Raw genomic sequence first — 288,358 nt, forward strand, 5'->3', positions numbered from 1 at the left:
TTCTGATTTCCTTATAGGATGTCTAAATATTTAGTGGAAAAAAGACAGTATTTGGTCCAATGCTCCTTCTGCATAGGACGAATCTATGTGTGTTATTTAGCTGAAGCCTTGGGGTTTAAAGAGTTTGTATGCAAAACACTCAGCTTGAACCTTGGCTTTACTGAAATGCCACATATATTACACCAGCCAAAGGAATACAGAACTTGGATAAAATCATCTGAAGACTGTATGTTCCATGAAAATTGGAATAGTAATGTAAAGAGAAGGTAAGCTTCACTCAGGAGGAGGATGTTAAGCTGTACCTCTTATAACTGGCAATGAGACATAAACATTCATAGCAGTAAATAGAAGAACATCTTGGGGAATAGCTGTAAAACCTTGACCAGAACTTGTGGCGTGCTGAACAGATGGAGTTCCTCAGTACAAAACTGAAGGGCTTGGAGAAGATGTAATTTGGAATTATTTTGTTGTGTGCTAGACTGAGAAGGTAAGAGCCACACTAAGTCTTCTCTTTGCCATAGTCAGCTCCAAGTTAAATGAAGCCAAGCTGACCACCTCCATCTTGGTTGAGCTGGTCTAGTACATGCTGATCAGCATTTGGCAGAAAGCGGCCATCCTTGATCTGTGCCCGGAGATACAGTCAGGTAGTTTGGATGAAGCTCCTCTGCTGAGATATATGCATAGGTCTAATCTTTCTTTTCAGCTAGAAGCACACTGTAGGAGGATCCTTGGGCTTCAAGTAAGTGCAAAGTATGGGAAAGGTGTATGTGTGCATCTAAACATACAAAGGACGGACATGGTTTTGTATTTTTATGCAACCCACTTTGTTTTCTCTCTCTGTTGAGACAGATTCTGTTATAAAGCCTTTGTCATGGTGCTAACAATTGTCATGGATCCAGCCAATTCACACATGTGGCTTTTCAAGTGACTTGAGTTGTGCTAAGCTTCCTTTGTCTCTTCTGAGTCTGGAAAGTTAATCAGAAAACCTTCTCTTGATGCTGGTGAGGAGGAATTGGGCTGACAGAATTTATGAGAATAGATTGTGGCCAGAAGACAGATTTATACACCTTGATGGACTTTCACTGTCTGTAAAATTGCATTCTGGTCCTGCTAAAACCTGGACCATGAAGGACTGAGAGAGCTGACACGTTCACGCACACTGGCAGTACATATTCATGGGAGAGGGTGGGAGGGAGTAGCTGTTGCTTTGTTTTGGACTTCTTTTCTTTGAAGGGGGAAGTTGATGCTACAACCTACTTGGTGTGGTAGATGTGCCCCCTTCATGTGGGTCCCAGAGTAGAAGGGGACCAGTCAGAGATATGGTGTCAAGGACTGCCCCACTTCATTTAGACGCTGCTGAGTCACAGCTGCCCTGTGGCTATTAGAAGCTGAACTGGGCTGAGCAGCATCTCCTCCATGGAGCTGAGCAGCCATGGAGGCAGTGAATCAGTGCTGCCCAGGGCAGGCTCCCCACCCACCCCCACCTTTCCCTCATTCTTCCATCCTCTTTCCTCCTCCTGTAGTCTGGACAAGCTCAACTTGACTTCATTCTATAAGGCACAGCTCTGAGCCAGGGCAGTGGCTTAGTGTGGCTGGGGAGGCAAAGCCACTGTGTCTCAGTGCCTGTGAATTACTTTGGGAGCTGTTGGAGGCTCCGGTGTCTGGGAGCTGGAGGGGCAGGGAAAGAGTTTTGAAGGAGATTTCAGAAGAAGAAGTTTTGGAGAAGGGAAAGGGTGTTTTTCCTTTTGCATCCTAAAAAAATACTCTTTGCACCAAGGTCCTGCCTCTATGACTACTCACTGCTCAGGCAGCATCTGGTGTGCTTTGCACAAATGTGATGTCTCACAGAAAAGCTTTGAAGTAGCCTCCCACCTCCCCCCTCTTTTGGAATGAAGGAGGAAGGCTTAAGCACCACTTTATGGAGGAAGCTGAAGTTCAGACTATTGAGAAGGTGCCATGCCCACTTTCAGGGTGTGCACAGGGAAAGGCAGTGTACAGAAATGTGCCTTGGAGTGATGCTCAAGCAGCACCTGCTCAGTGCTCCCAGTTGTTATCACAGGGCCTTGCCTGAGTCTTCACTCCTTTTTCTGAGAGGAGCAAAGCTGTCACACAGCAGCCCAGCATTGGTCACCACCAAAGCAAACTAAAGCCCTTGAAAACCTTTTGGCAGTTTTTGGTGAGTGACTGATGATGGTGACCTGTCTATGAAGAATCCATATTGTCTTGTGAATTTAGGGGTATGCCTTGACTTTACTCTGATGACAAACCCCATGCCTTGCCTTGTGAGAGTATTTCAACTGGAAATCAAAGAGATTTGAGATACATAGCAAGCTAAGCAGTCATACCTCAGAATAGGATTTAGTGATTAACAGAGTGGATAGTAAATTGAATAGTAGGAGTTAAAATCAGACTGTGCTTGGAAAGAAAGCAGAGATGAGAGGTATACCCCTGGAAAGCAGTAATGCTGGAAATGACACTGGGGTTACACTGGTTAGCAAATGAGATGTGCACTCACAGTACAATGCAGCAGCAAAGATGCTGATGTGATCTCTGGATTGCATAAACAGAACTTGTGTCTTGAAACAAGGAAATGTTTTCTGCATGTTTCTAGTCATGTTTTCTTCACGTGCTGATCTGAGTGTACCTAGTCTAATTTCTGGAGAACTTAGTGCCCCAAAGATGGCAGCATATTAGAACAAATTCAGTGGAGCAACAAAAATGATTAAGATGCTAGACAGATTGATCTAAGAGGGAAGATTAAAATAACTAATTACATTTACCTTGGCCAAATGACAGTTGAGAGATGTGATGACTGCCTTAAAGTGTGTGCTTAAGAATGTAAACAGAGGAGAGAGAAATAGAATGAGGGATTGTTTAGTGCTGTCAGAGTGGCTGTTCATCAGATACCTGCTCTGCACTGCTACTGGAGTTGTGTAGGAGCCTGACCAGAGACTTAGAAGTAGCTGTAGCCAAGCAATAGCAGCAAATGAACAAAAGAAAGCACTGAATAGACAGCACAGGTCCTGCTGTGAAATACGGCAGAGGCTAAAGTACTGTTTCCAGGGAAGTGATGGTAGACTCTTGAAGCTTTGCTACCAGTAGTGTCCAGAATTATTCTTCTGGAAGAGAAAAAGAATGTGGTGTTCCCACAGAAGTCCTCCCCCTCTAATTTGCAAGACCCATAGATAATTTCTCCCCTGTCCTTTTGGCTGTGAATGCATAATGTTGCATTCACATCAGGGTGTAGTGTTTTCAAAAATATAGTTTGCAGGGTGAAGTGGGAGAAAGCACAAGGATGGGGTAGATGACAGTAGACACTAAACCCTGAGAGAGCCAAACATGTTCAGTCTAGAGGAAAGATAACTGTGGGTGGAAACCAAACAGCAATTCTGTAAAGGACTGTTATAAAGAGAGGACGGGGCCAATTATTTCCTTTAATCACTAAGGGCAGATCTAGAAGAAAGTGGGCCCTTGGCTGAAGGCAGGAAAAGCAGGACTTGTATGAAGAAGAAGCCTGAGTGTTGGGTTACAAGGAGGCCAGGGGGGTAGGGGGATTGTTATGAATGTAGATGGCCAGGGGTGACATTAGACACTTGTTTATCACACAATACAGGCATTGGGAAACTGATCTTGATTCTGTAAATTTTCATGTGATTTCAGAGCCTCTAAACCTTCTTGATCTTCTGAACAAGATAGAGCTGTAGTGCTTTTCCTTGCAGGCTTTTTATTAATATTATATGTATCAACATGTTTTTTAATGTTTCTATTTTCTTTGATTATAGATCTGTTTGAATGCTGTCTTTTGCAATGGAGGGACTATGGAGGAAATGTACACTTCTTACAAAAAATGCAATGAGGAGTTAATTTCAATGAAGTGTGGATTAGCTGTGGGGTTTTTTTGCCCCTTTGGTATGAATGTTTTTTTTTAAGAATAAAATAGCCTAATTAGTTTAAAAAAAGTGTGCAGTTTTATACCTCCTCATTTTGACAGGCATGGGAAAATTTGAAGCAAGAGCTCTTAGAGCACTATTTCTCACCCAGCTGTGCCTAAAAACTTTGCAAGTTTTTCTTGTAAAGCCCATTTTCGCATGCTATGCTATTTCATACATGGAAGTATTTTACACCTGGAAATGTTAATTTCCTGATCTTCTTTTATGACTGAGTGCATTTCCAAATGAAAGGAAGAGGTGAGGATAAGAAACAGATCCATTAGCTGGTGTAGTACCTCAACTGGTGGCTCCAGTCTCTCTGGGTGAATAGCTGTGTCTACTGTGATGTGATGAGCATCCTAAATGTATTCTTTTGTGATACCTGTTTGGAGGGCCATTTATAAAATAAGTACTTCAGCATAGTTCCCTGTGGGACAGTCACTGTGTCCTGGTGTCACAGCTAGCTCCTGGGCAATTTTAAGAGGATTTTCATAGAGTGACAGGAGTCCAGCATCAGAGAAATGGGTCCTTGCTTCAAATTTGTAAGGGCACTTTTTATGGCAAAAGCTGAAGCACTTTGTGCAAGTGTGGGGCTGTGCTGTCCTGGGCTACAGGAAAGACTCAACTTGTGGCAAAGATAGGAGGCAGGTCATCAGGGTCCTTCTATCTGACTTTTCCATTAATTGGGTTTTTATTTAATTAATCAAGAGCTGTGGTCAGTAAAGTCATTCTGCTTCCTTGCCTCAGCAGTTTTTTCCTGCAGCAGTTCAGTCATCTGGCAAGTCCACCTTCATTACTGTTTGAGGATAACATGTCAGGCTATCAGCTGGAGTGGCTGAAATGCAGGCACAGGTCTCCTTCTGCCTTGCCAGCTGCCCACAGTACCTTCTCACAAGCCTGGCAAGTTGGGCTTGGGCAAGCCTTAAGCAGTAGTAGCATTTGTCAGAGCCCATGAGCAAGTCACTCAGCTTACTTGTAGTGCTGTGAGATGGGATGATGAACACTGTACAGCTGTACAGTATTCAAAAGTCACACTTTATTTTGTGCTTGTGAGGTGCCACTTTTCAGCTGATAATGCCACAGAATCATACTTACTCTTTACTTGATCTTAGCTGTCAGAGCTCTAGCCTGGGCATTCTTCAGAGGTTTGGCACTTACTGAAAGCAAGCAAGCAAGCAAAAGCACCATACAGAGTGGAAGAGCACTTCATAAAGCATATTCTGATGAAGTCATCTGCTTGAACAGCTGAAACAGGGACAGAAAAGCAGACAGAAATACGGAAAGGGAAATATGATGGGAGATTTATACTGGTGAATCTATCAGAAGATCTGCAAGATCTGTGCCTAGAGAAGATCTCAGTGCTGTCTTATCAGTGAAGCCCTCATCACAGACTTCCAATGCTCTGCAGCCAGTGTTGGATTTGGAGATGTTTTATGTTATGTGGGGTTTTGGATACAGTAAAATCCCATGTCTTATTAAACAAGTATGGAGAATGTTGGTTTCTCCCTAGATTTCTGTCATGGCTTTCCACTTCTTATGTATTTATTTATATGTATTTATTCTTTTGTTGGAAGGTAGACTTGGCTCATGCAGTTTGTAAGTTGTCAGAGCCAGTGCACTGGGTCAACCACATGTCCTGGACCTGTAGAATTCTTAGGAAGAGCTGTATTCCTGTTGCTGGGGTATTGGATGGTGGCGAGGAACTTGGTCTGAAACACATTATAGCAGAGCAGAATATTTTTATCTTTGTTAGTTTTGGAAAAGCTAAAATGTTACATTATATCAAAATAAACAACCCTCTAGATTCCTTAATTCTAGAAAAGAGTGGATTTGAACAATACAAAATGATTGAAAAGAAGATCTGTTTCTTTCCCCAGACTACCTCTGAGTGGCCAGGTTTGACCCTAAATCAGAATGGAGTTGTACTTTTAAACTGCAAAAGCTTTGTCTAAATACAATCCTCCTCCTTTGCAAAGCCCCAAGAAGCCACTGTTTGGGAACATAGCTCATCTGCTGGCTCAGGGACAGCACTGCCGATATGGACAGCAGTGGCTCTGGAAGTTTTATGGTTAGAGTCAGCAAAGTGGGAGACTGCACTGGGTGTGTAAACGTGTGTGTGCAAGCCCCTGTTAGCAGGTGGCTACCTGGTGTCCCCCCACCATGCTGCAGTAGCAGCTGATCAGGTTTCCTACCCCAAAGGGCTATGTACCTGCCTGTACCCCAGCTGCCCGGCTGCATTCTTGGTGCTGGCATCGGGACACACATGAGCAGGACATTCTGACCTGCTTCGTGTTTGACAGACGGTGGAAGCTGATTGCTGGAGGCAGCCTTTGGTCTGCATGCAGATTGGCTTCAGGGACTACATGCAGGGAAGTGTGAGCCAGTAGAACTGCAGCATTAATGTACCACATTTCTGCATGACTTTCTAGTGCTTGAGGAGCATCAACTGCATTGTGTGAGATCTTTGCAGCAGCATGTGTGTTCTAATTTCCGAAGAAGACAATTGGCATATCCACCTTCCCCTTTTCTCTAGGTTGCAGTGGGAGCCAAAGTCCATAAACAGCGCCTTTCCTCTAGCCTGTTGCAAATGTCCATTGACAACATTTTTCCCTGCCCCGTGCTGCAGGTTGGAAAGATTGATAGCACCCATAGTGAATCATTACATGCTGATGTATTTACTTTACATGTTGCTCTGTAAAAGTTTGAGATCCAGACACTGAGTTTTTAATGGCTCCCTGCCAATCAGGTTAAATATTTAGCAGCAATAGGTTCTGGGCATCACATTTCTCACAGTGTATTTCATACATCATTTGCTGTAAACGTTGGGAAATTTTTAACTACTGCTTGCGAAGTAACTTCCTCTCTACTTTCTTCCCCATTGTTGTCTCTTCTTTTCACCATCCCTCTCATTGCTTATTTTTCATCTTGTCCTCCCTTTCTCTGCTTGCTGTTTTCTTTCTCTTACCTTTTCTTCACTTTCTCCGATCACTGTTCATGGGTGTGTGGGAGTGTGCATGGCACCTGGCATGGATGTCAGCCTGTGATGTGTCTCGTTTTGAGGGGGAGGTGAATTTTTCAGGGAGTTGTGAGCAAATCAATCAGTTGTCAGGTTTTATGCTGGCACTTGGAGTAGCCACTGAGAGGTTGGACACGCCTCCGAGGACACAAGGGGTTAAAAGTGGGGACTGCCAGAGGGTCTGCCTCTTTTGGATTCCAGCTTCAGCAGGGCAACACCTTCCCTGTCTGGCTTTCAAGGCTGGGTGGGGGAGGGAAACCACGTGGCCGAGCTAGAGAACCATGCAGCCGAACTGAGGTGAGCTGGAGCCCCAAGGGGAAGAGAGTGAACAAGCTTTGAGCTGAGCTGGCCCCATCCAGGATGGAGGGGTGGAAAACTGTGGAGGTGCCTTCCTTCCTCCCCCCCCTCCTCCCCCCCCCCAGGAGATGCCCAGCTGGGAGTGGGAGCTGCCCTGGCAGGGAGTGCCTGAGCCTGCAGCCCCCTGCTGGGAGCCAAGACCTGTTAACCCTTTCTGAGGCAGAAAAAAACTTTCCCCAGACATTAACTCTCATGGCTAGTGGCTTCAGAAGAGAGAGAGAAACAGCTTGAGACTGAGATGATAAAAGAAAGATGAAAAGAATCCCAGATGGGCAGAGATGAAGAAGAGTGGCTTTTTAGGCTGGACTTTTCTTGCATAATGTTAGCCATAGACTGAACTTGAGACTCTTTTGAACACAAACTGCATTTTGGGGTGGATGTGGCCAGCTCAACTTGCTGCAGTGGAGCGAACAGAGAAGAGAGGAAGAGGGTGTGGTGGTGCCCTCTGCCCTCAGAGAAGAAACCCGTGGCCCCAGGGGAAAAATAGGGGGAGCCCGGCATGCAAGCATCCTTAAAAAAGAGCCCTATATGCAGCTTTGGCCCATGGTCCAGTGCAGTAAGAGCACTGGACATGGAGAAGAGAGTGTCACCACGGCAGCCAGGTGGTGCCACGGGTGACACAGAAACACATAAAAGGTAGACCTGTGTTTTCTGAAGAGCAGTCTGTGGTGTGAGAAAGACTCCTCTCTCCCTTGCTGAATTAAGGATTAGGTTTTCTGAGTGGTGATTGTTTGATTTTAAACCCAAGGTTTTGGTCCATGGAGGGTATCGTGTAAGGGGTGAAAATTAGGGGGAGGAGAAGAAATGCTCTGGGAAGTTTTCATTTCTGTTTTTCTTTTGTGTGTGTGTTTAAGGTGTTGTTTTTTTTCTTTCCTATTTCTGTTCTTATGTAATGTAATAAAGTTTTTGTCTTCTGTTTTCAAGTTTTGAGCCTGCTCTGCTCTGTTCCTGATCACATCCCACAGTAGTTGCTAAGAAAAACATATACTCATGGGTACATTAACATCTGGCCAGTGGAAACCCATGACAGGAGGGAATGGAAGGACTGCCTGCACCTAACTGTGCATGGCCACCTCCTAGGAAAAGTGTGCATTGCTAGAGGAAGGGCACAGGCTGATGGGCTTTTTGGGGACGGGGAAGCACCTGAGGACAAGAAAAGGCAAAGCATCTCCGTCATTTCTCTCTCTATGATGCAGCTCTATCTGCAAGAGCTATCTGCTTTACTCTTAGCATATCGGCTGGTTTCTCTGAAACCCTGACTACGGGGCAGTCCTTTTCCTTTTGGTCCCCTTCTGACTGAAACTTTTGTAGGAAAAGGGTACATGGTCTCAGTCATCCAACTGAAAGCGTGGTCACATCCATCCCCATGGGATCCCCTTGTCCCACCCATTGCCTGCTTGCAGCAGACTTCTGTGTCAGCTCTGCTGACGTCTGGCTGACACCCTGGTGCTGGGATGGGACCCATCAAAACCAAAAATCTGATGAGGGTTATAAAAAAAAGAAAGGGGTATCTCTAGGTGAGGTTTCAGCATCAGATGGTATTATCTGTAATGGCAGAGGGTTGTCTCCTGGAACACAGCAAAGAGTAGGGAAAAGACAAGGACCTTCCTTTGCTTCTTTCAGTTGCTGGACAACAGGTACAGGTTTCACTGGTACAAAGATTTCACATGTACAAAGCACAGTTGTCTGATGGTCATCTGAGGCCTTAAGTCTAAGGAGCTGGGCCTTTAGAGGGGCCCTGGGAAACAAGGATTAGAACTGCCACTAGTGGTCATTCTGGGCTGATGCTGGGTTGTGGACAGTAAAGTGTTCTGGGCAAATGAGCTCTGTAGGTGTGCTGCATGTTTTATGCTGCAGAATCTTCCCTAGACCTTGCCCTTCTTTCATGCACTGCTTGTTTGGCTTTAATGCTGTTCATTGTAAGCTACGGTCAGATGGTTTGACTCTTCATTACCCTGCACCCTTGACTCTCTGGTATGTGCATCTTTTCCACTGCTCTTGCTCTAAATGTGTTGTCTGCTGAACGTGTCATTGTAGTCCCAGAGGGAGCCTGTGGTTCTTACTGCCTCCATGTTATCCGTGTGACTGCTGCTCCACATTTCTGTCATCTCACATCTGGTATTCAGCCCCAGCTGCTCCAGCTGTCCTGCACTACCAGTCCAGGAGATGATGGTTAGTGCCAGGGCCAGACTTTTCAAGCATGTTTCTCTCCCTGCTGTGACAAGTCCAAAGCCATGTGGTGAAGCCTCATCCTCCTCTTTTCACATTTCTTTTGGCATGGAGCATATCCCCTCTTCACACCAGTGGGCTTGAAGGCATGAGGGAGACAGGACCAACGTTACCAAAGGAATGCTTGGGAAGATGCCTTGCTTTGAAAGCTGGAATATGTGCGAGATTATTTTTCTTTATGAGTGGACTGGGGACCTTCTAGGTAGAGGGAAGAAGTGAGAGAACCCATAGATTGCAGTACCTAGAGGAGATAGCTTTTCTTCTTCTCTGATCAATGGGCAGTGAAGCCTTTTTGACTGAGAATCTGCTGGGCTGGGGAATGGCAAGCCAGATGGTTTGAAGCAGGTACTGGGACATTTGTGAAACTGCTTTAGCAGAGATAGGGAGAAGAAAATGCCTGTAAATTTTGTAAAGCAGAATAGCTAGTGATGAACAAACCAAGCTGCTTAATTTCTCGATTTATTTCTCTCTCTCATTCCTTCTTTTTTTTTCGTCCCTCCCCTCCCCATTGCTCTGGGCACCTGTAGTCCATTCCTTGCACCTGGTGGCTTATTTCCCTACAGATGTCATCTTGGCAGTAACTCAAACCCTTAGGGAGTTGATGCACTGCCTGAGTGCTTTTTCTTTCCCTAGTGTCTGGGTATCTGATATTTTGGGTTTGAGGTGGTGGTGTGTGTGTGGTTTTTTCCCATTTTTTTTCTTTTTTCTTTTTTTTTTTTTTTTCTTTTTTTTCTTTTTAAATATGTGCTTTTAGGCTATTGCATTTTATATATAAATAAAAATTTTTGCAGTGGGAAGTTGGAAGGTACATGGGTCTGGAGAGGATGGTTCCTCAGCTGCATGCCAGGCCAGCCTGGGCAGATGAATCACCTGGAAGGGCTGCACAACTTGGCCACCGACTCACCTCAGCTCCAAGGCTGGGAGCTCAGCTGTGGTCTGTTTGAGTCCTCTGATTTCTTTAATTAGGAAAGAAGGAATGATAGATGGGTATTGTTTTTTGTCTTGCTTGAAGTACACCGGAACTCTGGATGGTGACAGGGCTAGGAATATGGTCAAGGAAGTGGAAAGTCCCTGAAGCTTTGCAGGCTCTGAAGATAAAGTATAAACAAGAGGAAGGGGATCCCAGAGCAAAACGAATGGTGTAGTCAGTTGGTAATGCATAGATGTCTTATTTGTTCCAGCTTTTCCCCTTCTCCCCTGAGAGAAATATCCCTAGGAGTGTGGCAAGAGGCTTCTCTCTGGATATATGCTCTGTATGTAGATCATGAACCCCCTCCTGTGGTATGCAGTGCCTCACAAAGGTGCTAGCACCTGCACAAAGTAGGTTTGAGATGCTGCCATGTCAGATCAAAGGGGCTTTACACCCCTCTGGCACAGTGGTAGTGGAAATGAACAGTACAAAGGCCTCTGAGAATTTTAATATACTTGGCACCTCATAAATACAACTGACACAGATGCGTGCAGAAATGCCTCCTGACTTGGAAACGAGGTCCTGCCACAGTGTCCTGAACAGGACTGTGTCAGAGAGGTTTTGCAGGAAGCAAGGATGGTGTCTAAAGGCTGATATTTAAAATTTATTTTTATTTAAAACTGGGGACCCCGTGGGGATGAAGTTCACTTCACTGTAGCCTAGACCTGGCTTGGAGAAGAATCAAAGCCAAGCTGAGTAGAAGAAACATGAAAACCCCAAAGTTAGTGTAGTCCCAGGAAGTTAGAGGGGGATGAGTGGTGTGCTCAATGCACCAGAAGAGGCAGTTCATATAGACGACTGGGTTTGCTTTAGCTACATAATTTTGGGAATGGGTAATTGCAGCATATAATCTTCGGCTATTCAGGATGTCAATATTGGTACTGCTGTATACAAACCCAGGTCTCCCTGGGTAAAGACTATTGCTGACTGCTTTAATATGATGGTTATTTGCCACTATAACCTCAGAGTTGTGTATAAGTCCCTCAGGAGGCAGGACTGGCACCTCAGTACTATTACAGCTGTTTGAGATAGGCAGTGTTAAGACAGCCCTGACACTATATCCATCAAACGCCCACCCACTGTCTGCGTGGAGCCTCTTCTTCCACCCCAGAAACAACTTTTGGGATGGAGAACAGCTGCTTTGTGCTGGGTGCTGGCCCCTGGTGTAGCAGTAATATTTGATTTTCTAACTTAGAAGCTGTTTTCCTTCAAGGGCCATCCTAGATGTAAAAGGGATGCAACTTGAATGTTGTCTTCACCTTTTCTTTTTCTGTCCCAGGATGGTTTTGGGTTTTCCCATTTTCAGGAATACATGGATTTAGGTGTTTGAAAACTGATGCCATTCCAGGTCTGACGGGAAAGGGCTGCTTCTCTCACCTGTGTTCCACTTTCAAAGAAATGCAGACGTATCTCTTGGTTCAAGATGAGATGGAGTGCATGTATACCCTCTAATTTATAAAAAAATGCACAATAACAACAAACCCTTTATGTTTATATATAAACAAATATATACCACGTGTGTGCATGTAAAAAATACATACACACCCTTATTTAACCTTATAATTAATTCTGCAGTGGAAATGCACTAGTCTTTCAACATTGCTCTATGGCAGTGTAACCCAGGAAACGGTGGGAACTGAAAGGAGAAATTGAGTCAGGGTGGACATCTCTTCTCTTGAGTCCAGAACTACTCCTGCTGTCATCGTTTGTCCCTGCTCAGTCGAAAAAAACACCAAAAGCAGAGCAGTTTCTCTCTGTAAATTTGTCAATGACAACAACTACACTGCGGCTTTCAGAACCCCTCAAACCCCTTTGTATTCTCCCCACACAGGTGAGAGGGACACAGTGAAGTGCAGTTTTTGAAGTTTGACAGAATCACAAGCCTCCAGGATGCAAGAAGCTTTTCCAGACAGGGGGAGTACCTTCAGAGGCAGAAACATTTTTAGTCCAAAATTAATGTCAAAATTCCCTCCCTTTCCCTGCAAACACTGGGATACTGCAAGTTCAGAGGTACCTGTGAGAGTCACTAACTGTGTTGAACTTGTCACAGCTGTATTTCTCGCCCTGGCTTCCAGAGCTTTTAGCTGTGGGCCACTGTAACTCATGGTCTGCTCTAAGGGCATGGGGCCTCGAAATTACATGTGAGGACTTCTCGTTGAATCCCAGATTTCTGGTGCCTCTAACACTGAAGCCCCAGACAGGACTCTAGGGGTTTCGAGTCCCCTGGATTTTGTTTGGGAATGAACCACAGCTCCCAAGATTTTTTGTCCATACTGTAAACCCTGGTGACTCTGGTCTGCCCACCTTCCCCCAGATCAGTTTAAAGCCAAGCTTTCCATTTTGGAGACCCATGCCTAGGAGATCTCCTTTTTGAGTTTCTGCAAGTGAATTGAAATGGAACTGGGCTTAACATTTTCACTGTCCATGAGCTGCTGGAACCAGACCTTCTGGATCTGTGTCAGACCCTCAGGGCAGTTCTCTTGATGAAACAGGAGTTTTTTAGGTCTGGTTTAAAGCTGCCTGGAGGATGAGCCCTGGTGCTGAGAAGAGCTGCAGCTCCACCCCAGGTGCTTAAGGCTGGCTGCCCATTGCAACTCTGCCTCTTCCACCAAAGCTACGCATTGCTCTTGCTCTTCCTTGCCAGCAGGGAAGCTGCTTGGGACTAGGTGAAATATGTCATGAGTTTAGATATTTTTGTGAGCATAAGCTTAAAAAACCTGCAGTTGCCAACATGTTTCATCAAAAACTACATATGCAGTTTTGCAATTTGAGTCAATGTGGCAAAGTCCTGATACTGAGTATCAGGATTTAGCTTGGCAGCTGCCAAGTATTTGTGGTATTACAGGATTTCCTTTCTCCCTGCTCCTAGCTAAACTAGGATATATTGTCCTCAAGATCTTGGACATACAGGTTTTAATACACTCTCTTGGGATCCTGTGAGTAAAGTTGGGTATGATATCACAGGAAGACATTGCTGCCTTTGGGTAAGTGCAATGGAAAGCACTAATAATAATCTCAATTCCTGTAGCTTCTATTGCTTGAAAGTCAAAAGTACCTCAAATGCCATAAATAATTAAACATTCTAACTCTAAGAATCAGAGAAGATACATCTGCACCTTTCTGATGAGGAGAATAAGGCAAAGGATGAGAAAGAAAACAATGGCATTTACACTTTCAGAAAATACTTATTGCTTTTAGATAGTAATATGAAGGATTAGAACAAGACAACTTGTTTGTTCCCTTCATGCTTTTAAGATTTAAACCCACACAATGAATGGTGTGAACAAAAGTGAGCTAAGAGGTAACAAGGATGGACCAAAAATATGACAGTGCTTAAAGTGAGAAATGAAGCCATGAAGAACAAAAAATGGATTGGAGAGAAATGATGGATGTAGAAAGCTGAGAAGGGTGGTAGAGTAGGACATACATTGTAGCTTAAAAAAAGTTGATGGGGAATACTGAAAAACTGGATTTTTTAAAAATTTAATAAACCCTCATGCTATTTTAAAACTAAACCGATCTTAAAGTATAAGTGAGCCAGGTCTACAGTTTGTACATAGTATTGATTTTTATTTACTGGTATTCACTGTTGTGACAATTATCACATTCTGGTCATGTTATCTCTTACTCTTGCTACTAATGCTTCTTTTTACTGCTGGAAATGTAAGCTATAATGACTTTTGTGTAAAGGAGATGTGGTCCAAGGGAGCTGAACTGCACCATGATGAAGTCAGTGGTGGAGTTGGGCTGGGGGTTGACATGGGCTGGTACCTACTCGCATGCATTCACTGGCATGAGGAGGAATGAATAGTTGAATTAGCTATGGGGAAAGGCCCCTAAAGTAGCCAGCATCAATGAATTTGAGAGGCTGGAGAAAACAAAGAACAGAGAAAAAAATCCATGGAAATGGCATTCAGCCGAGCCAAATCTGGTCTGTTTGCACTGGACTGGGTCTTCCCATCCCTGTCCCCGAAGCATCAACAGCCAGTGATGAGTTGTGGTCTATACATGGCTTTGCCTGTGTATCTTTCCATCACTGCAGCTCTGTAAATATGACTGAGTGCTGAGCAGAGGGAGAGGCCAATGGCTGCTGGGCTGGGTCCCTCCAAGCGGGAGAGCTTTCTGTTGATTGAAGTTCTCAGTAAGATGAATTGGCCCTGACCTGTCATACAATTGCAGGCACAGCATGGTCTGGTGCACAGCACTAATGTACTGTGAAAGCATATTGTATCCAGCTGCTCGATGGCTGGTCCCTTACTGGTCATGGAACTCAGAAACTTAGGGAAAGGGAAGAGAGTTGAGTTGGAAGAAAGAGGAAAGAGGAAAAGGAGAAGAAAAATGAGACTGCCAAAAATTTTTCTGATTTACAGTTATCAATTCTCCAGTTATCCCGGCTTTAGTGTTTATTGTAAGGATCAAGTTTTTTCTAAAGGGATAAGTGTTTTTCGGGATGCTTCTGGATAGGGAGTGTACAACTCCAAATATCTTGAATGGCACCCTTTTAGGTGTCACACATTTGTCTTCCCTTATTTCTCCTGGGTAGATTTAGTTTTATTTTTCAATAAGTAATGAAACAGGAACACAAAAATCCTTTACTAAGGATCAGAGTGAGGAGAAGGGAGGGATCAACAGACACGCAATTACAAGGAAGGAGATTCAAACCATCGTGTTCTGGGTATTCCTCTATCATTTCTAGTGGCCTAACCAGAATCTGCCTTTGACTCTTCTTGGCTTCAGTGGCCATGTCATTCCTCTTTTTACATGCCAAACCCATGATCTCAGTCCCTTTCACTTCCAGATTAATTCTCTGTCTTATTTAACAAAAAAGGCTGGCACTATCACAGGGTCCTTTGGTGACTAAACCTCACTTTCCAAAATGCCACATAGCAGTGGAGAACAAGAGGCCATGAGGCTCCTGAGGGGTGCTGGCGGGTTGTGAAACGTGGCCCATCTGTGTCTGTAGCACTGCAGCTTTGTCCTGGACCAGCTCACAGGATGCATGTCTCTCTCCACCCCACTATTTCCACTTAGCAGCTCTTTTGTCCTCATCACATCTTGGTGCTTCAGGCATCGAATCACCTTCTCTGCCATTTCTGCTGTCTGTAACACCTTCATAAGAATCTGATCAGGCCTGGTGAACTGACACTCCGCTTTAGGGCTGTTTCAGGTTTGCTGTAGCAGTGCCATCATGAGCAAAGGTGCTGCATATTTTCTTCTACCTTGTCCCTGCTGCATGGGTTCCAAAATTGAAATGTGCACCCATGAAGATCTTTCTTAAGGGATGGGCAGCTTTATGTTTTAAAACTGTAGCCCATGTCATACATTATATATGAAAAGATAGGCAGCACAGGATGATTGTTTCCAAAGTGCACGTGTAGTTTGAGGCTGTCTCCCTCTGACTCAGATACCCTTTCTAGAATTCTCTGACTTGTAGAAGAAGGAATCACTCAATTTTGGCCTAAAAATGGAAATATTTTTTTCCTACTTATGGTATGTTTTAAAAAAATGATTCTGAATTGGCTTTTACACTGTTTACATCTGGCACCCAAATAATTTAACACTGTCTCTTGATGTGAGACTTTGAGTAATGGGGATCTTGGCACTGGTGTGGAATTTGGCAGCTGCCTTCAAGAGCCAGTGCAGACTCTCTTTACCTGCTCTGTGTTTTCCCTCCAAGGAAATGATGCAGGGAATGAGCAGGTACTGAGTGAGGTGCATGAGAGAGTCTGGGAGATGGGAATGTACTTCCATCCTTAGAAATTAAAATTCTTGTTGTTTTTTAAATTTTGAAATTCATTGTATCAATCTGTCAAAGCACAAAATGCAGAGTTGATTAAAGTTGAATAGAAAACCTCAAATTAATACATCAAATAATGAGAAATGCCAAAGATGTGCTTTTTCAAACCATCCAAGTGATGTTAAGTGTGCATTTCTCATGGTTATTAATGAATCGGAGGTATTTGAATCCCTAGCTTTTGGAAATTGCGGTCTTTAATATCCTCATGTTATTAATGTGCTGTTGATTCCTGCTTGGAAATGAAAACTGGAAGTGGAGAATTAAGAAACAAAGGAAGGGATTGTCCAATGGATTTTCAAGGGGTTTCAAGTCTATTTAAGAGGCAAACCCAATGTTGCTCTGCTCAGCATTCTGCTGCCTGTTTAGACTGAGTCTTGCACTTCAGGAGGCAAAACTGTTTTCAACCATGCTGAAATCCTGTAGAGGGATGCAGCAGCATGTCCTTTGATTTGGATGGTCTTGCTCTGAGGCAAGATTCAGTTCTGAGGTGGGGCAGACAACAGTCACAGGTGGGAAATGGTGTATGCCTCATCAGCTTTGAAACGCCTTGTTTCAAGCAGAGCATACCCATGCATAGAGTGACAGCTGTGGCAACTGAACCCTCCAGGTGGTGAGGATATTTCAGTCTGGCAGGGAGGACCTGTCTCAACCCTCTAAACTTCTCTAAGCGGTATGCTGGGGGAAGGGTGAGATCCTGGCAGGGGAATAGTACCTCTAGCCTCACTCCACAAGCCAAGCTTGCAGAGAGGGGTGGCTGTGCCAAGCCTCTCTGCTCTGGCATTTAGAAGTTGGCACCGGGCAATGCCAGACTGACCTGCTGTCTCTCTTAATGGCTTTTTTGTGTGTGACACTGAGTCCTGCAGCTCTGCATGTGTGTGCCAGTCTGGGTAAGCAGGTCAGACCTACTCCTTTGCTCCCTCACCCAGCCATTTCCTTCATTATCCCTTGCTCATCCTAATGGAGACTCGAATTATGAGGAGCAATAAACACAGCTGAATTTTTGCTGCAGCAGAGGCAATTCTTAAGGGGTGATCAGATCACTACCTACAAGCATTTTCATGGTGAAGATGGTGAGTTGAGAGGGAGAAATGGTTTAGGCTGAATGAAGGAGGTATTATTAAAATTACAGGATAGCTGAGCAAAGGGAAAATTTAGGCTGCATTTAGGTATATGTTTCAAAATGTGAGCCATCTCCTAGCAGTGGTAATCTTATTGTTTGAGTTGTTTCAGAGCAGGTAGTGTGCTAAAGCAGGTGCTGTAGACAGTAATCCTGAAGTCACTGGGGGAAGGGCAAGACTATTAAGGAGAGGATTTTAACTTTTGGTTTCTATGAATAATTTGGTGTTGGTCTCAACAGAAGGTTGCAGGCTGTGGCTGTATAAGCTATCACCCATGATATGTAAAATACGTGGGTGGGAGGAAGTGGAAAGGACACTGGGAACTTACCCTTGGGCAAGCTTAAAATAATGAGACATAGTTCTTCATCTTTTGGGAATGATACGGGTCTAATTGATGATCAAAGCATTTTTTGTACTGCCTTAAGTACAGGGAGAGAATTGCTCTTCTTTGTGTGGTGTAGGGGAGGCGAAGCAGTTTTCCACCTTATTCTTGCATACACCTGTTGGATAGACAGAGGCAAACTAACCTCTGATGTATCTGGCATTGCCCAAGTCAGGGAGGACTTTGTACCTGGTTTAATAAAGAAAAAACAGCTCTGAAGAAAATAAATAGGGAATAGAAGTAAACATATGTGCTATTTTCCACCCAGTGTCTATGGAAAGAGATCTAACAGTGAGGTAATGAGGGAGCTCCAAGGGCTTTGAAGGCTTGGGCTGGGGATGTGTGATGCATCCCCCAAAAGAACAAGGCTGACTTGGGAGAAATAAGGGAAAATTGGAAACATTTTTTATGTTAGGTAGAAATGGATCAGCAGGATGTTACAGGCATGGACAAAGGTACATAATGGAGAGGGAGTGGTTGTGAGGAATAGAAAGAAGATCGGTCCAAAACACCTTGGAGGAATGTTTCTGCCACTGTCATAGGAGCATTTATAGCTCAGAATAAGTGATGTCCAAAGCTAAAACAAACTCAACTATATCAGTTTTCATCTGAAACTATTAAAATGCCCTTGGAGGACTGTGACCCTTTACTCAGAGTCACCTTTTGGTCCAGGTGCTGGATTGTTTCATTCACCATTGAGTATAATGCTTACCATTGTCTCTAGTCTCTGCCATCTTTCTACTCTGAATCTATAGAGATTTTCTTGCAGCATCATTAATTCTGAAGTGTGCAGGTGCTTTCAAGACACATCTATCGTGCCCCAGATCCATCCTCCTCTTCTTTGTGTCTGTTGACAAAATTCCTGGAACAACAGGGCTGTGAGCCAGAAAAAGATTTATGGGCACTTATGTCACCGATGTGGCAAGCAGTACGGGAAATAGCAGCGCAGGAGTTGTCAATGTACAAATAGCCTGGGCTGAAGGTGTGGTATGATAATAGTTACAGCAGTGTTAGAAGAAGATGAATGTCTCTTCAGAGATATGCAATATGCAGCATGTCTACATTGCTGAGTAATCATGCAATTGGGAGCATGTCCTAAGCTGAAACCTGGGTCTTCAAAAATCAGAGAGATGGAGAAACTTAGGTATAAATTGTGTGATTTATAGCTTGAAACTCCAGCTCTTAGGAGTAACAGTTGACAGGTTCCAGTCTGTGCTGCCTTTTTTTTTTTTTTTTTTTTTTTTTTTTTTTTTTTTTTTTTGCATGGGTCTTGTTAGCTCCTCCAGTTTGCCCATGAGGCAGGTAGTAGACAAAAAGATCAAAATCTCACCAGTATTCTGTCATTGGTAAATACAGAAAGTGTTCTTCTTTGATGTGGACATGCTTGTATTTCCTTGTGTGACAGCTCAGTAGTTATCTAGTGCAATGCTGACTTCCCTACAGCTTCTTCTAGTGCACTTGTTCTCCGGTGGTGTGTTGGATATTAGTCCCAAAGCACTTTTGAAGTTTGTAAACTATTTCACAGGTGAGATGGTTTTCTTCCTACCTCCAACTAGATCTCAAAACATACGGATTGCTTTTGGGTTCATTGTCTGATACTGCTCAGACTGTCAGAAGAATGAAGGCAGTGTGAATTAAGATGCTGTCAAAGGTGAGCAAATGTCAAAGGGTAATGCTGATGTCTCACACTGGGTCTGGCAGGACATCTGTCTTAGGTAGTAATGGGACTGAGGGTGGTGATAGTGGTGAGGCCTGGAATTAGGCTAGTGATGAGAATAGGATTAGGAATTAACATTGCAGTTGGTACAGATAAAAAATTAGCTGTTGAGTTCAGATTCTGTGGTTGAAGTCTAAATGACGCTTGGAGCATCAGAACTCTCAGTGAGTAGAGCACAGAAAACACTGGGATAGGAACTTCCTTGTGGCCTTCAATGAAGCATAGGAGGGGGAGATTGGAGCTAGGCTTTTCATTCTCGCATATAGAGCCAATATCCCTGTGAAGTTCCCTTTGATGGTGGCTAGGGGCATTGTTCAGCCTCCTGTCCCAAGCATTGTTTTCCTCTTAGTTAGGAAAGCTGTCTTGAAGACAGCTTTTTGTCTGGAATACAGTATTACATGACTTCATTTCCCCTTGCTGTCTTGAGCTTGGAGGTTGGGTTTGGGGAGCCTGCAAACATCCTTCCTAGGGGGTATTGTGCAAGGCTACCTAGAAGGCACGATTGTAGCAGGAGTCAGTACACAACATAACTACCCCCAAAAACATGTGACCAGCCCTTTTTCTGCCTCAGTTTCTTTACCAGACCTGAAGATGGCCTGGCTTTGCTGTACACTGCTGGAGTAGTAGTCTGTTTACAGTTAGCCTGGTTGAATGCAGAGTGACCTATTTATGTACTTTTTGTATTTTGAAATATCATCCAGAAATATCTCTTAATGCTGAGCTGTATTTTGCCTGTGCAGCCTAATAAGTTTCTATTAATACTTATCTTAGGTCTGATCCACATAAAAGTGCAGTGTCAAGTAAGGTTCTCATGATATTTTTAAGCAATCTAACCTTTGGTCCTGGCTAAATTCCAATCGGAATAATTACTGTCTGACTACCTACATTCCTCTTGCATTTTCAATTGGAGACGTTAGCTTTCACTTCCCATTTTGAAAGTGATTGTGTAACGTTGCTCTGCGGTAAGCACACGCTGCATACCTCTACAAGGGTGGATATATTTTATTGGTAAGTAAAATAAGATTATAGAGGTATAATGATTTTGCTGGCATGTTTATACCTAAATATAGATGCATCTGTAAAACCACTTCATCTCATGGCCCTACTATATATTATTTTCTAGGGAGTCAGAGACAATTTAATAGTGTGCAGTAATGTCTAAAGGATTTTTCATACCAGTCTGAAGTTTGGGATTTACTAAATTGTTTTGGAGTGCCATAATCACAGAAAATACTTCAAACGCTGTGTTGCCCCACACCACCTCTAAAGGAAAATCCTGCTCATGTAAAGTACTTGGTAATAAAATATACTTGCATGTTTTTATAATCATTCTTGACTGGTGAATTTATACTGTAAAATTATTAAAATTTCTTGAAATGGCAAAGGGTAAATACCCTGCTTTACAGCTATAGGCTTGTCAGGTGCTTATGAGTTTCTTGGTGTGAGAATTTCTCCATCCCCCTTTTTCACTGGAAACAGGAACATACTCAGAAGGAGGTCTCTGTGCTGCCTTCAGTGCTTTCTTGATTGAGTACCTTGAATGTTTGCACTTGAACACTGTAGAAATTATGGACAAAACTTGTCGCTCTGTAGGCAGAAACATATTTTCACAGTAGTTCTGATAAGTCTGTGGTGGTTCACACCTGCCTTGTCTCTACTAGCACACATTCAAAAGGAGCCTGCAGTGAGCCAGACCAGAGGAGGAAAGAGAGGTGAAGTTACTGTTGGGAAGTCTGTCCCTTTCTCTAACAGCCGGCATGTACATGTGAGCAGATGTGTGAAGAGTGGCTACTGATGTGAACACAAGTCAGCCCCACGGAGGAAAAGGATTTGTAACACCATGAGCATCCCTGATTTAGTCTTTGAGCAGCTCCCCCCTTAAGCTGCCTTGTGGGAGCTGAATGGTGAAAACCACACTCAGCCCTGGGCTAGGTGTGATTTATTGATGTTCTCCTGTCTTATCACATCCCCAGCTCCCATCCTATGAGAGAGCCCAGTCTTGACCTGGTACCTGCTATTCACTTAGAAAAACACTGCTGTCTGGCACACAGACTGCCCATGGAGCACCTGAAAGACATTGTGAGCATTACAGATGTGTTATGTGTGAGTGAGAGATGGCGAGAGAGATGTCTTGGCTGGTACAATACAGGCTACCTAAGCAGTGCCTGATCCAGAGAGGGCTTATGGCAGAGGATCCAAACTGTAGATGGCAGGTTGGCTACCAAGCCACAGACAACCTCCTCTTTGAATTAGCTCCTTACTAGCCCTGGCTGCTCCCTCCATGTTTGGCCAAAGCCTGAGGATCTGGAACTGTGCAGATAACTCCATCTTGTGTTGAATGGAAAAATCTGCCCAAGTGAGGCACAGACACCCAACATATTTGCACCTATGTGCTTGTCATGGGTTAGCACTGGCCAGATGTTAATGCACCCATGAATATATGTTTTTTCCCTAACAACTACTGTGAGATGTGATCAGGAACAGAGCAGAGCAGGCTTAAACTTTGAAAACAGAAAAACAAAACTTTATTACATTACATAAGAACAGAGATAGAAAATTCTAAACACACAGAGACAGAAATAAAAACTTCTCAGAACGTTTCTTCTCCTCCCCCAGTTTCTACCCTTTACACATTACCTTCATGGCACCAAAACCTTGGGTTTTAAATCAAACAATCACCACTCAAAAAAACTAATCTTCAATTTAGCAAGGGAGAGAAGAGTCTTTCTCACACCACAGACTGCTCTTCAGAAAAACACAAAGTCTACTTCTTCTCCATGTCTAGTGCTCTCACCACTGTCAATGGACTAAAGCTACATACAGGGCTCTTCTTAAGGATGCTTGCATGCCGGGCTCTCCCCATTTTTTCCCCTGGGGCCAAGGGTTTCTTCTCTGAGGGCAGAGGGCACCACCACACCCTCTTCTTCTATTCTCTGTCTGCTCCACTGCAGCAAGCCAAGCCGGCCACATCTACTCCAAAATGCAGTTTATGTTCAAAAGAGTCTCAAGTTCAGTCTATGGCTAACATTATGCAAGAAACGTCCAGCTCAAAAAGCTACTCTTCTTCAATTCCCTGCCCATTGGGTTCTTTCTAATCATGCTTTATCATGACGGTCCCAGGCTGTTTTTCTTTTTCTTCTGAAACTACTAGCCATGAGAATCAATGTCTGAGAAAAAAGTTTCTTTCTGCCTCAGAAAGGGTTAACAGTTTCTGGCTCCCGGCAGGCTCAGGCACTCCCAGGCTCGGCAACTCCCACGTGGCTGGGCATCTTCTCCCGGAGGGTGGGGGTGGGGGGTGAGCACACACAGAAGGCACCTCCACAGTTTTCCACCCCTCCATCCTGGATGGGGCAGCTCAGTTCCAGTTCTGTCTACTCTCTTCTCCCCCCGGGGCCCCAGCTCACTTCAGTTCCGCCACGTGGTTTTCCTGAGCCCGGCCACGTGGCCCCCTCCCCCACCCAGCCTAGTAACTGGGCAGGGGAGAGGAGATGTTTCTCTGCTGAAACTGGAACCCAAAAGAGGCCAAACCCCCCTGGAGTCCTGCTTTTAACCCCTTGTGTCCTCAGAGGCCTGTCCAAGCCTCTGAGTGGCCAATCCAAGTCCCAGCACAAAACCTGATCACTGATTGGCCTGCCCACATCCCTCTGGAAAAATTTACCTCCCCCCGCAACCACGACAGTGCTCTTCAGGATCTGGGCCCTCTTCTCCTTCTTGGAGGTAAATGCTAGAGATTTATTTGCTTTGATGCAGGTGAAGAGTAGGGAATGAGTTTCTTGGCTGCCATTTTTCCCACTAGGAGAAGCATGTGCTTGGGTGTGAAGGCTGAGAGCTGTCATGACTGCGTGTATAGCTCTTGCTGGAATGCTATCAGAGCCCTGGGTTGGACGGCCTTGTAAATTATTCCTGGTGGGAAAGGGGCTGGAAAAACCTACACCCTCATCCCTGGTCATCACAACTAGCCATTGCCTAACCAAGCATAATATACTGTATGAGGTGATGCAGAGGGACTGCAGGAGATGTATTTTAAGAGAACAAATATAGCATTTAAGTGAGTGAGCAAGAGGGTGAGAGACAGAGAGCATATAGAGCGCATTAAAGTTAATAAAGCATTGCAGCAATGGGGACTGCATTTCACTGTGAAGGAATCTAATTTAGTGACGTGTAATTGGAGGATAACTGTCATTCTGGAATGAAGTTAACTGTTCATTTTGCCAAACTCTCTAAGTCTCTTGGTTCTCCTTGTAAGCATCTCTCAGAAAGTGAATCCTTCAGAGAGTGTAGAATCGACTGGTGTTTTACACTTGCAGTCCCTTTCAGCTTCTTAAGTCGATTTGGTTTCTCCAGTACATATTTATTATCTATTTTATTATCTGCTTATTTATCTGGTAATCTCAATGCAAGATACATCTTCTCTGCTTAGCATGGCAATGAGAGAGCAGGTGTGGAGCCTGTGTTCTCCTGGGCAGGGCAAAATGGAACCTCTTGGGCCTTTTCCCTGTGGGTGATTGATGTCAGCCAGGGTTGTTTTTGGACTTCCTGCTTCCACAAAGTTTTGCCAGCATTTTCCCTGCTGCTGTGGCTTTCTGTCAATTTTACAGGGGCATGTGTAGCAATGAACAGTATGGAAGGGTTCTATTCTTGGATACCCAAGATCAGGGGTGCAGGGCTGGTGTATTTATTTCAAGTGTGTCTGGTTGCTGAAGAACAGAATTATAGGAATAAGTAGCTGAGCAGGACCTGCTGTGTTGAGGGAAAGTTTTCTTTAGTTTGAAATGCCTGAAATCTCCTTGGCACATTAGTGTGGCACTGTGGCATCAGTGGGCACACCAAGCAGTGCTACCTCCCACTGGTCTTGTAGGCAGATGAAGGGACACTGCTCTGTTGTCTCTGATATGTACACTGCATGGGTGCTGTAAGAATTAGTTGTTTAGTTTTTGTATAGTGCCTTGAGGATGAAAAGTGCTGTGGAAATGTGAACTATTATTAAAATGTGACTGAATAAAGAAAGAGTGAGGAATAGTCCTGCAGGGAGCTATCCCACTCAGGCAGGGGCTCGAGAGATGACCTCATCAGGTTTTTTTCATTTCTACTGTTGTGATTACAAAAGAAAGTGGACCTGCTCAGGGAAAGGATTGATGTAACATGCCTGGCTGGAGGAGCTGAGGGTGAACCATTGTAAGCTCTGTTGGCATTTCTACTTCTTTGCAAATACAGCTGTCATATGAACTTGGAGGATCCTGATTCAGTTTTGGCCGTGACCATTGGGAAATTTTGAATTCCTGGCTTAAAAAAAAAATAGAATCCCGTATTGGTGGAAAGCATATGACTGTACTACACCCTGGAGCTGTGTGTGTCCTGATGTGTATGCAATGGATACACACGTACATATACAACCAATGACCTTGCCCATTTGTCCTCACTTTCTTCTGGAGGGACTGTGCTGAGAAAGGAAAAGGAAAGGAAAATCTGCCTGGTCTTCTCAGTCTCCCTGCCTATATGTCCAGCACAAGTCCAAACTGATCACAAGCACCAGTCATTCCTTTGTGTTGAGGGTGAGCACTCAGACATGGGCTTGACAAAAGTGATTAATTTCAAAAAGGCAGCTGATCAGCTGTCAAAAGACAATTCTCTATCACTTTTGACTTGAGTTTCAGAGTGACACGGGACCTGAGAGATGACATGAACCCATCTTCTGCTGACAGCCATTCTCTTAAGTGATGCCAGACTCTGAAGTAGAGGCAGGACTGGTCTGACCCCCCAACTTTAACAGTGCCCTAAATGTAGCCAAAGGGCTAGGCATGAGAGTAGAGGGATTGTTGGGAGGAGAGCTAGTGGCTGAGTGAGATCAATACATCTATCTTGAAGGCTGAGTGCATGACTGACTCGTCAATTAATCACTTTGTTTTATTTTCCCCCTTTATTCTTCCTTGCTCAGGGAGTGTAAGAGCTGAAGATGAGGCCCAGGGTGGAGTGCTACTCTTCAAGGTTTTGGCTGGTGCTGGCAGTCCTCGCAACAACGGGGAGCGGGGCCCATGCCCAGAAAAGCCACCCGAGCATTGGCATTGCAGTCATTCTGGTGGGAACCTCAGACGAAGTGGCCATCAAAGATGCCCACGAGAAAGATGACTTCCACCACCTCTCAGTGGTGCCTCGGGTGGAGCTGGTGGCCATGAATGAGACAGATCCCAAGAGCATCATCACCCGCATCTGTGACCTCATGTCTGACCGGAAGATTCAAGGGGTGGTATTTGCTGATGATACAGACCAGGAAGCCATTGCCCAGATCCTGGACTTCATCTCTGCCCAGACCCTCACTCCCATCCTGGGAATCCATGGAGGCTCCTCTATGATCATGGCAGATAAGGTAAATTTAAATGAGTTTCCTTTTATTGCAGACCTGTGGATCCAAAATTAAAACAAAGCAAAGTATTTTATTCTGTGATCATCAGGTGGTGTCTCATGGGGCCGAAGGCTTGGGGGATTAGACAGCTTCAGATTCAAAGACAGATCAAAAGAGCTAACTGTGTGTAGCACTGTGGAGAAGAGCCTATTAATCATATGGAATTACCTGCAACAGAGGAAAACTGAGGAGGGAAAGAAGCAGGTAGAAGACACTCACAAAAGGATGAGCCCTTTTCTTCTTCCTTAAGAAGGGTAAAGAGCCCCCGAAACTGTAATTTTTTAAAAGATTTTATTTTTGCCTGTGTTTTACCTTAGAAGAGCCAGGTTTTTTTTCCTGCATGTAGCTGGAGGACACTATGGTACTTTCAGGGGTGCTTAATACAGCACTTACACCTTAATTGGAATATAATTGAATCTTTAATAAAGCCATCCTCTCTATAAAGTGTTCATTAGTTCCTGAAGTTAAATAGGTGTTAGCTAAAGTGACTAACCAGTCTGAACCAGTCCAGCTAAATCTTTCTTTTTTCCACTGCACTACTTTATTCCTTCATCTCACAGACATTTCATTGTTTTTCCAGGCCCTATCCAATCTTCTAAAGGATTACTACACAAACAAGCCATCCTGCTACTGCTTTTGAACAGAGCAAGATGCAGAGAGGGAGTAGCATCTTTGGCCAGCTAATAACTCTTAGTAGAGCCTCCATCGGGTACCAGTGGACCCTGATACAAGTCTTCCACTTTTCAGAACGGGGCATGCAGCAATTCACACCTGAATGTGCATTTGGCCAGATAGTGTGGCTAAAAGTGGCCTCAGGGCTGCAGCTGGCCAGTGGGAACATGTGAGAGAAGCTGGCTGTCCCTTTCCCTTCAGGCTTGAAGCCAGTCAAGGCCAAGGCTTTTATTGAGAAGATCCTCTTGACCATTCTTTGTGCATCCCAAAGTAAACAGGAACACAAGATGACAGTCTTTTTCTTTTACAGATGGCTCTTAAGTGAGTCTGGGACATTTAACTAGGCAGAATCAGGCCTAATCAAATGAAGGGTGAGAATTGACTTGGCTACTATGGCACCTTTTCCTCAGAAAGAGATCTAGTGAGATGAGAAATCCAGGCACCTTCTGCTTGATTTACCTTGCAAGTAAATAATCCGGTGCAGGCTATTGAAGGTGCTAGCAAATTATTTTCTCACTCTCTGACCAACTGTTCAGTTGCTAAATAACACACAGTTAGTATGCAGTGTTATTTTCTCGTATCAGCCTTTAAACTGAATTTGTCACTGAATAATCACAGGCCTTTTTTCTCTCACTCTTTGAATAGTTGCACATGTGCTGAAGTCACACTGCCCCATTCCACCCACAGTGAAGCTTTTCTGCGTTGGAGGCCAGGCAGGCAGCAATGCTGCATCTTGATGCTCTCCTGCCTGCTGCATTGCATGGTTACCTATGTCTGGCTAAAAAAGGATTGGAAGCAGTGCTCAAGTGCTGCATTTCACACTTCAGGTGACATTTTATATCTTTGAACAAGTGTAAGAGTTACTGACGGAAGACCTCCTAAGCACGGGGAAAAGTCCTTGTGACTTTGAACATGGCAGGTCAAATTCTGATTTCAGATTGCCGTGGTGTAAATCCAGCACAACCGCATTGTCTTTGGCAGGATTAGATCAGATTTACACTGCTGTAATTCAAAGAAAAATTTGTCCTGTTGAATTTTGAAAAGATTTTTCTTTCTACCTGTCCCTATCTCTCCTTGGAAAGGCAGCGTCTCCTGCCACTGCCCTGTATGCCCCACTGGCTTGCTTCTAAAGAGCGTTCTGGCAGGCAGGCAGCCCACAGGGAGTTCAAAGGTGGAAGCCTTATGAATGGAGACTTCTGTTTTACCAAGCTTTTTTTTTGGTAGTTTTGCAGACAAGAGGTTTGCAGGTTATGTACATAGATCTGCAGTTTTAAGAAAGGCCAAGGTTTCTTTGAAAAATAATTTGAAAAGGCTGACCTTTACAACTTCTGATCCACAGGTGTGTAATCTTTAATGGATAATATTTATTTGATAACTTGAATTAAAATATGGTAGAGAGTAAATATACTGAAATTCTACTAAAAATACTGAAGTTAGCCTGATAAGTCCTTAAGCAATTTATATTCCATAGAGGGCCTTGACAGAGGCTTTGCTTTTAGTGACTCTTAGTCATGTTCTTTGCAGATGAGTTGTGTGGCTGAGGTTTGATCCTGCAAGCATGGATTGCTTCTTTCAGCGTCCCCTCAACAGCCACAGCAGTCAGCTGTGATTGAGCTTGCTCAGCATTTCACAGGTTCAGATCTGCACGTACAGCTTTGTTATGCTCCCCATGGGTTTGTGATCAGTAGTGCCAATGCAAATCTAAGGAATGCTAGAACCCACTAATCTCTTGGTGTGACAGATAAGCCCCTCTTCACTGGAATTTAATGCAGAAAATCTCCCCAGTCAAACCACCTTTCCTGGAGTAGTATGTGAAATTCTGTTTCACCTTCAGTGAGGATTTAGTAAGTGTTCTTTTAGGAAATGTGGGTCATGTGTAAAAAGGGCTTTGTAATGTACCATGCAACTGGTAAATTGAGACACAAAAGGGCAGGCAAAAAGAAAAAAAAGTAGGATTTCAAGCCTGAATTTTCTTTTGTCCTGTATATAAAGACAGAAATATTTTATAATGTGCACTATAAGGTGGCTTTATCTCAGTTAATATTTATCTAGAAGTTTGTAACCACCAGCTGGAGGTCTAGGCATCAGTGGTAATGCAGGCACCACCTGAGTACCCCACCCAATTCAGGGTGCAGTGAAATGCTCATGGGACACTCCTGTGTCTCCTGACTGGTTACTGAAGAAGGCTGTATCTCAACGTGTTCATGATGCCTCAAGTTAACTGCCATGAATCCTGCCCTAGATGTGACATAGCAGGTGGAGGTATATTGCTGAAAGTGTAACATCTGTTTTTTCCGATTTTGTTCAAACTTACATTTTTTAATATTTTATTAGATTAGATTTTGTAAATAATGTTTATATAGTTTGTTTTACCTGTGTTTTGCCTTTTTTCTATGAAAAATAAGTATACAGAAATTTACATGTTTTTGCTGTTTTAAATCCTTGGTGCTCGTGTCTCTAATCCCACCTGCTTACCTGTTACAGAGTGTTACCTTTAATTTCTGACTAATCTGGCATAAGAAGAATGTGACCAGGTGATCTGTGTGAACACTGTGATCTGGGTTTAGTTCCAGGAAAACAGTAAGCAGGGACACATGATGTGCCTCACTCGAGCTCTGAAGAGGCCACTTTGCCGAGTGAGAGTTCTGCCATAGCCAGTTCAGTCCCTTGAGTTTGATAAGCATACCAGCAGTGACTCCAAATGGAGTGAAGTGCAGCAGTCCTTTTGTTGTGGCTGGGTGGCCTGGGAGTGATGGGTAAGTGCGTCCAACAGACCCCGTATTAGTTCCTCTCATGGGAGCAAGGCTGTAGCTCTGGGACAGGGTAGACAAGCACTCACACTGTTTCAGCCCTCTAAGAAAGCACCTTATTTTGGTGCTGATTCTTTGAAAAGAACTAGGGCAATAGCATAATCTCACCAGGACCTGTGATTAGAAAGGAAATAGCATTGATCATTGGTTAACTGTGTTTAATCCAAAACAGGTAAGATGGAGAGGAGATAAATGGTGCACTGGTGCACCACCACCAGTGTTAGGTTTCTGTGGTCCAAAGACTTTGCTTGCAGAAGCTGGCTGGTCCCTTCAATTTGCCTGATGTTGCTGCAATGATCTGACTTTGAACAGCTTTGTGTTTCCTGATTTTAAGCATTAGTTTCTATTGTCTAGAGGACTGCAATGCACTTTTGACCAGAGAGCATCTATGCTGGCCTTCTGGTGTTTAAATAATTTCTTGTTTCTCCCCAATTGTTTTGAAAGCAGAAATTCAATTGTAGGAGGATGTCCTGTGTAAGGGGACTGTGAAAGTAACTCTTCAAGACTGCAAACCAAGCTTCAGTTCAGATAACCGCACAAACCAATATCTTGGGTTGCAAACCTGAAACTGGAAATCTGGACTAGGCTTTTCTTTGTTATCATTTCCATATTACCTAAAATCAGTTCTGCCCAGAGCTAGGAATTAAAGAAGCAGTCACATTAAAAAAAAAAAAAAAAAAAAAAAAAAAAAAAGGAGGTAACATTTACAGCTGTACATTTGCAGGTATCTCAGGGGAAGGGTGAATTGTTATTCTGATTTACAAAACTTACTGTGCTGGAAAAGATTTAGCTTCTTGACTAAAAAAATGACCACTTGGCTGATCAGTCCATTTTGTAAAGATAAACTGTTTATTTGTTTTAAAATGACAGAAAAAGACAACTTGGTGATAATGAATGCAGACAAGGTAAGAACAGAAAATTATTTGGGTTTTCTTATGGCACAGCTGCTGGCCATCATTTCTGCTGGAATTGTTCCTCATTAATTCTCCTCAGTCATGTTATTTTGCCAGAGTTTCTTTTCCTGTGCAGCTTTATAGTAACACAGTGGTGCACAGGCAGATGATGAAAAAAGTATTAGAAGAAGAGGATGGTTATGTTTACCCAATTGAAAATTAGTCTTCTGTGTCTCTGCATCACTTGCTATTTTCTCTAGGGCTTTCCCACACAGGGATACACACAGTGTGCATTAGCATCCTGATGGAAATAAAACGGTGGGAATGAGTGATCTATTACTTGGCTGTGCCAGTAATACAATTTGTATAAAAGCTGCATAAAACTAACCAGAAATTTAAAATCCGTTCTAGGCCACATTCTCCCTCCTTTTCTTCGCACAGCATGGAGCTGGCATTTCTCTTACTCTCTCCATTACCTTGTTCTTTTTTTCCATTTATACCAAAGCCGCAGTGTTTTCTCTGCCTTTTTATCCCCACTTCATAAATCCCTGTCCCTTTTATTTTTGTTTTCTGTAAAATTTCCAAGATACATTGTTTCTCTTCTTCGGTGCCAAAGGTTGCTGTGTTTGGGCCATGCTGCTGCAGCAGTAATTTCTTTGGTATTTTGGTGGAAAGCAAGTCCAAAGTTGGACAGTGGGGGTAAAGCACCAGGGAAGGAGAGTAGCTGTTGGCCAGGATGCAGCAAAGTGATGCTGCAGGTACAGGGAAGCCAAAACTAGTTGGATAAGCTGAGCACCTAGATACACTGAAACCAGGACAAAGTCAAAGACACTGGGACACTGCTGCTAAAAGCAGAACATCTGTAATTAAAAGGAAAGCACTTTCACACTCAGGTTTTCAGAGGTTAAGTAATAGGGATGCATAGGGAATGAAAACCTCATTTTTTGGGTGTAAATCTGTTTCATTTCCATTAGGGATGACGTCTGAAATTTTTCAAGCCTTTGTGTAAAGGAAATTGAGTTAAGAAAAAAAAGAAAATAAAAAAAGAGTTAAAGTTCCCTTTGAATGGATTATATGAAGTAAAATAAATTCTAAACAAAATGATGCTTAGAAAGGACACATTTTGATTGGCAGACATTGAAAAATTTCTATCCCTTTTTTCCTCCAAAACAAATTTATATGCAGTTCATGTAATTTCACAAGGTGTTTTAATTTCTCTGCAACTGCATTTGATGATAGTAATAGTTTAAGTGTTTCTTAAACTAATCTAGTGATTAGCAAAGATGAGTTTGCTTTTCAAAATAAAATAAAAAGAAATCAGCAGTTTCCCCTCCAAGCTCTTAAAATTTTATTAAGGACATGATTAATAAATTTCTTTTGCTTTTGGTCCTCTGTTTCCTTTTGCTGCCAAAATAAAGCTCTCTGTAGCTCACAGTTAATGAACTAAATATGTATCCTCAAATTACAAGTCTGCTGCAAAGGCTGAGGAAGGAGAATAAAAGGTAAATCACAGAGACATAAACAATAAAAGCCAGTATTGTATGCCAGTGTTGTTTTTCCCTTGTCTACACATGTAATAAAAAGCCAGGTGGGTCTGTAATTTATATTTACATCTGTGTCTAATCATCCCATACAAAATAACATTTTCTTTAATTCATGTAAAGAAAGGGCAGCATATTTTAGGAATTTTAACACCTGAGAATTTCCCTAGAACTATTTTTATTACTTTACAAACAAATTACAGCACTTAAAACCCCTCAGATATTAGGAAACCTGGAAATGAACTTCTAAGAGGTTTAACTGTTCCCCAGGGTGATTAAATCCTTAAATGTGAACTCTCATTTTCTAAACAAGACCTCAAGTACTCTCTTTAGTATTATTCCAATGATAAGATGACCATCAAAGAAATGTATAATTTCTTTTATTAATTATCCTATTAAAATAGTGTGCTTTTTGTTTTGTTTTGTTTTTTAAATTTTTAAGTCCTTCCTCTACTTCATCTCCAGTTTTCTTGAGAGGAACTTCATTTCAAAGCCTTCACTTTTTCTGGGGTATTGTTTTCAAGAGTCACTGGAAAAAAAAGTGGAGTTGATTCCTTTCTTTTTTTAAAATCAACAAGAAAGCCTCTTTAAATAAACAAAGAAAACAAAATTCTTATGGAAATGTGGTAGATAAGGACAGGCGCTGTGGAAGATTTCAGGGAAGGCAACAGAAATGCAACTTTCCATGAAATAGCCCTATCAGTTTTCCCCTCCTAATAATTTATACTGGATGCACTTCATATTTGCCTTGAGCTTTGGACACCTGGTTCTTGAAGGTGTTACCTGAGTTTGAGTGTCACAGAATTGGGAAGAATTGTCACAGCCTGCTACCCTGGTGAGACTTGTGCCCTGGGATGCTTCTGGGCAGGGGCAGTGCTGAGGGGAAGGATGGCCGCACAGAGGTGTGGGTGCCTTCCTATAGCAGAAGTTGTGTTAAGCAACAAATATCAAACAAAAGTGAAGTCTGATTCCTTTACATCAGTCTTCTGCAGCTATTTATAAGCTGTTTTGCTTTGGGTCATGGGATTTTTCCTCCAGGAGTACAGAGTGTTAGTTTTCTTCTGTTGTTATAGTGATGTTTTCTTCTGAGGGACAGAAGACCTTTCCTCCCCTAGCTCTGCACGCAACTTCTGCAACCCACCTCAGGTAAAGAAAAGGTGAATTAAGCTTGTCACTACTATTGCTTAAATGCAATGTTGCCACTGTCTACCTGGATATAGAACTGTTGAAGTTTCTGTGAGAAAAATGTTGATTTCCACCCAGCTTAAGCCTGGGAGTTTGTGAAAAAATTCTTTCTTGATAGATTTCTAACCTTGATTTTCACACTGATGATATTTAGATACATCTCCAAATCTGTAAGCACTTACCTGAAGAAAATCTGGAAGCTTGATGAGCTCTGACCAATAGTTATTTATAATCTTTATCTCATCCCCTTTCTTCAAAACAAAAAAACCCCAACAAAAAGGTCTTAAATCAATTTGTGCCATCCCCAGCTGGACAAGGAGATTAGTTTCTTCAATCTGGACAGGCAGTCCTTTATTACAACCCCAAGCAGTAACTTGTCTCACAAAATCTAAATTAATTACACTCAAATTTGTCCCTACCCTACCCTAAACTGGCCTCAAAATGAAATTGAGAACACGGAGTGTGAAATTGCCCAATGCCACTGCTTTAGATCCACATGTCATTCCCAGTTACCACAGGACGGATAGAAACAATTCTTTCCAGGGAATCTCTTATTCTCTTTGCCTTTTATTTGCCTCATTAGCCAAGTTTGGAGGGGATGGATTATGAAGGGAATTACATATGCAGAGGCTGGAAAAAATAGGGCATAGAAGAAGACATAATTGTAGTCTGTAACTCTATCTGTGGTCTGGAAGAGCTGATATACGAAGAAAGAGTGAAACAGCTGTATGTGTGTACTGTACATTGGTTGAACAATGAGTCAGGGTGTGATTTATATACTCAATGAATAGAGATAGACTAAGATTAGGAAAAAAAATGCTTAGTGTAGCTGCCAGAAGCAGAAGTGGGAATGACAGGATAAAGTTAAGGAAATATATTAAATTATGTATTATGATACATGAAATGATAATATTAACTGATATATATGTATCAAGAAAAGGGAAAGGGCTAAGACACTGAGTTTTCTTAGGACGTACTCCAGACTTCCTAGGGAAGAATGTGGAAACCATGTTTCTTCAGCTGTTTTCAAGCAGGAATGAAGTAAGTACAGGAGAATATGTTGTATAGGTGAAGCAGAGGAGAAAAAGCATAAAGATGAAAGACAGATTGGAAAACTCCTGAAACTATGATTGTGGGGAGAAAATTAAGGAAAAAAAAAAGAGTAAGTTCTGAGACTGAGAAAAAAAATACCTTAAAGGCTCTGTTTAAGCAATTTTATTCTGTACTTAGCAATAGCGTTTAGCTGTGTATCTTTGAGGTTCCTGATAATAACAATAAATGTAGGTTTCAGAGGAAGGAGGAAGACAGGAATGAAGGATATGAAGAGACTAAGGGTGGGCAGGCAAAAAAGTAAAGGAGGCAGGTACATGTAGTTAGGAGAGCTGATCTAAAAAGTGCCAACAGAATCCAGCATAGATCCTAATAAATAAATAAATCCTAATAGACCCTAATCCTCACTGCAGCTCTGCTATAAAACATTACTTTAAGACACTTGCTCAATTTCTGTCTACAGCAATTTTCCCTTTACAAGAAAATAGTAACAATTTTTTGTTAAGTTTGAGCTCTACAAAAGGCAAGGGTGCCTTTATTACTAGCAAACATTTACTGGATTTTTCTAACTGAAATAAATAAAATGCTTGAGATGAAAATCTTTACTCCAGGAGGAGAAGATTTAACCCCCATTAGAGGTGGTGGCTGAATAGCTGTATCATGCTGGAGAACTCATTTTATGCAGGGCTGATACTACCATCTACTGTAAGCCTGGCCAGCATTCCCCATCATAAAATCCTCTTGGGGTTTTCCTGTAATTTTGTCAGACTATGACTGTTTGAACAAAGTTTCCTATGCCAGGTGTATGCCTCAAGCTGACTGATTTATTTTGCTATTTATTTGGAAAATAAAACATCTCTCTCTGAAAATGTGGCACAGGATGATGTGATTTATCTATATTGCAAGTGCTGTGACATTTTCCTCCAAAGGTTCTGCCTGACCACCACATGTTCTCAGAGCAAAGAGACAGGTCTGGAGCAGGGGTGTCTTGCAGGGAAGTACTTGTAACCAGAGATGTGCTTTTGCTACCAGTGCATAAGCTGCTCCAAGTTTGGTCTTGTTATATGTGTAAGAAACTGCAGATGTGCTTGGAGCTTTTTTAGATGTTTGCAACATCTCTTGGAGTTAACTTGTCCTTGCAAACTGTGCTTCAAAACTGCACCTGGCCCTGGGGGTTGCATAGGCTGTGCTGGAGGTGGAGGTCTCCTGAGGGCTCCTGGTGGGATCCACCCAGCAGGAATGTGCTGTGCAGCAAGGAAACTGGGCAGAAATGTGGGTGAGGTGTGGGGCATACAGGGTATTCTGAAGAGCCAGTACAGAGCATGAATACATGGAAGAGATTCTGATATGAGGATATGGGCAGGGGGACTGGATAAAGGTAGAAAGCAGGAGATGGTGGATGGGAAAATGCAGAGAGAGAAAGAGAAACCTGCCCAGGTTACGCTTCCTTGCTGGCTGCAGGAGAAAGAGCCAGGGAGCACAGGGGGTGGCAGAACTTCTGAGCAAATGGGATGAGGAGTGTGAAATGGGAGTGGAAAACCTGTCAGGTGGAAACTGTGTAGTTGAGAAGACCAGATCTGGGCCGGAGCAGGGCACAGGACAGTGTGATTGGGCAGCAATGCTTTCCTTGAGTGTGCTGCTTCCCTCCAGTCAGGCAGAAACATTCCCTTCCCATTCTGCCCTGAGCCATAAAGGAAGTCAGAAATGACTCTGCAGGGTGTCTGGGACACTGGCATCTGGGCCCCTGCTAGGGAAAGGCTAGCGGATCATCCAAAGCGTGCCTGGAGCTGGCTTGGCTGTACACTCCTTCAGCCAGCATGCCCTGCTCCAGAGCCCCAGGCCTTATGGGCAGGGGGAAAAGCTCCTGTGAGGAGGGGGCAAGGCTCTCACAACCTCCACCAGCTGCCTGGCTTGGGGCCAGCATAGTCACTGTCAGGCGTCTATGCTGTAGGGGATCAGCTCTATGATGGAGCTGCTAGCTCCTCCATGTGTGAGCTGGTGCAGATCAGCGCTTTGTCCTCGCTCCCGCTTTGGCTCACTCGCATTCTGCAGAGGCAGAGCTGTGTCCTTGCCCATCCCCCCCCCCCCCCATGCTTCTGCAGCAGTACTGAGGCGTGTGGTGAAGAGCCAATGGCCCTGCCAGGGGGCTAGACTGAGCATACACCAAGTCACCAGCCCTGCTGGGTCTCAAATCCTGCTCCGCACCTATCCCCATTCCTACCTTCTCCCTTCTCCTACTTTCATTCCTCTCACCCTCTCCTGTCTGTCACTCTACCCATTTCTTAATTCTTGTTTGCACTGTGCTTTGAAAATACAGCATGCTGTATAAATGTTTATTATTATTATTATTATTATTATTATTATTATTATTTCTTCATTTTAATTAGCATCCCTCGCTCTCTTCTCTTGCTATTGTGGCTTCCAGAGAGAACATGTGGGCTTACATTATTTATAGCTGTTGAGAGTAATTACAGAAATGATTTAATTACTCAGTTAATACTATTCTCCACATCACCAGCTTGACAAGCTACTGATCCTCTCACCCCAGCCAAACATGCAGACTAGCATCCATGTCATGGATCAGCGGGTAAGGAGAAGCGAAGCTTGGGGAATGATTTGTTACAGCCCTGCATGCCACTGGTTACTCCCTCTGGCCTAAGGGATGAGACTCCTCATCTCTGAGGGGCTTGGCCAGGGGCAGTGTGTGGTGTCACCTCAGCTGGGGCAGAGCTGACCCCAAGGAAGTGGTGTGCAGTGATGGTTCATGGCTCCCAACTTACAGGGGCTACCTCCAACACAAACCCACTCAAGCTGAAGATTCAATATTTTTTGTGCTGCATTAACTAGCTATTTGCATTTATCAAAGGTGCATTTATCTGGCATGGTTTTGTTTTCTTAATTTCTATTTAAGCCTGCCAGATCAGAAGGTAGGGTTCATGCACCCTGCATGGGGTCAGAGTGCAAAATAAAATCACCATCGCCAGAAATGTTCTTTCTTGCATGTGGCCACATGTAGGTCTGACCCTCTTTAAGTAAATGAGTTTTTTCTCTGAAGGGGATGGCTTCTTCTTGCTGAGACTCCTGCCATTGGAAATGAAGTGTTTCCTTCACTTCCAGTTCACAAAGACTTGTGAAGAGCAGGGAATGTCCTGTTTCTGGTGCAGTATGGAAGGAGTTTGAGCAAGGAGAGTACATGCTTTCCTTCAGGGCATGCACTGAACAGATGGTTACCAATACCTTTTAGTTATCTACCAGAGATGGTTGAAAAAAGCCCCACAAACTATATTGTGAGCTCAGGAGAAATGTAATGGAAAAGATTTTCTGACAGCACAGTAGATAAAAAGGAGGGATCAGTGAATTCTTAACAAAGGAGACAGTTGCTTGGGAAGTGGAGAGAGACACTTTTGTTGGATTATGGGGTATTTGTCAGATAATGATGTATGAGGAGAGCATCTCTCAGAAGTGCTTGCTTTCCATGTCTCCAAATTGCCTGGCTCCATTTGGGCTTCTTCATGGCCCGGGCTGTGGGCCAGGTTCAGACTGTTCCTCGACATGGCAGGGCTGGGTGGGCGGCAGGAGGGTTGGGAACAGGTGGCATCAAGGCTGGTGGAGTGGAGTGCCTTTTCCACGCGGCACTGCCTGCCAAGCTGCAAGGCGCAGGACACCTGGTATCTGAATGGGCTCTGCCCACCTCCCAGGAAGCGATGGCAATCAAAGATGTAGGCTAGAGTGTTTTAAGTGTGAACAGTGAATATAGGTCTCTATTTTTTTTCAACATCCAACATAAGACAGGTTAAGGCAGCCTACATTTGAGAAATTCTGGACATCTACGTCTTCTGAAAGTTGAGTCTTTCATGTTGCATCTCTAAATGGACACTGAGAGCCCCTCCCTCATTGCTTTTGCAAATGCATGCTAGAGGCTTTTATTTATTTTTTCCCTTATTTGACACCCTTGGAAGTGAATTTTATGACCTAACATTGGAACAGCTTGTTGAGAAGACAGCAAGTGGAAGGACAATGGAACAAGTAGTTTTGTCAGCTCCCAAATGAATGAATCCTGCTTTCACATCTCACAGTTAATTGACTCTTTAACTGAATCACATAAGGCTGTAATGTGAGCTTAGTCCATAGTAGACACCAGAGTATCTGCAGAGGTGAGAACTTGAGCTGGGTGAGGGTATTTCAGAAGAGCTGGACTCATCCTTCCCCCAATGGTGAAGACCAGGGGCATTAAAAAGGTCTCATTTCTTCACCCACTGCCTTGTATCCACTAGAAGGTAACCAGTCCAAATAAGTGTGTGCACCCACAGCAGCTTCAGTTTTTCAGGACCTTTCTACACCTCCTCCCTACAAAAATATCATTCTCCCAAGATCTCATATTGTTTTTCTCCCAGTTTCCTCTGAGCCTTTTATAGTCACTGGCTGTCACAATGTATGAGAGAGCTGTACTGTGGTGGCCCGACGCTTCTGTGTATAGGGGCTGTCCACCACAGGCATGCTGCCAGGTCAGGATGAAGTCTATTTGATTGCCTAGCAAGCCTTTGACTGTGAGTGGGTGAATCATACACACTGCTGTGGGGTTAGACAAAGGCTTTGGGACTGCATGCAGTTGCAGGCTGTATTTTGTACCGCACTGTGAGAATTTAATTCTCCTTGAGTCCTCTGCTGCTTTGTCAAATCAGGTGGAAATTGGCTAGCAAGTTCAAGAGTTACTGGGAAGCCTGACTCACCTATGCACAAACACACACGCCCCAGATTTGCAAGAGCCTTGCATCCTAAAGAAAACAAGCTAAAAACGCACACAGAGAGTGGGCACATCCCTGCGCTGGAGTGTCTCGGGAGCTGTGACTTCGGCACAAGTGACCCGTGCACACACGGCGTGTCCCGAGCGCGCTCGCAGCTCGCTGCCCCGCCGCCCTGCGCTCCCCCGGTGACTCACTGCAATCCACCCCGGCACGTCCAGCTCTGCGCTGTGCCCGGGCCAGCGGAGTGCGCTGGGGGCGGTGCGGGTTCTTGGGGCTGGACCTTTGTTCACACTTGCACGGGGCGCACGTGTGTGTCCTCTGTGACTGGGCTGCAGCAGCAAAGGAGGCATGATCGTGAACACGCACTTGCTCAGTGTTGCATGCTCCTATCGGTGAGGTTTTGAAGTGGAACATGGCGCGAGGCTTGGAGATTTTAATATTTCTGTCCCACGACAGACCTCTTGAGAAAAGAAATTAGCCTGATGACAGCAGCAGTAATTGGATTATTCTGTTAGTATCCTCTGTGTGAAAGTTGTGTGTCCTTAACTGTATTCTCAATGCAGACTTAAAACTTGCACTTAAAATGTGAATTGTGCCTTTTTTCTTTATAACTGTCAAGCAGACATCTGTTTTCTGCCCCACTTTTTGTCTGCCTTTTGACTAGCTGAGCTTTCTGTCTAGCTTTATTCTTAGCCTTGTGGCAAGCCTACAACAAACTGGTGGTTTGAGTTCCTCACCTGGCATGGAAGATCAAGGCATACTCTAATCACTGTGTGCCTTGGGTTGGCTGAGGAGTGGCGAGCCTGGTGATGAAAATAAGGGAGGATGGATGCCTTAATCTAAATGAGGGAGTGTGCTGAACAGGCTGAAATCCTGGGAAGGGGAGAGTTGGGGAGATCTGAAAGGTACAATGAGATGAAATGCAGGGCAGGGAAATGCCCTGCAAACTTTTGCTGTACCTCTGAACAGTTAGTCCTCCATGGCTCTCTGGGCTAATCTCTGCAGCTGCAGTCTGGCCACTGAAATGATCTGTAATGGGTCTGATGAAGTTTTGGAGTATGTGCATGTCTGCAGGGGATAGCACTGCTGAAGTGAAGGGAGACAAGGTGGAACTGGACAGAGGATAAACAAGTCAGCCATCTCTTTCTGTTGGTTTTGGTCATCTGAGAGACTCCCCAAATCCAAGTGGCCTGCTTCTATTTTGTTGTATAACTGTGAGGTTAGTTTTGGTGTGTTTTGGGCACATCCAAATACTTGACACAGCCCTTATCTACCCAGAGATTTAAACTTTTTTGATAGTCAATTGATTCTTTAATTTGGATTTAATAAGTCACTTTGTGCTCCATTAAATAGGCCTTAATGCAAAATGTTTAATGCCAAAGTGTGCTCGCCTGCAGATGGTGGAACAGCTTCATTTAGGGAATAACTGGAAACCTCACCAGACTGTGCTGGAGCCCATGGTCCATTTTCCCTCAATAAGCCATGCTGCCATTAATCTTTGCTGTCTCCATGTCCTGCTGTGAGACTGCAGGGCTCATCTTCACCAGGACTTGTCCCAGACATTTTTCCTGTTTGATCCCTCTGCCCTTGTCTGAGCATCCTTGGAAGATTTTATGTGCACGTGTGGATTTGAAGTTTCAACTGCTTAATTGTTATAAACTGAAGCTTTGGCTGGCAGCTTTCTCACCAGAGGCTGGTGAAAACATGCTGTGATACTGACCACTGGGAGGAGAAAGAGAGGTCGTGAGTGATATTTGTCTCTTGCTGTGCTTAGGACCACATTTTTGTCTGACAATGTCACTCACTGGTCACTGTACTGGTCCAGCAGTCTGTTGCTCTGTGTCTTGAGGTGTGCCTATAATAACATTCAGTAATACACAGTACAAGCTTTGGGGAAGCATTTTGTGCTGCCAGAGAGCTAGTAGCCAGCCAGCAGCGCATGCCGTTCTGCTGCTCCACAACACACAAATCTCTTGAATCATACATTGAAGACTTTTTTTTGTTTGTTTGGTAATGCTGGAGTGAGTTTAGTTTTTCCATTTTTCTCCCTCCTAGTCTAGTCTCGACTAAAATGCTTGGGAGAGGATTATCTTGCTTGGCTTGTTTAGGTTTCTGTGGCAAGGAAGAAAGGGTTTTGTACAGGAATAGATAAGATGATGTAGAAGATATGTGGCTGTGTCTCTGTATAACCATGCTTGTGCAGAAGCATGTAATGTCCTCCACACTGCATCCATCTCTGCTCTCAAGGAATCCTTTTGGCTAAATGTTTTGCTGCATTTGATAAATAAATTGGATAGGGAAATGAAGTGACATGAGTAGGTTAGACATGAGTGACAAGAATCTTGCCTTGACAATTTATTGCTTTGCACTTAGGAATCTGTGGGGGATGGTCCTCTGGGAACTCATCCACTGAGATTAGTATCTTTGGTTACAAGGAGATAACCTTCAGAAGAAAAAATATTTCTCTTGGCACTCACCTGGTGTTACAGTTCTTCATACTGGTCTACCTCCATGTACTAGCACCCTGTGAGGTGTAGCTGGTGTTAATCGACATGTGAAATGACAACGCGGAGTGCAAGAGCTTCTCCCCAAAAAGCGCTGAGCCTGTTTATTTCTTTAATTTTTATACACTTGTGGGTCTGGTTGTGGATTGGCTGCTGGGGTTACTATCCCTTCACCCAACTGGCCAGACCAGATGGCAGCCAACATGATTTTCAGGCTAGAAAATATGTAAACAAAAGACAGTGAACAGCAACAAGAAGGTTTGTTTATGTTCCAAGGCATGAGAAACTGAAAAACTGACTCCTAATATTGGGCAGAAACTAAAAGACTGACTCCATCTTATGAACAAAGGAGTAGGCTTTAGAAAAACTCAGAAAAAACAGGGTGACAGTACCCCCTGCAGACTTAGTGGGACCTCTTATAAAGACTGACAAAATGTAACAGAACTGTGCCAGGGGTAAGAAAAGAGTTGGGAAGATCTGCTGCATAGGGGTGTTTGACAAAGTGAAGCAGTTCAGAGGAAGGGTATCCCAAGCGTGAGGGTGGAAGGAAGCAAGGGTGTGGGATGAGGAAATTTGATATGATATTCAAAGTAATTCATAGACTAAAGCAGATAAGACTCAGGGTGAGATCAGATAATTAATTAACAACTGCAGGGATTCATCTTCCCCTCTCAGCCAGCAGTATGTGCATTGTGTGACTTATAGTGAGCATATTACTCCTGCTGCTTCTCTCACTTACCCCATGGCCAGATGAGCTCAGCAACCCCAGCTCTCTTAAAAATGTCCCATAGATGCTTTCCCAAGGCTGTGGACCAGAGGCTGGAGATCCTGGTGGTCACTGCCACCCTGTGTCATGTTGCTGCTTCTTTGGTGACATGTACTGCTGTCCTGCCATGTGCTTTACCTTGTGTTCCTATTTTGTGCCTTGTTCTGGGAGGTCTTGGTAGGAGACTTTAAAGAAAGGAACAGGGATTCAAGTTGCCTTTCCTCCCTCTGTTACCCAGTAGGCGGGATCTGGCCCCACTGCTGCTGAGCACCAGGCTGGGGAGGGAAGGCAGTGCAGGCAGTAAGAAGTGACTCATTCTCCCCAAACAAGCAAATGCACAAAAATCTGTCTGCACCTAAGGATGGGGGAAAAAATACAACTTAAGACTCAAAAGGTTCACTTCCGTTTCCAGAGAAGCCCCAGAGGAAAGCTCTTTGTTGCCAAATACTTTTCTTCCACAGCCCCATTATTTTTTTCCTCTTAGTATTTTCTCTTAATGGTTGAATCGTTTAACACCACATATAAAGTCGTATCTGGCCGCTCTGGGGCGATTCTGGGTTGCCATGGCAATGAGCCCTGTCTCTCCAAATTAGGACATTTTTCCTGCTGCCTTTTCTATGCGAAGCTTTCTCTCATCTCTTTTCTCTTACTCTCCCTTGATGTCTAAAGTGCTGAGTGCTGCCTCCTCTTTCGCACGCTCCCTGAAAGGGATCAGATTTTACCTGTTTAAATTAATTCCTCTGAAGCCTATGCCAGCTTGGCGTGGACCAACTTTGTTCTCCACAATGAACCTGCTGCAGGATCAGGATGAGAAGGGGTAGGAAAGTGTAAAGGTGGTGAGGTTAGCAGGGGACAGCAGCGTGTGACTGTGGCATGCTTATTCCCAGCTTAGTACACCTTTGCCTCTGCTCTGCCTGGCTGCTGCAAGGACTGTGTGGAGCTGGGTGTCAAGGTGAGGGCTGCTTAGCTTAAAGTATATCTTCGGACTAGAAAAGCTACTGTAATAAACTTGGGGTGAATGTGCAAGCATGCACAGATCTGTTGGTCAGCCTTAGCTCCCCAAGGTCCCATCCTCCATGGGGCAGGCACCTGCAGCTGGAGTACCATAGGAGTAATTTGTCTCATTGTGGAATTGTGAGTGCTGGGTCTTGTCCCCTGGAAACACTGAGCTGTACCTGCTACATGTCAGTGTGCTGAAGCAGGCAATTGGCTTTATACAACTTATGCACCTGTATATTCCCCTTACTGGCTTTGTATTTGGCATGAGTCAGACCCATCTCAATTTATTCTGGCTGCTGACAGACTCCCAGGGCCCCTGTGGCAGCTGGGATTAGTCTGACACATGGATGCCCCCAGCCAAACTCCCTTCCCTGGGCTATGCATCTGACCCAAGGGACCACGAAAAGAGTTGGCACAGGCAGCACTAGAAATTTGCAGAAATTGAGGCATGCCCATATTGGGCAGGTCCGACTGAGTATGGTCAGGAACTGGGAGCAGATCTGCTGTCCCAGAGGAGTCTTATCCTGACAGTGAGGTGATATGTGGCAGAGCGGTACAATCCAGCATTTTCTACCCATCAGGGCAGAAATGGAAAGGTGATGAGATGAGGTTTCCGTGCTCATTCTTCCCCTGGCCAAATGGGCTACTATCCCAAGACCAGTTTTTAACCATGTTGGGGGTTAGATTTGGTTTTTTTTTTCTTCTCACAGAATTTTTTCCCATAAGTTTCCAAGAAGCCTTAATGACTACTTAGTCAGAACAAAAAGGGGTACTTGAGGGATATGGCAGCACGAGGCTACACCTATTGTTTCTGAGTCCCTGGGAGTGTCCCTCAGAGGGGAGAGATGATGAGCTTTGGGAAAGGCAAAAAGACAGATCTGGGGAAGGGGGAGGCACTCTTGCTCTCAGCGCCGAGGAGGACGGTCAGGCTGCCCTCTGCCTCTGTCTCGTCCTGGGAAATCTACAGTCATCTGCTGTGTACCCGGGAATCCTGAGCTCGTTTTCTCCAGCCTCCCCCCACCGCCGCTGCTTCTTCGGACCTTTGAGGTTCCACTGCTGCTCTGTAGCCCTGCACTGCCCAGCCCTGCCGGGACACCCCTGCCGCTCCAGCTGCCAGCGCAGAGCTCCTCATCTCATCCACGGGTCTGGGACTTTCCTTCCTTCCAGTTCGGCCTCTCGGAGCCCTGCAGGGGCACCGAGATCAAACTGCTCTGGGCTTTTGTAAAAGAAAGCCCTCAAGGTTCTTGGTTCTGTTTATTATTGATGCTGTAGTTGTTGTTTGTTTGTCGTTTTGTCATATATACTAGTAAAGAACTGTTATTCCTACCCCCATACCTCTGCCTGAAAGCTCCTTTAAATTTTTTTAATCGGAATAATTTGGAGGGAGGGGATTTGAATTCTCCATCTCTAGGGAGGTCCTGCCCCTTCCTAGCAGATATCTGTCTTTCAAACCAAGACAGACCCTGTAGGTTATTTTGGGAGTTTTATGTACAGCAGAGGGTAGAAAATCAGGGGAGGACAAAAATAACTGTGAGTATTTGGAATGGAGATGAAGGTATAAATTTTGGTTGAGAAAATGATTTGCCTCAGAGCATATTCTGTCCTAGCCATGGTACAGCACTGCAGTTTTTCACAAAAGATGCTTTGAAGCTGGGGGCAGTTGGCTGTGAAGTGAAGAGCAAAGCAGAGTGATGTTCCATGGCTGAAGTCCTTGGGCTCAAACCCAGGTGCTCTTCATGTTTGGCTGCCATGGGACAGCAGTAATGTCCTGCCTTTTCTCCAGGAAGCCAAAAGCCACCTTTCTGTTCAATGATGTAGTGTTTAAATAAAAAAAGGTGGATGAACTTTTATATTGGTTTGACTGAGAGTAGTAGGAACTTTGCTACACTGTCCCAATGGACTTAAATGTTGTGCAGCAAAGTTAAATGCTATTTTAGATTTTTTTTTTGTAATGATATGTGAGCTTGTTTATATAAAAAGGTAATTTAGTCCAGGATTTTGCATCCAACAGCAACTGACAGAGGCTCAATTAGAGATACTTCCTCAGAATATTCTCTGAACATCCCATGAATTATGACTTGGAAGTCTCGAAGATAGTCAAGGTGTCTTTGCATTTAGTAGCACTGGATGGGTTTTGCTTCCATACCCTTACCAGCATACATGCAAATTCTTGGCATTTGGAGGACCCAGGCAGGTTTTTAGCATCCAAGAGATAAAGGAGTTTTGTCACTTAACTGCTTATAGGTGAAGAACTTTGTTGGAAACTCGCTCCTTGGTATTCTTATTTTGATATCCCCTCATTCTTTGACAGGAAAAAAAAAGCAGCCTAACAGTTACTCCCTCTTCACCTTCTCTAACCAGCCCCTGACCTTAGAAGTCCTTGCTGTCTTCACTTTACTTTGTCACTTTTCTTCAGGAGAATAGTAATTTATTAATTAACTATCAGTAGGACTTTTTCACTTGTGTCATCCATCCTCATACCTTTTTTGCCTCTTCTCCAGCTCTCTGTGGAAAAGTATTTCATAGAGACTCTCCACTGGAAATGAGAAGATCTATAGGCCGTGGGAATTGCTTGCAGTGTCTAACTGAGCTGGTCCTGACACAGACGCAACGTGCCTTGTGCTGTCCTGAGGGACTGTTTTTGGCTCTGCCTCTGGAGATGTGGGTCAGAGGTGCAGGTATCCATCCCTGATCAAAGGGTAGTTACAAAGATGATGGAGCTAATCTGTACTTGGTAGTGCCAGACAGTGTCATGGAAGGCCATGTAGGTCCTTGGACAACAAGAAAAAAAATTGAATAGTAAGGCAGTACAGTGTTGAAACAAGGGCCTTGAGGTCAGCTACAGCTACAGCTAAGCAGCTGATCTACTGCTGGTGATACCTAGTTGTGAGGGGATCCTTCAAGCCCTGTCCTGCCAATGTTTCAGTGGGATGCCATGAAGTGACATTAAGATGCCCCAGAGATGATACATGAGTGTAAGATGCAGCAAATTTCTAGGATTGCCTGTATGATACAAAACCTCTTTGTGACTCTTTTTTTCCCTCTGATTTCAGTTTACATTGACATTGATCTATTAGGTTTTTGTCCCTTTGCTGTATTTCTCTAGGAAGCACACAGCAAGATTTTGGGCTGCAATGCTGAGCAGGTGAGTTTTTAGCACCCAGGAGCAGTTACCTTATCCGTGGGAAGCTGCAGCATGTGGAGCAACTGCTGTAGGAGTGCCCTGGGGTTTCCATCAGCCCACCTGCCCAGCTGCACAGAGATGCTCAAACAGGCCCCTGTAGCAGAGAACAAAGTGTGGGACAGGGCTTGGAGTGAGTTTGGCTTGCTGAGCAGAGCAGCAACAGGGTCACAGGGATGGATGCAGCAGAGGTCTTGTAGCAACCACTGACACCTGAATCATTGCATGCCGGGAAGATGGAAAAGCCCATTAAAACAACAATTAAATAAAAGCAACAAAGCTCCTAAGAGTTCCTATAATTGCAACAGATGTATCTAAAGCTTCCTCAGATGATGTGCAGGTTTTGGTGGTGTAAGCTGGCTGAAAACATAAGATGTGCTTGGATGGGAGGCAGGATGCTTCCCAAACAACAATTCTGCTTCCTGAATTTTCAGTAGTCTCCTCTTCTAGTTGTTCTAAGATACCCTGAAACTTTTCTTTCTTGTAATGTTATTCTGTTATTTCAGATTCTTGTTCTGTCTGATAAATCTTGTTGGATTTAAAGGTTGATTCTGTAGTCACCTTGCTTTTTCTGTCCTGACTGTGCTGCTTCTGGTCACAGCACCTTCACGCTTGTGCTGCTCTTATAGATCATAGTATATTAGGATTGAAAATGAGTGAGAAAAAGGAAAAAGTATCCAAAATTAATAAAATAGCAGCAGGATGTGTGTGTGTGTATCTGGCAGAGGTTACTGTGAAAATAATTTGTTCTGAAATTGTATGGGACTTGCAGAATGGAGGAGACTTCAAAGGCTTTGTTTAACATTAATAATGCTACATTATACATGTAAATGCCATTATTAAAGGCTTCTGGGTATTTCACTGAAAAATTAGAAGGAAAACTTTGGGGCAACTGGTGTAAATCAAACCAAATGAATGAGCTGATGGCAAGAATAAATAATTATTCCCTTGTCTCCTAATGCACCCTTGCCTTAATTTCTACGGCATCCTTTCCCCTATTCTAGAATGAACAATAGCCCCAGAACAAAATAAGAACAAAACAAGAGCACTTGGTACTCTGAGCATTATCTGGAAAGAGGGAACTGAAGTTCTCTCTCTGAGTGTCTGGGAGAAGTATGGGAAGACTAAGCAAAAAAAAAAACACATGAAGAAAGTCTCAGGCCTTCTTGAAAGTGCAAAGAATTTAAATTAGTACTTTTAAAATGCAACAATGAATAAGACAGGTAGGTGAAATTCTCGCATGTAATACTAAAGTACTTGAAGTTTTTGCCAGAGGGCAACATTCTCACCCTCTCGCTTTCCTTGAGAAACAATTCCCTTTAAATTGGATTGAAAAATGGAAGATGACTCTTTATGTGTGGATTACTGCTACAGGATGACTGCCAAAACAGTCAACTACAGTGAACAAAGTAGGAAATATAATTATTGCTGCAATTTCAGATCACAGAGAAGGAGTTGTAGCTGCCTCTAGGAAAATCAGAAATGTAGTATTTGAAGGAAATAAGTTTTTAATTTTTCCAGCGATGGATTCCCGTAGGAGAGAGCTCATGGGGTTGAGAAAAAAAAGATGAAGTTGAGACTGCAATCCAGTATGCATGTGCAATATCCACACTTTTCTGTGTGACAGAAAACATATAAGGATGGCACACTTGGGTTCTGTGTACTGATGTAATGCCTGTGTCTACAGCTTGTCAGCAGATCCTTATGGACTCCATGAGGCTCTTCGCAAGCATAGCAGAAGCTGCTTTGCAGTCATACTATCAGAGCAAGAATGAAAATTAGAGTCCATCTAGGAGTTTCTCTTGCAAAAACTTGTGCTGATCATGTCATTTTAACTGTGATTGGCATTTTAAGGGGCATATTCTACCTTTTCTTTAGAAACAGGCACTTAAAGTATCTGGACATTATAGAATGTGAATAGCATATTAATATATGTCCAACACACTGGTATATAAAAAACATTTCTAAATGTGTAGTGGAACTACCCAGAACCTTTTCCAGTGGAACAATTTTCTGCTGGAAATTGTTGATTCTATGGTATGAAAAGTCCGCTGTAAATGTGTCAGACCTGTCATAACTGTGGATGGAAATGAGGCAGGTTGGTTGGTCTGCAGAGAGTCTGTGCAGCTCTTCCACATCCCTCGCCTGCCAGCTGAGTAGGTGACAAGCTAAAAATGCAATATCCCAAACTGGAGTTTTTCAAGTATTTATCTTCTGTAAATTTTCTGAAAGATTTGATTTTTCATACAGGTTAGTGGGAGAACTTTCTGCTCTCTGACTCCAAAGAGAACAGCAATTCTGTGTTCTTGCCAGCTCAAGATACGCAGCACAATTATCAGCTCCCTTCCAGCTACCAATGCAAAGCACAGCACTGTGAGGGCTGCTAGGGCAAAAAATGAACTCTATCTCATTCAGACCCAATACACCCCTTCAGACAAAACTGGTGCCTTTCTTATTTGAGCAAAAGCTCAAAGCATGCAGGTCCTATTGCTATCAAATCTCTCTTTCAGTCGTTTTAGGCTGCAGCCTTATTGGCTGCACCCCCACATCACCACCCACTGCACAGATGCTTCCCCATCCTGAAGACATATTTAGGTGCAGGGTATAGTGTGGGATGGGGCAAATGAGAAGAGCTACCTACCTACAGAAAGCATAGAGGATGCAGCAGAGAGGCAAGAAATTTTTATATATGATTCCTCTGGTGCTTCTTTCTCTTCTGGGAGTCCCCTCTGTTGTGTGGTAGTTGTCCAAGCCATCTTATCTCCATCATACCCACTTGCTGAGGACACATGTCCCTTCTTCTGAGAGGCAGTGGTGGTGGCCTATGGGGTTTACAGGGGGAGAGAAGGGAGTTGTGGGAGCAGGGACTTGTATGAGCAGTGTGATACACTCTGTAACAGCAATATTGAGGAGTGGAAAGACTGTGTTTACTATGCACAGTGAGGGGACATCGAGCCAAAGCTGTCAGAAATCTGGGGAAGGCAGATGGGTTGGGGGGGCAGGACAGGCTGAGAAGCAAGAGGTTTCCATTCTGAGGACACACATGTTATATGGAAAGGGCTGGGCTTGGTGCTCAGTGCTAGCTTCTTGTGTAACATCCTATTCTGTTGTGTTAAGTGGCGCTTGTGTGGGACCAAGATATTGTCTGAAAACTTATGCCTGCAAATATATGTCCAGCAGGCTCTAGATATAAAAAAGGAGCTTTTTGAGTTTTCTACAACATGCTGCTGTTCAGGGCCTAGTATGTCTAAACCACACGTATGAAAGAGTCAGAGCCTTTCCCCACAGAGATCTCTGTTTCTCCAAGCCCTAGTGGGCAGCATGGTGGGTAGGAGAGGTGCCTTGCTTGGACTCTGTATGATGATTGTCCAGGATGCTTATAATTTACCTTCTGCAATTGGACTAACCTGCAATTTCTGAGCTGGGTGACCTTTGCAGATCTTCTTGGTCATCTTGCAAAGCAATGCCAGTCCAAAATACACTGCTATGGATAATATCCAGGGATTATTGGGGTGCAGAAGTGAAAACTCTGTGAGGAGCATGGCTGATAAAATAACTGAGCCAGATATGCCTGTTAGAGGGAGTCCATCCTGAAGTTAGCTGTGTGGGGGTGATTAAATCTGCCTCTAGTATGTAATAGGATGGCCAGTCACTCCCCAATAGTGTCTCTTTTTGTACCTGCGTGACCAGAAGCCCTTGAAAAATGGAGTGATCATCAGATCGTTCCAAGAAATGTTTGTCCATCACCAGAAATGTATTCTAAACCAGACTGTATATGGTCAAATCCTGCACATAAGGGTAATGTTGATTTGCAGTCTGTGTTTGCATTTTAGTAGGCTTTTGCCTAGTCATTTCTGAGCTGCCTGAGTAAGCCCTTGCACAGAGGACACATTCTCCAGGATACTTTGGTGTGACCCAGCTGTAGCCAGCTGTTGTGTTATAGGGATGCTTCCCTTACTCCTGTGAAGTAACCTGTGAATGGATGCTGGATGAAGCTGGCTACTTGAATACTGGAAAATACATACCAAGAGTAAAATGAGATAGAAAATATGTTGAGTAGAAGAACAGAGCAGACTAAAGCCTTGCCATAGCTGAGTCTCTTTGGAATTGCAGGTGATGGAAGGGAACGTGCATGGTAACTGATCCTAAACCTGCCAGCAAAATGAAAAGTGTGGGTAGCTGGAAGCATGGGCTTTTCTCTGGGGTTTTTGTCCATATGAGCTTTCATTTGGAATGGGAGTGCATAAATTCAGTGGTCCTGGAATAAGTGTAAATTCATCCTGTGGTTTTCAACAAGAGTAAAAAACAAAAAGACAAAAAACTCAAGAGGGCTTGTGAAAGTGGAAAGGATTAAGTCCTCCCTATCTGGAAATTCTGAGATGTTAAACCAATCCCTGATGAAAGACTGGATGGTGCTGGGAGTCAACAAAACTCAGTGAGTGTGACTAGAGAGAGAACATGAGCACAAGATTTTCTACGGTATCCCTTGAAAAGTATTCTGTATTTCCTGATGTGAGAAACCACTGAACCCAGTGAAAGCCTGGATTTGGTAAGGAACCTGATATGCTGCAAAAGAAGAAATCTGCAAAAAGCTATTTGGCCACCTTCCCTTTTTGAAGTCAGCATCCGCCAAAAACGACACAGAGAACTACTGATGTTGCAGCAAACAGCAATAAGTAAGACAGTGCCGACATTTGAGAAAAGAACTCCAGAGCTGTGCTTTCTTTGCAAAGGCAGTCCCAATATAGCAATGAAGATGCCCTCATCATCATTAAAAGTGGGCATTTCTTTGTAGCTGCAAAGAACAATTTCGCAATAGCAGATGATTTTGTTGTCAGCATCAAAGGAAGTGGGATACTTCTTGAAGTGAACTTTCACAGGACTATGTTAGTCTGATGCCAGAAAAAATGACATTCACTTTAAAAGTAAGAATAATGGAAGGAAGTGATAAAGCAAAGAAATTTACGCATGCATGAGAATGATTAGTCTTTTGAATGGAAGTGGCTGAATTCAAAGTTTGGCTAAAAGTCCAGCAAAATTAAGAAGGAATGGTCCATAATTTTAAGGATCAAAACTAGCTAACTCTTCTCTTCAAGGAGACATTTGAGGATACTTTCCTGAGGTGAGGGAAGTTCCCCAGCTAAAGGGCAGACTGATAGCAGTCAAGTCAGCCCATGATTCATAACCCTAGAAAATTCTCTTTTGGTTGTAAGTGGAGAGTAAATAAAAGATTTTATCCCTCTGGAAATCATCAGGTGATGAAGTGAAGTGTGTAAAGCTGGACACATACAATCTTAAAGAGTAAATAAATGTTTAAAAATAGATCAGTTCCTGCTACTGTGAGGAGAAGAATTCTGAGACAGTAGGCATGAACAAACATTCATGGTAGTGGAAATTTCGAGCTGCATTTAAACTCCATAAAGCCGTTATCAGATCTTTGTGATGAACCAGTACCAATGAAGTGTAAATTACATACTGTGAAGATTTGTTAATGCAGGTAGGTCACAGTGTTGCAAATAGTGCCCCAGAGACAAGAAACAAGTATCACAACTTCGTAAGAAATTTCATTGCCTCATTTAGTTCCAAAAGCCCAGGTCTTGAGAGTACTTCTGTGCAAGATGTCCAGTGACGATAAGATGAGAAACTGAAGATTATGTGAAGGTAATTTAGGGATTTAAAAGGAACATGAGAGGGGCCAGAGAGGTTTTATCCCAAACTCAGAAGAGCAGTGATATTGAAGAGGCTGTCAAAGCTTATCACACTACCAAAAATGTAAAATGTAGGCCACATCAAGTGAAAGAGTTAGTGGTACAAGGAAAACTGTTGCCTTGCTGCCTGGAAAAAGCAGCAAAACAACCAACACAAAAATAAAATAATTCAGTATGTACTTGTCCTAAGCTATTATTCTCACTTCCTCAAGTTAACCTTAATAGAAGACACTCCAGTTAAGTAGGTGATCATGCATACCAAATTTGTTTTTCTAGATACCGTACACCTGACTTAGTAAGTAACATCTGACTATAGGCCAGCTTAGTAGGCATGAATTTTAAGTAGTTTGCATGATTTTGACATGTAATTGCTAGTTTTCTTCATCCATGATTTACCAGATGGGTTGAAAACCTCATTAAAATAAAAAAGAACAGAGTGAAAGGGATATGGGTTATAGTTTGATCTGTATTAAGCTCTTTTGAATCACAGCATGGCATCAAAAGGGTGAGATGGCTCCTGCAGGCTTTTTGTTCCACAGAAAACTGGAGTCAAAAACTGGGGTCAAAGTGACTTGGGATTTGTGGTTAGTTATATGAAGGGATAAGTAAGGCAAACCAAAAATTTCAAAGTATTTTCAGTCTGAGAAGCTTCCCTTTTTCATGAAATGATTTTATTCACATGTGCTGGAGAAGAAGAGCTGGGGGGGCTTGGCAACACAGAAAAATACTCTGTTGTAAGAGACTGTCAGGTCAGATGGACACATATGATGGAAGACAGGCAATCTTCACATTCCGCATGGGAATGCAGCAAATCAGTCATTTTGCTCAGCAAGACTTTGGATGAGTTACAGCCACAGCAGGTGAGAGATGTGACCCTGGTCATGATGTGACTGATAGACTCAACACTGCTCTGCACATGGAGAAGAGCTGGTTCACAGGCTGTTCATGCTCAAGAGTGTTCACTGTGCTGACAGCACAGGTTACCTCAGAGAGTAACTCAATGTACTTGTTTGAGTGGGCAGTGGACGGATTATAAATATGCAAAATTTGGTAATATGTTGATATTTGTTGAATCCTGTTATTCTGTTACTTGCTTAGGAAAGGAAGAGGTGAGGGTCTGACCTAAGCCAGTTAGAACTGATCCTTTTCCCGTCTGGGGGCTTACTTTGCTCCATGCATGTTAGATAACAACTGCCATTTTTTACAGTATATAAAGCATTGGTTGTGGGTGATTTCCAACCCACTTGGAACAAAATTTTCTGGCCTATCTTGGTAATGCAGTCTCTTATTCCATAGCTGTACTAGAGATCAGGGTGTTGGTAGAGCAGAGAGACTAGATTTCTCTCTTGCTCTGGATATGATCCTTCCCTCAGGACCCGTCATGGAGGTTAGTAAGGAGAAGTTTTTTGCATTTTGATGCCTGTCAGTTTGATTCTGACTCTCCCTTGCTTCTCTGGTAGTATCCCTCTGAAATTTAGAGGGTTTTCCTGTCCGATTCCTGGGACAAAGGATGTAAGCCCTACAACTCAAACTCCTGATGATTACCAAGCCTGTTAAGGACTGACTTGTCAAGGTGCTAGTTGGACATGTGGTCTTTCAGCCATTGGAGATGGCTTCTAGCATTCATAGGCTGTATCTCTTTGAGATGCTCAAATACCAGCAGCATGTGCATTGTAGTGTGCACTTCCTCAGGCACTCAGTGGATGCAGGGAGGAAATAACACATGTCTTGCATACATCCATTGTTTGACTTATCCCTCCATTTTATGGAGCCCCTGCCATGAGTATTTTTTAGTATGAACCATGGGGTGGGAAGCAAAAAGAAACCCCAAACCAGATGATAAGGTTAAGGGGAGCCTGTTCTACATTCTAACAGTTAATTAAGTCCTTCACTTTTGGAAGCTTGGCAGACAAAGGAAGATAAAAGAACCCGTTGCATGAGATTACTCTTTTTTCACCTTAGTATATTACCAGGTGAAATTTTACTGGTACAATTCAACTTGAATTTGAACTGTAGCTTTTTCTACTTTTATGCTTGTAAGAGGGGGAAAGAAGCATGCTTTTAGTATTTTTCTTCAAAGGATACTTCTACACATTATGATTCAGTAAGGGGCCAAACAGGGGGTCCTACTTTACTTGTTTACTGCACCCTTTAATCACCAGAGGCACACAAGGAGGTCTGTGGGCTCGTAGTGTGGAGGTGGGTGCTGGCGAGGAGCAGTGAGATGCTTCAGCCGCAGAGGGGCCCGAAGGCACAGATTCACAGAGTGCTGTTTCCATGGCAGTGCTATGGAAACCAGGTTCTGCTGCTCACTGCTGCTCAGCGTGGAATTTCAATGCTTCACACAGCCCTGGTACCCAGGAAACAGCAAACCCACAAACAAACCCCCACCAAACCTGTAGATGCCTCATTAGAGCATTGTTTCTCATTCAGTCTGTACACCTTATCCGCCATCCTGGGGGAGGAAAGAACAAGCAAGCACAAAGCTAAAATTAGAGCTTATTACACACTTGTGCCCCCCCACCTCCATCTGGGACCCTCAGAATAGTTTTGGAGGTTCAAGTAAATTTGACCAACTCTAGAATCTTTGATCTGCTGTTATAAATAGGTTGCTGAATGCAGTTTGGAAGGCCCAGGCAATGCTACAGTCTGGAGGCAGAATGGCTGGAAAGCAGTTCAGCAGGAAAGGACCTGGGGATGTTAGTCAACAGCAGGTTGAACATGAGCCAGCATGTGCTCAGGCAGCCAAGAAAGCCAATAGCATCCTGGCTTGTATCAGGATTAGTGTGGCCAGCAGGACAAGGGAAGTGATTGTTCCTCTGTATGCGGCTGCACCTTGAGTGCTGTGTCCAGTTCTGGGCCCCTCAATTCAGGAATGACTTTTGACAGAGAAGGGAAGCTCAGCTGGTGAAGAGGGAGAGGGCAAGTCCTCTGCAGCATGGCTGAGGGAATTGGGCTTGTTTAGCCTGGAGAAAAAGAGGCTCAGGGAGGACCAGATCACTCTCTACAGCTGCCTGAAAGGAGGATGTAGCCAGCCAGGGGCTTGACGTCTTCTCCCAAGCATCCAGTGACAGGGTGAGAGGACATAGTCTCAAGTTGTGCTGGGGAGCTTTAGGTTGGACATTAGGAGGAATTTCTAAACAGAAAGGGTGATTGGGGGCATTGAAATCGGCTGCCCAGGGAAGAGGTGGAGTCACTATCCCTAGAGGTGTTTAAGGAAAGACTGGACGTGGCACTCAGTGCCATAGTCTGTTTGAGAAGGTGGTGTTTCAAAAATTGAACTTGATGATCTCAGAGGTCTTTTTCAACCTAATTGAATCGTTGATTCTGAGTGTATTGTGAAGAGTGGGGTTACAGAGGGCTAAGAAAGACACAAACCAAGAAAAGCTCTCTTCTACTCTTGGTTTATCTTCATTACCTTCTTTGAATCACTTTGTTTCCCCATGCCTCAGTTTCCCCATCTATAGAACAGAGAAGATAATGATATGTTCCCATAGGCTGGGCAAGTTTGACTTCACCAGTCAGTGCAAACAAGTTCTTGCAGTATTTGGATTTGGGCTACTGGTAAAGTTGTTTAGCTAATGTTTGGAAAGTAGTTTGAGGCCTTCTGTTGAAAGTGGTTACATAACTGCCAAATTTTGCCACCTTTCAGATCAACAGCCTGTAAAAAAAAAAAAAAAAATACGTAAAGCTTATACAGGCCTCATCCTCTTGTTCCCTCTGATTTGTGTTTATCCTGCAGTATGGAGCATTGGCACTGTTATTCAGTACATGGAAGCTGCAATACAGAAATTTTAATAGTAATACTGGGATCGTTAGGTATACAAAATAGAAACATCCCTTGCACAGAAAGGAAAAGGAAGATAGCATAAAGGTTGATCTTTGATTTTACAACCTTTCAGTGCTGGCTGACTTTGACCAGTGTGGCTTGAAACCCAGCAATCACTTTAGCCTATTTAAAATTTGTCAGTAATTTGCCTGGAATGCTGCTGAGTATATCCCTATGCTGGTAACAATGTCCAAAAACCTTTTGGTTGGTGGAGGCAGAGTCAGAACAAGCCATGAGACGCAACCTTTTACCCTTTCTCATCCCAGTTCTGTACCAGCAGTGCTAGTTTTGGACCCTGGAGCTCCTGGATGTCACTTCCTGTACTGTCACTTCCTTCCTGTACTGAGGTGTATCAATCTTAAGTCCCCAGGGTGCTGCAAGAGCATCCCTGGGTCACCACACTGATCTCTCTGAGCTCTCCCTTCTGCCATCCCAGCCAGTATGGCACACTGCGTCACACTGGTTTCTGAGCATGTGCCCTTTGGAGTGGAAAAGCACAAAGCTGCCTGTGACAGCATGGTCATGCAAAGTCACAGCCGTGTGGTTGGCGATGCTGTGTGGAGGTGGAGACAAAGCAGAGAGAGAAGTGTGGGTGTTGAAGGTCCCATGTGCAGGTCCACTGCTCCTTTGGTTGCCGTGGGGAATGCTCCCCATCCTTCTGTGTTTCCTTAGCATGCTGAGGGAACCAGATAGGGGAACATAGCGCCTCACAACCTTTGAGGGCTCTCAGGATGATGGTAACAACAAATGATAACTTGCTGCAAGAGCTGTCAGCCTTATAAATACCCAGCCTATGACAGTAATAACAGGATGGTGCTTAGTCATATGTTGGGGAGTGGATCTTGGAGAATCCTTGGGGGCCCTGGCTGTGTTGTCAGAGCAGCATCCCCTCATTTGCCAGGGATGCAGGCGAAGCTGTGGGCATCTCTTATCCAAAGAGCAGCCTTCGCTTTGGAATCAGCTGCCTCTCTTCCCCTGCAGAGGAATTGCCTTCTGCTTAATAAATGTCTGCTTGTAATATTCTGAAACAAGGAGGCTAATCAAAGACCCCATTCTGTGGAACAGGGATGCTAAGTGACAAGATTAATTTCAGTAATCAAGCAGCTTAATTTGGACATTTTTTTTCTCTTCTTCTGTATTGCTGATGGAAATTGAGGCAAATCTCATTCTGAGAGGTACTCTTTCCCTGCCTGATACCATCAACCTCCAGTACTGAAAATGCTTGTGTAGGGATGGGAGGATGGGGAAGAAAGAAGTGTAGGAAAGGATCACATAGGACAGTGTCATTGAATGTGTGTGGACTGCTATGAGTGATGTTTCTTGAGCATCTTTCGTCTGGAAAGCTCCCAAAGTGTTTTATAGACTGCATCGCAAAGGTTCCAGTCAGCACTGAAATGCAGTCATCTTGACTGGATTGCAGCAAGTCTTTGAAAGGACATGGAAATTCAGCTGGTTAGGAGAAGGCAGGCAGGCTGTGATACCACCAAAGGGCAATTAGACGTGAAACTGTGTGATGGTGTGGAACTTATCTGAAACACACCTGTGGCTCAAAGGTCTCACCCCTGCAATGAAGAATGAATTAGTTTTCATCTGTCAATTATGCAGAGCAGTGAGGGCCCCTTTCCTCAGCTCAGGGCTGGTGCCACCAGCACAGTCTCTTACTGTGCTGTGCATGGTTCTCACTCATCTGCCTGGCCACTGCTGCTGCCATCTCACCTGCCCTATGTTGACCTGTGGAAACTCACCAGACATGATGTCACTGAGCTCTGGTATCACTGCAAGCTGAGAACGTTTGCCAGTGATCACCTGGGGGCCTCAGCCCATTTTGTCCATTCCCTGGTCACAGAAGATAGTGGGGTCAGCTGGTGAGAGGGTTGGGGAAGAAATCCCAGAAAATGTGATTTATGGTGAGGCAGGAAGAGCTGAGTCCCTGCTCTGATGTCATGAGGAAGCACTCCTCCTTCAGTTGCAATTTTGGCAGAGGAACACATTTCCAAGTGATGTAGCAGAACTCAGGACTGGGTAAAACCCTTTGGAGTAGGTAAAGGTGGTGTTTTTATTTGGGGTAGTTTTATGCTGGCCTAAGGCTGAGGTGTGTGCGTGGGCAGACAGGAGAAGTGTAATAATAGCTATTTACTCATTCAAATGCCTGTGATCTGAGGAAGCCTGGACAGGCACCCAGTGGCATGTGACAGAGCCCTCCAGAGCCAGTGGAGTGGGTTTAAGGGAATGACGTCCTTGCCCGAGGCAGTGAGGTTTCGGGTCTGGCAGCTTTACATGCCAGGCTCTCCAATCCCCCTGCCGCTGTCAGTGCACTGCTCCACTGCTGCTTCATCTCTCGTGTGTCTCTCTCTCCCTTTCACTACCCGCAGAGGACATTTTTAATTTGCCTGCACCCCCTTGCTATCTTCTAGCAATCAAGTTTTCAGGGACAATCTGTGATGTTTTCCTGACCCCCTCCTTTCCCTCTTCTCCTTCCACTCTCTCCCTCCCTCCCTTTCTCTCTCCCTCCCGCTGACTTGTTATTATGTACTGCAGCTGCCCGGAGGATTTCAAATAGAGCCATAATCACACAGCAGCTCCTCTTGGAAGTTTAAATATAACCTCCTTGTTAATCTTGTGTATGGCAGCAGCACAGCACCTGGGGAAGGGAGGAATGGATGAGTACTAACCCATGGCTTTACATCAGAACTGGGAGGGCTTAGGGAAGTTATCAGGAGTTTGCCGTGTTCATTTTAACCAGAACAGTTCTGAGGCTTGTGCAAGTTGCCAAACTGATGATTTTTGCAGGACAAAATTATTTTCTTAGTTACCGTCCCAGGCACATCACAAGAGAAGTCTGCCCTGCAGCTGCCCTCCCACTTTCCCTGGCTTGGACCAGTGTCTTATCCCTGCTCCCGGAAAGCAGTGGACAGCTCAGACTTCCTAAACCCTTTGCCTTTCTCAAACAGCGTTTGCTGTTGTTCCTGCCACAGTTGTGTGTGTGGTGCTGAAGGAGGTATTTCAGCAGGAGACCCTGCAGCTTACTTCCCAAATAATTTTGTGGTAACAGACTAATTTCAATATAATTTCTAGTTGATTAATTAACTAATTTACCCCTCAGACTGGAGCAGTGTTTGCTGAGCATCATAGTTCAGGGACACTGCAGAAGAGATCACAATTAATAATGGATTTTCCCAAAGGAGCTGTTCTAAAAGAGCAAATCTAGTGCTCACTAGTCTATTAAATGTAGTGAGACACTTTCAAACAGGAACTGTTGCCTGTTGCTTTAAGCTAATGGTTTCCCTACTCTTCCTGTATCTCAAACGCAGCCATCTTATACAGAGGGAGGAGGGGTATGTGTGAGGGATCATGTTCTAACTCATTCTTCTGCCATTCCTGGGAGGATCTAGCTGACTGTTCAGGGATGTGGGCTGTATTTCCTCCAGTCTACTGAGCTGGTACACACTGGGAACTTTGACACACACTGACAACAGAAAGGTTGTTTCTTTATTTTCCTCCTCTGTAAAATATAGAAATAAACCAAACCAAACCACACCCCCCTAAGCCCACAAAAAAAAAAACGCCAAACAAAGAAAATTAAACAAAACCCTGTCTTTTAATTGACGTTGAGCAGTACTCAGAAAATAAAGTAGTATTATTGATGCTAAATTATCCATCAATTCTAATAATCCAGCCATAGTAATTGCTGAGCTGGGGGACTAATTCACAACACATAATTTATTCAGTGAATTTAGCTGCTTTTACTGCTCATGGAATATCAATTGTGCAGATAATAATTTCCTCAAGTTTATTTGAATTTATTTAGTGAACTTCTTGGAAAATATTTACTCTATGGATTGATACAGGCTGCTTAATTTAATTATGGTTGGTCAGTGAGATCTATTTGGTATTTTTTCTATTCCCTTGTTGAATGAGCACATAAGCACTTCTGTCTTGAATAGCTGCATATGAACTTGGTAGATGTACACTTCTGCAAGTTTTTGCAAATTTCCATACATGAATATGCAGATAAAACCCCTATATGGGAGCACTGACAGAAAACAAACACAAACAAGCTAGGTTTAAGTAATTTTGCATTAAAAAAGTGAATTAATGTTTTTAAAGGGCTTAAATTACCAGGACAAAAGTAATGCTTTACTGCAAAGTAACCTAGTCCTTGGTAAACATCATCTTGAATGGCAATAATAGAATGTGGAATCAGAACGTAATAATTTTCCCCTTTGCCTCTTTCTGCTGATCGATGCAATGGTTTCCTGTAGTAAAACGAAAGCTTGGACATTTGTTGTATGAAGGCTGTTTCATTTTTAGCTGGCTGTATTCATGTGACGCTGTAAATGTGCTTGTGTCCTTCAATGGATAGTGCTTATCTGAATGGGAGACCTGATTTTGTCACTTCCATTAATTATCTGTTTCTAACCTGTCTCCCTAGCTCTTTTTCCATCTCAGAAAGGAGATGTAGTGTGGCTAAACTGAAGCTTTCTAAATGACAGAATTATACATGTTTCCAAATGTTTGGCTCTGGTTTACGGTGTAGAAGTGTGAGAGATCATGTTCATAAGGACATTTGTGGACACGTGAGAATAAGTAGTGTAGCCTGATCAACACAGAGTGTAACAGGGAACAAACAGGGAGAGCTGGGCATTCTTGAGGACCACAATGTAGAAGTAGGCTGAAATGTGCCAGTATAATGTCTGGGACCATGCGGATAGATACGTGACTACAGTGCCTGTTTTGGAACCCTGGTTTGGGTAGAACCCACACTACAGCTTAAGGACTTGAACAGCAGAAACTGTTTGGAGAGTGCAACACTAACATATTTCTATTTCTTCTAACTGATCTGGATGACTTTGCACAGTCTGCTAATCTGTATGGAAAGATTCTTTGTTACTCCTACTATTTGATCCTAGAAACAATAGGATTATCAGTTATAAGCAAATGAAAAAGAGAAAAAGTGGGAGTATTATTTACTGATGTGATAACTGAGTCTTCAATATGAGACATCAGCATAAAAGGCAATTATATTCCTGGGTGCCAGACAGGATATTCCCTGCCAAGGCAGGGAAGTGTCAGTATCATTGCAAAAGTTTCTACTGTGATTTCCTCTTTGTATAATTCCAGTTATTCCAGTTAAAGCAAAATGGAGGCAGAAAAGTATCCGGTTGGTAAAGAGAGGGGAGAACACATTTTACAAGAGAGTAAGAAAGTGTAGCTTACCTAACCTGGCAAAATGCAGTCTGAGAAAACAGAAATGGTTGCCCTCCACTAAAACAAGGGTAAGGTGAAAATACCCTGGCAGCAGTAGTGCTCCTCAAGGTAGAGAGCTACTGGTAAAGGTATTGACTGGCTAGGAAAGGGCTTTGACAGAAAGTCATCAGTACTGCAACTTTCAAATCACATGGGAAAGTGAGAAACCTAACTTCTCCCCAGTGAGATCATTACTGGTTCCTGAAAATAGTAATATGGAAAGACTCTCTAGGAAACTGGGGCTGGGACATCCCTCCCAGACTGCTGTTTCTTAATTATATGGAACCCTATGTAGGCACTTTGTTCTTCAGATTTAAAAGAACCTTAATTCAGTTTAGTTCAATTTTCTTCTAAAGGCTGCTTTAATTTGGAAGAACTGTGTCCATTCAAGGCTAATGTGCTTTAATGAATTCATGCTAAACTCACAACTTAAGTTAATTTGGATTAATTTTCCTGACTGCTTCTCAGCAGACAACCCTCAAGATGAAGTAGAAATGGCAAAGAAATCTTGAGCAGTCCTGCTTGTGATTCAGTTCTAAACTGGAAAGTAGATCTTCTGACTGCAGAAGGCCTGAAGAAACATGTCTAACATGCTTCTCCCTGGAGAGGTGTTGAGCTGCTGAGGAGGGTGCAAGCTCCCAGGCCCAGTGTCTCAACTGTTCTTAGGTGTTTTCCCTCCCTATGGTGGGGGCCAAGCAGAGCAGCCTAGTGATATTCTTGTTTGGAAAACAGTTTTAGTGCTTTCCCACAGGGAGCTGGGCTGTATGGCACAACCTGTTCTGAAAGGTGTAGTTGGATGTGCTTTTGTGAGTAGCATTTGGCAGTAGATCAAGGGGAATGCGGGCGCTTTGGTTGTGTGCTACCTGCATGTAGAGAAAAATCACCTTATTTTAATTCCCTGAACTGCACTCCATTGCTTATGCTTGTCAGCTTCTAGGAAAGAAAACACATTTCCCTGTAATGCTTTTCTAAAAGGTTTACAGCTCAGGTGCAATGGGAGGTGTTATTTCTGTCACTGCTATTAGTTGGCGCATCTTTATGTTCCTCTTTCTGGCTGGCACATCGTGGGTGGGAAATCTGTGAGCCCTAATCTGTCGGGCTCTAGAGGGTGCACAAAGGGTCACTGCTGGCAGCCCCGGCCGTGGAGGGCAGCGGCGGGAGGGTTTAGCGGTGTCGAGCAGGAAGCACGGCTGCTGTGGGAAGGGACCGTGCTGCCGTGGCTCTGCTCGTTGCCATGGAAACAAAGATGGATCTTTAACAGGGATGCGTGTGGATGTGAACCCACCGTTTGTTGTCCTTTTGGCCTCATCTCCTGCTGCCCCAGGAGAGTCCCAGCGTGGTTGTGACTGTCCTGTGCCAAGTTAATGGGAGGGGAGCTGGTGTGGAGGGACCCTGTGGGGCTGAGTGTGCAGAAGGGTCCAAGGAGAAAAGGTTAAAGTTGTTCCCTGGATCCTGGAAGTGGAAAACACCTCTGCTGAGATGGTGGGGGCAAAGAGAGCCTGAGGAGCAGGCACCAAGGGTAAGTCTCCCATGGCAGCTGTGGTGGGAAGCACTGTGAAATATTGAGATGCCTAGACACTGCAGGAAAGGAATGAGTCTTGAGAAAGTCATTGCTACATGCAGCATGTGTGGACCCTTAGATAGCACCCAACAGGCAAGCTCGATGAATGGTACAATTGTATCATCACATATTTAGCTCAGGGACTATACTGAAATCTCTTTGCAGCTTCAAGGACCTAAGATAATATTTCTGCGAGGTGTTGCTGTGCCTTAAAGTCTTTCTAGGTTGTTCAGGTTAGCTCTGGCATTTCTGAGGTAGGGATGTGGCATTATACAATACAGACATGGTTTTGAGAGGTCTGAAAATGTGAGGAGGCTGTTACTGGGGAATTAAAGCAATTGCATAGTGCACTTAAAACAAGCTTATGCAAAAATGGGTGAGCAAAGACATCTCACTTAATGTACTTAATGTATTCCCTCTGCACTGTGAGCATCAGTTGAGAAGAAAAATTTGCTAAATAAAAAGCTTTTCAGTTGTAATACCTAGCTCAATCAATACCTAGGGGGGAGCATTTCAGGGAAACCTAGAAGCTGTAGCAAGAGCTCTTGACACCTCAAGAGGCAGTAATCTGCCTTCTGAGTCCATAAAGACTGCAAGATAACTGATAAACTCTGAGGAGGTGGTTTGGTGCAAGCTGTAGTATGGAAGGTGTTGCCCACTTGCAGTCCTGAAAAATCCCCTACCAACATTCACCAGCAATGGTGATAAGTCTTTATCGTAGCAGGAAGGATTATGACCAGCCTGCTTGAAGTCCTCCTGACATGAAATGCTGTTCATGTTAAGTTTAGACTGTAAACTTGCACAGCATCACAGTACCCTGTTAAAATGCTGCTGTCAGGGTTCCCAGAGAACTGAGAACTTCCTTTGTCCAAGTCCAAGATACACAAGTGACCTTGTGTCAGGAAGCAAACTGCCCTGAGAAGGACTGAGTCCAAGACTGGAGGGCTTATATGATTAATCTCTGTTGAAACAGACATGCTGGTGCTTATGGTGTGAAATGAAAATCTTCTGGGGACCCAAGAATTGATGCATAGCAATGAAACACACAAATTACCAATGGGCTGTGCAAGCCCCCACCTCCCCCCAGAAGCTAGCTGAAGGGGAATGCACAGCCCTTGACTTAGGATCCTCAGCTTTTTATATAGGAATTGAATATGTACATTGTAAAGCATATAAAGCATACAAATATGTAAAAAATATTGCTTACTTTTTCTTCTTGGGATATCCTAGAGTAATGGTATATAGAGATTCAGTAGGAAGGCCAATGAGGGATACGTGGAAAGGCCATGTTTTTGCACTGATTAATAGAGAGGTTTGTCCATAGCCTAATGCAGAATGCACAGGGAGCCTGACCATATTTTCACTTCCATTTAGAGAGTATAATAACACTATGAAGTTAGTGGGACTAGCCTAAGGAGCAAAAGCACAGATCTACAGTCAGCCCTTAGAAATTGCTGGGTGACATAACAAGAACAGTTGGACACCAAATGAGCTGTAGAACACTGTTTTGATATTTTCCATGCAGTGCGCTTCATTCACTGAGCTTGCCCAGTCTGCAAGGCTGCATGCCTTGAAGAGCACTGACACCAAGATAATAAACGTACATCATTCTTCAACTCTGCTCCTTCTACTCTTTGCACACTGAAGAGGAGAACGCCCACTGAGATAAAGGGTGCACAACTACTGCTGCAGGCTCCTATGCAGTGCAGACAAATGCCTAGTGTAGGAATGTACACATGCTGAAGGCATTGAGATACTGAAAATGTTGAGCTCCTTGCACTAGCCACTACTCTTGAAGGAAAATTTTTTCATCTAATTTCTTCTCAGAAGGAGATATTCAGAAGTTTTATATGAAAAAGAGAACAAACCACTTTCTACTAGCAAAAAAAATTATCTTGAAGCTAGATGACCAGAGTGATGTCATTGTATCAGCTTTCAGAATTGCTCAGCTGCACCCTGAAATAAACTTTCCTGTGGCTAAACCCTTCCCACAAATATTCCCTCTTATGACCTACCTAAAGAAAAGGTAATTTTGATTTTATTTCATTTTTAGTTTTGAGTTTGTTTCTTTTTTAAACCCAGATCTTCTTATTGCATATTAATTACATGACTACTTGCCTCCATGGGAGGTGAGTCCTGAAGGACTGTATTTTGTCATAAAAATAGTCTGTTAAAAGTATGTCTTGAGTGTTTTCACCCATGGTTTGAAGCATCTGTCTTCCTCTGTAGTGAAGCAGCCTGTGTAAGCCCTGAGAACACTAACCATAGGCTTAACTAGCTCTGAATGCATGTGTGGTGATGCAGACACTGCTCTTCAATAAGTCTGGGCTGCATCATCACCTGATTTCATAGGGAACATTCTCAGATGCTAATCCACGTTGGGTGCTGCCAGCCTGCATATGGAGATGAGACACTGCCTGTCTTGAGATATCCTGCATGTAGTTGCCTTTGTACACATGGACGTGTGTATGTCTATACACACACACACCTGCATGCAATGAGAAACCAGGAGTTCAGGAAGACAGAAAGTGACTTGGAGTGATACCAAGTGGAAGGAAAGACAAAACGTTGCAGCCTATGGTTCTTCTCTTGCAGCTAATGCTGTGCTGCACGTGGCTTTTTGTTTTCTCCCCTCACATGGTCATTTGTTCATCTATTGTCACAGGCCCTGGCCAGGCAGTGTTCAGACTGAACAGCTCATTTCTCCCCTGCTTGCTGTAGCCCCTGCTGATGCTTCCATCTATGCCGTCATGCCAGAGTATGTGGTTAAGAAAGAGGACAGGAGATGCAGGAAAACAAGATACATCAGGTTTGCCTTTGAGTCCGTCAAAGAGCTGTTTCTATACCTAACATACCTGACTCTGGCTTTTATTCTGTTAGATGTTTTTGTTGCTCTTATTATTAATGACCAGCAGAGGCAAATTCTTTTGCTGCTCCATCATTCCCATTCTGTGCTGTGTCAATCCTCAACAGAAATCTCAGTGTCTCGTGTGTGTGTGATCTTGAAAAAGATATGGCAATTCAGTCTCAGCCTAGAGTTTTGTTTAAAAAAGTACAAAGCCTAATATAGATAGAAAAATTTCAATTCAAGTACAAAAAGTATTTTATTTATTATGCTGCTGCTTTCAAGTTATGTCAAGGACATATCAAACATATGGATATGTATTAATGTGCAGGTAAGTATAGAAAGAACCCAAATTCAATTATGTATGCTTCAGCACAGAGTTAAGCTGACTGGAAATGAGCTTCTTGACTTTCATTGTCCAAGCAAAGAAATATACAAAACTGAACTTGTATCACCCTTATTGCAAAGTCAGAGGGACCAGTTCCCACTCCCAGATCCTCTTCATCAAATCCTGAGGAGTGTAAATCTTCCTGTGCTTAGATCATGGAAGTGGATAGAATGGTCCTTACAGCACCAATCACTGTTACAACCACGAATATTAAGTACTTCAGGAACTGTGGGGAAGATTTCAGGCTCTAGCTCTATGAGTCTCCTGTGATCTCCAGTCTTTTACCAAGAACAATTCCAATTCTTTGGCATTCAGAAATGGCTGTTCCATCAATAGGGAGTTAGCACAATTTTTGCCTCAGTCTCATAAGAGCAAGAGCCATGAAAAACAGCTATTAATCATCAGGACAAAGAAAAAGAATGGAAGAGCTATGATCCCAAACAAAAATAATAGAAAAAAAAATAATGCAGCAGCTATAGATTTGGCAGAAGTTGCTGCATATGTTTGGATGGGCATGTGTGCATGCAGGAGACTTCATGTATTTGTGTTATCTGTAAAGCTGTAGAAAACCTCCTATTGAGTTTTTGAGACTTAATAATGGGAGCTGAAGATTTGAGAAGGAAGCTTCTTTCCTGTCGAATATCTGTGTGAATAACTCCATTGGTCTCAGACTTTCCAGTGGGGATGAGGAGAATCAATGATTGTTTAAAACTTTGTGAACCAATTTGATAAGCAAGACAGGCATGGCAGCAGCTTTCCAACAGAGTTACTCCTCACTGGTTGATTAGGAAGGAGAACTGGGTAGAGAGAAAGCTGGTGCAGTTTTCATTCATCCTGGAACACAAGATGTAACTAATTATGGCAAAAGCAATCTGTAAATGGGGATAGGGTCTTCAGGCATATAGAAATCCTTATTGTTTCCAAGGACTCTCACTACACACTTCAGTGATAGAGTAGCTTTCCAAAGCAGGGACTTAATCCAGAGGCTTGTCCAATGGGTCAGGAATCCATCTTCTCCTCAGACTTGGAGAATCCTCAGCTAGAACTAATATCAGAATAAGGGTCACCAGGATGGTGCAGGCTGGGATTTGAACTAGTTAGCTCTCCTGATCTGGCAGCTCTACTGGACACAAGCTGGAGTTTCCACACAGTGCTGATGAACAGATGCCCTAGGGCCAGTGCATGGTTTCTGTGCCTCCTGTTGCCTTGGTGCATACACATTCTGTGCTAATGAGACAGCTGCTTGCCAGCACCATGTCCAAACAAAAATGGACCAGGGTATTGTTTCTTCCTTTTATGCCCAGATTATTTCATCTCATTCTGAAAGTACAAGGCCGGGGGTAAAATCCCTCTTAAAATAAAACCACACAGAGCTGCCTTCTTTCCTGGTATACAGAACAATGATTTGACATTCCTCCTGTCCCAGCCCTTGCTGTAAAACACAGTTTGAAGTTAACTGAGGTGAGTCAGGTTTGGGAGAGCTCAAGGCAAGAAGGAATTGTACTCTGAGCAAGCAGCACCTCCTTACCAAAGTGATAAAATGTGATCTGGAGGGTGCGGTGGAGGGAATTGTGGATACTCACTGTCTCAGAAAGCTGTGAGTATGAAATGGCTGAGCCCTTACTCCCAGGCTCAGGAGGAGAAAAGGTGGGCTTCCTTCTTTCCGAGTGGCCTCTCAGTCCCTCTCCGCTTCCTGAGCATCTTTGCAGTCCCTGCAGGCTGCCGGGGGATGAGCCCCGCACTGTGATTCGGGTAGTGACACCCAGCCCTAGTCTTCGCAGCTCCTATGCCAACGGTTGCGCCATGCATGCCGTGCTGTACCATGCCATGCCACGCGACACTGTGCCGAGCTGTACCGTGCCAAGCTGTGCCAGGCTATGCCGTGCTGTGCCGGGCCATACGGGGCAGTGCTGTGCCATGCCGGGCCAGGCCGGGCCACAGCACTAGCAGTGGTTGTGCAGTGCCTCCCGGCGGGATGCTGGTGGTCGGGAGCTTGCGGCTGTTGCCAAGGAAAAACTGTTGCTGTGTGTGCTGTTGCCAAGGAAACTTCACCCCCTGAACTGGGACCATAGCAGTGGGGCAGGACTGGTTTCCACCTCTCTGTCTCTCTCTCTTTTTCTAAATTTATTTTTCCTTTGGGATATATTCAGAATATAAATTATGATTCTCTTAGAGAAGAGGCAGCCAGGTATGAGGTAATGGGAAATCTGGAGTCTGCAATTTAGTCAGATCTCAGCTCTTGATTTTGTCCACTTGTAGAGAGCTCTCCTGTTTTAAGTGAGCATTTTATTTTTCCTTCGAGTAACAGAATTGGCCATTTACTGCTATCCAGGATGGATGAGGCTGAAACCTTTTACTGTTCCTGCCTTAAGGAAAGCAGAGGGCACATCTACACATACTTTGTGTGCAGCTGCTCTCTCATTTGTACTCTAAGGCAAGCCAACACTCATCCAAAGGATTTGAAAGTTATATCAATGTGTTAAAAAATATCTAAACTGGTTAATAATACCAGCCTGTGAGAAAAGATCAAATCCTGGCACAATATCACTTTAAACTGACTGCCTTCCTTCAGCTGTAGTCTGTCCATCTTAGAGCACAGGCACAGCCAGCTTCACTCTGCCCATAAAGGTTGACTAGACCTTGGCATCGTCAGGACTGCAGGTGCCATCTGTTGGGACAGAGAAAAGGACTAACAACTTAGCCTGCAGAAGGTTAATGATTAAATAAGCAAGGCAGAATTTGAGACAAAGGGGATATCACTGTTTTATGAGAGAAGAGGAATAGAGGCACTTAAAAAACACGCCCTGACCTGTCTAAGCTGAACCATAGCAAGAAGAGACCTTAAGCTCCTGAGAGGCTCAGGGGGCATTGGGTGCAGTGCTGAACTTCCAGAACTTACCTAAATTGACTCTGTGAACTTTGGAGGTTCAGCTCCTATGAAGGTTTGCTCATAATAAGAGACCAAAGGCATACTTGATGAAATGGGAGAGCAGTTAATTCAGAGATGATAAAAAGAAATAGTACTTCACCCAGGATAATTGATTTGAGAAATTTATTCAATGACATCTTGCCAAATACTGTGACTGGACTTTTTTCAAAGTGTTGGATAGTTTTATGGCTGCTATTGATTAATAAGGCTATACCAATGACATCTCATTCAGGTTACAGTCAAAATTCAGTCCTTAGTCTGGAGGGTAAGACAGCCAGAAAAGAAGAGCCAGGCAAATACCATGATGTAATCAGATGGATGAGTAATGGGGCAGTCTGACTTTCATTTGTTTTGGGCTGGCAATGTCAAGATATTAAGCCAGCCTAGTGGGCTTAGACTCTGAGTTGAGACAAGGAAACTGGTCCTAAGCTGTCCAAATTGCCTGCATGGTATAACGTCACCTGGTGGGTGGAATCTACCCAGCATGGCCAGTGGTCTAATCTGTCCCTGTACTTTCATCAAACAAGGAAATACACACCTACAGAGGTGAAAATGGAAAAGTAACAATCCTGGTGGGAAAACTGTTTATCCTGACAGCTTGCTAACTGCCGTTTCTCCTCTGTGGAAAAATGCTGGCATCCATGTATGACACTCTAAGAAGCTGTAACAACACACCATCATATATTAGCCTGCTTTTACCAGTCATTGTTTATAAAATTCACAAATTTTACTCCCTCTCTTTAGCCAAACAACTGAATTTCTCTGAATTGTGTATGTCAGACAATGGCCCTGGTATGTTTGACTCTTTCATCCTTTTTATTAACTGCATGTGATGTAGAGTGAAGCAATATGAAGATCAAGATTACAGAATCTAGGTTATCTTGTGTTTCCTTTGCAGCAAGTCTTTTGAACAAATTATTTCTGCAGACCCTTAAATGGAAAGTGGAAATCACTTAGCTGTTTTCAGCCCTTGAGTCATCTTTAATTGGAGACCTTTTTGTTGCAGCTCTCAGAAATTCCTTGGTGCTGGAGCACTTGGACTGTTGCCCCTGGGTTAGGACTCTGCAGCAGATCTGTTTCTACTGCTACAGAGAGATTAATGTCCAATCAATGACTGAGATCTGTGTATATGATGAAACTTATATGTGTAGGTAATGTCATCATACATGTAAATTTGGTACATTTGTTATCATTTACCAGGTAAGAATTGAACTGTGCTAAAAATTCTAGACTCTTCATTGCAATTAGTACCCATCAGGGACTGTGGTTTCCAGAGAAGACCTAGAGAGTCAACAACCATTCTCCTAATTAATTTATCACAGTGTATCGTCTCTGTCTTTCTATCAGTGGCGACATTGAACTGAGTCTTTTGCTGTCACTCATCCACCAATTTCTGTAACAATCAACTCTGAGCTATGTATCATTCTGTCAGATAAGTGTAATGTGTTCAGTAATTATTGCAAGAACAAGGGAGGGAACTTATAAATAATATGGTTCTATAAACCATGTTTGTTCATCTAACAAATCTGAACTTCCCACCGATAGCACATTCCCAGGGCAGCTTGGAGGATTTTCACTAAGAATGATCCCCTCATCAGTGAATTAGAACATGGGAAAAGGATTGCAGGAAGTCATCTGCTACACAAATCAAAATTATTGGTAACCCAGGGAACCTATTTCAGTAAAACAGGAAAATTTTGAAATCAGCAGTCATTAGGAAATGACACAATCCAACGTGCTCCAACTTTACGTTGAGTAGGTTTTGCTGTGAATGTATTTGTGGCAGTGTGAGCGTGTATATGTGTGTGAGATGCAAAGATTCTGTTTTAGATGCCAGTTCTATCAGGAGGACGTAATATTAGGTCTGTAATGTCACCATGTTCTCATAGCTCCTACTGCGAGCATTCAAGAAGGGACTCAGCATGATACTGCACGTAATATAAAAGCCAGAGTTTTATTGTATTGAGTTGTTGAAAACAAAATAAAAAAATTAAATTTGGAGAGAAAAAAACAGACTGTCAGCTAGCCTGAGGCAGTAATGGATTTGTGGTAAGATAAACAGAAGTAAATGAACACTTAAGCAACAAAGACCCTGATTTCATGTCAGATATGTTACAATGAACGGGACTCAGATATATAAGAAACTTAATTATAAGATGTTGAACTGTTGTGGTATTTTCCATCATAAGCAGTAAAACTCTCAGTGAATCAAGTATCCTACCAGGACTGTGACAAATAGGTACACAGTGGTGTCTCAGTTTTGAAGAAAAGAAATACATATGTAGGGAAATGAAAGCCTGTGCTCTCCCAGAAGTTATTTGGTGCTTGCTCACTCCTTTTTGACCCCCCACCCCCCAGCTATGTGGTAGACAGGACCAAAATCTAAACAAGAGGCAGCTCTGTATGATTTGGCCGTTGGTCACAGAGTAATTTTGCAAATCAAGACTGTACTAAAGACACACAAACAGCTTTTCTTCTAAGTCAGGAACATGAGAAAAGGGCTTTGGAAAGCGATGGTGGCCTGAGTCATTAGGATCTGATAGTATCCCCTCTGCAAACTGGAAAGGAAGGGCAGACCCCAGTTGTTAAATTATGGTGCAGAAAGCCTAATATGCTGCAGAAGCAGCAAATGGGGTTAAATATACAGATGTTCCCAAAAGCCTAATTAAAAGGGGCTACTAGCCTAGCAGCACAAATTGTATTTGTCCTGCAGCTGTGTGGAGATAGCAGAGTAGGGCATTTTGCAATTACATGGTATATTTCTCATAATCCTGGAAGCAAACAAGTGCTCTGGACTTGCTCCTTACTCGAATTCCTTGTGCATAACTTGACACACCTTGCTCTTGTGGGGTCTGGCACTTGGACTGAAGCTAAAGGAGCTTGCCACCCCTAGCAAAAATGTGTTCATGGACCAGCCACCAAAGCATGGAGTACAGAACCAGATTACATATAGGTAGAATCACAGAATCACTAGGTTGGAAGAGACCTTCAAGATCATCAAGTTCAACCCACCCCTAATAGCTCAACTAAACCATGGCACCAAGTCCCACAACCAGTCTTTTTCTAAACACGTCCAGGGATGGTGACTCCACCACCTCCCTGGGCAGACCAATAAAGTCCTTTATCACCCTCTCTGTAGAAAACCTTTTCCTAATATCCAACCTGTATTTCCCTTGGCATAGCTTAAGACTGTGTCATCTCATTCTGTAGGGTGCTGCCTGGAGAAAGAGACCAATCCCACTTGACTGCAGCCACCTTTCAGGAAGCTGTAGAGAGTGATAAGGTCACCTCTGAGTCTTCTTTTCTCCAGGCTGAACACCCCCAGCTCCCTCAGTTGTTCCTCACAGGGTTTGTGTTCCAAGCCCCTTACCAACCTCATTTCCTCCTCTGAACCCACTCAAGTGTCTCAACATCCTTCCTAAATTGCGGGGCCCAGAACTGGGCACTCGAGGTGTGGCCTCACCAGTGCCAAATATGGGGGAAGAATGACCTCTCTGGTCCTACTGGCCATACTATTCCTGATACAGGTCAGGATGCCTGCACAGAGGAAGCATAACATGCTAATCTCACTTACCAAGTCAGCAGTCAATACCATGGCTCAATGGAAGGCTGGCCAGTTCCTTAGTATGAGTGGACCACTGCAACTTTTTTTGGATCTTGCATTCCCCTGCTTTCTGGATGGTCCCCAGTCTGCCCCATGCCAAGAAGCAGTTTTACTCTGGATTGTAAGATACTGTTTGTAAGGCAGTAATTTTATTTCCTTGCCTGGGGAATCTAGAGTGCCTGTTAGGAACGAACTCGTGAGAAAAGCTCCCTGGGGACCTCTCCTGCCACAGCTGAAGTAAGTAGCTTGTTAAATGTCAGTGATTGGTTTCAAATGGTGCAGCTGGAGGAGGGCTCCTGGGAGGGTTACCTGCAGCCTTACCAAGGGCTCACATCTTCAGTGAGGTGTGGGTCAGACCTGGCCTGTCTGCAAGTCTGAAGAACTTAGAAGCATTGGTGATAATCCTTGGTTGTTCTTTAAACCTTGCCCTACCTCTTCAAACCCTCTTCCATCCACTGAGGAAATCACTAGTCACCAGTCCCCAAGAGCAGGCTTTACAGTGAGTGTGTTTGTACCTTCACTGTATGCAATCCAGCCTTCTTATTTGAAGGGTTAAATGTGCAGGAGGAGGAGGCAATACTTGTCCCAGCATCAGTAAACTTGGAGCAGATTTTCTGTGGGAAGCCATCTGTCAGCTGGGGAGTGGTGCTGTGTCAATTGATCAGCTCCACCTCCAGCTCAGCTCTGCAAACTACAGATCCCTGACCTTGTGGGGTGACAGTGCGGGAGTACTGGGATCTCTGGAAGCTTTGAGATCCTGTAATGGAGCCTCTGCTCTTTCAGACTGTGTGAGGGACGTCCTGCAGCATCTTGCTGTCTCGTACAGTGGGTAGCCATGGAAAGCCTGAGCTTGCAGGTAAAAGGGCTGTATGAGAAAGACAAGCTTTCTCCTGTACCAAGGGGATTGTATTTCACCTGGATGGTGTGCAATGTAAGGGACTTCTGATTAAAACTCAACCTATCCCTATCCCAACCTAAATATGTCTCCCAATGGCAATGTTGAACCATGTTTTGGCTGTTTCAAGGTAAAAAATCTAGGTGGAAAGTGTAAAATTTCTTCAGAAGAAAAATAGGAACATATCATATTCTGTAAAGACCGGTAATGTTTGGAAGGGTAAATACTCCTTTTTGGTTTTGGGTTTTAATAAAGCAATAATGATTCTATAGGTTATATGTGTATATAAATGGTAAAACCACCTTAGATCTATCTCCTAATTTAAAAACTTTCACTATAACACTACAGTGAAGTAAAATTCATATTCTGATAGCCCTACTGTTCTGTATCAGTTCATCTCCTTCTCTTTTTCCTTGACTTTTCATCAGACATGCCCAAAAACAAGGTTGGGAAGAAAATTGTGGCTTTTGGACATTTTTCTTAGTTTGTTTTTTGTCCCCCCAAAAAGGCAGTGACTAAGATTTCTATCCAAATCCATCAGCAATTCTCCTGATTTATTAGTAAGAGGGACACTTTCTTCTCTAATATTGTCTGTCTTTCCTTCTTCACCCCTCTCTGCATGCTGAGTTGGTTAGGGAATGAAAAACATTTGGCTAACCTAACTATTGTGGTGATTAAGTGCCAAGAGACATCTTGGCAAACTAGAATCTGGACTGGCTTGCACCTCCTTAATGCTCTCATTTTGAATATAAGTTGCCTCTTCTTGCTGCTTCTGTAATAGAAATGCCAACAGTTGCTCAAGAGCAATTATTGCATGCACAGCCAAGTGGCCTGTGCCATTTGATTTAAAGTGGGGTGCTTCCATTTCTCAATGGAGTGGAATTGTTTCACTGAGTTGTGATAAAGCTGTGTATTTGGTGTATTGATTTTTGATGTTCTGATACGCTTGTTAGTGAGGAGCTCTGAATTTTCTCCCCGAGTGTTTTGGGGCTGAATTCCCTTTGACAGTTAGGCAGTCCACTCATGCGGAACGAACTGTCAGCAGGCATTTTAGCTTGACCCTGTTTAAATCACTGGGAGAGCATTGCCTCCTGCACCTTGCTATCATGCCTACTAACTCCTTGAGAGTGTGTGTATGTAGCCTTGAAGTAGTAGTGGATTTACCATCTAGTGTTCCCTATTTGTCACTGAGAAAGCAACCAGACAAGACTTCCAGACCCTGTGTGTCAAATGTTCCTGTAATTCAATAACCAGGCCCTTCAGATCTTGGACTCACTGCTAGAAATGGTGAAAAATTGCAGTCAATTCAGATGCTCTTATGCATAAGAAAGGCTCTTGTTAAACTTAATATAAAAATAAATACTAGTCACTGGTGTAGCTGTCTTGCCTTTTCATGTTGCAATAAGGCTGAGTCTTCACACTCTAGCATTCAGTTTGGTACAAGTGGCTTTCAAAGCCACTGTGCAATGAAGGATGTTGGATATGCTTGTTCAGGATTTTTTCAAATTCTGGCAGATGCTGCGACAATAGTTTGATTTTTTTTCCTCTGTCTTTTCTAATTTTCTGCATAAGCTTCAAAGACATAAAATATCTTTTTATCAAAAGAGTGGGTTCTTTTCCTGAGCACAGTTCGGAGAGAAGAGGATGAATTCCAGTGATAAAAAATATGAGATGTTTTCCATGTATTGAGCTGCTCCTGGTTTTTTTTTGATTTTTTAACTGTCTTCAGTTTGTTGCTGTCATCTTTTCCTTTTTCTTCTTGCATACATTTTTTTCCACTAAGTAAAGAGCAGCCCTAAGAGAACTTTCACTTGTAGGTGGTGAGCTATATGGGGGAAGTGAACAGAATTTAATTACCAAACCTCATAAGAGAGTCATGGGGATCTGGGAGCAAGCACTCTTTTGTATAGGATGTGACCCATAGGGAGCTCAGGAAAGAGAAACAAGCAGCTTTAAGGCTGGGTATGGGATCAGGTCTCTATTTTTATTTTTTTTCTAGAGTTGCTGAACTATAGCATATTTTGTCAATATAGGAAATGGCTATAGGTAATCAAAACCATGACTAAAGGATGAATGGATGATTGATTAACTACATCCCTGCTGAAAAACAATTTTACCTGCCAGGCTGTAACAGACTTAATTTGGTAGAGAGCTGTTCTAAATGTGACTATCTTGAGGTAATGTCTTGAGGGACAATGAGTTTTCCCAGATCTCAAACTCCTGAGTACGCCCTTTTGTATCTCTGGTCCAGTTTTCCCGGCTTATTAAAAGGAGATGGGGCTGTTCTCATTCCTTAAAGTGGTGTTTGGATTTGAAGAACTTTCTTATTATAATGGAAATCTCTACACAGAGAGATAGAATTTAATTCTGTTTTTTGGTGGGTTTTCTTTTTTTTTTTTTTAAATTTGTGGTTGGGGATTTTTTTAATGGTCTAATCCTAAATCCTACTCTACAGAAGTCATCAGGAGTTTGCAGTTGATTTTAAAAGATAGACCTTAAATTCCTATGAGAGCATATTGGCAAATACTTTTTACCACTCCTTTCCATCATGAATTGGGCAAAAGCAGGGATCTGCATTTTTCTGGATTTGTCAAATTGAAAACCTGGTATTTGGTGAAATACAAGGACAAAAAAGATTTCCACTGTGCTATTGGAGAGTTGAAATCTGTATAAAACTGAGTCTTTGAGGTTGTAAAGTGGTATTGCTCTCATGTCCTTCTACCATACTAAGTTTATCTGATTTTTGCAAAGATGAACTTAGTATGGTAGAAGGATATGAGAACAATACCAAGAGAAATATTGAACGGACATTTCTCTAATACATTGTGTCAACAAACCTCATAAAAATTTAGAAATCTGTTTTATTTTAATGTATTTTATGTTATTCTGAGACTGAGTTTTCACAGCTGTACTGAGAAGAACTGTACAGAAGTCTGTGCTGCTGCTGCTTGCTTTGAGAGGAGCTAGCAGTAGAGATTGTCAGAGCTATTTGTATCCAAAGATTTTGCTTACTCTATTTGTACTTTTGTCTGGATACTCAAACCGGAGTGATTGCCCCAAACTCAGTATCAAAGTGACTGTCCCAAAAATCAGTATCAAAACTGCTGTGTAGCCTATTTATGCTACATATAAGTTTATGATAGTCCTGTGATTAAAGCTCTTAATTTCATGGAAATATTTTGTACATACTCTGTTTTTCTGTCCTCACTTATACACCACTTGTTCTCTGTCTGTTAGAATCAGGCCTAACATTTGAAACCTTTAAGTAATTTTGGCAACTTTCCTTTAAAAGTAAAGTAAGGACAGCTGGTTGTAAAAAGGATTTTACTTCCTTCTCACTTGCTTCACTTAAATTTTAAAAAATTAAAAATCTTTAAGCTCTGGCCAAGATATGAAGATTCTGACAGTATGCCTACCTATTTATGCTCAATGGATTGACTAGGAATGCTGTTTATTTCCTTTGACCTATTCTTGTTTTCTTTTTTTTCTCTCTTCCTCTCTTTGACTTCTTATTCTAGGATGAGTCATCCATGTTCTTCCAGTTTGGCCCATCAATAGAACAGCAAGCTTCTGTCATGCTCAACATCATGGAAGAATATGACTGGTACATTTTCTCCATTGTCACTACTTACTTCCCTGGTTACCAGGACTTTGTGAACAAGATCCGCAGTACCATTGAGCACAGCTTTGTGGGTTGGGAACTGGAGGAGGTCCTTCTGTTGGACATGTCCCTGGATGATGGGGACTCAAAGATCCAGAACCAGCTCAAGAAGCTCCAAAGCCCTGTTATCCTCCTCTACTGCACAAAGGAAGAGGCCACCTACATTTTTGAGGTGGCCAACTCAGTGGGTCTGACAGGCTATGGTTACACGTGGATCGTGCCCAGCCTGGTGGCAGGGGATACAGACACAGTGCCATCTGAATTCCCCACTGGGCTCATCTCTGTCTCATATGACGAATGGGACTATGGTCTTCCTGCCAGAGTAAGGGATGGAATAGCCATAATCACTACGGCTGCTTCTGATATGCTGTCTGAACACAGCTTCATCCCTGAGCCCAAGAGCAGCTGTTACAACACCCAGGAGAAAAGGATTTACCAGTCCAACATGCTCAACAGGTAAGGGAAAGAGCTAGGCCAGTTATACAACAGGTTGGTCAAAGGTGGCCTCTGATACCAGAATATTTCTGCTAGGGCATGTGGTGCTTTGGGGCAGCAGACAGTGTTGGCCAGAACCTGGGCAAGCAGAGGTGAGCTGAGGGTGGGATCCATGTTGTGGTGCATCATGAGTGCCAGTATTGTCACCCCCTTAGAAAGCCTTCATACAAGACAGAGAGCAAGTCAGTGTGAGGAAAAGGAATAATGAAGGCATAGTGCAACAATTTGAGTGTGCCCTTCAATGCACAAATTCTTTGTTTTCATAATGGCACTGAACTTCTTGGGGTGTCTTTGCATGACTGGGTCTGCAGCTCTCAGGTGGGTTTTTGCTGCAAGCAATGGGAATGTTTGTGTTGAAGTCTAGAAGGCATTAACTTCTGTTCCAGCCACTAGCACTCTCAGGTGTTTTTTTCTCATGAAATATGGGATTTGAGTCTTTTTTCTTTTGAATGCCCATGCCAGAAGCAGAAGAAAGAGTCAGAGTTCGCCAGCTCAGGTTTCTCAATGTTTATTGTCTCTTCTCTCTAAATTCTTTCTGTGTCCAGCAGAGGTCCTTGCTGCGGCAGAGCATGCGGCGACTCTCCCCCAGGTTGGGCGTGCTGGACTTTTTGTACCCTTCCTCTGACCCAACCACCACGCACAATGTATTTCTTATTTACAGTTTATTACCAATACCTACCACTTATGCTAGACATGTCATTTCTGTTCTACACCAGTCCCTTGTGACCCACCACAGCAGGGATGGAAGAGAAGGGCAAGAAGGAAGAAGAGCAGGGCCACACCCTGATTCCTCCATCTTGCCTTCCCTATTAGCACCCTGTGATAAACTATCTACTATTACATCAAACTCTTGGATTGTAGATCTTCGTGCAAAGCTGGTAATTTTTTCCATATACTCAGATCAAAGACAGTGTCACTTTGGGCCCTGGGCCAGGGACTCAGACCCCTCTGCCAAGGTCCCAAACCCCCCTGCCAGGGTCCAAGACCCCTCTGCCAAGGTCTCAGACCATCCAGGGCAGCCAGAGGGATGCCTTGGACTCCGACAAGCACTATGTGAAAAGATGTCCCTTATTAGGTGATGGTTGTGTAATCTACCTGGGATAGTTTCATGGCAACTGTTGTCTGAACACCAAGTGTCCTTCTGCTGTTCATTAGCTCTGAATTACAGGATAGAAGGAAGTGCAAAGAGATGTGGAGGACTTAGGGCTGCAAAAAGAGTTTAGAGCCATCAGCTCTGCTCAGATCCTGCTTTATACTCGAAGCCTTTAAAGACCTTGGGTGTCTTAAAAATCTGGTTTACCTCAGAGGAGGGCTTGTACTGTCACCCTGCTCTTTGACACTTCACTGGCTGTTGTCTGCTGGGTGTTTTGGGTACTGTCTTGTGTACCTTATGCAGAAAGCCTAGTACCTCGATTAGAACAACAAGTTTTTCCAAATTGAAAAGGTTGTTTAAACATAGAGAAATACCTGTTCAAATAAACATCTTTTTATCCAAATTCAAATTTTCCTAAGAAACAGTGCTAAGATGTCTGTTCACGGGCATAGAGGAAGCTTGTGGTGGAACAACATCTAGATCAGCACTCTGATCACTAAATGTTCCTTTTTGTCCCAGATAGAGTTTTAGCATGTAGCAAAGCAACCCAGAAAATTAGATATGGAATCCAGATGCCCCCTGACCTGCTCAGCTGTCATTGTCCAAAGTTTTATATATAAAATCCTTGGACATGTTAGATCCTTTCTAGTGAGAAAAAGAGAATCCAGGCAGTAGCTAGCAGGCCACACAGAGCTCAGTGTCTTTGTTCATTTGTCATATTGAACCACTGAGCAATGCAAATGTGATGAATTGGTATGCATGCTGTGACCCCTCACTGTCAACCTTTCTAGGCAGATAAAGGGACTAAGGGACAAGGAAGCAGATTTGTGCTTTGCCTCAACGTTGGTGATTGTAAGAGAACTTTATTCTTTGGCCCAATATATTACCCATATTGCTATTTGTTCTTTGTCTCTATGATCCACTGGCATATTACCAGATCTTATTGCTTTTACTTCCTGCTCCCCATGCTGGGTTTTTTTTTCTATATGGTGGCCTTGAAACTACCAAAGGTGGCCAAAGCTTTTATCTCTTTCCTTCCCAGCTAGGCCCAGGAGTAAGGGTTTTTCTGCCGCTCTTTTGAGTCATCACTGAAATGATTAGGCAGGGAAAATATATTTAATGTATAGCAAATAATGAGAAGTAACATCAAGGTAGGCTTTTGTTCTACCTTTCCAAATGAATAGAGATTTTGGGGGAGCTCTATTGTGTCTTTTCAGCAGTTATCTAGTAAACAAAATGTTCCCTGCTCTGTGATGCAGCATTCTGCAGAGACCTTCTGCTAATGAGTTCTGTTGACACTCTCTTAGCCTATGCATAACATCACACCCATACAGCTCTGCTGCTTCAAGCACCCAACATAATCTCTCTGCATAGCACCTTTTTTTGCATTGTTTAGTAGTCACCAGCTCGGAGGCTCTTGAGTGTAGATGTGATAGCACTGTTGTGCGGTGTAGATATGCCCTGAAGCCTGGGCACCACACATGAAAGCAGTTCTTGTCACTTTTGAATATCCTAGCTTTCTTTTCACCTTCATGGCCCAGATCATGTTGTTTGTGCTCCCTTATCTGCTTTGGATACAGCATTCACAGGAATGAGTGTCAATACATGTAGATACACCCAGCTTAGTTTAGGTACTGACATCAGTCTCACTGAGAAGCACAGTCAAATTAGTCTGTGTAGAGCTCTGTTCTGCCACTGTGTAGATTGCTGCAGGCACCTGAGCTAACTCAGAAATAATTGTACTTTTATAGTTACTTGTGAGCACAGTGCATATATTCACTTTGCCTCACATTGTGCTGGACTGTGAGGGGGTTCTGACCTTGCCTCCTTTCCCCCACACGCACCCATGTTTCCACTCTCTCTATATTTCCAAGTGAGATGGTCAACTTCAGTGGGATGGGTGCTTAGTTTCTTAAGTCAAATTACTCTAAAGCAGCTTTTGAAGTTTAAAAGCTAGGGGTGTCTGAAATAAGCCATTGCTTTAACAAATCCAAAGGTTCAATAAAAACTGGATGGCTGCAAGCTCAGCCTCAACCCTGAAGCCTATGGGGGAGGAGAGGTAGAGGAGAAGCACAAGACGTGGAAGGAAGGAGGGAGTCATGAAGATGTGAGTTCACCTCACTGAGCCAAAACCCACAGAGATTAATAGCTGCAATCTGTGTTCATACCTTCAAGTTCCATTGAATTTGCTGGAATTTACTATATGCTATGATTTAAACATCTTATGATATGCTTTGTCTGTCTGAGATATTACAGGTTCTGCAGACTGGCTACTTCATACTTTCCCTAACCCCTTCCACCTATTAGTACTTGTGCACAGTGCACACCAGGTAGGAGCCATATCTGCATGTCTGGAACATCGTTTGGCTCATTTTGGACTGGACTGCAGGTTCTGGAAAGCTAATTTTAGCCTTGCTCTGGACCCAGCAATACTATATTCAGCCATCTGCAATTTACAGTTCCCCCTCCACATGCCTACACAGAGTAGAGAAATGCATGTACCTGGGCTTGATGTCTGAAGAGACAAAGTATATGTGTATGTGACCTTAGATAAAGCATCACCATGTAGATACTGTTTCAGAAACTCTTGAAACTAATCCAAAGTGGTCCAATTTATTTCAAATTCATAGCTGGGGAGGCAATGAAATAAAGGAATTTTCCCATTTTATTCTTTGGAGAGTGACACTTCCAACTAAAAAAAAAAAAAAAAAGTGTAATTTAGTTCAGCTGGGGCAAACTATACACCAACTGTGAATTAATCATTTCCCAAGATCTTCCTTTGAACTCTGACCATTTCTTATTTTTTTTTCCTTCTCTCTTTCTAAAAGAGCAGTTGTTCTGAATGCAGCTAAAATCAAATGGTCTTGCTCAACATGGTGTCAGTGGTTGATCTGGGTATATAATAGAGTACGGAGAAAATGAACTGAATGTTGCTAGATTCTCCGTATCTCTCCTCCTTTTTATACCACTCATTCATTTTTGCCAGAACTTGTGCAAACAAAGTTTTATTTGAAGTATGGCTGCAAACACAAAAAGAAACAAGACAGACTGTTATCTAAATGCCATTTCTTGAGAATGTAGGTGTTTGGTCTGCATCTTCTTGTATCACTAATGGTCTCATAGCAACTGTTTCTGTCTCTTTTGAAACTGGTTCTCTTTTGTGTTAGACTGGAACTGCAGAAATATGATCACGATCATTGAACATTTTGGATTTTGTCCAATAAGTGAACCTGCTGATAACTCCACTAAGAGTAGTAAAATGATACTTTGAGAGAGTTTTGTTCTACAAGGTTTGTTAGTTATCTTTTTGAATTATTTTGAGGAACTTTTCCTCCAGTGAGGGATTTATTTCAATTTATGCTGATAATAGGCTTAGGTGGTAATTTGGAGTCCAAATATCCAAATGCTGTTTCCCAGTGCAATTACAGTCTTTAATTCTTTGTTCTGTTTGTAATAATTACCTATTCATTTATTCCTTCATTGTCCCAGAAAAAAATCTGATCTGAATATTTCAATCTACCAAGTTTATAGGTATCTCAATATCTGGTTTTCTGGGCACCCAGCAAAAGCACTGTGTGCTCTGCTCTTTCCTATTGGATGAGAAGATCTCAAAGGTTGGGAAGGAAATGCTCAGATGAGGAGTTCTTACCTCTTGGTTCTTCCTAGGAGAGTTGCTAGGCTTCCAGGCATCCTGCAAAGCTCATCTTTTTTCCCTTCACCATGGCTACTGAGGAGTGAGTGGGCAGAGGTGGATGTGTTTATAGGCAACCTTCTGCTTATTTCGTTATTTTAATTGATGGGACAGATTTCCTTGAGCTCTGGATTGGTGCTTCTCATTACCTTTTAGAAATGGGAAGAAATAACTAAATGACAGAAGTATTCTTAGGAGTAGAATTCAGAGATGAGTCATGAGAAAAGGATATAATTTCTGGCACATATTTGAGGAATGGAAGCTCAGCTGTTTTGTATGGATATTCGCATCTTTGAGCTACATAAACTGTGTTTTTATTGTAGCCTTCAATGAGGCCTGGGTTCTTTCCTCTTGTTGTCATGGCTGCTTGTGAATGCTGGGCCATAACTACTAGTTTGTTGTTCTAGGGTTTCTAATGAGTTCTCCATTGATTTGCTTTAATAGTCTCTCATTTAACACCAGGCTGCACACAGAAGATTTCATTTTAATAAAAAGTGCAGTGGAGCATTTGCTTTGGAATTAAAATACAAATGTGGAATTATACCACCTTTGCAAAGCAATACTTTTAGAGGGAAACAAAGTTAGGTCCAATTCTGTACCTTAGATTCTTCAAATAAGAAAACAGCTGGCAAGCTTGCTTAGTGCATTGTTTGGACATGACACTTCCACTCTGGGGGAAGTAACATTCATATGTAGTTTTACTTTGCCACACAGGTAAGAAATGCAGAAGAACCTTTGATGAGTGCTTGGAAATGGTTTTCCCTGGAACAACCAGGGCAAGCTCTGTTCTCACATGACTGCATTTCCCTAATAGAAACTAGGAATTGCTGGGGCTTAGATACCTGAACAGTGAGTCAGTGAGCAGGGAAAGTTCTTGCAATTGGATTGTACAAACAAATTGCTTCCCTGGAAACTCAGGACCATATAGGCTGTACATATCCCTAAAAATGTGCAGTGCCCCTTCAGGATATTGTGTCACCCTGATACATGTGAGCAACAGGTTAGTGCCAAGGACAAACCTTTCCTTGTTTCTCTGGTCTGGCTCAACCCACCCTCCTGCCCTCTCCTGTCTAATAATGGCAGCCATTGCCAGACACAGGGGTCATCCTATGCCATTTGCAGGTATTGCCATGCTCTGGGTTGTCTCCTAGTTGAGCGGGTCACACACCTTCACACAGTGCAGTAGGGGAGTTGAGGGTGGGAATGGACAATGGACCATTTGCACTGCTCTTTCTCCTTTCACAGGTTTGTCAAGTTACCCTCATACTAAGAGATACCCTGTCTTGCTCAGTTTGGCAGGGCTGCATCTACCTGCTTGGCAGCTGGCTGGGAAGCCCTGTTCCAGCCCTTAAACCCTGTGGTGCTCCAGCTGTGGGAGGCACAGTGCTGGGACTTGCTTCTTAATTTTGGGGAGGTGATGAGAGAAGATATAAGTGGCATGTTCCCAAGGATGCAGAAATTGCCCTTTTCAGAAACTTGGAGAGTGAGGGAGCATATGTAACTTTTGACCTACTGGAGCCTTTAGGCCCATGTCTAGTTACCAGCTCATTATGTTCCCACTAGTTGGTGTGTCCTGCTGCCGTCAGGCTGGTGCAGAGTGGCAGCACGTGGTGTGAGCAGTGCTGACAAGATTAGACATCCCTGCTGTTGAAATCTGCTTGTTCCTGTTACTGTTCCAGCAGCAGCTGGAGGCTGAGGCTGGCCCTGTACCTCCTGCCTCTGTCAGGGTCTCTGCCTCCCTGCATCCCTTGTTGTACGTCATCTCACTAAGTGCGTACTGCCATAACTTTTTTTCTGTCCCTGTCTTGCATCTCCTATTGCATTTCATTTGCCCTGGGTGCATTGCAGTGGTGCAGTGCTCTTGAAAGGTGCTGCGTTTGTTGGCTTGGGGCTACTGGTTATTCATGTTGCCTGGTCAGGAGGTGAACAGTTGTGTGCCACCACATCTTGGAGGAAGTGTTGGCTTCCTCTGACTCCTTTTTTTTTTTTCTGTCACTGGAGAGGAATGCTGAGGGCAGTTTGTAACATGCTCTTGATCCAAACCTCCCCCATACAGGTGGGCTGTGAAGGATGCCTGTTGCAGAAGAGCAGTCTGTGTCTGGCTGTCCTCCTTGCTCTGCCCAGCTCTTAAGCAGTCCTGCTTGGGCAGTGGGAAGCAGAGCTGTTCTGCAGTGGAAAGTAAAATATCAAACTAACTTGTATGCTGGTAGGATGCTGGAGATCCCTGGCTTCTCAGTGGGAGTATATGATGGCACAGCAAAAATATTTATTCCTCAGCAGGCACCACAGGATGCCTTAGTCCTGCATAGCTGGGCTTTGTCAGAGGGGGAGAGGAGGTACTTGGTCTGTGTGGACAGTTGGGTGTTTCAGCCTCTTACAATTAAAATAGGATCACAGAATCACAAAATATTCTGAGTTGGAAGGAACCCACAAGGATCATCGAGTCCAATTCTTAAGTGAATGGCCTGTACACAGATTGAACCTCAACCTTGCTGATGTTAGCACCTTGCTCTAACTAACTGAGCTAATAAAAGGGTTCAAGTGAAGTGGTAGGATTTTGGCGTTTTCTTTTGATTAAATGACGTGCCCTTTTATAAATGCCTCCCAAATCCACCAGCTGGGAATGAATTTTGGTATGCACCATCAGTTTCCAGATGGGAAAATGTCCATGTTCTGCTTCCAGCCCTCTGAGACATCTTCTGCTCTGCAGCCAAGTCCAATTAGTGCTAGTACTGTGGCAACTTCACTTGCTAGTGACAATATGTTTTAATGTGTGCCTTCAGACTCTCTCCACTCCTCATGGAAAGCGAGTTAAAATCCTCTCTCTGTGGTGGAACTTTGAAACCACAAATCCAGTTCAGGCTACAGTTTAGCATCAGCTATGCCATTGCTAATCCTGCTCTGATCACAAAATGCATTTAGGATGCTGTGGGCTTTAAAGTGCCTCAGGGAATTTGAAAATCTGCTTTAGCAGAGCAGGGGAGGAAAGGTGAGAAATACCCTTTTTCCTTCAAGAACTGGCTTGATAGGGCTATGGATATTTTCTGGCTTGTACACCTGCACACTGATGGCTGGCCATATGTGGTTTCATCACTGGCGCCTATCAGAAACATGTGCAATTTTTTTCCTTTCTGTTAAAAATGTAGTTTCTTTTTTTTTTTTTCCTCTCTCTTCCCCTCAGACTTAATGTTCTTACTATCTTTCAAGTTTTTAAAAATAGGAACTGCCATGTTGCTATGGTTCCCTGTGCAACTCTGGAGCAGCTTTTTCTTTTCTCTGATGCAATTTGGGTTCACGATTCGGCTTGACAAGACACCTGCACTACTTGCACTTAGTACTCCCTCCTGGAAGGCGGGGGGAGGTGAGGGGGGCACCACAACAGTCTTTGTGTTATCAGAAATTCACTAATAAAAGGGGAGAATATTAAGTCAGGCAACCTTTCTTGGAAAAGAGTGAAAGTATTAACCCTGACATGTCTGGGATGAGATTTTTTTTATGTTCTGCAGTTTTAACACTGTTCCTGTGGTTTAACTTTCAATGGGGTGTCCTTCTCCCCTTTCTGTCCTTCCCACTTGTGTGATGGAGCTGAGCCCTGTCAAACAGCTGCCTGCTCCCCTGCAGAAGCACCTTCTGTTCAGTGGCTTTTGCCATCTATGCTTTGTCCAAGAGACTGTGCATGGTTAAGTGCTTTTCTAAGTTGAGGCTTAGAGGGCTCCTGACCAGATGCTGCTGATGAAATTCCTCTCAAAATCATTGTTTTAAGGGTTACTCAAGTCTTGCATCCACATTTTGGGAAAATGCAGATCTGCATATCTGTGGGGCAGCTGAATACTTATCTGAAAGGGACCCTATCAGATTTTGCACAGGTAACAGGTTTTACCTGTGCAGAATCCAGACTTCCCTCTGCTGTGTACAGACCTCTCCACTGGCCTATTTTCAAGTAGCAATAATTTTTAAAGTACGTTTTAATTTGCAAATTTTATTTTCATTCACAGTCCAAAGGTGAACAATTTTTGAAAAATCTGAGCAAAAAAATCCCTGTTCATTCAATTTTGAGTTAAGAAAGTGTGAAATGGATGAATTTGTTCTGCTTTCAAATAATTAGCCAGCAGTGGGGTTTCTGTTGGTGTGGACAAATAACTGAAAGCTAGCTTCACTTCAAACTTCAGAAATTAGTTTGCAGTGTCAGACAAGGACCACTTTGCTAAGGCTAGAAAATGTGATTTTTAATTGAATATAAGCATTTGAGGGTGATGTATGTTACCTTAGCATATTTTTTTGTATTGTACATTCACTGTGCACTATAGATCTTGAGGTATTTGAATGGAATATAACCTAGACATGCGGTATTTAAAATGCCTGAATGTGAGTGAATTAATAACAAAGAAATAGAAATAGCAGAGACCTGTCAGCTTGTTCAGTACACCCTGCTCTATCATTTCTGCAGCATGTTGCCTCCTGATTTAAGTAATAAAAATGTCCCTACTCAAGCCTGCAAGCACGTTAATATAAAATGAATATTAAAATCTAACCATAGTTGCCCTTGAAATGATCAATCAGACTGAATGCTGCCAGCCATCTTCATACAAAGAAAGCTCTTTTCCACCCCTGTGGAGAGATTTCTGATCTTGTTATATTACACCAAACATGTCTCTACCCCGTCTTGATTAAATAAAGATAGTGAGGTGATTTGGCCTCACTTTGCAGTAATGTATCATGAGAAATGGTGGCAAAACAGCTTTGGTGAACTTATTGGTCTTTGTTAAGGATCTGGAGAGACAGCAGATACTCAGATGAAGAGTTCACCCTCTGGTGGTGTGGTCATGGTGGAAGTGAGTTGCCACATTGGACTTAAAATCTGTGAATCTCTGTAGCCCAACAGTGGTTAAAAATGCACAAATACTGACTTGATTCTGACTTTTTTTTTTCCTTGGTTTTTGAAGCAGTACTAAAATGAGGTGGAAATGAGTTTTCAGTGTCTTTCCTAGAGTTCTTCCCTGTATTATTAGTGTCACAAATGAAATCATTTTTCAGTAAGATGACTACCTCCAGTAGCAGTGTCAGCATCTTACATTTATTTATGACAGGCTGTAGCATCTTTTATCTGCAGTTTCAAAGCACTTTACAAAATAGAAGGGAATGGCTTAATTCACCAAAAAATTTCAGCCGTCTCTGGGGTGAAAAAGAGCAACAGTTTAACAGACTATAGTACGAAGTGGAAATGAATACTGCACCTCACTGGAGCTGCACGAGGAATTTCAACTGGCAGAATGAATTTACTATAGGTGGATTTTTGCCAAGACATTGGGGGTGTTTAATGAGTGCAAGATATTAGTGGCAGTGCCACACATGCCTCTCTTACGCCTGTGTGAAGCAGGCAGACAGCAGCTCCAGAAGTGGTTTCACAAAGGAGGTTAGCAGCTTTTCCAATGTACAGACTTCATAAGCAAATAATTTCTAATTTCAGTGACCTCCTTCATCCCAAGAGAATTACATATTTTGAGCTAATATATCTAGATTTTACATTGATTATGTGCTTATTTTCCCTGGAGACAGTCCTGGGCAGAGGGAGATGTCCAACAAGGCTGCTGTGGTTACAGACAAGTGGTAACCAGAACTGGATGGAGAGCAAAAGGGTTGACTGTAATGAAGCTCTGAGAAGATTTAGCCACATGGGTAATAGATGTCATATATAACAGATGGTCCTCCCAAAATGATACTTTTCATTGCTTTCTTCCCCCTTAAAATAATTTGTCACTGACAGATTAGGCCCTGTGAGCGACATGAGGTACCTCAAACAGATTGCTACAAGCACTATCTTCTTCACAAAGATGCTGATGTTGTCCTTCTGCATCTGAGTGGTGACGTATGGCATGGTGAGAGCATACAAGAGCTGGTACTTAAGCTATGACAGAATGCTCTTCAGCATCACCAAGGGACTCTGAAGACTTTGAGGTGCAAAATACAGATGCTTACAGCATCTGAATAAATCTGAACATCTAGCAACTGCTCTTCAGTATGCCTATTCATGTCAAAAAGCTGTTCTGCAATGGGATATTGGGCTTTCCAGCATTTGACTTTCCCAGATTCAGGAAATACAGCAGAACCATTATTTCAGAGTTCTGCATGCTTTGCTGCCCTTGTCTCAGTTTCTTTTTCCTTTCCTTGCAGGCATGTAGCTGAGATACTGAGGGGCTTTCCTTGCAGATCTATTTTGGTTTTAACGTAGCTTTGAGATAGAGAAGGTCTTGCTTTTGACAGATGTGAGACTACAGGTCAGACGAATTGAGGATCATCTAGTTCCAAGCCCCCTGCCATGGGAGGGGACATCTTCAACTAGACCAGATTATTCAGAGTTCTGTCTGACCTGGCTTTGAACACCCCCAGGGGTGAGGCATCCACAGCTTCTCTGGAAAATCTCTTCTAGTGCCTCACCACCCTCCCAGTAAAGAATTTTTTCCTAATACATAATCTAAACCTACTCTCTTTCAGTTTGAACCCGCTCCCCCTTGTCCTGTCAGTACGTGCTCTTGTAAATAGTTCTGCCTCATCTTTCCTGTAAGTTCCCTTCAGGTACTGGAAGGCCACAATTAGGTCACTCCCAAATGCTTCTCTTTTCCAGACTGAACAATCCCAATTTTCTCAGCCTTTCCTCACAGGAGAGGTACTCCAACAAGTGCCTTGGATGTGGCATCAAGCCATAGTTTCTCTGGTGGCTGTGAAAAGATGATAGTTCTGGAAAAAGCTCCAGTTTGACTGTCTGGAGTGAGAAGTTTAGTTACTTCATTGATTTTTATTTTTTTCTCCAAGCGATTTTTCATGGAAGGCTCAAGTTTGAATTGATGAAGACACAAGCTTAGCAATGTTGTGAAATTGATTTGGAATAGTTTATTATAGTTCCATGAAATTGTTTAACAAGAAAGTTTGGCTGAGTGAGGGAGCTAAATGAGAAAAGCGTGGTGCTCCCAACAGTGGATGGTACTGGGAGTATTGTGTAAGCCAGTATGGAGGGTATGTAGGCATTCAGGGGTAGGATTAGCCACAGGGGAGAGGAGAGCTGTCCAAGTGAGAGGTATCCACCAAACTGCATTGCAGATCAGGCTGGTTTGCATTGCTGCTGGTTTCCTCCCTTTTTGTCAGCTTCTTCTGGATCCTCAAAAAGCCTGCAGAAGGGGTTCTGACTCTTGGTGCTCAGCTGCAGCAGCTCAGAAACATTTGTCGCAGCCATCAGTTGTCAGTGTGGAAGCAGGTCCTCAGAGAAGGGCACTGACAGAAAGGGAGTGTGAGGATGTGGTGCAGATAGAGGACCACTTGGGGAAATATAAAGCATCTCTGGGCTTGGTTTTAGAGCACTCACTGTGAAGGACATGCAGCTGGTTCTCTAAGTGGGAATGCTGTGGGTGACACTGACTTTCATTCCTCTATGTGGCTTGGAGCTTGTCTTGCCTTTTCAGATGCCTCAGGTCAGAGCAGCAGTACCCAAAACCAGGCAGAAGCAGCTAATGCTGTGACTTTGGCTGTGGCCATTCTGCTGAAGCTGAGCAGTGAGAACTCCTGTGCCAGGAAATCCCTGAACCTCCTCTTGTCATCTGAGAAGTCAAGGGAAAGCAGCCATATAAATTTGTCACATTTGTGACAGAAGTTCATGCTGAAAGTTTCTTTAAGTATCAAAGAAAGCTGTCTGGTAGCACCGAGGGGTCTCATCTGGAGATGACTGAATGACAAACAGTCCTTGGTCCACTCCCCTCACCATTAAAGAAGAAAGGAGGTATTGGGCTGGTCAAGGAGAGAAACACTGTTGTGCCTGTGTCTATTTACTTAATTACTACATCTCTAGGAGGCTGCTGCACAAAACCATGGGCCTCAGCCAATACTCAGGGTATTGAGGGTGTTCTCAGTATTGCAGTAGTCTGGTGAGGTGTCAAGGAGCTGGCTTGGTACCACCTGGGAGCTGTGGAACAAGTTTTTGTGTAGTGGCACATGCTGGTGGCACTGTGAAAGATGTGGACAAACTGAGAGGTCAGTTTTCCAAGGATGACTCTCTGGTAACAACTCACATGTTTACTGATGCAGACCTATGTCAAAAAGCTTGTTTTCCTAATCAAGTCCTTACGTCTTGGTTTTGCAATGTTTGCTATGTATTTCATCACTAAAAATGCTATTTCTTTAGGTTCCTTCTTCAGGACAGAAATCTTTTTTCCCTCTCCTTTTGTCTTGCCAGCAGGCATGGGAATGGTGGGCTTGTTCTGGCCAGTGGATGCAAGAGGAAATTTAGAATGTATTCTTCTGCATTATTCAGAATCTGTTCTTCTGCAGTGCTTCTAAAGAAGGATGTAAATAGTGGTTAGTTAAATACAGGAACAGAGAGGATGGAACAAGTACTTAGATATTTGAACTAACCACTTTTTTTACTTCCTCCTCAACCCACTGATCCTAAAGGGTTTCCCACTGTTTGCCTGAGAGAGTTTGGGAGTGGAACACTTGTGAGCTTGCCAGATCAACAGTAGTCCTTGCTAACTGACATTTTATCCTTATTTTTCAGCATAATTTTGGGGCAGACTTGCAGGTTTACATGGTGGAAGGAGAGAACAGGATGTTGCGGGGGAGGCAATAGCCCATAGGCAAAGACTATTGGCACTGGTGTTTCCATGATTCCATACTCATGGTGTTTTGCAAACAGCCAGGGTTTGCAGTCTTGTTATCAGTCATGCCCCCTTTTGTGTGTCTCTGTGTCCTTGCATCACTCTCATCTTCCATATTCCATCTTCTTATCCTTCCCTCAACAGGTGATTCTTTTCTATAGAAATATTAAATCTTATCTTAAAACAGAAGTACCACCCCATTTTTCCTACCCCCTTTCTTTCTTCTCTTTCATCTTTTTTTTCCATGGAAGTGTTTGAAGTAGCACAAGTTCCCGAGAAAGGCTTTTTTTTTTTTTTCCCTCTCTCTTTGTGCTTTGGCTCTGTGTCCCTTCTTCATTATATCTTCCCTTTGTTATTTTGTTCTGCCTGCCTCCTCTCTCTGTTTTCTCCGCATCTCTCAACCCTTCTTCAAGGCTCTTTCTTCATTAATATGTTAATTTCTAGCCCAGGAATGCTTCTTGCAGCTCAGTGTTCACCAGGGAGAACCAGAGGAGAGAGGCAGGAGAGAGAGAGAAAAGGAAGAGAGAGAATAAGAAAAAGGAGTGAGTCAGTAACTTACAACAGGACAGGAAAAGAGGTGTTAGCAAAGGAGAATCTTGCACTGACAGGTGTCAGATGCCAGGGAGAAGAGGATTATCCACAGTTTGGACTGGATTTGTCTTTGTCTATTGTTTTGACATTTTCAACTTCTGAAGCTTAATATTAGTAGAAATAAAACCCTGGAAAACTAGAGAAGCTCTGAACTCTTTTTTTTCAAGTAGTTCTTTTTTGGCAATTTCTAAGTTATCTTTCCCTCTGCACAGAATTTTTTTAAACACCAGGCCCTACTCCCACCCCGATAGGGTCTCTTTGTTTAATTTTATGCAAACTTGTCTGTATGGTCTTTGGATTAGGCTTCGAGCATATTTTGCAAGATGAACAAAACCATACTAGAAATTCTCTGAAGGGAGTTTTACTCCAAAAGAAGTTTTCAGGTGAGAAGTAGGGAATGTTTAAGCTGCTGTTCAGGTAAAGAGGTATGAATAAAGACTATAATACTCCAGAAGTTATATAGCAGTGAAAATGTTAGGGAACCTGGGGTTATAAGGAGCATGACAACTGCCATTAGAGACAAGTGTGATGAGTCAAAGTTTTCCTTTCTGCCACCCACCAGTACAATTACTGGGTGGAAGGTTCCAAAGAAAGAAGAGATGGAGGCAGGCACCTCTGCATCATGGACCAGATCTGGGAAGGATGCAGAATGCCAACACTATTGCAATTTTGCCCTGGAATTAGGAAACTCTAGCTATTGCATTTGCTGTTTTATATCTAACGAAGCGAGACCTCTGTCTGTGCCCGTTGTCCTAGGATCGTGATTGCCCAAGCACATAATTAACAATGCAGCAATGAAAGCCGGTGCCGGGGAGCTGGCAGGGTGGGTGGCTGGAGGTGAGGAAGAAGTTCTGAGGAACGGCATGTGGTAAAGGAGAAAGACAGGAAAATACTAGCTCTGATACCGTGCTGCAAAACCCGTATGAGCTGGAAGCAAAGTAACTGAGGAGGAAAACTCAGGGGACTGCTGCAATGTTCTGTGAAGTCCAAGGCCCCTGAGCCAAGAGCCTTTCCTATATTATGTACACACAACTGTGTCAGAAGAATATTATTTGGGTTGCAAAGGCAAGCACTTCAAACAGAAGAAAATGCCAGAATTAAGGCTGCAATCTTAATTTGGCATTCTTGTGTCTATGCATTACAGAGCAGTGGTTTCAATACTGTCTTTCAAGACAGGACTGCTGCCTGCTCCTGTATGCAGAATGGGTGACATTTTCTGACTGAGCAGTGATTCAGTATTTTGTTTCCTTTGCCTTGCTTAATGTGTATCTTGAAGCTTTGTATTGTGTCTGCTTTCACAGGCTGCTGAGAACTGAGGATTCTTTGTTTCAAGGTGTTATCTGTGGCACATTAGGCCAGTATCTCGGTACATCATGGAGTTCATGGATTTTCACCCTACTCCTATGAGATGAGAGGACAGAAGCTATTTTACATAAATCCATTGTATAGGCAGGGAACTGAGGTGCAGCAAGATTAAGGTCAAAAATATCTATTAATTTTTCATGGCCCATCTGAGATATCTAGAATCTCATTATTCAAAGTACTGATCATTACAGAATGCTTTCAGTGTTCAAAGCAAATTTCTCTTTGTCTTCAACTCAGCAATTCTTCAACTGCTCCCTGCCAAGTCTTACCTAGGACAGAGCACCGTTTTTCATTGATTTTTTTATTAATGTAGAAATGGAAATTTGGTGACATAGAAGTTATATGGGCTGTTTGTTTATATGTCACATAATTGTTTGTTTTGCAGAAATCATCTTGAGCCCAGGAGAAATGCAGAACAGTCTCCAAACCATTTTCCTTTTTTAATTTTAATTTTAATTATTTCTTTCAATATATTTGAGACGAAACACTGGATTTTGAATTCCAATTAGTTTATAAGTTCAGTATGTATCTTCCTTTCATTTGAAAAAAAGATGTTTGGAAATGTTCAGATTCAACAGAAGACAGGTTGAATATATATATATGTATAGATATATATTCTTTCAACAAAGTCAAAACTTTTTACTTACTGATTTGCCAAAATTGGACTCTCAATATAGTCCTTATTTTTGTTTGGAATTGCTACCAGACAAAAAAAAAAAAAAAAAAAAAAAAAAAAAAAAAAAAAAGAAAAAAAAAAAAAAAAAAAAAAAAAAGAGGCCAGAGGACTTGTCCAGCTTTTGTTAAGCATACAGAAAATGGGGTGCACAGATTTAGAGACTGCTTGTAAAAAATCTAGTTTAAGAGATTTTACTGATCTCTTCTCCCTTGTGTCCAGTAATAGGATGCATGTGAATGGTTTGGAGCTGTGCCACGTGAGGTTTAGACTGGATGTTAGGAGGGTTTTCTTCACTGAGAGGGTGGTCAAACACGGGAACAGGTTTCTTGGAGAGGTGGTCAATGCTCCAAGCCTGTCAGTGTTTAGGATGCATTTGGACTAGACGATTGTTGTAGGTCCCTTTCAACTGAAATATAATATTCTGTTCTGTTCTATTTGTACCACCAGGGCCTTGTGCAGAGGTTGTGACAAATCCAGCCTTGCAGTACACCTTTCAGCTGGCTTAGCAATATGATTTTCCTGTTTGTCCTAGCCATTCTCAACCTCTCCCTTGATTACTGCCCATTTTACAAACAGCTAAGTTTGATTACCAAATTAATCTGTCTAGTGCATTCAATGAGATCAGGGTCCTGCAAGAAAAATTGTTGATTCAGGACTGATTCTTAGTCAATATGCAAAATGGGATGCATTCAAATTGATTGAATAAATATAATGCTGATGTTTTCCCTCTTTTGCAGTGTTTGACTTTGTGCCAAATGAATAAGCTAACACTTTGCCAAACTGCATGGGTTTAGTGGTCACAAACTTGTTAGCTTTTCTCTCCCACTGCTGACCTCTTTTTTCTTGTCTCCACCAGCTCACTGTTTCTTTTCTGACCTTCTGCTTCTTGTCCCAGTCAGGTTATCACCTAGAAAAGTTAGAATCTACCTTACAGACAAAGAATCTAAGTTTCAGAACCTGGACCTAGAAAAATCCATCTTCCACTGCTAGACTGTGTCACTTATTTTCAACCATTTCCACTTCTCACATTCTGACTCCTTGTCCAATCTGTCTTCCCCTTCCCTCAGCTCCCACAAGTCACAGTCTCTTTGTCCAAATAGTCCAGGTGTCACACCTCCCAGTTCTCTTCCCTCATGTAGTATTTTAACCCCTTACTTCTTGCAGTGTCCCAAGTCAGTATATCCAGATTACCTTCCTGTCTCTTTCCTACTGCTTTGGAATTAGCCAGCCTCCTTTTCCAGTGATCCCTGTGTGCAGACAGCAGGCACAATCATGGGAAATACAAACCCAAGAGATGTATTCCTCCTTCTTCTGCTTCTCCCAGTTCACTCATAGACCTTACTTGAGCGTTAGGTTGCAGAAGGCCCGGTAAGGAGAGGAGGTGGTTGTTTTTTTTGGTTGGTTGGTTGGTTTTTTGGGGGGGGGGGGTGGTTTGTTTGGTGGGGGGGTTTTTTTGTTTGTTTGTTTTTTTAAGATAGGGTTTTTTTGAAAGCTCTAATAATTTTTCTTGAACAACTGTAAATTGCAGTTTTTTCCAAAGGCTTATGACCTGTCTAGGCTTTCACAAGCATGGGAAAAATCAGTGTGAAATGAATATTTGCTTTCCTCTCTCATCAAAATTCATGTCCCTTGAAAGCAGAGAACTACAGGAGCTTTTTATAAAGGTCACTATCTTTTTCTTAATGTTGGTAAAATAGCTTTTTTTTCCTCTTGCCTGTTTTTGGAAAAGAATGGACCGTTTTAACTTCAATCTTTGTTCATGTCTGACATGAACATCTGATATGGAAAATGTCACTCTTAAAAATAAAATTTGGCATGAGGAAGGCTTTACCTTGGGAAGAAGAGGACAGCTTGAAGAGATGGGGATACCAGCTCCAGCAATGCAAATCTCTCCTCTGTCTGTGGGCTTCCTGGAATATTTTTAGGAGGTCAAGGTAGATCTGCTTACTGGCTGAATGTGTTCTTGTAGGGTCTTAAACTTGGGTCTCAGTCAGCAAGCAGAGAAATGAATAGTTTTATTTCAGTTTGAATTGAAAATTATGTTTCTTAAAAAAAAAAAAAAAAAAAAAAAGAAGCGTCTACCCCAGTCCTTCATCACCTTTAACATTCATTCAAAACATATGTCACACAATGAAAGAAAATCAGTGCCCTCAGCATGGAACTAAAACCAACCATCCAAACAGTTAGAAAAACAAGTGCAAGAGTGGAAAAATCCAATCCTCCATAGGCTGTCCTTTTCTTTCTTCTCCTTCTCTCTCTGCCTCCTTGCTTCAGCCATGGGTGCTCAGCAACAGGGCTGTATTTTTCAGTCCAACCTTCACCAAAACAGATTAACTCATGCAGCTCATGAATCATCCCCAGACATGGGAAGCCTTAGTGGGAAGAAAGCAGTGCAAGAGATACTGTTTTTTCTCAAAATTTTAAAGATGTTTCTAGAAGCCAAGTGGCATGTTGAGGTTATAGACTCCAGGTAAGAGCTCTGGCTGAGAGCTACAGGGTGTGGGAGACTGGAAGAGGCAAGTTTGGGGTCAGGATGCTGGGAGAGATTTGGCAAAGATTTGGCCAAGCATCTTCTGACACTTTATGCATTCTCCCTTGATCCCTTTTTGGAGAAAACATAGTGAAAAGTACTACTTCTTTGGACTCCATGACAGGCATTCTGTGTTCTGGGAATAGATTTCAGAGTAGGTCGTGCAGCCTTAGCCATCAGAACATCACCACCAGCCTTAGCCAAACATTCATAGAATCAAAGGATCATTTAGATTGGAAAAGACCTCAGAGATCATTGAGTCCAGTCATTAACCCAGCACTGCCAAGTCCACCAGTAAACCATGTCCTTAGTGCCCCATCTACACATCTTTTAAATACTTCCAGGGAGAATGGCTATACCATTTCTCTGGGAAGCCTGTTCTAGTACTTGACAACCCTTCCAGTGAAGAAATTTTTCCTTATATCCAATCTAAACCCTCCGTGGCACAACCTGAGGCCATTTTCTCGCATGCAATCATGACCACTTAACAGCAATGGTGTGGGACTTGTGAGATGAACAAGGTATCTCAATCTGGTTCAATGCTGATATTATCCCTCTCCTGAGGCCTTTCTCAGATAGCTCTTGTGAATTGTCCACAGCATAAAGGGTGGGGGTTTGAGTGGGGCTGAATTATGAACTGCCTTCTCATGGCAGGTAAGTGATACTTCCTGGCTGACATTCAGTAGACAGTGGAAGTAACTTGCCTGGATGATGCCCACTTCATACCTTTCTCAGGGATAAATAAAAATATCCAGGGTTATTATGATTCCTCCTCACATGAACCTGAAATGTGCTGAGTATAAATTGAAGAAAAAGAGGAAACAGGAAAAAACACCAGCACCGCAAATGATGTGCAAGAGGGCTGGTGCCTGTGGCACTGCATGTATTCAATTTCAGTGAGCTGTATTTACTTCTGTTTCCCTTCTGAAAAGACAGCCTCCAGGCACTTCACTAAATGGATTGAAAGGTTTGTCTGGTTTTAATGATGCTTCTGAAAGAACTTGTGTGTTATTCCTCCACTCAAATACTTCAGAGAGACTTTGCCATGCCTCTTGGTTAATCAGAACATTATGAATACCTTGGCATTTAGGGGGTAGGCAATTATCTGTTCTGGGACTGCTTTAGAAGGAGTGACTTGGGTTAATAAGCTAGGAGAGGGTATCCTAATCTGGGAGAGTATGGGAACAATCAGTGGATTAATTAAGATGTGTGTAATGGCATGGTATGAACATTTAGCTTTAGCAGTCATAGGAATTGGAAGCACAATTGCAGCCTCAGGTGGGATGCTGTGCCAGGGCTGCTCAGCAGTAGCCCAAACTCTGGTGTGTTACCAGCTCCTTTCTAGGTACCAATGCAAAGCACAGCACGGTGAGGGCTGTGAGTTTTCTTCTGAGTTTTCTTCTGCTGCCACAGAAGAATTGGGCAGCAGAAGAAAACTAAATGTAGTCACATGTTACCTGCATAGCTGAGATATGGCTTTGGCAGCAGAGAGAGGAACTCAGTGATCTCTGTGTGAAAGGATATAATTCTTGTTCCTCAGCATAATAGTCATGAGCCAACATCCATGGGAAAAAATTGGAGCAGATTTTTTTTCTCCTCACATTCCCAAGCAGCCTCATCTACTTATCAGTGGTGAAGGATGGGAGAGCTTCAGGGAGAAAAATTTGATTTGGTCCCAGTGACTGATATTATTTGTGCATGCAAAATGCTTGTATTAGGGAAGAAGTCCTACTTGGTACTTCTGTGACCTCAAGGAATAACTGCTGTAGGGGTGGCAGATGTATTTCATTACCAGTACAATTACATCTATCCTTAGCCAAGTTGGGGTTGGCACTATAGCCTGCTGTGATGACACTGTTAGCTGCCACAGATTCAGGCTTCAAAGACTCATAGAATCATAGCATCACTAAGGTTGGAAAAGACCTCTAAAATCATTGAGTCCAATCATTAGCCTAAACTGTCAGGTCCACCACTAAACCATGACCCTAAGTGCCACATCTCCATCTACCTCCAGGGATGGTGAAACCACCACCTCTCTGGGCAGACTGTTTGCTGGCTCAGCTTGAAGCCATTTGCTCTTGTTCTGTCTCTTGTTACCTGGGAGAAGAGACTGACAGCCACCTATATATGACCTCCTTCCAGAGCAATAAGATCCCCCTGAGCCTCCTTTTCTCTAGGCTAGACACCCCCAGCTTCCTGGGGTGGGCTTAACCTGGTAGCACCATGGGGAAGGGGCTCCTCTGTCCAGGATCCTGGGGTTGCTGCCTGGGCCTGGTGAGGGTACCTTTTCATAGATAGGTTTCCCTGCCCTGAAGACAGTGCACAATTTCACAGTTTCTTTGCAAATTGACTATCATGTGCAGATCATTTTCCACACCCTTTTGGAAATGTGTTAGAGGGCTTTAGAAGGCTTATGTGGTCTTGATCCTCCCTTACAGTCCATAGCTGCTTCTTGCCCTTAGCTCGTTCCTGCCCTTAATCTGTAGTGTGTTGTGTTATCTCCAGGAAGTACAACAAGGATGTTTGTCTAGGAAAAGTGCTGTCCTACTTCCTCACGCCCCCTTCTCCAGCCACTCTTGTTCTTTCCCATGCTTGTTATTACCAATAATCCTTGATTGGCTCTGCAGTCAAGGGGCTACAGGGTTAGCTGTACAGGTTCAGACCCTGCTGTGCAGGTTCAGGGCCAGCTGCTGTCCTGGGGACCCACCTGGTGCAGGCAAGTGGGGTGCAATGCAGGGGCACTGGAATGTCCTGTGCAGAGCCCTGAGCCACCTCCTGAAGAGGGAGAGCCATTGGATGCGGACAGCTGTAGGTGAGGGCTTGCATTGCAAACATTCAAACAACTGCCAGTCCCATGCCAGCAAGCTGTCCTCCCAGCAAGTAGCCCCTCTGATAGACTCAGTTTCCCTTAAATCCCTCTTCATATCTTCTCTGCCGAGGTTGTTGTACGGGTATAGAGTCTCTAAAGGTCTTACAGCATTTTAGTATCTAAGCAGAGTGGTTTATTTACAAAGCATGTATCTGAAGGGGCGAGAGTTCTAAGAGCAGTCTTACAATACGATCAATTATAAACATAAACAAGCAAAGTCCAAATAAAACAATATCCAAAGCATAGAAATCTTAACACACAAAGCTCTAATGAAACAGCAAACAAAGCATAGAATTCCTAACAAGCAAAACTCTAGTAAGACTATAAGCAAGCATAAATCTGACATTACAGCCTCTAGGTAAATCAGTCTCCCATCTCCTGACTCCAAGCAGGGTTTTCCAACCGTGGGGTCACAATAACAGAAAGGGAACACAAGATCACAGATCTCAGACAGGGGTCCCGGCCGTGGGGATCACAGTGGCAATGGGGGGGTCCCGAACTCGGCAGAGTTCCCGAACGCAGGGCCGCAGGGACAAGGAGGGGTCCCGGGGGTCCCAAACCCTTGCAGTTCCCGGTTGCAGAGATAGGAAGGAGGTCCCAGGGTCCCGGACCCTCGCAGACTCCCCAGCAGCCCTGAACAGAGTCCTGGGGCAAACGCCGCAGGGGGAAAGGGAAGGGACGGGACCCCAGGGCCCAGATCCCAGGCTACAATAGATGGTACCTTTAGAATCCCATTCGGCTCCCTAGCAAGGCTCCTTCCTCAGGCTGCAGGAGGTGGAGGTTGGATCAATAGATCAGACTGATCAATCAATCGACCGACCGACTAACCCAGAGGCTTTTTATCCCAAATTGCAAAATACATATTCATATTTTTTATCTACACACTAGCCAATCTAGACACAATTCTAAAGTTCGTAAAACTACAAAAATCAGTATCAAAACCTACGCACATAGCATATCTATTAACGTAAAACTCTATCTTACTAGCATAAGGTTCTACCTTGTTGTACATAAAATTCATACTAAAAATTATAAACAATACTCTATTTTTGTTGTGTTTATACTCTATCACTAGGCCTAAGGCTCTGTCCTTGTACACTTAGGACATGTAAAACTTAAAGCTGAGGGTTAGATTTCTACTTTATGCATTTAAAGCTTTATATATTCTGATTTTTCTAACGGTTTTAATTCTATCTCTGTACTTCTCACTCTCTGCGGAGGATACATGGAAACATGGACTCCAACACTTCTCCAATTTGGTAAAAACATTCTTCCTCTGTGCCTGTGCCCTTGGTAGAACCAGATCATCGGCTGGGGGTGTGTGTGATTGAAGGTCTGAGTGTTCTGTCCATGCAGAGTATTTTTTTTGTGATAGAAAATTACTTCTGAAAAAGGGATTTAGAGAATTTCTTCTATATCAGTATATATGACATCTTCAAATTCAGGGCACCTTCCCAAGGAGACTTTACTTGACATCCTTATCTGAAGTCAGGCATTTAGGATTTGAGGAATTGACCCATTGCTTTAACTACTGGGCTTAACTAGTGGGTTTTTCCAGAGAGGAAAGGAAAGTCTTGGTGACTGACCAGAGGAAGGTCATGAAGAGAGCAGAAGATACATGCATCCAAAAGACTGTGAATAATGATGTTGAATAATGGACATGAATTGTAAAAGGCTGTGTCTCCGGAGAGCATCACCTTGAGCTCTGAAAAGTGTCTGAAAATGCTTGCTGTAGGAGAAGGGAATACAGGTGACCTTGCCCCTGATAAGTAACAGCTGTATTAATTACCCAATACAGCCTTGCCCCTGACGAGTCACAGCTATGTCCAAAAAAGATAAGTGTGATACAAGGGAGTGGGTTACCTGCTGAGAGAGGCTCATCATGGAGGAGGAACCTTGAGGCTCATGACCAAGAGAATTGTGAAGAAGAAGGGCCCTGGGGAGAGAGAATAACTGCAGTAAGGTGTGTCTGGGTCTGCAGTTAGAGCCTGTTGTTGGAACCTGCAGCCACAGTCTAGCTAGGCTGAATTCAGAGTCTGCAAACTAGTACATGCAGTCATAGTTTAGCAGGAAATGACCAGCAGTCAGGGGCTGCAAGGGAAACCTACAGTAGGGGCTTGCTGCAGCAAGAGTCAGTGAATAGTTGGAGTCAGGCTGGCTGAGCTGTAAAGAGGAATAAACCAGGACCCTTTTCATGCTGTGATAAACAAGAAGTCCGTGCCTCAGCTCATTCCTACCCTCTAACAAGAGGGCTGCTGCAACAACTTGCCATCTGACACCTTGTAAAATTTTAACCTTGTGTGTGAGCACTGACTTTTAGAATTTAGCAGCTGAGCCTAAACTCCTAGTGTTTCTTTTAGTACCATGTAGGCATAGAAAAACAGCCAGTAATAGAGTCCATTGCCTGATTTTCACTCAGGCGAAAGATAGTGATGCAGATAGCAGTAGTTACTTTAAGAGGTATCATGTTAAAGAGCTTGTTAATACCCTCCTACCTCTTTTCCATCCCTTAGGCAACCAGCATGGGCAGCAAGTATAAATAAGTAAGGATATGCAAAGGGTGAAATTTCATTCCAGCTCAGGGCATGTTCTGTGATGCAACAAATAAGCACTTAGAGAGAAGGCTGAGATGGAAATCTGCAGTGCTCCTTTCCAGAGCTGGAGACAATTGTTAAAGGCAGACAGAGTTGGGGTGTGGATGGAGCTGAGTGGGACTACACGAGTGGGAGAAAAACATGCCTGACTGACTCTGGCAATGGTGAGAGGTGCCTATTCTAGCAGCAGGTGGGTGAGCGTGTGGGATGCAATGAAAGTGTGGTGAAGATGCATGATTGAATTATTAGTTTGTTATGCACATGGCTGAGGCAGTTGTGGGGAGGAAAGTGGTCAGTGGAGCAGACTTCTCCTGTCTGTCTGGTCATGGTATGAAGAAAATTCTGAGGCCAGACTTTTGATTGAGCTGCAAATCTAGAAGGACTCCCAGCAAGCAACAGCTCAGCATTGAATCCACATTTTCAGCTCTCTGGGACATGACAGCATCTTAATTCCCATTTGGACCAGTTTTCAGCTATTGTAAATTGCTGCAGGGCAACAAATCCATTTACATCCGGGTAATAGAAAATACGAATTTTGTGCCATCTTTCTTGTCTGTCCATCTGTCTTACTTTGCCACCCTTTCTGCTTTGTCTTTGTTAGCTCTCCCTTGCTGTCACCTGAAGCTAAAATTAACTTTCTGGTTTCTCCCATTGGTTTTTCCTTTCAGATATGGTTAGCAGTAATCCTGGATTCTGGGCCATGTATGACTGTGCAAAGAGGCTGTGCTGTGCCTTGAAGAGAGGGGAAGGCAGGGCTAGCCAATATATGATGAGAAACACCTAGAAACCAGGGTATAAACCAGTCTGAAAGCAGTAGGGATAGCTCTGAGTATGCATGGTGGAGCCAAAGGAGTGGTGGTGACCAGACCCAGGGCTACAGAGAGGGGACTCTGGGGATTAGAGTCCTCTCCTCACATGGAGAGGATTCTCCTTTTGACCCTTGCAGTGGGTGAGGCTGCTGTGCTGGACAATGGGAGCTAAAGGCTGTGCCACCCTCAGTCTTGTAAATCACAGAGGTTGTAGTGGGAGAGCCTCTAGCACCAAGAGTGGGAAAGCTGGAAGCTTAGACAGGGAATAATGAAGAGAGATAGATATGGGGATGATGTGGGTGTTCCCACTGTGCATGTGCTTCCTACAGGAATCGTGGCTCCACTTAAGTTTGCAGTGAGTGGCTGTGTGCTTGCTCAGGGACTGGAAATGGCTGACATCAAGAAAGCTGCCCTCATCCCTGGAGTTGGAGAGGTTGATGATTTCCAGGCTAGGACCAGTTTTGTTCTCAGTTAAGTACTTTGCACTGCAGAGCTCTTCCCTTTAGTCTATAGTTTGGATAGCTACTCCTCTTTCAAACTGTGGGAGGCTGATGGGGTGTGTGGTGTGTGTTTCAGCTGTGTGTATGTGAAGAAAACACCCCATCCAAATTAGCTTCTGAGCACCAACAGGCTCTAGGGCAGGAAAAGCAATTGATATTAACCTTGTGCATTCTTTAGCTGTTGGTTTTCTTTTACTGAATGAATATCACATGTCCTTCGTTCGTGCATCATCCCCCCACCCCTCCCCCTGCTCTGGGCTTTACATCAGCCTCTTTAATAGGAAGTGCTCTGTTTTTAGTCTTAAGCGAGTGCCAAGCCCTTTGCTGCAAGGCTTACTGTTTCCTATAACTCTCATCTGAAATATCAAATTGGTTCTTCAGTGTTACATCCCCCTGGGGAAATGGTTTCTTCTCCCTCAGGGACCCCTGGAACTCCTGTCATGTAGTCTGACCCTTCCTTCCCCTTCTGACCCCATTGGCTGTGTGCCAGCTTGCCCCTCCCTCAGAAACCCTGAGAAAAGACCCCTGTCCCCCGAGATCGCTCTCTCTCCTGGGACACCAACGTGGAATAAAGATCTGCAGCTAAAAGGGTGAGAGAGCCTCTTTTGAATCCTTATCCTGTCTCTCTTGATATAATCCTCCTAGGCCTGAGAAGGGCTGAGCTAGCTGAGACCCTTGAGGGGAATAAGGAGGGAAATATCACTTCAGGCATGCTGCACACCCCTGAAGAGCCATCCTTATCTGAGCTGCCCTGCATTGTGCATGTAGGCTCACAGCCCGCTCCCACCCCACCTCCACTCCTTTTATTCTCTATCATCAGCAATGACTGGGAGATAGGAGTAAAAAGCAAACTCTCCTGGTTTGTGTTTTATAATAAATTTCTTCAGGTAGTCAGCTGCCATATTGACAACGCTAGGAAAACCTCACAAAAAATCATGGGTAAGAGGACCCTATTATTAAAGGAAATTGGCAAGGATAGACCTCTGCTAAGCTTTACTCAGGACTGCTGTGGGTGCAGTGGGAAAATGTGTCCCTCTCCTGTGGCACTGACCTCAGCACACACCAAGAGGTTCATCCTTTCTCTCACCTATGTGCCCCCCACTCCATGGTGATGCCTTTGCAGGGTGCTCTCAAGGCAGTGTTTCTTTCACATATATTTCCCAGTCCTTCAGCTGCCCCCACCTTTATATTTGAGAGTTTGTTGATATTGCTTCCATCTCAGTACTAATTTCTTGAGACTTCCTTGCTTGACCCTACCACACCTTCTTCAGTATTCTAAGAACAAATAGTATTTCCTGAGGTAAAATGTGTGAAAGGCAAAAGACTAAAAGGAGACTTCAAAATACAGTGTCTTTTTAAAATATGGAAATAGCTGGAATATTATGGCAAATAGCTTAAAAAGAAACCATAACGGATTAACCAGTTTTCTGAATAGGACTAACTCCAGCTATTACACAGGGCTTGATAGGAGCAATAAAAGCTCATGTATCAATTCTGCAGAGAGAGGAAGTTCATTTGGACAGTGATAGGAGGGGAATTGCAGATGCTCTCATTATCTCTGTTCCAGGTTGGGAATCCTCAGTCATCATTGTCATTGCCAATGATGAAACTGATGCACAGGGCAGGGCTCTGAGGTGGAGAAAGGTTCATCTTTAAGTGACTCAGCCTGGCCCTGTGCTTACTGCTCACTCTGAGCCCTTCATCCCTCTGTTTTCTACCATGTGTCCTGGTGCAAGGACAGCAATGTCAGCTCCCCCTCCAATGTCATCAGCTTTCCTTCACTCTTACAGCTGTGCACATGAGCTGCTTCTGCCATGGGTTCCTCTGCCAGCACTTAGGGCTGCCTCTTGACTGAAGTGGTTGGAGAGCAGACACAGTGGTCAGGGACCCCAGCAAGGAGGTAGCACCCATTGATGCTCTGTGGAAAGAAGACTCCAAAACCAAGGAAATTCCCTTCAGTATCTAAAACATGGCTGCTTAGCTCAATGGCCCATACACATTGGCTCTGAAGTACTGAGCTAGAAAACTGAGAAAAATTAATCCTTGCTTGTGAAGTATTTTATATTTTTCTATATTTCTATCACAGATCCAAAGGTTCCCCATGTCACAACACTCCACCTCTGTGTCAAACCATTTGTCCTTCACTCTTTCTTCTCTTGCCTGAACTTTCTTCCCACTCTTTACCTGTCATACCTAACTGCAGGATGCTTTAGTGTTTTTGTTCAGTTGTTTTGTCTTATGCTATGTGTTAGAATAACTGAACAGACCTATTGTTTATTTTTGATGATGGAGCTAATAAACTCTCTGTGTATGTGTTATTTGGATGTGTAAGAATGGGTGACTGTGACATGAAACCATAGGTGACAAGTAAGCTAATGATCATAGTTTGATGTTTGGTTGCTTCACTGAAAAATGGATGGGAAAAGATTACATAAGCTGGCCCTCTGGAGGGCTGTGTTAGAAAGGACCTGCAGAGGTCCTTTCTAACCTGAATTTCTCTGTGACTTAGAATCCTCTGTGCTGTAGTGATATTTTTATCATGAGGTGTGTTTTTATTTGCTTGTCTCACAGTGCATGACAAGGTGGGACTGGACAGTGTCAGGAATATTGTTGTCTAGGCACAGAAATCCAATCAAGTGTTTCTTCTTTCACGGCCTAAACAAATATTACTTTGCAGGAGAGCAAAACATGGCAATTTGAAGAGCTCATCTGTGGAAGTGTTTTGCCAGTCAAGGGCTGTAATAACAAATGGGGTCAACGCCTTTACAAATTCAGAGAGCTAAATGAGAGCTTGCAGCTGGAAGTGGAACTGCAAAGCTGAAACTGGATCTATATGTGAATTTTGCAGTACAGTTCCCTTTTTTCTGACAAAATGGCTCCCTTTGCAAATCTCTGTAGGCTGCACTAGGTCTTCTTAGCCTATGAACTGCCCATCATAGCACCTCAGCTTCTTTCTAGAGACTCATATTTTTCACGTGACTTTTCCCACATCAAAATAACATGAATTGAAGGGGACATGATGGCAGCTTCAGTGTTCCCACTGATTTCATATTCTCATTCCAAGACACTGCGATTTGCAACAAGAGCCTTGATTCTGTCTTTCTGTAAAGACTCCGAGAAGGATTTTCAGATATATCAAACAGTTTGATTTTTTTAGACATTAAGAAAGCAGGGTTAAGAAACTCTATTTTGAATGACTGACTGACTTGATCTACCATGGCAATTGACCCTCTGGAGGCTCTGCAAGCCTAGCTTGCCTCTGATGTCCCTTCTCAGCTACCCCTGTCAGAACTGCTCTGGAAGGACTGAGTCTGGGATTGACAGATGACATTTGCAAGTTGAGAGGCCATGGATGCTCAGAACATTATTGCAGGGCCCACTCCACTGAGCTGTGTCCCTGCACAACCTCAGCTTCCTGTAAACTTCCTCTTTTTCAGTCATTGACTACTGGTCTTGGTGGTAATGTTTGTGCATGGGATTCAGGAGTCATGAGGGCCTTACCCCAGCTCTCACTGTTCTCTTTGACCTGCCCAACAGACCCCAAAGAAATCTGTAGCTTTGCCACCCTCTCTCAAGCTGTTTTCTATCACTACTGTCATATGTGGCTATTTGGATGCCAACTGAGGCAGCATGTTTTGGAGTGGGTCAGCCTCCCCTATTTCACAGGAGCTATTGGAGGAGCTGACTGCAAACAGATTTTCACTGCCCCAGTGTGGACTGATGTCAAACAGTGCCCAATGAGAGCTGACAAGCTGACAGACCCAATCCATCAGTTGAGGATGAGGGAGGGGGGAGAGAACATCTCTTGCGCACGCCTTCAAGAGATACAGAGCGATTTCACAGATGGGCTGGAAAAGCTCTTGTAAGTGATACAAGTCCATATTTAATAGCCTATCCATTCTTTTGGATGCAGGTGCAAGGGATACAGGGATAAAAAAATTCAGTGTCAGGCACAAAGTAGCCGATAGGAGTCTGGCTTCCAGGGACAGGCTCCTGTTTGGTACTGGCACTGAGTTATTTTATTGGTAAATAACTGTGAGTGAGCTGGCTGGGAGCCCCTGCTGAGCTCAGAAGTAGAAGGTCTCTGAAATCAGACTTCAGGCCACAAGAAATAAACCTGTCCCCTTTTGACTTGTGCATCCAGTGTTGCAGAGTACTCCTGAAGAGTAATTGCAATGGTGAATTCAGAAAGAAAATTATTGATATTGTTCCTTTTATTGGTAAACCGTTATTTATTGTATGCATAGTGGACTCTGGGCTGTGCACTGTCCTCTCTTCACCTTTGTCTGAGACAAAGATGCAGCTTTGCTGCCCTTTGGGTAAGGATCACAGTGTTTTCTCATCTAATGGAAGCCCCCATGCCTTTCTCCTGCCCTTAGGGCATGGTACTTTGTCCAGACTCCAAATCAGACCACATCTCACAAAAATGACCCAAACTTGAACTCATCTGGGCCTACTACCTTTCCCTAGTAGCATCACTTATACTGGCCTACGGAATGACTCCCAACACCTTACTTCAAGATTTCAGAGGGCCCCAGCCTGAAAAGAAATTCCCCTTGTGAGGTCACCTGCTTGAAATTGGTCCCAAAAGAGCAGACTTGCCAAGGACTTCTCAATATGGACCACAGAATCATAGAATGGTTTGTATTGAAAGGGATCTTAAAAATTATCTAGTTCTAACCCACCTGCTATGAGCAGGAACACCTTCAGTTAGACCAGGTTCTCAAAGCCCCATCCAGCCTGGCCTTGAACACTTCCAGGGATGGAGCATCTTAAAACCTCTCTGGACAACCTGTTACAGTACCTCACTGCCCTCACAGTGAATTTCTTCCTTATGTCTAATCTAAACCTACTCTCGCTTTGAAGCTATTTCTCCTTGTACTATCACTCCATGCCCTTGTAAAAAGTCCTTCTCCAGCTCTCTTGTAGCCCCTTTAGGTGCTGGAACGTGCTATAAGGTCTCACTGGAGCCTTCTCTTTCCCAGTCTGAACAAGCCCATCTCAGACTGTCTTCATAAGAGCAGTGCTCTTCCCCTCTGATCACTTTGTAGCTCTCCTCTGGACTTGCTCCAACAGATCTATGCCCTCCTTGTGCTGGGAACCCCAGAGCTGGATGCAGCACTGTAGGTGGGATCGCAGCAGAGCAGCGGGGGAAAATCAACTCCCTCACCCTTCTGGCTGCACTGCTTTTGATGCAGCCTGGGATATGGTTGGCTTTCTGTGCTGGAAATGCACATTGCCAGGCCACGTTGAGCTTCTTGTCAGATCTCGTCAGATCTGGAAATCAGTACTGAGTTGGATTTGATTTATTGGTTGTTTCACAACCAAAGTCCACGTGAAAATACTAATCCCATGCTGACTCTTTTCTGGTTTACTGCTTAAGCCCATAACAGGTAATTTTTATAATTTCCTTTTTCTTACTCCAAAATGTTGACTGGTTTTAGGTCCCATGAACAGTTCAAGTAACAGTCTGACCTATTAGTGATTTTTCACTAATTTTCAGCCTGATGCTGAGATTATGAAGGCATTATTGTGATATATTTATATCAGACACATAGGAAATTGTGAAGCTCAGAGGAGTCAGTCAGCTGTTCTTCCCTCATCAGGAAAGCTGGGAAAAATTCTGCTACTGTCCGTGCTCATTTTCTTTATCCTATATAATGTGACTAGATAATCTTAGAAGCGGTGTGGAGGCCCAGGCTTCAATCTCAGTAATAAGCAGAGCAGTGCAGATGTATCACTTGGTGGTCCAGCAGAGCTGTGATTGGGCTCAGAGTACAGGGACAAGGATGTTTTTCTTCTGTTTGAGCATTGTCTGCAGGCTGATGTTTTATTTCATCAGTGCAGATCATTTAGAGAGATGAATGATCAGAGCATAGAGTGCTTGGGGATCCCAAGTTCTGGAATACATGTGCAAAAACCAAGCTGGTGTTGCAATCAAAGTTAAACTACTTCATTGGTGCTATACTATCAGCAGTAATCCAAACATAACTTAAAAGCATACAGACCAGGCCCTTTCTGTTTGGCCCGTGTTCTTTTCTGTGATGAGGTGGAAACTGGCATCTCCTTGCTTTATTACTGCCTGATTTGCAATCTCTCTTTCCCTCTTCCCCCACCCGCACAGCAGCCTGTCCTCATACTACTGATTCATTGTGCAATCAGATGGGTGATAACAGATGCTTCAGGAGAAGGGAATCTTCCTCCACAATTTGCTTAGCCAGTTGTGTGGTTGGAGTAGGAGTCAATTCCTTCCTGCCGTCTGCAGCCTGAAACGACTCATCCATCCCTTACCATGCTAGGGGTACAACTATAAATACTAGCAAGAGTTCATAGAATTTGCCAGCCCTTTTAAAGTTCTTTCTCCAAACTCTGTCTTTACCAGTTCTTATGGCACCAAAAGGCTTCTGATAAAATACAATGTGTAAAAGGGTGTGAATAGTTGTTCATTTCACTGAGTTGCCTGCCCTCCAAGTGTTGCAGATGAGAGTTAGACGGCAGAATTTACTTATTTTCACTGTGTACCTTATTTCCATTAGCAGAATCTCCTCTAACTTTTGCTTAGCCACAATATTGTGACATCTGTCATGTTTTAAAGGTAGGCTGGGACATGTGCTATACTGGGTGGGACAGATACAGTTGAAGAGGACCTGGCCTTGTGCAAATGTGAACCCAACAACAGCCCTTCTTCTTTCCTTGGTAGCTAAGTTTGGAGGGAAGTAACATTTCCATCTTGGTTTCAGTGATTAGGAGTGACATCCTCCTTCTATAGCCATCTGGGGTGTGAAAACAAATAGATCTGTGTGGTCCAAATTAATCCAGAAAGGTGGAAAGAAAACCAAGGGCTATCAGAAAAATCACCCCTATTTGCCTCACTGCTTTCCACCTGCTCTGCTTGTTTCATTTACTGATTTGTATTTCCTCCCACTCTTCAGCTGGGCCAAATTTGGCTCTGTCTGGTGGAGGCAAGGGCAGAAGCAGTGTCAAGGCTGTTGGGAAAGGGGGAGAGGAGAGGGACTGGGGTTCTTGGGATGGAGGTAGCCTCAGAGCAGGCAAGGTGACTCTCCCAGCACCTCCCAGGCCCCACTCCAAGTCCATTTCTAGGATCCTGAATGACTATGGCAGTTGGCTGCTGATGGAAGAGGGTTTCCATGGCAATGTACCAGTGCTGCTTGCTCTCTCCTCAGCACTCTGCCTCCCATTCCCTCCTTCTCCTCACCCCCCTCCCCGCCTCCTGTTTCTCAAGCCTGTTGCCATGGAAAAATCATAATCCACAAAGAATTTCAGATCCCCCACACCCATTGAGGTTTGGGTTTTTGGTTTGGTTTTTTCATGTTAAAAGTTGGCTTTTCAGTTTAATGTGTGGGTAGGGAAAGCTGTATCTGCCTTTTTGAAACTTTGTGCCTGGGTGAGAGGGAGGTCTTTATGTTGGAATTGGAGGTCCTCCTGGAGGGAAGGTGGTATGAAGCTCTAGATGGGAGCTTCAGCTAATGGGAACCCCATCAGGGTTATGGCTTTGAGAAGTGCTTATGTGACATTGGAGTTTATGACCAGTTTTTTGAAGGGATTGTGTTGTGTGGCATCTGGAGTCTGAATCAATGATGTACAAGAACCCAAAACATGTTGGAGAAAAAGGAGGAGTAAGAGATTTCTGAAAAGTGCCTCCTCTTGAGGCTTCTTTTTCTGAAATGATTTTAGTGATTGCTACCAACAGAAGAGGGTGCAGACAACTCATATGCTGCCATTATATGTGTGTAGCAAGAGCTGTGGAAATGATGCAGCCAAAAGTACTGAATGAGACCAGGACTAGAGGCCACATTATTCCACCTGGTGCTAATGCTAATTCCCAAGCTTTCAGGGTATGTCCACATATATCAGGGCTTGTGTATGAGATTTGTGGCTTATTTTTTGGTTTGTTAGCTTTAGTACCAATTAAAAGTGAAAATAGTTAAATTTCCGAGAGCTGGTTGAACTGGAGGGAGCAGTGGTATGGTAATGGATGTGGAGCTTGACCCTCTGATGCACTTCCCATGGAAATGTTCTGGTCTCACTCCTAGGACACTTGTTTCCATCCATTTTGTGTTCAGATTTCCCACACTGGACACTGTGGCCTGGAATGCTTAGATGGTTGCTGGTAAACCATTTTCACAGTATTTCTAGGACCAAGGAGTCCTGTAAGTCTCCTGAGCAAAGAAATATTCTTGTCAGATTTCCCACTCTGACTTTCAGGAGGGAGAAGGAATAAGGTTCAGGTAATATATCCCAAATTTGGACCTTGTACTTATTTCAGACCTCCTGAGAGTCTTTTATTGGATGCAATGTTAATATCATGCCTGAGGCTTCTTTAAAGTGACCTTTTCTCAGAGAAGAAGCAGAGAAGTAATTCAAGATCAAATGCAACTCTAGAATAAAACAGCACATTTATTTCACTGGAGATGAAGCAACATGGGCTGAAGTTGAGCCTTTTCTTGCTTTAACACCGAGGATGCATGCTCTGTTTCATTTTTATATAAATAACTACATTCAGGTGGCCTGCTGTAGTCTTCTTATCTACTCATCACCATCATCATCCTCTCCCCATTGTCTGTGTGTACCAGGCATCTGAGTCACTTGGTGCTCACCTGATCTCAGATGCCGTAATAGTCATGGAGTCTAGCCTGGACATGTGGAGTAGAGGATGGAGTATAACACTGAGTCTTTTTAGACTGTTAGAAAAACTACTGATTTACAAAACCATGAAGTCATAGTGCTAGGTCATTTTAGAGGCTCTCTTTTTGGATTAATCCCTGGAAGGTGATGGATTTCCAACTGCCACAGAATGTGGTCTGCCACACAGAAAGCAAAAAGCCTGATCTCTCAGCAATGCTTGCAAAAAGCCTAATCTGTCAGCAGAACTCTATCTTTTTCCTTGGCAATATGCCTTTACTCTGTTCTAGACAAACATCATTTCTTCAGTTGCATATCCTGGGTAATTTGTCTACTTCCAACTTCAACCTCTTTTCCAACACTGCTGAGGAAGAAGTCTGAGAAGTTCAAGCGCTGTGTTGGGCATCTATTAGGTGGACCCTATCTCTGTGTTTCACAGAAGTTTCTGAAACAGCAGCAATTGGAAAAATTATTCAGTCACTACCAGTCTGGTCTAGGATTTGAATTATTGACCTGAATGCAAATATTTCTCTTCTTTTTGCACCTGTCAGGCCTCAGGGATGGATCCCAAAAGATTTTCCAGAACACTATATGAGAATATAGGAGTGCACTGATCATATCAGGAAACCAGTCACCCTCCTCATGGTTAGCAAGGTCTTGTGTAGTCCTGGATCTCTCTTACCAAAAGGAAGTGAGAGAGAGGCATGTAAGTTGATTTAACAGAGCCTGGATTATAAATGACATCACAAAACACTCCACAAAGTTAATAATACAAGGCACAAGTTGGATATGATATAAATGATGTAAATGTGTGAACTCTGAGTAGGACTTTGGCAGTGTTCCCAGCCATGTTCAAAATGTACCCATGATATTTCTGTCTCCCATATTGGGAACCCATTAGAGACAGGCATAAAAGACTGAGGTTGGGTTTATTATCCATATTTATAATTCATTTCAGAATAGCATCTTCCTCCCACACAGATCCATCCTCATGGCACTACATATGCACCCAGCTCAAAACAGGATTCTTCACACCCTGGCTTTTGGGGCAAGAGTTGAGAATGGTGGGATAGGCTTGAAGTGTGTGTTGGGAAACCCAAAATAGATGGTGCAAGAGAATATGGACTCTGTAGCTACACAGGTGGAATTCATCAAAGCAGTTTGCAAGCTGTCAGGACATGGGACTTCGAGGCAGAAAGGAGGCATGCCTGAGTATAGGAACCCATGTGAAAAACTGGAAGGAACTTCTTGGTATTTATGTCTCTTTTATATTTTCCAGTGTTTGAAAAAGGGATGATGTCAGTGAAAGGAGTGCACAGAGGTGTTATTGCTGTGACTGGGGGGGTGGGGTATAAGCAAAGGCTGGGAACTGGGGATTTGCTTGTGAAAATTGCTGGGTAATTTTTGACCTGGGGTCCAGGGAGCACCCAAATGGGGACATCTTGACTTTCAGAGCCTTGCTGTTGCAGTCAGAACAGAGAAAGTAGCAGTTGTGCAGTCAAGCTGGCTGCAGTGAAGGTGGCAGTGTAACAGCAATGGCTGTGTTGGAAGCGCTGATGAAAGTGGCAAATGCCAGCAGAGAGCCGAAGGGAACCGTGGCAGACATGGCAGATTGGGTGGAGAAGCAGCCGCACAGGAAAGGTGCTGATGGTGAGGATGCTACTAATTGCACCGAGTGTGGTTGGAGTGCTAACTACAAGCAAGGACAAGGATGACTAATTACAGATAGGATTGTGAAGAGGAAGAGGATGCAGGCATGAGGAGTGGGGAGTCTGTGATTATGGCACTTTGTAATGAACAAGATGCCGATCAGTGTGTGACTACAAGGATTTGAGCTCTGCTATTAACCAAAGCTGTGTTCTTCACATGCACTGGTTTGTGGCTTTCTTGCTTCTCCTTGTGTCTTACTCTTCATTTTATTTTTTTCTGCAGCATTTTGCCTCTTTGCATGTAGTGTGGAGAGAAGTTTGTTAAGAGTTCAATGTAGGAAAAACCCCACAGAATTAAGAAATCTTAATTTAGACACTACTCCATTGGTGCTGCATCCTGTGCGCCTTGTCAGAGAAATGCTAGCTGGGAGGTCTTCTCAGAAAGAAAGAGGTTTTCCTAATGCTACGGGGGAAAAAATAATAAGAAAGCTTAAAGGGAAGGGAGAAAAATTAAAAAAAAAAAAAAAAAAAACAACAAACAAACAAAAAAAAAACCCTAATAGTTCTGAGACTTTCCTCAGCCCAAGGAAGGGTTAATGCTTTAAATGCAGTGTAATTTCAGCAGCACTAAAGAACACGTTTCCATGGAAACATCAACCCACAGAGGGAGAGAAAAAGGGAGAAAGGAGAGGGAATAGCAGCAGAGGGAGAGTGGCTCCTCTGGTGAAGGAAGAGCAACCTCCAGACCCTCCCTTCCCAGTTACAGACAGGAGTGATTATTTATTTTTTGAATTGATTCCTCCTTGGAGATGTTATAGGGAAGAGAGTGATAGGGTGGCAGCTTGGCCAAACTACTACAGACCCAAGAAAATCCAGTCACACTTTTTGGAGTGAGTCTCCTTGCAGGCGTGACTCTGCTCCTGCCAACACTGTGAATTCATTGCCCCTTACAAATGCGTAAATGCCTTCAACACTTGATAAACTTGAATAACCCCAAAATCACTAGTGGTTTCTCCTTGAGTCAAAAAAGTTGAGCTAGTTTGGTATTTCTGAGTATATAATAAAAGGATTTATTTCGGTCTCCAACTGGTTTAGCCTTGCGTGGCTTCTGTCTGTGAGATGGACCTTTCTGGCAGATTTGAGTGGTTTTCCACAAGCAAAAATGTTCTGAAAGCTCTATAGAAAAACTAACACATTAACCTGTTTGATGGTCTTGACTCCAAGGACAGAAACTGGAATGAGCTCCATGTAAATAGCGAGATGCCCTGACGGGTGACTCCACACCAGCATACCAACCACCTTCAGAAGACCAAAGAGGTTGTTGATGTGCACATCTGCTTGGCCAGTTTATTTAAGCCATGGTCCACAGTCATGCGAGAGATTTCAAGGGGATGTACAAAAATTATTAGGAAAAATAAAGCTGCTGTCAGCGGGATTAAATTCACTGCATAGGGACAGTAGTTCAACTGGAACATTTTTTTACAGCTGTTCAAATTGACAGAGCTTGAAAGACTGAACTGAAAAATCACTAAAGAGCCTCATTTGACTTCTGTTCTGTGACTACTTCTCCTATCAAAGATTGTATGACTATGCCTTAAGACAGATAAACAGATCTGAAGGACATCTCCTACCACTTCAGTATTTGCTTTATTCTAATGGTATGTCTTTCATCAGTGACCTGTTAGTTGGTGTCAAGACATAATTATGACCCATTGTCAGCTGTTCTGACAAATATAATTTTCCATGCTTTTACTGCCCCATGTAAGCTGATTTTTAGTCCTTTCATCTGGAAGAAGTACATTGAAAACTATTTTTGCTTTGGAGAAAAGTGATATGTTATCTGTACCTGATGAATAAGGAAGGATGTAAAGATGTAGCAATAAAAAAATAATACTTTAAAAAACTAATTGGCAGGAATTTAATAACTTTGTTAAGCTTTCCAGCTTGATCTAGTTTTGGACTAAACACTTAGTTTTTATTTTATCCAGTGATAAAAACACTACGTTTTTATTTCATCCAGTGATAAAAACATTTAGTTTTTATTTTATCCAGTGAAGTAACAATTTTGACCTTAAAACTAATTTTTAATTAGTTATTTTCTGTTACTTAAAGGTTTGATGAGTCAGTTCAGAAGTATATTTGTTTTTATCAAAGCTTTTCTGGCTAAAAAAACCTTTCTGAGAATAGACTGATTTCCTATGATGTTTATCGATATTTCCAGCTTTAACAGACTATGCTCCTAGAACACTTCTCCTTATTTCTGTTTTATTTCCAGACAGAAGATGGGGATGGGGCCAGAAGCTGTAGAGGTATATTCCCTAGATACTTAGGACTGTGTCATTTTCCAGAGGGGAAAAAAAAAAAAAAAAGAGGAAAAGATAAATTTAGAAGAACTCAGAATTTGCAAATCAAGTATTTTGAGTTTAAAAGGGAATATTTTGACATGGAAATCCTATATGCTGTCTCTTGTGATTAGGAGCATGGGAATTTTGTTTTCCTATTTCTCCTACACAAAACTTGAACTAAATATTCAGTGATATTCCTTCTCCTGTTAGAGTGGTGCTGTTCCTTGTAGGATTCTTTCCATGTGGCACATCAAAGATGTGTTTTAATTGGAACTCTTGCCCATAGAAGAGAGGGTGGAAGGTGTCACACAACAGACCAAACTGTGTGGGAGCATGATGGTACCAGGAGCTTAATCTTTTGTCCAAAATTACTGCAGTTTTCAGATCTTATGTTTCTTTTCCTTTCTAACAAAATGTTGACCTCTTCATGAGAAAAATGTGGCCACATTCTTATCCCATTTAAAAAGTGGTTTTGCCAGACAATTTTTCATGGATCTGGAATTTGTGAAAATAGGTTAGTCAGGATGCCTGAGAGAAAGAAAAATCTTTGGTTGAAATTTCAAAATATTGCTGTGACCAGCATAGCACACAGGGCAAAATGAAGATTTATCTTGCTCTTTTTCCCACAAATGGGTTACCTCGTCCTATTATGTATTTGTGTATCCTACAAGTCACATACAGCCTGGCTTTGATACTGTAAGCAGCACCCTGGCAGAGGGACTTGAAATGCCATTAGGCTTGAATGACACCTCTTTCCCCATTAGTACAAAAGGCAGCGACTGCATAGGATGAAAAGTAAATGGAAGATCAGGTGCTGGATGACATTATGTACATGGAGGAGAAATTTATTGTGAAAACTCTGAAGCTCACTGAAGCAGCTGGACAAGCAGCCTTCCACCTATGTCATTACTGTCATGTCTGCTCGAGGTTGGAGCTGACCCCATGTTCCCTTTTGAGGGGTAATTCAGTGACCCTGCACTATGACTCCCCCACCCTGTCTGCTTCTTGATGGATACTTCTCTGTGAGTAAAATTCCTGTGGTGCAATGATGAGTTTCCCCTTACATTCTTAGGAGGGAGGCTGGGGGCTTCACACACTGTGGAAAGTGAGCTTTGCTTCTCATTCTCAGGAATGGTCCTGTCTCATTAGGATCAAGCAATGTGTGTAGGAAAGCAGCCTTGCCATCGCTGTTGTTCCCTGCATTCTCCCAGCATAGATATATACTCAGTCCCCAGGAACTGTCATCTCAGAGTCTTTCTGAAATGACAAATTCATGGTAGATAAATAGAAGAAATGGGAAACAAAGTGGAAGTACAATTTTTTTTTTTAAGATTAAGAGAGGGACTGATGGAGAAGATTCATCCTTCCACTGTTCATAGGAGTTTTCATTTGGAAGTCTCAGCACAAATACACATTGTTTTCAAAGCAGCTTTGCTAAATATGTTGGAGAAACAGCGAGGACAGTTCAGTAGAAATGGTTATTTCAGAGGTCAGGATCAAACACCAAAAAAAATCATCTTTCTAGAGGTGAGGAGCCAATCTCAGTAGATTGACCAGTATCACTCCATTGGAGTCAGATGAATATCACTGATTTATTGCAGCCCAGTAGCTGCCCTCTTGTCTTCTAAAAAGGTGTGGGCAGCAGAGACAAACCAAATTTATCTCTTAAATCTCTGTTGTCTTTTAGTCTGAGGGATATTTCCTAATCTAGATGATCTCCAAATATTTTTGCTTAATGAAAACAATCTTGAGCTGTGGGCATTTCTCTAAGGCTACTGGTCAGATTGATTCCCAGAAGTAATTTAGGCTGTAGTCTTGGCAGATGTTCTGGTGCAGGATGCCTGTACAACTCGGAATTTGGTAGCACTCTTTTTTACACTTTCTTTCTTACAGTGTATCTCCCCATATTCAGTGGTACCACTGATAGTGAAAGAGAAAGAAACAAATGCAGAGGAGTGAGATACCATTCCCTTAAGATTTAATTTTCCTAGTCAATGGTTGCTTCTATTTATTTTTCAAAGTTGTTTTGATTTTGTTCTTCATAATAGCCTCTTGTTACATAAAATCAGCTTCACTCATGCCCTTTGCATGGAATCCTTTAGCTCTAAATTGTACCTGACACCAGACAGATGTTACACAGATGTAGCCAGATGTGCCTGCCTTTCACAACTCCATAAGCCACTGACAGCATTGCAGTGTAAGGGACAGTGCAGGGCAGTGGGCAAGGGGAGAACCTTTGAAAGGCTCAGCCAGGATCAGCATTTTCAGAACAAATTCCGTGATGAAATTTGATCAAAGGCCCAGGCAGAGCCTATTTTTGCCTTTTTGGGGGGGTAAACAATTAGGTTTGATATCCTGTGGAGCCTGTCTTACCTCAAGAGACTTCATGCATGCACAGGATGGACCTTGTGTGTGAGTTGACTGTGTTCTGAGGCAGAGGCACCCACAGAAATTTTGAGCAATGGTATAGAGAAATAATACCTGTATCATTTTAACTTTCCATGGGTTTCGAGATTGGAGGTGTAAGTCAGAAGTGAAAGGGATCAATTGCGGTTTTCTCATTTAAAAAATCAACACTATATCAGTCACTCAGATGAAGGCACTAATAGCATAGTTAGTGCTGGTTTAGTCTTTTATCTGTCAATCACTTGCCCCTTCAAGGTCAGAATTCGCATTTGTAGATAAATATCCTGGTCCTAGACTCCCTTTTCCCTGTCCTTTGAGTCCATCCCATCTCTTTGTCTGTCCATCCTTTTTCAGGAGCAGGTGTGAGGGATGGGCAGAACCTGCTGCAGGACTGGATTGATTTACTCTTCCCTGGTTGTTTGCATCAGGCAAGGCTGTGTTGGTTTTGCTGGTGCTGAGAGAGGGAACATGGTTTGGATCTGTGGGCACTTCTACCAAAATGCAGTAACATGCTTTTGGTTTTTTGCTCCTTCCTGGGCATTAAGTGGGTCTGTTCCATAATACTTCAGACTAGTGAAATTTTAACACTGTCTCTAGGGGAAAAAATGCTATTTCACCATGCAGATTCTGTACGGTAAAGGTCTTTCACTGCTTTCATCTCACTCCTGTTATGATTTGCCTCAGTGTTTCCTATTACAGTGAGATTCCAGACGGGATGATGGTGGTCTGCATCCCCATCCCTTTATCCTACATGACATTCCACCTGCCTTTTACCCTGTAAAGGTAAAATATATCCCACTACTTTTCTTCTCCCACCCTCCACCTACACCCTGTTTTTCCCTCAGGTGCTGGGCTGCTGAGATGACTCCCCAGTGCTGACTGTGGAGAGGCTGTTTTATTTATATGGTCTGTCTTATTCAGGGGAGTGATCAATGTAAAGATAATCATGCCATTTCAGACAGAATGCTTGTCTCACTGAAGCATAACAAGCACTGACAGGACACAGGGGAGGGTGTGTGTTTATGTGTGTGCTGCACACATGTGAGGCAGGGAATGTGATGGAGTGAACCGATGCAACGTCCAAATCAGCTCCTCCAGTCAGCAGGCTTAGGAGGAGCTGATTCCAAGCAAGGCACTGGAGGCAGAAGTAGGAGTGGTTAGTGCTGGTTTCACATGCATCTCCTTCACACTTGTCTCTGGGGCAGAAAAAAGTTTGGTTAGCACCCTTTCTGTGTTCCCTCAAGCCCCCTGAGCCCACACATCTGCCTCTCCAGGCTTTCTCCATCACTGTTTGAAACCATTTAAAATGCCATCATCTCTCTGCTGGTCCTAAATTGGCCATCTGATGTGGTTTTAATGCTCTATTTGCTATGCCAACCAGCCTTTAAAACACTCTCCTTTAACTTGCACGGCTGACAGCCTTACATCTAGGATGGGTAATGTTACCTCAGAACCTGGGATGGGATCTTAGGTCCACCTGGGTCTAATTTGCTTTATGCCCAAGGGCGTGTCCCTTTGTTCCTGCCTGCTTGTCCATACCACAGGGCTCACAGTGTCAGCCTGATTCCACAGACTATGTATGTTTTGCTCTCACCAGTCTGAGTTTGGGCATTGCGTCTGTTGCATTGCCACTGGGGCTGGTGGAGGGCTCAACTCTTCTGTGCCTGCATCAAGTAGTTCCAAAAATTGCCACATAAGCAAAATTTTTGCTGAAAGGAGCTTCTAGCAAATTAAATTAAATTGCCTGTGTCAGCCTCCACCATGCCCCTTTTCTCTTTTTCTAACTCTCTCCATCTTGGAGTCCCAAACATGCAGGGATTAAGATTTTTACAAGCACAGTTTCCTCCTGGTTTACATCACCTGCATGCACAGCCTGCTCACCCTCATGTTGTGCCCGTGTTACAGCTGGTGGCTCAGTTCAGACATATCAGGGAGTCTCTCATCCCCCTACTTGCCTGCTTAGGGACTGGAGTGTGTGTAGGCTGTAGGAAGGAAACAAATCCCCCTGGCCAGAGCAGGCAGCAGTGGTGCTGGTGTACCAGGGCAGCAGTGTTGCCAAAGGGGATGACTACTGTTGCAGTAATGATGGAGGGCAGAGCCACTTGAGTGTGCCTGCCTTGCAGCATGCTGCTAACTTGGCTTGCCTGGGAGTCCTTCAAGCCCTGATGCTTTGTCACATAGGCTTAGTGCACCCGAGCAAGCCCTGCACCTCCCTATGAGCTGCTCTTGCCTTTCATCCCTGTGTTAGGTGGCAGGATAGGTACAGGAGAGCAGGGAAAGCTGGGGAGATGCCACTTCTTGTGGACTTCTCATGCAAACTTTTGTAAACATATTGCTAATGGGTTGGAGAGAAAACACTCTGAAGAGTGATATTGCCAGTTTTGGAGACTAATTTCAGTCATTAAGGTGTGAAGCAAGACATTTTAGTGCTGCTTTAAGTGTAAATCTCAAGGCAGCTCGAAGGATTGGAGTCATTGATGATGCTGTCTTGATTATTATTAGAGGTTCTAATTTTCCAGTGAAAATGAACATAAATGATACCCTCTTGTCTCATATCTGTTGCTGATTTCTGTGAACTCTTCTTGTCAGGCTGTGCAAGGGAGATTCTGTAGTGGAATCCTTCCTGGGAGTGAGGAGAAAGAGGGTTGAGAACAGTTTAACATTGGTGTTTGTTTAATTAGATGTTGACATTGCTTACTCATTACTGACATATAAAGCTGTAACTCCCATCAGGCTAATGGCATCCTCATTTTCTCGGAGGTTTTCTTTGTCTTTACTCTGGTGGCAAGGCAGAGAAGTTACAAAGTTTTAATCTTGGCCCACTGGAAGATCCCTCCCACCACCAGAGCCTTAACCAGATCTTGTAGTGTGCACATGTCTGGCAATGGTCCATGACTGGCGTTCCTCGGTACCAGAACAATTCACACAGCTGGGCAAAAAAAAAGACAGAAAAAGACCATGTGTGGTCCTGACATGGGATGTATTATGCCATTACAAAAATTTGTGTGGCAAAGATTTTCCAGATGGAGGATGTTTGGGGTTTGCTCAATGTTTGGGTTCCAAATGGCTTTGGTTATTGGAAAATAACCAATAGTCTGCATTTGAAAATTGTCCTGTTGCAGATTTTTCATGCTGGGCTCACTTATGGCTGTATTTCCAATGCTGAACATGTCCCTTAAAAGTCACAACATGGAGCGAGTGTGGAATTACCTTTAGAAATAAACATAACTCTGATTGCACTTGACAGTGGGGAGTTGTCATGGGTTAGCACTGGCCAGATGTTAGTGCACCCATGAATATATGTTTTTTCTCTAACAACTCCTGTGGGATGTGATCAGGAACAGAGCAGAGCAGGCTTAAATCTTGAAACAAAAAAAAACCCCACCAAAACTTTATTAATTACATAAGAACAGGGACAGAAATACTCTTAAACACACACAGAGACAGAAATAAAAACTTCTTAGAACATTTCTTCTCCCAGTTTCTACCTCCCCACCCATCACTCTTCACAGACCAACCCCTGGGTTTTAGATCAAACAATCACCACTCAAAAACAAACTAATCTTCAATTCAGCAAGGGAGAGAGGAGTCTCTCTCGCACCACAGACTGTTCCTCAGAAAACACGGGTCCACCCCTTATGTGTTTCCATGTCACCTATAGCACCGCCCGGAGAAGTCTGCTAAGGTGACACTCTCTTTTTCCTATGTCCAGCGCTCTCACCGCTGTCTCATAGGCCAAAACTACATACAGGGCTTTTTTAAGGATGCTGCATGCCGAGCTCTCCCCCTTTTCACCCAGGGGCCGGGGTTCCAAGAGCAGGTCTGCCCTGAGGGCAGAGGGCACCACCTCACCCTCCCCCTCTTTTCTCTGCTCGCTCCAATTCTTCAAGTGCCAGTCACTGTAGCAAAAGCAAGGGGCAGCTGCATCCACCCAAAAATGCAGTTTATGTTCAAAAGAGAGTCAAGTTCAGTCCATGGCTGACATTATGCAAGAAAAGTCCAGCTCCAAGGCTACTCCTCTCATTCTTCCATCGAGTTCCTTCCAATCATGCTTTATCATCTCGGTCCCAGGCCGCTTCCCTCTCTCCGAAAACCACCAGTCATGAGAATCAATGTCTAAGAGAAGTTTCTTTCTGCCAAGCAAGGGTTAACAGTTTCTTCTCGGCAGGGTGCTGCAGGCGAGGCACTCCCAGGCTCGGCAACCCCCCACATGGCTGAGCACCTTCTCCCGGAGTTTGGGGGGGGAGGAGGGGGGTGAGCACACACAGAAGGCACTTCTACAGTTTTCCACCCCTCCATCCTGGACGGGGCAGCTCAGTTCCAGTTCTGTCCTTTCTCTTCTCCCCACCCCCGGGGGGGCTCCGGCTTACCTGAGCCGACCACGTGTTTCCCCTCCCCCACCCAGCCTCGTGGCCAGGCGGGGGAAGGAGACCTGACACGTCTCTCTGCTGACACCCCGATCCGAAAAGAGGCCGAGCCCCTCAGACTCCTGCTTTTAACTCTTTGTGTCCTCAGAGGCGTGTCCAAACTTCCGAGTGACCAACCCAGGTGCCAGCAGAAAAGCTGATCACTGATTGGACTGCCCACATCCCCCTGGAGGAATTCACCTCCCCCCCCAACCACGACAGGAGTTAGTTGGTTAATTGATGGAGTTAGAACAAAAAAAAATTGAAAAAGGAAGAAACTAAAATCAAGACCTGCTTTTTTATTTGTTTGAAGAAGCTTCCCTGATACAATGCTTTCATTAGATTAGCAGGGAGGTCTCTTTGTGCAGGTAGTAGGAAGGCATGAACCCACTGAAAGAATAGATTTTTTTTCCTCTTATTTATTTTCCTGAAATTGGTTCAAATTGAGTTCATAAGGGACAGATTGAAGCTGAATATTAGAAAATGTTTCCTTATGTCATGGTATAATAGAGCAGAAGAACCTCTGATGTCTGTAATAGAAATGTTGCTTGTGTAATTTATAGAACTGTGCAAAGTAGGGGAGGGCAGAGTCCAGTGGCTAACCCTGCAGGCAGCCTGGTCACCACTGCCTCTCATGGTGATATGATGCTACTGGTGCCAGAGCAGGTTTACAAAGGTAAAGTCTACTTCGTGCAACAGGATTGTGAATTGAAGTGAAATATATGAACAGGGTAAACTGTCAGAGTGCCATGGAGATGTCATATAAACCACTGAACTGTGAAATGTGTATTTACCTCCTCTTCCCCACAGTGTATTTCTAGATGGTCTGACAGTTTAAGAAAACAATAGACCTGATTCTTATTTACAGCAACACCCCTTTGACATGTTCTCACAATGCAGCAAGGCCTTGAAATGAGTGTAGCTGTAATCTCAGTTCACTCAAAGGTCTTCCCTGTTGCCAGAACTGAGTAAGGAGGCTTCAGGATAAATGAGATTGAAGCCTGGACTGTTTAACTGTCCATTTGTACAGCTGACATGAAATGCCCCAGCAGGGAGTGCCATCTGCAGAAGTGATGGGGCCTTTCCAGACAAAGAGAATCACCGATGTTGGCTGCCGGGCTGATCACCCTTTAGTTTGATTTTACTGGGTGTAAGGCTCGACTCTGTCCCTAGGGAAAAGGATTTTCACTGGGCTCTTTTAACATCCTTATCCCTATTCCTAAGCTCCTTCACAGGATCACTCTGGGCCCATGAAGTGTGCTAGCTCTGATAGGGATAGAGTTTCTTGCAGGGGTGCTGCTCCTTCCTCTGGTCTCCACTGCTTCCCTAGTCAATGCCTCGATATTTGGGCTGGGGGGAGGCTGTCGCCACTGCTTCACCTGTCACCCATCACTGTCCACAAATGGCATGCAAAATGCCCTTTGCAGAGTGAGTGAAGTGTAGGCTGTGGAGTGTGTTTACACAGCTGATTGGTATGGATCCCTCTGCCCTTTGAGTCAGAGGAAAACCAGGGACTGTGGGCATACATGTGTGTGTGACTCTTCGACCTGCTTTTAGGAATGTATTGAGAGCCAACATAGTACACCACTTCCCTATCCCAGTCACAAAATGGGGGCAATTGCCCTGCCTTGCCTGATTGTCCCAATTTCTGGACTAATTGTACTGTTTTTCTGACTCCCTTCCTCTGAGATTTTCCACTGTTTGCTCCTACCCTCCTGATGGGAGCTGAAGAGCGGAGGCAAGGTCTCATTTTGGTTTGGTTTGGTTTCCAAGCATTAATGTTCTCCTTGCTCTCTTCTCTCTCCTGCAGGTACCTGATCAATGTCACCTTTGAAGGCAGGAATTTGTCGTTCAGTGAGGACGGATACCAGATGCATCCAAAGCTAGTCATCATCCTTTTGACCAAGGAGAGGAAGTGGGAGAGGGTAGGATATGTTTGGTAATTCTCAAACTGTGTCAGGGAAGAAGGGGGAAGGCTTCAAGCAAATAATCCTCCCCACCTTTCTGTGTTTCTTATCAAGGGCTGGCAATCTGCTTCTTGTATCCTGGACCACTGGTATCTCCAGTGCCCAGGCTGCTGTCTTCTCCATGCAGGATGCCATTACAGTCTTCTATTAGCATGCATAAAAAATTCATCAGCTTCTTTCTGTAACCTCTGAATATAAGTTTTCTGACATTTCAAAGAAGATACCTCCTCTGTGTCATGAGTTTCAATGGTTGAGACAGAAAATATTTTTCTGTATGGCTTGGTGGCAGTGAAGTTCTGTATGCTAAATGACTATGATTGAGCCACAGCCAATCACTTAGTAATTTATGCCAGTATTAATAACTGTGCTTGATAGATCTGGCCAGTGTCTCTTGCAATGGGATTGTGCATTAAGTAAGATGTGAATGTGAGATCATACTGAATTGTTCAAATATCTAAATTTGCATATTTTGGAATAATTTGCATGTAACCCAAAGCACCATTTTAGAAATGGTGTCAATTTCTGAGTTAGTGGGAAGTTTTGGTTCATTTCACCTCCCACATAAATGTCAGTGGTCCAGGCTCAGAACAAGCATTCCCAAAGGGTTTCAGTTGAAGCAGAGGGAGTAGTTTAAGGGCTAAGAAAATGAGATATTTAAAAGTTATGGGTGTAAGAAGTCAAAGCAAAGGAAGGAGAATTCATCAGAAAACTTGACAGATATGAAGCAGAAGTTGGTCTGGATGTGATCATTTGTATGGCTTAGTAAAATGCCCCTTTGTCCCACCATGCACAGAAAACTTTCTCTCCTTGCCTGCTTGTTCCCTGTATGGACTTGCAAGTGACCTGCTTGGTGAAAGTGAAGAAGAAATTAATGGAGAAATGAGAATGAAATGGGGAGCTGTGAGGAGAAATGTATTCAGAAGAGAGCTGTAGGAACCACTTGTGAATGAGACAGAAGAGCAATCACATTAGTGCCTGGCAGGCACTAGGGTCTCCCAGTAGTTGCAGGAATTTGGGAAGAAGGTGAAAGGCCCCAGCCTGGTTTCCAGGAGGACCTATCTCCCTCATGGTCTTGGCACTATTCAGACCAGATGAGGATGTGTGGTCTGGGAGAGTCAGAAGAGGTCTTCAGTGCAGGAGTGTGAGGAAACAAAGGGCATGGCATAGCATACTTGGACAACTCTTGGACATAGCTGAAGGCAGGCTGTCTAGATACTGCACAGGGTGTGGACATGGAAAGCTCAGGCTGTAGAGACCTCATGTCAGGCTTGGTCTGTCACTCAGCTACATTAAAGCTTACCAGGAAAAGTCCAGAAGGATTTGTTCCTAGCTGGCACCAAATTTGTTCTCACGGGGGAAAATTCCATCATCACAGAAGGAAAATGAAATGGTAGCAGCATGAATCCTCCTAGGGGCTATTAGCAGGGCTGGCTGTGGGAATCTGTTGCTGGAATGCTTTGCAGTCTCCGGGGAGGCACAGCTAAATACAATCCTGTTTTTATCTTGCCTGTCACATGTTTCACATGTTGCACCCTCAGTGAAGGCTTGGTGGCTTCCGTCAGTGGTAAGAAGGGTTGTTCAGTCTCTGAAAGTGTATTTGTAGTCTCTCAGATGAACCAGACCATTAGTAGAAAAGATCCTGGTGATCAGGGGTGTTGGCATTAGACCTGTGACCTGCTTGAGCCTTGCTGTCTGTGGGGACTACTTAGCATCCATTAAACCAAAACGATCCTTCATTTCATAGGAGCTGAAGCTGGACTGAAATGACGCTATGATGAACTATGGTATTAGTGGTAAGAAAAACATGTAGTGCTTCCTAGGCACAAATGTTTTATCTTGAAGTGGGTGTCTTTCTCAGAGAGGATCAGATTATTATAATCAAACTCTGAACTGGTTGAATTTTATGCTGGCAGGTTCTTCCTGGAAGACACTGAAGTCATCTCCAGCATGTTCCGATCACAGACCAAAACCTTTCATACCTGGAACTTCATGTTCTTTTTCTTCATTTTTTTCCCATTTAGCAGAAATGCAAGCATAAAAATGTAAGTGTGAAACAGAGATCTTTGCAACAAAGATCAGAGTTTTGTTGTATGTTTGCAGAGAGTCAGGCAACACAAACTGTTGGCCCTTAACAACTGCTCCCAGGAAATGCCACAATACAAGAAATTATTAATACATTTTTAGTACATAATTCCAATACCTTTATAAGTGCTTTGGAACATCATCCAAATTCTCACTAATTTTGTGTAAATAGGAAGGTGCTTCATTCTGTCAACTTTTAGGCAAACACTCAGGCAGCAGGAGACGTGAGATGAAAGGCTGCATGGGAAACACTGATTTGGTCCAGTTGCATTCACTGTAACTCAGTCTTTAACTCTACAGTTTTTATCCATAATCAGATGCTATGCCTGGAAGGAATATCAAGAGGTCATCTAGTGCCTCCCTGTGCCCCAAGAGAGGGTTTAACTAGACTGCAATTATTCCTGACAGATGTTTGTCTCACCTGTTCTGAGAGACCTTCAATTCTAGAAATCCCATGAAATCCCAAATCAATCTCTTCCATGTCTTTTTTCTCCTTACTAAGTTTTTCTAATGTCTAACCTAGATTTCCCTGGCTGCAATTTAAGACCATGAATACTTATGTGTCTCTCTAATGGACATAGAGAATTGTTTATTATCTACTACTTCTTATGATCCCTGTGTGGGTTTGAAGTCTTCTATGATGTTCTCTCCCAGTCATCTCTGGTATAGGTTAAACAAGAAGTTTTTCAGTCCCTCTTGGTAGGTCATGTTTTCTAGTCTTCTGATAATTTCTGTTCATCTCCTCTGGGTTTAGTAATACAGTTTGCAGCTCTGTACAGCTTGGTACATTTGATTCTTGAAAGATGGCAAATGGAATTTGAGGCTATGTCTCATGGAGTAGAAATATATAAAAAGATATGTTTTAAAATATGTGTGAAGTCTTCCATTCTCTGAGCAGCAAAGATCCAGACAGTGACCGAACTGTTTCAGGATTTCAGGTCTGTGAAATCTTTTGCGATTTTGATTTTTTTCCCCAGTTTGTGAATAAATATCTTCACAACCTCACCAGTTATTTCAGAACAGGAATTAATTTTCCAGAGAAACTGTAGCTGCCCCCAGACTCTGATGATGATAAATCTCCTCATGAGCTCTTCAGACAAACTGAAGCCTTGTAAGGCTAACAATCATGAAAGCACAAGAAGAGAAACCACTTTCTACAAGGGGGCAGTAACTTGAGCTCTCCTGCTTGTCTCTAACCATGAGTAATGATTCATAATGATAAGCAAATATGCTTAATTCACTTCTGTATACTCTGCACCTTGGGGACTGAACACTGCATGCCTTTCCTCACTACCTTTTCATCAGCTAGTTAGTAAAGGTTAGTAAAGCTCTTAGCTTCACTGGCCAGATAGGTGAAGTGTGCTTTGGATGCCTAGATACTCCTCTTGTGTTTATCATAGAGGTGCAGGTATGCAGATGGAGGTGGTGAAGGATGTCTACTTTTACACCCTATGAAGGGCCATGCCTCAGTGCAATGATGAGTGGGGGCCAGATGTCTTGCAAAGTGAGCCAGAGGGTCAGTACTACACTAGGTTTTGTGTCAGTGGGTTGTGGTATTTTGTATGGGAAGGGTTTTCACCCAGTATTTTTTCTTCACTATCTGCCTTTTTTTTCTGCTCTCCTATGATCCCACATATGATGAGGACTTAATTCTAGGTTCATGATCCCTTTGTGAGAACTAGCAAGTGCTGCTATCTCCAGCTCTTGATCACATCCTCATCCTCTTCTGAGTTCTCTCCCCCTAGCTCCTTGCCAACAGTCCTGTCCCATTAGCTCCTCGATCCTCCCATCTGCTTCCTCATTTTCCCCCAGCAAACCTGGGGGTGACACAAATGTTATGAACTTTGAGGCCCTCTTTCAGATTCTTTCTCTACTTTAATTACTAGTGAGTTTTGCATCACTTCTGTCACTAGTTTGTGCTCAGCCTCTCCATTTTGCTGATGCTTCTCTGACTCTTCTCTTCGGTCATTCAGGATTCAGAGCACCTTTCCATGAGGCTCATGACACCAATTTCCTGTGACACCCCACAGACCCCTTTGACTCTCAAGCTCCCTCCATCTCTTACCAAGCACACCCCATTTGCTCCTCTTCCACAAGCAAAGCCCCAGGTGATGGTTTTGGTCAGGGTGCTACTACAAGCCATCTTAGAGGACAGATGGCTGAAAGATTGTTGTTGAAAGATTAATTCTCCTTGCTGCATGTACTAATCCTCTGCCTCTATCAACCTTCACCCTTCTCGGCACATAAAATGTTTGTCTGCTGCTGGTGCTATAATTACCAACATTTGACTTCTGAACTCTTCAACTCCAGCAGGGTCTGTTCTGCTTCCTCTAGCCATTGGTGTGACCATGATTACAAATTCACAGGCAGGCTGCTCCTAGCCTGTACCCTTACACCATTGTACACATTAGTGCCCCCTGGGAATGGGGCCATTTGCTGTGACATCCTGTCAGCTGCCTCAGTGACTGTAGACTTCTAGGACTTCCTAATGCTGCAGCAGGGTGGAAAATAGTGCCACTACTCTCTGCCACATGGGCTTTCCAGAGATGTGTTCAGCCAGGTCACAGTCTGCATAAGGTGGGTTTGTGAACTTCTGTGACCCTGCCTCCAGCTTGGACAGAGCACCATTATGACCATCCATGCCTGGGAAGGCTTTCCCTGGGATATGTAAGGGAGATACAGAAAGGAAAAAAGGATTTAGCAGAGAAAAATGAAAAATGAATTTCCCTTATCTAAAAAAATTAGGAAAGAGACCAAGACAAATTTTCAGACACCTAAATGATTGTTGAAAAAAGGACATACTGGTCAGCTGCTTTTCATGGCCCAGTAGGGAGAAAGAAGAAGTTGTCTTGCTAAACTTTCAAGCAGAAAGATTTCACTTAGATATGTAGGGAGCTGCCTAATGATTGACATGTGAAACATAGTGAGGCTCATTTGCTGGTAGAGGTTCGTTTGCTGGAGGACATAGAGAAAAATATCCAACAGTGCAGGATCTCAATCTATCTTGTCCTGCCTCTGAGCTGGTGGATGCAGTAAGTGATCTCTTGTGGTTCTCTGCCAGCCCACATATCTGTGATTAGATGAGCAAGACAAATCTGAAGAGTGTCTCACGAAAACCAGCTTATTTCATAGGACAGACAACCCAGGTTATGGACAAGCTGATCAGCAGAAACTTTAAGCCTGATCCAGTGATGACATAATTTCTTCAAGCTTCTACCATGAACCTTTTGTACGAGCAGGCAGTTGGCATGGGAAGGCTATTGCGCATAGCTGTGAACAAAAGCTCTTATGGAGGCACTTGTCACCTCCTGAAGTCTGCACCTTTGGGGAGCTGGTGAACACCACCGAAGTGCTGAAGAGGCTGTAGCATTTGATGATGATGCAGCCTTCAGGTTTGATCTCATCTTACTGTGCACTAAGAGAAATATTCACTGTCATCTCTCTGTATGCTTCAATGTCCCAGTGACAGAAATAACAGGGAAGAGGACTGAAAATACTGATCAGTATTCTTGGCTTTTATTAACAGTCCATGTGGTACTGACCACTCTGTCAAGAATCAATATGAATCATGTTATCCTATCTGCTATATTGCTTTGCAGAAGGAAGGACTTCGATTTTTAAAAAAAATTTCACTTTCTTAGAGAATAAAAGCCTCCTTGTTCCTCCAGGAGAGGAACAAGAATGTAGGGTTGTGAGGTGAAAACTGCAGCTGTACAAATGTGAATCTTCTCTGAAGGCCCTCCGCTACCTTTGGAAAGATGACTAGATTTTTTGAGACTGTTTTTCCCTTGTGTTGTCTGGTGCCCACTTAAGCAAGCCTTTCTGATCCCTTACACATGCATGCACATGTATGCTTGCCTCCATGGGGTAGAAGTTACTCCCTTTGGTCAGGTTCTGTTCTGTGTGTGGAGTTCTGGCATCTTGCCTGTGTGTCCAGGGAGGAAATGATTTTTTATTCCACTGACTCTTTTTACAGTGTGACAAGATTGGATTGTTTTTGCCGATCAGTCTTGTTTTGCTAATTTTGCTGTGTATAAGGGGATTTATGACTCATTGTCCCTGAGGAGAAATGGCATAGAAGTTTGTTTAAACCTACTCAGAGTAAGTGACTGATTCTGTTCCCACAGAACCAGTTTTTAGAAGGATATAGCTTCTCTTAGGGCAGAGGGACTGTTCTGGATTCAAGCACATATGGCTGAAATTGGAATGGGAGTCTACGTGCATTTTCCCCCTGCTTTTTAAAGTGTTCTTTCTGGACGTGTCTCTAAGAGACCATAATTGCTGAATGCCTTACTTCTCATTAGACAGCAGATTTGCATCAAAGAATACATATTTTATGGCTATCCCATTCCCAAGTGAGTGTCCCTTAGATACCTGATCTAGGTCACATCTGATGGGTCTGTTTATGACCCTGATTCATTCAGACAACCAGATGGCTTTATTTGTGCACCAGTGCTGCACCCACTGCCAGGAATTGGCCTGACTTCTCATGGTTGTCCAGGATCTAACTGTGTGTATTTGTGGCTAATTATGGCCATGTTAATCTTACACGTACTCCTAAGGAGAAGAGCAGATTCAAAAGCCACACAAAGCCTTCCTTATCAGAGGATAAATGGAAAAATCTGTCTGAAAAAGCCTACTGTATAAATCTTGCAGACATGCTGGTCAAACTGTGTCTTTGCTAAGTTACTGCATCCTGCAATAATAAGCTAGTCTAGCTCTGACCAAAGAGAACATATTGGGTGTCTCTTCCAAACCACGGTATGTTATGTCATTATAAGCTGTCTGCTCTGTTTGCTTCTTGCTGAAGCAGTTCCTGACTTTGCTTGAATTTTGGAGTGTATTTTTATGATTCATGAGCCTCCAGAAAAATATTCTGGCTCTTCTCCACCAGACCCTACACTCTTGCCACTGGAGGGAATTCTTACATTGAAACAATGACAGCTTCTTGGAGAGACCTTGTCCTCTTATGCAAATCAGGTATTGGACTATCTGGAGATCTTTATTAAGCCCAGGCTATAGTTAGAATGCCACCTACCACTTCTGTGCTGGTGTAGCTGATGAGGGTGATAGCAGCCATCTGACCTTTACTAGGATTGCCAACTGAACTCCTTGGACAGGGGATCCCAGAGAATTGTGCTCGGTGTACTAATGTGATAACAACATCTGGCCACAAGAGAAGACTGACCTCACCTCCATTGTATTCTGAATGAGAATTCTTGTCTAGAGCTTTCTCTCAGCTGACTTGCTCATGCCATGCAGTAAGAGGTGCCACTGTAACCCTTTGCCAGGTGTATAGGCAGTCACCTCTTGCACATCATCATTGCTGTTATGGATTTGGGACTCTGCTCTGTAGGGAGCTGAGTGAACACTAACAAAAAAGGTGGCTCCTACCCCAAAGTGGTTACACTTTAATTACAAGACAAAATGTAGCAGATGAGTACAGATGGACCGACGGGGGAGTACAAGGGAACAATCAGACAACATTAGTCAGCATGGTAGGTAGCAGGCTTTACACACCAACTGCCTTACTCCTGTGAAGGCTTTGCTAGGCAGCAGAGAATTATAACTGGCTTTGTGCAGGCTTATGGGAGCCTCATCGAGAGTGTGAAGGGCAGACAGAGAAAAGCAGTAAAGGTGTTGGAGAGCTGCAGCTGAGAAGGTGCAACAGCTCAAAAACACCCAGTGCTGCTGGAAAATTTCCAGTCGTCTTAATATCTGAGGGGATAATCGTAACTTTACAGAGAAAAAAAAAACCCTCTGGTAAGGCCACATCTTGCAATGCAACACAAACTCCTAGTACAGGGCTGATATGCTAGTGCCAGTGTCACATTGCTTCTAGTTGAAACTCTTCTTGCTTGCCAGCAGCTTGGAGATTTCCATGGCATGTCAGATGCTGCTGTGTATGTGTTCCTTTAATCATGAGCATTTCATTGATTGTGGGAATGTTTCATCTCAGCATGCTGAAAATAAACACCCATATTTTAATGCAGGAGATAGCTGATTCGCTATGGGAAGATGAGCTTTCAGGTATGGGTACAGTAATTTCCTATCACAGCACAGTATCAAGGACCCATCCTATCATCATTCCTGATCAGTCCATAAAAAATCCTCAAAAAATCCCAACCCCCAAAAACCCCACAGATCAGGGAGAGCGATTTGGTTTTGTCTCTAACTTCAGTCTGAACACAAGAATGACTTTTTCCCCAAATTCCATGTACAAGTGAAGTGACTGAGGTCACTTGGCTTGTTCAGCCTGGAGAAGAGTAGGCTGAGCAGAGACCTTATAGCAGTCTCACAGGATTCATAGCTTCACAGAATCACAGAACATTCTGAGCTGGAAGGGACCCACAAGGTTCAAGTCCAACTCTTCCTCACAAGAGGAAGCAGACAGGCAGACACTGATCTCTTTTCTCTGTGACCAGTGACAGGATACAAGGAAATGGTATGAAGCTGTGCCAGGAGGGGTCTAAGCTATATGTTAGGAAAAGGTTCTTCACCCAGTGTGTGGTTGGGCACTGGAACAAGCTCCCTTGGTCACAGCACCAAGGCTGCCATAGTTCAAGAAGTGTTTGGACAATGCTCTCAGGTACATGGTGTGATTCTTCAGATGGTCCTGTCCAGGGCCAGAAGTAGGATGGACTTCACTGATCCTTGTAGGTCCTTTCCAACTGAGGATATTCTAAGATTCTGTAACTGTTTATAAGCCCAACAGTAATTACTTCATCCGTACTCCACTCAGGAGTGATATGAACAGGTTATGTATCCTTCAATACTGGATAGATACACAGCATAGCTGCTTTCACTTTTCCTTGCTTTGTGCCCAGTAATTTACTGGAAATCACTTCAGGGAGTCTGTAGCCGTGAGGAACCACTCAGGTGCCCTTAGAAGAGGAAGTTTATTTCCTGTTGCTTTTGGTGGACAGACTATGCCATGAAAAGGCAGCTGAAGAAAGCATAAGAGTTTAGACTGTTTAAGATTTGAAACGAGTGAAGAGGTGAGGGCACAGAAAGCCAGCAGCCAACCAAACTGAGTCTGGAGAAAGAACTAGCAGAGCTGCAGCTGAAGGAGATTCACAGTGAGTGAATGTGCCCCCAGTGCCCGAGGGTGTGTTTTCATCTGTTCAGTTGCATTTGCTTGAAACTGTCTCATGTCAATGACATCTTTGCTTGTCCTGTGAATCCTTTACTTTTTCTATTTTTACATTATCTGAAAGTTATTAACTGGAAGCTCTGTTTTCCTTCCATCAAGCTTGAGAGAAGGGAAGTGCTGTATATTCATAGGACCCTGTGTTTTTCCTCTTTTTTTTTATCTTTTTCTTTCTCTTCCCCCCCTCCTTTTCTTTATTTGGTTTTGGTAAGATTTTGGCAGTTTGATTTTCCTGCAGTAAAAGTCTGGCCACATCTACTTCTGAATGAATTTGAAATAAGGTTTTCCTAATATGAAATGGCTCAGACATTTTTCAGTAAGAAATAGCTTGTTTGTTGTGTCTTTGGCTTGGTTTGCTTCTCTCTTCTGGTGTTGGTTCTGGCCAGTGTTCCAGTGCTTGTTCTCACATGCTCCTTTGTTTTGTGTTTGAACCCTGCTTGTATGTGGTTGACTTGGCTTGATGCTGAACTACATCTTGACAATATTTTTTACTAGACCAGGACAGTCTTTTCCCTTGTGGTCTTCTCTGCACTGTTATGAGTAAAGTTCTCTGCTGTTTTTCAAGGGTATTTCAGTGTTAAATCTGTGGTTATCACTGAAGCTACTCTGTGCTTGAGTTGCTCTTGCTGCTCATGAGCTCTGGCATGTGCTCAGTGTCATCGATTTGAACATACAATATGTTCAGCATCGTTTGTTTTCCCTGTGCCTGAACTGTGTTTTCCCTGAGTCTGTAATTTTTTCAGACTGCCTTTGGTAATGTTAGATCCCAGCTCTGACTCTTTCCTTGCCTTGCAGTGGTATCTGAATTTCTGTCACCATCCTTTGGCCTTTCTTCCTTCTGAAAGGACCTGGCATTTACTGACCTGGGTTTAATTCTACAATGTGCTGGGAGTTGTGCTGTTGTCTGCTGAGTCAGCAGTTTGACAGTCTTATTTAATTTCCTTCTGCTGGGCTAGCTGCATGCTGCAACGTCTCCCACCATGCCAAGCCTGAAAGGCTGTTTGACAGCCGTTTTCTTGTTCCTTTTTAAGCTTTCAAACTGGTCTGCATTTTGTGTGGCAGCTTCTGGTGCTTGTTCCTCTTAGGTTTATTTCCTCAGTTCCCATACACAATAATGACTTACATTCTATTGTTCCTTCCTTTGAGAGGGATTCTAAGCACTTTGCAAAATTAACATAGAGGCAACATTTCACTATGAGTAACATTCAGCCGCTCATGTGGCGGAATGGGGTTAGGCTGTTTAATGATGCAAAATAGCACTGCACAGCCATGTAAGGTAAGGAACAGGAGTCTCAAACAGAAGAAGGTAAGGAAATTTTAATTAGATTCTAGCCAACTTTGTCCACAAAGTCTGTTTGTGGGAAAATGACATGAGTCATTAAATAAGAGGAGTGATAAGGCCTGTGTCCTTCCCTTTCCAGATGACAATCTCAAGCCTCAGAAATATGACGGGAAGAACAAATGAATCTGAAAAAACATAGTTCAGGATCAATGAAAATATTATTTAATTTTGACTATATATGGAGGATTTATTTTGGAAGTTTTATTGCTGTAAATGAAAACAGACATCTTGGTGTTTTCATGTAGATACACAAAAGCCTTTAGGTGTCATTCACAAAGGTGATGTGGAGGAGAAAATGACAGCATCTTCCCCCAGAACCCAGAGTCTCATTAGGCAAACAGTGATGACAGACTACTCGGCAGTGGGAAAACTGTACTCAAATCATTTCAGCCTGACTCAGAATGGAGGCTTAAACTGCGGTCTCTGTCACCTCTCATGAGAAAAGACTAGCCTTTGGGACTGGGATTTTATAGTTTATTTTATTTTTTAAATTGATACTTCATTGCTAGTGACTACACAGTGTGTCTCTGCAGATGTGTATTTCAATCTAAATTTCTATCACTTTTATTATTTATGTCTGGTAAAGAACATGATTTTTTGCATGTGTTGAATGACTGAGTGGAAAATTCTAAACAGCAAACAAACCTGGATTTAGATGGAAAAAATACCTGGGTTTATATTGAATTAATATTCTTAAATTTCTTTAAAATTTCTTTAAACTTTATTTTATTGTTTATATCTTGCTTTGAAAAATCTTTTTTTGCACAACTTCATCAGAACACCATTTTGGTCAGTGGTGGAGCACGAAGTCTGGGCCCTTATGTGATTGGAGAAATTCCAGTGTGAAATGTCAGTGTTAACAGGTGTTGCACATCTTTTTGTTCTCCCCTTCAATCCATCCTGGTTTATGTAATCATGTGGTTTTTGAGAGGAAATGGTCTTTGCTGGCAAATCAACTTATATTGTGTGCAGTGCTGGACAGCAGAGATGTGCTGCAAATTTTCCAGTCTAAATGGTGTCATACAACAGTCTCAGCATCCAAGCTGGGAGATCTGGAAATAACAGAAAGAGTCCATTCTGCAGTCTGCTGACAGAGATCAGCTCTGGCACGCTGAGTTAACTGTTTGCTCTAAGCATCATCTGGGTGTTTTAAGAATTCAGGATTGCTCAGGTCACTTATTTCAGCAGGTGCTTTACTTTTGTTCTTTTTTAGAAGTGGGAACTATTTGCTTTCCTTCTTAGATGTGTGCTCATTTTCACTGAGGCCAGAGTTCTTTGTGTTGCTGCATTAAATTATGTTTGCTTTGTAAAGACTGCTGGGATTATGGCAGCATCTCATTTCTGTAGCTTTTTTTCATCTTTGACAGGGGCTACCTGTGGACAGCTGTTTTCCTTGAGCTTGTCCTGTGTGTATAGATCAGCCTGCATTCGTAGTTTCCACCAGGTTCATGCCCTGTTCCTTTTCTTACAGGTTCCTGCTGTTTGAGTTCTTGGTTTTTGGAAAGGCTGAGGAACAGATCCATAGAGAACTCCCTGTGTCTCTATTTGAATATTTGTTCTATCCATGCTTTGTCTCCTATTTGGGTCCAGAATAAGTTCTGTGTGTGTATATATTTTCTTGCTCATTGCCCAGACACCTTGCTCCAGCCTGGGTTTAATGGAGACACTGTCTTATAAATAAAAAGAGTACAATCTAATGAAATCGGCACTAGGAACTTTCTCCATTAAGAAGTCTCCTGTCTCAAATAAACACTTTGAAGGATTCCCAGGGTTTATTGTACAATGTTACTTGAACTTTAGTTAAAACCTGTTTTCTCTGGCTCACCTGTGTCTCATTGGACCCTTGCCTGGTTCCAGATGCTAGACTTTCCCCAAATATATAAGTTTGCTAGATAAGGGAGTATGATAATTTTCTGCAAGTGTTTGAAGGGAATATTCAGTAAGAAAAGGAAGGACTTCTTTAAGACAATCCAAGTGAATGTAATTAAAGAGTAATGGGGAGGCAGGGGATAGAGCAAAAGTGCATTTAAATGTAATATCGGGAAAGAGCGGGTTTTCTTAGAAGATACAGAACAGTAGTCGGATGGATGCCCTGGGAGCCTTGTTGCTGTAGCTGTTGACTATGGGACAGGACAGACCACATGGGACAGAGATGGAGAGGAATTGACAGCAGAGACATTCACCAAATTTTTTATTTTCATTGTTCCATGTCTGTCAGTGTGTTGCTCTAGAGGGAGAGCAGCACAGATCCCACCCCCCGGGAGAAACCTTCCCTCTCCTAAATATGCTGTTCCCCCAGTAGCCCTTCCTGCCTTCCTATGGGCAAGAATGTAGAAGAAATTTCCTTTGCTTGACGGGAGCAGGCCCACTTGGTACCATGACAGAGAGAGAGGGCTGAGAAGCCTGTGATACCCTCAGGAGTCTGGCAGGTCTCTGCACTGCCTGCTTTGTGCCTGTACGTGTGGAATTTTCCAGGATCATCCCCCTCTGCCACCACCATCACTTTGCAAATTCCAAGAAATGCAACTCATGAAAATGCATTCTTAGCACACAGCTGACATGGTCAACATCTGCTTCCCAAACAGAGTGCTGTGAGAGATTTCAAATTGCTGCACTGTGGAAAAAAAATGACTTGGGGTAATTATAGATACCTAACAATACTATTTAATTTCTTCTGTCATATCTTTCCTAAATAGTGTATCTGGTAATGCTTCAGAGAGCTGAATAATTCTGACAGAGGGCAGTGAAAGGGGTAGGTAAGGAAGGAAAAAAGTTCCCTGTGATTTCACCTGGGATCTGAAATGAAGGAAATGTGAGCAAAAGATTAGGCATTTTCAAGTCGTGCTCCAGAAAAGCGACCTTTGCTTTTTTTGTCCATTGCCTGCCAGGAGTAGGTAGAGGATGTGGATGATGAAGGCATCTGAGGAAAACAGGACCTCCAAGCACAGTCTCACAGGACAGGAGGAACTTAGCAAAAAAGCTCATTGGTACCTGTGATGCTGCTTGAAGCCACTGCTTTTGAGCAGGCTCAGAGCCTGGGATACCAGGAAAAAGGGGGGTGAAATTTATGAGGTTGGACCTGTGAGCACTCATGTGACTGACTCTTCCAGGTGGCAATCAAAGAGCCTAAAAGTCAGCCCTGCTCAAAAGCACCTTTTCTTCCTCTGGTACTGAGAGAGCCTGAAAAGACCAACCTCAAACATGCTCAAGTAGGATGAGTGTGGGTCCTGGCAATGTCTCCTCTCTGCTTCACAAGTGCTGTTGCTCTGGTGGCACTATATTCCAGAGGTCCCAGATAAAGCTCTGTGTGTCTGCAGTAAAGACTCCTCCTGGCAGCGCAGGACCAGCTGCTGTGATGACCTACACTCCAAGAAGTGTTCATATTCCCTGAGGGCTGCTGCAGTGGAGAAGCCACTACAGGGGCCACTTCAGAAGAGGCTCAAGGGTCAAATAGATGAACCTGTGGGAAGGTCAGAAAATGGTTTAGGAGAAGCCCTCAGAGACTAAGTGGCACATGTGAAGGGCACAGAGAACCATAGAGAGCAGAAGTGGGGAGCTATGGGCAAAAACGGAATTTGGGGATATTAGATGTCAGTTCTGGCATCAGAATGGAGGCACCCAGGAGTGGGGGGCCTTGGGGACTGTTGAATTTTTCTGTAGAGCCAGCAGCAAGAGAAGGATGTTGTCTAGGTTTGGAAAGACAGGTGTCTGCTAGGGAGGGTAGGAGCCTCCCTTGGAATAGAGAATGTAAACCTTCTCCCTCCAAATGGTTATAAGTTTGAAATTAAGGGGCTCTCAGGCAAGGATATGAGGGAGAGAAGTAACAGTTCTTTACTAGTATGTGTAACAAGGCAAACAAACAATAACAACAAAACAAAACCAGGAACTTTGTGACAGCTGAGACCAGAAGGGGTGGAGGAGATGCTTTGCTTCACAGAACCCTGGGGCACTCTGACCCCGGTGGCCCTGCAGGACTCCAAGGAGCACCAAGCTGGAACGGCAGGAATGAACAGAAATCCCGGGCTGGTGGAGGAGATGTACCAGAAGCTCCACAGTGGTAGCTGGAACTGCGGGACGTCCCGGCAGGGCAGGGAGTGCGGGGTTACAGCGTAGCAAAGGCCCAGAGCAGCGCCCGAGAAGCAGCGGGGCCGGGACAGCATCGGCCCAGCTCCCGGCAGGGCAGGAAAAGGCGAGCTCAGGATTCCTGGACACACGAGCAGATGGTGGTAGGTCCCTAGAACTGGGCTCCGGTGGTTACAGTGAATTCTTCCCACAGTAAGCAACAGCTTGACTGTTATAAATACCAATCCAATTTTCCAATTGAAAATATGATTTGGTTTATTAAAAATCAAATTACAGAATTTCAGTAAAACCAACAAGCAGAGTTACGGTGACAATAACCTGGGGATCGTCAAAGGGTGAACCGGAAAGCAGCCTCTATCGCACTGCAGTCCCCCAGTGTTCACGAATTGGCCCCGTTTGGGGTCCAGGTTTTATACATTTTATTTTACCCCTGGCATAAGATTTCCCCACAGTTCTTTGTTTCCTTGGAATAGTTATTTGAATGCATTGCTGTCTTGGTCTGATGAATGGGGTCTCCTATGGGAGGGAGAAATGTTAATTTCGGTCCTCTGGTGAGGGAATGGAAGCAGAAATTTTGAATGGACAGGCGTTCTCCTCTGGAGATCAGGATGATGATGAAGCTCTGATGGCTCTGCTGCCCAGGGGAGAAGAACTGATCCCTTATCTTAATGTGTCCTCCTTTCTGATGGCAATCTCATCATCTCCAGCCCTCGACATTTCACTTTGATCTCCTAAATGGTGGTTTCTGGGTGATGCCTGCCTCGGAATTCCTCAATTCCTCAATAACATATTACATTTACCAAATCATGATTTTACCATATTATAATACATAAAATCAGGAATTAACCCACTATATTTATCACATTGACCCTGCTTCTTCCGATGCCAAGAGCGAGAACCCCGCTGCCCCCAGCCCTGTCCTTTACCTGCCCCCAAAACCTCAGGGTATCTCCCGCCAGAGAGAAACTCCCAGAGACAAAAGAAGTGTAGCCAGGTGCCACACTCCTCTCCCGACTTTGGCCACTTCTTTTGTTTTGCTTAAGTACCTATAAGTACCCAGTAGTTAGTTTCCTAGCAACTTATGGGAAAACAGTCTATAAGTAAAAAATAAAAAAATCCAGCTCCCAGTAGATATTATGGGATGTTGCTATTTGACTTGGCCTGCTATACATCCAGGGTCAGAGTGGATAGAAAAGGATGTAAGCTGACGATGAAGCCTGTGTCTCAAGACCTTGGGAGGTTATGTGCTTTCTGCCCTTGTGCTGGGTGCTCTGTCCTTCCTCAGTTACTGTCCCTGAGACAAGTACAGATGTGCAAAGTTGAAGTGAAAGACAGTGGACGTTTTATAAAGGGATGATAGAAAGTGAGGCAGACTTCAAGCTGAGGACTTCTCAGTTAGTATGGTTTCTACTGGTAAATTATCCAGTGAAGGCAAACTGTTAAGTATAATTTCATGTAGAGAAATGCACCAAAATGGATATAATGAAGACACTCATATTATAGAAGTGTGGCTATTATCCTGGAAGAAGCACTGGTTTGTCTATCCTGCTCACTGGGGCTTTGTTGCAGGGATATGTAACCTGAAGAGCTGTTGATGCTGATTTGTTACAGTACTTAAGTGTAGGCCCTGGGAAAGAGGCCTACATAAGCAAACATGTATTTGAGTTACTCTGGCCTAAAGGAACCTGTATTGAATTAACTCTCAGAAAAAATTCTGGAAGTTTTTTTGGTGAAAGATTAGTATTTCATTTTTTTTTTTTTTTAATTTGAAGTGCTTATTTTCATTGAGACACTAATTTTTTTGAGAAGTCTGAAAGATTGAAAAGTAACACTCTTGAGCCTTTTATGGCTACAGATGGGTACTTTTTTGTTCTGTTTTTTTATCTCAGATTTTTGACTACTATTTTGACATTTTCAGCAGCAGAAGTCAGTCCTCTCATTTCTATTCAAATGGATACTTTTGTGTGTTTCAGGAAGCCAGAAACATGAACCGGATGATTATGGTATTAAAAAAAGAACATACTTTTAGCCACTGTACCTCCTTCAGAGGAAATTATCATCTCTCTCTGTTCCAGAAAGTTTGGCAATGATAAATGCAAAGCTCTGAAGATTCTGATGGAATAACCAAACCTTGGTTTCCGAGAAAAAAGAAAGTATTCAAGGACAGTTGGATGGGGCTTTGAGCAACCTGGTCTAGTGCCCTAGGTGTCCCTGCCCAAGGCAGGGGGTTTGGGACTGGAGGATTTTCAAGGTGTCTTCCAACCCAAGCCATTCCATGATCCTGGACAAATCTGAAGCTGTAAACCCTGTTGAGGGCTTATGAAGGGTATGGTGAACATGGGCACAGCCATGTGGCAGGAAGTATACAGAAATTATTGGAAGGAGATATAAGAATGAATGATAAATATTTAGACAGTATCATGACTTTGCAAGATGGTTCCTAAAAATTAAAGCAAAAGAGAGGTGTTCTGTTCTTGAAAGGCCTCTCTCACAGACCACCCAGACATCATCTTCTATAGTGACATGCAAAATGTGCGTCTTTTCCTTGCTGCCTTCTGCTCTCTCCCACTTATGTTGCTGCAAACCCGACTATTCTGAGCTATATTCATGCTGTAAAAATGGTACTGCAGTTCCTGACCCAGCCCCTCTTTCTGGGGCACAATCACAATCTCTGTCTGCTGGTAGGTTGGGACAGCAGTTCTTGCCTGGTTCTTCATGTAAGATGCACATGCTTAGAAAGTCTTTTCATGTTCTCTGTTGCCTTCGATATGAGGCAATGGCGACCTGGTTCCAAAGAGCTAGCACAGCGGCTGAGCCTCACCCCAACCGCTCGGGCCATTGACAACGCATACACCAATATGGTGGACGGCAAATGGCGATTTATTAGGTTCCCACATGGGGTTATATAGTCTAAGGGGTCTTCACTACGTCAGAGGGGAAGGAAGGTTAGAGGTTAGTGGAAAACTACTGGGTTTGGAGGGGCTACATTGTTCTCAGAGTTAGTTACACACCTCAGAGGGTGAGGGGGGAGGTTTCCTGTCTTTCCGTTACAATCCCGAGATCTTCCGCTGCGCCAGGCCTTATCTGCTCACACACAGTTCTCCAAACATTGTCCCTCCAGACAGTGCTGGATAGGATTGTGGTGGAAAGCTCTGCAAAGTCAGAAAAGGAAGATAGACAAGAAAAGGGGGAAGAGGTGGGAAGGCTTAAAATAAACTACTCTCATGAGATCTGTGTTGAAAGAAAATTGACTACATTCTTGATTATAAACATGTATCTTAGGGAAGAGACTAAGCCAAGGTTATTTCTGCTTGAAATTTTGCAGTCGCTGGTCATCTGTTTCTGCAGCACTTTGCAGAGCAGTGAACTGAATACTGACTGCCATGTGGCCAGTCAACTATCTACCTGCATCATAGCACTGACAGCACTGGAAACTGGAACTGACTTCAAGGATTTTCTGACATCACTATGGCCTCTATAGAAAGAGGAGACAGGTTACCAGCCTTCTGTGAGAAGCTCTAAGAGATAACTGCAAACACCTGTCTTCCAAAGTAGATGACCTCTCCCTTTATCTGCCTCCCTGTCAGAGAGTTTCCTTGCAGGTGAAGGTCATTTCTGAGCTGCCTGTGCAGAAGTAGATGTGAAAAATCTCTGATTTTCTTCACCTGTTTCAGCTTAGGTTTGGGAACAGGGAAGCTGTGAAGGTTGTAATTACCATGATCCAGTTGCTGAGTCAGACACAAGCTTTTCATTAACACCTCCCTTCTGTTCAGCTTCAGGGTAGTTTGAGGTAATTGCTCATCTCTACAAGGGTGGTTGGTCTAGGGGATGAGACCTCCATGTGAGTGTGAGCAGCATCTGTTTCTGGCAGTTTTAAAGGCTCAGACTTGACCGGAAGAGGTCACAAGAACTCAGAAAAGCAGTAGACAGTGTTTCAATTTGCCCAGGAAATTAGACTGGATTGCTGATCTCCCAGTACCAGGGTGTCCCATCTATTTTGTGTTGGACATGCAGACAAGAAATAGCCCCACGGCTGTTTAAAAATATCTTTGTTTTGATTTTACTTGTTATGTTTTCTTCCCTTCTTACTGCAGTCATTATGTCTCTTGCTACTGGGTGTATAGGAGCCTGTGCCAAAATCATAGTGAGGTTAGAGATAATTCATTGAATAGTGCTTATACACTGACCCTGCAGTCCATATGTTTCTCAGGGGTGGATCTACCTTGTTTTGTGTTTCTGGTGCAACTGAAGGTAGTGAATCTGCTCTTCAGAGCCTCTGTGGCTTTGCATCCTGAGTATTTTACAGATCCATTTTTCAGCCTGGATTGAAATCAGCTTTGTGCATGTAGCTTACAGGTGGTGTGGTATTCTCACAGGGTGCTAGACACTGATACTTTCTTCTGTGCTCCTGGTAAAACACACGCAAAAGGTTGCTGACTTTTATGACAAGTTGCACTGCCTGCCTGCTTGCTGAGGCTGTTTCAGAGATGTTTTTCTTCTTAATGGGCTGTGGAGGTCTCTAATGTAATTTTTCTGACCTTGTGTTAATTGGAAGTGTTTCCATGGATGTTTTTCAATTTCATTGCTATTGCACTTGGAGAGATTGAAATAATACACAATACAGAATGGGAAATAAATAAACCTAATGATCTTATGAGGTTTGGAAAATCTTACATCTGTGGTGCCTGAAGCATCCTTGTAGGCTAATAAACTTGTCCTTCTTTTTCTGGCTTCTCTTCCGGAGAAAGTGTTTTCATAGAGTCTCTCTTTTGCACACAGTGAGTCCCAGGATTGCTAAGAAATAGGAGGGAAGGCAGGGACAGAGGCTACATACTTCGACTGGAGGAAATGCAGACTAGTAGGGGACTGTGAGATGTGGAATATATGAAGTGACATGTCAAAGTAGTTCACTCCTTTCTTAATCAAGAATTCAACAGAAACTGAATCAATCAGATAAAGTGGCCTTTGCCTGGGTTAGAACAATTCCTTAGCTAATTTCCTTAGCAAGATGACAGATGAGTTGTGGTCAGCCTGCCAGAAGAAGTCCCAGAAAATGGGACTTGGTCAATAAGGGGGGAGCAGCCTGGCAGCCTGGTGAGCTCCTCAAGCCCTTGTACTGCAACAGTGCATGAGGTGAAGCTTCCTCATTCTGTTGGTGTACCTGCAGAAAGAGAAACCTTCTGGCTTGTGGATAGACTGACCTACAGAGACTGCTTTCATCAGCACTTGTTGAACCGGGTGCCTCATGGTGTGGAAGAAAAATTTTTCTTCCTGTTTATGTTATGGTCATTTGGACTACTTGCAGTAGTGTGGCCATGGCTATGAAAGAAAAGTTAAGACCAAAGCTCACAATGATATCTCTTACCTCTTGCAGTTTGCCACATTCAGAGGAAACACCCAAAGGGTTTTGCTGCAGTTCACTAGAACTGTCTCTGATGATCTCTTTTCTAAATCCCCCTGAAGTAGACACAATTTTATTTCCTTTGATTCCCACCCTTAGTCTTTTGACAATATAATTTACAAAGGGGCATATTTCTGGGATAAATTGGTTCAATATTTATTGTCCCAGAATGAGAATTTCCTCTGTACCACCATTCCCAACAAATTAGTTTACTTGAGAAAAGGAAAATCGTGACATCTTGTAGTTTTCTCTCCTGAAGCCATGCTGAGGACCAATGATCTTCTAGCCTGTGGCTGTAGGCAGATGTTCTTTTCTTATTACCTGTTTTACAGCAGCAGTTTTAATGCAACACTATAAGGTGTGGTTGCCTCTGAAAAGGGTGATGCTTGATTGTTCTAGGTTCTTCTTGTAGCACCCCTGCAGCCTTGACGGATGGCATATGGTATAGACTAATTCATTGTTAAATCTGTGCACAAACTCCTCAAGAGAAGCCAAGGGAGGAGAGGTGGAGCTGTCCTTATGACAATTTTCTCTCTCTCCCCTGAACACAGGAGCCACAGGCTGCTGAGGAAGATGTATTTTGAAAAATGGCAGCTGAAATTAGACTGTGCCGAGAGAAAAAGGTGGTAGAGAGAAGCACTTTTTGAAAGATCACGTTAAATCCTAAACATCTCCTTCAGTCTAAAGCCTCTGCCACTTTACTTCATGGTGAAGACAGACCAAGGGACTTTCATTGGTAATCAGAAGTAGTGGGGTTTCTTTCAGCAGCTGCTATTAAAACTCTGCTCTATGCTACAGGTTTTTCTGCCCATGGCTAGAAGCGTAACACCTCCACAGCAGGTAGTTTTTTAATGTGGACAATAAATGATGTGTGAGACTTCAGAATGGCTTAAGGCATAGTGCCCCATTTTCTCACTAGCAAGGCAGGACTGCTTCTGCTTTCTGGAGAGCTGAGTGAGTTGCATCTTCAGGTTGTCCTTCCAGGCTCCTCCACAGATGCTGAGAACTGTTTAAAATGCCAGTGGACTAATTAAGGTGTCCAGTGATTTGGACTTCATGTATAAGGTTTTGTCCCTTGGATATTCTAAGTGTGTGGTCCCATGGAGCCTGGAAAAGAAATAAAACTGTTCTAGGGACAAGCATTTTTCTGACATAATTCTGTGTTCAAGGCTGTGTTCTTTCAGAATTTCCCATGGAGCCTGGAAAAGAAATAAAACTGTTCTAGGGACAAGCATTTTTCTGACATAATTCTGTGTTCAAGGCTGTGTTCTTTCAGAATTTCCCATAGGCCAGGACAATCAGCAGAGGTAGATTTACTTGTGGAATGGTTAAAACATAATTGAATGAGCTAGACTCCCCATCAGTGCTAAGTCTTCAGGGAAAATAGTCAAAGTTTTTAGTTTGGGAGTGATCTTCTTTTCTATCCTCTTTATTATTTTGTTTTGGCTGCAGTCTTGGACTTCTGTTCAATGGCCAAAGATCTCAGGCCACCAAAATGCCAAGTGTGAAAGTCTAATACAGCAATGTTGTGTTCTACTTGACACTTAACATCCAGGCTGGCTTCTGGCTTTTGTCTCCTCCACCCAATACACGAAATGCAAGCCTAGAAACAAACCTCAACATGGCTGTGAACAGATTGGTACTGGGTGTGAATCTTGACCATTTTCCCAGTGTTTCCAGGAGATGATGCTTCTGTGAGGTGCTGTAGGGCACACAAAACTTTGCATGTTACTCTTTGAGGGGCACAGGTGAGTGGTGTTTGGTGTTTGCAGAAAGTTGTAGACCTGTATATGGATAGCTGGGCTTGACAGGGTAGGTGTATGAAGTGAACTGGTCCTCTGTGTTTCTGAGTGTGAGTTAAGAGATACTGGTCCTTGCAGTGTGTGTGTAGCTCTGCCTTCTTATGTGTGTGTGCAGGGCCTAAAGCAGCCTCTCGCTTCTTTCGGTCTTGATGGACCACAAGAGTTTTTAACCACTCCTATAAATGCAAGTTTCTTTGTCTTTGCTTCTTTCTAATTGTTGCTATTGCAACGTTGGGAGTGTTTCCTAAATCTGGGAATGCTCAGTCCTTTCTTCAGCATCAAGCCATGTTCCCTGTTGTTTTGCTGTGACAGCAAGTTCCACAACTTCATGCTCTAGTTTGTGGAGAAGTATTTCCTAGGTCCCAAAAGTATGTATGTGCGATCCCAAATGAAAGACACTAACAGAAATAAATGTGAACAAATTTGTAGCCATTGTTTAAAGACTCCAGATTCAAAACATAAGACTTTCTTTCTTTTCCAGATTCTAAGCAATTTGATTCTGGTGTGGTCTTCTAAAATTGTATCTAGTCTTCTACAATCTCCTGGTTTAGAAAGCTCTGCCATTTGGGGATCATAGTGATCCAAAATAATCTTTTTCTGTATGTGCTTGACCCAACATTTCTTTAAAATTTCAAATTGTAACAAAAATCTTGTAAAAAAAAGCATTTAGAAATTGACTTTACTAAATATTTTTCAAATTCTATTACTATGAAGGAAAAAAGACCTCTTTTTAATAAAGAGATACTTTTTAGTGCTAGTATAATTCTGTGGTTGGTCAAATTTTAGCTTCATTCTTGTTATGTGACTTGAGTGATGTTTCACATCCAAGGAAATCTAGCTCACAAACAGAAATGTTCTGAGTGATTGTGAGTAAATGCTCCTTGAGATTGCAGCTGTTCCTTGAGATTTCTTCTCATTTTCTCTTTTTGAAAGCACATCAGCTGTGGATCTCCTGAGAGAGCTGCACCTAGGCATGCGATTTTCTGGAGAGTTGTGCTTCATATCCAGAACAGTGGTGAAGATTAAATGCTAGCTACAGCTAACATTCATAGTGAAGTGAAGTGGATGCATGGGCTCGTGCTGTCAGGAGAGTGTCTTCTATCACATCCCCATATGAAAATGGGTTTTGATAGATGGAGTGGGAGTTTAAGTGTTGGTAGCTCATTCAGGGTAAGGGCTGTCTGTGCTTTTTCCTAAATGGCCATTGACCCAATGGAACATCAGATGTTTCACAGTTCACTGAGCTATGCCATAGTCTATGGCAGCTCCTTGTAAAGCTGTGAAGTGCATTGAGGTCTGGGGCAGTGCAGTGGTCAGGATGTGGTAACAGTGCTGCTGGGGCAAGGATGGGTCCTTGGCTTTACCTAACTCCAATCCAAGGTCTTCTCTGCAGTCCTTGAGCTGGGCTCAGAGGGTATGGGCTGCATCCTGAGGAAAACAGGAATTTCCCTGGAAGGAAAAGGGTTATACTATATGGGTGATACTATGGGGCATCAAGGAGGCCTTTTCTGCACCCTGCATGATTTTCTTTGGCAAGGTGAAGGCTCTTCTCTTGCTTTTCTGACTTCCTTCTCTCCCCCCCCACCTCCACCTTTCTCTTTCCTTCTCGCTGGCTAGGTCGCTAAGAGCAGCCCAGCTGGGACTGAGGTAGAACGGCAGACTGGCCTCTTGTGCAGTTCTCCTAAATTCCTTTTCAAGCAAGCTCAATAATTGATGAGCACCTGAGTCCTTGTCTGCACTGAAGAGTGCACATGGTATTTAGTACATGAAAAAGCTATTTAGTCCATCACAGCTCATTGCTGAAACAGCATTGTTTCCCCAGCACACCAGTTGATTGATCTCTCAGTAGTTATTGAGAAACTTCTTTTCTCCAGTTGTCTCAAATGCTTCTCTTCCAGCATAGAACTTGTGCGTGCTGTTGACCTCCACTTGCCACACCAGAGCACAGTCCAGTTGCCTTCTTCCTCCAGTGGGTTATTCCCTGATCACTTCTGTCCAGCCGGTCCTCTGCTGTAACTGGAACAATTGTAGCAGACCTCAGATCATCTCCTGGGTTTCCACAGCTTGAGTTTTCACACTGAAACATTTCACAACTTGTTGCCTGCCCAGGATAAGCTGCTTTTATTGAGGTGAAAGATGCACTGACACAGCTGTGGGTCAGGAGGGAGCAGGAGAGAGCAGGAAGTCAGGTTTGAAATGTCTCAGAAGAGATGGAGAAGGAGGAGAAAGAGTGAGCATTGTTGTTTAATGCCAGCCAACAACTATGTACCGAGCAGTCCCTTGCTAACCTCAGCCAGTGGGATGAGGAAGAGAATTAGAAAAAGGTAAGACTGATATATTGAGATTAAAGCAGTTTAGTAATTGACATAAAATAAAATATAATAATAACAGTAATAAGAAGGAATATAACAAAGAGAGGAATAAAACCCAAGAGAAACAAGTGTTGGACAATACAATTTCTTAATGCCTGGTGACCAATGCCCAACCCATCCCTGAGCAGCAACTGATGACTGCCAAACTACTCGTCCCATTTTATATACCAGGCATGACATTCTATGGTATGAAATATCCCTTTGGGTTGTTCAGGTCAGCTATCCTGGCCATGCTCTCCCCAGTCTTCTTGTGCACCTGCTTGCTGGCAGAGTATGGGAAATTGAAAAGTCCTTGACTTCAAGCAAGCACTATTTAGCAACAACTAAAACATCAGTGTGTTATCAACAGTATTCTCATACTTAATCAAAACCACAGCACTGTATCAGCTAATAGCAAGAAAATTAAGTCTATCCTAGCTGAAACCAGGACAGTGGGTGAGAACTGTCATAGCGGGGAAGGTGCAAGCCAGCAGCTTAACATCAGTCCCTGCTGAGCACACAGGTTTAATAGGGTAAGCAGGACAGAGTAGCTGGGGATGCTGCTGAGCAGGACAGAGACATATTGACAAAATGGTGTGGAATGGGAGGAAGAACTGAAATAGTTGAGGTGCTGCAGATGGGGTCATAGATACACTGAATAAACTGCTTAGTAACAACCTTCTTTCTCCTGTTGCAGCAACACATTACATACCCAACCCACTCCATTTTCAAGGCAAATTTACAGAAAGCAGATTCACTGAAGGCACTGCATTGAATCTCTATGTGTAAAGCTGACCCAGCTGGTGTTTGCCAGATACTGCAGAAACATCAATGCCTGTCTTTAAATAAGATCGTAGGGAGCACAATGGAAAGGAGCTCAGGAATTGAAGATTTATGGCATCACTGTTACTTAACCCTGATTCTAAGAAACTATATGAAATGAATTATCAACTGTATTTTTTGTCAGCACCTGAACAATGACATGGAGACTTGTAGAAGTCCACCAGGATTTGTTAAGAACAAGGCACGTCAAACCAATCTCATATCTTTCTAGAACAGGGTAACAGACATTTTGGACGGAGGTGAAACTTAGGATGTCATCTACTTGGACTCCAGTAAGGTTTTTTCATCTCTTTTATCATACTTTGCTAGCAATCTAGAGGAACAAGGTCTTGAGGAGAGTGAATAACAAATGCATGCAAAAAGAGTAAGAATGTCAAAAAGGAAGGGAGAATGGACTGGAGTTCTGTGAGGGTCTGTCCTGTACTCAGTTTAGTTCAGTGTTTTCTTTAATAACCTTGGTGGTGGATGTAGAATTCGCATTTTAAATTTGAAGAAAACAGAAAGCTGGAGGGACTCTGAATTTGTTGGAGAACAGGGTTAGAATTCATAATGCTCATGACAAACTGGAGGTACACTGAAAAAGTCTGATGTAATTCAATAGAGACAAGTGCAACCTATTGTACTTTGGCAGTAACAATAGACTACATAAATACGGTGCAGAGAAAGATCGACTAGATCACAGCTCTGTGCAAAAGGATTGGGGGAAAGGATAAAAAAGGATCACAAGCTGAGCATGGTTGTGTATTGTTGAGAAAGGCAAATGCTGTACTTGGAAATATAAATAGGAGTTTAGCCTGCAAGGCATATGATGTAATCTCTGTGCTCTGCTGGGTGAAGATAAGCCTTAAAATCTCTCTGCAGTTCTGTGGATAGCACTTCACAAAAGGTCTAGACAAACTAGATTGACACTAGGGGAAGCAGCGAGAGTAACCAGGGGTGTAGAAAATAAGTCTTACGAACAATGATTTAATGACTTGGCATTGTTTATTTGTAATTTGGAGAACTGAGGAGAAATGGGGAGAGAGTGCACAACATACAATGGACTCTGAATCTCAGAGCTTCCCCATTTGCAGCAATCTCTTTGGCAGCACTAAGTGACATCATCAGTGACCATGTCAGCACTTTTACCTGGTCCCCAATGGAGGAAGAATTTCTGTGACATGGTTTGTGTGTTAGAGCTTCAGCTGGCTTCCGCGTGTTGGAACGGTTCCTTTGGACCGTGGTCAACACAGTGGCACTGGAGGCTGTCACAGGAAAGAAGGCAGGGGCAAGGGAGCAGGGCTCATGCGGAATCTCTCCCACTTGAAACAAGTGGGTGCATCTAGGCCAAGGGTCTCCTTGGGCCCAAGAGCTGTTGCAGTCACTCACTGGCTGTGCTGTGTGCCAGCTGATGTCTTCATAGTGAGGTTGGAAGGTTGGCAGGTCATCTGCACAGCATCTGTAACCCTGGAAGAAGGATAAAGGCTACATATTGTCTCTTCTATTATTTTCTTTAAGCCAGAAATTGCTCTTTATTGCCCTACTTGGCCTTATCCTTGTTTTTTTCTTACATCTCGATCTTCTGTGTGTATATGTCTGTCTATCTATCTTCCTATCTATCACCAGTATATATCCACAGTGATTGAACTACCTCAGCTTTGACTCTTCTGGACTTCTTGTATGTGTCTTCTGGGTGGCAGTAATTCCCTAGGACTTCCATATATCAACTCTCTCATCTTTAGTGTCATTACGGTGTCTTGTATTAGGCATTGGAAAAACACCTTCCAGAGGTCAGTCTCTCGAAGTGTTGAAAGAAGATCTTGCACACTAAAAGTAGATAAATTAAACATACATATGGAGAGAGTGGGAGATCTTGGGTGCAATGAGGAAATGAAATACCTGTATTATAGCATAATGAATGGCGTTTGTAACTTGCTGTCTGAATAGCTCCTGCAGATGTCAAAGCAGGAGTAAGAGTTTGAAGGCTGAATGTCATGGCATTTAAAATTATATCTAGATTTCATTGGATGTCAGAGTGCCAAATTCTGTCTTCTCAAAGGAACTGGGAAACAAATTTAGTCTTCCATATTTGAAACTGTATCCCATTAATTTCTATTTTTAAAATTTCAAATTTATTCACCACATACTTGACATCCTTTTCTTTTTTGAGGGGTAGTGGTGGTCATGGTGATGTAATATTGATAGACAGTTATCATCTGCACTACCTTTCATATGTAAGTCTGAGGCCTTGTGAACTCTTTGACTTGCCCTATCTGGCAATACTTAGGAGCTATATAAAACAACCTTGAAATGCAGAGGCAATATTTGGGCATGGAAGGACAGGTGTTTTTAGTCTTTTGAGAAGATCTAAACTCTGTAGCTGAAGATAAAGCTGCCAAGTAAGAAAGCTCCTAGGAAGGCAGAAAACAGAAACACAGGATTTTTATGGATGAATGAGTCTTTATGAAGTTGCTTTTAAAAGGCGAAATTATATGGCTGTTTGCACTGCCTCTTGATTGCTCAGTGCACCAGCTATTCTTTATGCCATTTTCTGCCTTGTATTTAACGCCACAAAATATTCTGGGATGCAGTTTTCATAAAGAGGCCTGTATTAACACATCTATATTGTTTTGTACTGTTAGATGGGGGTAGGATTTCCTCCTATGTGGATGCTCATTAGCTTCCTGTATTTCTTACCCTTGTTTTATGCCATAGTTGAGCTCTAGACTCAGCTGAGTTAGCTGAGCTCTAGACTTGAGTATGACAGATGGCTATTCTATTGCAGCCTTTTTTGGCCCTTTTTCTCCTCCACTCACGCTATAGCTGCAACATAAGCTTTGAAGGCTCATTATCTAAATCATGGCATAGAAAAGTCCTTTGGGAGCCAAATTCACCTCTGGCATAAGCACTGCAATTCCATTGACTTCAGAATAGGTTCACTGCTTGATGTCAGGAGAAAATGTTTGCAATGTAGATATCAAAATGAACAGGTCTAAGACATAATGGACTGCTTTCTCTCCCCCGAATGACCCATTCACAGGCTTGGTTTGGCTTCTTGTCTGTGCTGCACTCCACCCTTGCATATTGAGAACCCCTTTTTCTGTTTGGTTCTGTCCTGGAACTTTCTCTTCTACTCCATGTTGTATCCTCCTGAATGCCTTCAGATCTGCTTGTCTGCAATCTCACGCTTCCTCTCCTCACTCTTTGGAGATGGTTGTGGCGAGTCCTTGCAGCAGGTATTGAGACAAAGCTGAAACAGCTGTCCTGGGATCATCAATGCCACTAGGTTTTAGGAGGTTGTGGAAGATGTAGACTGAAGGCTATAAATGCTGTCTCATAGCTGCTGCAGGCCAGGACTCTTGGATCTCCCTTACACAAGGAAGCAAAGGTAGGGAGGACCCCTGGAAGCCTGGTGTACAGTAATCTTACAAACCTGAGGTATTTTCAGCAACCAATACACAACTCCTGGTGGTATTTAGAGCCTTGCAAACACTCTGGAGGGGACAAATTGTGTCATCAGCCCCTGGGATAGGGGAGGACAGTAGAAGTGTAGGCTGGCAAAGCCTGAACTGATTGACTCGTATTGGCAACAAACTATTTTTGGGAGCCAATGATGAGAACAGCCTGTACTGCTGCAAGTTTGACTCTGCCTTGCAAGGTTATTATCTGTGAGTTTAATCAAAGTCTGTCACATGCATGGAGTGAGTAGCTACTGTTTCAAAGGGTGTGCTTCATGCTGGGATAGGGATAAGGAGAGCTGGGGGATGGGGAGAGAAGTTTTTGAGGTATAAATGGAAAAAAATAGATAGTCACTTACTGAATTTTTGCTGTTTTTTTCAAGTACCATTAAATACATATAAATTATTTACATAAAGCCAAGACAGACTTCCCAGATACCATTGAACTTATTGTGGTCAGACAAAGGCAAATCACTGATAGCAGATCTCTTATTTTCCCTGAGCTTGGGGGGTGTCTGAGCTCTCTGTGCATGAACTCTGTTCACAGAGGTTGTTTTGCCCTTTGTAGAGATGTAACTGTACTTCCTTGGGATGAGATGTAGCAGCTGCTCTTCAGTGCAAAGCCCTGCTAACTGGCCATTAGGAAATGTGTGAAAATGGAGGGGTAATTAGGGAAACAGACACCGTAATGAATAGCACTCGGGCTGCAGTATGACTATCATTCTCTGTCATGCAAAAGACCAGCCCGGGTTAGTTTGATTTATGAACTGTGCAGAACAAGCTTATGGTTATTTTGATTATCTGTGTTACTCTATTCACTGAAAAAGCCTGCCAATAACTAGTGCCCTAATGTGCTGAGAGCTGCACAGAGAGACCTAGATGATGGCTGTAGCCACTAAATACTTACCGGGTAAATATGAGCGGAGAAAACATGGTCACACAGACAGATGGGAGAGCCAGTGCACAGTGAATGCAGGCAAGTTAAGAACAGTAGTAAATATCCAGGATTTTCTTGCTCAGCATACTTTGAGGAAAGTCTGTAAAGAGGCGACATATTTTATCCACTGATGACAGTGAATATTTTTGTGTTTACCTGCTAGAGAATATGAATTGTAAATGGATGAGAATTTTAAGTTTTGTGGACTATAAGCTTAACATAGCAGCAGCCTGACCGTTGCAAATTATCTGCAGCTTTCTGGGCAAAAATGAGACTTATGGTAGGGTAAGACAAAAAACAATGACAGAACTTCACTGGTGTTCATGGGACCTCCCTCAAGAAGAAGGCCAAACTGAAGAAAAGTGTGTGGGTCTCTGAAAAGCTCCTGAAGAAAGTGAAACAGGTCAGCATTCACATCTTGTTACTGACTGAGGGATTAGAAGCATAAAGTGTCCTGGAAAAAAGGCACTTGATACAACTGGGAAGGGAGGCAAAGGAAGACTGAAAATAAAAGGGAAAAATTGTATCAGGCAAATAATCTCTGAAACAGCCTTTAGAATGGATGTGCAAGGGTGGAGGACTGAGACGCATTTGCCACAGCCAAAGTGAAAACATTGGAAGGGAGCAGAACCATTAATGTCAGCAAGGATCAACAGACCTGGATCCTAATCCCAAACCTCAGACCTGCATCTTTGAAGACAAAATGGAGTTAGGAGCCTGGCTGTGTTCCCCTCCAAAAAAGCCTGTCCAGAAGCAGGGTTTGCTTTTTTGTACCCAGGAGTTTGAGCATGGAGCTCTCCATTACTCAGTCCTGCTGTGCTCTTTGCTGTATGTCATTGGACTTCTGTTTTTTTGGAGATATCTTGTCTGAGTCTCATGAGACCTGATTTTTCCTAATCTATAAGATTACAGACAGCTCTAACAGCTTTACAATGACACAGTTGCAGAAGTGCAATAACCTTGTGCAGGACGCAGACAAAAGTTCTTGCGTGTAGGTAAATGCATCTATAGTGAATGGAGCCCACGAGCCTGTCAAAAATTCCTGTTTGTTCTCTATATTGGTGTCTGTTCTGCATATTTTAGGCAAGAGAGTCCTGTAAAGTGAAAAATGAGAGACCCAGGAACATACACATATTTACTACAGTGCTGACAGGCAGAGGTAATCACAGACAGGGAGGTGATGGGTGGAAAGGGCTTGATGCCGCACAAAAAGCAAACTGCAAGAAACCTGACAATGCAGCAGCCACTTTGAGGAATCATCTTCTGTGATGGCTGTGAAAAATTCCAAGGGATCCCAAGTGCACAGAGGCAGTTGTGATTTGATATCTGGATGACTGGATTGACATCTTGGAAAGGATGTTTTCATTTTTGACTCTGCTTATAGAGAAGTGCGAATGGATGGAAGGAATGGGATGAATTCTTGTGTTCAGTGGTATGCACCACACTGACAGGGCACCTCCATCTACTGCTCTGGTGGATACTGCTGGCTCTTCTCACTCTTCAGATTGCTGAGGGACAGGATGCTTCTCCCTGTAATGGAAGAAGGTTGCCTCGGGAAGGAGGTACATTTCTATATACTTATTGCACAGAATTCAGGTAAAGAAACATACCCTCTCCCATTCTTCTTGAACACCCTAGTTTGCACATATGCAAAGGCTGGGGTTTTTGATTTCTTTATACAGATTGGGTATTTTATTTTGTCATTATCAATATTGAGCTTTTAACCCAAAGTGTCTTCCTTTCCTAAAGAACACTGATGTGGAGCAGGGTAAAAAAAGTGATAAAACCCCATCCTGTTGAGGCAGAAGGAAAAGCTGCAGAAACTGCTGATACAGAGGGAAGAAGGGACTTTGGCTGATTTCATTAACGTTGGGCCCAAAGCTCTTGCTGATGGTTTGCTTCTTACCACAACTCAAATAGCAGCCAGAATCTTTGTACCTGGAGGAGAAAGTAGTACTCGTCAACCAGAAAGGGGGCCTTCCTTGACCTTTCGTGTTCTCTGGGGAAGTGAAGAATCTGAGACATACTCCTGAAGGAAAGTTCTCCAAATCTCTCTGAAATGTCACCCTCCAACAGCTGCATGCCAGTGCACCAATAATGCCCTCTGATCATACAAGTGGTCCTTCAAGTCTGCTGGTGCCTGCTGTGGGCTCTAGGTCTTTTGTTAGAGTGTACTCTGCAAGAAACTGTCTCTTGACTGATTTTCTGAGAGCTTTTTAGCTCTCTTGGATATATTGGGAAGCATACAAATGGTATATGGTTTCCTAGGGTATGGCAAATTTTACATGGCTATTACCCTTCAAACTGCTGTCTTACATGGGTGACATAAGTGGCCAGTTGTATACCCTATTCCCTATAATACCCATTTTCAGAACAGTGTTTCTCAAGGAGTCTAGAAAAGATCCAAATGTTATTCTTTGATATCTCATAGACATGAGTGTGAAATCTGTAGTGCTATGTGCATAGGTACAAATAATTCTGTGTGGATATAGGATCCCTAAGCTGGTGAGCCTGGAAGGAACTCTCAAAGGAACCTCCTGGTACCCAGTTCAGAAGGCAGAGGAGCAACCAGGTCTGGGTCTCATGCCTAGCCTCTCTCTGTGACAGACCCTCAGAGTCTGGGGGTCCTCAGAGATGAGCCTCCAACCTTCTCCTGGGCATTCGAGGCCTCTTTCTGGGGTATGACAACAAACTTGGAGAGCAATGGAGCAGTTAAACCAAAGAAGACTCAGCATTAGTAGTAAGATTAATTAGCTGTGTCTGTGATGGTTCACTTAAAGACTCTTTCCTCTGTCAGCCTCCCAGTATGACACATTCTTGGCTTTTGGATTTATGCAGCTGTACTAACAGCTGTATTTTATCAGCTCTGGTCTCAGGGTGAAAACCAACCCACTGTGCTGGCTGGGTCAGAGAAGAGAAGGGGATGGTTATATTTCCAGTTCAAACCCTCATCACATGTCTGCTCTCAACCCTTCAAGCCATACCTCTGTTCTTTCTCCTTTGTGCCTTGAATACTGCAGACAAGTCCCTCACATGCTTTTCTGCATCTTCTGTGGTTTAGTGGCTACTTAAATATTTATTTATGTAGAACTTGCCCCAAGGGATTGTCTTATGAATGCAGAGGAGGGGTATTGTGAAAGAAGGAGGGAATGAGCAGTCCCTAGAGGGCTCAGTGTTGTCTATTGCTGAGAGGCAGAAACTGCATGAACAGGCTTGTCCTGGAAAAAGTTTATTTTTTGAAAGAACAAGCACATGCCTGTGCACACAAACACACACACATGTATAAACACAATCAGAAAACTGGCAACTGAATACAAAGAGGAAAGCATTTGCATGAGTCAAGTGATTAGAGTCAGTCTGATCTGTTCAGTCATGGAACTTGCTCTCTTTTGATCCATAGGACACAAGCATTTTTACAGATCTGCCATCCAGAAAATGTTGCAGAAATATATATAAGGCAGCAGGGATGGTCTGAGACGCTGCATTCAAGAAAAGACTACCATAAGTTGAAGGACAGGCTGTATATCATCAAAATATGAGTTTTGTGAGGTTTTGTGAGTGCAAACACACTTGAATTTGCCCATTGATTTGAGTGTTAACAATCTCTTTGCAGATAGCACATAGGAAAATCCGGAATCTTTTTTGCTGTTATGATTGATATTGCTTGAACTTTAATCATATGCAAGAGGGAGCTCAGCTTGTTGAATTCATTAATTGCTAAGGCGTAACATATTCACTTAATTGGATTCTCTGCTAGGGAGAAATGTATTTATATGTATTTGTATAAGTGGTTAGTGTATATATTTAGCTCCACAATAGATGATATTAATGGAACGTTCAGGTTGCCTGGTGAAATAATCAGCAGACTGGAAGGGATAAATGTTCAGTCATAAGCACAATCTTTTCTATTGCAAAAAAGGGTAAGGCCTGGCTTACTGTATATTCATGGCACAGCAGTAAAGCAGCCAGGCCTATAAAATTGGCACTGAGGAATATTTGCACTTGTATGTTACTTGGGCTGGCTGTGGGATTCTGTCCCACCACAGTGCCTGTTTTGTCACTGAGGACTGCTGGTCAGTCTTTCTCCAAGACTGTTTCTTGTGCCCTGATCTCAGAGGCTTCTTCCATTTCCTGGAGGATGACAGCACTGCATTGATGAGCCAACAGCTCTCAGCCACAGCTGGGGACCCTCCTTGGAGGTGGGCTCTGAATAATGCAGGTTAGGAGAAGCAATGCTGCCATCTGAGGAGGCTGCATCCTCCTTCCCTCCCTTCCACTCACATCTCACATCTGTGTTTGGAGAACTACTATGTGGGACCCTGAATGGCACAGTGGATGCTTCAGAGCCATGAGGTAGAGCTGTGGCCAGGGGCCTCAGCCGATTGAGATTTATCATGGGAGATGAGATGCATCTGCTTCCTGGAGGCTAGACGGGGCAGGGCTGAGCGCCACTGCATCAGCCTGAGCATCACTATGCTCCCTTTTCCAGAAAGGTATTTTCAGAGAGTGAGGAAACACAGCTGCCTGGTCACTTGTGTCACTTCAGCTTCCAGAGCAGGTGAAGAAAACCCAAGAATGTTCTCTTGAGATTTAGTTAATCTCCTGCATCAAAACTAGTCCTTAGCAAGTACCATAAAATTCTGCTGTTCCATTTAAAGCTGCTGATCCACATGCTTGACTTGCAGTGCTGCTGCTCCATTGTTAATCATCATGATTCCCTCTGCTGACTGCCATCATGCACAGCTGCTCTACAATAACCACCACCCTTCTATGGCAGAGGTCTTTCCTCTGATGTGGGGCCTGAAGATGATGTAGGTGCAGCCCTGAGCTGCACAACTCCTCTGGAGTGGATGAGCTGAGGCATCTCCTTACTGTATTGACCCTTGTCATTGGTCCCAGCTGTCAGGTCCATGTTCTTGCCCCTTGCAATAAGGGACGGATTATTCAGAGCCTTTAACAGAGGAAGAGCTGAGCTTTAGGAAGCTTCAGTAGCTTGCTTAAGGTTACAGAGTAAGCACAGGACAAGATAACAGCCCGCACTTGAGTCCCTTCACTCATGGGCATTTGAGGAGAAAACGTCTGCTTTCTGCACAGCTGCTGCACAGCTGCTTAGGGCAAGTTCGCCCTGTGAAGCACAGCTGTGTGTTGCCTGTGTAGCATATGCTTGCAATGGTAAATCCATACGGTGCAGAGCAGTGCCATAGGGGTGCATCAGCACAGCATGGTGCAAGGCAGCTGTGTGAGCCTGGCAAGCTGCCTTGGCTCTCACCTTGGCCTTGCTGGGCTAACGTGGCTACATGGCATCTGGACTGTAACCGTCCCCATTGCATCCACTCCTACCATGGTGCTTCTGCTTTGAGGTTACACAGACCACACCAGCTTGGTCCTGTCCTCACCTTCCCTGCAGTACAGCCCTCAGCCTTCTCTTAGTCTCTTATGAGAGATGATCTTATTGCTGCAACACGAGAAACCTGTCTGCAGCATGATCTGCCTGATTAGTGCCTTCCTTTCGTTTCACCTTCTGGGCATCATGACAATGAGGGACTTGCCAACTTCACTCTATTCCACCTTTCTCCAATGCACCTTTTCCAATTTGGCTTCTGCTTTCTTTGCCTTATTCAACCCTTTGGAAAGGTCACTGCTGCTTTTTTCATCATAAAACAGGATTGCGTAATCTCTACACTGGTTAATTTTCTTGCTGTCCATTGCCGTTTCTTTATTCCTCTCTCCTCTGCCAGTGCTTGGAGATTCAAGGATAGTTCTTTCTCAATCTTCACTGATACTTCCTTCAGCAATTTATTGGTTTTGTTATAGCTTGTGCACATTCAAGCTATAGAAGCAATTACATACAGAAAGTAAAAGAACAGTGATTCAATTTTTAATTTGTGAAGTCAAGCTAGGTAATGCCAGTCTTGTTTCCCAGGCCATCTTGATTCTACTTCTTCAAGTTTCTTTGAAGTACAAGGGTTGAGGGAGGGACTCCATGGAGAGAGCTGCATGCACTCATTAATTAAAATTGGAATTGAAATGTCCACACACAAGTGGACACACACAAGTGGAAGAAAGGTTGAAAAGGAAACTGTAAACCTGCCATTTTCTAATACTTCAGCCTACATAAATTACCCTTAATGTAGTTTGTTTTATGGTTTGGTGGTGGGTTTTTTATATGTGCAGTGTTGTAATTTGTTTTTTAAGAGGAAACCCCAAAATCTTTTCAGTAAAATAAATTGTTCATTCTCATGCATGCTGAGCTTTCAGCACTGAGTCTGACTGTTCAATCCAGTGACTAACCTGTACTTTTTTCACAGACATTCTTGAAAGCTCAAAGTGACTTACCTTTCTTCTGCACCCTGAATAGTGGAGTGCATGTGACCTTTTCACACTGAGGCACATTTAAACAGAGAGAAGAGAACCTGGATGATTTGTCCACATTTTGTGTGTAGGCTGATTGGACCTTTGCCTTTCTCTTGCTCTACCAAAGCTGAGGTGTTGTACTTACCAGGGTACCTGTGGGAAGTCACCACTGATTTACTGAAGTGTTTGGTTTAGCTCCTAAAACATTTATGCTCAGATGCTGTTTGGAGTGTTTGCCAGGATTTCTGCTAGAAAGTGACAGAAAAGAAATTGTGATTATTCAACAGTTTATAATGCAGCTAAGACAGAATAAGATTTGATGGGCCAAAGTAAAAATCATGTCCTTAGCCTCAGGGGTTTTGCCCTGCTGACTTTGAAATGCCTGTTGCAAAACATGGAGATGTTAGTTTTTCTTAGGGAACTGGCCTGAAGACTCTTGTGATGGAAAATGTCAGATAACTTAATTACAGGCTTCTTGCTTATCCCCTTATAACAGAGGTAGCTACACAGTACACACACATTTAAATACACAAACTCATCCATCTAGTTCTAGACTGACAGAAATTACTCTGTGTGTGGACTTACATGTCATCATAAAATATATAGCTTCATCTTCTGTCTCCAAGACTGCCTCTGTTATGCCTGTTCTCCTACTTTTATGCCACAGAAATGGCACAAGATCTGTTTTGTGTTGACATGTTTATGCCCAAAATGACACACATATCTTTGAAAAGTAAGTGTGTCTGAGGTCCATCAGGTCTGGGAGAAGGGAAGAATTTTATTTCTTTATGGCCACACTCCCAAGAAAACAGTTCTTGGCTTAACTCTTCTTTGCTAGCTGGTGTTGGCAAATACATAGCTTCCTCTCTCCTTTCCAAATCACTGATTTCAAGGTTTCTCACTCCCTCCACACTCCATCCACTGTCTGATTGTGCTCCTTTTGTACAGAGATGCCTTGCAGCCCAGATGGCCTCAGCTGGGCCGTTGGCAATTCTGCTTGGACTCCAAGCTCAGATGGGCTTAAGGTAACTGCTGCTTGGGGGTACCTCTGTGTGTGAGTACCTGTGTATGGCATGGGAAAGGAGAAAAAAATCTTTGGCAGAATCACTCTCTGATGCTCACAGAGCCATACAGCTAGTGTGGCAGTAATGCACATTTGTGCCATGAACGTGTCCAGCTGTCCTGCTGGTGGACTCGATCCTGGTTGGGTCTTCTCTCTAAGGTATTGGTAGAGTTGGCAGGTCTTGTCTAATGCTTCACCCAAACTTGGCAGAATGCTGTGGTTTTCAAGCAAAGCCCAGCACTTGGCTGTAGCAGTGGGTAAGGTGGGGGTTCTGAAACTCATGGGTGGTCTTTCTGGAGTTCTCATTCATCAGAAAGTCTGAAGGTTGAGCTTCTCTAGGCAGGAGTATCCAGCTGAAGAGTAAATATCCTACACTAGCTCCTGGGAGGCCCTGTCTGGCCTGGCAGTCTCTGCTGTATGAGAGGTTAATTTGCCGCTGCACAGGCAGAAGTACCCTGGTAAGTCCCACTGCCAGTGGAGACATACAGTGCTCACACTGCTGTGGCTTGGGCCAGCAGTTCATTTCAGGACAGAGGTGGACACTGCTGGGATGCAGAAAACCCAGTCCATATCTAAGTCAGTGGGAGCTGAGATAGCGGGAAATCACACTGCAAGTTACCCCCCATCCATGCAGGTTTCTCGAGTGCTTGCACTGACTTAATTTCTTTGTGTGGTCCTGGCACAGGGGCACCAGACTAAAGACTTGATAGAGGCCATGGTTAGGACACAGGTCTGTGCAGTGAGGACTGTCTCCATGGTGCACAGCAGTGACAGGAGGCAGGACTGTGGGTGGGTGGGAAGTAGGGTGCTGATGAGCTGGGACATGAGGGACCACTATCCATTTCTGCTTACACAGGTGAGATGGAGGCTGTCTGCTGCTTTCCCCTGTCCCCACTCCCTGTCCTCTGTGTTTATTGGGGAGCACCTGAGTGAATAAAAGAAAGAAGGGGGAGAAACTGAATCAGGGCATGAGGATATTTACATGCCTTCTGCACAGAGGCAGATAATGGAGACTGTGGATAAGAAAAGGTGCAAGAATGCAGTAAGCAGCCCCTTAACCACCCATGGGATAGAGGAAAAGCAGCAAGGGTGTTCCTGGTTGCTCCTGTCCCACAGCTTTGCTTCCCATCCTGTCTCTTTGCAAAGCCAAGAAAATAGACCTGGCAGAGAACCAGGATGCAGAGCAGACCTGTTGTTTCAACTCAGTTTGGAGATCTGATGACAATTTGGAGCAGCGTTTCATTTGGCAACCCCTTGGGATGGCGTGGTGCACTGGACAAGACTCCCTGCCATGTGTCAGGTTGAGGCAGGCTGTGGACATGCACTCTGAAGATTTGGAGGTAGTGGGGCTGGCTGTGGCTATGCCAGCGTGAATCCAGACCCAGGATCCAGACAAAGGGTGTTCTGCAGATGAGGACAGCATTTGCAATCAGCAGCCCAGTGCTGTCAGTGGTGGGAGAAAAAAGAAACAGGGACTCGTGGCTTTGTAACTGGTTTCTCTGGACTCTGGCTCTCAATATGTGCAGTAATTCCTCTGAAAGAGGTTTGATCCTCCCCTTTCCAGCAGTGAGAGGAGAGCCGAGCACCCCGCATCTCTCTGCCAGAGGGGCATGCGTACAGCTGTGCCAGTGCTGCTCTTGGCAGGCGTGCACCTCTGCACAGGGGCAATGTGGGGCTGCCAGGCAGAAGGCAGAGATTCTGGGTGCTGTATGGCTGCGGGGTGGGGAGGTGTTTCACCTACTGTGACACCCCCCACTGAAAGGTAAAGGATTTCTTTCTGATATTCTGAGAGATGCTTTTCAAGCAGTGCCTTCAGTTTTGCTTGCACAGCACAGAAAACAGTGAGATTTAGGTAACTCACCCACTCTCTCTTTATGTTTTCTCCTCTCCTAACAGTGTTGGGGCCAGCTTCAACATTTAGCTTTTCTCAGCACAAGGAAATGGCTTTGTCCTTCTTCTGCATCTGCATTTTTGAACATTCCTTCGGCTTCAGATCCCATGAGATTCTGAGACAGATATTCAATCAGTGTAATGTTACTGCACACATGTCAGAGTTTTGTATACTACTGTACCAGACCCATTTTGCAGCCAAAGCTCTAAACTGTCTCCCAGACTGCAGAGTGAATTGGCAAGCATCACTCCCTCTGTGTAACATGCTTTAGGGGGAAGAAAAAAATTCTGAGTGAAAGAAATGAAAGCTCAACAAAATGAAACTCAAACCCTGAACTCAACAGGGAAAGCCAAGAGGAAAAATTATTAGATAGGGCATTTCATGCATGGACACGTACTGGGTGCAGTCACACACCTGCACAATGCAGATGCACTCCTAGAGACTGCAAAATGCTTACATAAAGCATTTAGATGCTATACATGCACATAAAAATACATTTTTAAAAAACCTTTGTGACTCCTGAACCACCTGGGACACAGAATGTGCAATCTTACCAATATCTCTGCTACATTTCCCCCCACCTCACAGTTCTGCACTGCACAGGAAAGCACTAGAGATGCTCAAGGTGAAACTTTCTTTCACCTTAGATGGACAATGATAGGGACAGTATAAGCTCCTTGACTTTGGATTTTATTTACCAAGACCAGAATGAGAAAAGACTGATTTTACCAGAATTTGGGACATTTATTAAGCTCCCCTGTCTTCTCACAGTCATTTCAGACGGCCGTGAGGGCTCTACGTATGCAGCACTATTAAGTAATAGTCTGAGTCAGGTGCTGTCACTGCCTGTTAGCTGAAGGTGGGTTATGTCGGATGGTAGTCAGTTTTCAGTATTTTTTAAGATATAAATTTTGTTCTAATCCTACTTCCCAAATCCTAACACCTGATTTGCCCCTGATAGAAGCTTGGAGTTACATACTCCAGCCTACTCATATCATAGCCCCCGCTACCATTAACAGCTTCCTCTCTTCCCATGTCTCCTATTTATCCCTGTGCTGATTGCCATCTGCATTTCCATAAATCATGGTTATGTATGCCTCAAGTAGCACTGAGGTCCTTGAATAAATATGTCCCCCTGGTGTCCCTGCTGCTCCAGCTTGAGCCAGCCTTGCCTGGATGAACCAGGCAAGGTTGGTTTCTTTCTGGGATACCAAGTTACTGCTACCATCAAGAACACCATCATCTCCCAGAGGGGCTAGTTCTATAACTGTATTGAATACTTGGTGCCTTCTGGTTTGGAGTAATGATTTAGCAAGGCAAACTCTGTCATTCTCACAGCTCTGACCTTTTTGTGACACCAGTGGAGCCCCATAGTTCACTGACTTTGCAGAAATCAAAAGTATACCTAAGCTCAAAGTATACCTAATTAACCTTCTCTGGCTAATCATGGCAGGGAACAGGACCTTAGCAACCTTAGCAAAAGGCATATAAATACACCAGGAAAGAAATGTTTCAGCAAAAATGGCAAGAGTTGTGTAAATGCCAGGCCTCAATGAGTTGGAAGACCGTGTTTCTGCAAAGAGCTTTTATTCCCAGAATGAGTTGTAAAGCAGGAGCAAGTACCTCACCCTATCTGTATTCTAAGCTCAGCCTCTCTCCTTCTGACATATGCTAGCTGCTGTATAAATATAGAGGGGAGAAAATTACACCATCTCCTGCAGCCTACATTTTTAATTGAAAGGCTATTAGAATCAATTCCTGCTTCTGCAGGTGCAGTCAAGAAAACATCCTTCCCCAGGTGGTTGTGGAAGGGGAACTTGAGGTTCAGGAAGGAGTATTCGTTTTGTGTTAATCAGTTTCATATGGGGAACATTCACAACCATTTCTTGTCTGCTTTGGCTGATATGGCTAAATTAATCACTTTAAAGTGTCTGTAAACAGGGCATTTTTGCTCTTTGTGGCATCTCTTTTCCACCAGCTGTAGGCCAGCCTATGTGAGGATACAGACCTGTAGCATCACAGGAATTATATGTTTGGTAGTGAGTGTGATGTTAGCCCTTTTAGTGTGAAAGTCATAACTAACCAGCTTGGGTGAAGGGTAAGAGGAATGTTTTATTCTCAGGGCACTAGAGAAGGTATTGCTGCTGAATGAGGGAAGTAGGAGCAAAGAAGTTGGAGGTATCATTTGCATGAGTCTTTGTGTTTATGTGGGTTAGCTAGGGGACAGAGATATGATGATTAAGACTGAGTTTTGACATTTGCAGACTGAAAAACTGAGGGGAAAAGGCTTTTCACACTGAAATTCCTACTCTTGCTTCTGCTTACTTATAGTCACTGGACTGGAAAGGCTCATCTGGTCCCATCCCTCTGCTCTAGGCAGCAAAATCATATAGCCCTATACAAACCAGTTGTGCTTCTTTTGGACCCATTTTTAGTTGTGTTCACAGGTACTTTTGGGCAGCTGTTTCAGAATTTCTCTCTCTGATGGTTAAAATCTATCTTATTTTCAAGGCAATTTTCCTTACAATCAGTTGTTCTTTTACTGGCATTGTTTTTCCTGCTTAAAATCACTTTATTTTCTCCCTTATGTATCTGTCCCCCCTTTATTTATACAGAGCAGTCATATCCCGTCTTGGCTTTCATTTATCTAGGTTAGACAAGCTTTTTAATCTCCTTCTTTAAGACAGGCTCTCTGTTCCCATGATCGCTCAATTTATTGGGTATTTCTGATGACTAGCTTTTCTGTAAGGTTCCTTGCTGCTTTGCCCAAACTGAGTGTAAAGCATCATGGCCTATTGCCTGTTGAGTAATTTTGGGGTAAAGAAATATGCCAACTATCAGATCCAGAAAAAGAAACATCAGGATGTTTCTGTGAAAATTTGCATTTGTTCTCTATCTAATCTCTGTGAAGCTAAAGACTCCCATAATAACTTAGTTCCTGATAAAATTCCACTTTAGAAACAGTACTGGCATCTCTATCCAGATTGGAAGCCAAGCCTGTGGAGCCACAGTAGATCTCTGTAGTTCAGTCCTCGTGGAGTATCTTGCCCTAGCCTTCAAAAACCTATTTCAATCCAAAATTATTCTACTTTACTTATGCATGATTTATTTCTTCACAGTGTACTGTGGTATTAAGGTTACAACAGCACCTTAGGTCTACCTTTATTTTATGTGCCTTGAGTAATGCCTGCTTCCATTGGCAATGTCCCAGTTATAACTGCTATTTCTACTCTTCTAGAGTAGCCATTTTCAAGTCCTGCCCAGTTGTTCTGGTTTTCCCATGCCCTCATTCAGGATCTGTACCAATTCTACTGACAAGTATCTTATTTCTCCTTGGACTTGCCCTGCTTCCCAAAGGGGTGAGGTATGCTTCTCCATCACCGATACCACCAATAACAGTCCTATTTTCTGCCCCTTGTCCAACATCCTACCTTTACCTTTTCTATATTTGATCTTCCATTTTTCTTGTATTTAAATCAGGTGTAAAAGTTATGTAAGATTTTTCCAAAGATTAAAGACAGGAAGTTTTCACATTTATACACCTATACATTTATACACATTTATACATTTCACATTTATACCATTCATAGATACATGCTGTATATGTTCCCTCATCTAGCTTTAGATACATGTGTATGTCTCCTTACTTCTACAGTATCTGTGAGCCTTGTGGCCTTTTCTCTTTATCTACCCAGTGTACCCCAGATGTAAAAACACGCCATTATCTCAGTTTTACACAATGTAGAGCCACAAGGGTTAAGATCGCATTACAGAGATTCTTGATGGAATAGGGAATTTCTGCCTCCTAATTCATGCTCTCTGTTGTTGCTTTAGTGCTTCCCCACTGGAATGAATAAACTCCTCAGCTCCTAAGGAAAAATAAATAAAAGAACCAATAATGAGGGAGGAAACATAAAGCTTTTGGGAAAATGTAGAAAGCAGTTCAAGTCCTAAGTGAGTTTGGGATGGTCTTTTTTTTAATTCTGCTGATGAAACCAAATCCCCTTTGTTCCTTTTGCATTTTGTCTATGGTGGGGGGTGTGGGAGGGCAGGTAAGGAGAGCAGGAATTGAGATAAGATTGTAAATGAAAATAGAATGGTGCAAGGCATGGTGCAAATAGGAGCCTGAATAAAATAATAACTATCAGGAGACTTTGCCTAGCTAGTTTTCCTCCAGCCTGTTGAAAAACCAGCACCTGAAGGTTCAGGCTCTCTCCTGAACCTTCACCCCAAATACCAATGCAGTGCTGCTGAATATCTTGCCTAAGAAACATATCTGAACATTACTGGTTTAATACAGAACTGTATTCTCCTGCCTAGCCCTAGAAAACCAAATTTCTAGGAGGTTTTACTTTTACATCTGTTGATGCCAGTTATAGGTCTCTCCAGATGCTCTTGTGTTTTGAAGTTCTACCTTGCTATATTAGGAGGAACTCAGGGATTTACTTCTGCCTTTGTTGGATGATTTTGGATGATTCATGGGAGTAGCTTGTACCTGTCCATACTACTCAACTGGGTAAGGATTTTATAAATGAGACTGGATGCTGGTCATTTGAACAGGTGGCTGCTTTTGCCAATGTAGCTTATAAGATAGCCACTGAATCCTATAAGATAGTCATCAGCTCTTCTCTGTTAAAATATCTTACTGACCTGGTAACACTGAAAAGAGCACATGTAAGAGAATATGGAAATACACTCTCCTGGTATAAATTGCAGCAAGAAGATTTAGGTTGAACATCAGGAGAAAAACCTCACTTTTTAATGGGAAGGATAGCTAAACACTGGAGTAGATTGCTTGTCGAGACCATGGACTCTCTGTCAGTGTAAGGACAGGTTAGAGAAACATCTGCCGCAAATGGCTGTTACAAGCCTTAGCTTCCCTTGGGAGGAGAGAAAAGCCTCTGTTAAGAATTAGTTCCAAGAATTAATGTGATGCACCTTTCATTAAAGATGTGCATTAATACACTGCAGAACTCTTTTATTCTGGCTGCATTATACCGCGGTTAAGGCAATTTGCCAGCTGGCTGGAAGGCTTTCAGAAGGCTCCCACTTGTTTTCCCCTTGCATAGGCAATCTCGCCTTTTGTCTGCATGGGATAACTTATATGCTTAGACAAACAAATAGCATATGTGATTAACTTTCGATTCTACAATAATTCTCCCTTTCTTTCTTTGCAAATGTATTGGACTTCTACTTCAAATCTTGTTATCCAAAATAGGATCTTATATTTAAGTTAAATGTTAGCTACTCCCGTCCCTCAACACCTCCAAATTCATCCCCAAACTACAGTGACTTTACTTTCTTGACAAGATCAGATAGAGCAAAGAGGCAGTTAAGGTGAAATTCTATTTCTTAGGAGCTATGTCCTGGTATAATGTAACATTACATAGGGATTGGAGAATATGATTAGAAAGGAGTTTTTATAAATTCCTAGTATCTTTACTTTTACTGATTCTGTGACCCTTCAGGGCTTCTAGTGGGAATTTGGATGACTAGACTGATTGGAGAACACCCAACGGGTCTTGAAACTGCAGGGTAACCAATATGAAGGATACCTGGGGTAATTTATTTTTTCCTCTTTTTGCTGAGGCAAGCACTCATCAAAACCCAAGTAATAACAGTTCATAGGCTGTTAATACAAAGTACAAAGACTTCAGAAATGCCTTGCTCTGCTCTGCACAGCTTGGTAGATTATATTCTTTAGGTGTAGGCATCTTTACCTGGACAAATCGGCGACATTTAATTCTGCCAGCTTCTGTCCCTACAGTGAATTGCTCCTTCCCTCTCATGGCAGATTATCTAGCATATGGTACACTTTTGTGTATTCTTTATCTTGCATTGTCTCCATCCTCTGCACATGCAGTGTTTCTCATTGCCCACATGTTGCTTATGCTTGTCCTTCTTTAACTGTGTGGATATACATTTGACCTTTGTATGCATAAACATGTAGAGAAGTCTGCCCTTTTTTAATTCACTATGATTTTCTGACTTGTCTTATTCATATCTGTACATGTATGGAGTTATATGGCATGCCTGATTGTTCAGGTTGGCAATAAAATGTAACATTTGCCCATATTTTTGAGACAATCCATAGCTGATTTGGAGATTTAGGTCAGAACATTTACTTACATCTTGGGTTTTTTTCCTCTTTGGACAATTTGGAATGATTTTATTGGGATAATAAGGAATGGATGTGAACTACTGTATTTGCAGGTGAGTTGATTTAGTGCACAGAAGGCTGTGGCCATGCTGTCATTGCTATCCTAATTTCATGTTTCTGTGTAGTACAACACTGTGAGATGTGCCTGGCACACAGCCTTATGAACTCCCCTTTCTGTCCCAGAGAACCTCTGGGTAATTATGGGTTGGGTTTGCCTATCTGATCTATTTTATCACTCAGGGGGTTGTATCATGCCTGTTACTGAGATATCTAAGTGCTGCTGAGATTCTGCGAGATGTCTCTTTCATCAGCCACTTATTTCTATGACAAGTTAATGTTACTGAGCTGAAAACGGGGCTGTTCTGTGCAGCATCTTAATGACTGGTCCCTGCTGAGCCCCGTGTGGCAGTTACTACTTTTGGGGATTTGAGCTCAGTTACTTGAGAGCTAAAGAAGCACTACAGAAATCTCTGCCTCAGATGATGATAAATTGACCTGCTTGGTGAATGAGTGGGAAGTCCAGGGCTGAGCAGACCCTGGATAAGCATGTGAGTCCATGCTCTTTATTGTCTTAGAAATCCACTTTCCGCATTCAGGCTTAGAAGCGTGAATACGGACCATCTCCATGGGTGGAGGGAACATAAGGGCAAGCTCTTCTTGGCATTCTTTGTCTTTGGGAAGACAAGACCAGCTGCCCAGACACTGTGCCCATTTTTTTTACGACCCCCTCTGCCTTGTGCTCACTGGGGTGTGGTATTCACCCTGCACAGGGATGGAGAATGGATGTGGAAACTGCTGTCTCTGGGTGATTTCTTCTGCCTTTCTTCTCCCCTCACCAAGCCCTCACAGCGCCTTTTTTCTTTCACGGCCAGATGAAGTGTTTGTTTGTTTTGAAGGTGACAAGTGTTTTATGTGAATTCTGGATACTCTCAAATGCCAAACCCCAGCTGGGCTTTGAGTTTCACAGATTAACCACTGACACCCAGTGAGCATTTAATAAGTGTTTCTCCCTCCCCTTCTGTCGTTTAAATAAATAAATGACTGAAATTTGGGGGTGGTGGGAAGGGTGTTGGATTGGAGTGGAATGAAGCTTTTCTGTTTACCCACCAAGAAGGTACACTGCTAAGCGCAGTCATGCAAGCTTCCCACACACCCACACTGCCTCTGCCATCAAGTCAGCATGTCTCAGTCCTGGCCTGGAGGACTTGCTTTGAGGATCATGCAGGAAAGCTTCTTCTAGAGCCCAGTTAGCTTCTTCACTCTCTCAGCTTTGGTTGCCAGCCAAGGTGCTAATTACTGTCAACTGTGATGGTGGGAGGGGGAATTGAGAACAAAGGTGAGTCTTTGGTGGTTGAAAGTACAGTTGATGTTCAAGTTTTCTCTTTTCCTGGATTTTTTTTTGCAAGAAATAGTTTGCCTGGGCAGTGGGTGAGCTTACATGTATTGTCTCTTTAAGGACTGCAGTAGCTTCTAAACAGCTTTCATTCTTAGCAGTAGGAAAAGATAATTGAATCCACCTGCTTTTTTGATTACTGAAGATATGATCTCTGTTCACTTAGGAAACAGAAAATGAAGTGTTCTAAAATTGCAATAGAAATTTGTGGAAGTTATGAGAATTAGGGAAAAATAGGAAGATTTAAAAAACATCATAGATACTCCTTGGTATTAATTTTCGTGCATTAGAAGCGTAAAACAATTCCTTGTTTCCAGCTAAGGTATGTAAGCAAGTCGTTGTGTTTCTGCAGTTTGGCTGAAAAAGTTGAAAGACATAAGTCTGTTTGACCATAGTTACAGTACTCCCATGGTTATGCACTCACTCTCCCAGAAGGTGAGACCATTGCAGAGATGAGACAGCTCAGAGATCTTTCTTGTTCTACACTTCCCCCTTGTTTGAATCCACTTACTCAGAGCCTTCTCCCAAGAAATGTCCCCATCTTACATGAGTCATGCATTTGGGTACTCCAGAATGGTCCTCTTACCCAGTCCTGCAGTAGCTGTGGTTGATGCAAAGGGATAGGACAATTAGAAGTTTATCTTCTGTGGTTTATGTCTCTGCAGGTGGGGAAATGGAAGGAAAAGAAGTTGCAGATGAAGTATTATGTGTGGCCACGCTTTGAGCTATATCCTGACTCTGAGGAACGTGAGGATGATCACCTGAGTATTGTGACCTTGGAAGAGGCACCATTTGTCATTGTGGAGAATGTGGACCCCCTAAGCGGCACCTGCATGAGGAACACGGTCCCTTGCCAAAAACGCATAGTGACTGAGTATGCACTCCTGTATTTTTCTGCTCATCTTGGGCTCTTCATTCTCAGCAGAATGTAAAGTGTCTGTTGGGCAATACCATCATAATCCATAATCCTTTTTAGAAATTCACCTCAATCTGCCCAGCCTGTCCCATGTCCATTCATGACGGGCCCCTTTGCGCAAATTATTGTAGTGCATCTCTTCACCTTCCAGCACAGATAGCACAATATAAATTGTCCACATTATATAATGGGAGGGGGAATGCAAACTGACAACAGAGGGGAATTACAGGAGTTTCTCCCAGTTTTTTAACCCATTATTATTGTGATGGTTCAGGAACAAAACTGATGAGGAGCCAGATTACATGAAGAAATGTTGCAAGGGATTCTGCATAGACATCCTCAAGAAAATCTCAAAGTCCGTCAAGTTCACCTATGACCTCTACTTGGTGACTAATGGCAAACATGGAAAAAAGATCAATGGGACGTGGAATGGAATGATTGGAGAGGTCAGCAGCAAAGGAAGGGCATGGTGGGCTTCAACCCTGGGCTGGGTGATATGAGTCAGGTCTGGCCTCCCATCATTATTGGGTCCACTGCTGAGGCAGGGACAGAGATGACTCTGTAAACGATTGGCCTGCATTCTTTCTTGGTGCTGAGTGAATTAATCTGCTCTGATACTCCGACCATGACAACCTTTCTTGTGTCTGACCATTAATTATTTTTCTCTGTGGTTTCACAAATTTGGCCTACACAGTCTCTTAGAAAGAGGCTGATATCCATTCACCACGGTTGCTGCAACCTAGATTATGCTTAGGTTGTATATAAAATGAAAAAAGAATAAGATTTCACAGTGTTAAAGGGAGGATAAAGCAAGGACAGAAAAATGAGATAAGAAGTCTTCTCTGTGGATGATGTGTTTATCCTAAGACCTCTGTGGATTTATTTTTTGTACACATACCAGCTTTGAGGGGAAGATTAATGTCTGTAGGTTTTCTGAAAGAAGAAGGTGTCCTGATGAAAGATTAGAAAGGAGAGATGTTACAAACAATATAGGGAATGGGATTGCAGGAGTAAAAGGATTGTGTTGAAAGGCAGGAAGATGAGAAGGGGCTTGACTGTGGTGCTTGAGGGCTGTCTTGTGTCTGTGTGTGATCTCTTTTGTTTTTTTCCTCCAGGTTGTCACTAAACGGGCCTATATGGCTGTGGGATCCCTCACCATTAATGAGGAACGTTCAGAAGTGGTAGATTTCTCTGTGCCCTTCATTGAGACGGGAATCAGTGTCATGGTGTCACGTAGCAATGGAACTGTCTCACCTTCTGCCTTCTTAGGTATTGTTTCAATCCAAAATTAAAACTTCACCCAGTGGTCATAAAAAAATTAGGTGAAGGTTGCTTGTGATTCTTAGCCTGAAAGCTCTTTTTTGGGAGTACCTGTGGGAGAGGTGTATAAAAATATACTGTGATGTTTTAGAACTGAATCCCAGGCAAGCAAAATCCAGGCAAATGCAAGTGCAAACAGGTACTGCCTGTGAGTTCCAAGCCAAGGCATTTTCCAGCAATTGTATGCCTAATCCTAGAAAAATTGGGCTCTCTTAGAGTTGTCACATACACCACAGCATGTGATTTCCCAGTGACTCAGCTAATAGTATGTTCAAGGAGTGTAGGCCAGAAGAAAATTGATTCAAACCTTATAGCTGGGATACCATAACACTTGGTGATAGCAATTGGCAATAAATAGTTGCACATTGAGAGACATTATCTGTAAAGACATTGCTAACTTGACCCTCCCTTGACACCTTGCATAAGTTAGAGAGCTAATAGACCTTTTCAAGAACAGTTGGACTGTCGGTTCTGTGCTGACTTGTGTCTTACAATAAAGGCATTTATAATGTCCTTCAGCGATGGAGGGTGGTCAGAGAATATGGAAATGATACTGCATTTCCCTGAGACATTCATGTCTTCCTAGTGTCTACTACTTGGCTTTATAAAATGCTTTATGATGTTGGATGTTGCAAACACAGCATATGAGTTATATAATTACTGTCTGCTCTCTGCCAGAGTCCTGAGAACATTCACAAACAGAAATACTTATATATGGGTAATGAAACGTTCCCAGACCTTTTTAAATATGAGTTTCATGACTACTAACTCTTCAGGAGTTTTTTTCCCTTAGCAAGTCTACCAATATTGCTGGGGTATGTAAAAACAATGTTAAAGTTATCTCTGAAATTTTAGACTGCAATTTAACTGAAGTTGCAATATTGGCTATTCTCTGGAGCAAAGTTCTTTGTTTCTTTGATCTGGTTCAGTCCTATCTTTTTCTGTTCGGGCTGGGAGAAGGAGAAAACCTGGCAGAGATCAAATACTTGCAGAACATGAACACTAACATTTCTAGAATGAGCCAGTGTTCCCATCGCTAGAGGGATGGAATACTGAAAACCCTACTGTCATTATGGCTGAACCTTAGAAATTTGGAGATGCCTTTTGGCTTGATAGTATCTTGAAAGTTGGATGCTTGTCTGAAGCTCTGCCAGTTCTGCTTGATTTTCCCTACTCTCTCCAGATGGTGCTGGAGGACTTCCTGGGAACAATCTTTTATCAATGCGTTTTATTTTATCAATGCATGCCACAAGGGCTGTATGTGGTTCCAGATGGAGCCATGTGTTCTAACAGTATGATGGAATGCAGTCATCACAGAGAGAGAAACTACAGTTTTCCCAGTTCAAGAAGTTTTTCAGAACCAGGCTGAGGACTTTGTTTTAACTTCTGCTTTTCCCCAGCCCAGTTTGCCCCACACTGGGCTTTTCTGGAGAGCAAAGGAGGTGAGGTCAGGTCTTTCACCATGGTTTTCTCTTCCCCTTCAGAGCCTTTTAGTGCTGACGTATGGGTGATGATGTTTGTGATGCTGCTTATCATTTCTGCGGTGGCTGTCTTCGTCTTTGAGTACTTCAGCCCTGTGGGCTATAATCGGTGCCTTGCTGATGGCAGAGGTAAGGGGAGCTGTTTCTTCCTATGATCCCCTGTGGTTTCCAATCTCTGTTTGTTTGTTAGGGTGTTCCTTTGCCTTAAATGCGATATGGATCTAGCCCACTCTGAGCTCTGCATTCAGACTAAAGAGGACAGGGATGGAGGCGGAAAAAAGGTTCTGAAGAGAGCAGATGTGTATAATGGATAATTTGCTTGGCGTGAGAGACGGAGCTGTGTTGCCTTTCATGTCTAAAGCACATACCAGCTCCAGCTTGTTTCTCATTGAAGGAAAATGGGCCCTGATAGCCAGTGTTGGCAGGGCCTACAATGCCTCCCTCTCTGAGACAATCACAGGGCTCAGCACTGTCAATCCATCCTTCAGTGATACATCTCCTTGGAGAACAAGCTACTCTGCTGGCCTCCTGGCATAGTGCTATGTCCTCCAGAATCCACATCTGTCACCTGGTCAGGTCCTTTCCCTACTTGCCTTTCTGGCTTTCTAAGACCAACTGTGAGAAGAGGAAACTCATTTTCTTGGGAGTAGATAAAGAATTATTTTTCAAGTGTAGCAGGAAAGTTGGGAACAAGCAAGTGATCCATCTCTGTGGTTCTGATCTTCAGAAAGCAGCCAGATGAATTAAAGAAAAGCTGTCTGTCCTTCCTAAGATACAGCCTTTTTTCCCTTATTGACTTGAAAACAATTAGCAAGTAGAGTCTTCTGTCACCTGCACATTTTCACCTCCTGGTGAACAGGCCTTCAAACCTTTCTGGATTTATTGGTTCATACAGAATAGCGGGAGAGAGACAGTTACTGGAAAATACACTCATTTATTCCCAAGTCTAGTGCTTTGAGTGAATTTATGCCATCAAATTAGAGAGGAGTGAAAATAAAAAGTGTTAATTAGAATGCAGGCAGAACCACATACATGGTGAAGTAGAGAACTTGTCTCTTAACATGGAGCTGTGGAGGGCCTTTATGGCACCTGATCACAACCCCATGGATCTGTGGGCACAAGTACTGAGAAACCCGAGTCTCTTAGGAGTATTAATGCAGATGTGGAACTGGAAGCAGTTTTTAGTACAGGCATGCAGTTGTACAGTTGTTAAGTTAGCCAAACTGCAGCCACAAGTATCAATATTTCTGAGTAATTATAAAGAGTATGGCATGATCAGACAGATATTGTCCCTGAGAGATGAAATATGAAGATACAGAAATCTGCTGCAGAGACTGTAATGCTGATTTTAGTAATGAGAACCCTGGCTAATGTTACTTTGGCTGCATTTGAACTATGACAGTATGCCCCTGACAGTATGCCTCAAATACCTGTATTTTCTCTTTATGGACATAAAGGCTTTTGGATTGGAATCTCCCATTACAATCTTGGTTTGTGTCTGACAAAGTAATTATGGAAGCATATGGGGTGATCAGTGGAGAGAGGAAGTTCAGTGGACGAGGAGTTCCCCCATTTTAGAAGGGAACTTCTCAAGATTTCCTTCCACCTTAGAGTTCCCACTGATGTTTTTCCGGCCTTCCACCTGTATATCTTAGGACCCATTAGGTAGAAAGGGATATAAAAATACCACTCCAGCATGTAAAAAGACAAAGACTCCCAAACCATGTTTCTCTTAGGAACTTTATCTCCCTGGAATTTAAAGACACCAGTTTTTCCAGGTGATGGTTCTGTTCTGAAATTGGTGTGCATTTCCCTGGGTAAAAAATGAGCCCCTTGCATTGTTCAGTTGTATTTAGGGTAACACGGTTAGTGTTTCCAGATAATCTGTGCTATTCACTGCTCAGAGGTTTGGAGAGACATGTCAAAACTTACTTCCCTTTTGCAATTTTGCTGGAGTCAATCTTAACCACATGCAGCAGCACTAGGATCCAATCAGCCTGCCCAAGGAAATAAAGCATGGGATGCTGATCAGGTTGGCATCATTGGAGAAAGGACAGATGCTTGAACAGTTCCATTTATCCTAAGAGGATCTTCTCAGTGTCTGAAGAGTGATCACATCTGCATTCTCCCTCTCAGTTCTTCTTGTGTTCAAGTTGAGGAAATTCTGGGTTAGGTTCCTATTAATTGAACCAGCATGTGCTGGAGATACAAGATTGCTGAGAGACAGGTGCCATTTCACATGTTTTCAGATCTAGTGCTTCATTAACACACATGGTTTCTGGGGTATGAGTGAGCTTCCACATTTTAAAATGAATAAGGGGAAAATAAGAGGTTTTAAAACACTGGATCTGCTCTTGGACTATCTAGGGCAGACCTGCAGATTTTCTTAAGGTGGAACAAATATATGTCACTATCATGTATCAGACATAAAATATGGGGAGAAGGAGCTGTGTTCTTCTCTGGTTCATGGATCTTCAACAGACTGAGTAATGAAACACTCATGCAGAAGTATTTGTACAGCCCTGTTATTTCAGATGGTGCTCTTCCTTGTACCTCTACAAGTATGGTGAGAGCCATTTTTTACACAGGTGTATGCTGGGAGTTTGAAGACATCACCCTTGAACAGCTGGAAATAAGGATAAAATGTTTCTGAGCAAATTCTATTTCTGGGGACAACACTTCAACCAAAATTAAATGTTTGGGCTTCTAGATACTTCAGTCAAATGAAAACAAATGCCCTCATATAAGGTTTCAGTGGAAATCCCCAAGATAGAAAAATATGGAAACCTGTGGACATTAAAAAAAAAAAAAAAAAAAGGTTTTACTTTGCTGAGATATGGTATCATGAACTTAGGGGAGTGCAGCTGCAGATATTCCCCTTGCAAGTGGGAATAGTTTCTGCTCTTAAATCTGAAATCAAGATGTGTATGTGACTGGAAATGCAGACCACTTACTCTCAGATGCTCACTGTGGAATCATGTTTCTCAATCACTCTAGAACCAGGAGGTCCCTCTTTCACCATTGGCAAAGCTATCTGGCTGCTGTGGGGGCTGGTGTTCAACAACTCTGTGCCAGTACAGAATCCCAAGGGTACCACTAGCAAGATCATGGTGTCAGTGTGGGCCTTCTTCGCTGTCATCTTTCTGGCCAGCTACACTGCCAACCTGGCTGCCTTCATGATCCAAGAAGAATACGTGGACCAGGTGTCTGGCTTGAGCGACAAAAAGGTAATGTATCCAGCCAAACCCTCAAAGCAGCCTTTTCCACAGAAAAGGCTACTCTACCCTCTCTTCTTTCCTTTCACAAGGAAAGTGGGGAGGTATTTTCAGAGTCACATCATAGCATAGACCCTCGTTTAAATAGCACAGCTGTTCTTCATTGGTATTCGGTTGCACCTTTACATGTACTAAGCACTTCAGAAATGAATTATAAACAGAACTGAACTGTGCTAGCTTGCATGATCCCAAACTACACCTTCACTCTCAGCAAGAAACAAATTAATGGAGTTTTGGAGATGATGTGTATAATGGCTGTGACCTGTTTTTTCAGGATTAAATAATTTGTCTTGGGTAGGAATGCTGGCCATCAGGCTAGCAAATATGATCTGTTAATTTATTCTGAAAACAAGTTCTGTCCGCAGGGATAAAGCACTGTGGCTTTGATGAGTTACTATTGCTTGTATTTGAAGTTATACTGTTGTTTTTTCAAGGTGTTTGGAGGCTTAACACAAGAAATCATTCTCTGTCCAGACTGCATCTCAATACCTTGTTTACCTGCACAGCATTTTGTCCATGAAGAGCATTTTCTTTTGCTGGACTCTGAACACTTGAGGATTTTGATAAGATGGCTGATACATGCAGGGTAGCACTGTCTGTCTCATGAGGGTGTAATGCTTTGCACTGCTTTATTTTTGCTTTGTGGTGAGGCTACTTTCAAGGAACTGAGTATTGTGAGGCTCAACTGCCCATGCTGAGCTTGTTACTCGTGACTGGGGCTGGTTAAGGGGTCATGCCATTTCAGGGCAGCCAAATAGCAACGGGTTGCACACACTGCTATTGGGGACAGCAGCAAGAGGAGGACTGCAAGTGTCAGTTGCAGCTGCTGGGTTGGTTATAGTTACTGACTCTTATGTCCTTCATGATAGTCTAGAAATAATTTGTGCCCAGGCCTCCTGTGTATACAACGTCCAGTTCAGCAGGCTGGAAATTCTGTGATAGATTAATCATAGGAGTTTTTCTTACTCATTTTGTTGTTTGCTTTTTTTCTTTTTCCTGGAATGAAACATGGCACAGAATAATACAATCCATGCAGAAGTCTCCTGTTAATTGTTTAAATTTTGACCTCAATTTGTTTCACTTGGTCTCCTCATTTGTAATGTGCTGTGTTCAGGATGGGATGGAGGGGAGAATGCTTTTCTGTCGGGTGGAGATTATTGCAGAGACTCCTTAGAAGCTGTGAGTTCCTTCAGACTGAAAGACACTCTTCAAAACCAGCCCTATCAGAGTTAGTTTGTCATCATTAGGTTTTCAACTGTCTGAGCTAAATGGGGTAGTTTGTAGCTGTGATGTACTGTTTCAGGCTGTGCCTAAGCTCATGGAGAAAACATGCTTTCATTCTCACTTCAAGATATTCTTCATGCCTGCAGAGATATGTATATGAAGTATCATTTGAAAGCAGTGACTCCTGGAGTTTCATAGAGCCTTTGGATACAAATTTCTGGGCCTGTTTTAGTTGATTTCACCATAGGGCCACCTGTATATATTGGATTGAGGCCATTTTCTTCTACTTTTCTCTGCCAATGTACCTGTATTTACTTTTGCTACGCTGAAGTATATGTGGTTTTTTCCTTGGGGAAGAGAGAGGCCATAGTATTGCGGTATGCCTCAAATGTAGTTGTTAGTGCAAGTACAATATTTAGGTGAGATTACAGTCTACCACAGCATCTGGAATCAAATAAAAATTGGCTGGTGAAACTGAAGGCCAACAGCTGCCTTTGGGCAATAAAGGCAGGTGGGACTAACTCCATCCAAAATAAGTGAGTGAATGAGCTTGATCTACTGGGCTCATGGATTTTACTCTGTGAATATGCAAAGGGCCCTGTAGGATTTGGGAGCAGTCATCCAGACATTTGTCACACTACTTCAAGATCCCCTGGTTTGAGAAGAATTCACTCTTCTGAATCTCATCTTTTCCCTTTTCCAAAGCCTGCACAGTGCTTGCGACTCACTCACCCTCTCAGTGCACTGCTTGGCCAGGATGAAGGGCACAGACACATCCAGGACACATGGAGATGCACCATGTGTTCCACCTCACTTCTCTTGCCTGCTTAAAGCCAGTTCAGACTTTCAAAAGAGGCAGTCACTGTTCAAAGCCAGATGGGAAAGACTGTTTCCCAAGAGGTGAGACTGTCGCTTCCAATCTCTTTTATCCCCCATGTATGATCTGGTGTCCACAGCAAAAGTCAGGCAGATTAGTCTCCTGGCCTTCTCCATCAGCTGATAAGGGCACCTGTGTCCAGCACAAGGACTCAGCTGAGGATGTAATCTAAGCCAATAGGCAAAGTAACAGTAACAAAAGGATGTTGTTCCTACTTGCCTAGACCCAGATCTGCTTGCAAATGTCTCTGTAGTTTGACAGTACCTGGGAAAGGTGTCCCACTGACACTGTAGAGTAGCCAAAATGCCAGATGCACTCACAGAATCCATTACTGTGCCTGGCTGGGGTGCACTTGTCAAGGTCAGGCTGGCTACACTCTGCAACAGCTACACTGAGGGTCTCTCCTTGGACCCTCTTCCTTAGGTCTTGCCTGGGAAGAACCACTCCAAGAAGTGACTACAGCTGCTGGCATGCCACTTCCCCAGAAAATCAGACTGAAATGTTCCAGATGTCTCAGGACTTGGATGATGTCTTGGCTGTGCCCCAGCATTTACTTCCTAATGGCATGCAAGACAACAACTAATGTCATGCCCCCACTGTGCTTCTGTGGATGCTTGAGCATGTCTGTCTGAGCTGGGCTGGAGTGGGTGCCTCTGTTCCAGGGTACCAGGTTGAACGAGAGTGTCTAGAGGCCCCCTGTATGAACTTAAGGACCTCTGCCAGTCTCTCTCTCTATCCCAGGTGATGATCACCTTGCTGAATGCCACCCTTTGAGCATAGCTGGCTCAAAACAGGTGCTAGAGCTGATGCAGGAACCCACCTCATGATGGCTGTTAGTTCCCCCATATTAACCTTGGGAGCTGCTAAACCATACATCAAGCTTTAGCTTAACTCTGGGCCAGCCATGGGCAGTTTGAGGGAGGAGAAACCTGCTTCTGCCTGACAGCAGCACTGACCTCATGAGTTCTGCAGGAAAAGTCCTTCTCTTTACAGCATCTCCTTTCCAGCTCCCTGTGCTTGTGGCATGCTGAACCATTTTCTTCCTGTGCAGGTGCTGAAGCAGCACCTTGTGCAGCAGAGGGGCTGGAGGTGGTCCTAGCAGGGGCAGTGCCCCACTGGCCATGTCAGCTCCCAGCAAGCACAGCTGGAGCATTTTTGCACATGCTGCTAGGCTGCAGCTAGGCTGCATCCCTGCCTCCATCCAGGAACCCATGTGGGGAGCTGCTGCTGCCCTGACCCCTGCAAAAGCCCCAGTGGTAAGAGGGCCTGTCACAGAATACTGCAGTGAAGTCCTGGGTCTGGATTTCATCTGAGTGTAATCAGAAGATATAATCCAATTTCCGTTAGTGGGAGAGCTTCAGACACATTAGAGAAACAAGTGCCTGTGGTATTTCAGTCTAACGAAGGCAATAAATACAGGAAAGATTATACAAAATGAACTAATGTGTGAAGTAATCTAATAGCTATACGTAATTTCCATTCATATACCATTGTAATAGAATAAGAGCAAATGTGGACCATCCAGCAGGGCATTTAAATCAAATTATTAGGAAGGCAGTAGGTTAATAATAATAATAATAATAATAATAATAATAATAATAATAATAATAAAATACTATCCTTTCCTATAAATTAGTTGGAAATGCCAAAGAAGCTAATAAAGTATCAAAACGGTAATTTTGTAATTGACATGAAAAAGAGAGAAAGTATTTCTGCATGCCTACAAATTAGTACAGATTACTGGAATTTCACACATATTTTTACTTATTTGCTTTTTAAGATGTTAATGAAATGTTGAGACAAATGCAGCATAGGTCAGTTATTTTTTCAATAGGTATGGGTTTCTTTTTTAAAAGATAAATTTTGAAGTTAAAACTGGACAGTATTTTTACTGAAAGAAAACTTGAGGGGACTATAAGAAGGCAGAAGGAATTCCTGATATTTTCCAAAGTAGCTCATTTTAATATACAAAATACTTTGATATTTCTGGCATCTATTTTGACATGTCATTTTCTAAAGGCACTACTCATAAAATTGACCTACATTTAAGGGTGAAAAAGGGTGGAAAAAAGATTTTTTTTTTTCCATAACAAAGGAGGGGGACAGGCGGAGATAATTGGAAGACAAAACAACATAGGTAGATCTGAGGTGAATGGAACATTTCAGATTGATACGAAAAGAAGCCTCACTGAAAAACCTGCAGAAATAAAAGCATCTGCTCTTTTCTGGCAGTAATACATGCTTGGCTGTGACACAGAAAAATGAATGATTTCCCACATTGTGCTTTGCAGCACATTAAATCGAAATTATAAAAGGATCCCAGATATTGCAGAATGAAGATACACTTTAGCGTATGCTTTACTTTATGCTCATGAGTGGTGACATCAAATTCAGTGGGCTGTTATTCACATGATTGGAGTTATATGCTTCCCTGAGCTTGCAGCTTGTGTACAACAAATACCTGTTCTGAAGAAGTCCAGGGAAAATGCAGAACAGATACCTTCAGATGGACATTTTTCAAGACAACTAAAAGTAAGGGTCCATCTTGTACCTTGTGAGATCTCCTTGTAAGGAGAAGATTGTCTAACTGGCTTGGAGGCAGTACAAATCTTCCACGTGACTAAACATTTAGTGTTAACTGACATTTGTGGTTGTCTTGGTTTGAAAGACAGATATCTGCTAGGAAGGGGCAGGACCTCCCTAGAGATGGAGAATTCAAATTCCCTCCCTCCAAATTATTCCAATTAAAAGGAAAATTAAAGGAGCTTTCAGGCAGAGGTGTGGGGGTAGGAATAACAGTTCTTTACTAGTATATATGACAAAACGACAAACAAACAACAACTACAGCATCAATAATAAACAGAATCAAGAACCTTGAGGGCTTTCTTTTACAAAAAAGCCCAGAGCAGTTTGATCTCGGTGCCCCTGCAGGACTCCGAGAGGCCGAACTGGAAGGAAGGAAAAGTCCCGGGCTGGTGGATGAGATGAGGAGCTCTGGGCTGGCAGCTGGAGCAGCAGGGGTGTCCCGGCAGGGCTGGGCAGTGCAGGGCTACAGAGTAGCAGGAGAGCCTCAAAGGTCCGAAGAAGCAGCGGCGGTGGGGGGAGGCTGGAGAAAGCGAGCTCAGGATTCCTGGGTACAGGAGCAGATGACGATAGATTTCCCAGGACAAGGCAGAGGCAGAGGGCAGCCTGACCATCCTCCTCGGCGCTGAGAGCAAGAGTGCCTCCCCCTTCCCCAGATCTGTCTTTTTGCCTTTCCCAAAGCTCATCATCTCTCCCCTCTGAGGGACACTCCCAGGGACTCAAAAACAATAGGTGTAGCCTCGTGCTGCCATATCCCTCAAGCACTCTTTTTGTTCTGACTAAGTAGTCGTCAAGGCTTTTGGAAACTTATGGGAAAAAATTCTGTGAGAAGAGAAAAAAAAAACAAACAAAAACAAACAAACAAACAAACAAAAAAAACCCAAAAAAACAAAAAAAAAAAACCCAAAAAAAAACCAAAAAAAAAAAAAACACAAAAAAACAAAAAAAACCCACAAACCACCAAATCTAACCCCCAACAGTGGTGCTTCCACACATTTTGGCAGGATACAAAGGAAGTTTTATGTGGTGGTGTCCAAAGGCAGAAAGTATGCAATCTTTCAACAGCAGTATGATTTTTATTGTCAGGACAGCTTTGTGGAGATATGAGGCAGACAGAAGAACCATGTCACTTCCAATCCTGTCCTCTTGTGATAAATCACAACCTTTTCCAAAATGTGTAAATCTGATGCACCTCACTTGGCAAAAAAAATCCCCAAATAAAGAGGTTCTTGAGTCTCCAGACCTTATTTTGTGGGGTAGAGTTGAATTTCTCTCAACAGTGCTTTCCTAGGGGTACATACATCTTCCTGTAAATGAGTTGAACTGTGCCTTTTGCTTAAATATGACCATTATCAATAACAGTGGTATCAACTATTGCTTAATACAAGAAATGCTGGTTCATAGTGAAGTGTAAAAAACTCAGAGATCTGATAGTCTGAAATTTTATGGCTTAAAATCTGATTATTTCTCTGCATCTCCTTGTAAATCATCACGTTATAGTATGAAGTATTTAAAAATACTATATAGTGTAGCTATATATTATATGTAAACACACATAATGCATGTGTACTATGTGTAATTATATATTATGTTAAAAATTTCCTATTCATAAATAGCTATCACATAGCTACAGCATATTAGTAATAGATCCTTCTGATTTGTGACTTACATTTATTGCATACATAAATATAATCTCAGATAAATTTTTGCAGTTGCAGATGGGTGTGTTTATCATAGATTTGGACATTCCGGAGTCTTTGTATTTGGGTAATTTTTATGCTTTGTGAGGTCTTTGAAACAAACCTCTGTGCCTGTGTGCTAAAATGTGATTCAGTCATTTTTAAGACTATAAATGTTTGAAGTCACTGGGTTTTCAAACATGTTTTTTTTCCCCTTGCTTCAGTCCTAGTTTCTTTGTCATTCTCCCTCTTTCTTTTCAGCTCAGCACTGCACAGTGTGGAGCAGCAAGGAGGCTCCAGTGTGCTTTAACCTTGGTCTCTCAGGATTCTCTCTTTTTCTGTTCACTGGAGGGTCTTCTCTGGTATCAAAAAGACTGGGGGTTCAAGGGATCAAGAACAGCCTTGCCAAGAAGGAATTGGGAGTGCAGGTGGACAAGAGGCTGGACACAACCCAGCAATGTGCACTCAGAAGACCTATTGTATCCTGGGCTGCATCCAAAGCAGCGTGGGCTGCAGTGTGAGGGAGGGGATTCAGCCCCTCTGCTCTGCTCTGCTCTGCTCTGCTCTGCTCTGCTCTGGTGAGAGCCCACCTGCAGTGCTGCATCCAGCTCTGGGATGTTGTCTTCTGAACAAAAAGAACATGAACCTGCTACAGTGAGTCCAGAGGAGGCCACCAAAATGATTAAAGGGATGGAGCACCTCTCCTGACAGGAAAAGGCTGAGACAATTGGGATTGTTCAGCCTGGAAGAGGGAAGGCTTTAGGGTGACTAATTGTGGCCTTCCAGTACCTGAAGAGGAACCTACAAGAAAGATGGAGAGACGCTTATTAACAAGAGCATGTAATGACAGGACAAGGGGTAAGGGCTTCAAACTGAAAGAGAATAGGTTTAAATTAGGTACTAGGAAAAAATTCTTTGCTGTGATGGTATTGATGCACTGGAAGCGGTGCCCAGAGAAGTTGTGGATGCCTCATCCCTAGAACTCAAGGCCAGGTTGGATGGGGCTCTGAGCAGCTGATCTAGTGAAAGGTGTCCCTGTCCATGGCATAAGGATTTGGATTAGATGATCTTTAAAATGCAAACCTGTGGGCTTTGTTTGAGGTACAGATGAGAGTCGCTGGATGAGGGGCTTTGGTGATTGGGGCTGTGGTGTAGTCCTTAGCTTGCAGCTTTTGCATTCCCCCTGCACAGCATTCTGGCCTTCCCAAGGCCTTGGCGACCACTGAACCTTTCTTTTCATCTTCCTTTTAACCAGCTCTTGGAGCTATCCCCCTTTGGAGGTAGTGGTTAAATTTGGTTGCTTCTGTGCTAATTGCTTGGCAGTCTGGAAAAAGCTGTCTGGAGAGTTATATAAGGGGGAGAGGGAGATAGGGAAGCAAAGGATTGTCCTGCTTCTCACATCAGTCTAAGTCAGTGGAAAGGGAAACAATGAATATTTGTATTTATTATTTATATGGTGCCATAAATGTACTTGGCACTTTGCAGTCAAATAAAAGACAATGGCCCTGCCACCAAAATTTGGCAGTCTGAGAGATGAGAGCTGGCCTCCTTTAACTGAATGATCAGGGCTGAATTACTGGTGGGGAAGGGATGGGAGTAACAGATCTACAGGATTAAAAAAAAAAAAAAATACAACAGCTGTATTCCCACACTTTCACTCCTGATGCCTAGTGACATAACCATAACATTTGGAGTTATATGTACATACATAAATTTGATAAATATTTGTCAGGTTGTATTTTTCCAGGCATTTTTACTTCACTGCATGGAAAGAAGTCCTGCTTGTCCCAGGCTTTTGGCTACTCAAGGTCAAACTTCCCCTAAATCTCGGTGGCCCAGTAGACTTGTTTATTTCAGGTGTAACTCAGTGCCCCAGGGCTCTCATGGGAGTGACACGGCTTTCATTTCTCTGTCTCTCACTTGCAGATAGGAGGCACCTTTCATCAGAAGGTTAAGGGAAGGCATTATCTCCTAGCTCTGGGAGGGTGCTGCTCTGTCTGAAGTGCCCTGCTTTTTTGCTTTGCCTCTCCACCCCACAGACGTGCTTAAGAATTTCCACTAATGTGATTACTAAGTTTTTAAAATTGCTTGGATGAAAATTCTGGCCCCTGTGAAGTCTTTTGGAGGTTTGCCAAGCTTGTGCAGGGTTTCACCTGCTGTCCAGTGGACAGTACCCACATAATAGTAGGCTGGCTGTTAGTACTCAGAAGACAGGAGGATCTGATCTTCCTTTGTTAGTGAAAAATGGAATTTCTTTCCCACCAAACTACATCCTCTGAATTTCTCAGAGTGTTTCATAATTTGTTAACCAGCTGTCTCATGTGCAAACAAAGCAGATTTCAAATTCCTCTGTACTTATCTGTCACCTCTCCTCTCAAGGTCTTTTTAATCAGTTAATTTTCTCCCTCTGAATGAGCATCTACACTCCTAATGATAGTAGGAGTGTAGTAAGTGGCATCTTTCTGTCTCACGAATTTCTCTGTTGTGTTTGCCTGGGATTATTCAGTAGATACCTTTTGTCCCACTGTGCTTCCAAAGAAGCTGATTCTCAAGAATGAAATACATGGCATGATTTGAAACTGGATCAACAGATGATCTCCATCCTCTACATGCATACAACCAAAAGCTGAGTGTATCGTAGCTATGATTTCATAGCACCCTTCATTGCAAAAGATATGGCTGGACTGTTCGCATACCATACATACTAACACTTGAGCTGTGCAAGCAGCTTTTGGCTCTGACTGGTGAAGCTCAGTGATTCCACTACAGATTTCTGGTCAAGCGTGAGGGACACTTAACAGTGACCTGAAGTGTATATACTGCCAAATGTGTCCTGAGGAATATTTAAGGCTTTAATATTACCTGTTGGGTGGAGAAACTGCACAGAGCCTGTATAATGTTCATGCACTTGGCTGACTCCTGGTGTTCTAGTGGTGGGTGGATTCTGTCTGTGATAGTCAGATCCTGAAGTGGCTCCTCCAGCCTGGTGTATCTATAATGCTTGGGTCAGGCAGTGAGGCAGTGTGGTAGCAGCAGGCACAAGTAGGTGTGTTTACAGAAGATGTGGGATCTCCAACATGCCGTCTGTTTGGGATGGTGCTGCACTGCCCAAAGTTTTCAGTCTCCTGCTCTGTGCACACTGTACGTAACAATCCAACTTGCAAAGCTGGCACACTGTACATAACAATCCAGCTTGCAAAGAGGCTGCACAGTCCTACTGTGTGCACTCCTCTGGCAATAACTGCATGTGATGGAGGCTTCTTCCACCAACTGGATCTCTGTTTTCATCTCAGTTATTTTGCAAGGACAACTATTTTTAAAGTTGCTATATTTGAACTCTTTCCTTTTGCTTTTACCTGTCCCCCCTCACCTCTGCATTGTCACTAGGCTGCTCTGTTCTCTTTCCTGACCTGCATGTGTCCATATTTCACCAACAGACATTCATAGCTATTTTTCTTTCTTGTTTGTGGGTCTGACCCACACTACATCTTCCTTTAAAAGGGACTTTAATTGAATTCTTTGCAACTTTACTGCAGTCAGCTGCACTAACTGATAATTCCTTTCTTGGACTTATCTAGAGCAATTTGTGGGTGAAAGTGCTATGCAAAGCAAGACCGAGAATCTGAAACATCACTGGGTACGGAATAATAAGATAAATCACAAAGTCAAAGTCTGAGGGAGCACAAGGTAATTTTATGCCCTCCCAAAATCAACATATTGGATTTGGGGCTTTGGTTCGGTCCCCTTTTTTAGCTTTCTTTTTTTGTTTGTTTACAAATCAAGACGTGTTGTTTGACTAGTGAAGACAAGGAATTGGGGTTTCAGGAAGAGTTGATGTAGCAGCTGGATTCAGAGCTGTGGAGTCCCAGCCACTGCTGAGGAGGCAGAGAATGTTATTGTAAGGGAATGCAGGAGGGAATTAAAAAGAGCTAGGGTAAAAGGATGATCTGAAAACTTATAGTCACTTAGAAATGGCTGAGAGTTCCATCTTGGAAATAAAAAATGTCTGTGATGTCAAAACTACATGACTCTGCAGAGGGGACAGGAATGCTTTAGGAGTGAATCTCAAGAAGTATCCATACAAGAGAGTCATTAATAATAGAGAACAAGCAGCACAGTCATTTTAGTCTGCTCTCCTCACAGACTTGTACCAGTGCTAAGATTTGGGTCTGTAGTATGATTTTCTGCCTTGCTGGGATGCAATTCTGTCGATTTTAAAATGCCTACAGCACCATGCCACCAACAGTTACAAGCTCTGTGTTCTAAATCTGCAGAGCACCTCCTCTACCGGGACAGGTGACTGGGGGCATGCGTTTGTGCCTACATGGACAATCCAAGCTGCATAAAGAAAAGAATACAGTAAAATGAAGATGGTACTGGCAGTGATGATCAACATTGCAGAAACAAACTGCCCACTACCTGAATGCAGATCAGGACAGAGCTGCAGCTTTGAAGAACTTGCAAGCTAAAAATGAAGGATAGACAAAACATGATATAATATAGAGAGGCTCTGAAAAGAGTGATAATGAGCATGAACTCTCACTAGCATTGTTTGTGTTGCCTTGCTGCAAGCTTTTTTACTGTAACATTCTCTCAGCATCTTTGGATCTTAATCAGATTGTTATTCATATGGTGAAGAGCATGTTCAGGTAAGCAACCAAAGGTAAGTCAAGCAAAAACCTACAGGATACAGCCAGAGGACAACAGCAAGAATGGTTGCAGGTCCGTATAATACAGCTTGCAAAGAAGGACTAAAGAAAGTGGGCTTCTTTAGCTGCAGTGAAAGAATGTGGAGAAGAAGCAGCACAATGGTCTTCAAAAACATAAAATGCACTTTCGGAGAAGAAGAAACTATTTGGATTTACCTGCCCATGGACAAGATAACAGAAAATATTGCAGAAGTATTTGCAGCTGGAAGTCTTTAGTTCAGATACTTGGAAGAACTTTCCAGTAGTAAAGCTCTGGTGGACATTGTCCAGGGAATGGAGGAGTCTCCAGCACCAGCCATGTTCCACAGTGGGCTGGATTAAGAGCTGTCAGGAATAGTGATGTCCAGGAGAGACTCACTGGAGGGACAGAGGTGGAAGGGACATCTTCTCAGGGTCAAATCCAAGTTTGTGATTCTGTGCATTGTTTGTAGTGCAGCTTGGGGACAAAAAATATATATTTGGGGATAAGGAAAAGAAAAGCTTTTTCTCTTTGAGAGTCATCCATTAGTTGTGAAGTAATTAATTTCCTGGCTGAAACAGAGGACGTAGAAGGCAGCTAGGGCAAGACATGCTGCCTGGACATGGGTAGCCTATCAGGACTTAGGTACAGGCATTGAGCTACATCAGAGTTAGACCTGAAAACCACTGATCCACTCTTAAATTTTTAAGGTTTTGAAGGAAGATCTTGTGCAAACAGCCTGGTTGGATTTTCAGGCAATGAAGAAAGGTGCAAGCTGACTGCAGTGACATGCAGCTGAACCAGAACAAGAGGAGACAATCAAAGATGTTTGGGCAATGCAAAGAAGTTATACATTAGGAGGGTGGTGGGCACTTCAGGCTTCTTGCTAACCATAGTGGTTGGCTCCCTGTACTTTTGGTGGGAGAAGATGTCCTGAGGGTTGAATGGCCCAATGACTAAATATTTTTGGGCCAATGTAGATGTTTAGAGCTATTTTAGGTGTACGTGGGTGTCCAAACTACCTTCAGGTTGTGGGCAAATTTGACATGGGGTTATGAGAGACCTGTTCCCAGGGTGCAATTCCCATGGCATCTCAGCTTGGCACTTACTTTTGGGTAAATGAAGTGAGCTCAAAGTATCTAATATGGGCTTAAGCTCTTTTGGACTTGCAGCTAGCAGAGGAGCTGAATTTGTGGCTCTTAGTTTGATAGGTCAGAGCTGTGGAGCTTCCTGTGGTAGAAAACTTTAACTGGTCATCTGCGCCTTATAAAGTGTAAGGAGCTCTCCCAGAGAAGCTGTATAAGGGTAAAACACACCACCCACACACTCACCCTTGCACCAAGTTCTGCCAGCTCATTATGTTATTCAGCAGTGGATTGATTTGGGTTTTTTTGAGCAGTGTAAAAGTAGATTGGCTGATAAAAAAGAGCCTTTATGTTACAAGAGCTTGCTGAGTTTGGGAAACTGCTTTCAATGCTATTGGCAAACACTTTACAGTGTAAACAGGGCCTACATCAGGCAGATAAATAAGTGCAGATGTGCTTTTCTGTAGGATCCATTTGGTGATAGACAATTTATTGAAAAAAATTTCTCATCAAATTAATTGTGGCCAATTAGACATAACCCCTTCCCCTCATCTCTAAATCCCCTCAAATTGCTGTTGCATGAATGGGAAGAGCTCCTATCACCTGTTTCATTATGCAGATTGATATCTGAACATCTGAGAACAATGCTGCTTTCTGCACGGCATGGCTCCAAATTGCTAATGAAACCGCTCTGCCAGCCGAGTCACTTAAACCTGCTTTCACTGCTGCTGTCGACAGCTCTCATGGCGAGATGTGGAGGGGAGTGGCAAAGGAGCTCTCCGCCTGAATGTGCTAACAGCTCCTAGCCTGTGTGTTTATTGCTATCCAGAGAAGGAAGATTTTTGCTCTCTGACTCTGAAAAGTTACTTTTCCAAAGCTGGGGTCTGCTTTGCACTTAGTGCTCCTTGATTTCAGTTTGTGGAGTGAGAGGTTGAAGAGGCAGGCAGCCACTGGGCTCCAAGCATAGATACCTCATGTCCCAGAGCTACCCCGGCTTCCAGCCATTCCCAGTGTCTGCTTTCCACCCCCATCTCTAGCATCCACCTTCACAATTGATGTGAAGCAAATGGGACTTCTTTTATGGGTGAGAGGATGTGCACATCACTTTGGGTACATAAAAGGGGAACATCTCACAACAGAGATTCCACGGTGAATGAGTGGGAGGATGCAAGTGAGATACATCTCTGCCTGGGGCTCTTTGGGTACAGGACTGCAGCTGAGCCCTGCTGATTCCCTCACAGGCAGTCACTCCTTGGGAAAAAAAAAACATCTGGGCAGCAGAACAGGTCTCCTGCTAAGGGCAAGTGCAGCATGGGGATCTGACAAGTGTGGACCCTTGTACAGCTGGGTTTTCTCAGCAACGGATGTAGTTGCTTATCTTCCCTTCCCCTGTTACCAACACTTTTTTTTTTTTTTTTTTTTTTTGCCAGAATCTCACAGGACTCCTCTTTGCAGATGCTTGCAGTGGAGTGACTTCGTTGTGACTTGGGGCTCTGACAGGAGAAATATTTACATTAAATAATGGGACAGTTCTCTCATTAATCTACATTCCACCCCTTTCTGTCCATATCTGTGGTTAATTCCTTTGTCAGTGTTCACTGTAGCATTGAAATTATCTCTGCACAGGCTTCCTCCATGTAACAGCCCCTTCATTGTGCATCAGCTCCTCCCTCATGTCTCAGACTCCCTATAGGCCCATCTGCCAAAGAGCCCTGCTTCCCTGGGGATGATACTTATGATCCAGGCCCATGGTCCCAGCCCCTGGGAGAAATCAAACAAGTGGCTTTCCTTACTGAACTCTTTGACAATCTGTCAATTAACTTTCCTCCTTATGGTTCATTTCCAGTTTCTCCAATGTGTTGGCAGGAGAGGACACACTCCTTCCCCATCTTTTTGTTCCCTCAGTAGTCAGTTCAGAATGATGCAAAATTTTTTTGCTCTGGAGAACTCACTGGAGATCCTTTCTACTCTGGATTGAGCTGTGCCCAATTACTGCCAAGAAATACACATGGGGATTTTTGAACTGCTATCTCCTATCAGAAAGCTGCATGCCTCTATTGCTATTACTTCTCAAATATGGAGAAGTAGCTCCTTATCTCTGGCTGCATCAACTGTGGAGTCAGCTGGACATTGGTTACTTTCAACTTTGTAAACATTAAACTAGGTTAGCTGGGAATCTGTGTTCCTCTCGGGCACTCAAGAGGAGTGGCACTTAACTATAATTGCCTGATGTAGGCCCCATATGGATCCTTTCATATAGTTTCCTGTCTTGCTGTTTACCAAGCTATTGCTGAAGTGTGTGTACATGTTGATGTGTGGAGAGTAATTTGCAATTGAAGATCTGTTCTGACTAAGGAATGAGCAGAAGGTAAGGATTGGTGAGTAAATGAGTAGTATATGAATTTGTAGAAGTCATCAACCTGACTTCTTTCTGTAGAAATATGCTTTTCCGATTTCCAGAAACAGTAATTTCTTACAAGAGAAATGATTTCATTAATTTCATTAATTGATTTCATTCACTGATTGCCCAGGAGATTAAAAATAAAATCTGGAGCCTTTCACCTGTGGCTGCTATTATGGGCTCTGGATTAGAGTAGTGATAAAAGAGTTCCAAATTGGGATTACTTCCTTTATCACAGGGAAATGCCTGACTTTGTAATCCTTCTTACTCCAGTTTGTAGGCATCATGATGGAAGCAGACAAGAGTAGAGAGTGTGTCACTGGGAATGGAGGGTGAAGGTATAAAATGAACATGCCAAAACTCAGTCACACAAATTTTGATCAGGCCTGCTTAATGCTTCTCCTGTTGGCTGTACTCCGTTGGAGGGCTCTGTGGGAATGGGAATGGCCTGTATGCCTTCAAGATGGGGTTCTGCAGCCTCTGGAGAAACTAGCTGCCCATGCTGCAATCTCCTGGTTTAGCATGACAGGGGAGAGACTGTGTTTCTTTGTGTCTGGCATGGCAGTGCCCTCCTTGTGATGGGTCCCCTAGGCTGCTGCTTTAATCAGCTTAGTAAAAAAGAATAATTTTAGCATGCTGTGGTGATTTTTCTCCCATCAAAGTTTGCTTTCATCACAGTCTTTGATAGCTCTGAGTTTGTCTTCCTCCCTAGAGGGTGTGACAAAGTTCTGAGAGACACCTTACTGTCTGTTTTATACTATGTGAAACTTCTGTTTTGTTGGTGATGCACTAACCTGAGTTCAGAAAAACAGCCCCAATGTGTTTTATTGGCTTAAAGCAGTAGGATATTTATTCTCTCTCACACACTTACATGCACATATAAGTTAGCCCATCTTGCCATCCACACTGGAGAGATTAGTTGACTGGTACACAGAAACAGGTGAACAGTATGTTCTCCTATCCACAGACCCAGCTTCTGACTGTCCTCATGGCTGAGATGTTGTGAACAAGATACACTGCTTGAGGGGCTCTGGCCTCTTCAGTTGAGTTGACCAAATTCCAAAATGGCTTTAAGCAGAGCTCAAGAACAAGGCTCATCTGCATGTATTTTAAGCTAGAACTATCTGTAGATCTCAGCCCTATGGAAGGTGGCAGTGCATGACTGCACATATTCATGTACCAGGTGCACTCCTGCTGTTAAATGGTTTTGGTCTGACCATAAGCATGTTGTCAACATGCTACTCAGGATCATAGAAATACGTGGTCACAGCTGGGAAATAACAGCGGGTAAGCTACTGCATGATATGTCCAGAGAGGAGGAAGCTTCCTTCCATTTAACCTACCTTTGCATGTTTTTCTTTACTGCTTATTCAGTTCCTGGTTTATAATTCTGTGCTTCTTCTCATCTGCTGGTTCCAGAGGTTTTAAGCAGTCTTGATAATTGACAGTCTAAATTTTACTCCTCATAAAATCCCAGAGAGCATTGATTATGACTTAAGCAAGTGGTATACAGAATCTCACAGGCTTGCAGCCATGGAGGACTGTTATGATGAATGTATTTCTTCTGAGCAGCAAAACCTTTGGACTGTTCTGCCAGCTCTGTTCTGGGTATCAAATGTTACTAGTAACTTGCAGCCACTAACAACATTTTATTTGGGACATTTTCCCAAAACTTTGAAAGCTGATCATTTGTTTGGTGAAGTGGGTGTGAAGTGTGCTGAGAGGCATCTCTCATCAATTACTTTTCTACCTCTGTCAGAACCAGGAAGTGTAAAGGCATCCACAGAACTGAAAAAGATACTTCTTAGGAACTAAATGACAGTTTGTGGATAAAAAGCGCATCACATAGACTTCATTGGAAACTGTTTCTTGACTCTGTTCCACCACTACTGTTACATTTTCCCTTTCCTTTTTCCTTTTATCTAACCTCCTATTTAATCTCTGATCACTGACTATTTAGTGCACTTAATACGGAGTAGAGAAAAAGAACAGCTTGCTCAGATTCACTTCTTGTTTCTTAGGCATTAACAGGAGATATTCATGTTTGAAAACAGTGAAATATAACATCTTCTCAATTATGTTTTCTATGTGATAGTAAAATAAAATCAGATCAACTTTCCAGTGTTCTCCCAACCAGATGACTGCTTCAGTCTGAAAGACTGTGAGAAATATTCCTTCTCCTTTCTCTTCAGTTCCAGAAACCAAATGACTTCTCACCCCCTTTCCGCTTCGGGACCGTTCCCAATGGCAGCACAGAAAGGAACATTCGCAACAACTACCCTGAAATGCACAGCTACATGGTGAAGTTCAATCAGAGGGGGGTGGATGATGCACTGTTCTCGCTAAAAACTGGGTGAGACCTTCTTACATGTTTACTCACCACAGAAACCTGACTTTTTGCATGCTTGTCTGGAAAATGTACTTGTTAGGGTTTGAAAAATGAGCCTCTATTATCATTCCATGGTTAAAAGTATAGCAAGACCACACATAGTGCAGTAGCACAGGAGAGTAATTCTGTGGTTGTTATTGCCATGTTTTCCTATTGACATCTGTGTAAGAGTTTCTGGTTTTGCTGTTGTTATAAGAAATAAAAAAAGAAAAGAAAAAGAGGATCCACTGTATCTCTTTACATAATCCAAGTGTGTATTGGTCCCAAAGACCTTGCTTCATCAAGATGTTTCATGCTGGTGGGTTTTATGCATACAGAAGAAAAGCTCAAAGGTCTCTGTGGACAAAGTTTTTTTTAGAGCATTTACATTGTCATCTGGAAATTCCTTTGTTTTCCCTCCTGTGTATAAAAGATTATATTAATCAGGAAGCTGTCAGACTAATCCCACCCCAGTGTATCACCAGCTAATGTAATGTAATGGAAGGTACGTTTGGAGCAAATAGTTTGGAAGTAGCTTACTCTCTGGAATATTTTAGTATCAAGGGCTAAACAAAACATTATTTGAATAACATGGAAGTATAAAAATGTAAGCATTTCCTTGAGTAACTTTGGAGACGTGCAAAAAATCATTAGCAAAAAAGCATGCTTGAATAGTTTATCCTGGTTTAGTAACAGTGAATTTGCAAAGGACTTAACTCATAATGACATTTTGCAAGCCTTTGTCCTTTGTAATTAAAGACCTCCTCTCAGAACTGACCATTTTGGTTGTCAGAGCCCAGCCTCAGTGAAAAAAAAACATTTTTGCTTGAACTCATGTTGCAGTCTTACAAGAAAGTTCTTTCCAAAGCAGAAATTAAGATGTTTAGCCAATTCAATTACTAGATTGACTGAATATTCCTAAACCTGTTTGCCAGGTTCAGAGGCCCACAGCCCATTACAAATGGTTGTAACATTGTTGGATGTAATCCTGCGAAGGTACATTTGCCATATAGTCACCATTCAGGAAATAAATACGCATTGTCCTGGAAATATATGGATTAAATAGTGCTCATCACTTCTGATAGATGTCAACCTGGCTTCATATTCACCCTTGGACAGACTTCCTCACAGATAAGCACTTGAACTGAGATAACCACCATACTGTAAATACATGTGCAGGAGGTGAATTGTAAACATAGTATATGAGAGAGAATGTGCAACTGGAAGGTCTTAGGCCATTTATCGTAAAATGTTTCATTTCAGATCTAATGGGAGGATTTACTCATCAACTGTCTTTGGGTTTGTAGAAGATGCAGCCTCCTGAGACTGCCCCCCACATCCAAATCAATTTGTTGCAGTGTGAAAAGGCTCTCACCAGGCTGTTGTGCTCTCCACACAGTCCATAATGGGATTTCTCTGTGTTGAAACAGAATTATTGATTTTCAGCTGAACATTCTTTAACAAAGACCAATTCAGCATGGTCAACCCTAAAGCTGCTGTTGGTCCAGTTGACATTGATAAAGATCTTTTCACACTAACTGAGGGGTAAAACATAATGTCCTGACTGTATCTGATTGGGAAAAAATACATTTTTCTCAGCTAAGTCATGCCAGCATTTGAATTGGAGAAAATATTTTCCTTATTTACTTTGCTGTCTATTATTGATACATTTTATAAGGCATTTTCCATTGTTTTGAGATAAAGGCAGTACAGAAACAGAAGGTATTCTTAAGGATATAGATCCCCTTGACTTCCTCGTCATTCATCTTTATCTTGCAATATAGTTGTATTCCAAATTTTCTTTAAGATCAAGAAATTATGATTACCAAATAGTCAGAAAAAATATAGGATCCTCAGTTATAACCCAGAATCACCTATAAAACAGCTTTAGGCTTAGATTTTATTTAACTTTATGTAATGGTGAAAGTGAAAATGATGCCTGAAGGATGGGATACCATCCAGAAGGACCAGGATGGGCTCAAAGTGGGCACATGGGGATTTAATGAAATTTGACATGACCAAATGCAAGATGCTGCACCTGGGTAGGGGCAACCTTGGTATCAACACAAGCTGGGGGATGAAGGGATCAAAGGCAGTGATCTTCTGCTGAGAAGGACTTGGGAGTGCAGATAGACAAGAGGCTGGATAGAACCCAGCAATGTGTACTCAGCCCAGACAGCCAATTGTATCCTGGGCTCCATCCAAAGCAGCATGGGCAGCAGGATGAAGGAGAGGATTCAGTTGTTCTGCTCTGTTCTGCTCTGGTGACACCCCACCTGCAGTGCTACATCCAGCTCTGGGATGTTGTCTTCTGAACAAAAGGAACATGGACCTGCTAGAGTGAGTCCAGAGGACACCACCAAGATGACTAAAAGGATAGAGCACATCACCTACAAGGAAAGGCTGAGAGAATTGGGATTGTTCAGAAGAGAAGGCTTTAGGGTGACCTAATTGTGATCTTCCTGAAGGGAACTGAAAAGAGAGCTAGAGAGAAACTTTTTAATAAATGCATGTAGTGACAGGACAAGGGGGAATGGTTTCAATCTGAAAGATTAGATAGATTAGATATTAGGAAAAAAATTCTTTTGCATGATGCTGGTTAGGTACTTTACTGTGAGGTGTTGAAGTTGTGGATGCCTCATCCCTAGGAGTGTTTGAGGCCAGGCTGGATAAGACTCTGAGAAACCTGGTCTAGTGAAAGGTGCCCCTGCTCATGTTATGGGGGTTGGAACTAGATGGTCTTTAAGATCCTTTCCATCCCAAACCTTTCTATGATTCTACATAACATATTGCAGTCCATCTGAAAGAGGTTAATTTCTTCCTTAGCTACCTAAAACCACCTTTGATTTCATACAGATTTTATGTTTTCTGTATTATACCCTCTTGTTTATTGCATCTGTGCAGGAAGTTGGATGCTTTCATTTATGATGCAGCAGTGCTGAACTACATGGCGGGCAGAGATGAAGGCTGCAAGCTGGTGACAATTGGGAGTGGGAAAGTGTTTGCTTCCACTGGCTATGGCATTGCCATCCAAAAGGACTCAGGCTGGAAGCGCCAGGTTGATCTTGCAATTCTACAGCTTTTTGGAGATGGTAAGTGGCAAGAAAAAGAAGTGCTGGAATTTTCCTAAGAAATGCTGAGTTTTGCATGTAAGAAATGGAAGTATCTAGCTCTGGTGCTTCAGATGTGAGTTGAGAACATGGAATTATTAATGGGGTTTTTTTTAGAGGCAGCACACCCAAAAATGCAACGATGGTACTTCTTTCATGTTGTTGATGTAGGGTAGCAATATCATCAAAAGCAGTGCCAAAAGCACTAAAGTATTCATAGAACAAGCTCAGATGTGTGTTGGAAAAATATCTTATGGGAAGAATGTCTTGTAGAAACAAAATCTCTGGTGTGAAGTTTTCACTAGCTTTGAGGTTTTGCCATGACCAAATCTACTAATTATACCAGACTGTCTGTGGTTATTCCATACTTTATAACTCTAGACAGGATCAATCCATGCAGAGTTTACAAAATTAATGGATAAATATTTCTGGATGAAAGAGTTAGATCAGGTTTTCCAAAACCTGAAAAAACCCCAAAATAAAACAAACCCAAGGAAGAACTTGAGACTCAAAAGGGTATTTTGGAATGAGTTTTTAATTAGAAGATTATAGTTACCTAGTTCACCTCTCAATTTACAGAGAAATTGCTAGTATTAACAAAAATTGTTCATGGAAAAAGACATTCCTTCTTAGCAAGGATTTTCCTGTCTTTTCATTCCACATTAAATTTTTCTGTGTCCTTTTTTATGAGTAAATAAAATTCACAGGTTATTTTATCTGTAAGTATTCTTTTTCCCTCCTGAAATCTGAAAATAACATAATAGTTATAAATATGGAAAGAACATAACTTGGACACACTTCAGAAAATTGGCCACCTGACAGATAGGTTGTCCTGTTTCTTAAAAAGCCTAGTATGTATTATTTCAGAGAAGGATGTAAGTTCTCCTCAAAGCTTCAACGAGTCTGCTATGGCAGTACTTAATATGTGGATTTTTTTCCCCCACCACTGGACTGGAGACAGAAAATATGAAAAACTAACTTTCCTAACAACACGAAACAATATGTCATCCTGCAAAATCAGTTTGTTCTAAATGTCTTATGTGTGTGTGTGTGTGTGTTTGCCTCTCTATTACCCCTTGTGGAAGTACACAAGAAGTAGTGATGTATGAAATTAGAGTACAGAACATTTGTTCCTAGCTGATACAAATTAGTGAAATATTTTATTGGTCAAAACTCTTGGAAGTGTTGAATTTGGACAAAATTGAAAGGAAGAAAAACAAGGAAAAATACTCAAATATTTTTTGGAACAATGCACCTGGTTTTAATGAACTATGGATATGATGGGAAAAAATTGATTGAAACAATCAATATTTTGAGTTGGAAACATATAATGTTTTCATCTAGAAGTGATTAACTTTTGTCTACCACTATCAGTCACTAATTTTTTTCCTTCATTGACTTTATGAAAGTGGAAGTTTGTAGGCCAGGTCTTCAGTTGTCTGGTGGACAACTGTTTCCAGATCTCAGTGTAGATATCCAGCAATTGTCAAAGCAATGTCCTGTGGTACAGCTTGTTATGGCTAATATCAGGCTGTGGAAAAATCCTGTTGACTTTCCTTTGACAAATGGCACCTGCCCCTATCAGAAGGGCAGCCAGGATATTTTATGGATGTTGTAGATGTGGAAAAAGAATGTGGAGACTGGAAATTACATTAGATCAGCTTCTTGCTTTCAGTCTGCCACAGTTTAAGCTCTTTAGCCATTGCAGGATTATCTAACCTGTTTCTTTCCTCCCTTCTGTCATTCTAGGGGAGATGGAGGAGCTGGAAGCTCTCTGGCTCACTGGCATTTGTCACAATGAGAAGAATGAGGTTATGAGCAGCCAGCTGGATATAGATAACATGGCAGGTGTCTTCTACATGTTGGGAGCAGCCATGGCCCTCAGTCTCATCACCTTCATCTGTGAGCATCTCTTCTACTGGCAATTCCGCCACTGCTTCATGGGCGTCTGCTCTGGCAAGCCTGGTGTGGTCTTCTCCATCAGCAGGGTGAGTGCCATTAACTCTCAGGGATGAACAGAGGCTTTATTCAGACAGTCCTAGGTACTGGATATGGGAATATCCACCAAGACTGTCTAATACACAGGTGGCAGTCTGCACAGTGTCATCTTTGCACTCGTAATGTTGCAAAAACATGTTAATTTTTTCTGGGACATCTTTGGTCTCTGCTAGATTTTGGTTAAGGAAATGGAAATTTCACATGGAAATGAAAACACAGGAAAAGACAAGTTAACTGTTACTGTTTGCTCCCCCAAAGTGAGTTGTGAGAAGGCCAGTTTTAGGGACTCCCCAAATGTAATCAAGTAATGAGGGATAATATGATTAGAAATTTAAGAGTTTTACATTGTTCTGTGAATTACAGCTTTTCAGCTGAACTTTTGTTAACTAGAAGTGTGCCTTCATTGACAGTCAGAAGTCCTTAACTGAAAGCCATGCCCTGAACTATGCAGAAATGTTTCCACAGAGGATGACCACATAAACTTAGCACTTGCTTTATGTAAATCTGCCTTAGGGTACAACATTTACATTTAAAGCAGATTCTAGCCATTTCTGAGTCATCTTCTACTATTAGTGTTGCTAGCAGTATCCCATTTGGAGCTTTATTTTCCTTCTTTCAAGCCATTAGTCCTTCCTCCTGATTCATTCTGAAGTGAGGTCAAATCTTGGCATTTTTCAGCTCAGCATCTGATGTAGCAGAATTTACTTTGAGTGTACAAGAGTATATAATTGGTGCATAACATATTGAAGAGAAATTACAGAGCCTTTTGAATGCAAGGGCACAGCCTCTCTTCTATGTTGTTAGTTTCTAATGTTGTTTAGCCTGGAGATGAAATGGGGTGTTGTGTTTGGTGACCCTTAGCTAAGAAGATTCTTACATTTTGTGGTTATCTGTTAGACCTGGGCCAAGTTGGTGAAAGGTCTGAAAAGTGTTAATCATCTGCTAGCTGCTGAGAAACCATGATAACATGATGTAATGTTTCCATTTCACAACTGACATTAATCATTAGGCACCATTTGGTAGATCAGGGAATAAAGGAGCCCCTTTCATTCTGTTCTTAGGGATAGCCCTTGCAAACAGTCATGGGCGAAATGAGCTTGTGGGGAATGTGGAGGAATTGGGCCCTTCTGTTATCTGATTTGAGGTTGAATAGAGGATTTCTGCTTTCAGGGACGTCATTTTTGAGCCCGTTATTACTGTTAAATTTAACTGAATGCAATTAAAAATTCTATTGTACCTCACTCAACCAGATGCAAAATACCTAAATACCTATTCAAGAACTCTGCTCTTTCTCTGTTTCCTTTTCTAATTTGTACTGGTGATAAATGTAGCTAAGTTTATAACAAATGAAGCTGTTCTGTTTTTAAGATAGCTCCTGTCTTGTTGATTCACTGATGCCCAGATGATTTTCAAAGGCCAAACCAGACTTGCATCCACACAGAATCATTTGTCTTGATTCTTTTATTCCCAAGGATACTATTGTCCCCATTTGCAATTCTGTGTTATACCTACTAGATTTAACTAACTCTTAGAGATGCAAGCAGGCATTCCTGCATCCTGGAAATACAGCTTGAAACAAAGCAGAGGAAGAGGAATGGAGGGAAAATAAAAATGTGAGGGTTAAGAAGGAGAGTCAGAACAGCAAGGTTTGGTAGAGAAGATTTGATTTGATTGTGCTTCATGATGGAAGTCTGATAGGCCCTACTATCCTACAGAAACACCCTCTTGATGCACAGGGTGCTTCCCAGTTCAGATCTCCCTCCATGTTTTCTTTGCAGAACAACTCACCTCCTTGCTTTCTCTCATTTCAGGGTATCTACAGCTGTATCCATGGCGTGGCCATTGAAGAACGCCAGTCAGCAATGAACTCCCCCACAGCAACTATGAACAACACCCATTCCAACATCCTCCGCCTGCTTCGGACAGCCAAGAACATGGCCAACCTGTCAGGGGTCAATGGCTCACCACAGAGTGCCCTGGACTTTATCCGCCGCGAGTCATCTGTCTATGATATCTCTGAGCACCGCCGCAGCTTCACCCACTCAGACTGCAAATCCTACAACAACCCCCCCTGCGAGGAGAACCTCTTTAGTGACTATATTAGTGAGGTGGAAAGGACCTTTGGCAATCTCCAGCTGAAGGACAGCAATGTGTATCAGGACCACTACCACCACCACCACCGCCCCCATAGCATTGGCAGCACCAGCTCCATTGATGGGCTCTATGACTGTGACAACCCACCCTTTAATGCCCAGTCGCGCTCCATTGGGAAGAAGCCCTTGGACCTGGGGTTACCCCCTGCCAAGCACAGCCAGCTGGGTGACCTTTATGGCAAGTTCTCCTTCAAGAGTGACCGTTATGGCGGCAGTGGGACCCACGATGACCTGATCCGCTCGGATGTCTCTGACATTTCTACTCACACTGTCACCTATGGCAACATTGAGGGCAATGCAGCCAAGAGGCGGAAGCAGCAGTACAAGGACAGCCTGAAGAAGCGCCCAGCCTCTGCCAAGTCCCGGAGGGAATTCGATGAGATAGAGCTGGCCTACCGCCGGCGCCCGCCCCGCTCACCTGACCACAAGCGCTACTTCAGGGACAAAGAAGGGCTACGGGACTTCTACCTTGACCAGTTTCGGACCAAGGAGAACTCCCCACACTGGGAACACGTGGACCTGACGGATATCTACAAAGAAAGGGGAGATGAATTTAAGCGCGACACGGGAGGAGGAGGGGGTGGATCCTGCACTAACAGAGCCCATCACAAGCACGGCTCAGGAGAGTTTGGTGGAGGCAATGAGCACAAGCATGGAGTTGTGAGTGGGGTCCCAGCACCGTGGGAGAAGAACCTGACCAATCTAGACTGGGAAGACCGGACCGGGGCTAATTTCTGTCGCAGTTGCCCTTCTAAGCTGCACAACTATACGCCATCAACGGTGGGGCAGAACTCCACCCGCCAGGCCTGCATCCGCTGTGAGGCTTGCAAGAAAGCGGGCAACCTGTATGACATCAGTGAGGACAACTCACTCCAAGAGCTGGATCAGCCACCTGCCCCTGTGCCCGTGCCCACCAGTGCCACCTCCTCCTCCAAATATCCTCAGAGCCCTTCCAATTCTGCCTCTAAGGTGCAGAAGAAGAACCGCAACAAACTTCGCCGGCAGCACTCCTATGACACCTTTGTGGACCTGCAGAAAGATGACTCAGCCCTGGCCCCCCGCAGCGTCAGCCTCAAGGACAAGGGCCGCTTTTTGGAGGGGAGCCCCTACGCCCACATGTTTGAGATGCCAGCCAGTGAGACCACCTTTGCCAACAACAAGTCCTCAGTGCCCGCCACCAGCTACCACCACCACAACAACCCCGGCAGCAGTGGGGGCTACATGCTCAGCAAGTCACTCTACCCTGACCGGGTCACCCAAAACCCTTTCATCCCCACTTTTGGGGATGACCAATGCTTGCTCCACGGCAGCAAATCTTATTTCTTCAGGCAGCCTGTGGTGGCAGGAGGGCCCAAAGCCAGGCCAGACTTCCGAGCCATTGTCACCACCAACAAGCCGGTGGTCTCAGCCCTTCATGGGGCTGTACCAGCCCGTTTCCAGAAGGACATCTGTATAGGGAACCAGTCCAACCCCTGTGTGCCTAACAACAAAAACCCCAGGGCTTTCAATGGCTCCAGCAACGGGCATGTTTATGAGAAACTCTCCAGTATTGAGTCTGATGTTTGAGTGAGAGGGGAAGAGTGCGGGGAGGGACTGGGGGTATATGTGGAGCATGGGAGAGTGGGGTGGGATCAATCCCATCAGCTACCCTCCTGAGTTGTGCTTAGTTTGTGGGATACTGGAGTTGTGAGTAGTGCAGCACTGGTGACAAGTGCCACCTCCTTGGTTTCCCCTCTTCCTCCTCCTTTCCCAAGCCTCCCATTTTATCTCTTTATCCATGTTCTCACTCCTCCCATTCTCTTCCGTTCCTGGCCATTGCACTTTACAGTGGTGTCGGAGTTGGATATCCTTGCTTGTGGTTTCAGGAAGCAGAGAAAAAGGCAGGGAAGGGGTGGGCTGAGGAGGAGCAGCAGTGACTTTAGTGCTCACTTCTGCTGGCTCCCAGCAGGGAAAGGCATGTGTGCACACGTCTATGTGTGTGTGTGGCAGGAGGAGGCAGCAGCAGCAGTGTAATGGACATGCAGGAAAATATGCTTGCTCAGGCAACTCTTCCTAAAACTGCCTAAAAAAGAGTAGTGCTTGACGTGGAGAAAGTGAAGGAAGAATAACAAGACTAACTTGATGATGCACTTATATGTTAGCTATATTGAGGTTCTTGTTATATTATTTTGTGAAGACTATAGGGCTGAAATATATATATAGATATATATATATTTGCATATATGCTGAGAAATTTTAAGCTAAAATTTTGTCTGCTGGGGGTGTGGAGGGAGGGAGGGAAGATTTGTCTGCAGGTCAGGCTAGTGGTTTCACTATGGCTATTACAGCCATTGAATCTATGGCAGACCAGTGGGAGAGACAGAAAAGGAGTCTGAGTTTGAGAAAGCTGATCAGCAGCCTCCCTGACTCCAGGGCTGGTTTCCCAAACTCAGACAAAAGATGCTGGTTTGCACTGAAATAAGAAGGATTTGAGGAAAGAGGAACAGTGTTGGTTCATTAGCTGTGAGTTGGTCACTAATTCTGACATTGTTCAAGGGTGGGAGCAGTATATAGTATGGGTTTGCCTATATGCGAGTATATACGATAACTTTATACTTGAAATGTCTGTGAAGAAAGCAAAATAAACCTATTATCCTATGAGGTGTCTGGAGAACAAACACAGTAGAACAGAGCTTAAGAGTAAGGAAAGGTGGGAAGTTTTTTCACTGTCACTTCAGGGGACACCGAACCCATTTTGGCATGTCCTTTCAGCAAGGATGGAAAAGAATGAAGGAGCTTAATCCTTCTTCTCTCTCTGTGCTTGGCCAGCAGGTTGGGACAAAAAGAATGGGGTGCCCTCTGCCAATGCTGAAAAGGAAAAAAGAAATGCCATAGAAGGGTGCGTGTGGTGGTGGTAGTGCTGGCAGACTGTTTCAATGCCTCCTTGCACATGTGGAAATGGGAGGAGGGTGTATGCACCCATGGGAAATACATATGTATATTTACAATTGAATGTACAGAGGACGTACACAGCCTGTCTTCCTGGGAAGAGATGTGCTTGAATAAATGCCAGAGAGCACAGATACTTGTGCTGAAGATTGAAGATGTGTAAAGCTGAGATGTGCGTGTACATGTGTGTGTGCCTCTGTGTGAAAGAGAGAGATACTAGCACAGGTGTAAAGCTGGAATAGCCTAGGGTTTCCCATCCCTGCAGTTGTAGTGACAGCTTTCCTGGTGCACTTAGTATCAAAAAGAGTGTTTTTTCTTTCCATTGTATCTTTTTAGATGCAAGTTAAACTAAAGGAAAAGAAGCAATGGTAGGAGTGAGAAGCTGAACACACCTTTCATATGTCATCTATCTCCTGAGGTGGGGGTGTGGACCGACTTCTCCCATCCTGAGAGATATGGCAAAGTCTCTACAGCTTATCCTGGGTCTATCCCAGTGTCTCAATCACCAGGGCTCACCAGGTGAAGGGTTGAGAGGGTCCTGTGCTGAGAGCACGGGGACACTGCTGAGGATAAGGGAGATGGCAGCCCCATCTTTATGAGCCACATTTCTTGGAGCTGAATGCCACCTCTCTCACATTCCTCACCACACCATGGTTGATTTTATCTTATCGTTCTCTTTTTAAGCCAACAGAAGGCCTTTTATTTATTTTTTAAGCTGAGGCAGGGGGGAGGGTGGGATTACTTGACTGTAAAGTCAAAGTGTGTGAGGAGAGGGTGGGCAGGGTTGGTGAGGGGAATATTTTCTTATATTTCACTGAAGAAATTAAGGAGGAAAGAGGGGAAGAGTCTTTGTAATGCCACCCCCTACTCTTTAGGGTAAGGGAACTTCTTACTCTTTCTCTCTTCTCTCATTACAAGGACAAAAAGGAAAAGAAAAGAGAAAAAAGAAACCAAACAAATTAACAGAGCGATCTGCAATCCAGAACACATGGCAGCTTGTCAGACATCTCTGATAGCGGCCACCAAGAAGGCGTTCCTTTTATTTGTAAATATTTCTTTTTTATTGCGTTTTTGTATAAATTGGTGTTTCTCTTCTCGTGTATATTCAGGTTGTGGGGTGGGAGGGAGGGAAAGTTTGTTTCCGTTCTGTTTGTTTTCTATGACTTTCCAGGCAGCATTTTTGGAAGCGGTTTACGCAGGTCGAGGCCGTATGAATGAGGAAAAAAATAGAGAGAGAGAGAGAGAAACCTATGTGTGTTGTGTTCCCCTGAGGCCCCCTGTATTGCCCTGTCACCTTTATCTTCATGAATGGAAGACGCCGGAACATCACTTCAAGCCTTGCCAGCAGGGTTTCATGTTTTGATGGGAACACCCCCAATTCCTTTTTGCATATAAACTCTCTGTACCAGCATCTCTGTGGAGTTTGGGCCTCAAGGCACTACACTGTCTTGATAGTGGTGGGGTGAACCATCAAGTTGGCCACTCAGGTTGGACCATCACTTTGACATTAAAAGACTTCTCCAATGCTACTTTGGTTTAGAAATCTTGGACCTGGGAAAGCTCGTGATAATTTCTGGTATTTCCTAAGGGCTTGGGGTTGGGAAGTTTGACAGCTGACAAGGGCAGCTAATCTCTTTGGTGGTTATCTTGGTACTTTTCCATCCCTCCCCACCTGGAACGAGGAAACCTGGAGGGTGGCTCTGCAGGGAAATTAAGCTGAAAACAAACCAAAAAGAAGTTAATGGAACTTTTTTCAAATCTCTTCTTGAAGGTTCTGTTTTTTGTGTTCCGGATTGAAAGTTGGTTCGTATTTTCCCTGAACTGGTCTGTCCCTTGTTCCACTGACTGGCAAATGACAGTTTGCCAAAATCATTATCTAGTATTCTTACTGTTGCAGCACTGTTAACACTCCGAGTGCTCTGCAAATATTAACTGTGCCACAAACCACTCGAATGCTCTAGAGCAACCAGAAAAGAAGAACTGGAAATTCTGGACTGAACCACTGGTCTAATCACAGGAGTCTGGTATATTTCCTTCTCCCATAATATATTAGGCCACATGTCCATCAGGTCAATCCTTTCTTCTATAAGTGATCTTTTCTGGTTGCTTTGTTTATTTTAGTTCTGACAGGTCAAGAAATTTTGGGACAGAGATGAAGGGGAAAGGGTGGGAGGGGGGAGGGTGTAATTCATAATCAAGAAAATAAATCAATGATGTTATTAAACTCTGATTATATATTTAGAATTTTAGATTTGGTGTATTTTCATTGCAAGTATTCAAGTGAATCAAACAGGTAATATTAGCAGCAGGTGTTATTTATACTAGAAAGCCACCCATGTGCTGTTTTATTACCTGTCCAGAAAATAATGTGATTTCATACCAGGGCCTGACAAAACCCCATATCTTCTGCCTTACCATTTCTCTGTCTCAGCTGTAAAAACACCAGTATTTTCTGGGGCAGTGGATGAGAACATTTCTGCTCTCTGAAGTTTTCTGCACACAAGAATACTAAGCAAAACCCATTGTGTCCTCTACAGTTGGTGACCTCTACCGAATATTTGCAGACAGCCTCCCAGGAAAGATTAGGCAATGTTTCTGACATTTACCTCCTCACTTCTAGCCAGAGAGTGAGAGGCTCTCTGAGAGGTATTTTCATGAGCCATGTTCTTCTGAAATGGTACTGGAGTGTATGTATTCAGCTGAAGGAGGATGTCTATGAAGGAGATGGAGGAAATATGAAAAAAAAAGTGCCATACACAGTGGACAGTGGAAAAGCAACTGGCAAGTAGAACTTGCAGCCATGGATCTCCACATCATAAACCTTGTTGGAGTATTCACACCAGCTTTTTACCGTAGTGCAACACAACACAGGCTGGTGTAGAAGTTCTCTGTCTGCCATCATGCCTCCCAGTGAGGGCAGTATCAGAACTTGCAATGTCACATCCTAAGTAGGCAAGAAAAGCTGTAGTCAGAACTTGTTGTCAGTTGAGACAATGAAGCACACCATCCCCGCCTCAACAACAGCAAAAACAAAAAATCCCATTCTCTCTGAAAATCCAGCATGCATTGTCAGAACTCTCCAGGTGAGAACCCCCATGGGTTCAAAATGCTCAGCAATATCAAAGTATGAACTTTGTCTGTAGGGAAGTGATACTTCAATTTCCAGCATATAGGAGTAGGAAGGTTCCTTTGTGATGTTGCAAAGGATTTGATGGAGGAGTTAAAAGTTGCCAGGATGGCCTCTTCTTGCAATGTCTGCTGTTGTTGAGCTCCTCACTCTGAGAAGACACTAGAATCCATCTTGAATAGTGCCCCTTTGTACATTCAGACCAGGCTGTTGCTCACAGCAAAATCGCCAGCAAAAGAGAGAGGAGGAGATAAAGAATTAATATGATGGTGGTGACAGGTTGGAGTGATCAGAGATACCTCAGGGATCTTCATAGACAAGTCTTTGCTTTAGAGCTTTCTATCAAATATGGCATATCCTCCATTGCTTATCAACAGATGGAAGCAAGCCTGGGAACACAGCCAATGATCAGACTTAGGCCTTTCACACATCCTCCACTCCAGTCAAACACCCTTTGATGAGCCCTTCTTATGGGGAAGGGTGGGAGGTTGCACTTCCCCACGCATTTTTGGTTGCCAAAAAGAAAGGGAAAATGGAAATGGATAAAGACCAGGAGAGCTGATGAAAGGATTTTGTGCTGACCCTCTGTGCCCTTGCTCTACGGAATTACTTCCCCCTTACTTCACCCTTTCTTCTCACTCCAAGCTGGCAAAGGGTCGGGTCTAGTTATGCTTCCTTTCTGTGGCATATGCCTGGTCACCACAGGAGCCCCTGGGAGCTGTGTGCAAGAAAGGAACCAAATTGCTGGCAACAAATGGGGACATACTCCAAGCCACGATCCCCACCTGCACCCACTCTTTCCCATAAGTGCTTCCCTGCTGCTGAACACACCTGGCGTGTCCACCTGGAACACACCTACCATGCTGCTGGATGCTGCAGGTAGTTACATTGAGATAGTAACTAGTGGGACCTGATTGTTGTCCCCACAAGGGCTTATTTTCAATTTACAGCCAAATAGATTTCCAAGCCATAGACCCTCGCTGCATTCACCTACACTTCCCTGTGGCTTCCTCTCCTCCCCTGCCATCAAAGGCAAACTGGCGTGCCAAGTGTCTCACTGGCAAGATAAATACTATTGCTTCATCTTCATCATGGGCCCTCTGGACGTCCCTGGGGCTGACTGCAGACAAACCTAAGTGTCTGCCACTAGAACGGCAACAATGAAAACCACTTTGCAATTGGTTTTCAGTTTTTTTCTCTGTTTCCTGAGATTCCCCAAATTCTTTTCCTAGCTATAGCATTTGAGTGAATTCTGGCACCCTTCTGCCATTGTTGACAACAAAACTGACACAGCATAAACCTGCTTGTGTAAAGAAAAAGACAGTGAAATCATATTGCAGAGAGCAGGACTCATGTCTGCCAGTGTCAAGGGTACAGTCCTCCTAGTGCTGAGGTAGAGATGGATCTCTGTGATGCATTGGTAGTTCAGATTTCTTAACCTTCTGGCTCCCTGCCATTAAAGGTTCACAGCAAGCACTAGTATACACTCCAAAAGGTCAGAAAATAATTCCATGCTGTGGAACAGGGGTTCCTCGGGGCATGCACACACATACAAGACATACTGGGGAAGTGAGACACATGAACAAACCTGAGACAGCAGGAAGCTGTGAGGTTTGCTTGCCTGTATGAACACACACACACACAACACAGAGTACATTGCAGTACACTTAATGACTGTCCCACAACACATTTTTGCCAAGTAGGAACAGTGTGACCTTTCCTAATGTTCTGCTGGTAGTTATTTAATTTATGTATTCACTTTGTGACTTTTACATCATCTGCTTTCTTGACTGCAGCATTACTGTGTAAATATGTGTGTATATATGTACAGAAACTAGCTCAAGCAATTATATTCAGGTTGGGAAAAGGGTGGGTTTTATATCTGTACAGTATTTCCTTATTAAATAATGGCATGGGGGGGTTGGGAAAGTTAACTTCTAAATTGTGGTTTTATTGGTCTGTGGTGTTTGAAGTTGTTTCAGTGGTTGCTTTTGCTGGTTTGGAAAGTTTATCTGGATGTTATACATGTGTGCCAAGAAAGGGTCCCCAGAGAGGGGAGGTTTGGGATTGATAAGGGGTGGTGGGTAGCAGAGGGTGTTAATAATTTCCTGTAATAAAAGTTGTGTTGATTGCTAGGGACTGTTTGTGTGAGGCACAAGGCTGTTTCCTTCTCCATGTGCTTTGCTCTTTGACTACTTCCTCTTCCCTGGTCCCCACTGTCATCTCCCTGGGATGTCAGCAGGGTACGTTTGTTACTGTGGATTATAGGGATCTCCCTACTGGCCTTCCTCTCCTGGCCAGCTCTTCCTTCTCCCTCTTTTTGTGGTCTTTCCAGTACCAGTGAAAAGGGAAGTGGCATGGTCTCAGACCCTCTGTGCCATTCTTGACCACTTTATTTCCTCTGCTCTTTGTCCTTCCTCTTAGCAGAACATAATTTTCAGGTGTTTTGATCTCTCCAGCAGCTTACTGCTTCATCTCCCTGGCCTCTTATCTACTTTCCCATGTTACCCCAATTCTTCAATTTCATCTCGATACCTCTTCCCTCAGAATTACTTACATTGGCTGTTTGCTCACTCTCCTCCTCTTATTACTCTCTTGTTGCTCTGTTGTCTTCATCAGCCTGTGCAATGCTGTGTAGAAGATGAGTGAAGGGCAGGCATCCACTTCTTCTCTCCTGGAAAATTGTAGTCATGACCAGATTTTTAGAAGATGATATTTTGTAGCTATTTTTGACTTCTCTGTCATGTTCACTGAGGTAGTGTTCTGCTCTTGCACACTCAAGAAATAAGAAACCATCAGTATGGCAAATTTGCCTGTGCAAGGGAGCAGTGAAATTTTATTTTCTGACAAAGCCCAGAGATGGGACATAATTTCTGTCCTTGATGGCTGACTGAGAAATTTATAACAGGGAGATACACAGTTTTTATCTACTCCAGGTTGACCCATATCAGGATCAGTACAGTTTCTTTGCTTTTACTCTATGTGAATAAAGCAAGGCTGCTGGAGAGAAGTATGCTATCTTTTAACAGCACAGGACACTTCCTTTATTGCCTAGAGGCTTCTAAAGACCTATGTGAAGTTCTGCTGTGTTGCAGACCCGGGAGTGAATGCCTAGTAGTATTTGGTCTCTTTCTGTCTGACAAGTCAGTGTAAGCTGGTACTTGGCATTATCTGCTAGGGTTTGTGGTTGGATGTCGCAGCAGTAAGGAGGGTGACAGGATGATGAATAAGCATGGAGAGAGCCAATGTGAGACTGGCAGGGGCTCTAGGCAGATGCCAAGACATCTCCTTCCTTCCCTTTTTGATAATTTGCATTGTTCCTTAATCAACCCACCATCCTCAATGTCCCTGGCACTGTCTGCTTATCCCTGAAGACACAAGGCCACAGTCTAAGAAAGGGCCAGTCAGTCTGTGTGTGTGTACTGCAGTTGTATGAAAATACGTGGGCAGTGCCGGGAGCAATGCAAAGGGTCAGAGGTTATTCAGAGCAGCAGTTTTCTCCCAGCTGCAGCTAACTCTTGCTCAACCTGCCATTCCATTGCAGGCCTGTGTTTCTGATTTCTGGGTGAGAAAAACCACCACAGCCACCCAGGAATGGATCCCTGCTCACAGGTGTGAGGAGGGTAGTCAGGCTTCTGATGTACCCTTGCTATGATGTTGGCATAACTGTCCCAGGATGGTCCATGGAGTCTGTGTATATGCGAATACGTGGCTACAAATATATGTAATTCTGGGAGGAGGTGTATGTTTGTACATTTAAGTGACTTCTGGCAGAACTCTAAACATATATAGAGTTGGAAGTGCTGGCCCATTTAGTGCTATCACAGTGATGCAGGTAGGTATCTCCTTGGGAGTGCCTCCCATAGATTAATCTATGGCCAAATAGTGAGTTACCTTTCTGAACATCACGAGGCCCTTTGCCGTGTTTCCTTTGCTTATTCCATGTGCCAAAAGTACAGCATAATGGCTACACTGCAGAGTATGCAGAGAGAAGGCATCCATTACATGAGACTTCTGTCTAGGCCCTTGGGTACTGGCTGGTAAGTCCCATGTCAACTGGAAAAAGATTATACCTGTCACTGAACAGACAAAAATCAGTCAAGGGGATAAGATTCAAGTTTTGTACTTTCTCCCTCTGCTTTCCTTACAGGCCTTGGAGCCATATCCATCTTCACGGGCAGCTAAACTCCTGTGAAATTCAAGGAGCTTTCAGAATAACTACTTGGGGGTTTAGATGCCTGGAATGTCTTTTTTGGATTCTCTTCCTTGTGTGGGCCTCTTCCTGCAGTGTATTTTGCCAGGGTTTTTCTCCCAGGAACCTACCATGCTTGAACATAGCTTAGAGGGGTTCCCTCTGCTTGGGATCACAATGTGTATGTTGCATGCCTGTTGTTTGCTACTTGTCTGTATTTCTTGCACGTGTCTACTTGTGGGGGACAGGGGTGGGTTCATGTTGGTATGTGTATTTATGCAGCCTGCACACATTTATATGTGTGGTGCCACTGTGCGTGTGCTTATGTGTTTGTACGCATGTGTTTGAGCTGAGACAAAAGTGATGGGAGCTGTATGCTGCTAAAGACGGATGATGGGTACCTGCAGGTAAATTGGCAACCCTCTTGTTCCTTCCTGGTACACCCTGGCTTGGGTGCTGTTTTGGATTCCGGGGGACCAGTTCTGAATCTGTGATGAGGCTAGGATGCAGACCCCTGTAGAAGTTTTGACTACAGCACCAGAAACCCATTCCACGTGTCCATTCACTTCTGTGCTTCATCGACTGTGCCACATGTCCAAACCATTGTGCCACACTCATTGCCTAATTTGGCCTTAACTGGTAGGTGGAGAAGGAAGACAATCACACACTAACTGGTAAGGTCTTTTGGAAGAGATCTGGTCAATCTGATCTGTGACTGTAACAAGACTGTAACTCCCTTGCTATTCATTTTGCTGCCTCCTAGGGCAATGCAAGCACTGAAATTCTACTTGCAAGAAAACACTAGCCTGTCCTTTCTTGCTGTTGTGTCAGACACAGGAAAAAGCTGAGCTGAGGTGAACTGGTCTCCCATCCCATTACTTGGAAGAACATCACTTTTGCTGCTTGGAGCTGAGCAGGGAGCTTGCATATCCCACACTCTGGAAGGGTTCCATTTCTCCAGAGAGGACAGTGAAAAGGGAGAGTAGAAGGGATAAACTTCCTGCAGCCATTGTCCATCCCATTCATTTCCAGGAGAGATCACAACACTTCTAGCACCAGAGAGGATGACGTGCTGGGAGGGCCCTACAGTGCCAACTGGCACAGCACTTTAACTGGCCAAACTGCTGAACAAGACACTGGTGTCCTCTGTCAGCAGCCAGAAGAGACAATCAGGACCCGATGAAGAGATGCCATGATTAGTCAGACAAAGAAAGAGCAACATTTAGGGGCTAGGGCTCTCATCATTTAGCCTATCTTAAGTCTGCTTAACCAGCCCTTTAGTGCTGGTGTCACTGAGCCTCTTTGATGGTTTCTTTTTCTTTATATATGTGAAATGTAATAGAATAATCTGTGGTCTCCAATAACTCGTTCTATCAGATCACTTCCATCCACCTCTTCTGCTTTTTTCCATGTCCAGCTGCACTTTCCTCTCCATCAAATTGTATCCTGTGCTCTGCCATGTTTGTCTCTTATGGAAGAGAAGACACATGTGTGTGAATGTTTGTACACATGTGTGTGTATAGTTTAGATATTATTGCTATTATCAACATGCTATACACCTAAAAGCTCCTAGCAAGCTGGAGCCTTCAAGAGGTGCTGTAGGAAATGACCTTCCCACTGGGCAGCAGTCAGTGTGGAGGTTAGCACAGAAAGCTGCTAGCTTTGGAGGCCTCTTTGCCTGTCTGGTTGCTTTTCCTATCTTTAGAGCAGTCTGTTTCTCATCTGTGGTCAGAAACACAGCAAACTGCTCTTTTTAGCTTTGCATTTTCAAAATTTCTAACATGGGAGGGGGGCAAAGGTTTATTGTTTAGCTGTTGATTCGTTTTGTATGCTTGTTTGTTTACACAGTCCTTTTAGTGGGCACAAGGAGGTGTTTTCAGCAATACAACTTTCCAAGACCTCAGTTCTGTGTGGTTATTGTTTGTACGGTTCAGCTGTACTTGGGGTCTTTCCTTTGTACGTGTTTTTCCTGAATGGCAGGGCTATCTTGAAACGTCTCTTTGCCAGTGACCAAAGCACCATCTGTAATTGGAGGTGAGGGCTGATATATAGTGGAGGCAGCAGCCTTTTGGGAAGTAGCTTTTTACTGACTTCCCTGTAGAGTCACAGAAGACAAAATATTTAATTGTTGCACAAGTGAGCTTTGGAGATTTTTGTTGTAGTTGTGGGGGTTTTTTGGTTTGTGGGGGTTTTTTTTGGTTTGTTTGGTTGGTGGGGTTTTTTTTGTGGATTTTTTTTTTTTGTTTTTGTTGTTGTTTTTTGTTTTGTTTTGGGTTTTTTTTGTTATGTTTTGTTTTTACTCTCTCTCTTTCTTCCTTTAATTTTTTTTTCTATTTTTTCCCTTAAAAAATGTTAAAATATTTCTCCAGTGAGCTTTGGCCATTGCACCAAAGGCTGCTGCAAGGCAGGCAGCCTGGCTGACCCTTGGGTTCTGCCCTTCTGAAGCCATGCGAGATTGTCCAGGTGAAAAAGGAACTGGCCATTTCCATGGCCGTTCTTGGGACAAAACACCTGTAGCAGAGGGGCTTGACCCAAAGGGAATGATAATCCACGGCAGATAATCCTCTAGTGTGTGTGGGTTGTGGATCAGACAGTAGGGAAGGCAGGGGAAGATGGTTCACTGACCTCTGCACAGTCCTTCCCACACTGGAGCAGGAGCCAGCCACGTAGGTGTGCAACAGGGACAAATTAATGACCCTGAATGGGCCAGAGGTGTTTGGCCTTGCCTCTCCTGACCTATTTGCAAGTGGGTAGCAATGACTCTCAACTTGGACAACACCATTCAAGGCTCAGCAGAGTCACAGACCATGAAGTAGGAATTAAAGATGGTGCATGGGCAGCTGGCCAGCTCTGAATATCATGACACCTAAGGGAAAACCCAGCACCTTCATCCTTTGGCACTTGGAAGTGGCTGAGGACAGCAGTGGAGGACTGTTGTGTCTACCAGGGTTGGGGCAGGTAGTGTCTCTAGACCTGGCACTGGTCAGCTTCAGCTGTATTTTCTTTCTAACTAATGTACATTTACTTCGGAGAGCACCTTTGATAAGCTCAGTCTATCAACCAAAAGCAAAAGAAATACTCACCTCTAGTCCAAGTCTTCTACTGCCCAACACTGCTACCTCCTCTTCTCTTGAGCTGTTGGTACCTTGCGGTGAACCTGGCCACCCATCAGGCTGTTGAACACAGCAGATATATCCTATCCACTTCTGAGACCATCTTTGCCTAAATTTTGCCTCCTCTTTATACCCTTTATGCATGCATTTTTGTGCACACCCCCCCCACCCCCCCACACCTCCAGCCACTTCCCTGGTAAAAATCAGAGCCACAGAGACATGAGTGCCAAATGACTTTTTATTTCTTAAGTAAATGATATAAAAAGTTTTGTTATTTTTCTTTTTTTTTTACATATGGAAATGTAAAAGGGAACCATCAGTGAAGTGGTGGTGGCAAGAGGAAATGGGATGTTTTGTAACCCTAGCTGCAGTAAAAAAAAAAGGAAGAAATAAAAATACATTAAAAATATTAAAAAAAACACAAAAGGAAAAAAAACTTGAACTATTTTGGAACTATTGTGAATAATTTTTTGATATAAAACCTAATTTTTATGTAGCATGAAAACCACCAAAATAAAATGATCAAGAATAAAAGCTGTGCAAAGGGTGTTTTTGTTTAGTTACTGAGGGAAAAGAAGGAAGAGAGAAGCAGTGGTGTATGAGAGAGGGATACTGCAGTCATGGCTTTTATTATGTATTGTGAGATTCACAATACATAATGTTTTTCTTCAGTTTTGGTATTCAATCTTGGTAGCTGGAATCTTGTGATTATGTAAAAAAAGGAAAAAACACAACTCATATGAGAAGATGCATTTTATCTCTGATTGCTGGGAAGAGAACCTTGAAAATAAGAACAAAATGAATCCCAAGGACTCAAAAAACCAAAAGGCAAATTGAAAATGACCATGAATTGCTTCTGAGTGTTCAGTTCAATTTCAATCAATTCATTATGATTTTTTCTTCTTGAATTATGATTGTTGAGTAGTTGAGGTATCAATAGTGGGAAGCAGATACAAAGGAGGTAAGACATTAAAGAAGGACTGAAAAAAATCTGCTTTTTTTTTTTGTAATGTGAATCACAGTTGTTAAACCAGGAGCTCTTCACATTTCCTTCTGAGTAAGAGAATAAGGTAGTGTCCTTTTGCAGGTTATATTGGTGCCATTCTTCACTCCTTAGAAGAAATTTACTCCTCCCCCAGGTTTGTTAAAAGAAGCAGAGTGCCTCTCCAAATTCCAGACAAAACAGTATGTTGTCTCAGCGTTCCAGACCCTCTAGAAATGATGTCTGAGATTCTCTGCTACCCTGAAGGTATCAATGCTCTTTAACTCCACTGGGGGCTCTGATTCTAGGTGCTGAAGCACTACACTGCTTTGAGGAGGTGCTAGCGCTGATCCCATCCTGCTGTGGATCAAGGCAGTTCCTCAGCACATGCTGTGAACCCTTCTTGCTTGGAAGACAGGAGATGCTGGTTTCTGGAATGGTCAAGGGAAGTTGGTAGGTTGCTCTGTTCATTCTGCCTTTAAAGTATTTCATGTGCCTGAGTGAATCAGATCTCCTGCAAATGAATTTCAGCTTCACTCCCTCATGCTTCCATCTCCCACATAATCATTGAAACACTGCCCCACCAGCTAGCAAGGGACCTTTTCTGTTGCTCCTGTCCTTTTTGTCTGGGTGTCTTCTATGCTGTAGGCTGGAAGGGAAGAGACGACTAGCGTAAGTTATAGCTTAAAATCAGCTATTAAATAAATTGTGTTCTGCACTGACTGAGAAGTCTGAAAAACGGTGAATTCCCAATATCAGCATAGGCTACAACTCTGGCAGCGTGCAGGAAAAGAATCCTGGATAAAAATCTTGTCTTGTGCTCAAGTCAGTATTGACTTGGTTGAAGCAGACAAGGAGGACCTGGAGGCAATGATGGTGTAGACCAGCTAGACTGGTGGGTTCTTGAATTTTGAGCCAGGTATGAAAGGAGAACCATGGGAACATTACCTCTTGGTGGAAAAAAGAGGAGGAGAGTCCTGTTAGCATAAAAAAAGACCAAATCCTGAAGCATCTTCTTGGCCTCTGTGGGTCCTAGTTAGCCTGTCTCTCCCTGTTGCCAATCCCTATGCCATGCACTATCTGTGATTCCTTTTTGAATCCTACAGGGAAGAAGAGATTTTGTCTGCTTTATGAAGCTTTTTCTCATTATTAGTTACAAATCTAGGCTGTTCCTCCAGTGAGTATCTGGCTATTTGTCATTCTTCCCACTTGTTCTGTCAGTTAGTTCCATTCCTTTTGCCCTTGCATGTTAAGGAAAAGGGCCCTCACTCCTTTATGGGAGACCGCTTTGTGTCCTTCAGTGACTTATGAGGACAGAGAAGTCATTGCACAGCTTAGGGGTATTGTTTATCTTACTTTGCTCCAGCACCTTGAAGATTCCAGTTGCTTCCTTACGAAGAATACGGTATCTTCCACCTGTGACCACTTTGCACTAGCTCTGTGTTCGTTACTGGCGGACTCATACAGTGGAATAGAGTTAAATCAGAAGCTTGGTGAATGCTCTGAAGGTCCAGATTTCCAAGCAATATATCTCAGCCTCTGGAACCAGGGCTGTGGCAATGTGCTTTGCTGGAAATTCAGCCAAGCGCCATTCTACTCCAGCCTCTGTGCTTGGCCACCTTCCCTTCCCTGGAGTGAAGCAGAAAGCTCATCTTCCCTTAGATCCACAGAGCCTAATGACAAAGTGGAACAGGTTTCTTTCTCACCTTGTCTCTGCACCAAACTGCTCAGATATCAGGTCTTTCAGGTAGACATTCAACCATGCCAGAGGGAGGACAGAGCTCCTTCCAGTACATAGAGCAAAGGCACGGGTCTGGAGATCTGGAGCACATGAGTCTTGGATACTCTTGAAACATGTCTTTTAACAAGCGCTGCTGAGTTTGTTTGCCCTCATAGATTGTGTGACCACCAGGAAGCCAAGATTATGTCAGTGAAAAATAGCTATTCAATGTGTCTTTTTGACATTTGAACAAGGGACTAGGATTGTAGTTACAGAAAAGGCATCTGCAAAGTGGTATTTCCCGTACCTGGGGAAGATTATCTGATGTTCTTTACTTACTGAAGCAAACAATATCAGGGCTTCTCTTAGGCCTTTCACATGTGAGGACTTTTCCATGTAATGAAGGCACTACCACAGGCTCTGGTACATTCCTGCACACAAATACTCCTTTTTCAGCTCTGGAGGCTGAATCTTGCTGTACTAAGATGCAGTTTAAAGCATCCTATTTGGAATGAAAAAGAGCTAGTTGTAATGAACCAGCCACCTCTTCTAGCTTTGCAGCTTCACATTGCTTACAAACAGACTGTTCAGATATTCTTCCTCCTCAAGCCACTTCAGGATCTCTCTGTGCTACAGCTGCAACCGAGTTTGCTGACCTTCCCCATTTTACATGCAGGGAGTAAGGGTTTCATGTCCACTTTCTTATCGGAAGTATTAGATTAAAACTGGAGAAGCATGACACTTTGGACCTGTCTCTCTGGCTCTTTGATTAGTTATCCTTGCATAGGAGGCAAGGCACCAAGGCCTGCCAGCTGCAAGGTGAAGCTTTGGGTAAGCGCTTGAACTTCAGCAGCAGACGCGCACTGGAATGTTAAGTGACTTACACTGTGTGCTCATCACTCCTTCAAGGCTGCTGTGTAGACTTGCATCAAAGCAGCAAAGAAGGAACTGGTTTCTTCCTTCTCTATTTCCCCAGCTCCCAAGGGAAAATTTCCTGGAAAGGAGAAAAGGGAAGGTTCTTCCCTCACTTGGAAACTCTGACTGTTGTCTCTCCACTCAGTATCGTTTTGCAGTGGTAGAATAAGGCAGATCTTTAATTGGTACCCAAACACAGCCTCTGGGCATGTTTCTACGTGTTTTTTTGGGGCGGGGGAATAGAATAGTTCCTGCCACAGAGGGCAGGGTCAATTTCTCTTGGTCTCAAGGGATGAGCCCTGAGTTCAGAGTCCAATCACTGAGAACTTGCTTGGCTCTGTTCAAGTCCCCCTACTACACATCTTGGGCCTAGAGCGCCCCAGGCACTCCCAGACGTGAGCCATCAGCACTGTGTGTTGAGAAGAATAAACAGTTAATGCTTTTGCCATCTTTGCATCACATAGAGAAGACTTTCTATAAGCACAGAAGAGATTTATTAAATCAAACCCCATCTTATTGAAAGCCAATAGTGCCTAGATGCTCAGATGCCTTTAGAAATTTCCATTACAGAAGCTAGAAATGTTTATTCTTTTAAAAAATCTCTTGGTGAAGGGGCTGGAGTATTTAATACTGAGGTAAACTAATTGAGTTCTATTGAGCCTAAAATATTGTGATATTAATCTCAACTACCAACTAATCCGGGAGGATGCCCTTGACTGAGCTGAGGATATGAAGATCGCTTGAGAAGATGCAAAAGTTCCCTCCCCACTAGTACCTGTCACTGAGGGGGAAGTAGGTAGCATGTTGGGTAGGATTTCATCAGAAAGGCATGCTTGGGGATGCACATCAAACACAAGCAGTGACTGGTGGCTTCAGGGGTAATTTGGTGTTGATCAAAATGACTCCACCTCTCCTAACAACACTATTGCTGTCGAGTTGGACTGTCTCAGTACCAGTCATTAATTTGGGAAGCAGCAAGTAAAGTGAAATGCTGTGCCAGCAGGGTGAAGCTCTGACATAAAATTGATCAAAACCATTTAGGTCCTGTTTTCAGACAAGATTTGTCCATTTGATGCTTCACTCTGCCACAGCCGTTACTTCAAAGAGTTTGCGATTTTGATGCTAAACTGAAATATGTTAATATTGGCATTTACATTAACAAGTAAATTGACAGATGCCATACTTTACATATATTATGCAAATATCCTGAAATCTTGCATGTATTTGCATCTAATTTCTTTGAGGTTAAATAAGACACACATTTTATAAGGGAAATAATTGAGGCATCCAGATGTGATAAGCCAGGTGACTTGGTATGACTTGTATGAATAGGGGTAAAGACTAGGGGCAGAGGAAAAAGACACCTGGCATTTTCATTTGGAAAAGTATTATGTTCATGGTTGCTATTTGGAGAAAGCAGTGTAGTAATTTCCCAGGATGCAGTCAGAAGTAGTGCAGGAAGTTTGTGCTAGGACACTTCATTTGGAATGCTGACCTGAAGGGCCAGTCAGGGTCTCAACCTGTTGGTTGTTTTTTTTTTTTCTTTTCAAGATTTGAAAGAGATACACGCATCTCTTTGCAGCACTGTGCACATACCCAACTGAAATTGCCCCCTTGCTCTAAGGTGATTAGATTTTCCCACACAGGCAGGGGAACAGTGAGGAGGTGATTCTGTGATCCACTCAGGAGCAGGCCACAAGACCTCAGAGATGCCACTTCAGAACCTGGAAGAATGTTTTCTTTCTCTTACACTTCTGGAAATCATGAAGGGATGATGGCATGCCCAGAGCAATCAACTTCTGCTTCAGATGAGTTTGGTGAGAAATCTTGCTATTCTGGCAGTGCTCTTGTTTTCCAGCTTCATTTCACTTCTTCAGTTGGGCAAAGCCTTGAGGATTCTGTAACTTATCCCAGCCTTGGAGAAAAAGAACCTGAACCACAAGTCGTGATTTCTCTGTGTATTTTCAGTTAGCTTTACTTTTACAGCTGTCATGGGAAAGTGCACACATGGACCTCATCCAGAGAGGTGCTGGGCTGCAAATACTCTCTGAGGATGTGTGCAGTGCACGGGGCTCAGCCTCTGCTGCCAGTTTGACCTAATTTCTCTCAGCTGATGATCTACCAGGATTTAAAATACAACTAATTTCCTTTCTTTGGAAACTTGCACATCAAGGTCTTACTAGACTCCTCACAAGTAGTCTTGAGCATCCCTTGGCTGCTTTTGTCAGGCTGCTACAAATTTCACCATTTACAGGGAGACCGTCAAAATATTGTATAGAAAATGATTCCGTATTTTTTTGGTTCCACCAGTGCGCAGTAACACCTCAGGCTGTCACACTGGACAAGCTTCATCAAGAATCTCTTTGTATCATGCAAAGTGCTCATTCAGCTTGGCAACTCTTAATGAATTTCATCCAAGACATCCTGGTCTGTTTCAATAGTGACTGAACTTTCTGGCCAACTTCTTGGGCATTGCTTTCAAACCTTGAAGGATGGTTTGAAGTGCAAGCAAACATGCAACTGGACAGAGGGTGACCCAGCTTCCTTTGGTTTTCAAAAGTCTAGGATGGTAAAACCAGCTTTCCTAGGGTTACAGGTCAGCTTAGTTCAATTTCCAGCCTAATTAATTGCTCCAAATTTTTAGGTCTATTTTGCCAGAACCCCTTTAAATTATGTATACTCCAACTTACACAGTTACTGCCACTCTTCAAATATTCAAGGGTTCCTTACATTTAATTTTGGATGGTTTACTCTCTCCAGGGAGGAGGCAGTGTTTTAAAAAGAAATTGCTGACGGATAAAGTAGAGCCTACATGACTTGGAGCAAACAGCAAATGGAGTTCTCAAGAACATGCATTTTTTGGACATGCAAATTTTACTCATTTGCATTTAAAGGACATGTGACATACAACACTGCTTTCTCATCCAGTAACATTATCATCTAGTGACATTAACTTAACGGTTAATGTCAAGTTTTTATTAACATTTACAAGTACATTGGGAGATTAATTTGTTTACTTGCATTATGCAAAACTGATTTAAGATCGTGGTCTGCATTTACACACATTTACATAGTGTATCCTGATTAATACATTGTAATACACACAAATGATGTGGAAATTGCAGGCTCACATCTGCAACATAAACTTAATTTTCTGTAGTGTAAAATTTGACTTACCTGGCAGAACTTTTCCAGCAGGTTGCAGTTGAAGTCAGGATATCATAAGGAGGGAAGGAAAAATGGGGATCAGAGGTGGATTTTCAGTGAAGTCTTTCCGTAGGACCTGTTTCTTCCCAATAACCTGCAGTCATGAAACAGAAGGAGAGGGTGCCAAGGTTAGCTGGCAGCAGGATGAGTTTTGTGTGATAGACCCTATGGAACTGGAGTTAGGCTCCTGCGAACGCATAGTTTAGCTGAGCACTCAGTGACTTTAGACTGGAAGTGAAATGGGTGAGCAGCAAAAGGAGCCAGTGGGAGAGAAAGGGGCAGCAACCATTGCTGCCAGTCACGGATCCATCTGAAGGGGCTCAGCTGGGTGCAGTGGAGACCCTCGAGGCTCGCTCTGCTCCTTGTAATACCTTTGGCTGGAGATGTCCAGGACTGGCTGGCTGGCTGGTGTGGGAAGATCAAGGGAGGGTGTGGGGAGAAGCGAAGCGATGAACACCAAGCACTGGTGTGGGGCTGAGACAGGATCTGGAAAGGCAGCACCCTTGCACTGAACATGGGGGCAAGGGAACACTGGGGACACTCCCTCAGTGCAGCGTCTTCCTAAGGGAAAGCCCGGTCGAACTCAGGCTTGCCTCACCTCTCTGAGGCCGTAATTCTACTGTCTTTTCTCCACCCATCACAATCTCATCCTCCTCTTTCCTACACCCTCACCCTCCTCCGGTTCTTCTTTGTGTAAATAACTCTTTCTGATTTTGGACAAGCAGGGATCAACAGATTCTGGAGGGGGGTGGGGAAGACACTTGTTTTTTGTTTTTTTTCCCTTTCTCTCTTGAATTTTGGGTGTTTGAACTTGAAAAAATAATATCTATAAATATAAAATATATATGTATTTAAGATTTAAGCTAATGGATTTCCTGGAGCACTATGAAAGGAGTTAATTTTTTTCCCCTTTGATTTTTCTTGTTTCTCATTGGAGTTTGTTTTCTGGGGAAGAGGGTTTTTGTGAACTGTTGAGATTTCCAGTTCAGCATTGTTTAAAGGATGCAGAGAAAAGAAAAAAAAAGAAAAAAAAAAGAAAAAAAAAGGAAAAAAAAAAAGAACAAAACCATGAAAACCTTTGTGATGTACAAAACCTGTAAATAATCAAAGATACTTTCTCTTTTCTAACAACAAATTATTTCTGTCACTTTATATTCAAAAATAAAGAAATGTACCACAGAGTATCAGGGTTAAAAAAAATTGGAACCCATAATCAGAGTATTTTCTTTGTTGCCTTCATTCATTTTGTTCTTGACTTGGAGAATGACTTGAAATTTTGCTGCATGAGTGATGTTTTAAAAGCCTGAAATGGGGATGAGTTGAAATTAGGATGACAATATTACTTGAAAGGGGTTCTTGCCCTGGTGTTCATTATTAGCTGTGGATTGAGGCTACGCTCTTGGGGTTAGATGATGAGAGTGAGTGGATGAAGGAGCCTGGTCATATTCATGAAACACAAACAATACTGAAGCAGAGACAGGAATGGGAGATTGTCTCAGTGGGTTGAATCTCACTTTATACTGCCTGAAGATGTTTCTGGGGGTTGCATGATGAAGGCCACCATGAAATCGCTGAAAGCACAGCTAACCAACCTGTGAGATTTTGGAGGTATCTTGAACCCCTCCTATCAGCCAGCAAGTGCAAAGGCTTTGGCACATTGTTTACATAAAACAAAGCCCAGACTGAGTCTATGGAGTGGCAAAGAGGGTAGGGAAGTCTTCAGCGAGGTCACTTTATCTTGGCACATTAATCACCACTCCTGAGACAACAGGAGAGTTGAGGGAAGGAGTTGATCTTTGCAGAGGTTACCCTGGTCCAAACAATGGAAGAGGTTATTTATAAAGAAATGCTAAGAACTGACATGTTTTAGAAATACAGAGCTGTGTATCACCTTTAATGGTGAGAGGGCAGTCAGTTATTTTTAGGGGAGCTAAAAATAAAGAAAATAGACTAGCTGAGCTAGTCGGAGAATGCTAGACTACCTATGGGGTGCAATCAAAAGCGTGGAACATAGCAGAAACACTCAGATACACTAATTCAGAACAGGAAATGCAGTGTTCAGCCAAGAAGCTTATAGCAGCTGACAACATTAACTGTTAGCAAATGAAGGTAATTCATAAGGTGAGCAAAACTGTGAACCACGGAAAGAAAATCTCCAGCTAGTAAATATAAAGGTAAATAGGATTATATATACACAAGCTCATGCTTATTGAAAATCCTCAAAATAGATGTTAAGTACTAATGATGAAAAATAAGTCAATAATAGCACAGGAGAGACTAAAAGGCTAAATACTCAAATTTTATATGAAGCTTGAAGAGATAAATGGGTCATTTCCCATGTCTGCACTGCTGTTCATCACCAAAGCAAGCGGAACATTATCTGAGACCCAATGAGGGGTGCAGCTCTTGACCTCCACTGTCACAGCTGCACCCCTTCAGGTATCTGCCCAGTTCCCTTCCCCCAGTAAGTCACTGGGCTTGCTGCAGTGAAATGACTCAGGTGCTGCTTGTGTGGATAGCCTTGCAACAGTGGTTCTTCCCAGTCTCAAAATCCACCAGTGCACTTGTGACCTTAATGATATCAGAAGGCAAAAAAAAAGGTGAATATTGGGGTTTTGGTTTTCAGTCTCAAACCATAGTTTCATGTGTTAATAAAACATACTCACCCTTATATTTCTGACTTCCAACAACACTATTTTGATGGGAAATAATTACTTTTTTGACAGTGGCTTAATGCAAAAATGAAATGCGATTTTGGGGCCAATTCTGCCAGCACATGATAATTTTTTTTAAGAAAACAAGTTCCTGTTTTCCCAGTCTGGAATGGAACTGCACTAATTCCCACTCAAATACAGGATACTATCATCAAAATTGGTTAACTTCCAACACTTAGGTGAAATATCATATAGTTTATTCAAACTTTAGTTCTCTGCCCGGTTTCAAGTGCCAGAAGTAGGCAGGCATTTCAGTAGATTTCACCTGCTAGCCAGAATGAAGTCTTGGCTGGAGATGCAGGGGAAACAAACAGTTGGAAAGTTTCAGTGTTTTGAGCTTTTATCTTTACAAAACAGAAAGATTTTTTACCTTTTCAATACCGTTCCAAGCATTTACTTTTTTTATTACTGAAATTTTTAATTGACGGGTTCTCTTTTGAAGATAGAAATGTTTGCCAATTTAATTTCAGGTTTGAAAATACTCACCTTCTGGCCAAGCTGCACGCTTGAAAACTATTCCTAATAGAGTAGAAGTAATCCAAACAGAAAAATAAATGGAGTTGTGAGAGAAAAGTAAAGATGATCATCAAAAGGGATTGAAGAAGTATTCAAACTTCTTCAGCAGAAAAAGTAGAAAAGTGTTTCTCAGGGGTCTTTTACTTCTGTAAATTTCACTGAAATAAAATCCAACCACAACTTTTTAATGGCTCAACTGACAGTGGTTTAGCAGAAGCAAATTATTTTAAAGAGGTCTGGAGATGCTATCAGTGAATGGGATAGCAATCGACAAATCAGATTCCCTCTCTGAATCTCCCAGATGGACAACAATGTGCTGAAACTGTGAAGAGATCAATTAACTTTCCTTGACAGATTTTCTTCTTACTTTCACCTCAGCCACAATCCGATGACCTGGGACTAGATATGAAAAAGTGGGTAAAAAGGCATAGGGAAATAATCACAATATCACTGGTCTTATAATACTCAAGTTTGATAAGTATGGGTTTATTCTGATGTCACCAGCACTTACTGACTCCTTTGGTTCTTTGAAGAGCCAAGGTTTACAGAGAAGCTTTTAAACACAGCACAGGAACACAGTGATAGAAAAGAGCTATTCACTGCTCCACCCAGGGCCTGCCACCCTCACCACATAGGTGGGGACATATCTCCCTAAGAGGGACACCCGGACCAGTTGTCATGGGTTTTCACTGGCCAGATGTTAATGTACCCATGAGTATATGTTTTTCTTAGCAACTACTGTGGGATGTGATCAGGAACAGAGCAGAGCAGGCTCAAAACTTGAAAACAGAAGACAAAAACTTTATTACATTACATAAGAACAGAAATAGGAAAGAAAAAAAACAACACCTTAAACACATACACAAAAGAAAAACAGAAATGAAAACTTCCCAGAGCATTTCTTCTCCTCCCCCTAATTTTCACCCCTTACACGATACCCTCCATGGACCAAAACCTTGGGTTTAAAATCAAACAATCACCACTCAAAAAACCTAATCCTTAATTCAGCAAGGGAGAGAGGAGTCTTTCTCACACTACAGACTGCTCTTCAGAAAAACACAGGTCCACCCTTTATGTGTGTTTGTGTCACTCGTGGCACCACCTGGCTGCCATGGTGACACTCTCTTTTACATGTCCAGTGCTCTCACCACTGTCCATGGGCCAAAGCTGCATATAAGGCTCTTTTTTAAAGATGCTATGCCGAGCTCTCCCCATTTTTCCCCTGGGGCCGAGGGTTTCTTCTCTGAGGGCAGAGGGCACCACCACACCCTCTTCCTCTCCTCTCTGTTTGCTCCACTGCAGCAAGTTGAGCTAGCCACATCTACCCCAAAATGCAGTTTATATTCAAAAGAGTCTCAAGTTCAGTGTATGGCTAACATTATGCAAGAAAAGTCCAGCCTAAAAAGCCACTCTTCTTCATCCCTGCCCATCTGGGAATCTTTTCATCTTTCTTTTATCATCTCAGTCTCAAGCTGTTTCTCTCTCTCTTCTGAAGCCACTAGCCATGAGAGTTAATGTCTGGGAAAAGTTTTTTTCTGCCTCAGAAAGGGTTAACAGGTCTTGGCTCCCAGCAGGGGGCTGCAGGCTCAGGCACTCCCTGCCAGGGCAGCTCCCACTCCCAGCTGGGCATCTCCTGGCGGGGGGAGGAGGGGGGGGAGGAAGGAAGGCACCTCCACAGTTTTCCACCCCTCCATCCTGGATGGGGCCAGCTCAGCTCAAAGCTTGTTCACTCTCTTCCCCTTGGGGCTCCAGCTCACCTCAGCTCCGCTGCATGGTTCTCCTCTAGCTCGGCCACGTGGTTTCCCTCCCCCACCCAGCCTTGAAAGCCAGACAGGGAAGGTGTTGCCCTGCTGAAGCTGGAATCCAAAAGAGGCAGACCCTCTGGCAGTCCCCACTTTTAACCCCTTGTGTCCTCGGAGGCGTGTCCAACCTCTCAGTGGCTACTCCAAGTGCCAGCATAAAACCTGACAGCTGATTGATTTGCTCACAACTCCCTGAAAAATTCACCTCCCCCTCAAACCGGACACCAGTGTGTAGCAGGGGATATCTCCAAGTCTTTTTCCTCCAAGCAATGAGCATCTCAAAGATATGCTATAGTGGCCCAAGGCCCTGGTAGGAGTCACAACTTCTTTTGCAAGAGCATTTCTGTTATAACTGTTCATATGATTGGCACTGGACTGTGTGTATGTGCATAAGTGTGTGCATATGTGTGTGTGTGTCACCGCACCCTGATGACATGCTTTAATGAGGGGTGACACTCCTCCAGGGCCCTGGCATCCCCAGCCAGTTACTGCAGATCAACGTAGATGAAAGACAGGAGTGGCCTTGCTTGGAAATCTGAGGACTTATTTACTCAAATGCTGACCAGGGTAAGGATCCAGAACAAAGGCTGGGTAGTGGATTTTAAGGGGTAGAATAAAGGCGGAGTTTAGGGTCGGGGACCAATAACAAAAGAACTGGGGAGGAACTCAGGGTGGGGTTTAAAATTCACAGACCAATCAGGAGAACAAGGGGAGGGGAATAAGTCACATGGGCCAATGCGGGGGGGGGGGGGGAGGGGGGAGGGGGGGTGGCGCTTGAAGATTAGGGGATTTCCAAAAGGGCGGTCCAGGCAGGGGGCTGGCATTAGGGGGGATTGACAAGGAACATTCAGGAACAAGGGGCAGGGGCAGGGTAAGACTGACAAGTCAATGAGAGGACACAATCTTGGGATGAACCAACAACACAGGAGGATACAGAACAATACATTATTAACAGAACATACCACAACATCTCACCAACAACCCAAGGGGGAAAAAGGAGCAAACCATTGGGAACAAAACCACAAAAACACACCGGAACATGTGTGTGGGTATTTAGGGGCTCACCTAAGATTTAGGGGTTCAAACCTCAGCTATATGTTTAGGTATTCGCTGGCATCTAGACTCCATCCAGTCACTGGACTACAGAAAAGGGGAGTATTTACATCCTCTCCAAAGAGATATCTCTTAGAGAAACCTTCCACCAAACTCAATGTGTGGGAAACATCTGCTGGGAGTTCGGACCCATGGACATCTTCAGTAGAAGACAACTAAGGACAGATCAACAAAACTCCACTGCTTGTGTTTATTTGAAGATGGCAGACATGACTTGGGGGGTAAATGCCTCCCTTACAGGTGGGTTGCACCTGTTGAGTAACAGGTTCTGAGGACAAAGGTGTGATTGGAATTCTCCCCTGGCTAAGTTCTTTGCTGCAGGCTAGCTGAAAACATCAGGCACAGAGGAGGGGAGGGCTGAGTGATGTAAAGTGGGAGCACAATGAACTGTAATGAACTCTATTGTCTGAGGCATCTCTTGGCAGCCTGTACTCAATGGCAGATCAATAAGCAGCAAGAAGAGTCAGAAAATGATGTCTTTGGGGGGAAAATGTAGCTGAAATCAAAGGTACTTACGACTGCAATGGCTGATGTTGTCTTCAGTACACCAAGGGTCCCTGCCTGTCTGTCCCAGAGCTCGACCACTCTGCTGTCATTCAGGATGTACTCCCTGACACTCTCCAGAGCCCTGACTATGTAGCTGTAGTTCAGAAGGACCTTTGCTCCTGCACTCGCCTTGGGGAACAACTCTCTTTTGCTGGGTGCACCACATCTTGTGGGTGTCCCTCAGAAAATGCTGGCATGGAACTCAACTGATGAGGAGCGGGCAGGTTTCCCAACACCTCTTGTGTTGTGTAAACTGCCCTCTGCTTTCCTAATTGTGTCTTCTCAACATTAAGCCCAAGGTATGCAGAAATATGGTTGCCCCAGTAAAGGTACTGTGCCAGCTGCCACATCCTTCTGTGCAGGATGAGGGAGATGAAAGCACTCCATCATGTGCCAGCAGTGAAATTAAAGGAGCGCAGTGGGCCCCTTTCTGTACCAGACAAACAAGCAAAAGTTTAGCAAGCAATTAAAATATATTAGTGTCCTCCCCAACCTCTACTATCCTGGGCTGCCCTCTTCCTTGACTGGCCTAAGGGATGTGAACCCTTCAGTCTTCATTATTCTCAAATTAAGGTTTATTAGAGAATCCTAAAGCAAAAGTCATCAGTGCAGTGCCTTGCATAGGATGAAGCCTCCTTGGGAGAGGTAAACTAGGATCCTGCAGGAAGATCGATTCATGTAAGAAGTACTCGCTACTTTCAGTCAGGAGTGAAAAAAAAGAATGAGGTTGTCAGCTGCAATGTTACGTTTCCCCTCTTGGCCGCCCATTTTCTGCCACATGAGTTGTAAATAAAGCACTGTACAAGTAGAGAGCTTACAGGTCCCTGTGAATTGCTCCATGGTGTCAGCTGCACAGGGGTGTTTCCCATATTTAAATCCTGGTGAGCCCTCTTCTCAGCTGGTGTAGCATTAGCACAAATGGCTACAAGAGCATGAAGGACAGTGGTGCCTTGTACTTGAATGCTGTGTTAGTCAGAGATTGGATCCTGACTGATTTAGCAGGGCCCTAGAAAAATTGCATTCAAAAGCATGATGTCCCATGACAACAACACCAGGGTGACCCGGAGGGGGCTGTGCTGACTTGTTCCTGCTTTCAGAGGAAAGTTGTGCTCAGCTTTGTGTCCTGTGACTCAATTTGCTAGAAGCATCTTCAAACGTGATAATGTTGTGTAGTATAGAAAAGGACAGTGTCCTGGCCCAGTTCCAGCTTGTATAATTAATTTCTTCTTATCTAATATTTCTACCTGTAATTTTAAATGAGTGTGGATAGAGTTTTTCATCTTTTCCCAACTACAGCTTCAAACAACCAACTTTTTTTTCTCCTGTGATTTCTTAAATATTTTGTGTCTTCTTTACATACATGTATACATACTCATTTATATCCCTCTTTTTATCTTTTGTGTTGCTTTGCCAACAGAGGCTGTAATTCAACTTGCTTAAATTATTGCATGATCGTGCAATGTGTTATATGGGCTACATGCAATAATATCCTGCCAAGAAAACAAAAAAGATTGAGTATCCATGTATTAAAAACACCCTGAACCATCCAAATATCCCAAAGACTGACTGCTTATTACTGCATAGCTTTCCTTGCACCAGCTATCTGAGTACTGCTCTTTATTCAGTAATCAGACATATACTCAGCACTGCATATGCATTTGGATATGTCTGAGCTCAGGAGATGCAATCAGAAAAAGATTATTCTGTGAGAGGATACTTATTCTTTGCAGAAATATTTTTTAGTTAACAGCGTGGAGGAAAATTACTGTCCTTGGTTTAGTGCCTGACTGAAGAGCTGTTGTGCGTATTTTCTTACTTGAACCCTGCCATGGTGAAATGCCTACTTTAACCCATTCATAAGAGTGGAAGAACGCAGCAGCAGCTCGGCCATGGCAAAGGTGCTCTGCCCCACTCTGTTCAGCAAGGTGCTGTGTAATTTATGTAGCCAACACTGAAACTGTTTACATTAACATATTTGCTGTTTGAATGATAGTGTTAAATATTTTCAAGTGAGGAGATGCTTTGTTGGACTGCAAATGAGGCATGCCCAGAAAGTGGTGTTTGCTTGAGCTGTCAGGGTGCTCTCCCAAAGCACTTAGATTTGTCCTTCTGTCTTTTCATCTCTGATGCCAGGTTGTGACAACCTCACTACCTGGGTAGCAATGACCATGGGAGGTGGTTGTATGTTAGTGGTGAATAAAATGGCTACTGCGTGTATGTCCCCTTGCATAGGATATCAGTTTGAGCCAGCAAAATTGCCACTGACCCTTTTGGAAGCCCAGTAGGTACTTAGACCTCCTATTCAGCTTGTGGAGGATGTTATCAATGGCACAGCAAATCCCACCACTGAGCAGATGTGTGAGGAAGAGGTATTCAGTATGGCTGAAGAGTGCAGAAATAGTGTTGATGGCTGGCTTCTTTAGCCTGTGGATATTGCTGAGAACAAGTTTGACAGTGATGTCACTGCTGGTGCTGGGAACAAACAACTTCAAGCATCTCTCCCAAGCCCTGTCTCCTTCTCTGTGTGCATCACATAGGGAAGGAGGCTGTAGCTTTTCTCTTCACCTGCCCAATGTTTCTGCTGCTCTGCTCAAACCCCCACAGATGTGTGGTGCTGATGTTTGTGGCCAGGCGGGCCTTTCTCCTCCTTCAGCTCAGTCAAAAGGCAATGTGAATTTGTGCTGTATTAGGTGACTGAATGTCTAAGCCAATTCCTCAGTCAGCAGCACCTGTGTAACTAACATGGCATTTTGACGGCTATTCAGCCCTCACCAACTAAGCTGTTTCAACACCCTGTCATCATGTGTGGCCAGGTGGTTGTAAAACAAGCAGAGGTGTGCCAATACCAATGGAAGAATAAACATACAAGGGAAGAAAGGAACGGTGTAATTAATGAGGAGTGCAGAAATCATAAAGGTTCAGTGAAGGGCAATTCAAATGATCCAAAGCAAGAGAGGCTGGGGAGCTGTCAGGGGATGAGCAAGGAGCTGAAGCATGGTGAGACAAGGAATGCTGGAGACCAAAGTGTAAGTAATAAACAGGTGCGTGATGAATGATCAAGAACAGGCCAACAGACACTTCAAGTCAGCCTGGTAAAAAAGAGAAAGTCATAGAGACTACATGCTTTTCCTTTTTCTATATTAAAGGCACTCACATTTCTCACCCTGCAATTATTCAGTCCCTGAGATTTGTTCTTTTTGCATACCTCACATATATATAATGTAACAGATTTTGTGGAAAGCCAGGCAGGCATTTATTAAAAGCAAGGCTCCTGGGCAATGCCCTTAAAGAGACTTGCAGCTGTTTTCCACATCAGTCCAGCTGGCTGGAGTTCTCATGGCTCAAAACACTCCTCAGAGAGGAACAAATTCACCAATTTCCACCTGTCCATACCAAAACCACTGTCACAAAACAGCACAAGGAATAGTAAATTTAAAGATTGGACATTAATGTGGGAATGTTGTGCCCCAACAAGAACTTGGTTGAAATTTACCAAGAGCAAAATCAAAAGCATAAATTAATCTCTAGTATGGAGAGGAAGACATTAAAGGATTATCCAATTACAGATAGTGTAAAGCTCAGGTAGGGAAGAAAAACTACTACCTCTCCTGTTGGTGTGTCTTAGGCCACAGGAAAGAAAAACTGCAGAAGAAGAAGGGTCTCCTCTCTGAGGGATCACTCAGGTGCATTGAGATGAGGATGAGTCTAAAGCAACCACCTAAAGCATGCTGACTGTTGGTACCTGCACACAACATGAACGGCACCTGTGTTATTTCTTCTTAACCATAAATCCTTAAGTGGAGACAGTGGATGTCTGTGATGTGATTCTGTTATAAACGAGGCCAGGACTCAGATGGAAAAATAAAAAAAAATTCCTCGTTTATTCTATTAACTACCAAAGACAGGAGCCCAGGATAAGCCCAGGCTCCTCAAGACAAGCCAGAGAACACATACAAAACAACAGTGTAACAATTCAGTACACCGGGTGCTCCTTTGGATACATTGTGTCCGCCAGAGAAGGCTGGCAGAGCTCCGACACTCCCTTTTATCTGCTCCTGTCTTCCTCCGATTGGGGCGCTTGGGATCCTCTCTCCGATTGGCCAGTTGTCTAGGGTTTGATTGGTTTATAATGAGAGTCGTCCTGGACCAGTCATTCTGCCAGGGCGTCCAGTGATTGGTCCGTTGCCCCTACCAATCCAGGCTTGTGGTTTTGATGCTGCCTGCATGATGGCATCTGTGGAGCTCTTGTTGTCACACTTCCAGCGTTTACAGACACATTACTAACTTGTACCCCAAACATGCAAACTTAAGAACTGTTACTTATAACACCCCAGAAACATTTATCACAAACTTACAACAATTCTGTCACTGCTGACATTAACGAGAGGATGCTGTAGGTAACCTTTGGTGCTGGACCACCCAACACCATGGTTTATGTAAGCCATGAAGAGGGAGGACAGGTAGCCGGAGCAGAGGCGTGTATCTGTTCCTTCCCCCCTCCACCTTACTCTAGGGTCTCTCTTGGCTCAGACTTCTCTTTCTGTGATAATTAGATAAGTCCTTGAGAGGGGCTAGGCAGTTGATATGCCATAACCACAAATTATCCTACTGCTGAGCGGTCAGGAAAGCAGAGCAGCTGCCAGGGCACAGATGCAAGGCTTGACAAGGGCATCTTCACTCTGGGTCCCTATGTTGGCTCTCCTGCCTCTTCCCCAGCTGATGGGCTCTGCCTCCTCTGCCAGTCTTGCTGTGCCAGCAGTTTTTCACCATGTGTGGTGTGCAGGACTCATACAGGAGGGCCAAGCTATCGTCTGTGTTCATGCAGCAGCTAGCATGTGGGGACTTTGCTGTGTGCTGAGGTTCTCTCCAAAGGTGTGCCACAGTACAAACACAGTGTGAGCTTCTTGAAACAAAACAATATGTTTCAGCCTCCTAAATCACATTTGTAAGTATTTCAGTGGGGACTCAGTCCCTTGTGAGGCTTTTATCTTCCAGTGGAAGAAAAGCTGAACTCAAAAGGGTAGGCTAAATGTTTTTAGAAATAAACAGCCATACAAAACCACATGGGCCCTCTTGGAAATTAATCCCCAAAGAAAAGCAAACTCACAGAGTGGGGTAGCAGCTAGAGGCAGCTCTGCATGAGAACTCCTTGCTCTTGGGAGTAACATGGGATGTATTCTTCTGGCAGGGTATTTATGTGACCTGGTAAGTGTTAGAGCTTTTCCTATTTGGATGGATTTAGACATTTTGCTTGCACTCCTGTACTCTTTGGCTGCTTTGCTTTGTTAAATGCTGAGAGGTCCTGAATGGAAACACTGGAAGGGAACAATATTCCATAGGGAACTGAGATGTGACAAGAAGTCCCCTGGCACTGCTCTTCTTGTGATAGGCACAGAAGGAACATGAGCCAGTCCCTTGCTCTCCTGTGTCCTGTCCTTGTGGCTGCAAGGGTGGGGAAGCAGGTTTGCGTGTCTGCTCAAGGCGGGCTGCAGCAGGGACAATGCAAACAGACCCAACCTGATGACCAGTTGTATCCACCATGTACACAGGTGATCCAGTCACTCAGCTGTAAAAGTGCGGGGACTATGGATGTGCAGCAGGCAGAACTGATAGAGGGAGAAGTCTTAGCTTTTCTTAATCCTGTAGAAGGGGTGCAAAGGGGCCTTGAACAAGCTTTTTAACCTTGCTGCTTTCAAACACAAGGAAATACCTGTGTGCCTGAAAATTCTCTCTGTTTTCACACTGTAATATGGGAGTGTGACTCCTCAGTGATGCACATTCTAGTTCCTCTTTGTTAATGTGACATTCTGTTATTTTATTTAAGTACCTAAGAGCATATCAACACTGTAATCAAAAATACTACTAGAGATAATTTCAGTCCAGCCAACAAAAGTCAGACAGTGGGAAAAGGACATTATTCTGATCAGCAAACCATTCACAGTTTATCAAAATTGTCTTTCCTGGGCACTTTGGCCACGGCTTGTTTTCTATAGGTAGAGGACCTCACTTCATGCTGTGAAGGATTGAGTTACCTCTGCAGACACAGAGCAGCGTTACTGATACTGTACGAGTCCTGGAAAAGGAGGTGCAATCATCTCTTTCTCTCAGGGGGTACTTCTGAGGGACATCTCAGACATGCAGCCTAGATGTGGGTGGCAGAGGTGTTTTACCAGTCAGCCTTTTTCATTTCTTTCAAAATCTTTTTGCCCTGCTCTTGGACCTTCGATCATGCTGTGATTTCATCAGTGGCAGGCTGTGTTTTAAACTAGACACATGCAAAGCCTTCTATTTCAAACTCTGTTGATGTAATTTGCCTTTATACAAACTTGTCATGGTCACTTTTGCCACATGGTCTAATTTAGTAGTTATGACACATCTAATTCTTTCTCATTTCTCTAGCAAGTAAGAGTTTGACCCTCTTTTTAGAGAGATCTTCTGTGTCTTCTGGCACATAGGTTTATTTTGTAGTAATTTCAGCATTAATTAACCTTAGATCAAAAAACTTTTTAGATGATGGCAGAATTCCTGTTCAGGAATCTCTGAAATGGTGACTCTTATCATGTGCTGTCAGATATTTTGTTCTGTGCTAAGACAGATCTCTTGAATCCAATAGGACTTCACCTATCCAGCACTTTTGTCATTTGTATGGATTTCTCGTTTACCCTATTTGACTGTGCATTGATGATGTGCTTGGAATGACACATCGAAGAAGAACACACAAAGGAATCACTACTTGTCAGGAATGCACCCAAAACTTGGTACAAAACCCCACAATTTTTTACTTCAATTAACCTTCCATTCCTTGTTGTGCAAAGCTTGCTTCATAGAAATGAGAATAGTTTTTTCCTATTTCATTCCATTTGAACAGTGCCTGGACCATGGACAATCAGTAACCTCTAGGAACATCATGGATCCTTTGCCAATTTGTCTTTAGGATTTTTATTGGTGAGAGAGATTGACAACCTTTCCAAGAGGCCCTTCTCTGTGATGTCACACTAGCTAACACCTTGGACTGTCAATCTTTGAAGAGTAATTTTTGGTATCTTCTTTTACTTCTCCAAGGCTTTTCCTCTTGCCAGTTAGGTTCATAGAAGCCCAGAATGTCTGAGGTAGGAAGGGGCCTCAGAGGTAATTTTGTCCAGCCTCACTGATCAAGCAGTGCCAAGGACCACCTTGAGCCAGTTGTTCTGGACCATACCCAGGTGGCTTTTGAGTACCTCCATGGATGAAAATGCTGCAGCCTCTCTGGGAAACCTGTGCCAATGCTCAGTTGCCCTCATAGTAAAGAAATGTCTCCTGGTGTTCAGAGGAAACTGCCTGTGTTTCAGTTTGTGCCTATTGCCTCTGCTCAGTGTAGACCACTGAGAAGAGCTGGGCTCCAACTTTTTTGCACTCCCCTTTCAGCCATTTGCGCACATTGACAAGATGGCCCTGAGCCTTCTTTTCTCCATGGTGAACAGCCACAGCATTCTCAGCCTTTCCTTATATGAGGAGTTCAGTTGCAGCAACTCAGCTGCAACAAAGCAGAAAGACCTTGTGTAAGTATTACTTTACCCACTATTTAAAGTCCTGCAATTTAGCAGATTTTTCCCCATTACTAACGTCTTTCCAGGATTTTTAACTGCTTTTTTCACAGCAGTTCTTTTTAAATAATCTTATTCATTTGTTTGTTTATGCTCCATTAAACAGTCTTATCTTGGCATGCAGCAGAGAAAAATGCATAAAGTTCTGTTGTTGAGAAAAAAAATAGGGAAAGAAGAAATTTTAAGAAAATACAGCCATAATCCTTTTGATGGGTGCCAAAGGGAGCTCTGTTTCTCTGTGTAACATCCCAGGTCAAGCAGTAACGTCTTCACTGGTGACTTGTTCTGTAAATTACCAGGTCAGGCTGCCTACTACACACTCTACTTCTATAATTTGTCTTGGTAAAGGCAAAGATGTTAGGCTTAGTTTTGCTCCATGGACCCCCTGGGAAGCCATTTCAGAAAATTATTTTTATCAAAAGACATGCTTGCTGTGATGTAGATGTGCTTGGCTTGATCTGTCATGTTTCCTTTCCTTCTTTGTTTCTTTCTTTCTGTCAATCACAAACCAGTTTGTGGTAAAGGCTGATTTCAAAACAGCTATTTAAATCATCATCAGAGCTTTGTCCTTCAGGGACATTTAGTTAACTAATTTTACATTTCTTTCTGCTGAGAACAACATTTCTCTCCAATGGTTTTCTAGCATGCATGATGCAGAGCCATTGTGCCTGGATGCTGTTCTGCTGTGCTGAGGTTGTCTCTTCTTTAGTGCAAAGCAGTCTAGCCACCTCTGTGTCCCTGCCCTATTTACCACAGCTTTTTAAATTAGGTGTGTGTTTGTTCCTGCAGTGTTGGCTTGTGCTTCAGTCTGGGCAGTAAATAACCTTAAGCAGTTGTCAGCTAGAGTGCTAAAACATTTATTTTTCACAAGTGCCGTGATGTTGTGGCCACTGCTACAGACATATCTCAGCTGAGAGTTAATGTTAAAAAGCAAGCCATCTCAGGCCTGGTAGTCATCTGATTCTGCCCATCAGAAGTACAGTCCTTGCTGCTGTTACAAGTACTCATAGTGATTCCAAGGTCAAGAGGTCACATCTCCTTCTGCTATTTTTAAATTATATTTCAGAATCAATTATATTTCAGATAGCCCACTTCATAAAATGTTAAAATACTTGAGATTCGTACAATACTGTTTTATTTCCCTACTATATTTTCTAATGGGATCATCAACGTTGTAGTCTGCTAGCTAGTTTATGGCAGAAACAGGGCACCTTTCCCAAGTAGTATTCTCATCCAGAGCAGAAAATCCTCTAACAACTTTTGCCTTGCTGTTAGCACACACTGCTGAATGGCAATCCTGCTGAAATGCACACCCTGGCATTGATATCTAGCTTGCAGTGTTTTTCAGTGCCTGTGCATTTTTAGGCAAGATCTGTATTGCAGACCTCCACTGCCTCTCAACCTGCTTCTCAACCTGCTTCTGTCTGTGTAGGTGTACACATCATCTCCGTGACACAAACTGAAACTGGAAATGGGACAACTTTGCAGTCATGACCAACCCTGCAAGGATCAAATGTAAGCCCTTCAGAATGGCTTTCATGAGCTGGAGGGTTGCAGTGGACTGTAATATGTGATGTCCTCTGCATAGTGACACAAAGACACTGTGATCCCTTACTTGCTAGAAGTTTACACCATCTCTACCACCTATGCTCTTTCCCAGGAAGAGAAATTTATGTGACCTGTCTTCCATGTGGCTCTGCAATGATGAGAGCTTCTTTGTGTCACAGTCTGCACATGTTGAAATGGTCCCTGTTGTGTGATGGGAATTGGGAATACAAATGCGTAAACTCCATTTGCAAGAACAGAGATCAGTTTCATCTTTTGGCAGCTCCACATATCCTTTGCTGAACACGGATTTCTTTTATGTTACAGTCCAAAGTTTCATATCACTGACATGCCTGTTGAGAATCCTGAGTTTCAGTCACCCGAAACACAATTGCAAATTTACAAGGCACAGGATCATTATAATCTCTGTGCCTAACTTTTCTCAAGGAAATTAACGTTTGTGATGGGCAGAAGACAGTGACCTACCTCTCCCTCTCCCAAAAGCTGTCTGGGCATGGGGAATCACTCACCACTCTCTTCCTAGGTCAAAATAGAGTTCTGCTGTGTGGCTTGAGGAGCACAGTGAATGACTGACTATGCTGAAAGCTGGACATACCCCTACACACACAGCCTCTACACCTTCTCTCTTCCCTCCCTATATGTCACAAGCGTCTGGAATTGCCCACGTGCACACTTCAATTCTTTCTCTTTTTGCCTCACTGCTGTGTGCCTCACAGGCTCTGACATGGCTCTGCACCCAGCTGACACACTGCTATTGCTGCTGCCAAATCACCACCTCCACAGAGTTCAAACCATCCAAAAGCAAAGCCCTTTCCTGGCCGCAAGTGACCTTGTCAAATTCAGAGCCCTGCAGTACCCACATGGACCCACATCCTCCTCAGAGATGAGTGTGTTTCCCCTTTCTGTAGGTCCTCAGGGCAGTCTGTGGGCTGTATCTTCAGCTGGCTGCAAGACCCAGAGAGAGAGAATGCAGGATCTAATTAACTGCTTACCAAAAAGGCTGCTACAGCTGCGACATGAGACAGATCTCCCCTGCTGGTAGATTTTACAGCTGCAAAGCATCAAATAAGGGCAGCTCTGCTGTCTGCAGCTTTGCATGCTGCAGTGATGTGAACAAGTTTGGGACATGGCTCCTGTGCTGTGTGACTGCACTCAGTTCCATCAGCAGCACTGTGAGCAAGTGCCAGAGGCTCAGGGCACCAGCTCGGGGCAGCTGATCCCTAAGCAAGGTGAACAGTGTGAAAACAGATGCAGCCTCAAAAGAACCAAGTCCCTAGGTGACCTGCTTCCTTGTATTATTATATGTGCTGGCATGTGACAGCATGGGTTCAGTGCTGGTGGAGGTGGTGTGGGGCTGCAGAGGCTCTTATTAAGGCTGGACTGATTGCAGGAACATGAAGTCCACTTAAATCTCAGGTTCTCTTCATACCATGGTTGCCTCATCCCTGCAAGGGAGGGTGGGTCCTGCTGAGCAGGTCAGTGCTAAAAAAAGTGCTAAAAAAGGGACAAACACCCATCCCATACACAACAAAAAAAAGAGGGCTTATATGCTAAGAAGCAGAAAAAATGCATGGTCTCTTGGCAGGAAGGGGAATATGCTTGTGAGTTGAACAGTGAAAATTCCAGGTAGGATGAACCATCTGTGTAGGGGATGAAGAGCAAAGTGTATATAGTAGTCAGACATTTCTGGAGCCTTTACCAAAGCACCACAATGCTGGGACTTCCCCAGACACCCCACTGCAGTGCCACCAGCCCTCTGCTGCCACCACAGTGCCTGTGCTGTCTGTCTTCATCAACAGAGTTCTTTGAACAAAAGGCTTTTGAGGATGGACATCCTCCTGGCCTCTAGCTGTCATGCTTTTACAGGTATGATCTCATGGCTTTTGCAGCCCTCCCTTGCCCACACTATCTGGAGAGTTGAACTTTACTTCACCCATTTTACTCTGCTGCTACTGTAGAATGACCCCACAGCACTAAGTATGAAGCAAATGTTCAAGGGACTAAGCTGTGGAAGAGCCATGTAAGGCAGATCTATAACTTTGACCCTGGTTTTCTGCCTGCTGCATCACCCAGGGTTTTCTGTGCAGTCTCCTCTCTGACCCCCAATGTAATTTTTCCTCCTTTTTTGGAGGTTAGATAAGGTGACAGCCCAAGGGCAAAGAACTTCACCATTCTTCTGGCGCAGCTTCAAAGCTGCCTCAAAGGCTTCCTCATTAAAAATAAAAAGTGTTACATAGGGCTTCCATGTTGTGGATATTTTTTATGTTTTCCTTTTTTCATTTTTCAAAATTGCTTGCTATAAAGGCTGATTCCTGGTTAGGAAGAAGCCGTGTGGAGAAGCCAAACTTGATGGACATTATGCTGGAGGAAACCTGTTTATAGCAGGAGATGTATCACTGTGTTTTCCACCTGGTATTCCCTTGGCCTACAGACGTGAAGGGAACTGGGACAGCATAGTGCAGCAAGACCCAGTACGTAAACCTCAGAGGACGGGAGGAAGTTGTGGATTCCATTCAGTATGCTCTCCCACTATGCCAATATGAGCATGTTATGGCATTCTCCTTGCCATGTGGAAACAATAGGAAGGCTCTGGCATGAAAATGTGCAAAAGTATTTTAACACTGTGCCCTGAATACAGTTAGTGATTGATTAAGTCTGTTGAAGCCACTAACACCCCCACTGTCTATGGTAGAATTGTTATCCTGAACAGTTCTCACAGAAAGAAAAGCTTGAAAGTCAGGAAAGAGAGCTCCAACCCAGGAGGAAAGAACCTGCAGGAGAGATAAAAGCTTTACTGAAGAGTTCTGAACAGACTGGAGGAGGTAAACCAGTTGTGGCTGTGGAGAAAAAGGTCTGACACTAGCAGAGAAAGGGTCATGTATGTGTCCATGTGCCCTTTGAACATCTTAGAGGTGAGCTTGTCTCATCAGCTCTGAGGAGCAGGAACAGATGTGGCCACCAGCATGCAGAATCCCTCTGCCTTCCACACACACAGCAGCTGTGACCTGCAGAACTCAGCCCTTCCCACACAGTGGCTTGTAGGACATCTCTTACCAGCCTTGGCTGCCTTTCCTTGGGGGTCTGGCCACTTGGGCTGGGCTGACAGCTCATACATATGCAGATTGCTCTGGAAGAGGCATTGTGGCTTCTACCCAGAGTGTGGCTTACTTTTGAGTCTAGAAATGCTAAAGCATTAATAAGTAGCATTCCCTTATTAATGTCTAGGTGGCTTCAAGAGCAGACAGCTGAAGTCCTTGCAAGACACTGGCAACAGAATGAATAGGCTGCCTGTGGAGAAGCAGCTCAGACTGTTTTACCACCTCAGAATTCCCTCTTTCCCTCTAATCCTTCTTTTATCTTCATGGGTTACAAATGAGAGGTCTGAAAGTGAAGGCACAGAGCTGGACCAGAAGACAGGGAACTTTATTTCTTATGGAGAAAGAGGAAGGTCCAAGTCATGAATTTAAAACCATGAGATTTCTACCCTTGAGACTTTGCTTGCATTGTAGACTCTCTGAGAATGTGCAGGGATTTGGGGCTTCATGAAGAATTTTTTGACACTGTGTTTCTGTTAGAAAACTGATATATGAGGCTCTTGTTGTTTGGCAGGAGTGTACCCAATTGGATAAATCTGTGGATGGGACTCAGGCATGTTAAATATTTGTTTAGAAAAGCAATTGGCTACTACATTGCTCCTCACCTTGGCTTCCAGCCTCCTGCCTTTGAGTCCAGCAGCTATATCCAGGCTAGTAATCTTGTTTTGTTGTTTTGTGATTTGTTGTTTTGTTTTTTTTTTTTTTCTTTTGGTATCCAAAGGGGAGTTATCCCTTAACTATTTTCATAGAATCACAGAATGGTTTGGAATGGAAAGGACCTTAACATTCTGAATGTTTAACTTGGCAGAGCTAGAGGCTTTCCAAATGGTGAACCAGAGGATTTCAGAGTCTTCAGAAGATGATGGTGCCTCTTAGATGAATTCCCATACCTAACTGTGTGCTGACTCATCAAATATGTTGGAAGGTGAGAAGGGTTCACTCACACCTCTCAGTGGTCCCTGTCTGCATGCTTTTTATTCATGGCTACACACAGGAAGGTAGTTTACAGTGATGTTATCTAACAGCAGAGAGAAAAATCAAGGAAGAAAAAATTCCTTAGGCTGGCTACAGGAAATAAGTACCTGGGCTCTGACCATGCTGACCTGGCTCAGCTTGGGTGTGGAAACAAAGCCTCTCTGGGCTCGTCTAGCACTCCACACATGGGAAAAGATTAATGACGTTATGGGGGATATAGAAAATAACTGGAAGCACTTGTTGTAGTTTGGCTACATAGTCTGTATTAGTCAGATAGGCTCCATCAGCCAGTGAGCTGATGGGTGGGAGGTGGGGTGGAAGCCTGCAATGAACAGAGTACAGAATTGGTGCAAACAGCTGCACAAAAAACCTTACTCTTCAGACTTCAGAGCCTTTGACTGGCTGTAGGTGAATCTGCCTCTGCAGAGTATACAAAGGAAGGTCCAATCATGGCAGCACTGACAAACCAGGGCATGGTCAGAGCTGTATGAAGTGATGGATATGAGCAGCTCTGTGGCAGCTCAGGAACCAGCTCAGTCATTCCCAGCAGTTCTGGGGCAGTATCTATAATTGAAGAGCTCTGGGAGGCTTGCAGGCTTGTGGTTCTTCATCAATTAGGCCTAAAAGGTTCCACTTATTAACAACTGGATTGTTTAAATAACAGCTCCCATCAAATGCTTTTGCTGTTGAGCACTCAGAAACTTGAGTGCTCAGTGAGTTGTGCAGTGCCTTGCAGATGCCTCTCTCTACAGCTCCTGTGCCAACCCTCCTGACCCCTGCTCCCCTCCAGTGCCCTGCTGGAGGACACTGATCCCTGCCCGCTGCCCACCACCCCTTGCCCTCACTTCCACAGGACCACCTTCCTGCCTGTACACACACAGACCCAAGCACTTCCACCATGGTAATGTGCTTATGCTCCTGTGCATCAATTAGGCTGCTTTTTGGAGGAAAAGTGGATTTTTTGTTCAGTGCTGGCACTGGAGGGACAGTGATGGAATAGATGATGTGTCACGTTTTGCTTTATTCTCCCTGCACTCCTGGGACACATGCAGTGCTTGTACTGCTCTTGCTGAACACGTTTTTCCACTCTTTCCTTGCATTTTGCTGTTTCAGTGCACTCTCAAAAAACAGAAAAATAAAACAAAACCATACTTTCAGAATAAAACTTTTACCAGAGCATGTCAAGGTCTGACCAGGACCCACACAGATGGAGTTCTTGCCATATGATTTTGAGGTCAGAACAACAGTACATGACAACTTTGGGGTGTCTACAGCTAAGAGAGAAACTGCATCTTCCTTCACCTTCCCCAGTCTGGGCTTTGTTGCAGGTCTATTGTACTAAGCTCATACAGAGTTCTTCACCAGCCAGCTGAGGAGCAACTCCTCCAGCAGTCAGAATCACCACCACATCCTGGACTTGTGAGGGCAATAACTGGAACCTGAAAGAGGCAGATGGTCCGTTGTCCACAGCACAGTCCAGAAGCCTTTCTCTTGATTTGTGGATTCCCATGACAAGTCTCAGACTATCTAATCAGCTGTGTCAGGCACAGGAGATCCCAGGATGGGGTAGGTGTGAGGGGAGCCTGGGGCAGAGGAAAAAAGCTGTGTTGTTGTCAGGTTTGTACAAGAAGAAGGGAAGAGGTGGAAGAGTCTGGGTTGCCAGAACCTTGTAGCACATGCAATGCCCTCTGTGGCTGGCCATTGTCAGAGTCCTTCTGTCCCCTTGCGCTTCACTCCTGTAACAGGCTTCTCATTTCACTGTGTGCATTCAGGTTTTTTGTGTTTTGGAGTGTGTCTGTTCCTGTTAGTGGTCAGTGGACAACCTTTTGAAAAGGGACTTGCAATGGTCCTGAAATGGCCAATGTCAACGATGGTCTGGTTTCTTTGCTTTTCTGGATAGATGCAGCCCTCAGTGCTGTGCTTTTGCAGTATGGTGCTGGTATGTCTCCAATGCTGGAACACTTAGCATGAGAGGAGCTGTGAGGACCCCTGACTCTCAGGTCCGTTGTGCAACTCTTTGTCCAGTCTTTCCATGCACAGGCTCTTCAGGGAGCACAGCAGTTCCATTTCTCTCTCTTGAGTATCCCACAATCTGTTCCAGCAAAATCCATTTGCTATTGTGAGCTCAGATAGGCTCAACCATCTGCCAGCTCTGCTCTTCCACTGCTTCTTCTGCTTCATCCTGAACCTCTCCTGTGCACAAGGTACATTTTGGTACGTCCTACACTCTCAGGCCCTGGGGAAGAAAAGTGGAACTGAAGTTTGGCGATAGAACTAGAGAAGGCCAGAATTGTCCAATGTGTGCCATTTGTGGAGACAATTGTACAACAATCTCCATGGATGCCTTCCTGCAAAGAAGCCTAGTTTGTATCTCTCCTTTTGAGACAAGATTGCACACTGCCCACCCACCCTCGCCTAGCTGTAAAATATTCCTTCAACCCCAATGGACTTCTGGAGCTTACCAGATTCTGGTTGCATTCTCTTGCCTGTGGCCACTGTCCAGGCTCTAATGTCTGCATAGAAGATGAAGAAGAAAGTTACGAAAATAGGGAAATTATTGTTTTCCAGCTCTGTAAGCTTTTTCACATGGTCAGCACATGTGCTTATGCACATACAAAATTAATGGTCTTCTGCAACTGGAGCTAACTGTGTTCCTGTAGGCAATGTCTGAGAAGATGCCAGAGGTGGAGCAGTCTGGCTTCCCTCAGACAGCAATGCTGAAGCACCAGGGGGAGAAGGCTGCTGTACCTCTCCTCAAACAGGATTACATTCTGAACATCAAGACACAAACATTCCTCTCTGGAAACCAGCAACATTCATGTAGAGGACGGCAGGGGCTCCTGAGTTGTCACTGTTCACTTGTGTGTGCTGCCTGTTAAACAAAGACCTCTTTGGGTCTCTCCAGAGCAGAATATAATTTTTTTTAAGAGTGTCTTCTTAGTTTCTCTGTGAAGTACTTCCGGGGCAGGGTTTGTGGCACGACTTCCCTACCCTGCACTTAGCTGCCAATCAAACAGAGAAAAAGCAAGTGTTTGCTGTAATTGCCCTTCAGCCTGTGCTGTTGAGCCATATTCCCAGCTACAGAGGCAGCCATGACCTTTCTGGGCCAAGACTAGTAGACCCAGAAAAACAGAGAAATGAGAAAATGAGGCTGGGCAGAGCAGAGTGTTAGCTCCTACTTGGCACAGAGGCTGCTTTAAGTGATGGGATAGACAAACATTTGTCTTATAAAGGAAATGATTCTTTCTTGCCTCTTCCACTGAAGGTTGTGGTGGTTCTGAGACTCTGGGGCTTTGTCTACAGGGTGGGTGGGTGGTGATCCTCTGCTTTCCATAGCTGTCCTTTTTCTGGGGCCGTGCTGAGCCTTGGGAGAAGGGTACTTGGGCTTTTGAGCAAAGTCTTGATCTCTTGAGTGAAGGCCAAGGCAGCCCCATTGTCTTCCCCTGGGGTGGCAGTGCTCCGGCACTTGCAGCAAGCACAGCATCTTCCCAGATATATAGGCTTTAGCACAGGTTTTGTGTCACTGGTGTCCTCACTATTTTTTATTACCTGGTCAGTTGTGCATTTATCCAGGTAACTGAAGCCTTTAAAAGCTCTCTAGCTGTGGGGAACAAGTTTCTTTCTTTTATGAAAACTGTCTACCACAATGCCAGGCTCCCCTTATATCCATGGGAGAGGAAGGGCACGATTTATCTCATCCTTATGTACCCATCTCAAAAAGATCAAAGAATCACAATGTAAAAGTAGCTGTCTCTTCTTTGACTGCAAGTAATTCTAGCTCCATTTTCTATGTTATGCTTTTATCTGTGCTTAGACACCAAAAATTACATGGCATTAATCACACTGGGCACCTAGCTCCTTCCCCACATCAGAAGTGCATCATCTGCCACTTCTGTTTCTCTCATTTTCAAATGAGAGCCTTTGCCTCTAAGGAAAGCTTTGCAGGCAAAATATCCCCCGCCCAGTTGCAAGTGGTACAGAGCGTGGAAATGCTGACCCACAAACGAACATTTGTCAGGGAAAAAATTCACTTTGCCCAGCCCCCGCTGAGAGTTTTTATGGAAGACTGCGCCAGCCTTGGGGTTACAGGCTCTAGAGGTTTTTTGCTTGTCTCTGATACCTCCTGGCACTCCAAATTGCAATTGCCTTTAGGGTTTTATCATAAAATCTGAAGTCCTGTGTCATAAGGTTTCTGTGGTGTGAGGGGTTACCCTGCTTCTGCACACCTCAGGAGCTTTCGGTGCCAAATACAGCTTCTCTTAATTATATCCTTGCTTGTCAAACAGAGGCCCTGCTTTCTTTTGATCTCCTGAAGCCTTGTTTTGTGCATGAAAATACAGGGTATGGATTCAGGGAGATATTCAGAATGTTTTCTGTTGTTTCTTTCTTTGTCCCTGGAGCTGGGTTGATGGTTTCTTTTGGTGTGTCTGGTCCTTTTCACTTGTCTGGGGCTGGGTCATCCTATCTGCTTCTTCCTCCTCTGCACACCCTACCCTCCAAATCTTCCTGTTTCTTTTCTCATACTGTAGCTTTTTTTTGGTTTTTGCCAAGTTCAGTGTGTGTTCAAGCTGGAAGGAGTAGCCCAGTGCTCCCTGTCTCTTAGGCCTGAAATGATGACTCCTGTTAGAAATTCTCTGGAGGTGTCCTGAGCAGCACTGCACCACTCTTCTGTAGGACTTGACAGTCTCCTCTGGTACTTGATAATGCTGGCTAAATCTCTCATAGATCACATTACGCCTCCCAATAAACTGAGCATCAAAGGCTTTCTTCGTCTTCTCATAATATCTTTTTTATCTTTTTCCTTCCTGGGAATGTCAGCAGAATCCCAGTCACCACCTTGAGCCGAGAGCTTACTTGAAGCTATTTGTATCCCAGATGAGACCTGGTGTTCCCTGAGCTGCCCATGCCTTCCCAGCTAGGTGATCCAGCTTTCTGGAATTCTGTCATTAAATGTCCCAAGGGCCAAACTTGTTTACAAGAGGTGCAGATATTGACCCTATTGTTAAAAGAACAAGCTATTATGCATAAGCAGGAGCTTTTCTAAGATTGTTCTCAAGAGCTGTGTGCTCCTGTTATTCACTGCCTGTGGGAAGGGCTGCATGATCAGACATGGCCAGTGCACCTAACCCTTCCCCTCTCTGTTTAAAATCTGCCACTGAGGGCCACAATGCCCATGCCACTTTCTAGTGAGTGGAGGTGGGGAAGGGATCACTGTGAAAAACACACACTTTTTTACTTGCCTTTCCCAGTACTGCTGGCTGAGTTGATAAAAGAAATTCTGGTATGGTTCATATGAAATCCATGGGAACAGCTGACATGTGGCTGTGCAAGATGGAGGCAGAGGAGCCTCCCTGTTTGTGGTGATGTACTCCTGTCCACATCTGCCCTCTAACAGGAGCTATGCATGTAAGTCTCCTGGTTAAAGCGTAAGCACTCTCTCCAAATCTCTCTCACCACCAGGATCTGCTGTTCCCTTGCCTGTCTTTTCTTGACCTTTTTCCATCTTTGGCTACATTTAATTGATTCTAGTGATGGGTACTTTGTATGTCTTTCCTCAGCCTTTGTTCTTCTTGCCGCTTTAACACAGTTTCTGGGATGTATTTTGGATCATCTCTCCTCCCATTCCTTTGCTTTATGTGCTGTGACTTCTGTGGACTTTTTTGTCCTCAAGTGGGATATTTTCTTTTTCCATTCAACATATAAAGCAAAACTGTTTCTCTTTATTCTTCCCTGCGCCCTTCGCTGAGTCAGGCCTTTGCAGTCAGGTTGATGCTGCCTGGTGGGCACTGAAGAGCACAAACTCCTAAGGCAAAACATCTGTTTCCAGTATGATCTGCCAGGAAGAGGGATAGCTGTGTCCTATTGCCTCTCTTGGACCTGCCTTCCCACTAGGCACTGTGTGGATTGCAAACATCAGTTCCTGTCCATGGCCCCTCTGGAAAGCAAATGCACGAGGCAAATAGATGTGGCTCTTTCTGATCAAGAATAAGCATATTTTCTCTGCTCCTTTTCCCTGCTGCTGCAGGAACAGTCTTAGTGACAGCTCTGCCTAAACAAAAAGCCTGAGAACAGAGAAATGGTATCCTCTGAAGGCTTCTATGAATGATGCTTTCTGGGTGGATGGTGCCAGATTTGCAGAGCGGGGGGAGCATTGACCTTTCTCTCCCATGTTCAAACCCTGTTCTCCTCCCTGCCAGATAGACTGGTGCAGGAACTCTGCTTAATTAATCTTAATTGAAAGAATTTCTGTCTCTAGATACCATCATCTGTATTTACCTGATGACAAAGTTCCCTGTACAGTTTCTTAATTACAGGCTTCTTCCAAGGGAATTAATTTGTTGGAAATGCAAAGGGGGTAAGAGAAATCTTTGAAGAGCAGGTCAGAAATTTAGGCCATATCTTTTCTTATTTGGGGACAATATTAGTGCAAATTTGGAAAGTTAGACAGAGTGCTTCTGCTTGCTCTCCTGTAAGAGACACTGGAGAAAATCAAGAGTGAGATTAGTGAGTGAATTAGACTGCATTTATATCTCCTCCTAAAGACCTCATCACCACATCTGAAACTACTCTGGATTTTTGTGGCCCAGAGCAGCTCCTGCTATCCTGCTTTCCTGATTTTTGTAATTTAGATTTTAGGGGGTCTCCAGGAAGGGTTCCCTGGCAGCCCCCCAGGCCCTAGGGTCATGGGTGTTTGCATGCCGGCAAGCAAGGAGACTCTAGACGGCTGGTGAGGTGCTGATGAGATGAGGATTTATTTGGAGTCTTACCCCAAGAAGGCAACATGGTCACTGAGGGAGAGGGGAGAGGAGGGAGAGAAGGGGAAGGGGAGAGGGAAGGGGAGAGCAGCAGAGCCTCCAGAGACCTCCAGGGCAAAAAGAGAGCGAGCCCTCTCTGCTTGCACCCTTAACAGGGAGCTTTGAAATGGGGCCAGTAAGATTCTTCAGCCAAAAGAGTTACAGATACACGATACTGCACGGGAGGTTACAGACTTGGGATAAACCATACACTTTCCAGGGGTGAGCCAGAGCAAACCATTTCAATAAAATGCAATTCCACACCTGATGAGGCAAGGAGCCATCAAGTGTGCAGCTTGCCTGTGCTGTCCATAGCTTGTCCCTGTGGCAGGGAAGTGGACAGAGAGCAAGGCAAGAGGGGGACCATGCCAAGCTCATGATTGCCCCAGAACCGTCTGCATCTGCTGTGCCAGCATGCTGGGGCTGTCTCCTCAAAGAACACAAGAGGCCTGGCAGAGACTGAAGACCCTGCATGCTTGACCTCCATGCTAGTGCTCCATCCCTGACTGACTGGCCAACAGAGGTTAATGCTCATTCTGCACCCTACTCCACTCCAGGGAGGCCAAACAAAACATCTGTGTCTGTCTCTTCTCCTCAGTTTGTCCTGTCTGATGGATTTATCTTTTAGCAAATCCCAACTTTCTTAATGCACACTGAAATTTTTCATCAAGTTTCAGAGAGGCTTTATCAAGGATTTGTGCTATCTTCAAATACACTCTTCATTTGCTCTTCCATTTTCAGCTTCTTAATACAGCAGGAGAAAAGCTCCTCTCTCTTTTCTGCTTTATCACTTTACTGGCCAAAGAGCAGCAGGACAAGAGTTGGTTATTTCCTTCCCCAGTCCATTCTTTTCCTCCTACTTGTCTTACAGTGAATTTAAACAGACATCATGTGGAGAGAATTCAACACTGACTCAGTTGAGCCAAGGGAAAGTTGCTGTGAGTGCACTTAACCCAGACATTAGCTCTGTCCCAGGGACTTCAAGGACATTGGAGGGTGCCTCGGCTGTGTTAGCCTCTCCAGCTTTGCCATCTATGCTGGGCACGGTTCAGAGATGAAGCAAGGAGACAAGCTGCCTGAGGTAATCCCTGGGTAATGCAGAAAAAGGGACTGGGATCTGAGGGTGCCTCTTTATCCTTGTAGTCCACAGTGATCCATATTGGCTCTGGCATTGGATTGGTGGACAGAGACCCTGCACTGTAAGTCCCTTCTTCTCTGTCATGTCCATTTCTGCTTTAATGTCCTGGGATCCCTCTTGCTGTTCAGGCAAATGGTCACTTTGTTTCCAGGGGCCTTATGTTACTCACAACAGAAGGAAAATTTTCATACACAGTTATTCAAACAGTTCTGGGGCTCACAACCCGTTAGAGCAGCTTAGGTGAATGATGAAAGAAAGTGGAAAGAGGAAAAGTAATGCAGCATAATCTAAATGCTCCTATTGGAATTAGATGAGAAAGTCAGATTAGACATCCTGTGATGCACACTTCACCCTCTGGATCATAAAAGACTCTTCTTCTTTTGGTTATGAAAGAAAAAAAAAAATTAAAATCCACCAGAATAATGTATTTACTGTCTGCACAGGATAAGAAGTTCCCTCCCTTATTCCCTGCATCAGTGCAACACCCTGTCTCCCCTTGCTGACCAATCCTGCTACTGCTGTGAGATCTGACAAGTTTGGAGTCCAGGTAGTTTGGCTGCAGGCAGAATAATTCTTCCTTTTACAGAAATTCTTCTGCTTCTCCCCTGACAATGGTCTTCAGATCCCTGCTTAGTAACAGAGGAGATTTTTCCTCTACTTTAGAGTCCTCACAAGAACATTCTCACCCATGTAGAAACCACCTTGCCTTCTGCAAAGAGCCACTGTTCCCAGTTGTCTCACTGCAAGAAGGTTCCGGCTGTTAGAGAGGGGGAAATGGGGTGTACAAGGAAGAAATATCCCTCCAGTCCCCTTTACTCATCATGCTGCTAAAGTCACTGGTGTAAGGACAGAGGTGTTAATCTGGGATCTGCTGAGTGAGGCAAGCAAAGGATTTTCCAAGCTCCCGGATAATTTGGGTACAATATTTTGCTGCTTCTTATAGACCATGGCATAGTTTGGCGATAGCTGCAGCTAAGATTAAAGTTTACTTGAAGAATGTGCCAGTGGTACATACCACCACCACCATCTATACTCATGGAACTAGGGAGGATTCACTTTCCCATCTGGCAGCATCTTCACCCTATTTGTTCTTTCACATTATGGTGGTGCTTTCCATTGATCTGGCAGCTTCTTCTTTTAGGCTGAGATGGAGATTTTATGTTACAGATTCAGGCTTTTTCACTTAAGCAACATCCCATCCACCTACACCCCAAAATAATACTAATTTTAAAAAAAGAAAAAAAACAGTGAAGGGATCTGCCCTGCCTACGTAGGACTGGAATAGCTGTCATGATTTCAGTTAATTGAAATCATAGGTGAGCTGGAGGAAAACCAGGACAAAGAAGCAGATGTGATTTGGCAGAACTTGAGCCCTGCTGGGTCTTCCTGGCAGGTATCTGCCACTGGAATGGCAGCTATGGCTCGGCTGTGTGGCATAGAGACAAGAGGAATTTCTGGCATGGGACGGGAATGAGAGCAGAGGCTACAGACAGTAGCTCTGGAGACTGGACTGCTATGCCCTGTAAGGCGCAGTCAGGAGACTGCTCAGTTCTAATTTGCTGCACCAGTGAAAATACAGGTTGGCTGCGAGACCCTGACAAAGGTACAGGGTGCCAGTTGGCTTGCTGGGAGCAGTGGTCCAGGATCAGTTCTGAGCTTCAGGGGATAAAAATGAGGAGAGGTTTCACACGTCAGGGTTCGGGAAGGGAGCATAGCTCTTTAATGTGTTGCAGACAGATTTAGCTTTAGCACTGATTTGGAGAGAAGGCAGCATGTGCTAATTCATCAGCAGCTGTGGAATATTCTTTCATGTTGCTTGTATTTGAGCCTCTGGCAAGATCAGAGCTTGAGGGGTAAGGGTGCACTGTGCTTAAATAAAGATGTTCCCTGGGGCTCATATGAGGAGTATCTAAGCTGATACATTCTGCTGGTTAACTTGTCCTCCAGGCCAAATAAGAAACTCTGGAGATCTCAGTTTCTATTTATTTGGCAGCAGCATTTGCTTTGCAGGTTCCCTCACTGCCATCATGGATGTCTTCTCCTAGCTGTGGAAAGACCCACTGCTGGGATGAAAAGGCAATTCAGTGATGTGGTATCTCAGCTGAAGGGTCTACATCACCTTATACCCCCAGCCCAAAAGGCAATACCTCTGAACAAATTTATGGGATTCTGTATGATGTAACATTTTGCTAAGTGTCTGCTTAGATATCTCTGTACTAGACTGCATGAGAGTTACCCTTGAATTCATCCTGTGTTTTTGATGATGAATTCATCATCATCAAACACAGGATGTTTTTCCTGTGCCTTTTAAAGTGGAACTAGGAAGTGCCTTTGCACACAGGTCACCAAACAGGCACACATCATGAAAAGGATTGCCCTGTAGGACAGTGTTCTGGGATGGCTTGCAATGGCAACTCTTGATGTCAAGCACTGTAATGTTGTTGCTCCCATTTGCTGGAGCTTCCACAGAGCTCACAGATTTGCTCACAACACTGAACACAGCACCATCTCACACGTGTGTGCCATCCCTCCTAACTAGCAGCTTAGAGAACCACTTTGAGGTTTTTGCTCTGCAAGCTCAGATCCAAATTCACTGTCTCACTTTTTCTCTACCTTGCAGACTACTGACTTAAATTCCTCCTTGCTTGTGAGCAACATGTGTTTTGAACAATGCCAAGCCCACCACCCCACTTGGCCACCCATTGCTCAACTGTTCGTGATTCAGTAGGCTGTCAAACAAATCTTTATTCTTTTCCTGTTCCCCATGTTGACCTCACCGAAACACAGGGGAGCCCTGGCTGCATAATGTAGTTGACCATGTGCCCCAGTTACTAAGTACTAGAGAAATGAGGTGAACTGAGTTTGGATCTCAGTGTTGCATGCCTCCACATGTGCTCCTCGCATTCAAGGCTGTGTAGAGAATAAGTGTCTGATTCTGGTCCATACCCAGACTGTGACAATCCTCAGTAGGTGTCACAGGTGCTTTGCAGTGGACTGCTGTCCAAGGGTATGTTCCTAGTGCCAGCAGGGTGCACATACGGTTCTATGGTGGAGCTGTAAAATGAGTGGATTACAGATTTTGCCTTTGATCATATAGAACAGATATTGGGAGACTTCAGAGAATAGAAATATTTTTAATCCTACAGGAAAGGTGGGACAAAACCTCTCTCTCGTGCTCTTTCCTTTCCTTTCCTCTTCTTTCCTTTCCTTTCCTTTCCTTTTCCTTTTCCTTTCCTTTCCTTTCTTCCTTTCCTTTCCTTTCCTTTCCTTTCCTTTCCTTTCCTTTTCCTTTCCTTTCCTTTCCTTTCCTTTCCTTTCCTTTCCTTTCCTTTCCTTTCCTTTCCTTTCCTTTCCTTTCCTTTCCTTTCCTTTTCCTTTCCTTTCCTTTCCTTTCCTTTCCTTTCCTTTCCTTTCCTTTCCTTTCCTTTCCTTTCCTTTCCTTTCCTTTCCTTTCCTTTCTTTCCTTTCCTTTCCTTTCCTTTCCTTTCCTTTCCTTTTCCTTTCCTTTCCTTTCCTTTCCTTTCTTTCCTTTCCTTTCCTTTCCTTTCCTTTCTTTCCTTTCCTTTCCTTTCATTCCTTTTCCTTTCCCAGTGTATAAAATTGTCCTGGTTTGGGGCAGCTTTGTGAGGAAAACTCTGAATGGGGTCCCTCTGGGAAGCAAAACCAAACAATCTCTTCCCCAATTGGTCTGGAAAAAAAATCTCTTTAGAGAAAAGTGGAAAAACTATTTATTTAACAAATGAAGTTCCCCAAGCATACAGAATGAATAATATGAAACAATAAAACCTTTAGTTGTCCTGAAGTGAGGTGGCAAATTCAGAAAGTCCTTGCTGTGAATTGTAGCTTGGCTTGCTCTGTCTCTTATTAGTCCCTCGGCGTTGGCGAATGCTGAGGTCCAGGCCCGTAGGGGCCACAGCTGTGAGCTCATGGTGCTCTTCTGCGTTTTCAGTCCAGAGCAGATTTAAACAGTCCCAAGAAAAAGAAAAAAAACAGTCCAGGGAACTTTTCTGCTTCAGCTAGCTAAGGCTAACTAAAAGCAAAGGAGCTCTCTGTCCTGCTGTCTGTCCATGCTGCAGACCACACAGTCCAGGAGTAGAATGCAGAGGAGAGTGCAGTTTCTGAAAACAAACTCGGCGCTTCTCTTTCCCTCTGCTTCACACTCAGAACCAGTCTGAAAGGTACAAAACATAATATCCAACATAAACAGAACAGGCAATTGCAGATACAAGCATCATAAAGGCACCTTAGGACAAAAATCAAAAGGAATGGAGTTACAAAAATAGTATGAAATCTAGATGAGAAATGAGGAAGTGGAAAGAAAGGAACAATTAAGTGATGAAGCTTAGGGAGCCAAATAAAAAGGTCAATAAGCTTTAGAAAAGGAGGAAGTTATGTTAGATCTGCTCTGTGATGCTTTCTGAAGCCCAAGTACTCCTGAAAAGGGTTTAGCAGCAGTTGCATTAAAAATAAATCATTCTTATTCTGCCAAGATTACTCCAGAATGCTTTCATCCTGTACACAGCAAGCTTGATGGAAACAATTTGTTTGGTTTCTCATAAATCCTCAACTTGTCTCATCTAGTGTTAGATATTTAAATATTATACTGAATTAAATATTGTAGAGCCATCTCATAACTAATGGAGAACAAGTAGGCAAGTTACCCTCTCTCCATATTTCCACTGACTGCAAAGGGAGACAGTGTGATCTGGTTTCTAATTCTGGCAGATCAATCTGTGCACATGTGATTGCAGAAGGAGAAAGAGGGTTTGGAGGGGAAACCAGAAAGGGCTGAAAAAAGAGGGAGGATGGTAAAGTGTTTTTCTGAAGCACTCAAATTGCTGTAAAGGGGCCAGGAAAGCCTGGAAAGTGGCCCATGCACTTGTGTACGCAACAGACAGGAGGGTGTCAGATTCCACAGGCCTGGGCAAAATCAGCTCCTGTGCAAAATTTTTCATGGTGTTTTATTCTGGCACTCAATAGAAGCACTAGAAATGGTTCAACTCAATCAGAAATGGTTCCACATGTTTTCTCTGTGACAGGAAAGAACAAAAATTGGGCGTCCGCAGTTGGCTCCACACGTGTCTCTTCCTCTTTTCAGTGTCATCCCTGTTGCACATGACATGCCCTTTGCTGGAGATTCATGGGGTGCAGGGGAGGTCAGAAGCTCACAGCTTCCTCGCTTTCTCTCTGTGTGCCTTTCTCACTCTCTCTCCCTTCTCTCTGTCTGCTTTTTCCCCCCTTTCCTTCCCTTTTCCCTGGTGGCAGCAAAAGAATGTCTTGTCTCTGAGTAATGTTCATGGTGTATAATTTACAGCCTATAAATAGATGACTGTTATTAACAAAAAAAAAAAAAAAAAAGGGCTCCCACATATTTTATTCCCTAAGCATTAACCAAAACATTTCAGACACAGAGGAGCCACTTGCAGTGTAAAGTGTGTGGTCCCCAGCTGAACGGCTAGGTCTCTTTCTCCTCCAATTTCTCATTCAACTTGTTCCACTCCTACTCTTCATCCTCTCCTTCCTTCCAGCTTTTAGTTTCCCTACCCGTTCCCCCGCCACAAAGTCCCTTCTCCACCATGTGGAGTCACCACCTGTTTCCACTGCTGTGCTCTCTGCTCCTTGGCCCTGTGGTGTCAGCTGGAGTTCCAGCTCTGGCCAAACCACAGTGGAGCTACTTGAACAGAAAAACAGAAAAGTAAGAGAGAGGAAGGGAGAAAAATGCAGGCACAAGAATGAGCAAGCAGAAGAGCTGGCAGCCAGGAGCCACACTGTAAAGCGCCAAAGCCTTGAGGCTGAGCCCTAAATCCAGATCTCCTGAAGTCTCACTCTTCATGTGCATACCTTGCTCTGCCTACAGCAATGCTCTCTCCTGCACATGATCTCCTGTGCAATGGACCTGGCTTGTCTGTGTAAGATGCCTGGGCAACAATAGCAAACCATTACCACTTCTTCCAGGTTTTTTCCAACTTACTGGCAGCTCTGACCTTCCACAAATCTGTGGGAAGGGTTCCCTTCTTATCGCATATCTCTTCCAGGAGCTTTGCTTTCTCTCTGTGTGTCTCTTTCAACCCTTGCTCCTCTGGGTTGTCCTCTGGGTTGACCTCTGCAGGCACCCAGCCCTGTAATTTCCCCAAAACCAGCCACCATCCCAGGCCTTGGGGAGGCCCTGTAGAGGCCAGTTTATGGTGCCAGGGAGGAGCAGACAGAGGCAGGAAAGCTGGAAAACAGGAATCATCTCTATGTCAGGGGCAGTAGTCACCCAAGGGGATCCCCAGGGATGTGCTGGCACGTGGTATGGACAGCTGGGAGAGGAATGGGGAATGTGATGGACTGCCTGGGGGTAGAGGGTAAAACACATTTACAAGCTAAGCTCTGCAACGTGGCTGCCAGTGTAGAGGGGTCAGTAAACGTGGCAGAGGGATGTTCCCTTTGCAAACTCTAAAGAAGGGATGGAGTGGCCAAACTGTGGAGAAATAAGACCAAGGGTGCCTTGCATTTCCCATACTGCCTTGTATGCCAAGGAATCTCATGGGAAATACATACACTGTGCTCCACAATGCCCTTGTTGGCCATCAGGGGCTCATCTCATATCTTGAACCAAGTGCAATGCTGGCCCTACTGTCTTCCACTACACCTCAGGCTTTGAAAGATGAGTGTGAACTTTACATCCTCTGCAGCTTTTTGGGGAATGATCCACTCACCTGGAAAGTGGCTGAGAAAAAACAAACAGAAAAGTAAAGGGTTGTGTCCCCTCAGCTGAGTCACCATGGGGCAGGGCTGTGACTCAGAGAGGGGCTTGCCATCGTCAGCACCTACCTGCTCTTCTCTCCAGGGGTGCAGATGGCTGAGTCCCTGGGGTGCAGTCCAGCCCCAGGGGACAAGGACATGTGTGCCCATCTTCTGTGTCAAGATAAGCACGCAGTGCAGCAGTGATAGTCACAGGCAGGAAGCTTGAAAGGCCAGACCGAGGAAGATGCATCAGTGCAGCACAAGACTGCATAGTCCTTGGAGGTTTGGGTTATTGCGTTTCTGTTTTTAAATAATATCCTGGACCCTTGAAAGTTTTTCACAATAAGAATAGTGTAGCTTTTTTTTTTATCCATGTTTTGTTACACATTTCTGTATTTCTCTGAGTTATGGGATTTAGCATCCTGCAGTATAGCCCTGACCTGCCCTCCTGGGCTCTTGAATTTTAATGTAGAAAAAGAAATCTTGTGGAATAATCGCCAGAAATAACACACTGAGTCACCGTAAACATGGATGGCAGGGGTTTCTCTCCTCTTCACCTCTAACATATTGGCAGAAGAGGGAAGAAGCCACAGTCCTGATGCCAGGCACTTCATTGTTGCAAGTGGCATCTTTGCAAGAGGCCCTGCTGCTGGGTACTGGGCATGGCATGAGACCTGGGTGCAGACTCCAACATCCTCCTGAAGCCCAGGCAGCTCTGACAGGCATTGTTTTCACCCTATGAGCTGAGGGTGGACTCCTAAAAGTGTCAGTAAATCTGAGGAGTCTCAGTGGAACCTGTTCCAGGGGTTCAAAGGGGTAATTTAAAAATTACACTAAGAACAAACTGAAAAATTAAAACAAAATGTTCCAATTACCAAACAGCTATGGTAGCAGCTTAGCAGGGCTGGATTCCTATCTGGACATTGGCCTAGAGATACTGTTTTCCAGCTATCCTAAGATGATTACAGCCTTTTGACTTCGTATAGATTTATTGTCTTTTGCATTTAGACAATTGCCTCAGCTTTCAAGTTTCAGCTCTGACTCCTGTATTGTGCTCAGTAAGGAAGAGTTTCAGTACATCTTGTGAGGAGGGAAGATATTCAGAAAGCAATAATGCCTGGACTCAGAGAAATGTCCCATGTGACAAGTTTAGACATGCCTTTGACAATTTAGTGTTCCTGTGCTGGGCTCTTGTGTGTGTACTCTGCTTCCATTTCTGCATTTCAGATGTCTGTGAAAACTCATCTGGCAGTGTGATATATCATACATTATTTTCATGCAGAGGGATTGCTTTATTTGACTAAGGGCAGATATTAATTTGCAGTAGAGTTACCGCAGCATCTTCTGTTACTGCTGATAGCTGGGCTGTAATAACCAATTGTGTGGATGATAATAGCTCATGACAGATGAGAGATGAAACATCTCAGTTATCATCACCGTGAAAGTGCATCTGCACAGCTTTTCCACTGGCCAGAGAAGCTTGATACAGGCAGGCTTGCTGGGCTGTTGCTCCAGTGCCACCAGGTATAACTGAATTTCCACTAGGGTTAGCAGGGCAGGTAGCTTGCATAGGAGTATTCATTCAAAAGCTATGGATGGCTCTACTGGCAGCAGAACTTCCACAGAGCAATCTGCTGCAGTCACCTGGATCCACTATGCTACATGTGTTAATTGCATTGAAAATTATACTGATTGTTGCAGTCACATGGCCTCCTCCACAGCCTATCTAAAAGGCCCCATTGATATTTACCAGTCCACCTGTCTTTCCACTTGTGTGTGAGCCTGTCGAGCTACAGCGTCAGCATCCCACTGGCATGTAACAGACAGGTAGATAAAACCCTTTGGAAAATACAATTAACTGGTTACAACCAAGAGAATGTTATTGCCTGGAAGCAGTAAATCAACTTAAGTCCTAATGTTCCACAATGAGCTATTTTACCTCTGAAGGCTGTGGGTCATGCAGGAAGATCATTAACTTTCCCAGGTGACAAGTGGACAAATGCAGAACTGACAGTTTCGAGCCTCATGCCTTGGTTTTGCATCCCAAAAGGTGACATTCAAGTAGGAGGAAGGAGGAGCAAGGTCTTTCAATTTTGGAATATAAACCCCTCTATGTTAAGTCAGGTCTCCTGATGCCTTCCTGTTACACGACTGGGCAGCACCTGAGCATTTGTAGCCTGCACATGGGTCATTCACACAGGAACAATTCTGAAGGGAAGGACCACCCGGTGTCAATGGCCCTTAAGGGTGCTTTCTAAAATGCATCATCCCCAGCTGTGATGCAATCCTACAATGAAGACAGGGCCATCTCCTCCCTCTGCTCCAGGGACAAGGGTCCCTGGGTGGTGCTACCAGCTCCTGTGGGCTATGTGGAAGAGGTGGTATGGCACAGAGAAGGCTGGTAGCAAAGCAGTGATGCCAAAGTACCTCTTACTGGTCACTGAAACGCTGCTGATACCTGTTTAAAAGTAGAGTTTAAAGGAGTCAGGTGTTTTTGTGGGTCTGTAAACAGAGCAGAATACCTAGGGGAATTCCAAGGAGAAAACCTGAGGAAGAAGACTGGAAGAGGCAGAAAGGGATGAGAGGGAAAGTAAGAGAGGTAGGAGAGAAGAAAACATTATAGAAGCAGAAGGGCAAGGGAACAAATAGGGCTGAGATAAGGAAACTAAGGCACAAAAGTTTATTTACACTTTTCTCCTTTGGTGGGCTTGATAAAACCTCCTTTTAAAGTTGCCTCTCTTCCAGAAGTGAAGTGAAAGAGGTGAGATTATGGGGAAGTGAGAAATGTCAGTGTGGGCTCTGGCCTTCCTACCTGTCCTGCTCTTCTCCTCCTGTCTGAGGGAAAACTCACAGCCAGAGCTGAAGTGACTGTGTGCAACCCAGCATCACACTTAGCTTGGCTGACTCTTGTACGGGCCATGACCACCCTTCTCCTCTTTGGCTTCCTAGTCACACTTGCTGGGCATTTCTGAGAAGAGAGGATCTAAAACATGTGGCAGGAGGAGGCCAGCATGAGAGATGCTAAACCTGGACCTATTTTTTTGACAAATCCTCCATCCCACCACTGAGCTGAGGGCTGTTAAAGTGATGTTAAGGATGCAAGGCTCCTCTTCTCTCTGAACTGTGACAAGCTGGCATCCCATTTTGATTTGTCTTATCATCAGAGGATCTGGATGCCTCTCCAGAGCTCATCTGAACCCACTCAGTTCTCTTGCCTGATAAAATTTCTGCCTGAAATGAGATTGATGAGAGTGCTTGACTGACACCCTGAGAGTCTCTTGTTTCCCTTTCAACACCCCTCCAGATAAAAGCTCCAGCTGCAGAATAGCAAAGATAATGTGCACATCTCCTGGCTGACCGTTTCTTGGAAGAGGAAGTTCGTTCTCTGTTCTAGTGAGTCCTTTGCCTTCTGGGCTAAAGTTGCCAGCAAAAAGGGGAACTGGATTCAGTTTCTGGATGCCCATGATAAGTCATAGCACCAACAGGAACATGAGATGATCATTTTTCACTGGACAACACAGTGGCATTTTGTCACTAACTGTATGAACTGCAGGTGAAAGGCTCACAAGCATTATCACCCCAGTCTGTTTCACCCTTTGATCCAAGGAAGAAATAGTTGAACTTCATTTAGACAGAGACCTATTTCTGTACTGTGCCCATTTCTTCCTGCAACCATTCACACTGGTAGGTTTCCAGCAAAGATATGGAGCTCATAAATTACTGAGACATCAATAAATGACTCAATGATTTTAGACTGACTAAAATGAAACATATTTATGTTAATGAAGATGATTGACATCTTGAAGAATCACCCACGGCTTTGCAGACTACATACATTCAGCAATCATTCAGACACAACTAAATGCAGCTACCTCTGGGATGGATTGTGCCAGATGTTTAATAATGTTTGGAAACCCAGCAAAGATGTATAGAAAAGTAAACAAAACCAACATTTTGTGTGGAAGCCAGTAGGGTGAACCTGAGGTAGACAGTGTGTAGCAACAAACTAGGATCTAATGAGATTCTAACCTTCTTTTTGAGCAGTGTTTGACACTGAAATTGCAGGACTAGCTGTTAGGAAGTTGGGGAATGAACTCTGTCACCACTGGGGGGTCTTGTGAGCATGCTTACTCTATGTGTGTAATGATGGCAACTTTGCATTCAAATGAGGCTCCTGTAAAATGCTTGGTTTGTACAGGCACTCAGCAATAGCAAACGCCATTTCAGAGCTGGGCAGGCAGGGATGCATGTGCCTCTGTGCTCTGCTTCTGCAAACCTGAATGAGCTGTCATGAGCAGGCACTTGGCTTTGCATGTCATTCAAAGCCAGTATGTTGCATATCTTCCATGCCTACTGTTACTCACAACTGTGAAACAAAGAGATAGAAAATAAAATGTTTTACCAAGTACTTGAGAGACATGTTTATGGGTTTGCTTTTAAGTCACTTCTGTGAGTGCCACCTTAGTAAAGCTGTGGATTACTCTAACGTAAAACAAATAATGTTGCTTGATGTATGTGCATGAATCACATTGCAGGTGGCATGGTGGGTAGGGGAGAGTCGGGAGATGAAGAGCCTCCTCAGTTTTGCATTCCTGCAGTTTAATAGCTCTTCACATGAGGTCAGTTACACCCCTAATTATGAAGGAAAGACCTTTAGAGGTTCTGAAGGTGTGAAATGACTGTAGGACTGCCCAAGTAAAGGCAGATTGAACATTTACACCAGCAGAGCATGGCTGGGGAACGCAAGTGTTGAAGGAACAGAACCAGAACAATCTAAAATCTCATCTTCATGTATAAATGGGAATTGATGTTGGGAGGCAAAAGGGTCTCCTCTGTGCCTGCTGCTGTAGACTGCAACCCATAGGTCTCTTTGGAACAGAGGCTGTATTAGACCCCTCAACAGACCACTGGCAAAACTTGCTTTCCCCAAATGGACTCATCTTCACCAGCTCTGCCCCACAGCATTAGAAAAACTCCCCCTAGAGTAAGGCAAAAAACTACTCCACCTTGTCCTCTCCAGAAACAAATGGATGAGAAACAGCTGTGGATGCTTTTTGTCCTTTTGAATCTGAGAGCAAGGAAATGGCTGCTGCTCCAACACCATGCTGAATTGATGGAGAGCCCAGCAGTGCTCACTGAGGTGCCTTCCCAAGGAGAAAGATGCAACCATTTTGCCTGAAACAACTCAGACTGCAGCACAAACTCTGGATGGATACATACAGCTGCTTTAAAGCAAGCTCCCTCCTTTTTGTATGTTAATGCCTTTTGCTCAGCAGATGCTCTCTGGAGCATGCAGTGTATACTAAAGGGTGCAGACCATGATTCAAATTATAGGGGGGTGTGTGTAATATACCTAGCATACTTGCATTTCTTAGCTCCTGACAGTGTGCAAGGCCAGTCCCTGACCCACTTCCCCCTCCCTGACACACGCAGGTATCTCCGTGCAGTTACAGATTCCTAGGCATGTCTGTGCTCTGTTCACACCCTGCCTGCAGAGCAAGTTCAGAAGGGTCCATGATGCAGAACTGGCAGAGCTGTAAGTCAGGAGAGGGAAAAGGAGAGAAGGGGAGGGGAGGAGAGCTGCGGGAGTGGCTGCAGTCCTCAGCCACTCCTTGATTTGCAACTCAGGAAACGCACAGGCTTCACCTTCCACAGGTTCATCACCTCTAGTCTGCTCAAAAGAATTGTAAGGCAGACAACTGGTCACTGCTAATAATTAAGACAGTCAAATGAAGGTAGAGGCAGGGGAGCTGGCAAAAAGAAATGTCAGTCCAAACAACAGGGTACCAAGGTCTTAAGCACACTGTCTTCCCTGATAATCCTTTCTCTTTTGCACCCATAAGAGCCAACCTGCTGTCTGTTCTCTGACTCAATGCTGAACAGCTTTAGCTCTGCAAGTATTGTGGTGGGAAAACAAGTGATTGCCTAAGTTTTGGAAGTCTTGGAATCCCTCCCTCCCTCTGCTGGATGAGACCACAGTCTTCCTGACAGCCTGAGAACTGGGGGCAGCATCTTGGCAACATGGTTCCTTATCTTCAAGTGAGATAGCATGAAAATTTTAATGCACAGGAATCTTGACACCCAAAAAGCCCCCTGAAACTCAGGCTATGTTGGATCAAATGTAGCCATCTGATACCAGCTTAAAAAGAAATGCAATAAGTGAAGGGACTCAAATGGAGTGGACTGTAAACATCACATTGCCAAATAATGGGTGTGAACAGGATAAGAAGGAAGATAACAATTATGGGTCTAAAAACCTCAGTAAATAAGACCTTAGATGGATCTACTGCCAACAGTCCAGGAATTAGATGAAGTTCTGCCTCACTCCTTCCCAGAGGCCTTGATTTTTCCTCATCTCAGGTGGAGGATTGCCCTACATACTGTTCCCCAAGGGCTGCAGTGTCTAGACAAGAGCTGGCTTGCGGATACTCATTTAAAAATATCAAAAAACCAATCTCCCCCTTTTGGCCAAAGGATCAAGGTATGCTTTCAGTAACAGAGCTTTCATACTCATTTACTCCTGATTTACTGTTCAGGACAACAAGATTGGGATCTGCACACTGGCAGCAGTGTCACTTGCCTTTGCAAGGGAGGAACTGGACATGGTTTCCTTGCTTAGGGACATCTGCCCTCCTTTCCCCCAAGTCAGCAGTGTGCTGTTGGCTGGCTTTTGAGTGAGCCACAGGAGTCATCCTCTTCAGCCAGAGACTGAGACTGTTCAGTTGTTGTATCTAAACTGTAGCATCTCCTTCAAATTAGAGCCAGTGTTCCTACTGCCATGTACATTAGATGGCCAGGCAAGCATTTCGAGATTGTCCCTGCTGGGCTCTGAGGTCTGTGTTTTCTGCAACACCCGAAGGTGTTTGGCCAAGGGGGGGGGGGCTGTTCTTTTACGTCTCTTGTTCACACTTGGGATTTAGGTCTGCAAGCTTTTCCTGCTGTTCAGACATTAACTAACTGAAAAACCTGGATAAGGCAGCGAGGTAGGTAGTGCAGGGAAGGAATTTGTGCTGGAGTCAGAGGATAATATATATTTTAAGACCACAGGGAAGCTGTAGGACATATGACCTTTAGTAATCTCCTTGCTTTCAGGTTCCTTTCCTCCCCATTGAGAGCCTCTCTCAACTGTTCCCCAGGGGATTTCAAGGATTGCTATTATATATAATTGCACAAAAAGAGGAGAACGCTCTGGCCCATGAAAGGAATAGGAGGGGTAAACTAATTAATTCCAGGCCACAGAAGAGGAAAAGAAAGCAAATACTTGGCAATTAATCAGGGGCAGCTGAGCCCTTCTCTCCTATCAGATATGGCAGAAAGTGCTAATTGCAGAAGATAAGCCACACAGTGGGATGCATGAAGCTGCCTCTGAACTGGGAACAAAAATAACACATTCAGTTGCAAGTACACAGAGAAGAAGGAGGGGGAGCAATGGGCACCGTCTGTCACCATCATCACAAGTCCTAGTGCGGGAGCAGCACATTGTTAAGGGTCAGGGCTGCTCATAAGGATTTGGGAAGGGCTGGGGAACCAAGCTAGTAGGGATCTGGATGGGAGATATGTCTCTGAAATAGTCCACCCCTCTGTGCATCACTCCTGTCATCTGTGAAATGGGATTTGTGGTTGTGTCCCTGGGCTGGCTGTGACCAGGGTGTGTGTGATGCTGAGAAGAGCTCATGAGAACCCTCATGAATCTCCCAGTGCTCCTGGTTTTAGCAAAGCCAGCAGAGAAGCTGTGGTTCTCAGGGCAGATAGTGTGGCAGTGAGTTTGGTAGGGTCACTTAAGGTATGCAGCAAGCATCAGGCAAGCATCAGGTTGGCTGCTGTTGCTCATGTTTGGCTTCACTGGGTTTGGCTTCTGGCTGAGGGACTTTCAAAGAGGATTTTCCAAGGTCTTTAATCACTTCAAAATGAAGATAGTGTACATGACAGTGAGGTTTTGAGGTGCCAGTGCAGCACTAATTTCAAGCATTAGAGCTTGGGAAATCCTTATTGGGTTGGAACTAGATGATCTTCAAGCCAATTCTTCCAGCACAAAGCATCCTATGCCTTTATGAGCAGGGGAAAAACAGGATGTTTCAGTGACTTGGAAGACTGAGAAAAGACTCTTGGCACCAGACCCCTTTTCACTTGTGCCTTTCCTCACTGTCATCTTGCCTGATGCTGACCACTCTGCCCCTGCTAGAGAATATAGGTTACCTTCTCAGATGCAGGAATTGATAGAGCATTTAAAAAGGGGTCAGTAGCTCTTTTGGGAAAGGGCTGTGGTTTGGGACCCCTGTATGCAGTGATGTTCGAGGCCTTTTATCTCCATCTCTTCCTACCTGAATGCCAAATGCTCAGGAACATCCACAGTGCTTCACTTGGAGGTCTGTTAGCAATCCTCATCAAACCTGTTTGATGTTCCTCACCTAGCACTCAGAGTCCAATTACATACACAGACTAACAGGCATCGTCGCTTTGTTCCTTGGAGGATGCAAAGAAAAGCACAGCTCCCTAAATGTTATGGGTTGTTGTTGGTTTTCTCCTTCCAAGTGCTCAGATCCCCTGGGGGCAAGTCTTTTACATCAGACTGGGAGAGGACTGATTACCAAATTGTTATGCATGCTTTAGTCCTGCCAGAGCCCGTGGAAGCGGGACATGTGCAGCGATGCCTGGGATGGCAGAAGGCACTGAGGAAAACTACATACATAAACCCCCCTGATGGGAGAGTAAATCTGGAATAACTGCCTTTTAGCTTCACTAGCCACAGATTTATGTCTGTGCTAACAGCAGCTTGGCCCTCCCCTATAATTCAAGGGATAAATTCTGTGTAAAGAAGCTCGCTACTTGGGCAGCATGTTTTTGCCTCTTGCTTGGGGAACCAGGAGGGTCAGCACTGCTCAGGGCAGCTTTCCTGCTCTGCTACTGTCTGTACCCGTGTGCAGAATCAAACATGATCTGGCAGCTGCTGCAGCAGCCCTTGTATTTTGCTGTCCTATGCCTCCTAGGATTTCAACACATTTGCATTCCTCCTGCCGAAGATGAACTGCAGGCTTCTTCTGCAACAAACCTTCATTTAGGGGAGCAGAATTCATCAATATTTCATGCTGAAGGGGAAGAGGAATATGTATATATGCATATATACTCTTAGAGAGGAAAAAGGTTAGTGCCGTAAAAAGAAGCAGATCGAGCTGAGGAAGGAAGGAGGGAAGTTTGAAGGATCCATTCCTTCCTTTTTGTCCTCTCTTTGGTTATGCATAATCCTAGGGAAGGAAAAATCCATATTACATTGAAGAATCCCTTCTTAATCATTCTTTTATTTGTAGACATCAGTATGGGTAGTATTTCATGAAAGCCAGGCAAAGACTGCAGATCCAGATAGATAAAGGGAGAAGGAGAGAGAACAAATTACATGGAGAGAACAAGAGACTGTGTGAGTGAGTAAAACGTGCACACATGGACTAGGGGGATTTTCAGTAGCCAGGCTTCTTCTTGCTAAACCCTGCAGCCCTTACTCAGCATAATGTGGCTAGTTGAGTGAATAGGATGCTTTTAAAAGTCTCTGGAAGCTCTTTTATTAAAAGCTTGACCACTGGGTTATAAATAATTTGATATTAAACTCACATATCAAAGAAAAGGGTGGTGAGGGAGGAATTTTGTTTTCAAGCCACAGAATAACTATTCGGGTATATAATTTTAGCTCCAAGCTTCTTCGGGGATGAAGAGGTAGCACAGGGTGAGGGAATGAAGAGTAATGGTTTCAGTATCAGGTAAGACTGCATCGGTGCTGGCTGCAGCACAAGGTGGGGCTGCCAGCTGGCTGAGGTGCTCTCATGTACTGCACAGGCAGAGGCTCTGCTGCCTGTATTTTACAAAATGGGCTCAGAAGTGTCTGGGCTTTCACTCGCTGCCACAGAGCCTGTGTGTGTTGTGTACCTCTATCTACCCTGAATGCAAACACACACAGGGTTCATACCTGGGTCTAGCCTGCACACACACATGCACATGTTTACATGCTGTGGATGCTAAAGGGAACTCTTCCAGCCAGGATTGCTGATGATCGGCATTGCAAAGGACAGGCTACAGGGGTTAAAAGTATCTCTTGGGAGGCAAATATGCCCTGTGGGACTGCAGGAAAGGAGATAGAGAGCAGGGAAAATGAGCAGCATTCAAAACCTGGTTGGAGGAGGGAGGAAACATTGTGGGATATGCAGTGAGCCTCCACACTGGCATGCTCCAAGAGAGTTTCCTTGTACCCGCATGCAGGGAGCCCAGGTAACTCACTGACCCGCCTCCTTGTCCCCACAGCATGGCGTTACTTGAGCATGGCCCCCACAGGGCCTTTCCTTCAGCTGCTTCAGTGTGACATCATGCTTTCCCAGAGCTGTGCAGGGCTTTGTGTCAGGGACAGCACTCACCTGCACACTGCCCAGTGCCTCCCAGCTGTTTGCAGCAGGTGGCTGGCTTCTGCACAGCCCAAAGCGCTGGGTGTGCGGTTACCTTAGAAACTGCTTTTCCTCTTCTTCCTACTGCTGTGCATAAGTTAAGTGATGGGTACAGCAGGAAGAATGTGGGCTTCTGCCTCCAACAGGAGAAAAGACCCAGTGTTGTGCAGACAGGTCTTATCCCTTTTTATAAAGGTGCTCCTGGCTCTGCTGCCAGTTTTCTGCCATAGTTTGTCCGAGGTGACTGTGGAGGAGGAGGAAGATGGGCTTAGAGTTTTTGGGTGCTGGATACCATTGTGGATGCTCTTGTCTGTAAGGCAATTGTTTCTAACCTGGGGCACACATTTTTTACTCAAATTAGATTAATTGAATAAATAAGCACACTAAGCTTTACGTTCAATAAAATTTATATTAAATAAAGCTTAGTGAGCTTCATACTTTTTTCAAAATAGAAACACTTTTCCCTTTTCTTAGGGTTTTTGGACTGCTAGAATGGGATGGGGATTCAGATCTGCTCTTAGATTGGCATTCATAAATCTGGAGCTGGTAAGGTAATCAGTATTTATGACCTTGGAACTGACAGTTCTTTTAACCCCAGGGCAATGATGATAATGAGAACAGATGTCTCCCTCTGAAATAGGCTGGTGGATCTCAGTCTGGTTTCCAGGTAGGAAGAATGGGACCATATCAAATTATCACTTAATAACTAAATGCAGTCTCAGCAGGAGATCAGTGACTGAAAAGCAGTGAGCAGTTGATCAGTATTCCTCACTAGTTCTAAACAAAAGTCACCTTAGTCTTTTTAGAAAATGGATGAATAAGCAAAAAGATCTCAAGCCCATCTTGTGCTCTACTGACATTCTTATTCCATAATTATCTGAAACTGAGGTTTAAAACAAATAATATTATTTAAAACATATTTACTACAAGTTTTTAATTTTCTTTTTTTTCACTGGCCCATTCACCTATGGGATTGGGAATAAGTGTCCATGGATTCTGGGGAGCTGTAGGAAGAGGAGGGTGGTGTTATTTTGCAGAGCACTTGATGCATTTGGATCACATGTGGTAGGCAAACTGGAGGGCGGGAAGCCCAGTGCAGAGCTGTTTGTTTGTTCAGGTTGGGATTTTATCTTCGTTTACTTTGTGGGTGTATCCCTCCCGCCCCCCGCCCCCCCAGTCTCCTTGAGCAGATTTCAGCTTCTCCATCTTAGCTTCATGTGGCTTCAATTACTCTGAGTGTTTGTGTGGCTCAGTGTTCAGGGAAGGCTCCAGATCATTACTGTGTTTGATCTCCTCTTGCCTTTCCATTTGAAATGGAAATAACTACTCTTGTTAGCTCCTTAGGTCCTCAAGTAATCGTCCCACCGGTTCCTTCGGCAGAGTCCCTCCCCCTCCACCACTCGGGAGAGCTAATGATTAGCCTACTCCACCTCAGCAAGAGGTTTTTTCCCTTTTCTTCCGGTGCCATTTTGATCCAGAATTGATAAATTCTTGTTCTTCCCACTGCCAGCAAGCTCCTCTTTTCAGTGGTTCCTGCTTTTGCCCTCCTGCCTCTCAGAGTTTGCTTAGCGTTGGCACCCCTCAGAGCAATTTCCTCCCTTTACGTTGCGCCTCCTCAGGATTATATGAAGAAACAAGAGATAGCCTGGAAATTTGCTCCCCCATCTTTCTACTCGGATTTTCCCTTCACGGGCACAACTGGTTGAAGGTGGTCGTTTTTATTGGTGGTTGGTTGGTTGGTCATCCTCTTCACTGCTTTTTTGTCTTCCAGCCAGAAATTGTTTGGCGGTCCCAATTACTGTCTTGCTCCAGCTCAGGAGCGTGGAGAGGATGTGTTTGTGTGTTACTCCCACTCAGGCAACCTCTCAGAAGAAGTATCCTGCTAAAACTGCAAGCCATGGAAAGAGAAAGGAATGAGTTTGTGGTGCTGGAGAAGAAGAACTTGACTTCCCCCATCATATTTTTTTAAAAATCTGTCACAGCATTTGAAAATGTTGAATACAAAAAGGACTACTAGTTTCTCAGTTTCTGTAGGGCTCCCCAAGAGGAATGCTTTATCCCTCTAGTGTCATCTTCTTCCCACTTCATGACTACCTTCTTGCTTTTTCACTCACTAGTCCCTTCTTCCTTTCCCCTCACAGCCCTCCCCTTTTAGGCTGCTGGACCTGCTTTCTGCAGTATCCTTAGCTCCCATGGCATGAGAGATCATCGGCTAGAGCACAGGCCTTCTGCAGCCTGCCTCCAGCTCCACAGCAGGTCCATGTTTCCTTGGGCTGCACATCAGCATGGAGGAGCAGCAAAGGAGCTGCCTCAGCCATAAGAGCGCCTGCTGCAACCCAAAAGCCCCATGTTCACCTCTGCAGAACATAATTAATTCTGCTCATGAACACTCTCTTATCTGAAACACAGAAGAAAAATGAGCTGTGGGAAGGGAGATGGGAGAGGGAAAAATAATGGGAAAAAAAGAAAAAAATATCTCTCCCTGTTTTTGTTTGGCAGTGCAGCAAGGCAGCAGATGGGCAGCCAGCATCCCGTGGTCCTGGCAGGCACAAACCAGCTGACCTGTGCTGCATCCCCAGCACTTGTTCACAGCCAGGCAGGGTCAGGCCCCCTGCTCCCCTTCGGGGATTGGAGAGTGCTGATGCTCAGCAAGGCAGCTTGTGACTGATGCCTCCTTCCTGCTGTGAGGTCCTGGCTGCATGTAGCATCCATCTCCTGATGTGGGAGATCATTACTGCCTCCCTCCCTCTCCTTCCAACACAGCCCGGCTCTCCTCGGGGAGGGTTCCCCCTGTTATAGATGGTTGGCTCTCACAATTAAGGGATAAATATTATGTGTATGTTAGAAGAAGTTTTGTAGATGTATAGTTATGTTATTTGTCGCCTTTCGATAGAAAGGTGGGCGACCTGGTTCCAGAAAGCCAGCACGGCAGCTCGACGTCCCCGAGCTACTCGGGCCACTGACACGCTGACACCAATGTGGTGGATGGCAAATGGCGGTTTATTGGGTCAGCACATGGGGTTAAATAGCCTAAGGGGTCTTTACTACATCAGAGGGGAGGGCGGAGGGTTCAAGGTGAGAGGCCAATGGGGTTAGGAGGGGTCACCACCGGAGAGACGGGGGGAGGGTCCTTATCTTTCCGTGACATCGCGAGATCTTCCAGTCGCCTGTCCTTATCTATCACACACATCTCCCCCCCCTCCCTCACAAATAAATGAGGTAGTTAAAACATAGGCATTGAAAAAGGGGTACAAGGTAGTAACTTAACAAGGAGAAAAAAAAGGGGGTTTGGAGAACCTGAGTAAGTTCTGCGAGGCAGATCAGGCAGACCTCGCGACTGGCAGTGTTCACAGTTTGACTCACAGCATTTGTTGTTGTCCTACAAACAGAATGATGGCCCATTCTAAGCGTGTTTGAACAAATGTGACCAGCTTGTTTAGCAGGCACGGTCCAAAGGCAAGAGCTAAAAGCAACATTGCCAGTGGACCTATGTCTTGGTTTGAAAGACAGATATCTGCTAGGAAGGGGCAGGACCTCCCTAGAGATGGAGAATTCAAATCCCCTCCCTCCAAATTATTCCAATTAAAAGGAAAATTAAAGGAGCTTTCAGGCAGAGGTGTGGGGGTAGGAATAACAGTTCTTTACTAGTATATATGACAAAACGACAAACAAACAACAACTACAGCATCAATAATAAACAGAACCAAGAACCTTGAGGGCTTTCTTTTACAAAAGCCCAGAGCAGTTTGATCTGGGTGCCCCTGCAGGACTCCGAGAGGCCGAACTGGAAGGAAGGAAAAAGTCCCGGGCTGGTGGATGAGATGAGGAGCTCTGCGCTGGCAGCTGGAACAGCAGGGGTGTCCCGGCAGGGCTGGGCAGTGCAGGGCTACAGAGTAGCAGGAAAGCGTCAAAGCTCTGAAGAAGCAGCGGCGGTGGGGGGAGAGGCTGGAGAAAGCGAGTTCAGGATTCCCGGGTACACAGCAGATGACGATAGATTTTCCCAGGACGAGGCAGAGGCAGAGGGCAGCCTGACCGTCCTCCTCGGCGCTGAGAGCAAGAGTGCCTCCCCCTTCCCCAGATCTGTCTTTTTGCCTTTCCCCAAAGCTAATCATCACTCCCGTCTGAGGGACACTCCCAGGGACTCAAAAACAATAGGTGTAGCTTCGTGCTGCTATATCCCTCAAGCACTCTTTTTGTCCTGACTAAGTAGTCATTAAGGCTCCTTGGAAACTTATGGGAAAAAATTCTGTGAGAAGAGGAGAAAAAAAAACAAAAAAAACAAAAAAAACAAAAACAAATCTAACCCCCAACATCATCCACCCCGAATTTTTTTCCATACCAACCTATTACATTGAATTTAAACCTTCAAAATATATATATATATACACATGCATGTCCTAAATTATATACATCTATACATACAGATATGGGTACAGACACATGATGTGGGTAGTTCATCCTAAAACAAGGTCTCCTTGAGGTATGCATCGGGTCTCTCCATCCCTTTGCATCACCCACCAGGTGCATCCTGGTCCCTGAGCGAAGACAACCCCACGGGTGGGATTGTCTTTGCTGGAGGCAGAATTAATCCAAACAGTTTTTCCCAGCATACCTCTCATGTGTACCACTGGAACCTTATCTCCATCTGTTGTTCTCAGGGGCTCAGATTGGGCAGGGCCTGCTCGGTTGGTGGAACCTCGAGTGTTCACTAACCATGTGGCCTTTGCTAAATTAATCTCCCAGTTTTTGAAAGTCCCCCCACCCAATGCCTTCAAGGTGGTTTTAAGCAGGCCATTGCACCGTTCAACTTTCCCGGCTGCTGGTGCGTGATAAGGAATATGGTACACCCACTCAACGCCATGTTCCCTAGCCCAGGCTGCTATAAGGCTGTTCTTGAAATGGGTCCCATTGTCTGACTCGATTCTCTCAGGGGTGCCATGTCTCCACAGGACTTGCTTTTCTAGGCCCAGGATGGTGTTCCTGGCAGTAGCGTGAGGCACAGGGTAGGTTTCCAGCCATCCAGTGGTGGCTTCCACCATGGTCAGCACGTAGCGCTTGCCTTGGCAGGTTTGGGGAAGGGTGATGTAGTCAATCTGCCAGGCTTCCCCATACCTGTATTTGGACCACCGCCCGCCATACCATAGGGGCTTCACTCGCTTAGCCTGCTTGATTGCAGCACATGTCTCACAGTCATGGATAACTTGAGAAATGCTGTCCATGGTTAGATCTACCCCTCGGTCTCGTGCCCACTTATAGGTGGCATCTCTGCCCTGATGACCTGAGGCGTCGTGGGCCCATCGAGCTAGGAACAACTCTCCCTTGTGTTGCCAATCTAGGTCTGTCTTTGACACTTCTATCTTGGCGGCTTGATCTACTTGCTCGTTGTTTCGGTGCTCCTCATTAGCCCGACTCTTGGGGACGTGGGCGTCTACATGGCGGACTTTTACAGGTAGCTTGACTACCCGAGCAGCAATGTCTTTCCACTCATCAGCAGCCCAGATTGGTTTTCCCCCACGCTGCCAGTTGGCCTTTTTCCACCTTTCCAGCCAACCCCACAGAGCATTGGCTACCATCCATGAATCAGTGTAGAGGTAGAGCTTTGGCCGCTTCTCTCTTTCAGCGATGTCCAGGGCCAACTGAACAGCCTTGAGTTCTGCAAGTTGACTTGATCCACCTTCTCCTTCAGTGGCTTGTGCAACTTGTCGTGTGGGGCTCCATACGGCTGCTTTCCACTTGCGGTTCATCCCTACGATGCGACAGGAACCGTCAGTGAAAAGAGCGTAGCACGCTTCTTCTGCTGGCAGCTGATTATACGGTGGAGCTTCTTCGGCACGTGTCACTTGCTCTTGTTCCTCTCCATCTGTGAGATCAAAGTTTTCACTTTCTGGCCAGTTTGTGATTATCTCCAAAATCCCAGGGCGATTTGGGTTTCCGATACGGGCGCGCTGAGTGATGAGGGCAGTCCATTTGCTCCATGTGGCATCGGTGGCATGGTGGGTAGAGGGAACCTTTCCTTTGAACATCCACCCCAGCACAGGTAGTCGGGGTGCCAGGAGGAGTTGGGCTTCTGTGCCAATCACTTCTGAGGCAGCCTGGACTCCTTCATAGGCAGCCAAGATTTCTTTCTCTGTTGGGGTGTAGTTGGCTTCAGACCCTCTGTAGCTCCGACTCCAGAATCCCAGTGGTCGACCCCGAGTCTCACCAGGCACCTTCTGCCAAAGGCTCCAGGACAGGCCATGGTTCCCGGCTGCAGAGTAGAGCACGTTCTTCACTTCTGGTCCTGTCCTGACTGGGCCAAGGGCCACTGCATGAGCGATCTCCTGCTTGATCTGGGCAAAGGCTTGTTGCTGTTCAGGGCCCCAATGGAAATCGTTCTTCTTGCGGGTTACCCGGTAGAGAGGGCTCACAATCTGGCTGTACTCGGGAATGTGCATTCTCCAAAAGCCTATGGCGCCTAGGAAAGCTTGTGTTTCCTTCTTGCTGGTCGGTGGAGATATCGCAGTGATCTTATTGATGACCTCAATGGGAATCTGACGCCGCCCATCTTCCCACTTTACTCCCAGGAACTGGATCTCCTTGGCAGGTCCCTTGACTTTGCTCTTTTTGATGGCAAAACCAGCTTCCAGGAGAATCTGGATGATCTTCTCTCCTTTCTCAAACACTTCCCTTGCCGTGTTCCCCCACACAATGATGTCATCAATGTACTGTAGGTGTTCTGGAGCTTCACCCTTTTCCAGTGCAGCCTGGATCAGTCCATGGCAGATGGTGGGACTGTGCTTCCACCCCTGGGGCAGTCGGTTCCAGGTGTACTGCACGCCCCTCCAGGTGAAAGCAAACTGAGGCCTACATTCTGCAGCCAGAGGAATGGAGAAAAACGCATTAGCAATGTCGATTGTGGCGTACCACTTCGCTGCCTTGGACTCCAGCTCGTACTGGAGTTCCAGCATGTCCGGCACAGCGGCGCTCAGCGGTGGAGTCACTTCATTCAAGCCACGATAGTCCACAGTCAGTCTCCATTCCCCGTCAGACTTGCGCACAGGCCAAATGGGGCTGTTGAAGGGTGAGTGGGTTTTACTGACCACCCCTTGGCTCTCCAGCTCTCGGATCATCTTGTGGATGGGGATCACAGCATCTCGATTCGTCCGATACTGCCGGCGATGCACTGTCGAGGTGGCAACAGGTACTCGTTGCTCTTCGACCTTCAGGAGTCCTACTGCAGATGGGTTCTCTGATAATCCAGGCAAGGTGTTCAATTTCTTAATGCCCTCTGCCTCCACAGCAGCTATTCCAAAAGCCCATCTGAACCCCTTAGGGTCTTTGTAATAGCCATTCCTGAGATAGTCTATGCCCAGAATACACGGAGCCTCTGGGCCAGTCACAACCGGATGTTTCTGCCACTCCTTCCCGGTCAGGCTCACCTCGGCTTCTAACTGAGTCAATTCTTGTGATCCCCCTGTCACCCCGGCAATGGAAATAGGTTCTGCTCCCTCATGTTCTGACGGCATTAGGGTACACTGAGAACCGGTGTCAACCAAAGATTTATATTGCTGTGGCTCTGATGTGCCAGGCCATAGAACCCACACAGTCCAAAAGACTCGGTTTTCCCGTGCCTCTTCCTGGCTAGAGGCAGGGCCCCTCTAGCACCGGTTACTACTCTCTTCCTGTGTATACATAGTAGAGGTTCCTTCAAGGGGGTCTGACAGAGCATCCTCATTTCTGTAATACCTGACAGCCTGGTCATGGGAGGCTGAGGCTACCTTCATTCTAGTGGAATCCCCTCATTAGTGTTTCTCTCTTTGAGCTCACGCACCCGTGCTGCTAGGGCAGAAGTGGGTTTCCCATCCCACCTTCCCATGTCTTCCCCATGGTCACGCAGGAAGGACCACAGGTCAGCTCTTGGGATGTACTCTCTCTCTAGCTGAAGGACGTTGGGTTCTGACTCTGGGGCCTGTGGCTCGCACCGGTGCCATATGGGAACTGTTCCTCCTCATCTCCTCCCTCACCTCCCTTATCTCCTCTTGGAGTTCTTTAACCACGGCAGAGACCTGAGTCTGCATTGGGCCACTGATCATACTGTCAAAATTTCTAAGCTTGCTGGCTACAGAACCTACAGTCACTCGGCTGGTATCAGCATTAATCATTGACATGAATGTTTTATATTCAGATGGCCCTTTAGTTGCTAGATTCCACAACATTTGCCCTGTGCACCTGACGTTGTCGGGGTCATTGTTATGCTGTCCATCCCTCCCAAAAACCACCTCCAGTATTGCCACTTCTCTCAGCTGTTGGATCCCTTCCTCAACAGTCTTCCAGCGCATGCTAAGGTGGTGCTCCTGCATTCTGTCTCTGTGGACAAACCTCTCCCTTACACTCATTAAAAGCCGGTCCCAAAGGTGAAGGGGTCCTTGCTCTTTTACAAATACCTGATTCACACCTGAGTCTTGGGTCAAGGGTCCCATATTCCTTGCCTCACCACCATCCAGTTGCACACCTCTACCCATAAGGTCCCAGACCCTAAGTAACCAGGCTGTATAAGGCTCACGTCCCCGTCGTGCAACATCTTTTTGCAGAGTACGGAGATTTTCATATGACAGGGACTCGGTGATGATCTCAACTTCTGGCTCCCCTGTGGGTTGTGAGGGCCTTCCTTTTTTATCCTTATCACTTGGGTGCTCTGATTTCACCTTATATTTCTTCCTTTCCACAGGGGCAACTGCTGCTGGCTGTGACTGCCCCTGTGGTTCAGCTGGAACCTGGACAGTTGTAACGTCTGTGGGTTCCACTGCTGCACCTTCAGACTCTTCCTCTTCAGGGCAGGGGGAGGGTTTGCCAGCAGCTGGGGCTAATGAGGCCACCACTAGGGAAGTGTGCTCCTTCAGCATCTTGCCCATCTCCTTCACCAGAACTCCCACCCAATCTGGGTGGTTCATTCCTGAGGTGGGCTTTATGTCAGGGTCAGGTGGTGGGGCAGCATCCCCAGTCTCTAGGGCAGTGTCAGGCTCCATGGCAGCACTCTCAGTCTCTAGGGTAGTATCTTTATTCTCTGGGGTAGGTATCAGGGTGGTTATCCAGGCCAATCTCCCCTTATCTCGGAATATTAAATAGAATAGGCCTGTGAGCAATACTAGCCATTGTATGATATCATTAGCATTCAGAGAGGATTTAAACCCTTCAAAAACTGGTGGAATAGACCCAAAGAGCTGAGTAAAGGGTTGGGAAAAAATTTCCCCTGGTGTCATTTCCTCACAATAGGTACCATTTTTAAAGTAACCCCACAAACAAACACTTAGAGTGTGATAGCCATGTATCCATGTGCCTGCCTTCCAGAGGAAGTTAAAAATCCATGAATTCCTCACCTTATTAACCCATAGTGCAAACTGGATAACAGCCACAGTAGCCTTAGTTATAGGGCCCATGTTTAAATAAGGGCCTGCAAATGGGAGAAACACAGCCACAACCACATGCCACCCAAACCAAGGTAAGCTAGACCACATGATGCTATTTAGGGAGGTTTCTATACCCAGTGCACAAGGTCACTTAAGAACTGTTATTCCTTTTCCTCTCAATGCCCTCAAGCCCCACAGTGGGCGCCAATAGTCTGTCTTGGTTTGAAAGACAGATATCTGCTAGGAAGGGGCAGGACCTCCCTAGAGATGGAGAATTCAAATCCCCTCCCTCCAAATTATTCCAATTAAAAGGAAAATTAAAGGAGCTTTCAGGCAGAGGTATGGGGGTAGGAATAACAGTTCTTTACTAGTATATATGACAAAACGACAAACAAACAACAACTACAGCATCAATAATAAACAGAACCAAGAACCTTGAGGGCTTTCTTTTACAAAAGCCCAGAGCAGTTTGATCTGGGTGCCCCTGCAGGACTCCGAGAGGCCGAACTGGAAGGAAGGAAAAAGTCCCGGGCTGGTGGATGAGATGAGGAGCTCTGCGCTGGCAGCTGGAACAGCAGGGGTGTCCCGGCAGGGCTGGGCAGTGCAGGGCTACAGAGTAGCAGGAAAGCGTCAAAGCTCTGAAGAAGCAGCGGCGGTGGGGGGAGAGGCTGGAGAAAGCGAGTTCAGGATTCCCGGGTACACAGCAGATGACGATAGATTTTCCCAGGACGAGGCAGAGGCAGAGGGCAGCCTGACCGTCCTCCTCGGCGCTGAGAGCAAGAGTGCCTCCCCCTCCCCCAGATCTGTCTTTTTGCCTTTCCCCAAAGCTAATCATCACTCCCGTCTGAGGGACACTCCCAGGGACTCAAAAACAATAGGTGTAGCTTCGTGCTGCTATATCCCTCAAGCACTCTTTTTGTCCTGACTAAGTAGTCATTAAGGCTCCTTGGAAACTTATGGGAAAAAATTCTGTGAGAAGAGGAGAAAAAACAAAAACAAAAAAAAAAAAAAACAAAACCAAATCTAACCCCCAACAACCTATCAGGGTGGAAATTAGGGTGGTGAGCCATGGCAATTGATGGAACCAGGACTCGAACCAGCCCTGTTGGGCTTCCCTGTCTCTCTTTCTCTGGGCCAGTCTGTCTCGGAGTTCCATCATGGAGTCTCTAACGACTCCTGTATGATTGGCATAAAAGCAACATTCCTCTTTCAAGGCGGCACACAGGCCTCCTTGTTGCATGAACAGGAGGTCCAGTCCCCGCCTGTTCTGCAGGACGACTTCTGAAAGCGAGGAAACTGATTTCTCTAGGAAGGAGATGGATTTCTCGATCCTTTGCACGTCCTCGTCGATGGTCATTTGTAATTGAGAAAGTCCTTGGTGTCGGGTCACGAGGGCTGAGACACCTGTGGCCATGCCGGCTGCTCCCAGTCCGAGCAGCATCGCGATGGTTACCCCTGTTATTATCTCTCGTTTGTGGAGCCGGCCAGGTTCCTCGAAAAGTTGACACACCTCCTCGTCTGAGTGGTACAGGACCCTAGGAACGATCAGAACTTGAACACAGAAATCATCAGTCTCAATGAATTTGGCCAGAGACACACAAGGGCTCATCCCAGACCGCTGGCAAACCCACATTCCAGATGCAGATGGGATCACCCACTTATTGATCTTCTTGTCAGGTTTGACAACTTCGGCACAAACATTTCCTTTCTGCCTGGCTAAGGTTGCGTTGCCAAAACATTTTCCCTGACCCGTGACTTGACTCAGGGTGATTCCTCTGCGGGGTGTGTCCCACCTGCACTGGTGGGGGACATCAGTTGTGGAATAACTGAATGGGATGTTTAGAGCAACTCCTTCATAGAAAGGAGTTTTAACATCGTAACAGAGCCAGCATGAATTGGTTAGGTTCAGGTTGGAGTCATTCAAGGATGAAAAGGTAGCTTCTAACATGCGAAAAATAGGGTTTGGGTCAGACAGGGCTAAGCAATCTATCTGGAGGGCATCCGCATAACCGGTCAGGGTATTGGTGACCTTTGTGGGCAAGGCTTTGGGGTGGGTTGTGCTTTTCCCTTTCAGTGAGTCTTTAATAACTTCATTGGGTCCGACCGCTCGGGGCACTGGCTGCTGGAGCCTGATAATTTGTACATTCACCCACTCTTTTGACGATTGGAGGACTACTGTCCACGTCCTGCCTGTGGCCCAGCTAGGGTGATCTGGCTGCAAAATGGTCGTTATAATCGGTGCATGTCCAGCGAGCAGGGTCCTGATAATAGTTTCGATAGAACCCTGTCCTGAAGAAGGGTTTGTTACAGCCGGTGGGTGCCCAGGTGAACTGTAAGAATTTATCGGGTTCGTGTGGGTCCCACCTCTATCCTGATGGTCTGGCATCTGTAACAATGGTTTCACAGCCCCAGTAACCACAGTACCCCCACCCCAGGTAGTTGCAGTACCTTTTCCCTGGGTTGGAGGCTGGGCACCAGTAGGCCATGTACATGTGCATGAGGTATGGGGTGTGGCGGTCTATTTTTGGTCGCCCCGGGAACAGGTCAGTGATGTGAAACACGAAGGATGGGGCGCCCGGTGTGGTAATTTCTTTGAGCACCTTGTCACTTGAAAGGTGTTTTATGACCCATCTGAATGGCTGGTGGGGGTAATAGTCTGGGCTGGCTTGCATTCTGGCAACAAGCCCTAATAGCAAAATCATGCAAAAGCACCGTTGTTGTCTGGGTCTCACAGTGTGGGAGACTTGGGTGGGACTCTTGGGTGCTCTCGGTTCATCCCTTTCCTCTGGAACTGGAGTGCACACTTTACAGGGGTGTCTCACAGGCATGTCCTGTAAACAGAAACTCACAATTTTCATTAGTCTCATTCTGAAGATCAGGCTGGATCGACTTCAGTGGACACCACCTGATTCTTCCCTCCCTTTTGACAGCTGCGTACCCTCTCCCCGTGAGTACCAACCTCCAGCCCCGTTCCTATTCACCCAGCTCATTTTTGATTACAACTTGCAGGCCCTCCTCTAGTGCTTGGGTGGCCCAATGCTTTTGAGCAGGGCTGTTTGTTTCATCTCCCCTGGGGAATTGGTTCAGTGCTAGCAGGGCAGTTGCCAGCAGCCGTGCCTGGTCCCCTGGGGGAATGGCATTGGCGAAACCCTCTGACTTCTCCAGCACCTCTATTCTGGTTTTGAGGATTTGGCTGGCTCGCTCCACTATGGCCTGACCTGTAGAGTTGTATGGAATGCCCTGCACTAAAGTGATGCCCCACTTTGAGGCGAATTCTTGCACTGGTTTAGAGATGAAATTGGAACCATTGTCAGTTTTTATTTGCTTGGGGATACCAAGCCATGCCATGGCGGTCAGCCAGTGTTGAATCGTGGCTTTGGAGTTAGTTTTGGAGTGCTGTGTGGCCACAATCACTTGCTGTAGGTGTCCACTGTCACTGCCAGCCATGCTGGAGGCTTCAGCAGTTGACATAAGGTGAAGTCCGACTGCCAGATCTCTGAGGCCCTGAGACCTCTTGGGTTGACCCCACTGGTCCACAGGGGTGACTTCTGGCAATGAGGCCACTACATGTTTTGCGTCTGCTGTCGAGATCCTGCACCTCTTTGCCAGAGCTTTGGCTCCGATGTGGAGCGACTCATGCAGTTGGCGAGCTGCCTGCAATGTCCACACTCCCTTTGCTGCGGCGTCTGCTTTGTCATTGCCGGTTTGGAAGAAGCCCTTGACTGGGTTGTGGCTGTTGACATGAATGACAGACACGGTGCCCTGTCGTGAGGAGAGCGCTTCTTCAAGCATTGAGGCTGCTGCAGATGTTGACACGCCTGGTCCCGACATGGCCAGGCAGAGCCTTGCCACGAATATAGAATCTGTCACGATGTTAAGGTGTTCATCTTGGAAGAGTCCACACGCCAAGACCACAGCTGCTGCTTCCAGTTGTTGCACTGACAGTGTTGGGTCACATGCTTTGACACAGTGCCATTGTTCTCTGGTCTGCCACACCGCCGCTGCGGTGGAAGTCGAAGAGGAGGCGTCCATGAAGACCGTCGGTCCTGGCAGTGGTCGGTCCATGACCTTTGGCGCCAGGTCTATGTCAACAATGGTCAGTAGCTGAGTCCAAGGTGGTCTGGTGGCGTAGCAGATTTCTCCTCTGAAGCCAGTGAGGGCAAGGGCCAGGTGCTCCGACGCTGCAGTTGACTCCGTGGTCAGCTGCTTGCAGAAGGGGAGGTGGATTCTTGTTGGTTCAGTTCCCAGATGTTTCAGGGCAAGTTTCCTGCCTTTCATGATGATGTTGGCGATGCATTCGACTCCCAGGGAAAATGCATGAGCTGGTTTTCCGAGAACCACCCATTGGATCGGCCAGGCCTTCTCAGAGGGTCCTTGGGCCAGCGCTCCCACTCCTCCCTTCTGAGTGAAATGGACGTACAGATCAAGGGGCGCACCTGGGTTCCACCTGGCAAGTGTGCCAGTAGACATCTGATGTTCGATGAAGTCGAGGGAGCTCGCTGCTTGTGGTGTCAGCTCCTTGGGTTCCCAGGGGTGCTTTCCTTTCAGGAGGTCATATAAGGGGTCCATGACCTCGGGAGGGATTAGGATGATGTTGTGGAGCCACTGCAGAGATCCCACGAGTCGCTGCATGTCATGGAGTGTCTTGATGTCTCGGCAGACCTTCACCTTGGGAGGGGTCACGTAGGAGTTTGTGATCCCCACTCCCAGGAAGGTCATGCAAGGTCCTCTTTTGATCTTTGCACTTGCAATCTCAAAGCCGTTTGCCTGGAGAGTTTTCGTGATTGTGGACACTAAGTGATCCACTTGGCTGGCTGATGGCGTGGCGATGAGGACGTCGTCCATGTACTGAATGATGATTGCAGCAGGGTGGGAACGTCGGACTGGCATCAGTGCTTTGTCCACGGTGATTTGGCATACCGTAGGGCTGTCCACAAAACCCTGTGGTAGCATGCGCCATTGGAAACGGAGGCTGGGTCGCTCGCCATTTGGGGACACAACAGAAAAGGCAAACCGTTCCTTGTCCTCGGGGTGCAGAGGTATCGAAAAGAAGCAGTCTTTGATGTCCAGCACTGCACATGGCTGCCCTTCGGGGATGGCTAAGTTCATGGGCAGCAGTGTCTGAACAGGACCCATAGGTTGGGTTGTCTTATTCACTTCTCTCAGGTCATGGATGACGCAATAACCTTTTGGGGTTAAAATAGATCTTTTGGGGATCACGAACACGGGGGTGTTCCATGGGCTGGTGGAGGGTTCTATGTGACCCTTTTGCAGCTCACGGTCGACCAGTTCCAGCAAGGCTGCCATTCGAGACTTTGGCAGGGGCCACTGCTCAACCCATACAGGGTCTGACGATTTCCAAATCAGTTTGATTGGCAGCAGTGGGTGCACGGCAGTGGCCCTCAGGATAAATTTGTAATCCTGACTCCTAACATGGCCTTGATTAGGACATCCCTTCCTATCAAGGGTGGTGAATTTTGCAAAATGTAGGGGTAGATTGCCACCATCTGTTCTGGTCCTTTTTCTGTGTGGAGTGTTATAGCTACCAACTGGGTGCTTCTCCATGCCGGGGTCTGCCCTCCCACTCCGTTCACTGGGGGTACTTCTTTAAATTGCCAATGCCGGGGCCAGTATGCTTGGGGAAGTATAGAACAATCGGACCCCATGTCTCCCCAAAACTGGAGCCCTATGACATGGGGGTCCCGGCTGCCATAAAGGCCGCATGTTCCCCAAATCATCAGGGGCTCTTTCCCTATTTTCATGGCCAGGGCTACCCAGGGCTCCCGCTCCAGGGTGACCCCTGCTGGCCCTGTGGTACAGGTGCAGCTTGCGGCGGTGGTGGACACGAGGGCGCCGCTGGCGGTGTTGTGAAACCTTGCCATTGTGTCGCTGTGGGGGGTGCAAAACCGGCTGTCCCCTGTGGGGGCATGGGGTATGAGGGTTCCCCATCCCACTGGGGGTTGGCATAGATGGGCCGCCTCGCATTTGCAGCAGGAGGAGGCTGGGTGCGGCCCGCACGCCCCCTCCCTTTCCCGTTTCCCTGAGGCCGGGACCTGCAGTCATTGGCAAGGTGCCCCTTCTTCCCACAGCTCCAGCAGGGCCCTCTCGCACGGGCTTGGAGCGGGGGCATCGCGGGGGATGGCTGTGCTGGCTGGACACAGCTCACTGCAATGTGGCCTGCCTGGCCACATTTGAAACATGCCATCGCACTGGTTAAGGTGCGGACGGCTGCCTGGATGGGTGTCAGTTGCTCCTCTTTTACTACATGTTTAATCATGTTGGCCAGGCTGGCACCGGCCGGCAAGGAGCGCAGAATGTCTTTGGTAATTGAGTTGCATTGTTGCCACAGGCAATCAGCTACTACAGGGCCTTTCACCTCTCGGGGCAGGGTAGATGAATCCACCGCTGCCTGCAGGCGATCCACAAACTGCGTGAAGCTTTCGCTTTCACCCCGTTTTATGGTGGACCATGGAGAGGGCCTGGCCACCACGCGAGACACTGCACGAATGGCCTCCCAGGCAGCTTGGGTGGTGGCTCTGACCTCCTCAGCTCGCATGTTCGCGGCTTGTTGCTGAGGGGTTATCATGTCGTCATGTTTTCCCATCAACCTGGATAAGCTGGAGCCATGCAGTGGCTGCCCTGCTCCAGAAGACTGAGCCAGTAAGTTTGTACAATTGTCCTTCCATTCTTGTTTGAAAACAATCATTCCTGCCCCATCAAATATCATGCGTCCTATCTGTTTAATATCAAAAGGGAGCAAATCATAGTTGCCAAAAAGGCCATCCACCAGAGTGGAAACCATGGTTGAATTCATCCCTTTTTCTGCGATTGCTTTTACAATTGTCTGTATATCTTTGGGGTTTACCGGTGTATATGTTTTTTGCTGGTTACCCTCTGGCCTGGTAACCCTTACTGGAAAGGCTTTCACTGCGGCCGCTGGTGCCCATTTGGCGCAAGCTATTTTTATTTTTCCCCAGTCTGTGAACTGGGCTGGCTCGTATTGTGAACCCCTTTCGGAATGGCTTAAGGTTTTATTAGGTTTTGCTCTAGCCCTTGCTAGCCCCGCTCTCTCTGTCTCTGAGTCCCAGTCAGTGTCCGACAGTTCTCCCGAACTGCTGCCGCTGGTGGTGTCCGACTGAGAGTCAGAGGCACACTGCCAGCGCACTTCTGGGTTCGGGTGCCGTTTCGTGCAGCTCCGGCCCCACCCCTCCCCTCGGGGATGGCGCTGCTCCCGCCCCCTGGGCTCGTCCTGCCTCCCACGGGGGGAGGTCTTTCCCTTAAATGGTGGCAATGTTGAACGCAGCTTCGGACTGGGCGCGCGCTCTCTGCCGTTCTCCCGTGTGTGCGCGTTTGCGAAAGCCCGCGGTTCCGAGCCGGGTGCTCGCTCCCCGCCGCTCCCCTGTGCATACGCGTCTGTGAGAGCCCGCAGCTCCCGGCTGAACGCTCGCTCTCCACCACTGTCCCGTGCATAGGGGTCTGCAGGAACCTGCCTCTCCGAACTGCGCATGCGCTCTCCGCCAGTGTCCCGTGCATAGGGGTCTGCGGGAACCTGCCTCTCCGAACCGCGCATGCGCTATCCGCCACTGTCCCGTGCACACGTGCCCGCGGAAATCCGCGGCGCCACTCCGAGCATGCACTCTCTCTTTTCTTGCTGCTTGTACGCGCCAGCAAAAGCCCATGGCTTTTGTCTGAGCATGTGCTCTTCTCTCTCTTCCCCATCTTTCCCCCGCGCATGCGCGTCGGCGAACACCCGCGGCTCCGGGTCCCCACCAAGAGCATCCAGACCCCGCCCTTCCCTGCGGCCGCCGGCACGATTTTCAAACACATATGGCGGCGGTGCCGCCTGCATGTTCTCCCGTGCCACGTGTTCGGCGTCTCTGGCCTCGCTCGCCAATCCCTCCCAGAAAAACTGTGCGTGCTGCCACGCCTCGGGCACCGAAATGCCGGCTGACGGTGAAGAGACGCACTGGGGACCCGTGGATTTTCGGGAAGGTTCCATGGGTGAGGGGGAGGCCGGTGGGTTCGGCGGGGGGGCCGGGGGGTTCCCTGACGGCACCGGGGGGTTTGGACTCGGGCTCCAGGAGGGGGGAAGCATGCCCGGCTCCTGTGGTTCCCCACACTCGGACAAATCATTTTCAGATGCCGTTTGCATTGTAGCTCCCACCCCCAGCTTGGGGGTAGCTAGCAAGCACACGCGCGCGGCGCTCCAGGTCTCTTGCTCTTCCATCGCCCTGCGTAGGGCCTGCTCTACCTTCCCCCACGCCTTGAGGCTTTTGGCGCTGCCCGTGGATTTCGTATCCTCGGCCAGGGCAATCGTGCACCTTCCCCAAACCTCCGAATGTAATACATCTACCGGTCACTCGACGACCCCAAGCTCTAATAACCTTGCCATAGCAAGTTCAAAATCCTTGAGCTTGCACTCAATTCCCCACTGTTTATGAATCAAACTTATGACCTTCGCCATGGCTTCCATTGGCTGGTCTGACGGCGTCCCATCCGCCTAGGGTTCCTTTGTCCTGCCCTGGCCGCTGCTCCTGTCCAGGCGAAAATCCCGATTTCCGAGCGTTTTTTCCTCCCAGGTTTCAGCACCACAATGTCACCTTTTGATAGAAAGGCAGGCAACCGGGTTTCAGAAAGCCAGCACGGCAGCTCGACGTCCCCGAGCTACTCGGGCCACTGACACGCTGACACCAATGTGGTGGACGGCAAATGGCGGTTTATTGGGTCAGCACATGGGGTTAAATAGCCTAAGGGGTCTTTACTACGTCAGAGGGGAGGGCGGAGGGTTCAAAGTGAGAAGCCAATGGAGTTAGGAGGGGTCACCACCGGAGAGACGGGGGGAGGGTCCTTATCTTTCCGTGACATTGCGAGATCTTCTGGTCGCCTGTCCTTATCTATCACACACAGTTATTGTGATATATCCTCCCGTAGTCCTCTTTCCCTTCTCCCTTGTATTGTTGCCATGGGATGGCCTTGGTCGTCAGGGCACGGGGGGTGCTCATTACTCTGGCAACACCTGACCTGCAACCAAGATGTAAGAAAGTGACCTCCACCAATGGACGGCAAAGAAGGGGTTGACTGACAAGACTTAGGGAGGGGCCAAGGGTATAAAGACCAGAAACACACATTTTGTAAATGAGCACGTGGTTGCTGGTCATGGAAACTCCCAGCGTTGCTCTTTCTCCTTATTTACTCCTTTTTTGTATTTTGTTTAGATTTAATAAACTTTCGAGATTTTTAAAGGTGAACATCGTTTCTCACACCCTCTTTCTTTGAAGATGGGATGTTTACCTGCCTGAAGTGTGTGTAAGGATCTGCACAGTGCAGTGCACATGGTGTTGTTTCACGTGCAATATTCTTTCCTGACTCGGGTTGTTGAAAACAAGACCCCACCAGCCGTTTCTAGTAAACAGTCTATTTTGGAAAGAATATGGTCATTTAATTTCTTTTCCCATGGCTTTGAATACTTTTTCTTGGTGGTTTCCCTCTAAGCAGATGTTTCTTCCTCCAGTGGCAGCGAGGTGTGCTGGTCCTTCCTTGCCGAGCATGCCCGCCACAGGATGAGGATGACAGGCTGGATGGCTGAGGCTCAGCACATGGGGATGAGGCACTGGATGTCGGAGCCACTGAGCAGCACATCGGCTTCCCGCATGCTCACTGTGTCACACTTGCCAGCTGAATTCACGGGAGCTCGCCGTGGGCTACCCCTTCGGTCTCAACCCAAGCTGATAATTGATGCAGTGATCCTGTGGATTCCCTCATTAGCAGCTGCTAATGGCCATGGCGTTAGCGATGAGCAGTGCGACAGGACCGATTCAATTAAGCCTCTAATAAACCCATGGTAAACGGCAAGAATCTCGGAGTTCAAAGGCAGGATTACAGAAACTCTTCCCAATGGCTTGTGACAGCAAATGGGATGTGCCACTTGCTCTGATTAATTGACTGCAATGGACTGAATTACTTGGAAATCCATTGCAGTGACTGGTAGGAAGACTAGGGGACCAGAGGAGGGAGGCAGGCGAGGCTGTGATTCCTGCACTCCGCCCGTCAGAGCCTTCCTGTCCCTCGCAAGGCTCCAGCCCACGTGTGCAGGAGCAGCGGGGCCTCAGCGCGGGCTGGGTTGGCAGCGCCCTCGGACCACACAGCAGTCACACAGTGCGCACGGCAGAGGTGACTCTGTGAACTGCTCAAGAGCACATCGTGGTTTCCTTGCACACTTAATTTGAAGTGACTTGGCAAGTGATTTCCAAAGATAATTTGTGGCCTGTCACTCATCCAGAAGATACTGGAGTGAGCAAGGCTAGGCAGAAGTGTCTCCCTGAAAACTTCTTCATTCCAGTGGTAGAGGGGTTTGTTTCTTTGTTGTTTTGCTGTTCCCTGGATAAAAGTTGAATGAATCTTGTAAAATTCCTTTTTGGAGAGTGTGAGATAAGAAAACTTGAATGTGAAAAAAACCCCAGAAATTGCCAGAATTGCATTTGAAAAGATTTTTTTTTTTTAGGGTTTATTCTTCACTACTTTATTCATATTATTAACGATGTGAAGATTATGCATGCTGACATCATCATAATTTATTTAAAAGCTATTAAAAAAAAAAAAAAACAAAATGGAAAATTAAAAAAAAGTAAGAGAACTGAAAACGTGACTTTGAAATGTTTAAGTAATTGAGATATTACCATGTTCTATTTCTTGAGAAACACTAGCATATTCATTTCAATTTCTAATTGTTGTAATTAATTTCATTCTGCATTTGCACTGATTAGACTGGATAGGTAGGTCACATAATAGATCTTTGTTCTCTTGTTGGATGTGTGTGATTCCTGGAATCAAGTTTCTCATGTAAACTCTGACTACAGAGGGTCTGAAATCTTTTTTATCACATCTTCTTCAGGACTCTTTTAATAGTTGATGGTTCTGCAAACACACACAACTGAACTCATATCCTAGAAATATTATGAAAATGACCACAGATGGGGGACTAACATTCAAAATGGTTTTATAATTGAAATTAAAGTTTCCAGCTGATAATTTTTTTGCCTTTATTCCCTCCATGCTTTCTTTGGTTCTGCAGCCTCCTGGTCCTACAGCCTTCAGACTATGCATCACCGTGAAGACACACCTTGCATGAGCCATAGCTCAGGCTAACAGAGAAGGAGCCCAGGGCCATGTGCATTGCCAAGCTCCCATCTTTTGTCCAGGCTCACTGGCTCACAGCTGTGTTGGCTACGTCAGAAGGTCTGATCTGATGGTGCGGGGGTTTAACATCAGGGTTTGCCCAGTCACGGCCAAGGGCGAATTGGGAAGGAGCTGTTAGAAATAAAGAGTACATGGGCTTGATCTGTAGTTAATTTCAAATGCTTCTGAATCAATTGGACATTCTCTCTTTGCAACCCAGGGATTCTAATATCTCTTATGGGCTTGGGATATAAATGCATCATCATGCAGTTCTCCTTCCAGGCTTGATAATACAATTACCTTCTCTGAACAATTCCCAGTACACAGAGTGAGTTTGGAAGAGCTGTTAGCACTCAGTGAACCTGCTCTGGCTGGGATTTCAAGGTAATGGCTCCCTGACACCTCCTCTATGTCCCCAGGAGAAAAATCTATTTACTGTATCTGACTCAGCCCAGGAATAAGAGTAGCCTTTTATTCTTTGCCAGTAATGCCCTGAGCAAAGCTCTTAACCACCTTGTTGATGCATACAAATCTAAAAAGGCTCCATAAGAAGCAAAGTTTTCCATAAAAATACAAGGCTTGCACATAGCAAAATAGAAAGAGAGAAAGAGAAGAAAAGGAGATTGACAAGAAGGCAATCTGGTCCAAACCCAGCAGCAGGAACCTCAGCTCCACTTGCCACAAATCTTAAGGACAAGTATAGTTTTCCTCACTCCCTGTGTGAGAAAGTGAAGCCATCTGTCTTTCATACAGGCTCTCACACTTTCTTTCCCTACCACTCATATATTTACTCAATCATTCTGGCTGCAGCAGTCTTATGAAAATTATGATTGGATAATCTTCTGGATTTTGAGGGACCCCTTTGTCAGAATTCGTAAGCATCTAGTCCCTACTTATTGAAATGGAGAATTGAGCAATTTGAGGATGTTGAGTAAATTAACAACAGATTGAATAAAGATATTATTTTCTGTTAATGTAGAAATCCTGTTTCA

The 288,358-nt window shown here is 44.1% G+C and overlaps 1 protein-coding gene across 1 annotated transcript; it reads left to right on the forward strand.

The window, feature by feature from the left end:
* The first annotated feature begins 25,468 nt into the window (after positions 1-25,468).
* GRIN2B (glutamate ionotropic receptor NMDA type subunit 2B) lies at positions 25,469-203,192 on the forward strand. The gene is made up of 12 exons (XM_063396134.1): positions 25,469-25,879; positions 76,786-77,384; positions 124,043-124,157; positions 171,154-171,362; positions 171,679-171,850; positions 172,520-172,673; positions 174,209-174,334; positions 177,203-177,432; positions 194,190-194,350; positions 197,270-197,457; positions 199,225-199,463; positions 201,285-203,192. The coding sequence occupies exons 1-12, from the start codon at positions 25,469-25,471 to the stop codon at positions 203,190-203,192; spliced, it is 4,512 nt and encodes a 1,503-aa protein (XP_063252204.1).
* The last annotated feature ends 85,166 nt before the right edge of the window (positions 203,193-288,358 follow it).

The sequence above is a fragment of the Prinia subflava genome, chromosome 4 (assembly GCF_021018805.1).
Source record: "Prinia subflava isolate CZ2003 ecotype Zambia chromosome 4, Cam_Psub_1.2, whole genome shotgun sequence".
NCBI lineage: Eukaryota > Metazoa > Chordata > Aves > Passeriformes > Cisticolidae > Prinia > Prinia subflava.

Excerpts from the sequence above, each read along its gene's own strand:
- GRIN2B (XM_063396134.1), top strand. The coding sequence starts at position 25,469 with ATGAGGCCCAGGGTGGAGTGCTACTCTTCAAGGTTTTGGCTGGTGCTG. Across the intron at positions 25,880-76,785 it reads CTATGATCATGGCAGATAAG|GATGAGTCATCCATGTTCTT; the intron begins GTAAATTTAAAT and ends TTCTTATTCTAG. Across the intron at positions 177,433-194,189 it reads CTGGCTTGAGCGACAAAAAG|TTCCAGAAACCAAATGACTT; the intron begins GTAATGTATCCA and ends CTTTCTCTTCAG.